Source organism: Ictidomys tridecemlineatus, chromosome 4 (assembly GCF_052094955.1).
Source record: "Ictidomys tridecemlineatus isolate mIctTri1 chromosome 4, mIctTri1.hap1, whole genome shotgun sequence".
NCBI classification, from domain to species: Eukaryota; Metazoa; Chordata; class Mammalia; order Rodentia; family Sciuridae; genus Ictidomys; species Ictidomys tridecemlineatus.
This window is the reverse complement of record NC_135480.1, coordinates 47,635,816-47,924,173: the sequence shown is the minus strand read 5'-3', so window position 1 is coordinate 47,924,173 and position 288,358 is coordinate 47,635,816. Positions and strand designations below refer to the sequence as shown.

The following is a 288,358-nucleotide window of genomic DNA, read 5'->3' as shown; positions in this document are numbered from 1 at the left end:
TCAGAAAGCTGAAGCAGGAGAATCACAGGTTCAAAGCCAGTCTCAGCAACTTAGCAAGGCTATAAGCATCCTAGTGAGACCTTGTCTCAAAAATAAAATAAAATAAAATAAAAATTTTAAAAAGGGCTGGGGATGTGGCTCAGTAGTTGAGCACTTTGGCTCAATCCCTGATACCAAATTAAAAACAGCAACGACAACTGTTTTTTTCTCAAATTTCTCCATCACCATGAGACAATAATATATATGGCATCCTTGCATACAACCCTTTGACCAGATTTCACAACTCAGCTCCTATATTAATAAGAAGATTTTATTTAATTTTAGTCATTCCAAATAAACTAGTAAGTTTCTGACAAAACACATACCAGTTTGGTCCTTTCTGTCCTCTGTCCCTCAACCCCTTGCTGAAACCTGGCTCAGTTTTTTCACCTAAAAAGGTAAAATGACCTTGTTTCTACAAAGTGTTTTTGCACTGGTACAGGGATACACAGAACTGTGGAGAGCTCCTCTCTGGCCCAATAAGGAGATAGAGATTGGCTGCCAGCCAGCTCAGCTGGCTTGCGAGCTGTTCAGCTTCCTTGTCCTTTCACTGACAGTTCCTTCCGAGCTGACCTTTAACTAATTGGCAGGGCTCATAAGCTGTGACTCTGCTTCTTCACTGCCCTTGCGCCTCTTCTTCCCCACAGTGTTGGTACCTCTTGGAACAGGGAAAAACCTGAGAAATAAGCACAAGGGGGAGAAAAGTGGGACTCTTGACTTTGGGTTCTCTTAGGATCTGCCTCCCATCTCCACTAATAAAAAGGATGGAATATTAATTTAAAAGGATGTCAACACATGGCTTGGAAAATTTGTGAGTAAATGGAGAAGTGAGCATGGTCTATGCATTAGAGTAGCTAGTTCATAAACTTCAGGAGACCATGCTATCTTTTCTGGAAATATCCCATGGTCTTTTAAAAACTCCATATTTAATGGAACTTTTGTAAACATATATTTTCCAAACATACATATTATCATCATCATTATTCTACTGTGTAGAAATAGATCCTAGGAAGAATTGCAGTGCAACAGACAATGATCAAATGGCTTATAAAACTTGATGCTAAATCTTCTAAAAATGCAAATTATTTATCTATTGATCATTTCATAAATTTTGAAAAAAGACCTAACCAATCTGTTTTTAAAAACTTCCATGACATTTTCTTTAAAAAAGAAAATAATGCAGAGTAACAATTTTAAAATTGAAGTACTTTTACAGTTGCAAAAATAAGGATTTGATTGTATTTTCCATATTTTTGTTCCCCTTTGATGACTTCAGTGATAATGACTCAGTTTCATGCTCAGCATCATTTCTGCTAGCTTTATACAAACGATCCTCTTCCTCATATGGGAGAATCTGTTATCCATTTATTTTACCTATTCTTATTTACCTTCTAAGATCTGGCATTAGGGTGTACCAACAAAATAAACTTTCCAGTTTGTTGCGAACGTGTTGAAGGCAAATGACTGCTTTTCAAGAGAAAATATTTCCTTTCCCTATTGTGTCACCTGTACCCCTGACACATTTCTCAAAGTTCTATTTGAGTCCTTCTGTGATCTCCAGACAATGGCTTCCATTGGGAGGGAAAAATAACTTACATGCAACTGGAGTCACAGACTTGAGGTGTTTTCTAAAGAGTCATGCTCTCCACTCACCATATCTGCCCAGTAAATGTCACCACAGGGCTAGAAGGGGCTTCCCAACTCAATCCCTTTTATTTTATAGGAGGAAGGTGAGTACAGAGAAATAATGGTGTAGTCCAATTTCTACAGCAAGAATTCTGAAGTTTTTCTCTGCTGTGGATTGTCTTGGTAGACTAGAGAAGCCTATGTATTCCCTCTCAGATAATGATTTTTAAGAGCATAAACTAAAGCACATGAAGATGGACCCCTTTCTAAAACCACATACAAAAATCAAATGCATCTTAGACCTAAGTGTAAGAGCTAAAACTATGCAATTCTTAAAACGAAGGAGTGAATCTTATGATTGTGGATTGGGCAATAGTTTCTTTTGCCTTATTAAAGATAGCTAAAAATTAATCCACTTGAAATATATACAATTCAGTTGTTCTTAGTAATATTTACAGAGTTCTGCAGTCAGCACCAGTATCTAATTTTAGAAACTGATATTTTTTAAAACAATAAGGATTTATTGGCTCATGTACGAGAAGGTCAAGCAATGACATCAAGATCTGGATTTCTCTCTATTTTGCATTTTGACTTCAAAAAATCTCCCAACTTTATAAAGATGAAATTATAGTATACAATTCACCTGTTTATTGTGCACTATTCAATAATTTTTAGTGTATTCACAGAATTGTACAGCCATCACCTAGGCAAAAATTTCTTAGATATGATATCAAAAGCCCAAGCAATAAAAGAAAAATAAATTGTACTACCTTAAAAACTTATGCTGCAAGTTAATAACATCAGGAAAGTGGAAAGGCAGTCCACAGAAAGAAAACATTTGCAAACATATACCTGATAACAAATTTGTTTTCAGAATATATGAAGAACTCTTACAGCTGAATAATAAGACAACACAATTAAAGAATGGGTGAAGGTGTGGATGGGTGGCATATGCTTGTAATCCCAAATACCCAAGAGGCTGAGGTTATAGAATTATAAGTTTCAGTCCAGCCTGGGCAATTTAACAAGACCCTGTCTAAAAAAATAAAAGGTCTACGGATGTAAATTGGTGGTAGAGCATCCGCCTACTGTGTACCAGTACTTGTGTTCAACCCTTATTATGAGAAAAAACAAAAACAAAGGATTTGAATAGCTATTTTCCCAAAGAAGACATAAATGACCAATAAGCACATGAAAAACACTAAAAACATCATTAGCCATTAGAGAAATGCAAACCAAAACCAATATGAGATACCACTTCATATTTACTAAGATGGCCGTGAAAAAAAAAAAAAAGAGAGAGAGAGAAAGGATGTTGAGAAATTGAAACTTTAAACATTGTTGGTGGTAATGTAAAATGGGGCAACCACTTTTGAAAGTCTGGCAGTTCCTCAAAGGCTTAAACAGAGTTACCATATGATCCTTCAATTCCACTGAGTATAAACCCAAGAGAGAGCATACATGCACACAAAAACTTGCATTCGAATGTTTGTGACAGCATTATAATAGCTAAAAAGTGGAAACAACCTAAATTTCCGTCAATATATACAAATAAAATATGGTATATCTTTATAAGAGAATATTACTGAAGTTCTAAAGGACTGGAGGGTGAAGGAAAAGAGAATGAGAAGTTTGGCTAATGGGATACAGATTTCTTTCTGTGGTGATAAAAATGTTCTAAACTTAGATTATAATGAAGGTTGTATAATTCTGAGGATATATTAAGGACTTGTACACTTAGGGTGAAATTCAAATTAATCATCTCAATAAATATGTTTTAAAAAAATACCTAAGTGGACTGGGGTTGTGGCTCAGTGGTATAGCACTCAGTATAGTATAGTACGTGTGACGCCCTGGGTCTGATACTCAGTATCACATAAAAATAAATAAAATAGAGGTATTATGTCCATCTACAGCTTAAAAAAAAAAAAAAAAAAAAACCTGATGGTGGCACACATCTGTAATCCCAGTGACTTGGGAAGGCTGAACCAGGAAGATTGCAAGTTTGAGACCAGTCTCAGCAGCTTAGTGAGGCCCTAAGCAATTTAGCAAGACCCTAAGACCCTTTCTCCAAATAAAAAGGGCTGGGGATATGGCTCAGTGGTTAATTGCCCCTGGATTCAATCCCTGGTACCAAAACAAACAAAAACTCCACACTAAGAATCCAAAGGAAAGAAATTCTATTAAATATATTCTAATTTCAGAATATTATGAAACAAATTTGTGGAAATTATGTTTCTCTATTAACATGTTAATTTTTTTAAAATATTAATTTTTAGTTGTAGTTGGACACCTTTATTTATTTTTAATGTGATGCTGAGGATCAAACCCAGGACCTCGCACATGCTAGATGAACGCTCAACCACTGAGCCACGACCCTGGCCCCACATTAAATTTTAAGTGCATATGTTAACTACCATAATTTTGACATAGTAATTAGAATAAATTATATTTTGAGATATCTGCAACAAATGTAGAGGCAATAAGAAAATGTTTGTGATTTCTGTTGGTAAAAGTCATAAGAACTGCTAATAACACTGTGGTTTCTTGTCCACATTAATAATTAGAGAACTATGTGTCAATCTAAGGCTACAGGTGAGAGGAGGGGAAAGATAGAGCAGAAGCTGGCAGAGATCCTGAATGAAATGCTGAGTTTCAATAAGATGTCAGTGAAAACAATTATGTGATTTTGTTTTTCTTCCAATTTCCATAACACCCTGAATTCTTTGACCCCTGGAGGATGCATGAATTCTAGGTTTAAAAAACCTCAGTAGAGAGTTCAGGCTTCTTGACTCTTAGACCAGTGCTTTTTCTGCCTAATTATATCTTTTCTCCCCTCTCTCTTTTAATAAAGAAGACTAGGTGGAAGGGAATGAATTTTTCTTAAACTGCTAGACTGAGCCAGGCATGGTGGTGCATGACTGTAATCCCAGCCACTTGGGAGACCAAGGCAGGAAGATCATTTGAGCCCAGGAATTCGAGGCCAGCCTGGGCAACATTGTGAGACCCCATATCAAAAACAAAACAAAACAAACAAAAACATTGCTAGAATGAGTCAATTCTAAAAAGAGAGGACAAGGGGAATTGTTTGGGTGGGAATTTCCAAAGAAAAGAGGATTTGTGACTAGGACTCTCCCTTTCTTCTTCCAGGTACCCTGTTTCCACCATAACATCCATACAGTCTGTTTATAGTTTAGAGGTGAAATGTCCTCCAAAAGCTCATGTTGAGACAATGCAATAAAGTTCAGAAATTAAATGATTGGGTTATAAAAAGTTTAACCTGATCAGTAAATGAATTCCCTGATAGAGATTAACCAGTGGTTACTGAAAGCAGAAAGGGTGTGGCTGGGAGAGTTGAGTCATTGAAGACGTGCTTTGGGAGTTTATATTTTGTCAAGTGGTGAGGAGAGTTCTCCCTCTCTCTCTGTGCTTCTTGGTGAAATGCCCTGAGCCAATTTCCTTCACCACACTCTTATGCCATGATACTCTGCCTCATCTTGGGACCTGAGGAATGAAGTCAGCCATCTGTGGACTGAGACCTCTGAAACTGAGTCCCAAAATAAACTTTTCCTCCTTAAAACTGTTCTTGCCAGGTCTTTTTGTTATAGCAATGAAAAAGCTGACTAAAACTCAGCCAATATACAGCATCACCACTACATGATGTGTTTTTCCTATCAGCAGAAGGCATTAATTTAGAGAAATAATTGTTGTTTGGAGCTTTAGGTGGATTTTGGAAGTTTCCTCAGATGGAATGTTTTCTACAATTTGCCTTTGAATGCTTGGCAAAGCAGAAAAGCTTCCAGCGGAGATTGAGTCAGTTGGAGAAGGAGTGAGGAAACCAAACTCAAATACTTATTTTGTATTATGTGGAAATTCAATTCCTTTGATTTAGAGAGAAGCTTATCAGAGCATGCCACACGATACAGTGATGTGCTGACGCATGCTTGTAGTGGCACACGAGTCAAATGTGGACATCTATTCCCAGATCAACATTCAGTAGCATCATATTGATAGATTAAAATTGGCCATGCTAAGAATAATTACAGCATGGGAAATGGCCAAAGCAATAAATTAGAACTTAATTTTCTTGAAGGACTGACTTTTGGTACTTTACTGAGTATATACATTAAATAGATACATCATATGAATAGACATGTAACAAAAACATGTAAAAATAGACATGTAACATAAATGAATTCACAGTATAAATAATAAATAAATTTTTAAAATTCTCTTAACATAAAACAAGTTTTAAAAACTAAGAACAAGAAATAGATTTTTTTGACTGCATAATTTCATTTTGACCTAATTTCTTTCACACCAAGTTTATACTGAACAAAAGATAAAATAAAAAATTACCCTTGAAGATACTTCTTATAAAATGGCAAACTAAAGTTAGTACAGAAAAAAAATGATACTATACTCTGAACACCTCATGGAAAGTCCCAGTGAGTCCTAAATCTGCTATGTTGCTAAAAGAAAAATACAGATTATAAAAACAAGCTTGAGGAGCGCTTGCTTAGCATGAGTAAGGCACTGAGTTCGATCTTTAGCACCACATATAAATAAATAACTAAAATAAAGGTATTGTGTCCATCTACAACTAAAAATATTTTTTTAAAAAGCTTGATATTTGCTATCTATCACTATTTGTTTTTTTTGTTCAGAATCATAATAGAGTCATTAGTGAAAAAGATTGCTTTTGATGAGATATGCCTATGGGCTGTTAGGAAAATTAGTATGAAACTTACTGCTTAGGATCTGCACAATTTTTTATGATTAACTTACTAAAATCTACCATGTATGTATTAATTTTCTTTGCTCAATATTTATTATTTTTCATTGGTAGTTGAAATGAGAACTGTAAGAATTTTGGTAAGTGGGTTGCAAGCCTTCCAAGACTCACTCTGGTCCCTTGGAGTGGGCCCCATTATCATTAATGATCTGATTTTGCTGTTTCCTATGATGTAAACTAGATCTAAAGAGACATTTTTGCTCCTTCATATTACATGGCAACAGTAAGCAGCTCTCCTTGTACCTTTTGGATCCTCCTGGCTAAATGAGGGTCACAGAGTGTGTTCAAGGCCAGAGTTCTGGCTGGGGCCATGAGAATATAAACAGATTCTGTCCTGATTCGCAGACTGCAAGAGGATAGAGTCAACAGGTAATATGTAGGCCTGGATCTTTTTTATTTTGGCAAATCAAAGCATGTTAACTCTTCTCAGCCTTGTCTTCTCCTAAGGCCTTATGTCCTGTATTTAACAAAATGTATCTTGGGTTAAATGGTCATTGGAACAGATTCTGAGCATAATCATTATTTGTAATCATGCTGAGATGCAGTGGAAACCGTATGACTGCCTTTTGGGGCTATGTCTACAACTCTATCTCAAAGGACAGAACTGAATAAAACTAGCTTATTATTATTTCAAGTTTACATAAATAAAAGGGTTATTATATATGAGTTAGAGGCAAGCAGCTCAAAGTAAATATATTTATGTATTTCATAAACATTCATGTTTTCATAGTTAATCAATCAAATGAAAATAAAATGGCACAACTTGATAGAAATATTATGGTGTTTTATCCTCAAACCAGTTGAAGTGAGCTTTAAAAAGTTCATTTTTTTTTCTTCTCAGAAAGGCAAGTATATGCTGATCTAAAATTAAGGGTAATTTTTTAAAAAAAAACTTTATTAATTCTAATTATTTGGTATATATGACAGCAGAATGCATTTTAATTCATTATACGCAATCACAGCACAACTTTTCATTTCTCTGGTTGTACATGATGTAGTGTTGCACCATATATGCAGACATACACGTACCTAGGGTAATGATGTCCATGTTATTCCACTATCTTTCCTGCCCTCGTGACCTCTTCCCACCACTCCCTCCCCTTTGCTGAATCACATTTCCTCCATTTTCCCCATGTCCCACCCCTCCATTATGGATCAGTATCCACTTATCAGAGAGAATGTTTTGTTTGGGGAAATTGGCTTACTTCACCTAGCATGATATTCTCAACTCCATCCATTTACCTGCAAATGCCATATTTTTATTCTTTTTTAATGCTGAGTAATTTACGTTATGTGTATATCTATTATCTATTGAAGGGCATCTAGGTTGGTTCCACAGTTTAGTTATTGTGAACTGTGCTGCTATAAACATCCATGTGGCTGCATTACTATAGTATGCTGATTTTAAGTCCTTTGGGTATAAACCAAGGAGTGGGATAGCTGGGTCAAATGGTGGTTTCATTCCAAGGAAAAGTTCATTTTCTTATATGCTTTCCTTGGAATCCTACAACTGTAATGGAATTACTTCAGAAGCCCTAACATGCTACAGAAATCTCATTTATCTTCATACATGAAACTATTACAAAATCACTCATCAGGTCAATAGGCTGGTGGTTTTTCTGGCTTCATTGGATATAATGAATTGATTAAGATTGGGATGATCTCATTAGTAAATTATAGGTCCCCTGATTATACCATTTTAGAAAATTAGAGAAGAAAAAAGAAATGATTAAAAAGAGATATAAAGCAAGCGAAAAGATACTTAGAGAATATAAGGTAACTAATAGTTTGAGGATGTGGGCTAAGTCTTAGTTTTATTCTTGCTGCCCAGAATGATAAAATTGTCATGCTTTTTATGGGAAGAGAAGCCTTATAATTTATTATTATTATTATTATTAACATTTTCTTATTCTTCTATAAACTAAAATATAGGATAATAATTCTCAGCATACACATAGCTATATAGGTAAGGGATTGCCACAGAGGTTGTATTTAGACATTTTGTAAATTTGGAATGTTTTATTAAAATATTTGTCATTACAAATAATTGACTTAACTTATACTAGGTTGTTGACAGATTTGCATAAAATAGTCCAAATAATTTTCAGTGATGCCACTCAACACTTAAGAATCTGACTTCAGTGACATTACTGTTGAATCATTTACATCTAGCATATTCCACTGCCATTATGCAGGCTATAATAAGCTAATTTTCAGTGATCACATGGTGTAGTTTTAAAAATATTTAATTATTTTAAAATTATTAAAGTTTTTTTTTGTTTTGATGCTTCTGGTATTTAGAAGCCCAGATTGAAGATCTTCTAATATAAGTTGTTTTGTATGAACCATTGTTGTAGTTTGTATATGAGATGCCCCCACCCAAACTCCTGTGTTAATATGGGAATATTGAGATGAAATTATTAGATTATCAGAGCTGTAACTTAATCAGTCCATCCTAGTCTGGATGGATTAAGTGGTAATTCTAATCAAATGGGTCATCGTTGGAGGAGGTAGGTCACTGGAAATGCAGTGTCCTTGGGGATTATATATCCCTCTGGCTACACCCCACCCCCCATACAGACTCTCTGCTTCCTTGTCACCAGGAGGAGTAACTTTTCTCCACCACACCCTTCTGCCATGATATTCTGCCTCACCTCAGGCCCAGAGTAATGAAGTTGGCTGACCTGGACTGAGACCTCTGAAACTGTAAGCTCCAAATAAACTTTAACTCTTCTCAATTGGTCTTGTCAGGTATTTAGTCATAGTGATCAAAGCTGACTAACACAATTATTATGTGGTAGATATATATGAAAGCTAACTTGAGAACAAAGATATTATAGGGATCTTTGAGACTTCATATTTAAAGTCCCCAGGAAACTGATGGAAACAGAGCTATACAAAAGCATCCTGAAGAGGTATGAGTTCTAGGCCAGCAGAACTGGTCTGTTATTTGATGGGAAGGATGTTCAGTTGTGGAAGCATAGAAAAGAAATAGTCTCTAGGACAAATGATGGTAATGTTCATCCAAGTGCCCTCAAGGGAGAGAGAGAGAGTACTAGCTAAATGCCCCTGAATATTGCAGCTTCACTGGCAAGGACATTCTCAAAGTGAAAGTGGATTCAAGGAATTTCGGCCAATGAATTTCCAGTGTTTCCAAGAATTCCACTGTGGGATTAATATATCAGGCTATGATAACTTGGCTCCTTTAAATGCTGAATTTTTCTTATACCCATAGTTCTGATTCTATGCTCACCAAGTAACATTCTACTTAGGATTTTGAATTTATATTTTAAAGAGGGAAGAAAGGACAAGCCATGTGGATGTAACATGTTGCTGCTACATCACTGCAAATTAATAAGGTGGCTTTTCTAATTTGATCTAATTTTAATTTTGTGCTCCCTATTTGTTTCTCTTCATATTTCCTAAGTTAGTGAGACTTTATAATTCCTTACCATGGGAATTTTGGTGTCCTTTCCCACATCTGGAAAGCTAAACTGATAAGATGATGCTGGATGTCCTGGATGAGCGGGAGAGAAAGGATCCTAGAAAAATTAAATGGCTTCTCTAGGCTCTTTTCTGAGATTGGAGAGGTGACATATCAGAGCATGGACATAGCGAGATCTCAGAGGGGAATCATTGCATGGAGTATCTAGGGAGCCTAGATCCTAGATCCTAGACCCCCAAGTCCCAAGCATCACAAGAGCCTCAGTCAACCATTCCTGGGAGTATTCTGGAATAGAATTACTTTGGGTATTCTGGGCCTTTTATTCTTCTAAACAAATTTTAGGACTTTTTTTTTCTGGTTCTGTGAAGAATGTCATTGGTATTTTGATGGGAATTGCATTGAATCTGTTTATTACTTTTGGTAGTATGACCATTTAAATAATAATAATTCTGCCTATCTATGAACATGGGAGGTCTTTCTGTCTTCTGAGGTCTGTTTCAATTTTTTTCTTCAGTGTACTATAGTTTTCATTGTAGACATCTTTCACCTCCTTGGTTAGATTTATTTCTAGGTATTTTGTTTTTTGAGGCTATTGTATCAAATTCAGGAAATTGATACTGATGTAAACTACAGACTTTACTTAGATAGCACCTTATTCATATTTTCAGTGCTGGGAATCAAACCCATGCCTGACATATTAAGCAAGTCCTATACCAGTGAGCTACATCCCAAGTCTCCAGATTTCATCATTTTTACATGCACTTATGTGTGTTTGTGTTTTTGTGTATATGTGAATGTAGTTCCATCACATGCATATATATATACATATATATCACATTTTATTTATCCATTCATCTGTTCAAGGGCATCTAGGTTGCTTTCATAGCTTGATTATTATGAATTGTGCTGCTGAAAACATTGATGTGGCTGCATCCATATAGCATGCTGATTTTAAATCTTTTGGATATATGCTGGGAAGTGGGATAGCTGGGTCATATGATGGTTTCATTCCTAGTTTTTTGAGTAATCTCCATACTGTTTTCCAGAGTGGTTGCACTAATTTGCAGTCCCACCTGCAGTGGTTGAGTGTTCCTTTTCTTCACATTTTTTTCCAACACTTATTTGTATTCTTGATAATTGCCATTCTGACTGGAGTGAGATGAAATTTCAATATGGTTTTTATTTGCATTTCTAACTGGGTCATAAGTGAAGTGTAGGTTTAGTTTTTTTTTAAAGTAATTGCCAAAATGTTATGCAGAGGGTTATATCATTTTATATTACCTTTAGCAATATATGAGAGAGTTAGTTTTCTCCACCAGCCATGATTTTAGCTATTCTAATAGGATGGTGTTATCTCATAGTGGTTTTAATTTGCATTTTCCTAATAGCTAATGATGTTGAACCTATTTGTTTCCTTATTTAATTCTCTTTGCAGAAGTGTTTCTTCATGTCCTTTGTTCATTTCCTAATTGGATCATTTGTTGTTGTTGTTGTTTTTCTGATGATTTGGATTGTTCTTTTACTGATTTTATTTAGTTCTTTATGGTTCTTTGTCAGACGTTTTGTTTACAAGATTTTCTGTGATGCTTTTTGATTTGCAGATACTGTCTCCCAGTCTATTTGTCTTTTAATCTTTTTAACAAGCAGAGCAAAAGTTTTTAAGCTCTAAAAAATCAAATTTATTGATTTTTCTCTCATGGGTCATCTTTGGGTGTCAACCTTAGAACTGTTCACCTATCCCTAGTTGCAAAAGATTTTCTCCTTTGTTTTCACCTAAAAGTTGTATAATTTGACATATTATATCTAAATCTATCATGCACTTTTTTTGTGGGAGGATGTGGGGATTGAACTCAGTGGCACTTTACCACTAAGCCACATCCCCAGCCATATTTTGTATTTCATTTAGAGACAGGGTCTCACTGAGTTGTTTTGTGCCTTGCTTTTGCTGAGGCTGGCTTTGAATTACAGTTCCTTCTGCCTCAGCCTCCCAAGCTGCTGGGATTACAGTCATGTGCCACCACATCCAGCTAAACTTATTATACACTTTGAGTTAATTTTTGTATAAAGTATAATGAAGTTTAGGTTGAAGATAATTTCTTTGCATATGGATGTTTCAGTGTTCTAGCACAATTACTTGAGAGACTGTTTTTCCCTCGTTGAATTGTTTTGCACCATTGTTGAAAATAATTGGCCATTCCTGTATAGATATATTTCTCTATTCAATTTCAGTGGTCTACTTGTCTATTCTTTCACTAATACCACAGGGTTTTCTTTATTGTAGTCTTAACTTAATAAGGTCCATTTAAAAAAATACAAGGATGAATAATATCTTTTATCTTTTTGTTTTGTTTTGTTTAAGACTGGATCTTGCCACGTTATTCTGGCTTGTCTTAAATTTCGGGGCTTGAATGATCTTCTTACCCCATCCTCCTCAATACTGAGAAAAATATGTGTGGGCCACCTCATGTGATTTGAATAATGGATCTCTTTCTTTTTTATTTTTAAGTGCTTATATGTACCAGATGTTATTCTATGTGCTTCACATATGTAAACTCATTTAATCTTCACAAACTCCTATAAAATAGTAAAGTTTAGGCCCATTTTATAGATGAGAAAACTGAGTATACAGTACAGAGTAACTTGCTTGAGAGAGACTTGGAACCCAGTCCAGCCACCTAACCACTATGCTTTATTGCCTCTTAAGTGAACAGATGTTGATCTCCTCATAGTCCTTTTCCTGGACTCTCTGTTGGCATTTTGCCATCTACCTACATTCAGAGACATGATTAAAAAAAATATAGATCCATGAAACTTATTGTTGCATGTTGCATGAAGATATGGTTCACTGTGTCACATGGTGTCTGTCCTCTTTGAGTGTACAGTTGGGAAATTATCTCTCATTTCAGTACCAGAAGTAGATATATATCTCCTGAGTAAATGGTTTGTTTTATCTCTTGGCCATTGTGAAACTGTAGAAATGATTATATTACCACTTTGTGCTGGTTGTTCAGAACCCTATTTTCAGCCTGTCTTTAGCAGTGATGTGCACTGGACCTAATATTACTTCTGACTTCATCTTATTATTTTCTACCCTCATTTTGTCTTCACCTTGTCTCCTTTCAACCAACTTTTTTTTTTTTGCTTTAGTCTTTAAAAATCAAACATACAGGTGCATAGTTAAAAAGTTGAATACTTTAAATAACAAAACAAAATGGCAATCCCTTTGCCCACCACTCCCCATCTCTGAGTTGTGCTCCACACAGCCAATTATTGTGAGATCTTTAGTTGTTTCTTCCAGTGTTTATATTTTTACTCCCTTCACTTTCCCGTATTTGATATTATTTCTTGATTTCTTAGTATGGAGGTTAAGATTTAGTTTTCTTATACCATCCTCTACAACACATGCCCTATATGTCTCCTTATCCTCCCATTATTTCACAATTTGGGTTAAATCTATTTTTCAGTGTTTACATTATTAAGTCTATGAAATTTCCATGCAGTAAGCACTAATTTCTCCTCAAGCCCTCTGACAGCATTATAAATCTCTCACTCTATCAGTTTTCTTTTCTCACAGACATCTCTCTTGGATGTCAGGGTGGTATCTTTCCCTTCTTGGCCAGCTCTGGTTTGGACTGTTTGCTTTCAAGGCTAGCTACCTGAGATTTCAACTGTCTGAGATTTCTCATCATTTGGGGAATTCTTTTTCCATCCCTCTTTATTGGATCTCCTGTGTTCCAAGATCTCATATTTTCCTCTTGGTTTATTCACTGGGTTTTGTGCAGCTCATCCTGAAATAGCTTCCTCAGAAAAAGTTCATGGAAAGTAAAATTTTTTAAGACTTAGTATGTCTGAAAATGTCTTTTATGTATATCACACATGTAAGTTGGAAATATTTTTTCTTTGAATTCTTTTAGCTTTTAGCTTTTCATGTTGTTTTTCAGTAGTTTGACATTAATACTTCCTATGAAACTTGAAGCATTTTTTCTTCTTCCTCTCTACAAAGTTTGGGGGATCTTTTTCTGAAATTTAATGAAGATGAACTTTATAATAGGATGTCTTTTTAAATCCATTGTGAAGACTGAATCTCAACATAATGGGCCCTTTCAAAATGAGAATGCATTTTCTTTAGTTTTGAGGAATTATCATGTATATTTTTATTTTGGTAATTCCTTCTCCATTTTCTCTGCTCACTTTTTCCAGACTCCTGATTCAGTTATTTGATCACTAAACCGATCTTCTATTTCTTATCTTTCCTTTTTCTTTTTCTAGACAATTATATTATTTTTGTCTTTAATTTTTTCTATTGAATGTTTTGTGATCATGTTTGTATTTTCTAAAAACTCTTTCTGGTTCTCTGAGTGTCCCTCTATTCCCAACTCTGTTTTTTTTTTTTTTCAAATGACATTCTGTTCTTGTTTAATGTATGCAGTATTTTCTCTAAGGATATTAATTATCACTTTTAACGTTTTCTTTTATTTCCTACATTGTCACCTCTCTTTGAATTCTTGCTTGTGTGTATTTCACACTAGAGACTTTTCACAAATGTTCATCTATTCATATATAAGAGTAAGAAACTTAAGTACTCACTGTGCATGGGCCGAGCATATTGGCTGTTAAGCTTCACAGCAGCAACACAGTCCTTTTATAGGGGGAGGAAGAACCTACAAATGTCTTTATTTGAAGATCTCTTTTCTTAGACTGATCAGTTTCCCCATCAGGAGAAATCTTTTTGCATAGGGCTTTATAAACGCAGCTGCCATCTTTCTGAAGACTGAAGCCTCATCAGGAGAAGGGTCTCAAGGGATGGGGAAGCTCATCCTCATTATTCAGTATGCAGACTTCTTACCCCTCTGTTTTTGGTTGTGCCTGATGTATCAAGCCCAGAATGTTTGATCCAGCCTCTTAAGAGAATAAACCTACATGATTCTTCCATAGTTATTTGGATAAGATGCATCAGAAATAAGATTTGACGGGCTGGGGATGTGGCTCAAGCCATAGCGTGCTCACCTGGCATGCGTGGGGCCCGGGTTCGCTCCTCAGCACCGCATACAAACAAAGATGTTGTGTCCACCGAAAACTAAAAAATAAATATTAATTAAAAAAAAGATTTGAGGATCTAACCACCATGATAAAGACTTTCAAACAATCTTCTTCTACCTGTACCATACATTCCCTCTTCATATGCACCTGGAGCTTCCATTCAGAGTTTTCCAGGGTTCTGAAGTGCTATTTATCCTCCTTTCTTTAGCTTTCTCTGATTTTCCAAGTATGAGTGAGCCTGAATCCTGATAGTTTTAGAGCCATAGTTTTAATATGTTTTGTTCCTTCCAAAATCATGTTGAATTTGATTGCCATTGAGGCAGTTAGGAGACAACACCCGGGATTAGATCATTAGAAGGGATTAATGACTTTCTCTTAAAAAATGCATTTGTTTTCAGAAGAGTATGTCATTATAAAGGAAGGCTGTTCCTTGTACTTTGTCTCTTTCATATGTGCTTGTTTTCCCTTTCACATTCTGCCATTATGATACCCTGGCTAGACACTGACCACTGTTAAGCCCTTGGATTTCCCAGCCTTCAGAACTATGAACCAAAACAACCTCTATTCTTTATAAATCACCCAGTCTCAGGTATTCTATTATACCAACAGGAAATGGACTGAGAGGAGGTACAAAATAGAAGTTTGAAGTTCAAGTTAGAGAAATGATGCCCATAGTCAGATACAAAAGATGAGCAAAACCAAGAAAATTTCTGCAAGTGAAGAAGTAATCATAATAAAACCCAAAATCTTTGGAGCAATACCATGATGGCTGTCAAGAACAAGAACCTTACAAAAGGTGTAAAAAGGCAGACAAGAAGAAAGTGTTTGACATGTTCTCTAAGAAAGATAGTTATGATATGAAAGCACTGGTTATGTTCAATACAAGAAATATTGGGAAAATACCAATCATGGAGATTTAAGGAACCTTGCATTTGATGGCCTCAAAGATCATGTGTGTGAAGAGAGCCTTGCTGATCTACAGAATGATGAAGTTGCATTTATAAACTTCAAATTAACTAATGAGGACAAAAACTGCCTGATTTCCATGGTATCAATCTTACCAACGATAAAATATGTTCCATGGTCAAAAAATGGCCCACCACCATTGAAACTTATGTCAATATCAAAGCTACTGATGGTTATTTGCTTCACTTGTTCTATGTTGGTTTTACTAAAGAATTCAGTAATCAGATTCAGCAGGCTTCTTACTCTCAGTACTAACAGGTCTATCAACTCCAGAAGAAGATGACAGAAATTATGACCTGGGAGGGGAAGGCAAATGACTTGTAAGAACAAGCTGATTCCAAACAGCATTGGGAAAGACTTAGAAAATTCTTGCCAATCTTTTTATCCTTTTTATGATGCCTTCATTAGAAAAGTAGAAACTGTTGGGAGTCTCCCTGAGAACTCCCTGGGCCTTTCAAACATGGCGGTGGGCAAATTGCCAGTGGGCGGCTAGAACTCCCTGGGCCTTTCAGATAAGGAGCCCCTAATGCAACATGGCGGCGGGCAGGTTGCCAGTGGGTGGATAACAAGTTGTTTTGAAAACCTTCTAATTGGTCCTCCTGTCTTCCGCTCTCATGGACAGTTCGTGCCCCCCATGAATCTTATGCAGGGCGGGTAGGGCGGATGTGCGTGCACTGTAAGGTGATGACCTGACCTTTACTATGATTGGCCCCGGGAGCTTCCTGGTTTAAGATAACTGACTCTCAGTTTCTATATAAACTAGCACCAGCTTGCAGTAAAGTGCTTCATCTTTGTCACTGCTATCTGTGTATGTGCATTTTAATCTCCGACGACGAGCCTTGGCCTTTCAGAAACCCTGAAGAACCCCAAGTTTGAAATGGGGGGAACTCATGGAGCTTCTTGGTGAAGGAGTAGTTCTAAAAAATCTTCTGGAGGTGAGTCAGGTGCTAGAGTTGAATGAGATGATGGATATAAATCACCACTCTAAGAATCTGTTTAAAATTTAGATTTTTTAATAGTCACCAAAAGTCCTACTTATGAAAAAAATTTAATACAAAAAAATCCCAATCTTTGTATGCCTTCCCTACACATTTCTCCATTTGCAAAACTCTACTTTGAGATAATGTGTTGAAGAAGAATAGTAGTTCCTACTGCTCACCCCAAGCCATGCCCTGAGGGAGAGGCAAGGCTATAAATGGTAGAACAAATTGCAAGATCAGAAACCTAGGGTCTGGGGAAAGGTTGAGAAATGTGTCCTGGCTTCAGGACCAAGGTCAACAACAACTGAAAATGGAGAAGATTCAACTTTATGTGGCTTTTTAATTTAAAAGTACATAGGAAGACCTAATGTCTTAAAGGAATGATTGGGAAGGGGCTGGGTTGTGGCTTCTAGCCTCACTGTCCAGTTGGCCTTAGAAGACTGGTTGATCGATAGAAATATACTGGTTAGGGACATTCCACTTTACTACACTAAATATAGTGGACCTTTACAAAAGTTGGAACCCTTCCTACACAAAGAGAATGTTGTTAATAAATTCTCCATCCAAGGGCATGAGCTCTGGGTTGTTGTTGCGGTGGGATGTGTCGCAAGACTCAGCCAGACTAGCAATCTGCTGCCAACACTGGCCTCTAGGGAAGTTTTGAGAGGGAATGGTTATGTCCCCAATATCCCATTTAATCATGTTAAATAAACATAGGTATGCTTCCTTCATGTAAAAGATGACTCAGATTTTATGAGCAAGAAATTTGTTGAAGAAAGGAAGGAAAGAAGAAACAAAAATAAAAAAGGAAGGAAAGAAGTTAGTTCCCATGGATAGCTTTGTCATTCAGAAATTTGAAAGTGTAATGAGTTTCAAATATAGGGCTTTGCTCTAAAAAGATGTTAATTCCAGTGGATAGAAGAAGTTGAAGATGTAATAGGGGTGGGAATAATTCTTATCGTGAGAGAATGGAACACAGGAAAGAAACAGAGAAAAGATGGTAACTGCTTGCCAGAGGAATTTAAGTTTCCTTCCTCCTGGCAACACTGGAGAGGTTCCCACAAATCTTTCTACATCTGCAACTTATTTGACTGTGGGTGGAGGTAGACAAGTGACAGCTAGTGGAACCAGTGGCTTTCTGGAAAGATGGGATGGAAAAGCTCAGGGCCTGACCCAACCAGGGAGCTGAAGGAAATGACCATTAGACAGAAACAGAATTGAAAGGCTTCTCGGCTGCTTCTGGCATTAAGCACATAACACGTAGTCCCAAGAAAGTAAGGTCTCCAAAAGGAGAGAAAACAGTATTAATGTTGTTGGTGGGGTTAATGAGCTTTCCAGAAATAAATCACCCAGGGATTCTTAATGGCACTATATAGTTATACACTTAATGCTTTGTGTAAGTGTTTGATAATATTTTCTATTAAATAAAAAACCCCAAAATGAATATAACTGTTGCATACTTAGTCCTCAAACATGTACTCTGAGGTGGATATGTGTATGTAGAGAATTTACTGGGAAGTGACCAGGGATTCAATACCAGAGGAGGAGTGAAGGAAGTAGGACTGGGTAGGAGTTGAACTGCAATGGAATCACAACAAAGGTCTCTCAGCCAATCCTACAGGGAACTATGAAGTTGTCTTTCTTTGGATCCAAGAAGATCAGGCCTTCAAAATTAGATGTAAACTTGTCATTAGGTATAAGCTGCTTGAAACCTTGGGTGAGGTGATTCTTTTCATCTGAGGACAATAGCAGGATAGAGACTCATCGTAGAGTCAAGCTGCCAATATTCCTAGCAGCCAAGGGAATGATTACTTCAATCCAAAAAGGGAATCTGAGTGTCATACCATACATTAGTTATAGCCCACTGTGCTGGATCTATTTACTTTGTATAATAAATTCTAGGAACAGCTTCTCTAATATCCTGGGGAAACTTACAAGAGGAATAAATGACAACTCAGGTTGCAACTGATACTCATTGTGTTTCTTTCACACATTTTAGATTCTTTCGCCCTCAGCCCTGCCCTCTAGGGCTTTTGGTTACCATATCCTCCTGAAGCTATAGCTGCTCTCCATTCAGCAAAAAGAACACAAGAGATGCATCAGTCAATTGTCAGGATCTCTAAACCCACAGAACCCAGTGTTGCAGGGACAAGAAGCACAAATACCACAAGTGGGTCATTGTGAGTTATGGTAAGCAGGGCTTGGGGCCACTCTTGATTTCTTCCTTTGGGTCTTAGAACTATGTGTTAGACCTATCGAGAACACAGGCCCATATAATAATTGTATATGCTGCATCCTGGAAGATATGACTTGTTATGATTTAGATGTGGGGTGTCCCCCAAAGGCTCATGTGTGAAAAAATGCAAAAATATTCAGAGATGAAATGATTAAATTATGAGAGCTTTAACCTAAATAATGGATTAATCCACTGATACAGATTAACTGAGGCTGGTAGGGTGTCACTAGAGGAGGTGGGTCACTAGGGGCGTGCCTTTGGGGTACATATTTTGTCTCTGGTGAGTGGAACTCTCGCTTTGCTTTCTGATTACCATGTTCTGAGCTATTTTCCTCTGCATGGCCTTCTTCCATGATGTTGTGCCTCACCTTAGGTCGAGAGCTGTGGAGTCAGCTGACTATGGACTGAAGCTCTGAAACCATGAACCAAAATCAACTTTTCCTCCTCTAAATTGTTCTTATCAGGTATTTTGGTCACAGCAATGCAAGAACTAAGTAAAACTTTACTCCATATCTTTATAGGATATCACCTACAAATGGCATGTAGGTTGTATCCTCAAAAGGCCATTTCATTGTTCTGTCAAGCTGATAGCTTCTGTCACTAGAAGTGGTATGGTATGAAATAGAAACAGTGGATTCCATTTTCATGTACCAATGTTGACCTATTCTTTTGTCATGTTGGTTCCTGAATCCAATAAAAATATGGTGCAGGATTCTGTGTTGGTGGATCAAATACTGTATGTGCTCAGACACCATGTTAGCTGAAACCTCAAGGGCAAAAAAGACTAACACATACCCAGAATATGTATTTATTCCAGTCAAAATGAATCACTACTCTTTTCAGTATAATCAACTTGCCATCAAGTGGCTGGTTTGGTCTCCTGGAAGAACTTGAAGAATGGTGCCTCAGTGAGGACTCAGTATTGGTCTATCTTGATGTCAGATTGGACAGAGGGAGGAATAAACAGCGATCCTATCACTACAGTGATGTGGTCACTTCCAGCGGAAAAAGCTCCTATAGGAGCTTTGTGTCTGGGATGACCCTTGAGGCAAGGGATTCTGGTCTTGTATCTTGTCTGCCATCATTGACTAGTCATTGGAAGTGGCTGTATCCAAGGAGAAAGTCATGACCTTTGGCAAGCTGCTTTCTTTAATGTAGGGTAATTCTTGGAAAGACAATCAGAAGAGAGCTGGTTGCCAGTTCTCCCAGCAGGTAGGTGAATGAGTGCCTTGATTCTGAAGGAGGACTCCAGGTAACATATCACTACAATAACTAAGTAAATGATAGGAATTTCTGTTTTCAATTTAGCAATTCCTAGGAGTTTTGGAATGGGTTCGGCTTGGAAGAGGATGGAGAATCCTAAGATATGCTACCTGCCAAATTTCATAGCTGATTATCTGGAAAAATTCATTGAAAACTGCATATAATATGTGTATTTAATCAGAGTTGAAAAAAACTCTAAACAGATCAAGGAAAAGTATGAAGAATGTTTTTATCATAAAATATCCACCATTCACAAGGTTCTGTTTGCTTCTTTTTAAATCTGTATTGTACAGACATTATGTTTACATAGTCCTAATCAAGAGGTGTTTTCATACTCTTTTAATTTCTGTTTTTACTTTTCATCTATACACACTCCATAGATTTGTTATTTTTATTTATTAGCAAGTAAATATCCTACCATATTAATATAACAATATTTTCAGAATTTCAATTCCCTTTTTTTAGGGCATTTGACTGACATCCAGTTTTTCACAAGAGTACATAGCACAACTATAAAAAATACATTAAAAAATTTTTTTTTCCTTCCCAAAGTGGCAATAACAGGTATTTTGCTTTTTTGAAAGGTTATCCTAACTTATAGTAGCGTGAGCAATGTTTAAGTGCCTGTTTACTTATGATTATGTTAACATCGAATTTTTCTCATTTTTACTTTTGATAGTAGAATGAATTGTTACCTCCTCATTTTTTTGAATTCAGTTTCCTTCAGTGAGGCTGACAATTTTTTCTTTTTTCTTTTTTTTAACTTTTTATATTTTTGTTACTTATGTCTTTTGATTATTTGTATTTCAGTAGGAGTACTGATCTTTCATATTTTTATCATTCCCTGATGTATTGTAGATTGTCAACTTTGTCAACTAATTATCAGTGGTTTCTGCCTTTATTTATAATTCTTTATTAAGTAGTTGGGTTTTTTTTGTTTGTTTGTTTTATAGCATATGTCACACTGATATTGCCATTAATGATTTTTAAAATGCTTTTACATCTTAAAATTACTATCTTATTTTTTGTTAGGAATAGATTATTGTGTTGTCTTCTGTATTTTATAATAAATATTAATTTTTTATCTTCAAATAAAAATAGGTTTTTGGCTTACTTATTTCTCTTGATTCCTTGTGATATATAGTAAACTGATCATATAGCTTCCCTTCTATTTCTATCTAAAGAAGTGGAATAATTCTGATTTTTAAAATGTATTATATATGATCATAGACATTTACATATGAGTATGGAAGCATAAAAAATATGGAAAGAAAATTTTAAGAGTGGTAGCTTGGATGGTTGGATTATGCTAACAACATTGGATTTTTCTCATTTTTACTTTTGAACTCATTTTTACAGTTGAACTTAATATTTTGCTTTTCATTTATCTGCATATCACAGTATATATTACATTACAATTCACACATATCATTTCATGGCTTAGAAAAGGAGAAACTTTAAATAAAATGGAGAAAATAAAGATATGAATTGTTAAATAAAAGACAATTAAAAAGGAGAAGGGAAAGGCTGGGAAATATATCACATTAGATTAGGGAAGCTCAGATGAATCGAGTTTTCTCCCAAGTCTTTTTATATGACTACATATGACATTGTCCAGACCTTTATGTAAACACATCTCTGCATAGTTAGTCTCTTCCATTTCTTCTCTCCCAGCCTGTCTCAGCCCTGTCCCTGGGATTTATTCCAACTGTCTCTCTCTCTCTCTCTCTCTCTCTCTCTCTCTCTCTCTCTCTCTCTTTTTGTGGTGGTAGTGCTGGGGATTGAATCCAGAGCTTCATACGCTAGACAGTGCTCTACCAACTGAGCTACATCCCCAACCTGCGTTTAGCTATTTTAAAAAATATTTTTAGTTGTAGATGGGCACAATACCTTTATTTTATTTATTTATTTTTATGTGGTACTGAGGATTGAACCCCGTGCCTCACATATGCAAGGCAAGAGTTCTACCACTGAGCTAGAACCCCAGCCCCTGCCTTTAGCTTTTGGCCCTTTTGGTTACCACAGTTACTATGGGTCAACAGTTTCTTTCTGGATTTCTGGTATCAGACTTTACTCTTTGTATGTTTGGGTAACTCTGCTCTAATCTCTCTGTGGTCCTCCTCAATTGTCAGCCCTAAAATAAGGTCAGTGTCGAGGCTGACAAAATATCAATCAGAGCCTAATGTGGAAAACAGAAACCATTGTAACAGGTTAAACAAAAGAGACTTAATTCAAGGAATTTGTTACACAACTATTGGAATGCTAGAAAAGCAAAAAGGGGAAACTAGGAAAACCAGAGATTTATATTTTAGAAGCAGTTACTACCTATAAGACTGGGAGAGCTGAAGTGAAGAGGTAATATGAACATCCTCCAAAGCTGCCTCTGCTGTAGAGGCTGAGACTGCAGGGAGGGATAGGAGGTGGGGTGAGATGTCACTCAGATATTTCTCAGACTTCAGAGGAGGCACTGAGAGGGTTTCTTCTGAAATGGAAAGAGTTGCTTTGGTTTGTAGTTTCAGAGTAGTGAAGTCTAGTTGTTATTAGTTTCTGTCCTTAGATGAGATGAGATATCCTTAAAATTATCTCTTGTACTTGAACTGCCTTGAAGGAAGTCTCTGTGTCTTGCAAAGCAAAAAACCTTCCAAAATACTCATTGTCCCTTAGTGTGTTTTAGCCTAGACTTCTTCCACACCATTTTTCTTTACCATGCTAATTGAGTACAGTTCCTTCAATTCCAATTGAATTGTCTTTTGATCACTGCTGCTTTATAATATAACATTATTTTTCAATCTATGAAAAAGTTCTGCAACACTATTACTTTTTCCCAGAACACCAACAAATATGCTTCTATTCATGTACATTTTATAATTATGTTGTCAAGTTTTATTTTATAAAACTCTTAATGCCCCATTAATTAGTGTCACATTAAATTATGAATTAATATGGAAAATGTCATCATGTGATTTGTTTAGTCTTTCTATTTATGAGAAGGGATAGCTATCCATAGGTTTTGGAGTTTTCTTAATACTTTTTATTAAGTTGATATTAAAGTTTTGTTTTATTTGGTACGGGATTGAATCCAGGTGCACACTACCACGAAGCTAGACTCTTTTTAAAAATTTCCTATTTTGAGACAGGGTTTCACTAAGTTGCCCAGGTTGGCCTCAAACTTGCCAGCCTTTAAGTGGCTGAATTACCAGGGTGTGCCACCATACCTCGCTGACATCAAAGTGTTTAGTGGGGATTTGGAGTCTCCATTATACATGAAATTGTTTTTTACATTTTCATTTCTGTCTATTGACTGTAACAACAATTTTAAAATTTGTTTCCTCCTGACCACTTGAGGAAATGAGGAATTGTCCAGTGTGAGAAGCGGTGCTTAGCAGAGATGGATTTTCACTGCATGTTTACTTTTACATGTTTGTGTCTCTTGTGGACAATGTTTGAGTAGTGCCTGGCCCTTGTGAGCCATGCAGGCAGTGTACCTTTACCATTTTCCTTCATGAATAAACCAAGTTAATTGACTTGTGCTGGAACTAAACCCATGTCCTTAAACCCTCTAAAGGCCCAGCCTGTAAAAACCTTTGCTTTCAACAGTTTTCATTTCAAACAATTAGAGCTGGGTTGCTTTGGGAGATATTGGTTTCTATGATATTAAAGACTAAAATGACTGACTATGTGAGGATTGGTTGTATTTTTAAACAATGGATTAGGTTTGTTGTAAATAATGTCTTAAAGTATGGTGTGCCTTTGAAATAACGTAACTAGTGTATGTTCACTGTAGAAAAATGAGAAGATGCAGATAAGTTTAAAAAAAAGAAAAGAAAAGGAACTCCCACTTAGGGAGGACCATGGCTAAGACTTTGTAGTCTTTTCTTGCAATGTTTTTCTTTCTGGAGTGTTCAAATAAATATGCATACTTAACTTATTTCCTAGTTGTTTGTAAGATGTACTTTTCTATATTTTAACATTTCTGAAATTGAAATACAATATTACAATCAATGATTCAATTTAACAAAGTTTTTTTCTTTTCCCTCAAATTAGGTATAAATAAATGTAGTCTGTGGCATTTTAAAATTGAGGGAGTTTTTTGGGTTTTGTGGGGTTTTTTTGAGGTATAGGGTTTGAAAGTAGGGCCTCATGCAGGGTTTGGTAAGCATTCCACTGCTGAGCCATGTCCTCAGCTCAAGAAAGAGATATTTAATTAAACTTTTTGTTTTCAGATGTAATTGTAAGATATGGTACAGAAAGAGCTCTTAGATCTTTTACCTAGTTCTCCCCCATGGTAACATCATGCAAAATTATAATACAGTGTCACAACTAGCATATTATAGTGACACAGAATATTTTCATCACTACAAGGATCCTCCATGTTGTCCTTTTATAACCATGTCTACCTTCCTCCCACTACTCCTCTCTGTTATTCCTGGTAGCCATCATTTTTTTTCTTCGTTTCTATAATTTTGTCATTTCAAGAAGATTTTGTAAACAGAATCATACAATATATAAATTTGGGGGTTTTTTACTCATTGTAATTCTTGGAAACTCATCCAGGTTTCACATATATTGATTGATAATGTGTTCTTTTTTATTGAATAATATTCCATGGTATGGATGTACCCAATTTGTTTAACTCTTCACTCATTGAGGTATATCTGGATTGTTTATGATTTGGGGTATTACAAATAAAGTTGGTATAAACATTCATGTAGATTTTTGTGTGAATATGACTTTTTTCCCCCTCTGGGATAAATATTTGGGGTGAAACTGCTGTTTTTTTATGATAGTTGCATGTTTAGTTTTTTTTTTAAGTATTTTATTAGTTGTTGATGGATCTTTGTTTATATGTGGTGCTGAGGATTGAACCTAGTGCCTCACTCATGCTAGGCAAGCGCTGTACCACTGAGCCACAATCCCAGCCCCACTTGTTTAGTTTTTAAAGAAAATGCCAAACTGATTTTCAGAGTGGCTATAATGTTTTACTTTCTACCAGCACTGTATGAGTGATCTTGGTTCTCTGCATCCTTACTCTTATGTTTTATTCCAGTCTTTCTGATAGGTAAGTAAATTTCCATAATAGTTATAATGTTATTCAAATGATTTATTTTGAGTGAACTGTGGTGGTTGTGGTAATTTTTTTTTTAAAGAGAGAGTGAGAGAGAGAGAGAGAGAGAGAGAGAGAGAATTTTTAATATTTCTTTTTTAGTTCTCAGCGGACACAACATCTTTGTTTGTATGTGGTGCTGAGGATCGAACCCGGGCCGCACGCATGCCAGACGAGCGCGCTACCGCCTGAGCCACATTCCCAGCCCTGGTTGTGGTAATTTTTCATGGGATTGTCCCATTTAAATTTTCAGAGTCATTCATATAGTTGTTAGTAGTATTCCTTTATTATTTTTTTCATGTCTGTAGACTCTGTAATGATATCATTCCTAATATTACTAATTTGTATCTTCTCTCTCTTTTTGTTATCAGTCTTGCTAGAATTTTATCAATTCTGTTGATCTTTTCAAAGACTCAACCCTTTGTTTCACGGATTTTCCCCTATTGTTCTGTTTTGTTCCATTGATATCTGGTTTCTTCTTTTTATTATTTCCTTCTATTTAACTTTATCTTTTTTATTTTCCAGTACTGGGGACCAAACTTAGAACCTTCTAGATTCTGAGACTTTTCCTGTTTTCTAACATATGCATTTAGTGTTATAAATTTCCCTCAAAGACATATTTTATATTGCATAGGGAAAGCCTTAGTGTACCTGCCATGTTTTTTGCTTTCTATGAAGGAATATAATTCATTTCAACAAATTGAACAATTCAACAAAACAGTGCCTGCCTTGGACCAGGCAGTGTTCTAAATCCTCAGAATATATAAAGGAACAAAATAGGCAAAGATCTCTGTTTTTGTGGAGCTTATAGTCTAGCCTGAATACCATGTTTATTACTCTAAGCTGTAAAATGAAATAAGTTGATTGGGCAGGCCTTTTGGAGAAAGCAAGATATGAATAAAGATCTAAAGGAGATACGAGTCAAACAAATCTAACACAAGTATATTTCAGACAGCTGAGGCAGCTAAAGGAAAACCCTTAAGGTAGGAATATTTGAGGAAGAACAAGATCAGTGAAGCTGGAGTGGAGTGAGCAAGGGGGAGAGTGGTAAAAATGAGGCCAGAGATAACAAGGGCTAGTAGTACATTGAAGTGAGTGAAATGAGTGAAATGGGAAACCATTGTCATATGTGAAACAAATGAATAACATGAAATGACTTAGATGATTCTTTTTTTCTATTTGTTTTTGAGAAAGGGTCTGTTACCAATCAGCTGAGAGTTCTGTTGCTCAATTTGGATTGAAATCATGAATAGGCAAAGTGCAGTTTCCTTAGTGTTAGCAGCTCTGATCTTTGAGAGCCAAAGGCTCTCAACTCTTAGTGTTAACAGCATTGATACCAGTGACTCTCAGCTCCTTGTATTTGCAGTTTCCTTGTTCTTTTTCCTTGCATTGGAAGCAATCAGCTACTGGGAGCTCTCTAAAGCTCTTGCAGAAGCCAGAGCTAGCAGCTTCCAGAAGCCCTCTGTTGCTCCCTGCCATTCTCTGGCTGTTAACTGTTCTTAGTGTTACCAGCCCTGGCTGCTGGCTTTTTTCAGTGCCAGCAGGCTCACTATTTCTAACTCTTAGTGTAACCTGCTCAGCCCTGCTCTTCTTGAGATAGAAATCATGAATTGGCAAAATAAAACTATCCTAAAGGGCTTTATTAGGTCTTGTGCTGCAGGGGAAGTAGTACACAGACAGTACCAATAAGGGTATGGGAATGGCTGCTTATATAGATAGAGTAGGTGGGCTTACACATGTGCAGAGTTCTGCCAGCCAACCACAGACTTTCTATTTAGTCATGGGCAGGGGAGAGGCTCTTTACAAACCACACTGGGGATAGATGAATCAGCAACAGAAGGGCAGAGTCACCCAGAGAGGCTGCAGAGTGGGACTCTGGGAGCGACCCGCAACTGATGTTTGCTGCAGCCAAAGCAAAAGTCTCTGAGTAGTCTAGTGGCTAGGAGCCATCTGATATAGTTGTGGCTGGCTATAAGGCATTTAGGAGCAGCCATGGCTGTCAAAGATAGATGAAAAATTAAAAAATACCTCTTGGGGTACTGATTGCTTTTTTTCTATCTTAGGTCTAGCTATGCTTCCCAGGCTGCTCTGAAACTCCTGGGATCACGTGATTCTTCTTGGTCTCCCTGATAGTTGCAACTACAGGCAAATACCACTGTTCTATGACTTAGTCTTTAAAAGATTGCTCTGACAATTGGTTCTAGAGTTTGGGTGTGTTTTATTCAACTTTTTTGCTGTGATTAAAAGACCTGACCAGAACAACTCTAGAGGAGGAAAAGTTCATTTGAGGGCTCACATTTTCAGAGGTCTCAATCAATAGATAGCTGGCTCCATTCTTTGGGGCTTGAGGTGAGGCAGAACATCATAGTGGAAGAGTATGGCGGAGGGAAGTATCTCACATTATGATCGGAAAGCAGAGAGACAGTGTCAACTTGCCAGATAAAAAATATACACCTGAAAGGTACACCCTCAATGACCCACTTCCTCCAGCCACACCCTACCCACCTACAGTCACCACTCAGTTAATCCCATCAGCGAATTAATCCATTGATTGGGTTAAGGTTCTTATAACCCAATCATTTCTCCTCTAAATCTTCTTGAATTGTCTTACACATGAGCTTTTGGGGGACACCTCATATCCAAACCATAACAGGGTAGAAGGAGATTACTTCTTATCAGGCTACCGAAGAAATGTGGGTGAAAAATAGTGCTTCTTGGAGAAGAGTGATAGCAGTAGTAACAGGGAGAAATGATTACATTCTAAATATATCTTGAAGGTAGCACTAACAGGATCTCTTCATGGATAAGACATGAAGTGTTAGAAGAGAGGAATCTGAATAACCAGTTTGATGTAAATCCTTTAACATAGGTGGCTATACTCAATATTATATTGCAGGCTCTAGCCCCCTAAATCAACCCACTGCTTGTTGAACAATGGCAGGCTCTTGCCTGGGGTCAACTGATCGATAAAATAGAAGTTAGCTTTGAGGGTGTTCTGGTATGAAAGTTTAACATAAAAATGTGTAGAGTAACTATGCCGGTAATATTTTTTTCTTTCAAGAATCAGAATTGGACAGACCAAAAGAAAAAGAAAAATCTTTAGTGAGAGTAGAAGCTGAAAGACATGGAGGGAAGGCAGTATTGAGACCTCATGAGTAAGCAGAAACCCTGAATAAACAGGAGCTCTGAGCAAACAAAAGTCACAAGGCAGCAAAAAGGTATACAGAGTAATGACAGATGGATAGAAAATAACCAAGACAGATCAAATTCTCACAAGGGAGAGTCAAGGGTCAGGCCTGGCTCGAAGGCCCACGCTAAAGCCACACTTACTACAAGTGTTAGACTGGTGCTAGACAGGCAAAAATGATAGGTGTCACCAGACATGTAGAGCCAGGCTTGAGTCTGCTATGAAACCACATAAGACCCAAAATTATGAGGGTGCAAGGAAGCCAGAAAAGGAGAAAAATGTAGCATACACTTAGAGAGAGGCACAGATGGTAGAGAATGCAGCCATGTGATCTTATCTGTTTTTAGTCCCATTCCAGAGAGGTCTGGCTATGCTGATCCCTACATTTTAGCATCTCAAGAGGTTGCTTCTTGTATCCATTCAAATCACCTCCTTTTCTATTTGAGTTAATCTGCATAGTTTTGGGTTCATGCTCTAAGGGTGTGAAGGTGATATTTTGGTTGGAAATTTCTTAGTATCTACTTATTTCCTAGGATGGACAATGGCATACAAGGTGTATAGGGTGAAAATGCAATTATTTTGGTGTAAAGAGTTAGCTGAAATCATGGGAATTGCTTCGCATACCTTTTCTCATTTAATCTCTAGTATGTGTGGGGTTCCCTTACTAAGGCTCACAAAGGCTTAGTACAGTCCATCCTTATTATTCATGGATTTTAAATTGCAAATCCGTCTCCTTGCTAAAATTTATTTGTGAAATCAAATTAATATTAGTGGCACTTTAGTGGTCCTTCACAAACATGTGTAGGACAGTACAATATAAGAGTTTTTCAATGTACACATTCTAAACTGAGGTTGAACAAGTCAATACCTGGTCTTCTTGTTTCAGCTCTTACACTGTAAATAAGTCTACTTAGTGCCATATTTTTCTTATTTCATTTCAGTTTTGTGCTTTTGTTGCTGATTTTGCTATTTAAAATGCCCCCTCCCCAATTGTAGTGCTGAAGTATTGTCTGGTATCCCTAAGTACCAGAAGGCTATGACATGCCTTCCAGAGAAAATACATGTTATATAAGCATCATTCAGGCCTAAGTGCTGTGTTGTCCATGAATTCAATGTTAAGGAATCAACAACATATATTAGATGAGATCAGGTACATTCAGGGTATATAGCCATACACTATACCGTATATTAAATAAGGTGTCCTTAAACAGAAATCCACATAAAATGAGCTTGTATATTGATTGATTGATGAAAACATTGTGACCAAAGGCTTCCAGGAACATAACTGTGTATTTCCCTTAGGAGTAATAGTCCATTAGCCAGTGCTGACTCAGAATTCACAAAGTCTTTGTAGAACATAACCTTTATGAAAAATGAGAATTGACTCTATCATGTCCGGGATCAGACAATCTGTCTACATTACTGATTCTGGTCAGCTTGTGCTCATTCCATCCCACTATGCTCCCTGCTTTTTTTTTTTTTTTTTTTTTACTATTTGGTTGTAGATGGACACAATAACTTTATTTTATTTATCTTTATGTGGCGCTGAGGATCAAACCCCATGCCTCGCACATGCTAGGCAAGCGTTCTACCACTGAGCCACAGCCACAGCCCCCACCATGCTACCTTTTATAAGAGAAAGAAGCACTCTTGGGCTCAGCTTGCAATAACTCTGCCTTCCTAAGAACTTGTTGCCTAGTTGAGAAATGAATGAATATGAAACAATTGTAAAAATTGCAAATTGTCTACTTTAGGTTTGGGATAATAATGGAAGGCACATTTCTTCTCACTTCTCCTAAATAGGTGCAGATATTTCCTGCTGATCCCAGATGGGGTTTCACAATTATCAACATAGCCACTCCCAGTGGATCAGAGTTGGCATCTAAGATGAAATCTTTATCTTCCTTGCATGATACCCTGTGTCCTTGTAAGATGAAGAATATACTTGGAGATCTGAGTTGTCAGGCTTAAGGAACTTTAAAGTTAAATCAAATTTATCAGTCTGTTTCTAAGCCTGGATCCTTGTGGTAGCTGAGAATGATTGACTGGTAGTATGGTAGTGATTGACCGCTTTGAAAGGGTTTTATATATATATTTTTTTTTAAAAAAAGATTATTTATTCATTATAGATATAGATAATATTGAGGTTCATTTTGACATAATTTTATAAGCCCAAAATGTAATTTGCTCCAATTCAATCCCCAGTGCTTCCATTTTCCCTTCCCTCCTTTCTCCCCCTATTCTCTCTGTTTTTATTCTATTGATCTTGTTTTTTTTTTTTTTGCAATTTATTGTTTTTATTTTTTTTTCTTTTTCTTTTCTTTTATTTTTTTTTGGATCTTTTTTTTTTATTGGTTGTTCACAACATTACAAAGCTCTTGACATATCATATTTCATACATTAGATTGAAGTGGGTTATGAACTCCCAATTTTACCCCAAATGCAGATTGCAGAATCACGTCGGTTATACATCCACATTTTTACATAATGCCCAATTAGTAATTGTTGTATTCTGCTACCTTTCCTATCCCCTACTATCCCCCCTCCCCTATAAATGGAGACTTTATGTAAAACTTAGTTCCTATAAGATTTACCATGATGGGAACACTTTTTTTTGTTATCCATGAATCACTGTGCCTAGCATACTGTCTGGCATAGAGTTGGTACTCAGTGATGTTTGTTGAATGAATGCTTCAGAACCTAGATTGACACCTGTCTTTCCCAGGGGGGCAGAACTCTGATGTGGTCTGATGACAGAATGGAGTCCTTAGAGGCTCAAAGTAGAGCCAGCACAGCTAGGGGCAGAGTTCTTCAGAGGAGGCAGGCAAGGGATTATAAATTAAACTGAACTGGACAAGCATTCTATTGACTCTTCAGCTTCTTCGTGTTATTTATTTATTTTTTTCATTCTCTCCCATGCCTTATCTGTGTACCTTTAGTCAAGATGGACTGGGGAATCTCAAGCAGGAATGGGGTTGAGGCACACAGGGAAGAGGAAGCATGAGGTACATTTTGTGAGCTGGGATTTAGCCTTGGCTCTGAAGCAAGGGACTGAGCTTCAGCTTCCAGACCTGCTGGGCACCATTGTTACCAGGGCTCTGGACTCTTAACCTCTATCTGCTTAGCCCAGTTCCTCTTTCTTCACCCTGTCTCCTTTCCCCCTTTTCTCTGTTAGTCATGGTAAATGGGTTTTGAAAGGAAATAGGGAAGATGGGATGGGAAGTTCAAACAGGAAGATATAGATTGACCAGAAGCCTAAGGAGGGAATGCCGCTCAGGGGACCAATATAGTAGGAAGTCAGGTTTGAAAGGATGCTGTTAGATTTCTGAACTGTGTTTGTTATTTTATTATTAGAGTTGTTTTTAGTCCAAATCTGTGTTCTTGTGTTAAAAGAACTTCTGGAAGCTGGAGCCTCCCCCTTCACTAGTTCTGGTGATAGTGCAATACTTGAAGCAGTGATGTGGGGTTGTGGTAAAATACATCAGGGCATGGGCTTTGGGATAAACTTGAGCTGGGTTACTACTTGATAGCTGTATTTTGGGGGAAGCTTCTTAATTGTTCTGGATTTTAGTTATTTTATTTACAAGATGTACTTTATAGGACTGTAACAGTTAAAAGAATTGAGGTCTGTAAAGTTTTTTTTTTAATGTGTGCTTATAAAACCCAAGTAGAATCTATAGTTAACATTAGTAATACATCTTGTGGTGTTTACTTGCCAGTGGGAAGGTCTTTCATTTTGTTTTAAACTCTGAGAAAGAAAGTAAAATAGACTGTTTTCTAGGAATTTGTGAGGAAGACAGGCACTCATCGGATGTGTGACTCTTACTTTCATTACCAGAAGCAATCCTGGTATTATAAGTTTTGGGAAGTCTCCAGGCTCCCCCCCAAAGGGACTAAGATGGGAGCTTTAAAAAAATTTTTTTTTGTAGTTATAAATGGACAGAATGTCTTTATTTTATTTATTTTTATGTGGTGCTAAGGATTGAACCCAGTGCCTCACACATGCTAGGCAGGCACTCTGCCACTGAGCTACAGCCCCAGCCCAGCTGGGAACTTTTGATACCATTAGTTTCCAAAAGCATATAGTAACTTACCAGGAAAAGCATGAAGAGCTTGTCTACTGCCCTCCCTGTGTAGGCTTAGAAGGTAAGGAGTGACCATCTCCAATTTAATCAAGAAATGAACCATATACTAGAGAGATGCTGTTAAGCAACTTCAAGCCTTGAGGCATTTAACTTCTTTGAACATAGTTTCTCAAAGCTGGACTCACAGACACACCCCACCTCTATGTACATACATTGTCCTGTGTAGTGACTCAGTGTTGTCTATCACCATTGCATTATTTTCTGTTGCTGCTATGAAAAAAGTTATCACAAACAAAGTTGGTGGCTTAAATGGTACAAATTTATTATCTTGGAGGCTGGGGCTGTAGCTCAGTGGTAGAGCTCCTGCCTTGCACATGTGAGACACTGGGTTCAATCCTCAGCACCACATAAAAATAAATAAATAAAGATATTATGTCCATCTACAACTAAAAAAATTTTTTTTAAAAATTTTATTATCTTACAGTTCTGTAGTCAGTCAGAAAACCAAAATGGTGGCACTAAACTAAAATCAAGTTATTGGCAGGGCTATTCTTTATAAGAAACTCTGGAGGGGATAGTTAGTGTCCTTGTCTTTTCTAGATACTAAAGTCTACCTAAATTTCTTGTCTTGGGGTTCCCTTCCATCTTCCAAGCCAGTAATGGTGGATTGAGTCCTCCCATGTCATAACTCCAACCTCTGCTTCTCTTATCACATTTTCTTCTGTTGTAGTTTAAAAACATGCCCAGCAAAATTCATGTTGAAATTTCACCTCCACTGTGGTGATATTAAAAGATAGGACCTTTGGAGAAGTGATTAAGTGCCTCATAAAAGGGATGGAAGGAACTAGCTTAGGTCTGTTTTGCCCTTCCACATTCTGCCATGTGAGGACAAAGTATTTGACTCCTCCAAAGAATGTAGCAACAAGGTGCCATCTTGGAAGCTGGGAATGGGACCCTCACCAGACACCCAACCTATTAGTGCCCAAATCTTTGACTTAACCTCCAGAACTATGAGAAATAAATTTCTGTTCCTTATAAATTACCTAGCCTCAGATATTTTGTTATAGCAGCATAATGGGCTAGAACATCTTCTGCTTCCCTTTTCCACATTTAAGAATCATTTTGATTATATTGAGTCTGTCCAAATAATCCAGGATATTATCCTTGTTTTAAGGTCAGCTAATTAGTAATTCCATTTGCCCACTCTTTTAGTTACATAATTCCCCTTGCCATGTAACATCACATACTCAGAGATTCTAAGGATTAGGACCTGTATGTTTTGGGGTTCCATTATTTTGCCTTTCACAACCATTGTCCATTACCCTCTGCTCTCTAATTCTAGAATTAAGACTGAAAGTAGTAAAATCTCTCAGATATCAGGTCTGAACCATTCTCTCTCTTTGTCCATGAATCCTGTGTCCATGAGCTGACCACTATTTGGTTTGACTGGCTCCCTTCCTGTCATTTGACTTTTACTTAATGACTCATAATGCATTATACTGGGCATGAGGGTACTTGAGCTGCTTTGCCCAAATGGTTAAGTAGGAGAATCTATTCTTTATTTCTTTAACCACATTTTTATGCTTTTTAATTGTTGATGGACCTTTATTTTATTTCTTTACTCATATACGGTGATGAGAATCAAATCCAGTGCCTCACACATGCTAGGCAAGTTCTCATACCACTAGGCCACAACTCCAGCCCAACACTTCTTTTTCTTCTTCTTTTTTTTTTTGTACCTAGGATTGAACCATGGGTTCTTTCTTTCTTTCTTTTTAAAATTTTTTTATTAGTTACACATGACAGTACAATGATCTTGACAATTCCTACATTTGAATCAAATGGGGTATAATTTCTCATTTTTCTGATTGTACAGGTTGCAGAATCACATTGGTCATACAGTCACCTATATACATACAGCAATGATAATGTCTATTCTAGTCTGCTGTCCTTTCTTTCCCCCTTCCCCTCCCTCCCCTCCCATCACATCTCTCTACCCAATCTAATGTGACACACTTCTTTTTTTTTTCTCCTCACAACATCATACATGTATTCTGTATAACGATAAGGGTCTCCTTCCATCTTCCGTGAAAATCCCCTTCTCCCTCCTTTTCCCTCCCACCTCTCTTCCCTATTTAGTGGTAATCTTCTCATGCTCTTCCTCCCTATCCCATTTTGAGTCACCCCCCTTATATCAGAGAAGACATTCGGCATTTGTTTTTTAGGGATTGGCTAACTTCACTCAGCATAATCTGCTCTAATGCCATCTATTTCCCTGCAAATGCCATGATCTTCTTGTTTTTTAGTGCTGAGTAATATTCCATTGTGTATAAATGCCACATTTTTTTTATCCATTCATCTATTGAGGGGCATCTAGGTTGGTTCCACAGTCTAGCTATTGTGAATTGTGCTGCTATAAAAATTGATGTGTCCAGCCCAACACTTCTAATCTTTATTGTGATGGATAGTTTGGTTTTTTTGTGTGTGTGTGACACTAGGGATCGAATCCACAGATTTGCACATGGTAGGCAAGTGCTGTACTGCTGAAATATATCCCCAGTCCCCAAGTTTTTAAAAATTTTCAAACATAAGGAGCCTGTTCATTTATACTGTATCATAACCCTCATAGATAATACTTTTATTAACTCAACTAATGCCTGTTTATACAAACTACAATAAGCATTAGCTGCGAATTCCTAAAATTACCCAGAAATTATGTGTATTTTTAGATACATGAGTAAAGGTACACAGTGGTCAGTATGGTGGGAAAAGATGTTAAACATCTGTTGAAAATGTATTAGATGTCATCTTACCTTAAGGGGAAGGAAAAGAGGTAACAGAGAACCTGCTCTGTACCAACAATTTTATATTCATAAACCCACTTGAATTTTCATGACAACATAGGAAAGCAGCTGTCATCAATTGAGGCCCAAGGGTCATATATCTGGTAAAAGGTAGAGCTCAACATTTGACATCAGGTCTATTTTATTCTAAAGCTTTTATCTTTCCTTTTCACTTGATCATCTCTCAAAGCAAGAGAATGGACCAGAATAGGGATATTCAAACTGAGACTAGTGGAGTGAGCCTTCAGGTTTCATGAAGATACCTTGAAGAACTCACATGATAGCAAAGGATTTTGACAAGAGGCAAGCTGAGTGGATCGGGCTTAGACTCTTCCCACCTTCAAGACCAGTTCTGCTGTTATCAGTTTTACATACTGGAATACAAATTAATGTTTCAATGGAAAAAAAAGTAAGGTAAGGTAAGATTGTGCTAAAACTATCCTTTTGAAGACCATTATACCAGAATGTGAATATCACAGCCCTTTAATTCTGGGCTGTCTGTCCTAGTTGTCCCCAGTTAATTATTCAGTTCTTCCAGTGTCTTGGTTATTCACTATATGTACATTAGGAGCAGTGGGATAAATAATGCCCCCTAGAATGAAAGAGATCATGTGCTGCATCTCAGATAGCGGGTGATGTAGAATTATTAAGACAGAGAAGAAACAAGATTCTCCAGGCACTTGTCCTTACTGCAGACAGAATGTGAGCAGAGGGGAAGTCAGAATAATGTAAGAGATGATGCTGATACAGCCCTTGGCAATGGAAGTTGTTACAGAAAAGGAAACCCTCATAATGCTGAATGGGGTGTAAGGAGGTGCATAGATCTTTTGAGAAACATTGCTTCCAGAGACAATATCTAATTAGGATATTTTCTGAGAGTCTGCTTTACTGTGTCAGTAACTAACTCACAGTGAGTCAATGTGATATCCTCAAAGCAAAGTCCCATTAAAGTATCACTTATTTAAATCTGTGAAGGAGATAAAACAACTTTGAAAAATTAAGTCAGTATCTCAAGAGGTATAATGTCTAGGTGAGTCACCATTTTAATAAAGACAAAGGATAAAATGAAAGTCACATCTAATCTTCATTTGAAGAACAACTTCTGCCTTAGCTTCCCAAGTAGCTGGGAAGACAGACATTTGCCTCCACGCCTGGCTGATAAGACCACTCTTATCCCTGCTTTCCTAAGTTACTCCTTAGTAATCCATAAAGGAAGAATATTAAAAAATAGCCAACATTTATTGATGGAGTGCTTTCATCTTTATAATAAGTAACTTTTGCAACAAAGTCTCAAATTGTCTCCCAAATCTACCTTACTCCTCTTCCATAGCAAAAGGATTCCTAAATTTCAGCTGTGCACAAATCTGCTTGGAATTTCCCATCCTTCCTTGCAGCTAAGTGTGACCACATGACTAAGTTCTTGACAATGAGATACAAGCAGAAGTGTTGCATGGAAGCTCCTGTTTTCCTCCAAAGCAGTTTTCCTCCAAAGATAGATGGTACATGCCCTTTGTCTCTTCTTTATCTCTTCCTCCATCCTACTTCCTGGAACACAGATGTGACGGCTGCCATCCTAGTCACCATCTTTGATCATGGGGGTAAGGGCCACAGCTGAGGAATGAAGAACAGAAATTGAGCCTGGACTCCTCAAGACTTGGTGGAGTAGCTCTGGGCTTTCTGCCTGAAGACTTCTAAAAGAAAAATAAATGATATTATTTAAGCTGTTTATATCATGTTTCTGTTTCTAATACTAATCCCAGCTGACACACCCTATACATTAGGTACTATAATATACCAGTTCGAATATGAGGAAATTATGACTTAGTCAAATGAAATTATTTGCCAATGTTGCACACCCAGTAGATGAAGGAGTCAGAATCAGAACCCTGATTTTGGCCAAAGCCCGTGGACTTTCCTACTTCTTGGTGCTTACTTCCAGATTATGAGAAGAGTACTTCTGTGGCTGGAAGAAGACTTTTATGAAGCTGAAAGTATATGGCCATGAGACTACAGTCTCTAAGCTGCCCTTCCATCATGTGTTTGAAAAATAAAAGTCATGTACCCTATAGTCCTAATGAGAGAGACTCAATTGCATATCAGCTTGAGCATTCTGGATTATCACTGCCACATCAAAGATCTGATTTACATGAAGATTCCTAGGCCTTCTAGGAGAAAAGATAAAAAGTGTATGAAGAACTAATGATTAGAAAAACCCTAGAGAGATAGATGGTGTCCTCCAACAGACATAGGATGAAATAGGCCTTCTTTATAGGGGGAGGGCAGAGATGTGGTGCCAGAAAGGGATCATGGTGGGCAGTAGAAGGACCTGTCACGGTGGGGCACAATCAGAACAGTGAGGGAGGCTGAGGTAGGTGGTGTCACAGAGTAAGTCCCAGCCTAGACCTTAGATGATTAAAGGAGCTTCATGGTCACCTGTGTAAGTCCTAACACACTTGTTTAGATGCCAGACTATCTAAGCTTTGTTGAAAAAGTTTTCACTCTTAACAGGGGCAATTCCCTTTCATTTGGGGGTTAGAAAGGGTGTGATTGAATAGAGCTAAAATTTGGTGTGATTGAATAGAGCTAAAATTGACATTTATGATCAAGGTTGAGGAATAAAGGAGTCAAATTGGCAGCACAAGAAGAAACAATGGGAAGGGAGAAAGCAGACTTCCTTCTTCATGACAACATCAAGAGGAGAATCTGTGGTGGATAAGGGCACATAGTTGGTTTATGGAAGACCTGATAGAGGCACATCCTGGGGCACATCTGATAACAATATGTTTCTTTGGAAATTTGAGGGAAAATTAAAAAGTAAATTTCATTAGTTCATACATGAAAGGGCAAATATTGTATGATTCCACTTACATGATATACCTACACTAGTTGAATTCGTAGGCAGAAAGAACAGTAGGGTCTGGGGAGAGGGAAAATAGGAGTTATTGTTTAATGTGTGCAGTTTCAATTTGGAAGGATGAAAAAGTTCTGGACATGGATGGTGATAATAGTTGTACAACAATGTGAATATACTTAGTGCAATTGAAAATATACACTTAAAAACAATTAAAAGTTGGGCATGATGGTGTATGCATGTAATCCCAGTGACTTGGGAAGCTGAGGCAGGAGTATTGCCAGCCTGGGCAACTTAGTGAGACCCTGTATCAAAATAAAAAAGAAAAAAGAAAGTATTGAAGATATAGCTCAGTGGTAGAGCATCCCTGGGTTCAATGCACAGTACTGCAAAATAAAAGTTAAAATAGTAAATTTTATGTTATGTATCTTCTAGTGCATATGCACATGCACACATGTGTTCTAATATGCAGGGTATACATTTTCCCCAAAATCTATACCTCCCCCTGAGGAATGGAGCCTCATATAACCCAGTACCACACTGAGAAGTTTGTACCTTTTGCTGGTTCCTGCCTTGACCCTGTCTTCTGCTCTGTTGCTGAACTTACCTGATCATTGGGTTTCATATTCATTTTTGAACATTCTTTGTTCCTTAGATTTAATGAAGATTTGGCATTTAAGGCTCAATTGCTGATATCCTAGGATCCATGTTCTGTATTTATCTCATCTACTCTGTGGAACTTGACACCCGTGTTCCCACAAACAATTCCCACCTCCTGATTCTCACTTTTACGTGTGTCCTTCCAGTGTGCAGTTAGAGGAAGGGCCAGACAGTTACCTAATAGCTGAAGCCCACATTAATATCTCACCTCTCTAATCCCCCAGACTCATGATTTGTCTCGGTATCTGATTCCATAATCTGGAATAACACATAGATTTCCCCAGATTTCTGGGAGTTTCTAGAAGTTTATGCTCTCTGACATTCTCTGTCTCTAGGCATCTGCTTTAAGTTGTGCTGGCTCTATATTGCTTTTTACAAGTTACTGCCCCATCAATAAAAAAATTTATAACAAACACTTGTAATTTGGTGGACTCAGGCAAGTTTGTGTGTGTATGTGTGTGTGTGTGTGTGTGTGTGTTTAGTGTTCAGCCCTTTACCATCTTAAAAATATAATTTTCCTCTTCCCTCCTTTTTCATTCCAAAGTACCCTCAACATTTAAAACTCTTTTCTCTTTTTATTTAGAGAGAATTTTCGCTTTTGGATTTAAACAGTTATTTATCACCTTATTAAGAACAGTGGTACTACCAAAATTCAAGGCAATACAGTTCTCTTTACTGTTATATTTTTTAAATTTAAAATTTTAAATTAATGTCTGTAAGACAGACATTCATATTTAACACAAACAGATAGCTTCTTTCTCCTCCTCAGATCCTGCAGCAGTTCCTAAAGCTGGCTGTGTTTCTATCTGGTGGTAATCCTGGACCAAATTACAGAGACACTAATAGTAGATGAGGGTGGAACCTAGGATCTTGCATCTTAACAAAATCTCCCAGTACTTATCAAGGAATACCGGTCATGCTGTCTTCATTTTTAAGGGCTCAATAGTCTCAGGATGCTACCATATAAGATAGTGCAGATAGAGAACATTTCCATCACTGCTGAAAGTCCTTAAAGAAGAGTCTGATCTGGACTATTTACTATACAAAGCATTTCTGTTCTGTTTAGCCAATGTAGCTTTACCTCATCTTTCCTCCACCTTCCAGACTCTTACCATGTCACCTGGACTCTCAGTGCTTAGCCAGAAAACTCCCCTATAGCCTCAGCATCTTCTTCGACATCTCCTTTTTCTTCTTGGCCTCAATTTATTTCCCCAGCTCAGGGCCAGGATGTGGTATTGGTGTTCTCTTTGCTTCTAGTAAGTGCTTCCACACTCTTGTGAGAGACTCTGTCACTTTAAGGCTCAGACCATTTGGCTATCCTCTTTTTCCCCTTCTTATTGCTTTACTACTCCTCATTCAGTGACGACTTTTCCACCTAACTCACAGTGTTCCCCTTTGCCTCACACCTCACTGTCATCTCAGATAATGTCAATGTCCAGCAAACAATTGACTCCTCAGTACCTTGACCTTTTCATCTTCAATAAAAACAAGAGTTAACATTCGTTACATGCCAGTCACTGTTCTAGGAAATCTGTATGTCATGTATTCATTCATTGGATTCCATGGCAGCCCTATACAACAGTCACTATTATTTTCATCTCCATTTTATAGATGAGGGAACAAGTAATCTTCTCATGGTTGTGCTACCATAAAATAGTAAAGGCAAGATCTAAATTCAGTTGTGCTAGTCCCAGACAGCACCTTCTTAAAAATACACATTTTCCTCTTCCAATAATGGATGGTCTTTCTTCTATTCCACCTGTTTCTTACTTCTACTGTCATACCACAAACCCTACTATCACCACTACCTATATGATTTCAAGTTACTATACTAATTCAGGCATCCCACCACCTCTGACCAATTTTTTTTTTTTTTTTCAGTACTAGGGATTGAACGCAGGACTTTACACAGTCTGGGTAAGTGCTCTACCCCTAAGTTACATCCCCAGCCATTTTATTTTTTATTATGAGACAAGGTCTCACTAAGTTACCCAGGCTGACCTTGAACTTGAGATCCACCTGCCTCAGCCTCCTGAGTATCTGTGTATTACAGGCATCTACCACAGTGCCCAGACTGACCAACTTCTTTTTCCTTCAGCAGGGCAATAAAAACAACAATAAAAATAATAGTCATAATAGCATATGCTTATATAATATAAATGCTTTTTAATGAATGTTATTTTATTCCTCACAATAATTCTATTGAGAAGGTGAGTAATATTAGTACTGTTTTACAGATGAGGAAATGAGGCCTAGTGAGGTTGATTGGCATGGTTCACATGGCTCATAAATGGTAAACCAGGATTTGAATCCAGACAGACTCCAGAGTCCACATTCTTATCTATTGTGTTAAGAATGGTGTGTCTGGTATGATGGGAAAAATTTTTATATCACCAAGGAATGTTTTTCAAAATACCCATGCTTACCCTCATGTTCTAAATGCTTGATTGAAAGCCTCTCAGATTATGTGGATATTTTCCTCATAGCAAGAACCATTTCATTTCAACAACACCCTAACTTGTATTCTGACTTAGTTTAATCTACTGCTGTCCTGCGACTCTTGGTTAGGACTGCTTCACACACACAGGAGAGGGCTGGGCTGAGAATGGAGGCATCACAAGGAGCACATTTGAATGAAAAAAAGCACCAATACCAATAGCTTGAAGGGGCCAATACACTCAAGGATGGAAAGATTTCCTCATACATAATACATGATATGTTATTAATTGTGTCCATTTGATTCAATCCAATGCCAGGAAGAAGACCTGTTGCTTAACTGGGGTTAGTGCAGAAAGGCAGTTTGCTTCTCCTTAATATGATGCCTTTTACCTCAAGAAGGAAAGTAGAATGAGAGGAGAACAGGGAAGGTGTTCTTGGCATAGGTCCAGGTCCAGGGGAAAGGCAGTCTGGCTAAAACTGTTCAGTTCCCTTAGCCAGGAAGCAGCAATCTACGTAAACAGGAAGTAGAAAAGGTTGGGGGAGAGGGCAGTGGTTAGTTGGTGAGAAACAGAAGCTGACACCAGATGGTGTTAGGTGGTTACATGCAAAAGAGATTCTGATGCAGGACTGGGGCTTTGCATGTTCATTACCCTCGCTCTTATAGGAGGACTTGCTTCACCAAGATGTCTGTGCAGTATGTTCAGTGGCTAAATCTCTGATCACCTGCCTTTTGCCAGCTGTCTGCTAAGTAGTTTTGTTTCATCTTATTTAGTTATCTCAATATTCTGTGAGGATGGGATTAGGTAGGGGAAAATAAAACTGGCTCAAAGGGATTAAGTTACTTTGCCCAAATTTATTTATTTCATACCACTATACAGCACTTTGAAAAACTGTCTCCTTTCTGAAAATAAAGTGTTAAGCATATTTATTAAATGATGATGGACTAGCTTTCTAAGGTTGCCAAAGCAAATTATAATAAACTGGTGGTTTAAAACAACAGAAGTCTGAAATCAAAGTGTCAGCAAGGCCACGCTTCTGAAGGCTCTAACAGAGAACACTTCCTTGTCTTGTTCAGTGTCAGGTAACTCCAGGCATTCTTTGGCTTATGGCTTTATAACTCCAGTCTTTGCCTCCATCTTCACATGGCTTTTCTTTCTACGCATGTGTTCTCTTCTCTCTCTTATAAGGATATTCATTGTTGAATTTAAGGCCCACCCAGATGATCTCATTTCAAGATCCTTAACTTAATTACAGCTGCAAAGACTTATTGTCCAAATAAGGTAACATTCACAGAGGCTGGATATTAGGATATGGACATATCATTTTTTAGAGCTAACATTCAACTAACTATAAGGTTATCATTATTAAAATATAAATACTGATTTTGTAATAGTTTTTTAAAAACCACAGAATTGAGAGGGATGTTATCTTGATTAGAGTTCTCATTTCCAGATCTCTATTCTTTAAAAGGAGAAACTTTTCCCAAATGCCATCCCATTTACTTCCCCTATTCATCCTTCTAAACCCTAAGCTTATCAGAATTCCGCTACAAGAGGGGAGTGTGACACAAAGACATGTCCTATTTTGAAAATGCGCTCCAAGTGAAAATGGTATATCCTTCCTATAATGCATACATCCACACATAATTGAGAATTGGTTGGTGGAAATGCTATAAACCAGGCTGATGGATAAAGTGGATGGTATTGTACATTTAGAAACGAGAGAGAGAGAGAGAGAGAGAGAGAGAGAGAGAGAGAGATATCTACCAGTAGTGATCAAGGTGGCTAAAAGTTGTATTGATCTGAAGAAAATCAAATCCAAGGAACAGATCTAGAAAGAAGGGTCTGATTACTATAAGAAAGTAACACTGTTGTTTGTGTGATCTGTCTGAAATACAAGTGTAATCACATCACTCTCTGCTTGAGATCTTTCAATGGTTCAATATGAATACTGGATAAATTTCAAATTCCTTACTATAGCAAACAAGAACTTTGCAAACTGGTTTCTACCTGCTCTTTTAGGTTCATCGCTTACCACTTTGTCTCAAAGACTGTTCCTGTCATATCAAAATGCTCACTATATCCCAAATAAGTCATGTCCTTTGTTGCTTTTCTAGCCTGATCATGTTGCCTCATAGGTTTGGAATGTTCTTCTCTCTTTGCCTCACAATTCTTATTGGCCTGTCAAGACTACTTTTCCTACTATCTCATCTGTGATCCTGTATTATATAAGCCTCTGTGCTCCCTTCATTGAACTTGCATCTCCCTCTACTATGATTCCAAATATCTCTGATCCAAATATCAAGGCTGTCTGCCTGTGGTCTATCTACCTATTCTCAATACTTTAAAAGCCTTTAGAAGAACAGAACTATGTCATACTCATTCCTGAATCTCTAGTGCCTTGTAGGTCTCAATAAATGTTTGCTGAAAAGTGAAAATATTGGACCCTCATTGTTTCAAGTCTGAAGTGCTCAGTTTGGTGAAAGTGGCATTCAGGGTTTTAATCTTTAAAAAAAAAAAACTGTCAGGATGGAGCCATAGGCAGAGAAGAACACAGAGGCAATCTTGGAAGTACAAAGGAGGCACAATAAGAAGAAATTACATGAAACTGAGAGGTTATATAATTTAGAGACATGATATGAGTGGTTTGAGACAGATTAGTAGCCTTCAATCCATTCTCTTACTTTCAGCACAAAAATTACTGAAGTAGAATCTTGTTGGGATTCCCCTTCAGTATTACATTAGAAAGCGGGGCAGTGATGACAGAGGAACTACAACTAGAAACTGTTGGCATTGATACCCAGGGGGTATATAGTTATGGGAAGAATTGAGGGTAAGAGGACAAAGGGAAGTACATGCAAGAGAGAAGAGGAATTAGATATCGATCCCTATGTATTGATAACATATATTGGTGAATAGTTTATTATATTCTTGGTACCTCTTGGCTGATTTCAAGGGAAATGGACCATTTTGCCCATCCCAAGCATTTGTTCTAAGGAAATCTGATCCATAGGCTGGTAATAGCTAGTGGGTCTTGGCATAAGAAATGTTTTTAGTCAGGTGTGATCGTGAATGCCTGTAATCCCAGCTACTTGGGAGGCTGAGGCAGGAGAGTTTCAAGTTTGAGGCCAATAGTGAGACTGCATCTCAAAAAAAGAGCTGTTTACAAAATGATGTTGTAGCCTCCAAATTAGTTGGCTCACACAGTACAGTATAACAGGAATACAAGGTCTAAAACAAGAGCACATCACATACCAATTGGACAAGTTTCTTAACTTTTATGTACCTTCAATTTCCTCTTTAGTAAAATGGGCATGATAATAGTAGTACATACTTCATAATTTTGTTTTTTAAGGTACAATGGAATCCAGATGCAGTGGCACATGTCTGTAATCCCAGATATTCAGGAGACTGAGACAGGAGAATCACAAGTTGTAGGCCAGCTTTGGCAATTTTTAGCAATACCCTCAAAATAATGAGGTGTGACAATGTAGTTCAGTGGTATAACACCTTTTGGTTCAATCCCCAGTATTCCCCCCACCCTGCCCCCCGAAAAAAAGATACAATGAGTTATTATGAGAAAAGTTCTTAATAAGAGATCAATAAAGGCTGGGGCTATAGCTCAGTGTTAGAGCACTTGCCAAGTAGACAAGAGGCCCAGGTTCAGGCCCCAGTAACAAAATAAATAAATATGAATAAATTTACAAAAATAAGCATCATCTATCATTATAACTACTAAGAGACAACTACACTTAAGTACTACTTTCTGCACTAAAGGAATAATAGTTATCTTTTTCTAGCATAACGGGACCTTTATTAGTCAAGACTCTCATTTGCCTGTGACAGAAACCTAACTCAAACTAGCTTGAGCAAAACAGAGGGCTTTATTGTTTATCTGAAAAGCTCAGGGTTATCTCTACAGGTTTCAGTACAGCTGGTTTCAGGGGTGCAAAGTGACATTATCAGGTCTTGGCTTCTTTTATCTTTCAACTCTTTCTTCTATGCTAATTTTATTCTCAGTCAGATTCCTCTCAAAGAAGCAAGATGGCTTGGTAGTGCCAGACTGGCATTTTCACAACATAGTTATCCTCTAAACCTGGTAGAAGATCCATCAAAACACTGCCCCTTCTTCTTATTAGCCCGGATTTGATCACATGCTTATTCCTGAACCAATTCCTGTCTCCTTGACTTGCTGGGCCTAGATCATATGCCTACCATTGAGTGATTAGTAGGACTTTTCCACAAAGAGAGAGAATAAGGCAATGGAGGCAGTTAGAGATAGAATCAGGTTGCATGAAACTTGAAACTATAAATTTAAGCCTCTCTTTAATAAAAATAACAAAAAAAAGTAAAAACAGGTGTAAATGTGAGTTTTATTAAGACTGAGAAAGTAAATCACTAAGTATTGGAATTTTGGAGTTTTCGGTTATTTTCTTCTAAGATCAATTTTGGCAGTTTACCAAAAATGCTATTTTATAATGCTTTTGATTATGATGTATCTGGCTTCCTCTCCACACCTAGGTGAGAAATTGAAAGTCTGGTGGTCCATTTTCAGAATATAGTATTCATCCTTAATTGTAGCCATTTTAATTATGGTCCTCCCCTTTGCTCGTCCCCTTTTTAAAATTAGCCAATCGTGTAGTTTGTAACCTCGAACTCCTCCAATCAGAGTGAGTGGGGGCGGTGCGTTAGGTTAGAGATATAAGCAGGTGGACTGCTCAACCAGGCCCACTTGATAGCCAGCCTCCACTGGCACCCATTTCTAGCAGAAGTAAAGTTTTGCCTTGCCTACCCTCTTTTGAACACGTTTGATTTTTTGCAACCCCTGTGTTTTTCTTGAGCACGCTATAATTCCCAGCATTTACAGGGACAAGTGAAGGGCTCTGAAGCATCAGCTTTCTCAGCTTCTTCCCTCCTCTGGACACAAGGCAAACAAAAACAGCAGATGGCCGTTTCTTAATAGCAGATTCCTTGTTTTAAAGAATGAAGATCTGGATATATATCCAAGTAACTCTGTTCAGGCCACCACATCTGGGGAACCTTGGGTCTTGGCAGTACAAGTGATCATCATTTTGTACTTTGTGGCACTGGCCAAACCCAGCTGGATTTTTGCTACACTGATTTTAACAGCTCTGCACTCACGTAATTCAGTGCTTTAAAAGGCCATGTTTTATTTGGCACTGTTGCTTTCAACAAACTTACAGGGACTGTTGGCCCCAGGAGCCAAAAGCTGAACCTGTCCTGCCACAGCTTTGGGTCATGTGCTATTTCCTCTTTCTTTTTCCCTTCTGCCTTTTCTTCCACCTTTTAATTATCTCCTTCCTCCTGTTTTCCTCCACCTTTTCTTCCTTCTTTTCTTCTTCCCTGATTGTTTTGACAGATCATTGAGTTCAGACAGTACATCACACATGAGGCCTAAATTATGAGCAAATTCCATTGACGTCAAGCCATTTGTACATCCAGTGAATTTGGCTCAATTTTTGGCATCTCTAAACTGTGTCCATTTGAGACACACAAGTGCCTTCAGGGCAACAGAGGCATTCCAGATGGCCGTGTTCAGAAAGACTCCCCGGCACACTGCTTCCCATCTGGGCCAGCACTCGGAATGCCATAGGCCACTGTCGGCACATCCCCACAGCTGATGTTGACTCTTGGAAGGAACGCAGCAAACATACTGTGACTTATCAGGGGAAACCTGCAGATGATTAACCCTGGGTCCATTATAGGTTGCATTTCCACCCAAGTGGACTCTAGGCAGGGGGTAAAAGCAGGGTAAGAGGGAGGGCAGACAGAGTGGAACACCAGGAGTTTGGCAGCAATTATAAACATTTTTCCCCAGCAAAGGAGACACAACAGAAGGAGGAAAAAAAAAATACTTAAAGATAGACAAATGTAGGTCCAGGGCCCTGCTATTTCACTTCCTCTGTGAATTGACAGATTATGGTAGATATCTGCCCAATTTTCTTTCCCATACTTCTGAAAATAGCAACCTCTTTCCTTTAGAGAACTTCTTTCCTAAGCAGTCTGGTCTCAGGGCTCTGTCTTTCTACCCCAGCCCCTTCTCTCTTCTACCCCTCAGAGATTGTACTCAGTGAGATCAATTTCACTGTCATAGCACCTGAATATAGTGAATAAAGCACGTGGTACATGCTAGCCCGTTACAGTCCTTCCTTGAAAGTTTTCAGATTTTCCATGTTGAATCAAAGCTTTATAAGAATGTTAATATACCTTACAACTGCAAAATAAAAGAGAAAGGAAAATAGCTGTTAAGCTAGCTGGGAGAAACAGAGACATCCAAAGTAAAAAAAAAAAAAGCCCTGCCTCTGCTTCTTTGAATCACTGCCACAACTATCTAGATTTATAGAGACAATGTGGGGTTATACATATGTGAATTCCTTCAAGGGTAAAAGAAGTTTTTGTTTTGTTTTTTAAAACCTTTATTTGTTGGGCTGGGGATGTGGCTCAGCGGTACCGCGCTCGCCTGGCATGCGTGAGGCCCGGGTTCGATCCTCAGCACCACATACAAAGATGTTGTGTCCACCGATAACTAAAAAATAAAATATTAAAATTAAATAAATAAATAAATAAAACCTTTATTTGCAAACTTTTCTAAAGTATTTCACATACTTCCGATATTTTACAAGTGGATGATACCATATTTAACCTCCTCTAGATGGCTCAGGGTCATCGAAATAAACAATTAATAGGCTATGTGATGAAGTGGTTTGAGGCTTCTTTTTCTTTTTTTAGAAGACTGTCCTAGCCTACACTTCCTAACTGCTGCCTGCCCGATCAAGTACCACTGGGCAATTTCCCAAAAAGAATGAGCTTGAGTGCCCTGGCCTCATTCATGGCCAAAACCTTGGTTTTCTTCCTGTCTTGTATCCCCCTTCCTGATGTGTTTGACATTCCTCTAGTCCCTGAACTTCTGTTTGCTTCCTACTTCTAGTCAGCAGTTTCCCTGTAGATCTCACCTGTGATACAGCTGCTCTGTGATTGACCTTTGGTCTTATTCCTCACATGCCATTTCTGCTTTTGCCCTTGGGCCCTGTTTTGCCTCCAGCTGGCAACTATACTCAGCCAGGCTGGGGTCCCCTGACAAGGGATCAGCTGCTAGTGTTTCTGTCTCCTTTCACATGGTTAAATGGACTGGGATCATTTATTGCAAGGACAGACAACCTTATTCACTAAAATAACCCCCAGAGAAAGATTTAAAATAGACGGGACTAGGGGAAGGATTATAGAAGACAGTAGTAGTTCTATTGCAGAAGACATACTATAATTAGGCAATATGGAAATCAGTTCTCTAGGGAGTGTCAATTATACTTTTATTAATTAATTGAACTACAAATGCATCTTAGAATCGTCAAATTTCAAATTGTCAAATTTCCAAGCCCCACAGCTAGACTCACAGCTGGCCCCTATCCTACTCAGGCCTTACTTCCTTACTTTCTCTTGCTTCCTCCCTGCTGACCCATGAATCCGTGACTCCTGAGGACATTTTCTTTCTGTTTCAACAAGGCCATCTCTTCATCTCCATAGAAATGGTGTAAAGATAGTAAAGCATGGAAATATCTCTATATACATGTTGAAAGTGGATCTTAAGGGGAGCTAGCATGCTGTAAGCAACATTCTGAATGAATGGATGCCCTTGTTTAAAACTATAGGAAACATTGCAAAGGACAAGTCATGCCAAATTAAAAGTTTAAATTAAGTGTAACTGTTTCAGCCCCATTTTAAGAACTTCAGAGAATCCTGATGTTATGGTTTAGATCTGGAATGTCCCCCAAAGACTCATGTGTTGAAGGGTTTGGTCCTCAATTCATCAGTGTACAGAGATGGGGTTGGGAGGGAGTGATTGGATCATGGTCTCAGACTTCATCAATGGCTTAATCCATTAGTGGATTAATCATTTGGTGATACTGTTGGGAGGTGGTTTAAACCATGATGGGTGGGGCCTAGTTTGAGGAAGTAGGTCCCTGGGAGAGTGTCCTGGAAAGGTATATCTTGTCCCAGCCCTTACCTTCCTCCCCCCACCCCCACCCTCTTTCTCTCTCTACTTTGGCTGCTGTGAAGTGAGCAGCTCTTCTCTGCCACATTCTCTCCACTATGATGCTCTCCTTCACTACTAGCTCACAGGTTGGAGCCAGCCAACCCTGAACTGAAACCTCTGAAACCATGAGCTAAAATAAATCTTTCCTTAAGTTGTTTTTCTCAGGTATTTGTCACAGTGATAAAAAGCTAACACACCTGACCAGTCAGTCCTGTGTTCTCACAGCCCACAGAGTAGCTGCTCCTTTTGTCTATGTGGAGCCCATCTACCCATCCCACAGAATGCACATAGAAACCTAGTGTGCAGAAATTTGCTCATTTTTTCCACCCCTCATGTCTACTCTATGCTGTTTTGCTCATTCTGGCTCTGTGCTCCCATGGTATTCTCTAATGCAGTGATTCTCAATTTATCCAGATAACTTTTAAAAAAATCTGATGTCCAGACACAAGCATAGTCAATTGAATCAGACTCTCTGGGGCTGGGAATAAGCATAGAATTTCCTCCTCCCAACATTTTATTAAGAACATTTTCAAACATATGAGATAGCTGAAAAAAATTAGAAGGTACCTTATAAACCCATTACCTAAATTCTACCATAGAATTTTATAATACATCTACCCATCTAGTAATGTTTTATTACCATCTATGATCTATCTATATTTATTAACAATCTTCTAATTATTCACTAATTCATCCTATTTTTTTGATACATTTAAAAGTAGATTTATTACTGAGGGTGAAGAGAAAGGGAATGAGGAGTTATTGTTCACTTTTTACAGAATTTCTGTTTGGGATGATGAAAAAGTTTTGGAAATACTAGTGATGGTTATACAACATTGTAAATGTAGTCAATGCCACTTAATAACTTATGGTTATAGTGATAAATTTTATCGTATATTTTTAATCTATAAAAAACTTTTCATTATTCTTTATACTGTATATATGAACTTCATATATTATATCTTATCTACTGAACAACAACAATTTTAAGAAAAATCAATAATATTCTTTGTCCACAGAAAAATTCTAGGCAGTTACTGTCAGGAACACCTATTCCCATCTCTTCCCTTTTCTTCACCTATAGAAGGTCTATCTTTGTGTAGGAATCAGTATATAACTTTCTACCTTCTGAAGAGTTTTGCTATTGCAGCCACCACAATTCTCTCCTTTTGAATTTACTTAATATCTCTGCCATTCATCCTAGTCCCAAATTAAATACTACTTTATTTCATAATTGCTTTCATTTCAGGAAGAGAAGTAGCATGCTGGCATGTCTCTGGGATGCATCCTCACCCCTTCCCTGCTCTCCTGTTATTGCCTTTCACAGGCTGTCTGGTTCTTTGGCCCTTGATGGATTAAAGCAATGAGAAGCATCTTAAGAGACTAGTAGCAGGGGAAGGGAGAAGCCAGTGTATTTCTTACTCTCTGTTTTCCTGCTTCCTGTGGAGTCTGGCAGTCATCCACTAGACAGCCCCTCCCTTCCTGATCCCAGTTCTACTTGGGCAGTTCCCCTGGTGGTTTTTACTCTCTCTCTGCCCAGCAGCCCAGGCTGTAAAACCCTCTTGTTTCAGTGTCACCCATGTAACAAGGGGAATGGCTTTCTGTTTTGCTGATCTGTGGATTGCTTTGCCATTCTCTATTTAACATCTTCACTCTTCCATTTATTTGTTAAAAAAGAAACCAAAAACCTTTCCCTTTCTTGATGGACTGCTTTTCCTTGCTAGGTCCCAATCAATACCATGTATAGTGGGAAAAACACAATCGTGGAAGCCGGAGGGACCTAAGTTTGAATCCTTTTTTTTAATTCTATGAACTTGGGCATGTTATTCTGTTTTATAAATAAGAAGGTACAGCACCTAGCTCACTGGCTGGCTGTGAATGTTAAATGGGATACTATATGAAAAGTGCCTGTGCCATAGTTAGGACTCAGTAAATTGAAGCCACTGTTGATTTATAAACTCCCTCACAAAATGACTACATTCTTCTTTTTGTGTCCCAGTGCACCACTTAGAAGTATTTAATAACATTTCTGTAGCTTTAATTTTATTTCTTCAGCAACTGCTATGTGCTAGTGATTGTTAAGGTACTACTTCTAGAAAGCATGATGAAAATGTAATCCTTGCTTTCAATATGCTTATAATATAATGGGCATGAGAGATGTGACAACTCAATCTGCAGAAAGACAGTCTAACAAACACTCTATCTGAGGCATAAATTACACTAATGAGCACATCCTGAAGGAATAAGTGACTCTGCTTAGGAATATCATGTACAACATTAGAGACACTCTACTGGCTTTGTGTGGACAGAACTTCCAACAAGAAAGGAAAGAGGAGAAGGAAAATTCGTACTGAAGGTGGTCTCAGTTAATGGTCTCAACTAAGTTCTAGAGCCATGATCACGTGTGTACATTTAGAGTACAATTTCAGCACCTATGTAGGAGACTTGGAAATCCTTGCTAGCTTCTGGGTGCAGACTTGATTCTCTAAGTGAAAAAAAATCAATAAAAATTTTTGAGAGGAGTGATTTGACAAATTAAAACTTAAAGAAGAGGGAGTCTGGAGATCCATTAGCAATTTCCTGTGACATAATTCACAACACTTGGGGATTGATTGACATAGAGGAGGAGCAAAATTGTCTCTAAAACAGCATTTCATAATCTGTTCAACAGAGTGGTGTCTCAAGAATATTAACAATAGCAGTTATAGCTAATTATTTTTCAGTATACTTAGAAACACACACACACACCCTCCTACTTCCTTACACTGGACTATAATTAAAAATAAGGCTCTACATGATTTGACCCAGATGCCTTCTTTCTTAGACCTCATCTCTACTCATTTGCTTGCTTGGTGTGCTTCTCCTCTATCAGCCACTTTCTCTTGATAGAATAGGCCAACCTTGGTTCTGATTCAGGACCTTTGCAGTTACTGCTCTTTCTGCCTGGAAGAATTTTACTCTAGGCCTTTGCTTATCCTTACATAATCTGGCACCTTGTTTGTTACCATCCTCCCTTTTACTTAATATCCTTTTGATAAGCCTCCTTGTTTTTCCTTAAATGCACCAAGCATGCTCTTGCCCCATGGCCTTTGTATCTGCTGCTTTTTTCTGCCTAGAACCCCTCCCCCTTTCTCCTCCTCCTCCTCCTCCTCCTCCTCCTCCTCTTCTTCTTCTTCTTCCTCTCTCTCTCTCTCTCTCTCTCTCTCTCTCTCTCTCTCTCTCTTCAGTCCTAGGAATTGAATCCAGGGGCCTCAGATATTCTAGACATGTGCTCTAACACTAGGCTACACCTCTACTTTCTTCTCCCAGATTTCTGCATGGCTTACTTCCTCACTTTTTTCAGATCTCTTTGTTTAGGTATCATTATTTTAGTGAAGGATCCCTGCAACTCTGCTTAAAATTTTCAAGTTAAAATTAAATAGTCTTTCTGTTTTAATTTTTTGTCACTGTGACTAAAAAATTCGATAAAGGCAATTTTCCGCGAAGGAAAAGTATACTTTGGCCCACAGTTTTAGAGGTTCAGTTCATAGCCAAATCCTTAGCTTTGGGCCTGAGGTGAGGCAGAACATCATGGTGGAACAGTGTGGCAGAGGAGAGCTACTCATTTTGACAGCCAGGAAGCAGAGAAAGAGAGTACTCCCCAGTCACCAGAGACAAGATATAAAACCCAAAGGCATGATGATCTCAGTGACCTATTTCCTCCAGCTATACTGTATTGGCCTACAGTTACAACCCAGTTAATCCATTCATGTGGATCAATCCATGAATTAGGTTACAGCTCTCATGATCTAATCATTTCACCTCTGAACTTTGTGTGTGTGTGGTGGGGGTGCTGGGGATCAAATGCAGAGACTTGCTAGGCAGGCACTCTAGTGCTATCTACCCCTGAGTCATATCCCCCAGTCTATTCAGCTCTGAACATTCTTTTTTTTTTTTTAAAGAGAGAGAGAGAGAGAATTTTAATATTTTATTTTTTAGTTATCGTCGGACACAGCATCTTTGTTTCTATGTGGTGCTGAGGATGGAATCCGGGCCGCACACATGCCAGGTGGGCGCGCTACCGCTTGAGCCACATCCCCAGCCCCTCTGAACATTCTTGCATTGTTTCACACATGAACTTCTGGGGAACACCAAACCATAATGCTTTCCCTGTTTTCTTCTCTTTTTCCCCATAGCATTGAACTACTTGGCATACTCTATATTTTCCATTTTATTTTTGTTTTCCCATATTGAAATGTGTGTTCCATTAGTACAGGTATTCTGGACTGATTTTATTTATTGTTCTTTTCCTAATACTTAAAACAGTCTCTGGTAAGTGCTTAATGAATGTTGAATAAATGTCTGAATGAAGAGAAAAGTGACCCCAGACTCCTCATATCTCAGGTATCAAAAAAAATGCCTTCTTCAGAAATGCCTTTCCTAACTGTCCCATCTGAAACAGCCATTCACACCCTCATTATGCTTTATCTCATCATTATGTTATATTTTTCTCGTAGTATGTATCATTGTCAGAAACTATCCTATTTACTTCCTTATCATCTGTCCCTTCCCTCTTCCATTAGAATGTAGGCTCCATGAGACCTGGCACCTTGACACATAGTGGGTATTCAATACATATGAATGTTCAAAGCACCATGCTGAAAGCTTCGCATGGATTATCTTACCCACTCCTCATAACAATCTCAATTATTAAGTAGCACCCTTAGGCTCCCTTTTTCTCAAGTGAGAAAACAAGAAGATTACTGAGCTTCTACAGCTGGAAAGAGAGAGACCAGATTTGAACACATGCAGTTTAATTCCAGAACTCATTTTGAGTTAGTTTATTTAACTGCAGAACTTCTCAGTCTTCTGAATCTACAATCTACAAGAGAATGAAAGAATGTGCAACATTGCCCAAACTTACTTAACTATAGGATCCTCTGTTTTTATGGCATGTTCTTAAAGTTTTATAGATATGCTTCAGGGAGTACTGCTATAAGGTAGAGCTTTATTTATAAGTTAAGAACATAACTGCATTGTAATTCCATGTGGTCTAACATGCCTAAGAGAAATGATGGGATGAAGGAATAGAGGTCTGCTTAATAGAAAAGCAAAGACAGCCCAGGATTACTGTCAAGAAAAAAAAAATACAGGAGAATTATCTATGTGTGGGAGCAGGTGGGGAAAGAGACAGACAGAAGTAGTCCTAGTAAGAAAGACGCAAAGATTATGTTTCTTTTAGCAAAATCTGTTACTGTTTAGTGTGTGGTCCTGAGCAAGGCAGCATAAAGTTAATTTTGGCTGTTAACACAGAGGAGCCCACAGATCCACAGTGTGTGAACAGACACTAGAATTGTTTGCTCAACATCCATTCTCTTTCTTCCTCTTTTGTACAGAACCTCATGTCTTTCTCCTTCCCTCAGATTCGTGCTTCCTCACACCAATCACTCCCTCACCAGTGAATGGTATAGAAATAAATAGGTCACCTTATGCAGTTCTGGTCAGTGGGACATAAAGGCGAGCCTTCCTGGGGACTTGTGGAAATGGTTTGTTTGTTCATGAAAAAAGATCCACAGAAAGAGACAATGTTGTGTCTGCATGTAGCGCCTGGAGAAGGGCAGAGCAGGAAAACTGAAAGGACCTAGATCCATGGTGACATTACTTAAACAACCCACACGCTCATCTGGACTTTATATGTGAGATAATAAGTTTCTTATTATTAAATCTTTTTTCTTAGGTTTTCTATTACTTGTGGCCAAAGCATCTAGAACCCCTTACATCCTTGTCTAGATTCCCACTCCTTGCCCCTCACCCCCAGTGCTAGGAATTGATTAAAGGAAAACTTTCCCCCTGAGCTATCCCAGCCCTTTTTATTTTTATTTGAGACAGGGTTTTGATAAGTGATCCAGTCTGGCCTCAACCTTTTTCTCCTGTCTTAGCCTCCTGGGTCACTGAGATTATAGGCATGCATCACTTTGCCCAGCTGCTTACATCCGCTCTATGTATTTGCACAGGTCAGAATGTGGGCATTTGAAAGAAGCTCTACAATGAGAAAGTCCAAATAAAGCTATACTCTTCTATGGTAGAGGTACTAATGAGCTTGAAAAATTGATGACACAGGAAAGGGGTTTGTTTTCAGTTTTATATTTCAATCATGCCTAGTCCAAGCCCTAGGTGCCCAAGCAAAGATAATTTAGTATTTCTTTAACCCAAATTCAGTAAAATATTTTTCCAATGTTATTAAATAGAAATGAGAATATATGATCATCTAGTTGAGATTGTAAACTCAATCAGTTTTTTTGTGTGTTTAAAATAAGAGATCTATTACATATGTTCTCTATAATATTTTAACTTATTTGGAATTGTTTTCCATAGTATAAAGTTGGATTCTAAGTTTCATTTATATTGGTTGAGTTAAAGATAACTTACATAGGTATAGTTATTATGGGTTCAAAAATGTGTAATTTCTTTTTCTTAATTCCTACCATTCCTTCCTACTCTTGTGTGGTTCTTATTCTCTCTTTAGTTTTCTTATGTGCTGATTTTCTAAAATAGATATCTTGGAAGGAATATTCAATGAATTAAATTTTAGACGAGGAAGTAAATTACTCATTTCTCCTGAATAACATCATATTATTCATTATTTGAATTCAGAATTTCAACTCTGACTCCCTATTTCAGGTGACTGTCGGTTGACTGTCTCAGAATTGAGTGTCTGGGTCTCTATTATGCTTGCAACTTGCATAAGGTTTTGCAACACAAATGAGTCAGTGCCAGTTTGAGGGTGCTGTCTAAATTTGTGGGAGTGGGACTTGTGTTGAAAATAGTCACAAGGGAAGTAGCTGTCAGGTCAGTGGTGTAATACTAGAGTAAAGTCCCCAAAATGCTACATCTGAAGATTTTAGGGATTCTTCTTGTTGCTGAACTGAGTCTTAACCTGCTAGTGCCCTGAATCATGGATGTCCCTGGGCATTGTGAAATTCTCACTTGAAATTTGCAAGGGCTTCTGTCCTTCCACTTCAAAACACAAATCTGGCTATATTCACTCTTGACTGGAAGCTCTAGATATGGCCTTGACTTGGTTGGATTAATCTCTTATGTTGTTGGTAACTCTTGGGGAATGAATAAAAGCTTCATAAAAATAGGACAAGGGTTCTCTTTGACCAAATAATCCTGTCTACATGCTCCCTTTGGTGAAAATCAGATTGCCATGGGCTTAAGAATCTGAATTCAACAGATATTTAAATGTCTCAAGGAACAAAAGTGAAGTCCCCTACCCCCAACCCTATGAACTTCCTCAGGTAACTTGTCTAAGGCCACACATCTAGTAAATTGAAGAGTGAAAATTATAATTCAAATTGTGTAAATCCCAACACCTGTGCATATCACCATTAAGCTAAGTGAGATTTCTATCAAAATTCATGCCAAGTAACTTCATGCATAGGAAAATTCTGTGAAAGCCTTACTCACAGAAAAAAAATAATGAAACTGGACGCCTGCCACCACCCTTTGCCATTTTCCCACTTTTTATTTCTACCCTAAATTGGTCCATATTCTTACTCTCAGCATGGAACACTCACTGGTTCCTCACTGTAGATGCACAGCTTCATGATTCATACCCAGCATAGCATATATAGGTAAGTGGGTCCTAGCTGAGACTCAATGGGACCACCTACTAGGTCACATCTGTTATTTAGATCCCTCTGATTAGAAGAAGAGGATCCAGCCAGATGAACTGCTAAACCCATGAACTGCTAAACTTAGAGAGGGGCTCGCAGTTACTGTGACAGATATGATTTCTCATAACTGGGTATCTGGGCCAAAACTGTGTGGAGAATGAAAAAGCTGACTATCGCTAAAATATTTGGAAGTAGCAGGTAAAGTTGTCCTAGTCATCACCACCTCTCTGGGACATTTATTTGAGAGAAAAGAGTGGACTTTGTTTTTTTTTTTTTTCCTTCCTTGATATGGATTTATTTGTCGGGCAGAGATCTTTGTGCCAGGCCTTCCTGTTGCCTTTAGACCTTCAAAGGTATGAAAGAATGATAGTTACAAAACCCTTTTTCTCTACACACACACACACACACGATCTTATAAATTAATGACCTACAAAAGGCATGGAATTTTAATGTTTTATTTGAAGAGAAAGAGAAGTTATGCTCATAATGTTGGAGTAACCATATTTGGACCACACTAAAAATGCTATTGGTGATGTGGTGGATGAGATAGTGATGAAGTGTAAATAAATTAACTTAGATGGGCACCATAAGAGACTATAGCTGTATTTCTAAAGTGCAGAGAAATAGAGGAAGACAGAACTCAGCTTACATCAAGTGATAGTTGCCTTTATAGTGAAAGCAGGCATAAAGATGTGTTTCTTGTGAAATAGGGGTGGTCAGCAGAACTGAGATAGTCTAGAACCACTTCAGATTTCACCCCAAAGTTCTGCTCAGCAAGGTGAAATGACCTCAACAGAGAAGTGGTTTTCCTGATTTCCACTGCTGTGGAGGAGATTTAAGTGACCAGCAGAAGGTAAATTCTTCACCCATAGCACAGGCAGTATCCATGAAGGCACTGTGAAAAGAATAGTCAGCTTTGAACCCATTTAGAAAGAGCTGGCTTTGAACATTTGCCACTGCTAAGTGTAACTATATCATACTGGTGTCAATCAGATAGGACATTTCCTTCCCCATCATATTACTCTTCCTGTTTTAACCCAGGAAGACCCAGGGGCAGCCTTAGGGTCAGTAAGGAAGAAAGTGTAGAAGCACCAGGGAGGGAAAAAATATACAGGTAACTAAACTGCCTCTCTAACTGCAAGCTCTTTGTCAAGGGGAGAAACTTGGTTTGTTACCATACCCTTTGAGTCCACTGACTCAGTGCCCAAGTGCCTCTCATAGTATTTTAAGTTGTATTTTCCTGTTATTTACTAAATATTCTGTGCATATATTAAACATTACACATATATATATGTATATATATACATATATATATATATATATATGAATTTCCCAAAGTAATATCTTCAAATTCTAGCTCTTAGTATAGTGGAAAGGACACTTAGTAATCAGAACAAATACATTTTATTTGTTGGAAAGGGTTTGTTGAGAATGACTTTTTCAGGCAGTTTTGTAGGGGATCAAATAGGAGGTTGCTGACTTTTTCAAGAGAAGGGTAACCATCAGTCTTTTTCTTCTGGGAAAGGAATCAAGCCACATATTGTAACCCCTTTCAATATAGCTAATGGAAGTGAAACTTCTCTTTGCATTTGAATTCCTGGACTATTTCTTGGACAGTTTTCCAATTCACAATTTTATGGGTCTTTTTTGTCTGTCACTACATTGCTGCATTTTGTAGAAATACTTTAAAAATTGTTGCTTGAATTTGCAATTAAACCATTGAGCAGCTTCTCTAAAAATAATTTAATTGAGGCTGAATATTTGTTGCTTTTAGTGTGTCTAGTAATTTCCATATTTGTTTTACTTGAATGATTACAAGTATTAGTATTCTACTTTTCTGTTTTCCACTCATTTTTATAAAATAATTTCAAATAAAATATTCAAATTACTGCATAAACTAGCAACATTTTACCGATAATCCTGTCAATGACTGCTGACACTATTACAGAAACTTTTTTCATTAACAAATATTTGAAAATCCCAATTTGGACATAGAAAAGGTGCTTTATGTGATATCAAAGGAGAGTTTCAAATGGCCATCAAAATATCAACTGCTAAGCTGCTAAAGGCTAAAACTGAGGATTTAACTTAGATGTATGGCAGCAATAGACTTACTAATATAGAACCCCAGTCTTACATCAGCTAGTGTTGAGCCTGTTGGTCTTCCCATGTAAGAGATTGCCTTTGGAAAATGTGTAGCATGATCACCTCTAATGCTCTGCTGAGAAAAGTCTCTAAGGTGCAGAAGCAGAGGATCATTTGAGAAGCTATTGCAATAATGTAGGAAAGAGATGACTGTGACTTGGATGAAGATAAGAGCCGTGGTGTGACGAGTGGTCAATTCTGTGATTAGTTTCATGTCAGTCACTCCCAGTCTTCTAGAGTCAAGAAATTGTGAGCTCAAAGTCAATCGGTAGAAATCACCCAACAAGAAGCTAATTTGGGGGCGGGTGGGGCTGGGGTTGTGGCTCAGTGGTAGAACGCTTGCCTCACACATGTGAGGTACTGGATTCAATCCTCAGCACAAATATATTGGACACAATATATTTTTTTACACATAATAAATAAATAAATATATTGTGTCCATCTACAACTAAAAAATATTTTAAAAAATGAAAGAAGCTAATCTCAGGTGGGTTTGTGGCTCAGTGGTAGAGCACTGGGTTCGATCCTCAGCACCACATAAAAATAAGTAAAGAAATAAAATAAAGAAAGAAGCTAATCTCTTACTTTCAATCTTGTAGGAAGTCAACTCTGCAGGCTATCTTCTTTCTTGGGGGAGTGGCACTTATGATATTTCTGATTTCTAAAAGTTTTCAAATCCACCAGGCATGGTGCACATACTTGTAATTCCAGTGGTCAGGAGACTGAGGCAGGAGGATTGCAAGTTCTAGGCCAGGATCAGGAACTTAATGAGATCCTGTCTCAAAAACAAAAACAAAAACAAAAATGACAACAAAAATAAACCTGAAAGTTTAAAATCTTCATATGATGGTAGTCCCAGCCAGTAGGTTTTACTTAAAGTACTTTCCCTTGTATCTAGCATACTCAAAATATCTTAATTTCCATTTTCATATTAAGTCCTACATTCCTGCAACAATGTGCTAAAGATAGTGGGGCTATCTCTAGTGAAATGGCCTCACTGATATTCTTAGGAACAATGCTTCAATCCTGTGGCACAGGGGCTGTTGGCTTTGCCTCTTGTTATGGACTAACACACCTACCTCCTGCAAGTGTAATTTAATTCAGCAAAAACCTGAATTAAGCCTGCTTTTGAAACCTGTGCTCCTATGGACCTTTGCCATGTACTACTCAAGACCTTATTCCTTGACACTTTGAATGTCACAAGCCTTAAATACTATTTTTGTGGTTACATCTTTTTTCTTCATCAAAGGACTTTGGCTCTAGTCTTATATTTCCCTCTTTTGTTTCACAAATACTTTTAGAGGCTCATCTGAATTTATTCAATCTATAATGTAGTTGGGTGCCTTTTTTATCCTGTTCATACGGTAAGGCTAGTAGTGTTTGCTGGATTTGAGCATCATCTTTGTTTTACTTTCTTATTCAGATGTTTTTCTTTTTCCTTTTTGTTTTCTGTCCCAGACATGCATTTTTCTTACATACTCCTCTTTTCTAGTCCAGACATATGAAATAGATGAAGGTTTTTTTGCTTTGCTTTATTTGCAGTATTGGGGATTGAACCCAGGGTCTCACACGTGCTAGGCCAAGTACTATATAACTGAGCTACGTCCAAGGTCCTCTTTTTTTTTTAATTGGTATATTATGATTATACACAATAGCAGGATACATTATGACATATCAGACATGCACATAATTTAATTAATTTCATTCTCTGTATCTCCCCCTTTCTGTCTTCTCCCTTCTATATTCATGAGGTCATTTTAAAAAATATTTCTCTCTCTAGTTTTCACATATGAAGAGAACATATGACACTGACCTTCTAAGTCTGGCTTATTTTGCTCAATATAATGCTTTCTAGTTCTATCCATTTGCTTGAAAATGATATAATTTCATTCTTCTTTATAGCTGAATAAATATTCATTATGGATATAGATACCAATTCATCAACAGATGACACCTAGGCTGGGTCCATAGCTTGGCTATTGTGAATTGTGCTACTGTAAACATGGGTATGCATCTATTGTATGACTACTTGAATTTTTTTGGGTCCCAAGACTTTTTTATTTTGTACTGGGGTCTTGCTAAGTTATCTAGTCTTGTCCCAAACTTGAAATCCTTCTCCCTTGGCTACTTGAGTAGCAGGGGTTAGAGGCATGTGCCACCATGTTTTACTGAAAGCAAAGAAATTCTCACTTTCACCTTTCTGAACTGCATAAAATAGTATCAGGAGATAGTCTTCTTGTAGATCAACATCTGATCCAAGTCTAGACTTGACTTGTTATTTTTTTTTTCCCAGCCTTGTAGGGCAGAGCCTTTACCACTCTGCTAATAGGCTGAGAGCAGAAACAGAAGACATGCTTTTTGTAAGCTGGTGTATCTAAAAAATAATGAAGAAGGGGTAAAGAACATCACTTATATTTGATCTTCATCATGTACCCTGTTCCTCCTCCCAAACTTATCAACGTCTCTTCTATTTTGGCAGGTATAGGTATAGTGGTAGATGCAATCCCATAGAAAGAAATATCAGGTGTGAAGAATAAATGTTTCCCCATAAAAATATGTAAAATATTTAGCACGGTGCCTAAAATGAAGTTAGTATTCAATAAATGTTGACTATTATGTAAGCAAAGGAACTGAGAAATTGAGATGAAAATTATTTTCAAGTTTGTTGTTTTCAAGCATAGCTCAAGTAGCAAAGTTTAAATGGTAGAGTTAGCAACCAAATACAGGCTACATTCATTAGGGATTTTTCCTCTGTTTTTTGAAGTCATCTCTATGCCTTCAATTGTCCTTTTAATGACAATATATTAATAAATCTACCTCAAATAAGCAGTCTCCAAAAAATGAACATTAGGTCAGGTATGAATTTTTCTTCTTAAGTCTCAGGACTATGGGATTGATTAATTCTAATTGTTGGTATGATACTCTTCTTCTCTCTGGTTCCTTCCTTTGTTCCTTTGTTCTTCTCCTTTTTCCTCTCTCCTTGCTTTCTCTCTTTCCCCCTCTTCTTTGCCAACTCCTTTCTAATGTTTCTAATGTATTCCCTCTTTTAGGGAGTCTTAAATATCAACACCCATTTTGAGTAAAATAGAATTTTGGGATTCCCCAGCCCTCATCCAGGCAATTGTCTTTGTTTTACTGAATTTGGAATTTGAATAAATACTGAAAGTGACAGACTTGCAACATCTGGAGGAAAAAACTGTCATTTCTTTTGGTTTCCCCAAGAATTCTAAGTACAACCCTAAAGCTCAAAGGAAGGGCGTGGTTTTGACTCAAACTTTGCCCTGTTAGCCAACCTCAGGGAGTCTGGGTTGAGTTAGAGGGAATGTAACAAAACCTGACAATAGACATGTCTGATGCGGTTTGAAGTTTCATTATGAAACTTCTGTGTAGTTCTGCTTTTCACCCAGTTGTGTCACAGGAAAACAACCAAAATATTCATTTCAGTTTTTGCTAACCATCTGTTTAGAATAACACCAGTATTACTATTTAATATTCTGTATTGTAACTAACAAATTTATCATAAGATGTTGAAATTGAATTATGTACTTATTCCTGTCAGTTTAAAATGATTTCCTTCAATTCCAAGTATGATTTTATATATGTATAAAATTATATATGCACATACTTACATATATACATATTTACAGTTGTCCCTTTATATGCATGGAGGATTGGTTCTAGGATCTTCCTTGGATACCAAATCTATAGATATTTAGGTGTCTTATATAAAATAAAATGGTGTTGTTTTTGCTTATAACCTATACACATCATCCCATATACTTTAGATCATCTCTTGTTATGTTTAATACAAGGTAAATGCTCTGTAAATAACTGTTATCCTGTATTATTTGGGTAGTAGTAACAAGAAAAAAAAAGTCTGTACATGTTCAGTACATATGCAATTTTTTTTCAACTATATTTTATCTGTTGTTGGTTGAATTCAGGAATGTAGAACCCACAGTTATGGAAGGCTTATTTGTACTATGTAAAACATCACATATCTATATAAAATATTTAATTAAAAAACAAAATTTTGGGGACTGGGGTTGTGGCTCGGTAGTAGAGCGCTTGCCTCACACATGTGAGACCCTGGGTTCCATCCTCAGCACCACATAAAAAATAAATAAGTGAAATAAAGGTATTGCGTCCAACTACAACTAAAAAATAAATATTAAAAAACCAAAATTTTGGGAGTTTTTATTATATTATATATTATATTCATTAAAGAAAAACTGGATAATACAAAAAATTAGAAGAAAAAATTCATTCTACTGGCAACTGATATTGTATTAGGTGCTTAGAGAAATACATAGATGACTAAGACATGGATTATACCCTGTAGGAGACAAATAAAACACTTTGTATTAAATAATCAACAAAAGTTTAAAATTTGTTAAACATTTTTCAGTCTCCTTGTATCTTCCTGTTACCTTTAACTCAGTCATCTAGAAGTAAGCTCTGTTCTCTCAGAGATCAAATACCTAATCATGACTGAACTTGAGATCTAGTCCTCTTTAGATTCCACACAGCTACTCTCCCTTCCTTGGAGAGGCAGAAGTTAGGAAGAAATCTTTCCACTTATTACATGGATTGAGAGGGCTGGGCAAATTAGTAATAATAGGTGCAGTGTTAATGTTGTACACTGAAGACAAAGAAACTACATCAATACGGAGGTGGGGAAAGATATTTTGAATAAAAATTTGAAAAGAGGATTATAACAAAAGTGTAGTCAATAATTTTATTTAGTTATTATATTGTGGTTCTGGTGATAGCACACAGAACCTCACACATTCTAGACAAGAACTATACCACTGAGTCACATCCTCAGCTCATAAAATTTTAGTAGGCATATTAAGTCACATAATGGTCATGTGATAAGTTAGGAGAAAAACGTCAGTTGTGCTTCATTATGTGCTATAAATGGCAGATTTCCATTTGTTTTAGATAATTAGAACCATATTTCTAAATTAAAAAATACTTGTGATGGGAACTACATAAAAGAAGTCAAGTTGTGAGACCCTATAACTATGGTGATTGAATCTAGCAAGGAGCTGGAAGAAAAGTATTTCAGTTCTTTTTCTGTAAAGTGGTTGGAGCAAATGGAAACAAAGAAGAAACTTGCTGTCATCTAAATAGATCTGGCTTTCTTTCACTGATGAAGCAGAACTAGACAGTTTCCAATTCTCTCTTGATTATGTTTCCTACATAACTGTTATGTATATATCAAGTTTACAACAAAATCAACATTGCTTTAACACAAATTTTGTTCTCATTTAATCATTTGCCTACCAATGCATCTATTCCTTCTGTAAATATTTATTATGTAACTTTGCTGATCAGAATATTAGCAAATGCCACAGTTGAAGAATAATTGCATGTCACTGGGATATGGGTTTATATAATAAAATGAAACTACTGTGGGAAACACTTGGATTTTATTTACAAAATGAATGAGTTAAAAATTTAAAGAGCAAACAGCCCTCAGAAATTTAAAGAGCAAAGTTTTAAAAACTGAGGAATGTTTGTTTTTTAAAGAACACTCCTAAACTACCATGCAATTCTGAGTTATAAGTTTCTTTTTCTAACAAAAAAATGAGAAACCCTTCCCATGGTAAGGAGCATCAGCAGTGGATTTGTTTCTCTCATTGTGGTTTATTTCATTATATGATGAATCACATTTTTTTCCCTTGTTAGTTAAGGAAGTTGAGAAAATTCTGGTGGATATGTTTTACATAGGCTACAAAAAATAAATTGTCCTCTAAACCATTTATCTGGCTCCTAAGTTTCTCTCCAGAGTCCTCATGAGAGTCCATTATCCATTGCTAATTAGACTTTCCTCAGTTAGTGTTCCAAAGTTTGTATGTATAAAGCTGAAATCAGGGTAGTCTCCCACAAAACTAGCCTTTTTGAACTCACTTTTCTGATTAATAGTATCACCATATACCTAGTGTCTCAAACTAGAAAAATTTGGATACTCATCTAAAGCCTGCTTTTTCTAGCACTCCTCGTGGTTCCATTAATTCTGTCTTCAAAACAGGTCTAGAGGGCTGGGGCTGGGGCTCGGCGGTAGCGCACTTGCCTGGCATGTGTGAGGCACTGGGTTCGATTCTCAGCACCACATATGAATAAGTGAAATAAAGGTCTATCAACAACTAAAAATATATTTTAAAAAAACAAGTCTAGAATCTTCTTTCCATAGTCACTGTTCCTGTTCTAGTGCCAATCACCTTCATCTTGCCTGGGTATTGCAAAGATCTCCAAAATGATGTTGGGCAACAGTGCTCTAGCCCAGCCAGTGTATTGCCATTGGAAGTATTTTTTATAACTTAATATAGCCATGTTATGATCTCTCTCTGAAAAATCTTTGAATGGATCCTCATTCATTACAGGACTGAATCTAATTACTTTAGCATGGCATTTAAGAGCCTTTATAATCTGGTCCTGACAATTCTTTTTAGGCTAATTTCTCCAAAAGTATCAAGTGCTTCTGCCAAATGAAATACTTTATAAATATGCCATGCATATTCTTTTTATGTTTGTAAGTTATTAAATATGCTGTCCCTTTGCCTGGAATATCATTATTCACTTCTCTACTTGATAAACCCTACTTACATTTCTGTGCCTAACTCAGATATTACCTCCTCTAAAAGGTCATTGAAATCCTCAGTAAGGACCAGTCTGTTCTGGGCTGCTGGCTTGCTTTGTGATCTCTCTACCATTTTTTACTTGCCCTATGTCCTCAAAGCCTGACCTTTTTGCACAACATTAATCAGGTTTTATTGCTTGGATTCCAGGGATTGGGAGGCTCTGGAAGAAGGTTGGAGGACAAAAGAGAGTGATACTATAGCAATATTTCCCTAGTTTGCTCTCTTCCAAGATTTGGTCTGGCAGGGATTGCATTAATCTTCTAAAACAGAGTTCCTGTCAGATAGCCTTTTTTTTTTATAGTTTTCTTTCTGAATTTTAGTAGTAACTCCTACTATTTGCCTTGTCAGGTCTATGGGTGGAAGCAGTTTCTCATTTTTTAAAAAATTAATTATTTTTGATTTATGTATGACAGCAGAATGCATTACAATTCTTATTACACATATAGAGCACGATTTTTCATATCTCTGGTTGTATACATAGTATATTCACACCAATTCGTGTCTTCATACCTGTACTTTGGATAATAATGATCATCACAATACACCATCATTAATAACCCAATCCCCCTCCCTTCCCCTCCAACCCCTCTGCCCTATCTAGAGTTCGTCTATTCTGCCCATGCTCCCCTCCCTATACCACTATGAATCAGCCTCCTTATATCAAAGAAAAAAATATGGAATGCTTCACAAATTTGCGTGTCATCCTTGTGTAGGGGCCATGCTAATCTTCTCTGTATCGTTCCAATTTTAGTACATGTGCTGCTGAAACGAGCACAGTTTCTTGTGTTGATGCTTCATTATCCCTTACTATACCTACACCTTTGTAAATAAATCTTTCATTAAATTCTAATCACTCCTTTGGAGTAATCCATCTGTTTCCTGTCTATACTCCTCTATTTCTGTGGTACCATGTAGATATCTCTTTAATTGTTCTTTACACATTGTATTCCAAATACTGTTGCTTACCTGAAGTCTGAACCCAGGATAAGAATCATTGTGACTAGGTAGAGAAAAGCCTTCCTTTCCAAGAAGGACTTTGCAAAACCCACGGCAGGACCCACAGTGACCAGAGCATGGCGGGACCCCTGGAATATGCAGGTAACCCAAAGGACCTGAAAATAATCTCTAAGAATCAAGTTAGAAGCTGTCTTCCAGTCTTTGGAGGTCATATGAGTCAAATTCATCCTGCTTGGGCCAAATACTTGGCCTGGCATTTGTCACCCACTGATAAAATCTTCCTAATTTTATTTAGTATGGAGCTAAGAACTATAGATGAAAATATTGTGTAAGATTTCTTAAACTTCCATAACTGTTGGAGGATTCCAATAAGTAGCACTTCTCCTTCCTACCCGAGGTTTTAACAAATTGAGAAATAAAAGATTTAAGTCAGACAAAGGCTAAAATAATAATAATAGTAATGATAGCTCAAACTTCTAAAGTACTTGAGGCACTGTTCTAAGGACCTCATATGTATTAATTCTTCACAATAACTCTATGTATGGATACTATTAGTTCTGTTTGTGCATGGAGAATTGAAGCACAGAGATATTAGGTAACTTGCCCAAAGTCACATAGCTATTGAGTGGCAAATTCAGTGTACAAAACAGTTTGGCTTCAAAGAAATCTACTTACCCAACCACTACACTTTACTGTCTCTTAAGACTTATGCATTTATTACAGATAAAACAAATGTTGGAGCATGTGGTTTGTATCTATGTACAAGAGGGATTCTTAAAAGTGAACCCCTAGTCACAGATAGTTCTGGACTTCTGTAGGGCTCTAGAAAACTTAGGGCATGTAAGAACAGAAGTTATCTTCTTTGTTGACAAGCTGGGTGTTTAGAGTGAGAGAAAGAGGAGGAAGGGGAGGAGGGAGGGATGGGAGGGGGAGAGGAGAAGAGGAGGAGGAGGGGGAGAAAGTGAAGGAGAAAAGAGAGGAGACAAGAGGAGTAAGAAAGAAAGGAGATGTGTGGGGTGGAGACAAGGGGCTTGTGTTGCATACCCACTTTCTTCATACTTGGATCATATTAATTCATCTCTCCTCTGGAATGGAAAGAGCTGAGGGGTGGAGGAAGTTTAGGAATACTGACTACAATAGTGGAATCCTCTCCACCTTCAAGGAAACATCAGGAATTAGGAAGAGGGATTTTCCCCCAGTGTAGCAGCTTGATATTTATTATATTTTTAGTTTCCAGTATCAATGTCATGTCATATTGTACTCTAATTATTTGCTTATCTGTTTCTACTTCCCCCTTCCTTCCTCAGGTTTGTGCTTCTTAATAGCAGAAATATTTTTTCTATTAGTTTCTGTCTACAATGACTGGTATATGGCAAGCACTCAATATTTTTTTTTGTTAAACAAAAGAATGAATAAATACATATTTCTCTAAAATTCTCAGGAAATACAGAAGAATTTAACATACAACTTAGTTATTAGCTCAGAAATAGATTGGTTACTTCAAAACTTCAGCTAGGTGTTTTGAATTCAGAAACCCAACTACTTGGTTAGAGTTCATCTTCAGACTCTTTATTGACTGGCATACATAAATACATATTTATGGGTTTAACAAGTAGGATGAATAAACAGAAAGATTTCTACTGTTGGTGCTGCGTGATTTATGGCTTTCCCGAAACTGGATTCAGAAAGGATATAAAGAACAATACAGCCTGGCAGTTTGGCATAGACCATGATTATACCTTGTCTGGCAGAAAAACGTACAGTGTAGAGAGAGGACATGGACTTTGATGTCAGCCTGGTTTTAGAAACCCACTTTGCAACTTATTAGCTGTGTAACTTTGGGCAGATTATGTTTGCAGCAAAGGAACTATGTTCTAGTTGTTTTTAGGCAATTCCCTTCTGTGAGGACATCCTCTGCTTTTCAGAAAGATCCTCATTTGACTGCTTTTATGGAACTACTCATGCTCTAGCCCATGGCCTCTTTTTCCATTTTTGAAATTTGCCTGCTTTATCTTTCAGACATCAGATTGTGCCGTCTGATAGCATGTGACTATCGAGAAATGTGATTATTCTTCTTCTTTAATTTGTCCTGTTTTTCTAGTTTGAGATTGTATCTCAATTAAGTATTTCCTTAGTTACTGATTGACTTAATGGAATCCAGCATCATTGACATAATTGGTGAACTTTGACTACTTCTAACATCTATTTGAACCATAGTAGCTTGTCAAATTGCCCTGATGTTTTTATTGCCTCTTCCAGAACCACTGAAGCTTACTACCAATGGTCACTTCAAAATGCATCAGTTATTTTAGTCTCTTGGTAGAGTTATCCAAATGTAACACACATTTCCTTGACCAATCAAGCCTGTATGTTTTATACCTGGTAACACTTATTTCTGGGAATGCTATGTGGAATCATCCAAATCAGAAGCATCGGAACAAATGGTCATTTATAAACCAGGACACAGAAATTAATATTTAAAAAGTCCTCAGTAAGGTTTAATTTTCCAAAACTAGACTTCCACTATATTAGTGGACAACTTCTTGTCAACTTGCTTCCATTTACTAATCCTTCCATGGTCTTCCTATTCCAATGAGTCAAGTTCATTCTTGTTTTCTACAGGCTGTTGATTCAGAAATTCAGAAACTATTCCCTGAAGGCTACTAAGTAATAAGCAATGGTGACATTTGTTCACATTTATGTAGGATTTCACAGTTTTTAAAATGTCTTTTAATCTATTCTCTCACTGGATTTGAGTTCTAGGCCAGATAATCTTACATGAGTACATCTTTAAACTTCTAGAATAATGATTCTCTGGTTTGTACTTTTGACATTCTGGTATGTTTCTGCCTCCAAGATTATTGCTCATTTATCAGTTCCTTCAACTGATATTTATTGACTCTTCCTGCATATTAAGCACTATGGTAGAAATTCTAGAAAACAAGATTAATATGGGCTGGGATTGTGGCTCAGTGGTAGAGCGCTCGCCTAGCATGGGCGGGACCCTGGTTCGATCCTCAGTACCACATAAAAATAAAGGCATTGTGTTGTGTCCACCTACACCTAAAGAAATAAATAAATATTTTAAAAAAGATTAATATGACATGGTCCTTGCATTTAAGTCAGTGAGGAAGATTTAAAATATTCCAGCAAAAGTATGGCATTAAAATACCGTAATATAGTTTTGTATAAGGAGCTAAAAGAATGTAGCAAGAGGAGAAGTTAATTCTGGCCTAAGCTTTATGGTGGCTCAGGCATCAAAGAAGAGGTAATTATAAAGAACAAAGACATCAATAAATACAACTCTGAAGCAAAATTAAATTAACTTATTCATTTAAATGTTTTTAAAATAACATATAATAGATTACTTTTTTCCTTTGGGCATGTAGGGATGATATAACAGGAGGGATAGTTGAGAAATCTAACAAAAAATAGGGTGTCACAACTTCAAAGATGTTGAAAATCATTATCTAGTACCCCAGAAACTTAAACACTGGCTTACTGAGACATTGTTATGTGTAAATTCTAGATAATGAATATTGGGATAAATTTGTTCCCAAAATCAGAACTAAAGTTTTTTTTGGTACTGGAGATTGAACCCAGGGGTGCTTAACCACTGAGCCACATCCCCAGACCCCTTTTTAATATTTTATTTAGAGACAGGGTTTCTCTGAGTTGCTTCATTAATCTGCTGAGGCTGGCTTTGAACTCACAAGCCTCCTGCCTCAGCCTCTCAAGTTGCTGGGATTATAGGCATATACCACCACACCCAGAAGAACTAAACATTTTTTTTTAATTTTATAACTTTTTATTTTATTTATTTATTTTTATGTGGTGCTGAGGATCGAACCCAGGGCCATGAATGTGTGAGGCGAGTGCTCTACTGCTGAGCCATAACCCCAGCCCTAGAACTAAACATTTTAACAGCTATCTTCCTTATCTTTATCTTAATGATCATAAGATGACTTTGTGGCATCAGAAGCTAGATAAACATTTCCCATTTCATAAACAGACACAAAATTTTATGCTTGAACAATATTGAACAAACACTTTGAATTATAATGTACCTAAAAGCAAAGACAATAGTGATTTTCTTCTATTTGGTTATAAACACACTTTATCTGTGTGTGCATGTGTGTATGTGTTAAAGGGTGTTTTTAGCCTTTTAATGTACTAAAAAGTTATTGAGTTCTTTTTAAAAATCAATGACAACAGTTAAAAAAAAAGAACAAACAGGATTTTTCTCCATAACTAATATTAACTTCATTTTTTTAGGGTCCCAAGCTTGAACACTTCTGTTTATTCATGAAACATATCCAGACTATTGGTTCATTTGGATTCACTTCCAACCTTCACAGTTCAGACTGTACAGCCAGTTTAACTCTTGGCCTCTCAGGTGACTTGACTTCTAAGGGTTATAGAAAAGGCCACAGCAGTGTTGGGATGTTGCGAAAGAAACCCATGCCCTGGCCCATAGCCCAGTAGACTACAGTCCTGTAGCAAAAGAGACTTTCCACTGCTTACACTTGGGAGTTATCCCTGGTTTCGCCTTTGTCTCAAACCATCTGGATGTCAAAAGTGCTAATAGGCAACTGACTCACTGGTAGAATAAATTCAGTCTGGTGACTATTCTGGAAGGCTCTATAATGAAAGAGATACCAGCAATAAAGCAACAGGGCAATTTCCTAAGTTTTGAGGTCATCTAAGCCTGTGAGATGGCACATTGATAACAGCAGGAGCATTGGAAACTCATTACAGTGGCTTGAATTTTTTGTCTTTATAGATGAAAGAAACCATGTTTATATCTTATCCAACAACCCCATATCTAGCTCTTTTAAAAGTAGCAAGTATGGATTCCTCCTTGGAATTGTTTCACAGCTCTCATTGTGACAATTGTTGGGAAAAATTTTATGTCACTTGGCTATTCCCCAAGAGTTATCAAGATCATTTAAAATTTGACCACTAAGCTAATGCCAGGAGATACCGGCTTCAAGTCTTGTTGAATCACAGTACCATACAAGAAAATGATATACCCTGGTAAAGATTTGTGATATATGTGTTCTATCATTATACCTTCATATTTTCCTTTAGCTGCTCTATACCAACCTATGTCAGAAATGAAAAACATGTATGTACTTTTCTAAAAAATTAATTTTTTTTAGTAGTTGATAGACCTTTATTTTATTTATCTACATGTGGTGCTGAGAATTAAACCCAGTGTCTCACTCATGCCAGTAAGTGCGCTACCGCTGAGCCCCAGCCCCATGTATGTACTTTTAATGTATTTATTTGTATAAAGAAACAGACGTTTAGGTCATGGAAAATACTTTTGTGAGATGGCTAGTGGGCATAGGTGCATTCATCTTATTTCAAGATCATGTTTTACATTATTACTAATAAAAAGCATGTGTCAAGAATTTCAACTTTGAGATTTTGTGAAATAATTTTAAAAATAATAGTCCTGGCAATGAATTAGTCCATGACAATGACCTCTTCCACCCCATTAGAGTAAAAATCTGTTTTTATAAGTAGTTGTGTCCTTCCAGCTTTTAAATCATTTTTCTTTTGAGTTTTCCTTGGAAATCTCACACCCTTAGGAAAAATATCCCAGGCACTTTCACTTTAAAGAACAATGCATTATAGGCTGGGGTTATAGCTCAGTAGAGGAGCACTTGCCTAGCAGGTATGAGGCAATGGATTTGATCCTTACCACCACATAAAAATAAATAAATAAAAGAAAGGTATTGTGTCCATCTACAACAAAAAATTATTTAAAAAATAGAACAACACACATCTCTCCTATTTTATTTAAACCTTTGGTCAGGGAGTTAGCCTAATGTCACATTTCTCTATCATATCTGATAGTTCTCTATGCCCTGACAGTAATGTATTAGCAAGCTTTGTGTCTCTGTGACTAATATACTTGACAAAATCAACTTAAAGGAGGAAAAATTTAGTTTATTTGGCTCATGGTTTCAGAGGTTCAGCAACTCAGTTGCTCTAGACTCAAGGTGAGGCAGAAAATTATGATGGAAGGGTGTGGCAGAGGAAGGTTGCTCAGTTCATGACAGACAGGAAGAGAGAGAGAGCTTGAGTGCAAGATGTCAGGGATAATATAATCCCCAAGAGCATGCCCCCAGTGTCCTACTTCCTCCAATTATACCGAAACTGCTATTGTTACCACCCACTAATCCATTCAGATTGTTAATTCTTCAAATAGATTAATCTATTGACTAGGTTACAGCTCTCATAACCTAATCATTTCATTTATAAACATTCGTGAATTGACTCACACATAAATTTTCAGGGAATACCTAATATCCAAGCCATAACATATTGCAACAGCACCCTTTCCCCAGCTTGATTCTGTGGTCTTATGGGGGTCTTTAATGGCCAATGGAACAAGAGGATAGCCTACAGTTGGTTTTTGGGTGAGTATCTTCTCTATGCGGGTAGAGGCTAAAAATGAACCATGGCTATATTATAACCACATTCATGGAAAACCTTGAGAGAAAGTAGAAAGGGAAAATCTTTTGAATGAGTAGAGCTGTGAACAATGCAACTAGTCATCAACTTTTTATGGAATGAGAAGTAGCTTAGTATATACAGACCTGGGAATGGCCAATGGCCTGTCTTCTCAGGGGCCTGGAATTAAAATAATTGAAAGATTAGAGATAAGAAATTTTGAGATAGGAACATCTAGATGAACACAAACAGTTTGGTGTTAATAGTATGGCCCAACAAAAAGCATCCACCATGAAAGAGGTAGTGAGTAAAGGATATAATAATTAGACCAGTTGACATAAGCTATTCTTTGCCATTGGCCATCCTGGAACTGTACTATGGCCACATGAATGAAGTGGTCAAGGTGGCAGAGGCAGGCTATGAGTAGGCCCAGTAGCGTGAAATCCAATCACCAAAGTTGAACTATTTTTTTAAATTAATTTTTAAATATATGACAGCAGAATGCATTACAATTTAAATTTAAACAATTCATATTACACATATAGAGCACAATTTTTCATATCTCTGGTTATATACAAAGTAATACATGTATAAACAATTTGTGTGTTTATACATGTACTTTGGATAATGATGTCCATCACATTCCAACATCATTTCTACCCCCATTCCTTCTCCCTTTCCCTCCTACCCCTCTGTCCTATCTTGAGTTCGTCTATTCGTCCTATGCTCCCGCTCCCTGCTCCCTACCACACTATGAATAAGCCTCCTTATATCAGAGAAAACATTTGGCATTTTTTGGGGGGGATTGGCTAACTTCACTTAGCATTATCTTTTCCAGCTCCATCCATTTACATGCAAATGCCATGATTTTATTTTCTTTTATTGCTGAGTAATATTCCATTGTGTATATATATATCACATTTTTTTAATCTGTTCATCTACTGAAGGGCATCTAGGTTGGTTCCACAGTTTAGCTATTGTGAATTATGCTGCTATAAACATTGACATGGTCGTATCCCTGTAGTATGCTGTTTTTAAGTCCTTTGGGTATAGACTGAGGAGAGGGATAGCTGGGTCAAATGGTGTTTCCATTCCCAGTTTTCCAAGGAATCTCCATACTGCTTTCCATATTGGCTGCACCAATTTGCAGACCCACCATCTGTGTATGAGTTTTTCCCCACATCCTCACCAACACTTACTGTTGTTTGTATTCATAATAGCTGCCATTCTGACTAGAGTGAGATGAAATCTTAGAGTAGTTTTGATTTGCATTTTTCTAATTGCTAGTAATGATGAACATTTTTTTTCATATATTTGTTGATTGATTGTATATCCTTTTCTGAGAAGTGTTTATTCTGGTCCTTGGCCCATTTATTGATTGGGTTATTTGTTTTTTGGGTGTTTAGCTTTTTGAGTTCTTCATATACCCTAGAGATTAGTGCTCTATCTGATGTGTGAAGGGTAAAACTTGCTCCCAAGATGTAGGCTCTCTGTTAACCCTACAGATTGTTTCTTTTGCTGAGAAGAAACTTTTTAGTTTGAATCCATCCCATTTATTGATTCTTGGTTTTAATTCTTATGCTATAGGAGTCTTATTAAGGAAGTTGGGGCCTAATCTCTCATGATGAAGATTAGGGCCTGCTTTTTCTTCTATTAGACACAGGATCTCTGGTTTAATTCCTAGGTTCTTGATCCACTTCGAGTTGAGTTTTGTGCATGGTGAGAGATAGGGATTTAATTTCATTTTGTTGCATATGGATTTCCAATTTTCCCAGCAGCATTTGTTAAGGAGGCTATCTTTTCTCCAATGTATGTTTTTCACACCTTTGTCTAAAATAAGATCATTGAAATTTTGTGGGTTAGTCTCTGTGTCCTTTATTCTGTACCATTGGTTTACCAGTCTGTTTTTGTGCCAATACCATGCTGTATTTGTTACTATTGCTCTGTAGTATAGTTTAAGGTCTGGTATAGTGATGCTACCTGCTTTAGTATTCCTTCTAAGGATTACTTTAGCTATTCTGAGTCTCTTATTTTTCCAGATGAATTTCATGATTGCTTTTTTTATTTCTTTGAGGAATGCCATTGGGATTTTGATCAAAATTGCATTAAATCTGTATAGTTCTTTTGGTAGTGTTGTATAGTGCTTTTTGGTCATTTTGATAATATTAATTCTGCCTATCCAAGAGCAAGGTAGATCTTTCCATCTTATAAGGTCTTCTTTGGTTTCTTTCTTTAGAGGTTCTGTAGTTTTCATTGTGTAGATCTTTCATCTCTTTCATTAAGTTGATTTCCAAGTTTTTTTTTTTTTGAGGCTATTGTTAATGGGGTAGTTTTCCTCATTTTCCTTTCTGAGGATTTGTCACTGATATACAGAATTGCCATTGATTTATGGGTGTTGATTTTATATCCTGAAACTCTGCTGAATTCATTTACTAGTTTTAGAAGTTTCTGGTGGAACTTTTAGGGTCTTCCAAGTATAGAACCATATCATCAACAAATAGTGCCAGGTTGAGTTCTTCTTTTCCTTTGTGTATCCCTTTAATTTCTTTTGTCTGTCTAATTGCTCTGGCCAATGTTTCAAGAACTATGTTAAATAGAAGTGGTGAAGGAGGGCATCCCTGTCTTGTTTCAATTTTTAGAGGGAATGCCTTCAATTTTTCCTCCATTTAGAATGATGTTGGCCTGGGGCTTAGCTTAGATAGCCTTTACAATGTTGAGATATGTTCCTGTTATTCCTAATTTTTCTAGTGTTTTGAACATGAAAGGGTGCTGTATTTTGTTAAATACTTTTTCTGCATCTATTGAGATGATCATGATTCTTATCTTTGAGTCTATTGATGTGATGAATTACATTTATTGATTTCTGCATGTTGAACCAAACTTGCATCCATGGGATGAATCCCACTTGATTGAGGTGCACTTTTTGTTATGTTTTTGTACTTGATTTGCTAGAATTTTATTGAGAATTTTTACATTTATGTTCATTAGAGATATTGGTCTGACGTTTTCTTTCTTTTATGTGTCTTTGTCTGGTTTTGGGATCAGGGTGATATTGGCCTCATGGAATGAGTTTGGAAGTGCTCCCTCTTTTTCTATTTCCTGAAATAAATTGAAGAGTATTGGTACCTGTACACATGGAAAAATGAGAATTCATACCCCATTTGATTCAAATATATTATATATCAAGATCATTGTATGGTCATGAGCAACAAGAAAGAAAGAAAGAAAGAAAGAAAGAGAGAAAGAAAGAGAGAAAGAAAGAAAGAGTCTTGTAGAACTCAGCTGTGTATCCATCAGAACCTGGGCTTTTCTTTGTTGGTAGGTTTCTGATGGTGTCTTCTATTTCATCACTTAATATTGGTCTGTTTAAATTGTTCATATCATTCTGATTCTTTGGACAAATCATATAACTTAAGAAATTTGTCGATGCCTTTGATATTTTCTATTTTATTGGAGTCCAAGTTTTCAAAATAATTTTTAATTATCTTCTGTATTTCTGTAGTGTCTGTTGTGATATTATCTCTTTCATCATTTATGTTTGTAATACCTTCTCTTCATTAGTGTAGCTAAGTGTCTGTTAATTTTATTTATTTTTTCAAAGAACCAACTTTTTGTTTTATCAATTTTTTGTTTCTTTTGTTTCAATTTCATTGATTTCAACTCTAACTTTAATTATTTTCTGCTTTCTACTGCTTTTGCTGTTGATTTGTTCTTCTTTTTCTAGGGCTTTGAGATGTAATGTAGACTCTCAGGCATATGTTCACATTTATTTGTTGACTTTTTCTTCTTTTAAGGAATGAACTCCATGCAATGAACTTTTCTCTTAGTACTGCCTTCACAGTGTCCCACAGGTTTCCATATGTTGTGTCTGTGTTCTCATTTACCTCTAAGAATTTTTAAATCTCCTCCTTGATGTCTTTTGCAACCCATTGTTTATTCAGTAGAATGTTATTTAGTCTCCAGGTATTGGAGTAACTTTTATTTTTTATTTTCTCTTTGATTTCTAATTTCACTCCATTATGATCTGATAAAATGTAGGGTAGTATTTCTACTTTTTTGTATTTGCTAAGAATTGTTTTGTGTCATATTATATGGTCTATTTTAGAGAAAGATCCATGTGATGCTGAGAAGAAAGTGTATTAGCTTGTTGAAGGATGAAATATTCTAAAGTTATTGATTGTATTATTGAGATCTACAGTTTCTTTGTTCAACTTTTGTTTGGAAGATCTATCCAGTGGTGAGAGAAGTGTGTTAAAGTCACCCAAGATTATTGTGTTGTGGTCAATTTGATTCTTGAACTTGAGAAAAATTTGTTTGATGAACATAGAAGCTCCATTGTTTGGGGCATATATATTTATAATTGTTATGGTTTGTTGGTGTATGGTTCCCTTGAAATGTCCTTTTGATTAAGGTAGCTTTAAGTCTACCTTATTTGATACGAGGATGGAGACCCCTGCTTGCTTCTGCAGTCCATGTGAATGGTATGATTTTCCCCAACCTTTCACCTTTAGTCTGTGTATGTCTTTTCCTATTAGATGAGTCTCCTGGAGGCAGCATATTGTTAGGTCTTTTTTTTTTTTAATTCAATGTGCTTGTGTATGTCTTTTGATTGGTGAATTTAGGCCATTAACATTCAGGGTTATTATTGAGACATGATTTGTATTCCCAGTCATATTTTTTTTTTGTGGTATTTAACTTGACTTGTTTTCTTTGGTTAGTTTTTCTCCCTTGGCTGATTTTCATTGTTGTTTTTTTGTTTCCTCTTCATGGAATATTTTGCCAAGGATGTTTTATAGTGCCGGTTTTCTAGCTGTAAATTCGTTTAACTTTTGTTTATCATGGAAGGTTTTTATTTCATCATGACATCTGAAGCTTAATTTTGCTGAATACAAGATTCTTGGTTGGCATCCATTTTCTTTCAGAGCTTGATATATGTTGTTTTGGGATCTTCTAGCTTTCAGGTTCTGTGTTGAAAAATCTGCCATTATCCTAATTGGTTGACCCCTATATGTAATCTGATTCCTTTCTCTTGTGGTGTTTAATATTCTTTTCTTATTCTGTATGTTGAGCATTTTCATTATAGTGTGCCTTGGTGTGGATCTGATGTAATTTTTTACATTTGGCTCCTGTAGCCTTCTTGAATTTGGTTTTCCAATTCATTCTTCATGTTTGGAAAATTTTCTGATATTATTTTATTGAGTAATTGTTCATTCCTTGGAACTCTATACCTTTCTATATCCCAATAACTCTTAAATTTGGTCTTTTTATGCTATTCCGTATTTCTTGAATTTTCTGCTCATGTTTTCTTACCATTTTCACTGTGTGGTCTACATTCTTTTCAAGATTATATATTTTGTCTTCATTGTCTGATGTCCTATCTTCCAAGTGGTCTACTCTATTGATGATGCTTTCAATTGAACTTTTAATTTGGTTTATTGTTTCTTTCATTTCAAGGATTTCTGTTTTTTTTAAACCTCTATCTTCCTACTGTAGTAATCTTTTGCTTCCTGTATTTGTTTATGTAGTTTTTTGTTGAAATGATCTTTTGCTGCCTGTATTTGCTCTCTTATTTCATCCTTTAATTCACAGAACTTTTTAATCATGTACATCCTGAACTTTTTCTCTGGAAATTCTCTTGCTGTGCTAGCCATGGATTCTAATAATGTGGTATCTTGATTTGTTTGGAGCACTTTCTTCCTTTGTCTTTTCATGTTGCTCATGTGTTGGACATATGCAACAAATCTGACTTAAAAAGGGTATGATTGCCAAAGGCTCAGTCTTCATTCATAGGAATGAAGATTTGGGTCACATTTTAAGGCTTGCCAAAGGCTAGCTGAAAGTTCAGGGGAATTAGAATGGATGATAGAGGTTGGAGAAGGTGAATATTAGTTACTGATCTGAAGTACAACTGCAGCATTTGGGTTTCTGGTTCATCTCACTAACCTCTTTATTCTGTTTCTTTCAGGAGGAAAGGCTCATAGAAAGATCTGTACCCTAAATCTGCATACTGCAGCATATCTTTCCAGAGCAAGGGATGGACTGTGGCAACCATGGAAACATGCTACTTAGATCTTCTGCTGAGGGAAGCAAAATTGACTGTTGGACCCTTACCTTTCTGGATCCATTTGTTTTTGTGATGAGTAACACTTCCCTTGGGCTTCTCTTACCCAGTGAAAGCAGGGGTACATTAGGCCTGTTACTGTTTGACAAGGGATTCTTTTACTAGATGAGTTAGGCCCAAGGACACCTGGTTGAAACTTCCTTAAAAGTATACTGTAGTTCCAGGCTCTTTCTACCTACTTCTCCTTCCTTCCCCCTGTTTCACTACTACTAGACTCGCACCAGAGTCTGAAATCTCTCCTTACTTTCTTTGGTTAATTTCCCTTTATCCTTCACAGACATTTCTCCCAATACATTTCTAGCATGTCTAATTCTGTCTCTACATCTGCTTCTCTAAGGATACAAACTCACACATGCCACTAAAGAAATGAGACTTTATCTAATAAGAAAGGATGTAAAGAAGACAGAGTTAGAATTTGCCTTCCTGTACTGGATCTGGAGAAATTTCTTACACATTTTTGACACTGTTTTTTTGTGAATATCAATTTAAATATTCCTAGTTAATTTTGCTAATCTAAAAAAAAGGAAGTACAAGCAAAAGGAAAGAAAATGAAAGTAAAGGAACTTAATTGCTTTTTTTTTCATTATGACTTCTTAAAATTAGAGCATTCTAATTATATATAGTTGTTGGGTTCATCTTGACAAAATCATGCGTGCATGGAATTTGATTTCTTTGGTTTTTTATTTGGGGGCGGGTTACTGGGAATTGAGTTCAGGGGCACTCAACCACAGAGAAACATACCCAGTCCTATTTTATATTTGATTTAGAGACAGGGTCTCACTGAGTTGCTTAGCACCATTGCTGAGGCTGGCTTTGAACTCACAATCCTCCTGCTTCAGCCTCCTGAGCTGCTGGAATTACAGATATGCACCACCATGTCTGGCTGGAATTTGATTTCAATCCTTGTTCCCCACCTTCTCACCTTCCCCTGTTCTCCTTCCTGTACTCTACTGATCTTCCTTTTCCTTGTTTATTTATTCATTTTTCACAGGATAGGATTTATTTAAGTGTGCTTAGAAACAGAACTCCCACAGTCTGAAAGGGGACCTAACAAAGTTTGCCCTTATTTACTTATCTTTAAATAAATAATTTCATTTTATTAAATAACTTGATAAAATTATCATAAATGATTTTAATTTTGATTATTCTTTTTAACATGTACATAAAGGTGAAGTTTCATAAATATGTTTTTGTATGGATTGTGACTTTGTTAAATTCATTTTTTCCATATTTCCTGCCTTTTTCCATCTCTCCTCTCTCTCTATCTCCTTCTATTCCTTTGATCTTTCCTATAACTTTATGATATCTAATCCTTTCCCATCTTCTTTCCCTTATTTTTCCACATATGAGAACCTTTGACTCTTGATTTTCTGAGTCTGGCATTTTTTACTTAGTACAGTGTTCTCCATTTCCATCCATTTTCCAGTAAATGCCATAATTTCATTCATTTTTATGGCTAAGTAGAACTCCATTGTATTTATATACATTTTCTTGATCCATTCATCTATTGATGGGCATTTGGGCTGATTCCATCATTTGGTTATTGTGAATTGAGCTACTATAAACATTGAAGTGATTATATTACACTGGTATGCTGATTTTAGTTCTTTTGTATACATACATCTTTTGGAATAACTAGATCATACCATTCCTAGTTTTTTGAGGAATTTACGTACTGTTTTCCAGAGCAGTTGCACTAATTTGCAGTCCTACCAACTGTGTGTGAGTGTCCCTTTTCCCCCACATCCTTGCCAGCATTTGTTATTATTTGTGTTCTTGATAATTGCCATTTTTACCAGAATGAGGGGAAATCTTAGTGTAGTTTTGATTTGCATTTCTCTGATTGTTATAGATACTGAAATTTTTCACATTTTTTTGGGGGGGTGTTTGTGTTTCTTTTTTTTAGAAATGTATGTTTTAGTTCTTTGCCCAGTAATTTATTAGATTGTTTTTGTTTTTTATTTTTTAAACTTGTTGATGGACCTTTACTTTATTTGTTAATTTATTTATATGCAGTGCTGAGAATCAAACCCAGTGCCTCACACATGCTAGGCAAGTGCTCTACCACTGAGCCACAACCCTAGCCCTGTGTTGCTTTTTTTGGTGTTAAGTTTTTTATATATTCTGGATATTAATCCCTTGTCAGAGGAGCACCTGGAAAAGATTTTCTCCCATTCTGTAGACTCTCCATCTGCTCTTAATTGTTTCCTTTGCTGTGCAGAAGATTTTTAATTTAATGGCATCCCACTTATTGATTCTTAGTTTTATTTCTTGAGTTTTAGGGTTCTTGTTGAGAAAGTTGGTGCCTCCACCTTTTCCCCTATTTTTACAGTGTTTATTACTTCTTAAGCAGTATTCCATTTAATAGTCTGGCATTGTACACATTTATGTCACTTGACATTTGATCAAAACTATTTCCATTATTAGAAAACCACTCAAAAGTTTGTGTCCTAAAGAACCAAAAGCATAATCTTAACATATATAAATGGGAGCATTTTGTTACTGCCTAGATTACTGAACATTAGGAATCTTGCACAGTATTCTCATCTCATGTTCGCTATTGACATTTGGGCATGTCTCTTGAGGGGTAAAACTATTTACTCCCTAGAGCTAAAGAAAAACATTTCCTCAGATGGTTCTTTTAACATATTTGAGTGCAGTTGTGTGCAGGAAAAATAAGCTTAAGTCCTGGGGTCAGAAGTCCTGAACTCAGTTCTAAACTTGTATTAAACAAGTTCTACTGATGATTGCCTTATTGAGTTTTGGTTACCTCATAGGCTGTTACAAAGTTCAAGTGCAGCAAAGCATGTGAAAGGCTTTGTAAATTACAAAATGCAATATAGATATGAACTTTTATGAATTAGGAATCTTCTTTGGGACAGCTCTTGATATATGACAGATGTATATGGTTTAGAGAGGCAGGGGGTTAATTTAATTTAGCTCATAGTGTTAGACTACTGGGATGCCATAACAAAATACCACAGAATCAGGTAGTGTAAACAACAGAAATTAATTTCAAGTATAGAGGCTGGAAGTCCAAGATCAGGGTGTCAGCAGACTTGGGTTCTCATGAGGCCTCTCTCCATGGTTTGAGGATGTCTGCCTTTTCACTGTATCCCCACCTGGCCTTTTCTCTGGGTGTGTACCCTGGTGTCTCTTCCACTTATAAGGATATCAGTCATAGTGGATTAGGGTCTTACACTTATTACCTCATTTAAACTTAATTACTTTTTACTTCTTTAAACACCCTATTTCTAAATATACCCACATTGGGGGTTGAGGCTTCAACATATGAATTTTGGAGGAACAAAATTTAGTTCATAACATCATTAAGTATGGCCCATTCCATTCAAGGTCCTATTCAAAACTATACTAGTCTGTTTTAGGATAATGGTTCCTAGACATCCTGCAATAGGGTTTCTTGAGATGCTTGGCAGATTCTGTAGTCCTATTTTTTTTTAATTTTTTTAAATTTACATTTTAGTTTTGTATGTGGAGCTGAGGATAGAACCCAGGCCGCACCCATGTCAGGGGAGCGTGCTACCTCGCTATTGCTTGAGCCACATCCCCAGCCCCTCTGTAGTCCTATTTTGGGATTATAGAATTTGAATCTCTGGGATTAGGGTTCAGTTCAGTGATCTATATTTTTATCATCTGGGTAAAATGTATCTGCATGATTATTATGTACCAAAGTTTAATAATTACTGATACAAACTGATTGTGGTAATGAATGCCTGTAATCCCAGTGACTCAAGAGGCTGAGACAGGAGGATTGCAAGTTTGAGGCCAACCTCAGCAACTTAGTGAGGCTCTGTCTCAAAAAATAAAAAGGATGGAGAAGTAGCTCAATGATAGAGTGCCCTTGTGTTCAATCCCCAATACTGGAAAAAAAAGTTACTGATAAAATAGAATGTTCATAGGAGTTTCTGGAGCCAAAGGGTCTATGTTCACATCCTGGATATACCAATTACTAGATGTGTAATCTTTGCCAAATTACTTACTCTCTCTGGGCTTCAATTTCTGCATATGTAAAATGAAGATTATTATGACCTGCATACTGTTGTGAGAATTAGAGGATTAGAGAACTCAAGTGCTATTGTTTCTTCATATTTAATTTTTATTATTCTTCATGTTCTGATGAAACAATGACTCCATGAATATGTTCTTCACTTTAAAGTATTTTTTCCTCCATTGCAATGCCATCTTCTTTATCTCTAAATATTACCGATTCTTTAGGATATATTTAAATCCTATCTACTTGTCATCCTTCCTAATCTCCATTGTAATCTGGCTATCTCTTAGGACATTCTATTTTGTAGTACAGTTATTTGTGTATGTCTTGTACCCACTGACCATTATAGTTGATCCTATCCCAACAAATATACATGCACACATACAAAATACAGCACAAAACACCAAAGTGCACAACACACATTCCTTGAGGGTGTCTAGGACAGGACTTATTAGTGAATATTTGCTGATTGGAATCAAAGGGGATCTGATTTTTCAAAGTGAAAATCCTTTTTGCAAAATTCAGGCTTTACATGCTTATGATACAAGAAGTAGATCATAATTCAGGAGCCAGTGGTGTCCAGGAAAGTTGGAAAACGAATTTTGAAGAATGTGAATGTATGCAAGAAGTGAAACTAACATTTTTCTCCATTCTTATGCCCTCATAAGCAGATAGAAGTGGAGCTTTTAGTCCTTATTGTGAATATTTCCCCGGAGAAACTTCCTGTAATATAGCTCTGGAAGAATAAAGAGCTTGAGAGCAAGACTGATGAAGGGATGAAGGAATTTTGATTGTTAGAGAAACTTGGAGCCCACAGTTTATTTTGAAACTATTTTTAGTAAAGATTTAGTCAGGTTCATTCCTATGAAAGTTTGGAAATGTCTGGTCTATTTTATAGCACAATAAAACCTCATGGTTTCCTGGTTGGCTGGTATTTGTTTAAAGAGAGTGGGTTGCAGGTCCAGACAACATTTGAGAGGTTATAATGAGGGGAAGTCTGATGTAAACCTTTTCACCTGTAAAAAGGAGGGTCACTAAGGAATAAAATCAGTCATACTCCTGAGGTTTACTGGTTAAAGAGTCATAGTTTTATTTGTTTAAAGTCTTGTGCATATTAGAGTGGATGTCAGCTCTCCCTTGAAACCTGATTACACATCCCCAAAATACAGTATTAAAACCTTGAATTAATATAAGGGTTCTTGTTATTTTTCACAGTTTGCACTTACATTTAATATAGCACCAAACTATGCTAGAGAGTTGTCACTGGGAACAGTCCAAGCATAATTCTAGTGAAGATTGATGTTAGGTTAAGAACTGAAGCACTGCAGTTAATCCTGGTTATTTAGCAGGAAAGGAACATAAACTCTTGGTTTTATCTGAATTATTTGACCAAACATTAAAAAATTCTCTAAATGTACAAGTCTATATTTTGCTTTTAATTAGTACATTTAGTTGGTTGTTTACTATTTTTAGAGCTGGTGAAAATATAGTGATTTTAAGCAAAGAATATTGGTCAAGACCATTTAAGTCATTTTATCATGAGTCTTTTAAAAAGTGGAGACGTCTCATTGATTTCAAAAGGGTACAAGGAAAAAAAAATCAGACTCACTACTCTTTCGAGCTGGATAATTTTCATTAAAAAAACCCAACAAATCCTTAGAGCTATGTTAGATGTTTCTATTTGTTTCTATAATATACAGACTCTGTAATCTCATTATCATATTCTGTATTCCTATGAGTTCACTATGAATACAGAGTAAATGCTAATTTATAAAACTTATTTATAAAAAAGTAGGAAAAATTGTATTCCAGTAAGGGCAATCTGTTGTTTTATTTTTTTTAATACAGGAGAAAAATGGATATGTGGATTTACTGTTCTACCAGTAGCTATTCAAATTATGTTTATTTTAAAGGCTAAAACTAGTAAAAATAATGATGACACTTAAAGGTACAGCTTTTTCCTGGCTTTCTAGAATTAAAATTTTTGTTAATGCTAACATAAGTATTAATTTATTCGTCCATTCACTGATTCACTGCTGTTTGGTTTCTTTACCTACTATGGCCACTGTTCATTATAAGGTCACCAATGGAGGCTGGGATTGTGGCTCAGTGGTACAGCGCTCACCTAGCAAGTGTGAGGCCCCGGGTTCAATCCTCAGCACCACATAAAAATAAATAAAATAAAGGTATTGTGTCCAACTATAACTAAAAAATATTAAGAAAAAAATAAGGTCACCAATGACTTTTTTTTTTTTTTTTTTTTTTGGTGCTGGGATTGAATCCAAGGGCACTTTACCACCAAGTTAGATCCCTAGCCCTTTTTTTAACTTTTAATTTTCAGACAGGGTCTCAGTAAGTTGCTTAGGGCCTTGCAAAATTGCTGAGGCTGTCCTCAAATTTGTGATCCTCTTGTTTCAGCCTCTGAGTCACTGGAATTATTGGTATGTGCTATGGTGCCCAGCTCTCTCCTCATCTTTTAGAGTATGGTGTTTTATGTTTTCTGTCCTCCTTTCTGAAACCTTCCATATTTTGATATTTTTGTCTTTATTTTATTTGTTTATTTTTTATTTGTTCTCTTTAGTTATACATGACAGTCGAATGTATTTTTGAGATATCATACATACATGGAGTATAAATTCCCATTCTTGTGGTTGTACATGATGTGGAGTTACAATGGTCATGTATTCATATATGAACATAGGAAAGTTATGTCCAATTCATTCTACTGTCTTTCCCATTCCCATCCTCCTCCCTCCCACTGTTCTCAATCTCGTGAAGCTTTACCACCCGCCATCCTGAGTCAGCATTCACATATCTGCCTTTGGCTTATTGGGACTGGCTTATTTCACTTAGCACAATAGTTTCCAATTCCATCTATGTACTGGCAAATGCTATATTTCATTCTTCTTTATGGCTGAGTAATATTCCATTGTGTATATGTACCATATTTTTTTCATTCATTCATCTATTGAAGGGCCTGTAGGTTGGTTCTATAGCTTAGCTATTGTGAATTGAGCTGCTATGAACATTGATGTGGCCGCATCACTATAGTATGCTGATTTTAAGTCCTTTGGGTATATGCCAAGGGGTGGGATAACTAGGTCAAATGGTGGTCTCATTTTGATTTGTGACACTACTCTTGCCTGACTTTCTTTCTAGCTTTGTTGCTTCCTTCACAGTCATCCCTTTGAGCAATTCTTTTGCTTTTTGTCCATTACATGTTGAATTTCTCAGAGTTAAAAAATTGATCCTCTTCGCTTCTCATGCTATATATACTCTCCTTGGGAATACTCATTTTTCTCTCAGGGTTCCACTTCTACCTATATATTATAGGCTTCCAATATATGTCTCTATCCCAGATTGAGTTTCACACTCATATATCCAATGGCAAGAAACATTTCCACTTGGATTCAACCTGTTCAAAATGAAAGTCTTAATCTTCACTCTCAACTACTCATCTGGTTCTCTCACCGCCCCCACCTCTGTGTGTGTGTTTGGGTGTGTATTACTAGGAATGAAGTCCAGGGCCTCATGAATGCTAAACAAATGCTCTACCACTGAGCTACATCTCTAGCCCTTTTTATTTTTATTTTGAGATAGCATCTTGCTAATTTGCCCAGCTAATCTTGAAATTGGGATCTTCCTGCCTCAGTCTCCTGAGGCATGCACTACTGTACATGGTTTCGTAGTACTTCATATCCTCATTAATGTTTTCAAGATATTCTTGTTGCCTAGGCTAGACCTGAGGATCTTTCTTTATGCCCTTATTTTCCCAATTTTAACTCTTTAGAATTGATCAGAAAGTTCTGTAGCTATCTATTAATTTAATCCCTCTTTTCCAAATCTACCATCGTCTTACAGAGATTTAGCTTGCATTTAGCCTATTCTAATGTTTTCTTAAATGATTTTCTTAGCTTGACCTCATATTCTTCCAAACTATTCTATGCAGTACCAGCTTTGATTTTTGAAATGCAGTTAAAATGGATCATTCATTTCCCTCACTTTTAAAAATCTTTATTATTATTATTATTATTATTATTATTATTATTATTATTATTATTTTGGTACCAGGAATTGAATTCAGGGGCACTCAACCACTGAGCCACATCCCCAGCCCTATTTTGAATTTTATTTAGAGACAGGGTCTCACTCAGTTGCTTAGTGCCTCACTAAGTTGCTGAGGCTGGCTTTGAACTCATAATCCTCCTGTCTCAGCCTCCGGAGACACTGGGATTATAGGCGTGCGCTACCACACCTAGCTTTATTTTATTTTATGTTTTTATTGAAAAAGAAAGTTCAGAGGCTGGAGCTGGGGCTCAGAGGTAGAGTTCTTGCCAAGCATATGCAAGGTGCTGGGTTTGATCCTCAGCACCACATAAAAATAAATAAATAAAGATATTGTGTCCACCTACAACTAAAAAAAAATAATTAAAAATGAATGAATGAATGAATGAATAAAGTATAGACCACTCAGAATAACCTAGAGGGCATCCCATGATTTGGCTTCCACATATTTATCCAACCTCATTTTTCTATGCCCATCCTCCCTCCACCTCAAAACACCAATCTGGTTACAGTTCCAGAAGTGTTCATGATGTTTCATGCTTTCTTGGCTTTGCATGTACTGCTGTCTAGATGCTTTACTTTCTTGTCCATCCAGAAAGTCCCTATTTATTTATCAATACCCAGGCTAACATCTCTTCCTCTATGAACTCCTCTTTGTCCTACCAACATACTTGGTAAGAACTGTGAGCATTTTTCATTGTGCTTCACTTGTTTTTATATTTTCTCTTCTACCAAATTGAGGACAACAACCATTATCTTATTCATACTTATAGCTTGAGTATCTAATTAGCACCTGATAATGAATGCACAAACTTTTGTAAATCACATTTTTGGAGGCACTGGGGATTGAACCCATGGGTGCTTTACCACTGAGCCATATCCTCAGTCCTTTAAAAAAAATTTTATTTAGAGATAGGGTCTTGCTAAGTTCCTTAGGGCTTCGCTAAGTTGCCATTACTATGTTTAATGCTATTATGGATAAAATTGGTTGCTAAGGTTTGATTTTTTTTCTTACTTTACTGCTTATAGGCTCTAAATCAACACTTTTTTTTCTGCAGAATGAGAGCTAAGATATGCAGGCCCATATGATATGATAATATGTAGTCATTCTTTAAAAAATTAATGTATTAAAAATTTCTTAATTTATAGTATTAAAACAGAGGCATTAGTATTCCTGTATTATTTGCTTTGTGATGAAAAAGAGCTACTGATGTGTATGTTTGATTGAGGTGTTAAGACAAAGATTTAGTGGAATGAAATAACATTGAAAGTAAGCCTTAGAGCTGGGCTGTAGCTCAGTGGCAGAGTGCTTACCTAGAATGTGTGAGGCACTGGGCTTAATCCTCAGCACCACATAAAAATAAACAAATAAAATAAAGGCATTCTGTCCAACTACAAAAAAAAATTAAAATAAAGAAAGCAAGCCTTAAGAAAGAGTTGAACAGATGGTAAAATCTGGAGATCTTTTTGGAAAACTCAGAATGAATAGAAACTTGGGCAGGTCTAAAAAGATGGAGGAGGGTAAAGAGGGAGTAGATATAAGAAAAATAAACTTATTTACATTTAGTGAGTATCTACTAATTGTTAGTTATAGTACATACGTCATTTACTTTATAACCCCAACAATGGGATGTTGTTATCCCCAATTTGTAGATAAAGTAGGCAACATGAGACATTAAGTAACCTTGAGGTCATGAAGCTACAATGGGGTCACTAGATCAGACTGATCCTGAAGTTTTTTTCCTTCACATCATGCGACTTTGCCTTTCCAATAAAAATTCCCGGAGCTGCTGTGCTGCTGTGTGCAGCTTAGTGACACACACAAAGACACATTATTTTCTCCTGTTTGTAATGAGCATATGTATTTGGTTCACATAGCAGTTGAGATGAATATGTTTTTATTTCCAATCTCATCCCACTTAAAAAACATTAATGAATAGCCTCCCATTAATTGATGATACTAGATAATGAATAGATGAATTCCCTTGAGTTTCCCTTTCAAAACATCATGAATACATTTTAAGTAAGTCTGGTGGAGAAAGAATATTTCTACGTTTTTCTTTGGTGTACCCTGCTGCTGGCTCCATTTGGAATCCAGAAATGACTGCTGTCTGGGGCAAAAGGCAGTTTGCTCTTGCTGCCTCCTGTAGATTGCTTGGCCTGGCAGTTTGTCACTCTCCTGGGCAAGTGTCCAGCTTGTGGTAGTGAGGTGGTTTTGTGGCAGAACTCCACAATTAACCACAAGTTCAGTGTCAACGGTAGGCTGCCACCATAGTGGCTGTGATCCTTCAGATCTGCTGGGATAGCCAGAGCTGAAGAAACTACTGCTTGTCTAAGGAGGGAACAGGAAAACTTGGAAAGAGTCTGCATTGCTGTTTATTGTTCAAGGTTCAAGTTTTAGGTTTAAGACAAAAAGTCTAGAAAATTTCAGATTAATAGTTAGGGATTTAAGATATTTACCAGTTGTTATATTTTAAAAGTATAACAGTGAGTTTGTGGCATAGACATAATCATTGCTCTGAAAACTAGAAATTGGAGAAGAAAAACTCTTAAAGTACTAGAAAATACTCTTTCAAGCAAAAGACATCCTGGTACCATCATTTGAATTAAAACAAAAAAATCAACCACACATCTCTAAAACAATTATTTTATGTTGGAGAATAAGTAAAACATAAACATGTATAATACTTTTTGTAAATCTATGAGAAAGTGTTAAGAAAAAAATATTTTTCAGCACATGGAAACTTTTTTCTTTTAAATCATATTTTAAAAGTTTTTTATTAAAATTCATTGATAAAGCAAAAAAGCAAGGGACATACAACTAAAAATCTGATTAAGATTTTTTTTGAGAAATATAACTACACTTGAAAAATTCTGAGCTGTAGGCTGAATACTGTGCTAGGCAAGGAGGGTGAACTAAGATTGAATAAAACAGAATTCTTTGGTTTGAAGACTATATTGCAGAGGTAGCCATGCAAATAAACAGACAAACTTTTTTATAACAAATAGCAAAAATAAGCTCCACTTCCTATTAAGGCCATATCATTTCTCTAGCCCTATCATACTTTTTTCCTTTTCCCACATACTAGAAGTTATCCAAATGTACCGGGGTTGCATTCTTCCATATTTGCCCTTGTGCCTTTGCCCAACTTATCTTTTTTTTTTCCACTGTATTTGGATAACTTCTATTCACCTCTCAATATTGAGCTCAAAATTCACTTTTTTTCAACTCCCTCAGAATTTTACTCCTTACTCACTCTTCGCTCCATGGTCTAGGGTAGGTGTCCCTCTTCTGAGGGAACACTAAACCCACTTACCTCTCTATCACAGCTCCTGTTACATGGGGAATTAGTATCTTTTTACTGTTCTACCTTCCCCTGCACTATGAAACCACACCTCCATCACTAAATGTCATCTAGCAGTGTCCAGAACCATGAGAGGCACTTAATAAATGTTGAATAAATGAATGCATTCATTAATGAAGAGACATTAAATTTGGAGGGGGTGGTACAAAGAGAAAGATGAAGTGAAAGAAGCAAGAGAATTAAATAAAAAGATGAAAAGGAAGAGTTGGGGGAGAGAGGAAGAAAGACCAGAATACAATCATCTGCACAGACAATGGAGACAGAAAGGAAGACAAGGGAAAGGACTGGAACAAATATGGAGAAGGAAAAATAATAGAACAAGATGAGACAAACATACAGTGGGGACATTATTCTTTTTTTTCTTCTTTAATAGTCCTTAAGCACCATTCTCAATGGTTTTTATTGTATATTATGTTGTGCTTTTTAATAGTCTATGTGCATATGCCCTATTTCCTAGATACAGCAATAACTGATAAATCTGTGAAGGAACTTTTAGTTTTTAACATTCTAAGAATCATCTAGCATAGTACTCTGCAAATAGGGAGAACTAAAAAAAAATACTTAAGATAAACTAAAAGAGTAATAGGGAGGCTCAGATTCTGAGATGGATATTAGTTGAAAGGAACATAGGTATTGTCAATATACTCGTGCAATAGAGTTGCTATTGCACATTGGAAAAAGAATGATTATTTCTACCCTGGAGAAAAGATAGTCTGTGTTATTTTCCACTCTTAAATTTGTGAATGTCAATTCTTTTAAAATTTTACTAGGTTTTCATGTAACTGAAGGAGTGACTCTAGTTTTAGAAATTTGGAATTTCAGTGATACTGGTTATTTATTGCCTATTTCTGAAAGTTTCTTCGATATTTAAAATTTGTCAGATCACTTTGTATTTTTATCTCTTAGAAATTAGGATTGTTTTATCACTTAATTCTGGAAAGTTGCATTTAAAAAGTGTTCCCAGTTCTTCTAGGCATTTTCCTAAATCCAATTGAAGTCCAATTGGTCTGTATTTTGAGCTTAGGGTTGGTTCCAAAGATGGGGTCAATTCAGAATAGAAGGTGCCAGAGATCTATTGAGTAAAACTCAGGCTCTGGGACTGGACACCTATACCAAAACAAGACCAGTTTCCTTTTATTTGTATAACATTTCTTTTGAAAAATGTTTAAAACCATACTTGAAAGGTGACAGGATAAAACAGAATGATAACAAAAGGCTATTAAAGGCCTGGTAACTATTATTTTTCTCTTTCCAACTGCTCTTAGCAAATCTTTAGAGGTTGTTCCACAACTCATCCTGAGAGTCAGATCCTGAGGAGTTGCCTGATTATGAGACTTTTTTCTGACAAGCAGTAATGACCTAAATCCTATACTTCATTTAACTCCCTGTCCTACTTCTTCAACTTATATTCCATCATAATAAGGTGCAGCTACCAAGATCCATTTAAAAATGGGGAGTATTGCACTAGAAATGGATTTTCTTTACATTTGAATTTTGGTTAGGAAATAATCCTGTCTTAAAACAAAGGTTGAAGGCCCAAGGCATGAGTGTGGGAGTTACACTTACTAGAAGATAGGGCAGGAGGGGAAGAGGGGCTGAGACCTAATGTAAGACCCAGTTGTTTCTTTGAGAATTAAGGTTCCAGGAGAGGACAGGGAATTACAGGGATGCAGGGCAATTTCCATGCAGCAATGGTTAGCCACAGAGGTCCCAGGTGGAGTAGGCTCCAACAGTTGGGTCAAGCCTAGTAATGGTATGTCTCAACTGGTACTTGAGTAGAAACCAGGTGGCACCTAGAATTTCTGTCAATGTTAATGGAGACCTTAAGCTTTAAACTGGGGATTAAAGGCAGTATTAGGGCTTGAAACTGTTGAATAAATGAATGTATTCATTAATGAAGAAAAATTAAATATTGTTGGAGGGAGTGGTACAAAGAGAACAGATGAAATAAAAGAAGCAAGGGAATTAAATATAAAGATCTAGGTGGGGTTCTTCCATATGTAATCCGGGCATTGGTGTCTTATTGGTATGGGTATAGGAGAATAGCAAAAACAACAAAATTATCACCCTACAAGCTGAGTCACATGAGGGAACTCTGGGTCTATGGATACCATTATTAGAAAAAAGGAATACACAGGGGGTTGCATTGCCCCAGAATAATTTGGAAAATGGGTGGTGATCACTAGGATTCCATGTCACGGATCATCAAGTTGGAAGAATGACAATATCCACTAGAAAGGAGAGAGGTCATGGATCAAGATGTGAGTGAAAATAAAGTCAGGTAAAATGAGGCTGGGGTATACAGTGTCAAGAAAAGCCAAAGGTATGTGATACGAGACCTTTCATCACAATGGATAATGGTCATAAGTTCTTGAACCTAAAGACAAGAGCTAAGTAAATCTATTGGTTGTGTAAGTTTGGCAGAAGAATAATTAAATAAGGTGACCTCTAAGAAATGCAGCCTAGTAATAATCTTTGACAAAGACTGTAAACAGAGAAGGGAGTTGCTATAAACATAGCTAGCTCATTCTTTTTGTGAATATTTTTAGTTAAGTAAACTTCTGATGGTCTTTGGTCATGTTCTTACATTTTATTTTAGAATTCTCTCAGGTGCTGGGTTGGTGTTCAGAGGAATGCACTCCAACCAGGGGTTATTGAGAGTTGGGCTTTTAGTTCTACAAACATCTTGATGACAGCTGAAAGAAGGCTAATGAATTGAGAACTAAAACAATTTTATGAAGATGGCTTTGAGTTCTATTTTCTAGAAAACAATCTTTTGGTATAAACCCCTTTATTTTTACTCTTCAACACTGAGAGTTCAATTTAATGGGGTAGTACAAATTATTCAAAGGTTGCTCTTACAGTCTAAAAGGTGAATCTTTAGGATGTCTGCATGTATTTTGGGTACAGGTATTATAGTCTTTATAAGTCATCTTAATTAAATTGTTTCATTTCACAGCTGAGAATTATGAGGCATATAAAAGTTACCCAACTTGCTTACTACCAGGGCATGAATAGCTGGGCTGGAACTAAAATTCAAGAAACTGGATTTCTAGTCCATTACTGTTTCCATTACCATGCCTATCCTATCCTGGATGACAACCTCAGATTTTAAAAAGAAAACACAAATTTTTAATCTGAATTTGTTCTAATTTTCTAATCAATTACTTCCTAAGAGAATCTACAAAAGGCATTTCAGTAATGTTGGTGATAGTTTTGCCATGCTCTTTCTTACATCCTACAAAAAGTGTAGGAACCCTACTTTAAACTTCAATATGATGATAAGTTCTATGCATAAGATTAAAAAATGTTAATTGCTGAGTTTTATTGAAATGAACTTTTTTTCCATTTGTATGTCTGGTGGAAAAAAGATCTGATGAATTTTTATCTTCTAGGGCAAGTTTTTGGATAATCAATTAGAAAACTCCAGTAAATATTGTTTTTTTTCTTTATTCAACAGAACAGGAAAAGGAATTCTGGTCCTTTTTTATCTTGGTCAAACTCTTGCGCTAATTCTTGTCATTTCTGTTGTGTATGTGAACTATGACCATATACGAAAATGCTCTGCTTTAGGTCATGGCTGTGGGCAGAGATTAATTGGTGAAAAATAGGCCTGTTTGTGGGCTTTACCACACAGTAAGGTTTCTCATCTCCCTGGAAAAATGTGGAATTAGCTCTTTGAGAAATGCAGGCCATGAGGTCGAAGGGAATTTCGGTGGAGTTCTCTAAGGCAGTTATGATTGGTTAGATTCCAGAGCAATCCTTCTGGTACAGGAAAGTTCTTTTCTTTCCTCTTTCAAGTCCATGTTTCCTAATGGACTAGTTTCACCAGTGCTTCACAGCATCTTATTTGGTTTCTTTCAAGGCCAACCTATCCAAACTGGGGGGTGGTCTGGAAGAGGATACAAGGACTTCACACCCATGTCCCTTCTCTAGAACATGCTGTTACAGTGAGAACGCAGGAAGAACATTTGAGACAGCACATCTATACTGCACTGGAGGGAGGCAGGAGATGGGAAGCAGTGTGTGTGTGGCAATGGTGCAAAGTGGAACAGTTAGTTCCTCTCCTAACTGAAGCAGGGTTCTTCATCAAGGCCCATATGGATACTCCCAGAGGGCACATCACAGGCACTGCCTGGCCCAAGAATCCACGTTGCTGTTGGGGCCAGACCTAGTGATTAGGGTTTTTCATCTGGTCTTGTGGTGGCTGGCCCTCAACGGGTCCTAGCTCTGCCCACCCTGACCCGGGCTGAGGGTAGAGGCGCCAGCCCCGCCCCTCTCACTCTTAGCTCCGTATCCTTCTCCTTGGGGACCACAAACACTTTTTTCTCTCAAGACCTGTCAGAGGTAGTGACTTACTCCCAAAGAGAGCCTGCGCGCCTGGAGTCCCAGGATGGCGGCCTTGCCTCTTCCATCCACGGACAACCTCGTCCGCCTCTACCAGTCGGGGTCAGTCTTAGGACCCCTGCAGCCGCACTCGGCCCGGGCGACGCTCTGCCAGCTGGGTACCCGGCTCGCGTCCCCATCTGGCGGTCGCGGCGCCCGCGGTGGCGGGATAGGGCGCGGGCGCGCGCGGGCGGCGGGCGGGGCGCGCTCCCGGCAGGGACAGCCGCGGGGGAGGAGCGCCAGCCCGCCGCTCGCGCGCCCAACGGACCAGGCTGGGGCCGTGAGGTAACTGTTGCAGCCAGCGGGAGCTGGGAGGCGACACCGAGTCTCCAGTCCGGAGAGGTGCCCGAGGGAAAAGGAGGAGGCGGCCGCAGCGGTCCCGGAGAGAAGCTCCTGCCGCGCCTCTGCTCAGCCAGCATGTCGTGGACTCCGCCGCTCCAGAGCCCGCGCGGCGGGGACCCCGGGTGGCGACGGCGGGCGCAGCCCTGACGCGTCTCGATCCGGTGGTCGCCCCGAACGCGGGGGACCGGGGTCCTGGAGCGCGAGCGGCCGCTGCGGTCCCAGCGGGGTGCGCTGAGCCCTGCGGCTCCCTGCGGTCCCGGCCATGAGGAGGGACGAGCGAGACGCCAAAGCCATGAGGTACCCGCAGTCGCCGGACGGGGCCGGCTCGCCCCTCGAGAGTCTGAGGAACGGCTACGTGAAGAGCTGCGTGAGCCCGCTGCGGCAGGACCCTCCGCGCGGCTTCTTCTTTCACCTCTGCCGCTTCTGCAACGTGGAGCCACCGCCGGCCTACCCCCCGCAGCGGCGGCGCGGCTCCCCCTTCTCCCCGGCGCGCCTCTCGCTGGGCGCCCTGGCCGCCTTTGTCTTTGCCCTGCTGCTCGGCGCGGGGCCCTGGAGCTGGGCTGCCGGGGCCGCCCGGCTGCGGACGCTGCTGAGCGTGTGCTCGCACAGCCTCAGCCCTCTCTTCAGCATCGCCTGTGCCTTCTTCTTCCTCACCTGCTTCCTGACGCGGACCCAGCGGGGGCCCGGCCCCGGCCGGAGCGGCGGCTCCTGGTGGCTGCTGGCGCTGCCCGCCTGCTGCTACCTGGGGGACTTCTTGGTGTGGCAGTGGTGGTCTTGGTCTGGGGGGGACGCGGCCGCGGCCGCGCACACGCCCCCGGCGGCGGCGGGCAGGTTGTTGTTGGTGCTGAGCTTCGTGGGGCTGCTGACGCTCGCGCACCCGGTGCGACTCGGGCACAGCATCCTGGTACTGCTCGTCGCCAGCTTGGTCTGGTGGGTCTCCTTCGCCAGCCTCGGGGCGCTGCCCACTGCCCTCAGGCCGCTGCTCTCCTGCCTGGTCGGGGCCGTCGGATGCCTGCTGGCCCTGGGCTTGGATCACTTCTTTTACCTCAGGGAAGCCGCGCCTCACCCCCGGGTGCCCAGCACCCTGGAAGAAAAAGTGCCTGTGATCAGACCCCGGAGGAGGTCCAGTTGCGCGTCGCTAGGAGAAACGGCCTCCGGTCACTATGGCAGTGGCAAAATGTTCAGGAGACCTTCGTTGCCTTGTATTTCGAGAGAGCAGGTAGGTGAACAGAAAGCCGGGCTCAGTGCCCGTGGGCTGGCTGCTGCACGGCGCGCCGACCTGGGGGGGGGAAACAAAGGCGAGGGGATCGTGGTTTGTTCTGGAAAGGTTTCTTCAAATACAGAAAACTTTTTAGAAACACAAAGCAAGTACGTTTTCTCTTGCAGTAGGAATGGGACAGCTGTTCTTATTGCAGTTGTTGAAGACTTTGTGCAGTAAGGCGGATTATGTGTGGTTTGATAGGTTCACTACTGCACTTTGGGCATACTTTGATGTCGGTCTCTTTGGTGCCATTTATCTGTTGCTGTTAACAATGATGATAATCGGCGCGAAAACAACATTCTACCTTTAAATGAGACAACCTATCTGGATTTATTTATTTATTTATTTTTTAAATATTTATTTTATTTCTTAGTTTTAGGTGGACACAATGTCTTTATTTTACATTTATGTGGTGCTGAGGATTGAACCCAGTGCCTCATGCATGCTAGGCAAGCACTCTACCACTGCGCCACAACCCCAGCCCCTATCTGATTTTTAAATGGGATTTTGTTATTATTGATAATAACGAGAGGAGTCATAGATCTTGTAATTAAAAGAACAGAAATGAGCTTTGGAACTGAGACTTAATTAGATGAAAAAGAGGAATGTGGGCAAATGCAAAGTTATACAGACTAACTCATGGTAATGTGTATTTGTTGCATAATTAGGGGAATGTTTTAACAATTTAACCTTTAAACCTGGTAATGTCTGGAAAGATGCCAGCACATTTCCATTTTTTTTTTCTTGTAGGCTTTCATAGTTTTGATTTTTAAAAGAATCAAAATCATCAGGGACTGAGCATATCTTTATATAGCATTGAGATCTCTATTTGGTGTACATAACCAGAAAACTTAGTGTAATAACTGTTCACTGAGCATTTACTAAGTCAAAGTGCCTTACATATGTTGTCTCAAAGCCTCTCAAGGACTCTGTTTGGTAGGTGACATTAACCTCAGTTTAGAGATGAGCCAATTGAGGTTTATTGAGGTGACCCAACTTCACAAGTGTAGAAAGCGTTGGTGTTAGGATTTGATTAGATTTTTTTAGTGCTGTGTTCTGTGCAACTTAACTGGTAAGTGCAGAGGTTTTAAGTAGGAGTATATATCATTAGTTTTCAGACTTAATTGATTAGTGATATCTTTAACCTAGCATATTGGAAACAAAATTTTCTTGTCCTTACTAAGTCTGAGATACTTTGTTTCTTTTCTTTTCTGTCATGTGTACTCTTCAAGATAATCTACAAGATAACCATGTTGATTTTATGACATGTTAAACACTGACCTGTGGTGTTCCAATGAGACAACACTTTGCTTTTTTGATATGGCTTTAGAAGCCACTGTTATGCTCTGTAATTTTTGGTTAAATGCTTGAAAATAATGTTACACGTTTTGTTTTCTATGTTTACTCCCAATGATAATAGACATTGCTTAGAAAATGTGTATCACGAGAAAAGTTGTTTTAAGAGGATTCATTGTACAGCAAAGTAGTATCCATTATTTTCATAGACTGGAATGACTTTTGACTTTTGATTACAAGGGAATTTCTTTTAGCACAGTTTCATAACATTTGTAGACAATTTTGCTGAACTTAACAACATTATAGTTTAATATATTTTCATTGCAGCTTGATGGGTATAGTCAACTTCTAATCCTCTTAATCCAGTGGGGTGCTCTTTCCCTCATAGCAACTTTTATCAGCCTTTGACTAGGTGTACTGCTGTGCTGGGTAGTTTCATTTTTTTAATTTGTATTAGAGGAAAATACAATTTGTGCTTCTAAAAAGGGCATATTTTCTTGGTGCACAAAATCCTTATTAACTGAGTAGAAAAATTTGGGGAGTCTTAAAATATTTGTTAATAGTTCAGGGGTTTGTACGTGGTTGCTTAATGTTTAGTGTCAGAAATTGATACTATATGGGTGTTTCTAGAAAAGAATATTATTAACCTAGTAGAGATTGTAATAACAAGAATTTTTATTTATGCTGTTCTTGAAGTTTAATAGGATTTGTGTGTGTGTGTGTGTGCTTCACATATATATTAAAGAATTTAAGAGGAAACCAGTACTTTTATGGAAGTAAAAGATCAAGAGATTTTGTAATTTTCAATATGTTGTATATGACAATTATAAAAATACTTTGTTGTTTCAGAGGTGAAGAAAGAAGAAAAGTATTTGAGTGGAAACTGACATAGGGGAAAATGTTCTGGACTCTTAGGCAGAGGATTGAGGGCATGTTTAGGACCCTTAGGTAGAGGATTGAGCAAAGTCTTGACTCGCCTGTTTAACCTTTAAATTTCAGTAAATCTTTCTGAGTTTCAGGGATCCTGTAAAGCCAGGGGAATACCAGTAGATGAATTTTATAATACTTTCTTAGTCTAAAATTATTTGTGTTCAGTTAGTAAATACTTCTGGTAAAGATTAAATAAGAGTATAAAGGACCACAAATTAGTAATTTTTGAAGTTTTATTTTTCATGTTGAATATTGATATTGCTAACCTATATTTTTTAAGCCTGATGCTTGGAAAAAATAAATATTGTGTGTTTTTTGGAAAGAGAGAGCTTTAAAAAATGCATATGTGTATTCATTTTTTGATAACAAAATCATCATACTTTCATTTCCTTAAGAATTTAAATGTTTTTATTAACATCTTAAAAACCACTGAAAAATGCATATTAATATAAATGTTTTTAATTGGGTAAGAATGGATTTAAAGTATTTTTTAATTTTGGGGATGTTAAGTACTGTGTTGAAAAATAATGGCACATATTTGTAAAACATTTGACTTAATGCGTAATAGTTGGTTTAAATATTATACACGTCACTTTTTAACTTAAGTTTTTTTTCAAAGTATTTAGAGATTTAAAATTTAAATCTAAGTACTGCTGACTGTGTTCTGCTTTGATGGGTTAATAGAAAGAAGCACTGAGTTTGTAATCTGTCTGCTAGGAGTCAACTGAAACTTAAGAAGTTGTTGTTAAAAAATCAGTTGTCTAATGAAAGCTTTGAGCAGAACTAACAAATACATTTTCATTGTATATTCTACAATGTAGTTTTCAGCTTTTCAACAAGACCATTTTGTGTGGTTAGGTAAATATGGGGTTTTGAAAGGCAAGTTGGTATGTGAGATACTTTTCTATACCTAAAATGGCAAGTGCTTTTTAAATGGTTTGGTAAATATTTTAAAATTCTGTGGTCTTAATGCCCATAAATACTATTTAAAGTGTTAATTTTATTTGAAAAAAGTGTACATATGTAGTGTGAAGACTTAAAATTAGAGGGATTTTAAAGTGTCCATGATTATTTAACCCTTCTAAGGAATTTGCAGTTCCCCACTGTGAATTAATTAATTTCTCCCTCCCTCCCTCCATCCCTCCCTCCCTTCCTTCCTTCCTTCCTTCCTTCTTTCCTTCCTTCCTGCATTGGGAATTGAACCTAGGGCCTCAAACATGCAAAGCAAGCTATGTAACACTTAGCTATATTTTCAGCCCTTTTTGAATATTATTTTGAGGCAGGGTCTGGCTAAATTGCCCAGACTGACTTTACATTTGTCATCCTCTTTCCTCTGCTTCCCGAGTAGTTGGGATTACAGGTGTGTGCCATCATGTTTGGCTCTCACTTTGAATTTTTAAAATAATATTGTAGTATTTTTGAAATGATTTTATGGCTTCAATGATGAGTGTTTCATTCTAATTTATGTTAATATTTTGTAGATAAATAAAATATGCTGTTTACATAATAATTTTATACCCTATTTTGTCATTATGTATTCTGCCATCAGTTATCAAAAACACAAATTTGATTAAATCACTTGCCCCATTTTAAGAATGCTTCATGGCTTTTCATTGTTCAGGAGATAAAGTTCATGCCCTTGACCATTGCTTGCTAAGGCCTTCATAACCTGATTTTAGCCTTTTTGGTTTTGTGTATTATAAAGCATTTTAGAACTTGTAAATTGTCCTGACGCTTTCTTCTATTCTTGGTTCTTTTTCTTTTGGTTTTACCATTCCAACAAGTTGAAATCTCTAAGGCACAAATAAGATTCAGATATCTTTAGATAGTTAACTGACACTGAAATTAATATGAAATTGGACACAAAAACTTCATTATAGCAAAATTGGCTACATTTGAGAATAAAAGTTGACAGATTATGAGAAGCAATGTTGATGTGTGATAGAATATTTTAATTATATTAGATGAGATAGTAACATTTCTGTAATTTATGTTTTCATACACTGAGTGAACGGCAGCCATAAGTAAAACTGGAAAGGTTTCATGGACTTGTTTTCATGGTCCTCAGGCACTGTCTTCCACAGTGGCAGGTTCTTATTCTCTTTTCACTTCCCATTTTAATTACCAGGTCAGCCTATTTTTCTAACACCCTCTCCTTCCTTTTCATACCCCATCCAAAGCAGGAAGAATCTATACTGGCTGAAAAGCTTATTTTATTGTAAATGTTTGTATAGAAGATATTGGGGGATTTACAGTTTAATTGAAATCTACTTATTACATAAAAACGAAAGGAATTGAACTCTAGAGAATAAAAATTTTGGCTAAGGTTTATGCTGTGAAATATTGTGAAAACAAGTCCTAGAACCTAGATCTTGTCTTCCAGTCTACCTATATTTTCCATAAAGAGCATTTGTACATGCAGTCATAATTTTCAAGGTTGTACTTAATTTCTCAAGGTGTGTCCAATTGTGTAATAAAAGGCAATATCCTTGATTAAAGGAGTGGGAGAAGTAAAGGGAGAGAGCAGGGAAAGTGTTTGGAGGGACTTGAAATCACATAATTCATAATAATGACCTTGAAGATAGATGGGTTCTTTTGGGTGACTTTTTAGGATTGTAGCTAGTCTCAAACTCAAGTGGTATCAGGGACTAGTCGTATAACACACACACACACACACACACACACACACACACACATATTTTTTTTAAAGGAAGAAAGGGAGAGTTAAAAAAAGAATAGAAGTGAATTAACTGTTATCTGCTTTGTGTAAAGACATTGTTCTGTTTAAACAAAAGAATCTGAACAACTGTGTTAGCCAAACAAAATTTTAGGAGATTTGGGTTCTGTCTGTAGGTAGTTCCTGATAATTCGTAACATTGAGTTGGTGTTCATCTTGTTAATTACAAGTGGATCCCTGCTTATTTAGATGGTCATTAGAAGCCTGTTCTTGGAACTTGGGACAGAGGAATGTATCTCTGAGTGTGTTTTATTTTTTATTTTTTTTATGACCTAGAACTTTCTCTCCAGCATTGAGGTTTCTTATCTTTAAAGATTTTTCTCCTTCATCAGTTACAGTATTTTTTTTTTTTTTTGGCTACTGCTTCCTCCTTTACATACAACTTGCATTTAGCAGATTTTCAATTTATTTGTTACAATTTAAATTTTTAATGAGAAATATCATGTGTAAAAGACTGTACACACATATTTTTATATGGTTTAAGAAAAAATAAAGTAAAATATGAAAATAAAATAACACACTACTAGTTTGCCTCCCACTCTATCTACCTCTCTTTAATCCTTTTCTTCCTAGAGATTGCTTTCTCCTGAGGTAGGGGGTTCCCCCTGCACCCTCTGCCATTTATTCCCTTGCTTATTTTTATATTATTATAGCCCTTCATGACTGTTGCTAATAATGTTTTTATTGTGTCTGTTTGAGTTTTATGTAAATAGAATCCTACTGTATGCATTCTTCTGTAACTTTTTTCTTGACAGTTTTGAAATTCATCCAAGTTGATGTGGATAGTTGTGGTTCATTTATTCAACGCTTTACAGTACTTCATTATGGATCCATTTCACTGTTTATGGACCTTTAGGTGTTTTTCAGTTGATTGGTATTATATATCAAGCTACTATGAAAATTCTTGTAAATGTCTCCTGATGTATATGGGTGTGTAGAAGTAGAATTGTTGATTGTAAAGTGTGCTCATATTAAACTCTTACTGTATATGCAGACAGAATAATGGTACCCCAAAGATGTTCATGTTCTAATTCCTTCAGTATTTGAATATGTTACTTCACATATTAAAAGGGGCTTTGCAGATGGGATTTAAGGATTTTAAGATGGTGAGATCATCCAGGATTATCTGAGTGAGCTCAGGGTAATCACAAACATCCTTTAAAAGTGGAAAAGAGAGGCAGAAGAGGTCACTGACGTTGATGGGATAATGGAAGCAGGTTTGGAGCAATGCAATGTGAGGAGGAGTCACTTAGCCTGTCTTTGTTAGCTTTGATATTGTAAGGTGACCATAAGCCATAAATAATGTATGTATGCATGTATATATTAAATTGTGGTAAAATGTATATAAAATTTACTATCAACCATTTTTAGGTGTATAGTTCGGTGATAATAAGTACATTTGCATTGGTATACAATCATCACCACCATCCATTTCCAGAACTTTTTTCATCTTCCCAGACTGAAACTTTATACCCACTAAAGGTTAACTCTCCATTTCTTCCTTATCCCTGCTCTAGCAACCACCATTTTACTCTATGAATTTCACTGGTCTAGGAACTTCATATAAATGAAATAAAACAATATTTGTCTTTTAGTGACTAGCTTATTTCACTTAGCATAATGTTTTTGAGGCTTTTGTATGTTGTAGCATGTCTCAAAATTTCCTTCATACTGTTGAAAATATTCTATTGTAAGTATATACTATATTTTCTTTATTAATCAGTTTGTTCATGTATACTTGGATTGCTTCCACTTTTTGGATGTTGTGAAAAGTATGCTGTTATAAACATGAGTGTTTGAGTTCTTGTCTTCAGTTCTTTAGGGTATATATCCAGAAATGGAATTATTGAAAAAATTATGGTAGTTCTATTTTGAATATTTTGAGGAAACACCATACTCTTTCCTATAAATGGCTGCTTTATTTTATAACCTCACCAGCAGTGTACAAAACTTCCATTTTCTACGTCAACGTTTGCTATTATTTATTTTTTTTTGTAGCCATCTACTGAGTGTGAAATGATATCTCAGTGTGGTTTTAATTTGCATTTCCATAAGGATTAGTGATATTGAATACCTTTTCTTATGTTTAGCCATTTGCATGTCTTTGGAGAAAGTCTACTCAAGTCCTTTTGCCCATTTTTAAATTGAGTTTGTTTTCTTCACTGTTGATTTGTAGGTGTTCCTTATTATGGATATAAACTCCTTATTAGATATGATTTGTAAATGTTTGTTCTATTACATGGCTGTCCTTCACTCTATTGATAGTGTTTTTTGATATGCAAAAGGTTTTAATTTTGATGAAGTTTATCTGTTTTTTCTTTGTTGGTTATGTTTTTGGTGTCAGAGAAATCATTGCCAAATTCAGTGTTATGAAATTTTCTCCTTATGTTCTAAGAGTTTCATAAATGTTTGAGCTCCTGTATTTAGGACTTTGGTCCATTTTGAGTTGATTTTTGTATATGGTATAAGGAAATGGTCCAATTGATTTATTTACTTGTGTATATCCAGCTTTCCTAAAACCATTTGTTGGCTTCTCTATTGGAAATAAATTAATCACATTATGCGAGAGTTTATTTTCTGGGCTCTCTGTTTTATTCCATTGATCTTTTCTTATTTTTTGATGGTACTGGGGATTGAACCTAAGACCTTGCACATAATAGGCAAGGGCTCCACCACTGCTTTACATCCTCGGCTCTTCCTTGGTCTTTATGTCTGTTTTTATGTCAATATTGGACTGTTTTGATTATTGTAATTTTATAGTAAGTTTTGTAACCAGAAAATAGAATATCTCACACTTTGTTCTTTTTCAAAATTGCTTTGGCTCTTTAGGGGGTCTTTTGAGATTCCACATGAATTTTAGATTGGAGTGTTCTGTTTCTGAAGAAAAAGTCATTGGAGTTCATTTTTAGTATTATTGTAGTAAAAAGCACATAACTATTTATTGTCTCAACCATATTTATTTATTTATTTACCACATTGTGTTTATTTGTCTTTAGATACTGATTAAAGCTTCTATGAAGTCATCACCCTTAACAAGATACTTAAAAACAGTTCATCCAGAATACCAAGTGAACCTTTGCAATTGGTAAAAGCATATTAAAAGTTACTTGCCAGTACAGTCATGCTGTCCTCCTCCCCATACCTTGTTTAAAGATCCCTGTGTTTTAGGAGGTAGCTGCTATGTTGGCCACTCAACTATCACATTGAAATAAGCTAAACTAAAAAACATACCTTTAAATCACAGTCACACAATTTTAGAAATTATAACAAGGTTACTTGTTCTAACAATTCGTAAAACAGTTAGTTTAAAAATATGGTTTATTCCATCCTTATATTTAAAAAAAAGTCTTTTTTTTCTTTTTAGATATACATGATAGTAGAGTGTATTTTGACATAGTATACATACATGGAGTATAACTTATTCTAATTAGGATCCCATTCTTGTGGTTGTACATGATGTGGAGTTTCACTGGTCATGCATTCATACATGAACATAGGAAAGTTATGTCTGATTCATTCTACTGTCTTGCTTATTCCCATCCCCACTTCTTTTCCTTCTTTCCCCTTTGTCTAACCCAATGAACTCTGTTCTTCCCTCCCTCACTCTTATTATATGGTCTTAATGTTTTAAAATGTAAAGTTCAATAGTGTAAGAATATTCACATTGTTGTGAAGTAGAACTCTAGAATTTTTAATCTTGTGTAACTAAAACCATATCTAGTAAACAGCTTCTTTCTTCCCCCTCCCTATAGCTTTAGTAAACACCATTCTACTTCTGTTTCTATGAATTTGACTACTTAAAGTAGTCATGTAAGTGGAATTATACATAGTCATCATTGAATTTTGATAGGGATTACATCCAGTTCATAGATTGTCATCTTAATAATGGTAAGTCTTCACAATGATGAACATGGAATGTCTTACTATTTGTTTTTGTCTTCATTTCTTCCAGCAACATTTTGTAATTTCAGTATACAAATCTTTTAGGTTAAATTTGCTCCTAAGTATTTTATCCTTTTTGGCGCTATCGTAAATGGAACTTAATTTCCTTTTTGGATTGTTTATTGTTATCGTATAAAACCTAACTAATTTATAGGTGTTGATTTTGTACTCTGAAACATTACCAAATTTGTTTAGTCTAGTAGTTTTTTGTGTGAAAATCTTTGGGGTGTTCAACTTGTGATCCAAACTAATGCTGCATATGTAGACTAAGAAACATCAGGTGAAATTCTTTCTCCAGAAAGAGGGCAAACTAAAACTATTTCAGACTAGCAAAAATTGAGAGTTTTTATCACCAAAAGTAAATACTTAGGCAGAAGGAAGAACTGGGATCAAGAAGGGAGGCCAATGATAAATATATAGGTAAAACAAGCAAACATTGATGTTCTAAAACATTAGCAATGCCCAATTTGCAAGGGGATACAGGCTAGAATTAAAACGCCAGAACACAGTAATTTCACTAGATGGAAAAATTAGAATAGTATGCTTAAAAGATATTGTTCAAGAGGAGGGTGAAGAGTCTGACTTTAGATCTTGTTATATATTTCGATAGCTAGTGCAACTGCTGAAAGGATAGATATTGAGTGGAAGAAAGGAATGAGAGATAAAAGAGGAACAAACAATATAACAGGGAAAAGGGAGTGGTGGTAGAGAAAATGACAAGGAAGACAAATATAGAATACATATAAAAAGATGATGGAAACAAATACAAATACTGTATATCACTAATCATAATAAACATTGAGGGCAAGTTGGAGTTAAAAATAAGAGAGGTTATCTACTTGGCTTAAAGTATTTGTCCATGTACTCTTTACAAGCATAAGGATATATAAAAATAGCAAATTAAAGATTGGAAAAAGGATACAAAACACATTCTTTAAGAAAATTGTATAAAATATTAACACCAAACTAGGAGAACCTTTTATTAGAGAAAAAGTGTATCATTATATAATTATAAAAGATTTATCTCACCAAGAAGACAAAATTCTAAGTTTGTAAGTATTTAATGACATATACATCTGTGTTGATACACATGCATGCATGCACACACAAATAATCAGCTGTTTCCAAATTCACCTACAATTGAAAGTGTTCCTTTTGGGTACTATTTACATCTGTAGTTCATTCTCAACATATAATATACAGTAGTTCCCTCTCGTCTGTAGTTTTGCTTTCCACAGTATCGGTTACCCATGGTCAACTGTGTTCCAGAAATATTAAATGGCAAATATTGAATAAACAGTTCATAGGCTTTAAATTGCACAACGATCTGCCTAATGTTATGAAATCTTTTTTAAAATATTTTTTTCTTAGTCGCAGTTGGACACAATACCTTCATTTTATTTGTTTTTTTTTTTTTAAAGAGAGGGTGAGAGAAGGGGGGGGAGAGAGAGAGAGAGAGAGAGAGAGAGAGAGAGAGAGAGAGAATTTTTTTTTTAAAGAGAGAGAGAGAGAGGAGAGAGAATTTTTAATATTAATTTTTTAGTTCTCGGCGGACACAACATCTTTGTAGTTGGTATGTGGTGCTGAGGATCGAACCCGGGCCGCACGCATGCCAGGCGAGCGCGCTACCGCTTGAGCCACATCCCCAGCCCATTTTATTTGTTTTTATACAGTGCTGAGGATCAAACCCATGTGCCTTGCATGTGCTATGCAAGTGCTCTACTGATAAGCCACAACCCTAGTCCTGAAATCTTGTAATATTCATTCTATTCAAGATGTGAGTCATGCCTCTATATACACTACCCTCCTGTTAGTCACTTGGTACATGTCTTGACTATGAGATTGACTGATGTGGTATCCCAAGGGGTACTTGTAGTCAAGTAACTTTTATATAGTATCCTAATGCTGCATTATAGTAATTGTGTTTTCCAGTTCATTTCATCTCATCATGTAGCCTTTGTACCACAAGATAGGAGAATATAGTATATTAAGGTATTTTGGAAGAGAGAGACTTTATTCACATAACTTTTATTAAAGTAAAATTATTCTGTTTTTAATTATTATTGAGAAGTCTCTTATTGTGCTTAATTTACAAATTAAATTTTGTCATAGATATGAATAGGAAAAAAACAGTATAAGTAGGATAGGGTACAATATATAGTACTTGCCACAGTTTCAGGTAGACACTGGAGTCTTGGAATATTTCCCCTGAGAACAGGAGTAACTACTATGTTATACTTTATTTATTTATTTATTTATTTATTTATTTTTATTTTTTTATCTGTATTTTTTAATCCATGTTTTTATTGGTTGTTCACAACATTACAAAGCTCTTGACATATCATATTTCATACATTAGATTGTAGTGGGTTATGAACTCCCAATTTTACCCCAAATGCAGATTGCAGAATCACGTGGGTTACACATCCACAATTTTACATAATGCCCTATTAGTAATTGTTGTATTCTGCTACCTTTCCTATCCCCTACTATCCCCCCTATACTTGATTTATATTGTCTTAATTACTTCCACAATTAATGAGTCCCTGTTTTGAGCATTGCAGTGTTCTAGGTCCTGTGGGGAAAATAAAAAGATGAATAGGACAGTTTTGTCTTTAGGGAGTTTATATCTAGTTGAAAAAGATATGTAAACTAGCTCACTACAAGACAAAATTGCATTCTTGCTGTATTTCCACTCTGAGTACTTTATAGCAGAATGCAAAAGACCATTATTTTTTAATCGGAATGTATTAGAAGTCCTCTTCTAAAAGTAAAGGAAGCATTCGAAGGATACATGTATAACTTAAGTAGAAACAGCCATTTGGACTGATAAACCATCTGTAGGTTAAAAAAAAAGTTAATGACACTGTCATGGAAATCAGAATGGAGAGCTGCGAGTGTAGAATCGATGTAGAAATGTTTCTAGAAAAGAAACTGGAAGGTTGTTTGAAAGTAATGTGTGGAAGATCTTGTATGCCATCTGAAAATTTTGGATTTATTTTATATTTAATGGAAAATGTTAGATATGATTTTCCAGAGAATAGAGACATTTTCCTTATTTTAGGGAAATTTGTAACAATATGAAGAGTTGATGAGAGAATCAAATGACTGGGGGCAGAGAGGTTATTATAATCATTCATGTGAGAGACCCAGAACAGTCACTCTAGTGTCTAGAAAGAGGTCTGAAGATGTTTCAGGTCTAGGTAGGTGTCTGAAAGATTAGTGGTGCCATTAGCTAATGTAAGGATCATGGTAAAAGGAGGTGGTTTAGGAGAAATGACAAAGACCTTGGTTTTATTGATTAAGCATGTTCTCACATATTTTTGCTTAGTATCTCTAAGTGGGATATATATTCCTTAGGTGTAAGGATCAAACACTATTTTTCATTTCTCATATAAATTTAGGAGTTCACCATGGATATCTATTATTATTTTTATTGTACTATTTCTTAATGTTTCCATTTTAAACTTGAGTGCAGCAAAGAACTTTGGTGGAGATGATTCCCAATTTCTTTCTCTTTTTGTATTTTCAGTAGCAATAATCAGTGTTTCACAATGATGAAACCAGATTGCTAATGTTTAAATGGCATTTCTGTCACTTATAGAATATTGGGAAAGTTGTTAAACTTCTCTGTACTTGTTTCCCTGTGTTAAGATTGGGGATGACATCTCATGTTAGTAGATGGATGTGATAATGACATGTCACTGTGAAGGTAAAACAAATTAATAATTTAAGTTCTTGGAATAGTGTCTGGCACATGACAAGCTCTCAACTAGTTAGTTGTTGTTGCTTTTATTAATAGTTGAAATTTTCATCTTCAAATTACTCAGCAACTTAAGCAAAATTACTCTAAAATCAATGGTAATGTTTATTGAAATGTATATCTTTTGGACAATCCCTTTTTATTATCCTGATACTTCTCTTGGAAAGTATTAAATAAAAAGACAAATTCCTTCCATAAGGGATTATATGAGGGAAATTCTTGTAGCAGTTATATTTAGGATAAAATAGAAAAAATACAAGAGATCATTTCAGAAGGGATTAAAATTTTTGAAGTTTCATAGTTAAATGTTAAGAACTTTGACTGGGTACAATGGTGCATGCTGTAATCCCAGTGACTTGGGAGGCTGAAGCAGGAGGATTGCAAGTTCAAAGTTAGCCTCAGCAATTTAGCAAGGCTCTAAACAACTTAGTGAGACCATGTCTCAAAATAAAAAATAAAAAGGGTTGAGGACATCACTCAGTGGTTAAGTACCCCTGGGTTCAATTCCTGGTACAAAAAAAAAAAAATTAAGAAAAGAGTTTGTCAACTACTATAATCATAATTTGCTGCCCCATTAGTTGTTTTGTTCCAATTTTTCACTTTGGAGTTGGATGTGTATTTAAAGAAATGTAAAAATAAATATGAATGTGATTTTTTACTATTACATGTGGAAGTATTTCTTTGGGAGAAAGCATTTACATACTCAGTAGTACCCAGAATATTTATCATTATGTAAGTCTTTTTTTGGTCTTTTTTGTTGTTGTTGTAAAAATAAGCACATATAGAAGCAGCTGTACTTATAGATAAGTACCTGTAATGTTTCCTTCTCAGTTCACTGTTAAGCATGTTTATGATAGCTCTGCAGCTTCACCCCAGGAATGGTAAGAGGGAGGAGACAATAGATAAAGAAACAGAGGAAGAGAAATAGTATGCAAAAAGTGGCTCATCTAGACCTCTTCTCATTCCAGTCAATATTAGTCACCTTACTTTAGTACTTCTTCAATTTAATGCTTTGTTCCACTTTTTCAGATAAAGTGCCTGAAGAGCTTCTACCACTTAATGAGAATGGTTTAAAACAGACCATGTGAATACAAATGAAATTTTACAAATAAATGGGGAAGTAGTCTTCTGTTAGGGCAAAATACATACACACTAGAAAACAGCAATATTTATCATTTTGTAAGTTAGTTGTTTGTTTTTATTGCAAAAATAAGCTTAGCACTGTGGTGCTTGCATGTAGTCCCAGTTACTTGGGAGGCTGAGGCAGGAGGATCACTTGGGCTCAGGAGTTTAAGGTCAGTTAGCCTGGGTAATATACTGAGACTCCCAACTTAAAAAAAACAAAAAATGGCATGGTAAAAAGAAAAACACCAAGGAAATATGAGGCTGTGAAGAATCATATAAGTATACTATCCTACGACCATACTACCTTCAGGAGTTTAATATAAGATACAAGTAAAGATTTTATTTTAGAGAAAAGGACAATAAATAATATTGTGCTTGAGGTGTTTCAATAAATAATACCCATATTTTCTGCGTAGATTCTGGACAAACAGAAAAAACGACTGATGAGAGATTAGAATATTCCCATTTATTCCCGGTAAAGCTGACATTGGAGGACATGGCATATATATATATATATATATATATATATATAGTTTTGTTTTCTAATACTGAACCCTGGAGTTAAATAGACAAACCTGATCACTGGCAGCAGTGTCCTCCCTATTTGCTGAAAGAGCCTATCCATGGAGGAGCTAGCCAGTAGGCTTCTAAGAGTAAAAGCAAGGGGTAGAGTTATGCTTCTGTAATTCTTTAGTCCAAATTTACCAACTAGGCAAATCACTATTTTCCTTCTATGAGAAAAATAGGCCAGAAGAGAGGCCAGAAGTATTTATGGGAAATTCTTTGTCATAGAAACCATAGAGTTGAGGGAAAGACATTGCCTCTCATTATGAAAATAGAAAAAAAAAGTAACATACTTTTTACACAAGTATTTTGCTTGTTTTATGTTCTCTTTTTTCAAGTATAGCTTTTACTTAGTTACATGGAGTATACATATATAATTTAAAAATTAAGCCTAGATCCATCCTTCCTTCTTTCCTTCCTCCTTTTTTTCCCCTTCTTGACAAAATTGAGTCTCTTCCTCCTGTGTGCATTTATTGATGCCTTTAATGCTGTGTTGTATTTGTACTTATAGTGTCTTTCTTAACTCTATATTTTATGTTCTTTAAATGCAGGAGTGGTATCTCATTTACTTTTGTATCTCTGGGGCTTGTCATATACCAAATAAATAGTGTATTGAATTGTATTATTGCATTAATTATCATTCTCTTAATCACTTTACATGGCATTTTTTTCCTAGATGCTACATGATGGTCATAATTCTGTCATTTTTGTACATACCTATGTAATTCCTCAATGACTTGAGGAAGAGGATGCCTAAGGAATAATTTCTCAAAATCACAAAACCAGCAATAGTCTTCTTTAGCAGAGAAGCTTCCTTTAGATATATACCCAACTTTATAGGTGAAGCTTGGAAGAATGTTGAAAGTTGAGAGCGGAGAGACTAATGCAAGAGTCACCCCTTTAAAAAAAGTGGAAGGAGTATAAAATGAGAATTTAAGGTGAAATCATAGTGATGCAGCAGCAGTATTAACAATTTTGACGTTACTTTATCAGATATGGCTTACGAAAAAATGCTTAAGAATTGGTTAAAAACTCCTAGGTGTTTGAATGTTTCTCAGTTAACAAGTGTTGACAGGGCATTTTCAGTGCTTTGTACTTTTTATTTCTAGGGAAGAATTTTCATTCTTAATATAAATTTACTAATGTTTATAGTTCAAGGAGAAAGATAATATAGTAAATTATCAGTCATAATTAGCAAATTCTAGAAAAGTGATTATTTTAAACAAATACATTCTTGTCAAGTTTCTGACAGAAACAATTTTTATCATTTTAAATAGATTTTTTGCTGTGCCTATTTTTTCAAATTTACCCCATTTCTGCTTAATGAGCAGATCATGATGAAAATAATTTATTTCCTTGATAAATAAGTGTTGTTGTTTTCAGCAGTGTTACTTTGTCCATGATACAAGTGGCTTTAAAAATCTCTTTTCCATATACTGAATGATGTCTCTTAATTTTTTTAAAATATATTTTTTAGTTGTTGATGGACCTTTTTTTAAATTTATTTATTTACATGCGTTGCTGAGAATCCAACCCAGTGCCTCACACATACTAGGCAAGCACTCTACCTCTGAGCCACAACCCCAGCCTTGTATTTTTAATTTTTACCTGCTCATTATGTACAAACTGTCTGTAGCCAGCTGGATAACAGGCATTCTAACTTCTCAGTACATTCAAGCTCTTTGCTGTTAGCTGTCATTTCTTACTATTATCAATCTTTAACCCTTTCTCAATTTGTTACTGATTGTCAGTGGTAATTCAGAAAGTTAGTTAACGAAGCTAATTAGAATTGGCTGTAAAAATAAGAGTGAAAAGTTCTGAGAGTCTTTCTCATGGATATAGTATAAAGACTTTGTAACATCTATTTTGACTGCACAGATACTGTTTTTGCTTTTTTTGCTTGTTTTGGTATAGAAACCCTGGATAAATGAGGTAATTGATAATATTGTGTCAACCCAAGCAGTTAAAATAGATTTTTTTCTTTTCTTTCTTAGTAAAGTATACCACATATACTGCAAAGTGAACAAATCATTCAATTAAACTTTACGTATATATATACCTATGTAATTACTACTCAAATAAAAACATAGAACCCTCATTGATTCCCTCATGTTCTCTCTCTCATCAGTTTTGCCTATTCTGAAACTTCATGGTTCTTGTGTTACAAAGTATTATTATTAATTTTAAAAATTTTTTCTTTCCCATTTATTCTTGCAGCATTCATTTAATGCCTAATATGAGTAAGAAACTAATAATTTGGAGATTAAAAGATGAATAAAATATACCTTGCCATCAAGAAACTTGCGTTCTAGTATAAGGAAAAAAAGTGCCTTATAGGAGATATAAACAAAATACAGAGAAGTCAGCTTCATTGATGTGACCAAAATGTGTGACATAAACAACTTAAAGGAGGAAAGATTTATTTTGCCTTATGGTTTCAGTCTATGCTTTGGCCCTGAGGTGAGGGAGAACATCATGACAGAAGGGTGTATGGATACATCTCAGCCCATGGCAACTAGAAAGGAGTTGGTGGGTGAGGTGCTGGAGGTACATGTGCCCTTGGACATGCCTCCAGTGACCTACTTCCTCCAACCAGGCCCCACCTGCCTATAGTTTCTACCACTTCCAAATAGTCCAGTCAGCTATCAGTGGATTAATCCACTGATGAGGTTAGAGCCCTCATGTTCAATAACATCCTAAAAGCCCCACCTCTGGACATTGTGATATTGAGGACTAAGCGCTCAATATATTAGACTTGGGGAATAGTCTAAATCCAAACCATAACAGTTAGTGAGGGCCCTGGCAGAAAATAGATGGCACACTCAAATGGAAAGTGTTGATTTAAGTATGAAGCGTTAAGGGAAACTAACATAGTATGATAAAGTATTTGTTGAGCGACAATGGGTAGCCATTACTGCCTTTAGATATACAAGCACAGAATGGGGAGTTGTTACCAGAGAGCAAATGTATGAAGGTCCATTTCACAGAAACTGTGGCCTCTAGTAGAAGAACACTTCCAAACAGAGGTGATTTTACATGAGAGCTGAGGGAGTAAATTCCCCAGGCAACCTCACTCCTAGTCTTTCATTTTCATGTCACTGTCTTGCATTGGCTGAACCCATCCAGAAGACAGAGGCCAAGGAGGAGCTGTTGATATGAGCAAAACCTCTTGGTGTGCAGAACAACTGAGAACAGTGGAGAATGGATCTTGAGGAGCAAATGAAATAAAGGTAGTACAATTGGCTGGGCTTTTTTTTTTTTTTGGTACTGGGGATTGAACCCTCAGGTGTTTAACCACTGAGCCACATCCTCAGCCCCTTTTTAATATTTTATTTTGAGACAGGGTCTTGCTGAGTTGCTTAGGGCCTCACTAAGTTGCTAAGATTGGCTTTGAACTCATGATCCTACTGCGTCAGCCTTCAGAACCCCTGGGATTGCAGGTGTGTGCCACTGCACTTGGCTACAATTGGCTTTTTAAGGATATAAAAGATACCAGTTTGCTCTGTAGCAATGAAGGAGGAACCTTTTAGAAAGAAAAGTTGAGGAGTATGTTAGCACTTGATAAATTCCCATTAAGTGATTTCATGGAAGTTACTTTTATCTGAACTCAGGGCTTTCTATAGCTATTATAAATGGCACAGGTCAATTATACAACTACAGTAAAACAACTATATTTGAGATTGAATTAAAAAATACTTCATACTTTATATAGAGAATAGATATACACAGTTGATATATAGTTAAGGGAAATCTACTAAGAAGGAAAAGACCTACAGTATTTTGTTAGAGGCAAAACACAAATCAGAAAGACTTAGGAAAAGAAAACCATGAATTAGTTTTAACACTCTGTTCGGATAAAGGCTAAACCAGAATAACAAGATATACACATACAGTGGCTAAAATACAATTGATACGAAGGGGAAAGTAAAGACTGAATTAACTTTATACTTAAGTTACGCAATACTTTAACATCTGTTTAACTTAAAAATAAGCCAGTTTTATTTGTTCAAGTTTAAGAAATAATTTTTAAAATAAAAATACCCCAAATGCAAGCTTATTTGTTTAGTTTTGTTGGTTCTTTTTGGTAACATGATGATTTTATTATTTTTGACCAAAATATCTTCTAAATATCCTTATTTTACAAATAGATATGAGAATAAATACATCAAATACTTTGAACAAAATTAAGATAGTACTCATTTAATGTGCTTCTTACTAAAATACAATGTGAATAACATATATAAATATTGAAAAATGTTTGTATGGTTGAAAGCTGGTGGTAATGTAAAACAGCAATGCTAGATGCTAGGAAAACAATGGAGCTGTGCTCATTTAGTATCAAGTATTTAACTTCTGAAGATTTTTTCTGGAAATTTGGTTGGTTTTGCTGCCACCAAAGTGTATTTCAAGCCCATTAGATGTATAATACCTGGGTTGCTCCAAAACCAGAAGTTTCAGGGGGAACTATGTAACTTAATTATAACTTGAGATATGATGAGTTTAAGGAGCACAAAAAAATAGGAGTTGCTACTGTTTCTGTTTAATTTGTCTGATAAGCAAATTTTTATTTTTTGCTTCTGCTCTCACAAATCAGATGGATGACATACAGTTCAGTTTATTAGTATCAAGTTGCTTAGCATACAATTTTAAGATTATAATTCTAAAGTGAAGTGGATGTAATTAGAACTAATATTAGGAGTTTTTGAAGATCACTACTTAATTTCTTATTCATAATACAAAATATGTACTTTTTAGTTAATTATATTTTAATATACATGCATTCGATTAAAAAAAGATCTGAATAGCTGAATACAGAGGTATACACCTGTAATCCCAGAGACTTGGGAAGGTGAGGAAGAAGGATTTCAAGTTTTACTTGAGCCTCAGCAATTTAGCAAGACCTTGTCTCAAAATAAATTAAAAAAAAAAAAAAAAGGAGTGGGGATGTAGATCAATGGTAGAGTACCCTGGGTTCATCCACAGTATTGCTAGGGATGAGGTGAGAGGTAGGATCTGCACTTAGAATTTAATTTTTCTGCTAGTGACTTGGAAATATATAGTTTCATTTCATTTTGTTGGAATTCTATTGTGATGTTTTTAGTAAAAAAATTTTCACTTTTATTTATCTTTTTACTATAGGGGAAACATGAGTGTATTTAAGAAATTCGAGATTTGAGTTTGCAGTATTTTTCAAAAATCAAGAAGTTCATCAATCTTTCAACCATGGAATCTTCAGAATAATATCAAAGATTTGCATGTTTTCAAGCATAGAGAAAAATGGACACTTGAATCTTAGCAACTGAAAGCAAATAGATATACATCAGTATTTGTGTATAAGTGCTGACACTTATGTCAGCAGTTTGTCCTGTTTGCCTGGGAACTCATATTTAGTAGTGTGTTTGCAATGAGATCTTTCAGTGGAGCAGGGCTACATACTGAATATGTACTTTGTATTGTCTGAGTACATTTTGTATACAAACCTTAGCATATTTATTGCTACTTGTGATTGACATTTACTCTTATTTATCATATTTGTGTTTTTTTTCAAAAATTTTTTCTTTGTTAACTAGCAGTAGGCTGTTAACTTTGTGTTTCTAATTATGATGGTTTTGTGTAGGGCACTGAGTGTGATTCCATATGAATTATTAAATTATATCTGTGTGGCTGATGAGCCATATGATTTGTTTTGAAAAGGAAAGTTCAAGCTTTTGGAGGTGGAGTAATATGGACTTGTCTTGATTGAGTCCTATAATTTCATTGTGCCTTAATTTCCTTAACAATTATTATAAAATTTATTTAAAAGTTTAAAATATATCATTGAGCCTTAAAATTTATTTAAAAGTTTAAAATATATCATTGAGCCTTAAAATGAAGTTCAAAGTGTTCTAAGTATTATAGAATTTTAATTTCTTTTTGTATTTTTTAATCCAAGTGGGAAAAGCCAGTAGGCATATAAAAATGGCAGGTTTGGAGCTTGGAATGAGGCCAGAGATATACTTTAGAAGTTATTCAGCATGTTTTATCCAAGGCCTACTGTGTACATCTGAGGATTCAGGGTCTAGAATTCATGTAGACTGCAAGACTGGCAACTACTTTGCCTGTGGAATTGATAATCCAGTTACTAGATTCTATCGGGAAGATTATTTGCTTAGAAGATAATAGCTGAAGTTTGGGAATGGATGAGATTTTGTAAAAAGAAGTGAATATAAGATAAAATAATTAAGGACAGGGTGACTTAGGGAAATACCTATATAGTGTGTGTTTTTAGGAGAAAGGTAAAGAATATAGGAAGTACCTGTATTTTGTGATTGGTATGACAGAGAGGATTTAGTGAAGACAAGAGTGGCAGGATGTGGGAGATTTACCATGAAGGGAATTAAATTGAAGCTTCAAAGATCTGTATTTGAAAAACTTCCTTCCAAGAAGGTGTTCACTTGGCCATGTGTTTCTGTGAGATTTCCAAAAGGAAGGTTTTAAGATTGTTAACTTGTTTCCATTCTTGATTTACCTTCATGTCATGTGGCATTGGAGTGGGTATAGCCAAGTATGTGATCCAGCTAAGGGGAAGTTGAATTGGGGTTTATTTTTATTTGTGTGTTTCAGTTTTTCATTGTTGTGATTAAAATACTCAACAAGAACAACTTAGGAGGAAAAGTTCATTTGGGGCTCATGGTTTCAGAGGTTCAGTCCGTGGTTGGCTGACTCCATTGTTCTGGGCCCAAGGTGAGGCACAACATCATGGTGGAAGAGTAGTACTCTTGTGCTCATGGTGGCCAGGAAATAGAGGGAGAGAGAAGGGGCTGCAGGGAAGATGAATCCATCCAGGGCACACCTCTTGTAACCATGCCTCACCTTCCTCACCTTCCTTAGTTAGTCCATTCAAACTAGGATAGACTCCTTGGGTTACAGTTCTCACATTCTTATTATTTCACCTCTGAATCTAATGGCATTAACACAGGAGCTTTTGGGGACACCTCATATCCAAACCATAACAGGTGGCATATGTTTATGCAATTCATGTTACTTCAAAGTACACATGCTTCTTGACTTATATCAAGTTATGTCTTTATAGTTAATCTATGTCTTTATAGAAAACCGTCCATATTCTTGCCATATGAAGACATGAAGGTATGCAATAAAAATATAGAAAAACTATTCTAGAAGTGTGTCAGAGAGTTTGTTGATAAAATTGTTATTTTGTGGTAAACTGAAAATATTCTAAGTTGAATATGCATTTAACATACTTAACCTACCAAATATGGCTTAGCTTAGCCTGCTTTAAACATGTTTAGAACCCTTACATTAGCCTATAGTTGAGCAAAATGATAACATAAAGCCTGTTTTATAATGAGGAATTCAGAATCTCACATAATTTATTAAATATTGCACTGAATGTGAAAAATAGAATGGCTATATTGGTATAGGATACACAGATGGACATTTTGTGGACATGATAAAATGCAAAACACAAAATACAATATCCAAAAGATGCTGGTAACACAGTACACTATAGAGAACTGGTTGTTTATTCTTGTGTTCCTGTGGTGATTGGATGATATGGCTTGCTGCTGCAACTGCTGCATGAGTTGTGAGATTGTATCTTATTATATTTAACAACCTCAGGAAAAGATAAAAATTCAGGATTGAAAGGTTTCTACTGAATGTGTTTATCACTTTTGCATCATCCTAAAGTTGAAAAATTGTAAGTCAAACCATTGTAAATCAGGGAATATCTCTCTGTACAGTTAAAATTTTGTTAGCTGGTCTTTATATGAGTGACAACTGGCAATACTCTTGTTACTCCTGTAGTGACTCACATAGTGAGTTATGATGGCACAATGATGCAAGGCCAGAGATCTTAAGGTGTACTTATGGCCCAACATTGCCTGGCATTTGAAGAATGTGGGAGGGTAAGGGAAGCAAAATTGAAATATACAGAGCCAGAAGCTAGTCTGGGAAAACTTCTTCCAAATCTGGTATCTTACAAATGAAATAAACAATATAAGTTTCCCTGAATTTGACAATAATACTAAAGCTTTACATGAAATTACCAGTAAGTTTATGAACCTAATATACCCACATATTATACTTTACTCTTTTGAAAAATTTTCATCTATGTCTTTATAGAAAATCTTTCATATTCTTGTCTATGAAGACATGAAGGTATGCAATAAAAATATAGAAAAACTATTCTGGAAGTGTGTCAGAGAGTTTGTTAATAAAATTGTTATTTTTTGATGCTGTGACTTTTTACCCTAATTCTAGATATTTACCTTTGCACCTACTTTTGCATTTGTAATTTTGCATTATTTTTATTTCTCTTAAAGAGGGCTACTAAATTGTATAAAATTCAAGCCCAACAAACCCTGAGAAGCATAGAATCATGGAAATTAAGAAGAGGCAGTTTACAGATAAAGGATATGTTCTGTTCTAAATGATGCATTGACTAAGAAGGGCAGTTGGATTTGGTGAGTAGGGATTATTGATGACTTTTAGTAATGAATATGAATTGAAGAGAGAGAAGTGGAGATTTTGAATTTAAAAGGAAAGTAGCTGTGGAGTCCAAGAGCAGTAGTTTTGGGGGAATGCAAGTCTGGTGAAAATTTCTTTGGGTGTGTTTACTTCAAAGATAGGCAAACAAATGTGTTTAAGAAAGGAAAAAGATACAAATATTATAGAAGAAAAAAATAAAGATAATAGCTAGGGAGGTTAAAGCAGAGCAGAGCTAGTAGATAAAGCAGGGGGATAAAGGAAATGAGATCCAGGCATAAGGGGGAAAAAGACATGAGTGCACTGAACAGTGGAATTCAGTGAAATTAATTTAGTCATCACCGTATTAGCACTATACTAACACTAAGTGCAGTAACTGGTTTTTATAATGCTGACTCCAACGTATTTTATGCTGACCATAACATTTTTTATGTCCTAATATAATACAATTTAAAAATATTTACATTTGAATGGTTGGTTAAAACAAAGTGTTTTATCATGACATAAATGGAAGATAATTATCTGCATTAGTTTAATATCTTAAAAAGTCAGGCATCCAAGTTTTTTGTAGACTATATGAAGTGATTTCCCCAAATAAGTTTAAAGACTACACACACACACACACACACACACACGCACACACACACTCACACACACACATACACATACATATTTGTAGATGGACACAATACCTTTATTTTTGTTTATTTTTATGTGTTGCTGAGGATATAACCCAGTGCCTCACATGTGCAAGGCAGGCGCTCTACCGCTGAGCCCTAGCCCTAGCTCTCTTCAGGTCTTTTGATGGTAAGGTTATAAAACTGATTTCTATAAAATAATGTGGAATAAGGTTATCTTCTCTTATTTCTATAGATTGATATGAAAAAGGACATATACAGAATTATCAGATAGGACAGTAAGATAATTATTATTACTTTTCCCATTTTGCTCATCAGAATTTTTGAATGTTTGTTATATGCTAGGCAGAAAGGGTGTATAAAGAATTATCAGGAAGGATAATAGGGTGATTATTATTACTTTTTCCATTCCACTCATGAATATTTGTTGAATGTTTGTTATATTCTAGGCATGGATCTAGGTGCTGGACCACATTCTTTATTGTGTATTCCTCTAAATTCCAGACTGATTTTTTTTTTTAGTTTAGAGAATAATTTTTTAAAAAATTAAAATTAAGGCTTGTAAAGTTATAGCAAAGTACATTAAATATACTGCTCCAGCCAGATCCAAATATACATTTTCAGCACAGCAGAATAAATCTTTGTTTCTTTTTTGAGTCATTACTGCCCCTATAGGTAAACATCATTCTGACTTCTATTTATGTTTTATTTTGCCTGATTTTAAATTTCATATAAATTGAATTACATGGTATATTATCTTTCATATCAGCTTTCATTTGCTGAATATATGTCTGCAAAATTCATGTACATTGTAATATGAATCACCAATTTGTTCTTTATTAATTCTGTGTGGTATTCTATGGTATACATGTAGCATATATTTATTAATTCTCCGGTTTATGGACATATGGGTTATTTCAATTTTGGGGGTCAATTATGAATAAAATTGTAGTGAATATTCTTATGTATCTCTTGGTAAGCATGTATTTTAATTTTTGTTGACCCCAGGAGTGGATTTACTGAGTTCATAGGATAGGTATATGATTAACCCCAGTTAAGCAATTTTCCAAAGTTGTACCAGTTTATTTACTCAGTGGAAATAAGGAGAGTTCTAGTTGTTCCACATTCTCACTGATACTTTGTGACACAATGAATGAAGTGGTTAGCTTTTCTGGGAGGTTTATTGTTTTGCCTCCAATTTGTTTCAATTTGCATTTCTTTGATGCTAATAATTTGTGGTTACTTTTGTGTATGTCACCTGGCCATTTGGATATTTAAATTTGCCTATTTAAAAAGTTGAATTGCTTATCTTTATTATTGATTTGCAGTACTCTTCATATGCTTTATGTATTCTAGATATACAGTCTTTGTTGGATTGTGAAATTTTCTTGTAGAAATTTGTTAATAAAGGACATTTCTCGTCTTAAAAAAAATCTTTGCTAGATAATGTATCTGTGTCTATGTATCTATATCTATGATTGTGGAATATCTTTTCCTGGTCTGTGGATTATCTTTTTTGTTTGTTTGTGGTCCTGGGGATTGAACCCAGTGGCTGGCATAAGCTAGACAAGCACTCTGCTACTGACTTAAATTCCCAACAATGTGTCCCAACACACTGGGGGGTCTTGCTAAGTTGCTTATGGCCTCAAACTTGAAATCCTCTTGCCTTAGTCTCCCTGAATAGTCTTTTACTCTTAATTTTAATTTTTTGGAAAAAAAGTTTTGAATCTTAATGAAGCACAACTTAGAATAGGGCTATAATTAGTAGTTTAGTGCTTTTTGAATATTAATTAAAAAAATCTTTGCCTACATGAAGTTTATTTAGGCAGTTTCTCAAATTTTCTTTTAGAAGTTTTATAATTTTACCTTTCACTTTGGGATATGTGATTTATCTTGAATTAATTTTTGTACATGCTATAAACTGGGCCCAGGATTCATAGTTTTTTCATATGGTTTCCAATGTTCTAGGGTGGTTAATTGGAAGACCATCTTTTACCCTCAGATTTGCATTGGTGCCTTTTTCATAACCAAGGGAGTAGGTATGTGTGGATCTATTTTTGGACTGTTTCATTTCTCTATTTGTTCAAATCTTTACTGTAAGGTCTTCAACTTTGTGTTCTTAAACGTTAATTTTTCTATAAATTTTAGGATCAGCTTTTCAATTTCCACAGAAAAACCTTAATGGGATTTTAAAATTTGGTTTTCTTGGTATTTATAGATTAATTTGCAAGAACTGACATCATTGCAATCTTGAGTCTTTCAAACCATGAACATGGTATATTTTCCAGTTGTTTATATCTCCAAAATCTTTTTTTTTTTTTTCCTCATGTGTCACATCCTAGGTTTAATCCCCAGCACCAAGACCAAATAAACAAAACCAAAAACATGAGTTTTGAGGGCTGGGGTTGTAGCTCAGTGGTAGAGCATTTGCCTAGAATGTGTGAGGCACTGGGTTCGATTCTCATCACTACATATAAATAAATTAATAAATTAAAGGTTCATAAACATCTAAAAAATTTTTTTAAAAAACATGAATTTTGAGTTTTCAAGGTAGAAATCTGGCCTATCGTATTTAAGGCATATTCATTGGCAATTTATTTTCTTATGTTACTCTATAATAAGTGGTATCATAAATTTTATTTTGAATATATTAGTATTTAGAAATATAATAGATAAGTCTTAAGCTTGTACCAAAATAATCTTACTAAATTAACTTATTCATTGATTTAGTTATTGGTAACTTCCTTTGCATTTTCTATGTAGTATAATTGTGTAATGTTTGAGTAAAAATTATTTTGTTTCTAATTATCCCATAATTTTATGCCTATTTTTCTAACTAGAACTCCCAATATAATGTTGAACAGATATGATGACAATGAACAATCTACATTTCTTCTTAACCTTAGGGGAAAATGTTCAGTATTTTACCGTTTAGATTGATGTTAGCTGTGGGTGGTTTGTGTATGTTTGTGTATTATCATTGTTGTTGGTAATTTTATAGTATTGAATATTGGATATTGGATTTGAGGTGTCCCATGAAGTGGGTGCTAATGCCTATAATCCCAGTAGTTTGGGAGGCTGAGGCAGGATGATCACGAGTTCAAAGTCAGCCTCAGCAAATGTGAGGCGCTAAGCAACTCAGTGAGACCCTGTCTCTAAATAAAATACAAAATAGGGCTGGGGATGTGTATCAGTGGTTAAGTGCCCCTGAGTTCAATCCCTGCCCCGCCCCCCCTTGCAAAAAAAAAGCACCATTATAATGCAGGGGATAAAATGATTAGAATATGAGAACCATAACCTAATCAATGCATTAATCCATTTGATGGATTAATAATGTGGATTACTGAATTATAACTGTAGACAGATGGGAGGTGGCTGGAAGAACTGGGTCACTGGAGTGTGCTTTGGGATTGTGTATTTTGTTTCGGGCTGCTTTCTCTCTGTTTTCTAGCTGCCACGAACTGAGCAGTTTTCCTCTGCTAGGCCTTTCTGCCATGATATTCTGCCTCAACTCAGGCCCAGAGCAATGGAGCCAGCCAGCCATGGGCTGAGACCTCTGAAACAGTGAATCCAAAATATCCTTTTTCTCCTCTAAGTTGTTCTTGTGAGTAATTGGTCATAGTGGCAGAAAACTGGCTAACACAGTAAGAGACAACTTTTATCAGGTTAACGTAAGGTTTTCCCTTCTGTTCCTAGTGTGTTGAGAGTTTTTTTCTTTTAAATGATGAATGAATGTTAAATTTTATCAAATGCTTTCTCTGAATCTATTGAGATGATCCTGGGATTTCTCTGTTTTGTTAATGTGATTTTTTAGTTTGTTTTATTTTTAATTGCTGAATTAACATTGTAAATTTTGGAATAAACCCTAGTGGATTATGTATACATTTTTTATATATTGCTGGATTTTCCTTGCTAAATTATTATTTTTATTTTTTTTTAATTGTCATCTGTTCATGAGAGATGTAGGTCTATAAATTAAATTTATTTTCTTGTTATGTCTGTGTCTGGTGTTTGTGATTGGGTTGGCCTTATTCAATGATTTGAAAAGTGTTTCCTATTTCACTGTTTACTGAAAAAATTGTGTAAGGTTCATTTCTGCTACTTGTAATTTGTATGGTATCTCTTTTCTTCTTCTTTTTTTATTTTTTACAGTTTATGAAGTAGTTATCAAAAAATAGGGTATGGTCTTTTTTTTTTTTTTTTTACAGTTAAGGAAACTAAAGCTTCAAGAAACTAAGCACCATTAGATAGCTGGGGATTAGATCTGAATAAAATACCAGTGCTGTCTTACTTCAGAGCCCATGTTGCACAGTGCATATGGAAGAAAATGACTGACTAGGTGGTCATATTGAGAGGAGCTTAAGAAATACTAGACATTGTTCTTTTGAAAATTTAGTTTCTGCCAGTCTAAGAAACATTTGCTTTTAATGAATACTTTTTAGCTGTTTGTGGCTTAAAGTAGCAAAGCTTTATAGTTCTGTTGGGTCTGTCAACTGAAAAGTCTGTCTCTTCCCAAACTGAACAAATCAGTTTTATTTTTCTGTGGGAACAAATGGTTACTTGGAATTTACCTGGATTCCTCTTTTTCCACATAAGTTTGACAAAAGTTCTTTGGCTTTGTAGAAGTTATGTCCACCCTCCTCTCTCTCCAGCGTGATAGCTTAATCGGTTCATCTTATACTGACAGGCCCAAGGATAAAGGAAAAAACTTCATACAGCATGCATACATGTATTTATAAAGTGATTTTAAAGACTTATATAGTACCTTATTTTTCTCCTTATTTTTTCAGTCATTCTCATCAGAGAACCTTTCTTAGAAAAAAGTTTAATTTTTATTTCATGTAGAAATATCTTTTCCTTTTAACTGATACACAGTACTTGAAAAGCTGTTTCTTACTGATTATTAAAGAATTCATATTTTCAAATAGTTCTTTACTAATGACTTTTTTTTCTATAGCTATTAAGTATTTTTTTTTTCTTGAGAACTTGGGTTAGAAATATTTGGCTTCATTATGAACTTCCAGCAAATTTTAATGTTGTTCAGTCACTAAAAGTTACATTGTACCAATGGTATTATTTTATTTGCTTCATATGAAAACCTCAATAAGTTTGTCTCATTTCCAGTTAACTTAATTAGAAATTCTGGCTGTCTTTGAAACATCTTCTCCTTTTTTAAGGTTAGAAGTATTATTTAGTGAAGCCTACAAAAGAATAATGTTATAGAAGGTAGTGCTTTTTAGCTGGAAAAAAAAAATTCTGTGTTAAAAATCTCAGGATTTGAGAGCTAGGAACCTTATAGATTATTTAACCTTTGTAGTACTTGCAACATTGCTATCTAAGTAGGATTACTTTATTTATAAAAGTAGTATTTCATGCTTTAAAAATCCTTATTAATTATTAATCTCAACAGCGAAAAAGATGCAAGTTTTGTTTAAAGGAATAGGTATTATTTTTAGCCATGGAGTTAAAAATTGGAGTTAAAAGTGTTGGCTTACTGGTCTTTTTTCTTCTCCTTGGTTCTGCTCGTAATAGAAGATCTTTATTCTCTTGCTGTCTTATAGGTTTAATTGGTTAACATGTAGACTCTTAATATTTTGTAAGGTTCATTTGTATGAGAATTAAGAATTTCATTTTGGTTTTTATAAAATGCTGTACGTGAACAGATTTGTAGTAAATTATTTCTGAGGAATAATAGAAGTTTAATTTTTGGAGGTTCAGTTTATGATGTTTGAAACACTTCCTCAAAGTTGTTTTAAAATTCTAAGAAATAAAAAATTAATTTCATTATGATAATGCTGTAAAACAGAAAAAAATAAAGTATCAACATAAGCTGTCAACCATAAATATTGAGAAAGGAATATCTGAATGTTTGTTACTTAGAAATTGAATTATTTGATTAAGAATAAAATCATAGTTTCATACTTTAAAAACTAGCATAGAAAAGGCTTGCCAGTTTCCCCCATTTTTAGGGCATTATTTCTTAAAACATTTTGATTAAAAAAATGATTACTAAAATTCCAAAGGAAGTTTTTCCTCCAAATGAGGTTTTCCATTTTCCACTTGGTGTTCTCATTTCTAACATTTAGACAGTAAGTGTGGGAAGTTGTTGCTGGCAGAATCTTGTAAGTTTATTCTCTTACTGTAGGTGTCTGGATGTTGTTGCTTTCCTATTCTGTATTTTACCATGGTTTAGTTACTTTATGGGAACCTGATAGTGAAAGGGCAAAAGGTCAGCTGGAGGATAAATGAGATGAAACTGAAACTAAAAGTTGGTCAATATATACTAGTCATTTATCTGTTATTGTCTGTTATTCAAGGTAGAATTTAAATTTGTACTGACTTCCTTTGAAATTTTAGTAATAATTTTTTTAATAAAAATTGTTGTAAGAAATAACTTTTTTGTTTGTTTTTTAGAATCCCTGCTTGATTTTTTTTTTTTTTGTCATTTAGTTAACAGATCTGAGTACTGGTTATTATGTGCATAACATTTCTGCGCCTCACTCAGTTTATTGATTGTGCTTAAGTGATAATACAATTAATGGTGATAATAAATATTGTAATGCTAATTTTGAAAAATGTAGAACTTAATATTTCTCACATGGAACTTAAACTTCCCCATAATTTTTATCTTTTTTTATTTTAATGGCAAAATAAATGAGGTTATTCATATTGCTCCCTATATTGGCATGAATGAGTAGGTTTAACTGTTTTTCCTTTACACATGTTCTTAAGTTTTATTGAGATGGCTAAAATGAGGAGATATTATCTGTATAGTGATTATCTTTGAATTTTAATTACGTACACCTTCTCTTTGTAACTGATAATCAAAAATAGTTTCAAAAGCTTGAAAAATTTTGAAGACATTTCAGCTTAATTTTTAGAATTTAAAAATTGCTTTCAGAGCAATACATGCACATAGATAAAAATCAAATAGTATGAAAACACTTAACATGAAAAATAGCAGTCACCTTTCTAATTCTTCTCCACTCTCCAGTCCTGCTTGCCAAAGGCAGTCATTCCTGATTCTTGTTCCTACTTCTTACATATTTAAATATGGTATCATATCTTATCATATTTGAAATAATATGGCTCTTCTACCAGTTTCTTGGTTTAAGCAATTTTCTTAATGATAGTTGAAGATAAAACTCTCTTACCCTTCTCCACTCTTCTATTCTCTTACTATGATTATATAATGATTTTAAAATACATTTTTGGGTATTTATATTCTTTAATTATGGAAATACTATTTACTTGTGAGATAAATAGTTTTTTTCTTTTTTTTTTAATAGGATCTGGTGTTACTATTAAAGTTGAAAGCCATTTGGATTTCTCTTTAAAAGCTCTTTAAAGATTTCCTTGACGTTCACAAATTTTTTGATGCTGTGCCTTGATAATGTAATGATTTTCCATCTTTGTGCTGGTGTATGAGAGGTATTTTATTTTAAATAAAATTTTATTTAATACCTACTAAATAAATTTTCCTTTAATTTTGGGAAAATTTTCTGTCTTTTTGGTAGTTGCCTTCCTTTCCTTTTTAAAAAAATTATTTCTAGACTTTCTCTTAGTTGGATATTGTATTTACTAGATCAATTGCATAATTTTCAAATCTTTTTTCCTCTTGTATAGTCTGTCTCTTAGGCTTTTGGTCTTAGTTTTCTAGTTGCCCTTTTTTTTCTTATCTTTCTACTGAAATATATATATATATATAATATATATATTATATATATATATATATTATATATATATATATATATATTACCCTAGTTTTAATTTCTCAGATGACTTTCTTGTTCTTTTTCCATTTCTTTGTTGTTTGTTTTTGAGGTACTGGGGCTGGAACCCAGGGCCTCATTCATGTTTGGCAAATGCTCTACCACTGAACTACATTCCTAGCCTTGTTCTCATTTTAATATTGTTTTTATTTCATGTATGACATACATTCTTATCTTTATAATATTATTAATACTAATTTATTGAAATTTTCTTCTGTTTCATCCTTTTGGTACAGTTCAGTTCCTGATTTCTTTTTGGTCATTTTTGTCTTTTCCTTTCTACTGAAAAATTTTATCAGATAATTTGAGACTTATTTTTCCTAAAAGTAGACTCTAGCCTATCTTTGGTTTATTTGGCAGGTGAATGTAGGAATCATAATGATTTTAATAGGAATAATAGGGAAGTGAATGGAATAAAGGAAAGCCAATAGGGAGTGTATTGATTGAGTGGGTTATTGATTTTGGCAGTGGGGCTTAGTACTGCTTGGAGATCCTCATAGATACTGTATAGAGCTATACTGTTCACTGTTAATCACTAACTCTATGTAATTATTTAAATTAAAATTAATACAATAAAATAAATTTAGAAATTCAGTTTCCAGTTATAGCTATAGCCACATATTCAGTACTCCATAGCCATATGTGTCTGGTTGCTACTAGATTAGAACAGTGAAGATATAAAACATTTCCATCTTGATTTAGAACATATTTCAGAATTATCCCATTGACAAGGAAAACTGGGCTACTTATCTACCAATGTCTGTCCTTAATTGGTTAAGGGCTGCTTCTGAAGTTAACTCTTTTGACACTTTTGGCCTGCCCTACAGGGGCTGTCATTCTACTACTTTACTCATTTTCTACTTGCTACCTGGCAACATCAAATGCTGAGGTTCTCTAGCTCATTTATTCTAGAGACCAAAATTCTGGTCTTCTGTTAGTCTGAGGAAAGTAGTCACTTATGAGTATGGTGGAAGAAGATAGTCTTTTATAGGTATAAATATGTGGATTTTCAACCACACTCCAAGGTTTTAAGGGGAGACCTTATACCAAACTCCCTTGCATCTAGTACTATCAAATTTTAAGTCTTTGGAGGGTCTGGGGAGTACATTGACTTTTTATTCTTATTTCCTGTCACAGGCATTTTGTTTTCAGTTTTCTTTTTTTTGCAAATTACTACCCCTCATAGTTTAAGAAGAGTTATGATATATAGAGTTCACATATATGAAAAAGCATAAAAAAAAGGGGCTGGGGCTGTGGTTCAGCAGTAACACAATTGCCTGGCTTGTGTATAGAGCTATACTGTTCAAAAGGGGCTGGGGCTGTGGTTCAGCGGTAACACAATTGCCTGGCTTGTGTATAGAGCTATACTGTTCACTGTTAATCACTAACTCTATACTGGGTTTGATTCTTAGCACCATGTATAAATAAATAAAGGTCTATCAACAACTAAAAATTTTTTTAAAAAGCATAAAAAACATACTGCAGATTATGTAGGCTCTGATGTCTTTTAAAAAATATCAAGAATTTTTTTATTTGATGAAATTTTAATAGCCTTGCCACTAGTCCTTGATATCAAGGCTATATTGTCTTTCTTCTTCCGTTTCACTGTATTTGGTTTACTAAAATTATTGAGAACTTTATGTCCATTTGAGTATGATTTTGGCCAGTGCTTATATCTTATTTGTAACATCCATCCTCATTTTGTTTTGAAGTCAAGGTAATTGTATGCTAATGAAAAAAGTATTATCTCCTTTTATGATGTCTAGAATATCTTGTAGAAAATTGGGGTTAGTTGTTTAAATGCCTGATGGAACTACTCAGTTCAGTTTTTTTGTGTATCACATTACTTTCAGATTTGATGTTTCTTCCTAAAATACATTTCAAGATAGTCTCCTTTCATTTAGGATCTGCTAGTGGCAAGTTCTTTTTCTGTGCCTGAAAGTTTATTTAACTCTTACTCTTGAATGATAGATAGTTTAGCTGGGTATAGAATTCTAGAGTGACAGTATTTTTTTTTGTTGTTGTTGTTGTTCTGGAGTTTTTCTTCCTCAAACATACTTTGAAATTTTTTCAAATTTCTTATTCTTTTTAAGTTGGCATAATGACCCAGTAGCTTGTCATTTAGACTGAGTCTTATTTAAATATTAGATCATAGATTTAAGTTAAACCAATTTTATGATGGGTATCCCAGTTTCCTATTAGGTACCAGCAATATTTATGGCAAAAGTAACATTTAGTTTCAGATTTCTTTTAATGGCTATGATTATTTTTGAAGGTTAAACCAGCATTTCCGAATCATGGCTAATAATAAAAGCCTATTGATTTTATTGGGTTGATATTTCAAACCTGTCTTGAGTTGTCTTTTTATGTGCCTGGATAATTCTAATGTTTAGCCAGAGATTAAGAAACTTAGTTACAAATTGATCTGTAGATTCAGTGAAATCCTAATACAAGTGCCAGCAGGCTTTTTCTTCTTTCCCCTCCTCTCCTCTCAAGAAAATGACCTAATTTTAAAGGTGAACTGAGGATGTAGCTCAGTGGTAGAGAGCTTGCCTAGTATGTATGAAGCCCTGGTTCAGTCCCTAGTACTGGGGTGAGGGTGGGGGGAGGAAATCATGTCCCTTGAGACATGATAGTTATATAATTTAGGGGAAAGGCAAATAATCAAAATAATTAAAAAGTACCTCATTGGGCTTTTCAAGATGACTGAAAAACAGTGTGTGGTATTTAGTGTTAGGATAGTCATTATGGATTGGTAGAGTAGACAGTGTCTTGTAATAGACTCACACATTTCTGGTGGTTGAGTTTTAGCAAAGGTGCCAACAGGAAATTCAAAGCAGAAAGTTTTTCCAACAAATGTACTGAAAACAACTGAATAATCTATATGAAAAAAAATAACACTGACTCTTACCTTATATTGTACACAAAAATTGAACTTGAAGTGGGCTATAAACTTAAATTTAAAACTAAAAACACTATATAAAACATCTGGAGGAAAACAGAACACAAAAAACAAACCAAAGAAGAAAAAAGTTAACTGGATTTTATCAAAATTAAAATTTTTGTTTTTCTTTGAAATTTATCAGTAAAAAAATTAAAAGCTAATCCCCAACATAAGAAAAAATTAACATACATATATCCAAAAAAGTTATATATCTAGCCTATGTAAGAGACTATTACAACTCAATAAAAAGAAAACAAATGACCAATTAAAAATAGGCTGAAGATTTGAACACTGTTGATAAGAATGCAAAATGTTACATTTTCTTAGAAAATAGTTTGGCAATTTAGCCTATGATGCTGGGATCCTCACCTAAATATTTTACCCAAGAGAAATTAAAACACATGTCCACACAAAAATTTGTTCATGCAAGTTTATAGCAGTTGTATTCAAAATAGCCCTAAACTGGGAACCACCCAGATGTTGAATGCAAGGTGAATGAATATATAAGCAAATTGTGTATATCCTTAAAAGTAAAAGGAATTGAACTGTGAGTACCAACAACATGGTTGAATTTTAAAACATTTACAAAAACATTATACTAAATGAAAGAAACCACATATAATAAACTACACACTGTATAATTTCACTTATATAAGATTATAGAAAATGAAGACTATACTATGATTGTCTGTGGTTAGTAGTAGTTAGAAATAACTGCAGAGGAACAGAAAGGAAACTTTACTGGTGATGAAAATATTTTCATTTTTAATTTGTAGTGATGTTTACATAGTTGTATAACATTTGTCCATAATTGTCCAATCCTTTTAAACGGATGTACGTTTTTATATTAATGACTTTGATTTTAAGAATCCAAACAAATGGGTTGGACACACTCATGTTTTTGTCTAACTGGTATATAATTTGTGTCCTTTCTATAAGCTTGAACTTTTTACTATAATATTATGGCTATATACTGACAGTTTAATTTGTATTATAATAAAACTTTGTTCCAGAATCAATTTTACATTTCAAGAAAGATTGCAACTGTTCTTTTTAACTTTGTATATGTGTGTAGTCTTTACCATAGGACCCTTCACCCAATAAACCCTCAATCCAACAAATCGGGAATTGTAGCTTTATACACATATTTCATATTAAAGCATGCAAAGACAATTTTAGGAATGGAATTGTATCCTTTATATTTTGTTTTGTGGCTTCAAATTCACTTAGTGGGTAAATTCCAGTGCTTATGCTTGAATGTAGGCATTTACTATGTATTAAGGTCTGTAAACAAGTCTGGATGGCACCTGGCATATTGCCAGGGGGAGTGGTTTGTGAGGTGGCACCAGCCAGCCATTAAGTGTGGAAATTCCTTATTGGTTGACTACTGTATCTAGTTTATGTTAATTAAGATAAGCTGTGTGGAATGTATAAATACCGCTCCTGTCCTACAATAAACGGCTCCTACTCCTGCTGTATCAATCTACACAAGTTGCTTGTTACCCCCCCGTTATTTCTGCTGCAGCCGGACTGCGTACTGCGGCAACTATGGAGAAAGTATTCTCACATATATGTATGTGTATATATGCATATATTTAGATATCTTCTTACCTCATTTTTGAACAGAATATTTTAACCTTTAACTGAACATCAGTATAGCATGAATGTTAAGTGTATGTTACAGTTACTTTCTATGGTGTATTACTGAGAATGTCTTTCATAACATATAGAAAAAGGATGAAAAAACTGTATATAATTGAAAAATATGTTGATAATAGATATCTCATATCTTTCATGTGCACCTGTTAAAACCAAAAAAGCTGTTTTGTTTATGTTGAATTAACTGGTGAACAAAATAGGATGCAATGACTATGTTGTTAGGTTGTTGGAGTGAGTGTAAACAGATAAGAACGTGCTGAATGAGACATTGTGAGACTTTGGCTGTTGTTCTGGAAACAATTTCCATCATATTTGTTAGCAATAAACATCCAAGCAACAATCTTCTTTCCTTCTTCCCTCCCTTTCCTTGCTAGTTTAATTTGCATACTGATTTAGGCTCAAAATTGTGTAAATATAAAATAATTTAATTGAAATAGAAGGAAAATTTTAAACTATTGTTTTATTTAGAGTATGTTACACAGTACCTGAAACTAAAAGTCTAGTTAAATGGATTTTTCCTTTAAAGTGTTAATATTTTTTTAAAAATAATCTGTAATCCAAGAAGATAGAATGAAATTGAGATTTCAGTTTACAGTTTGTTGAGGAACCTTGCATTAATTTTTAATCTCTCCATTCTTCAGTTTTTCAATTTGTAAAGTGGTGATAATAATAGTTACAGTTCCTATTGCTGTTGTAAAGATTAAATGCACTGATGTACTTAAAGTGCTGACACATAGTAACTACTCAGTGTTTGTCTTTCATCATCATGATCAAATCTAAAGTGAAATTTCTTTCACTTTACATATAACATATAAATGTTGTTCATTAAATGGCAACATATAAATGAACAAGCTGATTCCAGATGATAAGTGCCGATAAGAAAAAAACAACGTGGAATAGTGTGTGCCTAGAAAGAAAATTTTAGATTGTGTGGTTTTGAATCTCTTTATAAGAATGACATTTGAGCAGAGAGTTGAGGAGTTAGTTTAATGAACATCTGGGAATGGATTTTCAGTTAGCTTGAACAGGGGTGCAGATTTGAGGAACTTGGCCTATTTGAATACTTAAAATGATGAGTGTTGGTAAAGTGTGGTGATTGGGTAAAAGAGTAATAAAGGCAGAAAGATAGATACAGACCTATCTTTTACATACAATTGTGGGAATTTTATTTTTTTTAACAAAGTAATTTTTTTGTTTCATTATTATTATTATTGTTTGTATTTTTGTGGCACTAGGTACTGAACTTTGGGCTTCACACATACTAGGCAAGCATTTTACCACTGAGCTTCATCCCCAGCCACTTGGGAATTTTGGGGCGGGGACTAAGGATGGTACCAGGGATTGAACTCAAGGGCACTTGACCACTGATCCACATCCCTAGGCATACTTTGTATTTTATTTAAAGACAGGGTCTCACTGAGCTGCTCTGCACCTCACCATTGCTGAGGCTGGCTTTGAATTCGAAATCCTCCTGCCTCAGCCTCCCAAACTGTTGGGATTACAGGCATGCACCACTGTGCCCAGTGTTCAATATAATTTTATTTTAAAAATTTGCAAAGCTGAAGGAGGGATCTGATCTTTTGTTAGAAGAAAGCCTTTTTCACAGTATGTATTTAGCCATTTTTGCTTTGTATTGAATAGTAACAGAAAAGGAAGTTTCTGTTCAAGATCCTTACTCCAACACACTGAGTCAGGTGCTTGACATCATGAAGCAATATAATACATTCTGTGGTCTTGAGCCCCACAGCAAATGTCTTACTCACAGGTAACACAGTTCTCCTCTAGGCACATTCCTCTTACACAGGGTCCTGAGAATCCTTAATTTTTTAAATTAGGAAAATGTGAAAGGATTCTTTAACCCATTACCTGCAACAAACCCAATATCTGTTAATGCTTGGCAATTTCAAGTATAGCATATCTGAAATTTGTAAGATGCTCTATGTTTAATGGAACAACTCAAATGTTAAAAAATAGGTCAAGCAACATGCTTTAATATTTTAAAATGTTATTTAATGAAATTTATCGAAACAAGATATGCAACATGTTCTTGTACTTTGTATTTTAAACTCTACTGAGGATTGCTACTTAATGGTCAAAAAAATGGAAAAAGAGAAGAAATTAGACTATTGGTATATAACAATGCCTGCAAGGAATGTCAAGTTTTAATTTTTGTTAACTGAAATTATCTTAAACAAAGAGGGAGAGAGTCTACAGACTGACACCCATAATATTTTAAATGATGAAGTAGATTTTTTTCCCTATGCTGTCAAGTGAAGATAAAAAATCCATACTTTCAAATATTCTTTTAAAAAAAAGTTCAAGTTATAGTCACTTTCACAAAAAAGACATTTATAAATTATGAGGTGGAAAGGTCATACTCAGACAAGTTCTGTACTTGAGGTGGTTCTTGGAGATTCGAGAATCAGTCTTGGATCAATCAACTTTTTCTAAAAAACAGTGATCCTCCTCTCCTGTGTCATAGTGTACTCAGCTATCTTTATTCCATTTTCGTTGTGATAAACCAAATCAAATTTCATAGGCAGATAAAGATGAAAGAATTTTTATATCTACTTGACAGGTCTCTTTTTTCTTTTCTTGTAGTTAAGAGACATTGGGAGAGTAATCAGATGTTAATTCCAAAAGCTTAAATGCAATCTTCTCTCCAACTTGAGGGACAACTGCTAATAATGGTAATACACTATATTCCCTTGGGAATTATTTTTAACTGATTCTATGAAGCTCAATGCTACAATTATAGAGAAATATGGAATATATGTAATTGATAGTAGTAGTAGTATGTCTTGTAGGAAACAAACAGAATTCTCAAAAAAGTTTCTATTAGGATTAGAAAGTATAATAAAAATCATTTGTAGTCTCTAGGGATATATCAGGACTGGGTGGGTACTCACTACTTTTTAGTGAAACATCAACTTGTAAAAATGTTTTGAAAGCAATGGAGGATGTAACATGTACATACTTTCCTTTCCCTCTTATTAATTATTCAGATTTTTTTCTTTGATATTTTGCTAGGATGTGGGGTAAATTAAAAAAAAAATATATATATATATAGTACTTGAGATAAGGAAGGGAAAAAAATTTAGAGTTAATATTCCTCTCCTATTTCTTGATCAAAATATAAATAATATTTGCATATAATATAGTAACACAAGGGGAAGAACTAGAAGGAGCTTATTTGGCTAAGATTACTTATAAGCTAGATCAGAAAAATATGCCTATTGAAAACTAACCCTTGGAAGATAAAACTATGTTATTTTATTTGGTTTTCCTCTTTTCAGGTCTTATTTTAAATATTTCTACATGTAGCTTTTGCATATGGGGACTTCTCAGATTCATCTCAAATATGACCTGTTTTGTACACTTGCTGAAATAATGGATTAGGCATATGAGGATTTATTTGAAATATTTCTTTGGGAGAGAATTTATTTTAAGGGAAGAATGAGTTAAATATAATGAACTTGGTTCACTTCTAGCCTTAGTTGAAAGAAGAGAGTGAAGCAATCTGGAGTATACCACAGTTTCTATTTCTTAGATTTATTTTAATTCTAGCCCCCAATTGGACCTTTAACTCAATAATGTAAAGAGCATTGAACATAGTGTTAAAGATCTGTTTCACAAACACATTACCATAAAAGTAACCCTGGTTTGGATCTCTTCCTATTCTTTTTCATTCTGCAAGAATCAGTACATAGCTTTAGTATTCTTAAGACGGGATAACCGAGAATTGCTGTGTCCAATGGAACTTACTTATGTTGGAAGAGTTCACTGGTGAAATAATTAAGGTAAGAATGAGGTGTATAGTTCTGATAAGGCTTTAGTAACTGATTTAAGTACTTTTGTGAGTTTAAATTTTTTCTTTATGAATTTTAGATTTTTAAATTCTTATTTTGAATATATTTATATTATTCATATAGCCAGTTTTTTATCCTAAAGTTATTCATGATGTCTGTGTGTTATTTTTGATGATTATGAGATCTATAGTATCTCCTTTTTTTCTTTTAATCTTTATATATTTTTTAAGACAGTGACTACTTTATTCAAAACCCACCACATAGATGGACACCTTGGATCTATAACAATCTATTTGTATTTTAAAGTATACGTCAGTAATTGTATATGAGACTGTACACTGCTGCATATAGTATAATATGCTGTTTAACCATATACAATTAACTGATTAGACTACAACTTCAGTGTTTAAAAAAGCACCACCTTTTTGACATTTTGATTTCAGTATTCTCTTTCTTCACCCTCTCTTCAAGAGAAGGCACACTTATGTCTTCATAATCTTTCTCAATGGTAGTCATGTGTTCCTGCCTTCCTTCCTCACCTTACCCCACATACTGGTGAATAAAGGAATGCTTGGCATTAATAAGGTAAAACTTGTGGTTCAAGTAAGTCCAGGCCTTAGCAATGGCTGTGGTGTTGCTCAGAATGCACACAGCTTGCTCTGCCTCAGCCAGGTCTCTACCATTTACTACAGTTGGAGGTTGATCGTTAATTCCAACCTTATCATTAGTGGGGCACCAGTCCACAAACTACATGTTATTTTGGTCTTGTTGATGGCAATGGCAGCATTTACATCTTTGAGAGCAACATTGCCATGGTACTATAGGCAGCAACTATGTATTTACCATGGTAAGAGTCACATTTCACCATTTTGTTGACTGTCTCCAAGCAAGCATTAGTTCAGGAAGTTGTTTGTGGTAGAAACAGAGATCAGAGTGGAATATGTGGCCAGAGGGAAGTGAATGCAGGATTAGGACATAGGTTGATCTAGAATTGTCAGGTCACCCTTTAGGGGTCTATGAAATCTGAGGGAATTAGTGACAGAAGACACAATCTGACCTGTCACCCTTTCAAGTTAGTGTAGTTCTGGCACTCAGCATCAAAGTTTTTATAATGAATGTCATAGATGACCTATTATCTACTGAGAGTACAAAAACTGTATTCCACAAGTTTTAATATGTTGTGTCTTTGTTGTTATTGTCACTCAGATCAACATATTTAATTTTGATTCCTTCTTTTGCTTTATGGGTTATTTAGAAGTTTCTTTTTTTCTTCTTTTTTTTTTTTTTGTGGTGCTGGGATTGAACCCAGGGCCACATGCATGCTAGGCAAATATTCTACCACTCTACCACTGAATCACCCCCCCGCCCCTGGGCTCTCTGGAGGGATTTTAAATTCTCTTTCCACTATTTATTTATAGGTGAATTGACATATTCTCTGAAGTCAGAGAACATACTCTTGAGTAATTTGAAGTTTCTTAGGGCTTTATTTATGACCCAACATACACAATTTAGGTGTATGTTCCATGTGCATTGGAAAAATGTTTGAATTCTGTCATTATTGAGCATACTGTTCTATGTGTCAGGTTAAGTTTGTTGATTGTCCTGTTCAGATTTTTTTGTCTGCTTGTACTGTTAGCTGTTGGGTAAGGTATATTGAAGACTTCCACTATGACTTTAAATTTGTTTCTCCTTTTTGTTTTGCCAATGTTGTGTTTTGAAACATATGTTGTTGAATTATATCTTCCTATAGATAGGCACTTTGTCCTAGGAAAAAATTGCTCCAGATCTTGAGTTTATCTCTATGTAGTTCTTCCCTTCTTGGAATTTTGTCCTCAATTATCTTTACCCCTCTGACTTCTTTAAAAATATGATTTCTTTTTAAAAAATTTTTTTTTAGTTGTAGTTGGACACAATATATTTATCTTTATGTGGTGCTGAGGATCCAACCCAGTGCCTCACACGTGTGAGGTGGGCACTATACCACTGAGCAACAGCCCCAGCCCAAATATGATTTTTTTTCTAATTATAATCAGCAGGAACATTGTTCTGCTGTGAATTACTACAACATATCCAGAAGTGGAACTTTCTCCCTTTTAGTGGTAAAATGCTTAGCTGCATTTACCATAATATTTCAACAGAAATGATTGAAGTTTTTGGAGAAATGATGTTTGGAAATATGTGTTTTATGATTTATTATTTTATTTAAATAATTCCTTAAATATGAAATCTAAAATTAATACTTTAAACATTTTAACTTTAAAATGATTTATGGACTTTTTTTTCTTTACTAACTCACTATAAAATAATATTTAAAAATGCCTTAATGTAAATTCACAGTTTTGACATGCTTTCTATTTCCTTTAAAACTACCTTCTTTTTTTACTCCATTTAAAAAAGAAAATTCCTAACTTTCTATTGTATTTCAATCTATTTCTGGTTGATTTATTAAAAATAACTTTCATGATGATTTTCTTGAGTACTTTGGCCAGGTTCTATGTTAATTGCTCTACATACATTATCCTGAATGCTTCTCATGTTAATACCCAGTACTTCAGGTACTAGAGCCAGGTAGGGTGGGAGCAGGGGACTTAGAGGGTTGGGAGTGTCTTAAGGAGCTGGTCCTCTCAAATTTCTTTAAAACATATAGCTAGTACCAGTAAAAACAAAATTTTCACATGTTTATGGTATATGTTCTGATCTCCTTGGCGCTCTTCTGCTTGAATGCAGACTGTCCGCCTTGGAATTTTGGCTTCATTTTTTAGCTGGTGAAATTGGGCACATCGCTTACACCTTTGTTTCTTTACCTGTAATTTGGAGATAAAAATAATACTCACTTTATGAGGTGGTTATGAGAATTATGTAAATTAAAACATTTAAAGCCCTTAGGGCAGTGTTTGATAGCTGGGGAGTGCTCAGTGAATATTTCTTCTTGTATTCAAATTTTAAATGTTTCACATCTTCACAATTTTAAATTTTATGCTTTCTTCAAAAATTATTACTTCTCTAGCCTTATGTTATAACTATCTGTTTTGATTAGACGTTTGGATTATTTTGGAACCGTGCTACTTTACATAGATTTAGTAACATTCAGAGTATTACCATACAACTTATAAAACTTCTGCTTTAAATGATTTTCTTGAATCCAGAAATTCCCTGAAAGAGCTTAATATTTATAAATGGGAATATTCAGTATGCCAGTAAAAGGTTATTAAATGTAAACAATAATTTTGATGCTTTTTAATCTGGGTGATGGTGGAAATAGTAAATCTCAAAGTGACAAGTGATTACTAAAAATTGTCATAAAGAATTAAAGTTCCATTTTGGGATGGAAGAACATCTTTTTCAATTTTTTTTATTTGCTACATTTGAACTGAGGGGGAAAATTATTCTAGTTTTTTTTTTTGTCAGAGTATATCCATAAAAATAGTTAAATAGATACTGCATGTGTTGGGTGTATACATGTGGGATATTCTTAATGCATTTGAACTTAAAAATTAAAGCAAGTTAAGGCTGGGGTTGTGGCTCAGTGGTAGAGTGATTGCCTAGAAAGTGTGAGGCACTGGGTTCTGTTCTCAACACTGCATATAAATAAAACAATACAAAAAGGTCTATCAATAACTAATATGTGTGTGTGTGTGTGTGTGTGTGTGTGTGTGTGTGTGTGTGTGTGATTATATATGACTATAACCTGATATATTTTTATATGTGTGTGTGTGTGTATATATATATATATATGTCTAATCTTTAAAAAGTATAGCTTGTATTTTAATATTCACATATATACCAAAATATAAGTGGATAGTATTTTTGTGATGTAGGTATTTATTAAGTGGTGATTTTGAATTTTTGTCTTTATCTTTTTTTTAATATTTTTTTTCTCTTTTTTATTGTTGGTCGTTCAAAACATTACATAGTTCTTAATATATCATATTTCACAGTCTGATTCAAGTGGGTTATGAACTCCCAATTATACCCCGTATACAGATTGCTGTATCACATCAGTTACCCTTCCATTGATTTACATATTGCCATTCTAGTGTCTGATGTATTCTGTTTGTCCTATTCTCTACTATCCCCCCTCCCCTCCCCTCCCATCCCCTCCCCTTTTCTCTCTCTACCCCCTCTACTGTAAATCATTTCTTCCACTTGTATTATCTTGTCTTACCCCTCCTTTCCTCTTATATGTAATTTTGTATAACCCTGAGATCACCTTCCATTTCCATGCAATTTCCCTTCTCACTCCCTTTCCCTCCCACCTCTCATCCCTGTTTAATGTTAATCTTCTTCTGAAGCTCTTCATCCCTACCCTGTCCTTGGTTACTCCCCTTATATCAAAGGAGTCATTTGGCATTTGTTCTTTAGGGATTGGCTAGCTTCACTTAGAATAATCTGCTCTAATGCCATCCATTTCCCTCCAAATTCTATGATTCTGCCATTTTTTAATGCAGAGTAATACTCCATTGTGTATAAATGCCACATTTTTTTTTATCCATTCATCTATTGAAGGGCATCTAAGTTGGTTCCACAATCTTGCTATGGTGAATTGTGCTGCTATGAATATCGATGTAGCAGTGTCCCTGTAGCATGCTCTTATTAGGTCTTTAGGGACTAGACCGAGAAGGGGAATAGCTGGGTCAAATGGTGGTTCCATTCCCAGCTTTCCAAGAAATCTCCATACTGCTTTCCAAATTGGCTGCACCAATTTGCAGTCCCACCAACAATGAACAAGTGTATCCTTTTCCCCGCATCCTCGCCAGCACTTGTTGTTGTTGGACTTCATGATGGCTGCCAATCTTACTGGAGTGAGATGGTATCTTAGGGTGGTTTTGATTTGCATTTCTCTGACTGCTAGCGATGATGAGCATCTTTTCGTGTACTTATTGATTGATTGTATGTCCTCCTCTGAGAAGTGTCTGTTCAGGTCCTTGGCCCATTTATTGATTGGGTTATTTGTTATCTTATTGTCTAATTTTTTGAGTTCTTTGTATACTCTGGATATTAGGGCTCTATCTGAAGTGTGTGGAGTAAAGATTTGTTCCCAGGATGTAGGCTCCCTGTTTATCTCTCTTATTGTTTCTTTTGCTGAGAAAAAACTTTTTAGTTTGAGGAAGTCCCATTTGTTGATTCTAGTTGTTAACTCTTACGCTATGGGTGTCCTATTAAGGAATTTGGAGCCCGACCCCACAGTATGTAGATCACAGCCAACTTTTTCTTCTATCAGACGCCGTGTCTCTGATTTAATATCAAGCTCCTTGATCCATTTTGAGTTAACTTTTGTGCATGGCGAGAGAAAGGGATTCAGATTCATTTTGATGCAAATGGATTTCCAATTTTCCCAGCACCTTTTGTTGAAGATGCTATCCTTCCTCCATTGCATGCTTTTAGCCCCTTTATCAAATATAAGATAGTTGTAGTTTTGTGGATTGGTTACTGTGTCCTCTGTTCTGTACCATTGGTCCACCCGCCTGTTTTGGTACCAGTACCATGCTGTTTTTGTTACTATTGCTCTGTAGTATAGTTTGAAGTCTGGTATCGCTATACCGCCTGATTCACACTTCCTGCTTAGCATTGTTTTTGCTATTCTGGATCTTTTATTATTCCATATGAATTTCATGATTGTTTTATCTATTTCTACAAGAAATGCTGTTGGGATTTTGATTGGCATTGCATTGAACTTATAGAGAACTTTTGGTAATATCACCATTTTGATGATGTTAGTTCTGCCTATCCATGAACAGGGTATATTTTTCCATCTTCTAAGGTCTTCTTCTATATCTCTCTTTAGGGTTCTGTAGTTTTCATTGTATAAGTCTTTCACCTCTTTTGTTACGTTGATTCCCAAGTATTGTATTTTTGGGGGGGTTATTGTGAATGGAGTAGTTGTCCTCATTTCCGTTTCATAGGATTTGTTGCTGATATACAGGAATGCATTTGATTTATGCGTGTTGATCTTATATCCTGCCACTTTGCTGAATTCATTTATTAGCTCTAATAGTTTCTTTGTAGACCCTTTTGGGGTCATGTCGCCCGCAAATAGTTATAATTTAAGTTCTTCTTTTCCTATTTTTATGCCTTTAATTTCTTTCATCTGTCTAATTGCTCTGGCCAGTGTTTCGAGGACTATGTTGAACAGAAGTGTCTTGTACCAGATCTTAGAGGGAATGCCTTCAATTTTTCTCCATTCAGAATGATGCTGGCCTGTGGCTTATCATAGATTGCTTTTACAGTGTTGGTATGATCCTGTTATCCCTAGTTTTTCTGGAGTTTTAAACATAAAGGGATGCTGTACTTTGTCAAATGCTTTTTCTGCATCTATCGAGATGATCATATGGTTCTTATTTTTAAGTCTATTGATGTGGTGAATAACATTTATTGATTTCCGTATATTGAACCAGCCTTGCATCCCAGGGATGAATCCTACATGATCATGGTGTATAATTTTTTTGATGTTTTTGAATCTGATTCGCCAGAATTTTATTGAGGATTTTTGCGTCTAGGTTCATTAGAGATATTGGTCTGTAGTTTTCTTCTTTGAAGTGTCTTTGTCTGGTTTAGGCATCAGGGTGATTTTGGCCTCGTAGAATGTATTTGGAGGTTCTCCCTCTTTTTCTATTTCCTGAAATAGCTTGAAAAGTATTGGTGTTAGTTCCTCTTTAAAGGTTTTGTAAAACTCTGCTATATACCCATCCCGTCCTGGGCTTTTCTTAGTTGGTAGTCTTTTGATGGTTTCTTCTATTTCCTCTATTGTTATTGGTCTGTTTAGATTGTCTATATCCTCCTGACTCAATCTGGGCAGATCATAAGACTTAAGAAATTTATCTGTGCCTACACTATCTTCTATTTTGTTGGAGTATAAGGATTCAAAATAATTTCTGATTATCTTCTGTGTCTGTTGTGATATTGCCTTTTTCATCCCGTATGCTAGTAATTTGGGTTCTCTCTCTTCTTCTCTTCGTTAGCATGGCTAAGGATCTGTCGATTTTATTTATTTTTTCAAAGAACCAACTTTTAGTTTTGTCTATTTTTTCAATTGTTTCTTTTGTTTCGATTTCATTAATTTCAGCTCTGATTTTAATTATTTTTTGCCTTCTACTCCTTTTGCTGTTGTTTTGCTCTTGTTTTTCTAGGATTTTGAGATGAAGTATGAGATCATTTATTTGTTGGTTTTTTCTTTTTTTAAGGAATGAACTCCAAGCAATAAATTTTCCTCTTAGAACTGCTTTCAATGTGTCCCATAGATTCCGATATGTTGTGTCTGTGTTTTCGTTTAACTCTAAGAAGTTTTTAATTTCCTCCTTAATGTCTTCTAAAACCCATTGATCATTCAGTAGCCTATTGTTCATTCTCCAAGTGATGCCTGATTTTTCCTTCCTTTTTTTATCATTGATTTTCAGTTTCATTCCATTATGATCAGACAAGATGCATGGTATTATCTCTACTCCTTTATATTGTCTAAGAGTTGCCCTGTGACATAATATATGATCTATTTTTGAGAAGGATCCATGTGCTGCTGAGAAAAAGGTGTAACTACTTAATGTTGGATGGCATATTCTATATATGTCAATTAAGTCTAGGTTGTTGATTGTGTTGTTGAGTTCTATAGTTTCCTTGTTTAACTTTTGTTTGGAAGATCTGTCCAGTGGTGAGAGAGGTGTGTTGAAGTCTCCCATGATTATTGTATGGTGGTCTATTAGACTCTTGAACTTGAGAAGCGTTTGCTTGATGAACATAGCTGCACCATTATTTGGGGCATATATATTTATGATTGTTATGTCTTGTTGGTGTATGGTTCCCTTGAGCAGTATGTAGTGTCCCTCTTTATCCCTTTTGATTAACTTTGGCTTGAAATCTATTTTATTAGATATGAGTATGGACACTCCTGCTTGTTGGACATCTTCATTATAATGTGTCTAGGTGTGGATCTCTTATGATTTTGCACATTCGGCATCCTGTAGGCTTCTAGGATTTGGGATTCTGTCTCATTCTTAAAGTCTGGGAACTTTTCTCGTATTATTTCACTGAAAAGATTGTTTATTTTTTTGGTTTGGAGCTCTGTGCCTTCCTGTATCCCAATGACTCTTAAGTTTGGTCTTTTAATATTATCCCATAATTCCTGGATGTTCTGCTCATGGTTTCTTAGCAGACTTGCTGAGCTGTCTATGTTCTTTTCAAGTTGAAATACTTTGTCTTCATTGTCTGATGTTCTATCTTCTAAGTGATCTACTCTGCTGGTAGTATTCTCAATTGAGTTTTTAAGTTGGTTTATTGCTTCCTGCATTTCTAGGATTTCTATTTGTTTGTTTTTTATTACCTCTATCTCCCTGTGAAATTGATCTTTTACTTCCTGGATTTGTTTATGTAGTTCCTTGTCAATGTGATCTTTCATTGTCTGATTTTGCTGTCTCATGTCTTCCTTGAGACTCCAGATCATCTGAAGCATGTATATCCTGAACTCTTTATCTGACATTCCATCTGTTGCAGCTATTACCTCTTCTAAAGTTGAGTTGACCTGCATTGCTTGTGGTCCTTTCTTTCCTTGTCTTTTCATACTGCTCGCGTTTCTTTCTGCTTGGTGAAACTGTTGTGTTTTTGAAATTTACCCCCTATTTATTTATATTGCTCTTGTATAGTTGGGAAGTCTCCCTTGCAGGGCGGGTAGTGGCTGTGCTCCTCCTCTAATTAGGGTGGTCTGTCTACCATGCTGGTCTGTCGCAGGTCTGCCCCCTCTGCGGGCGCGGCTGGCGGCTCTGCTCTGCCCCCACTCCAATTGTGGTGACGTAACTACCACGCCCTGGGGTCATTGGTCCTGATCCGGATGTAGGTGGCGGCTCTGCTCTGTCCCCACTCCAATTGGTGTGACGTGTCTACCACGCTGGCAGGCCTCTAGGTCGGTGGGTCGTAGTTCTGCACCGCCCCCACTCCCAATGGGGGTACCTGACTCCCTCTCCAACGGGTCGCTGAGCCCCCTCCAGACCCGGGCGGCGGCCCTGCTCCACCCCCACTCCAACCAGTGTGACGTGACTGCCTCGGTGCTACGTGTCCACCACGCTGGCAGGCTACCGGGCCTGTCTTGCCAGTGGGTCGCAGGTCTGCCTACCCTGCAGGCTCAGACGGTAGCTCTGCACAGTCCCTACTCCAAATGAAGTTACTTGGCTACTGCGCCGTGGGGTCGCTGGTCCTATTTAGGCGTGGGCGGCTACTCTCTTTTGCCCCAGCTGCAGTTGTAGTTGGGGTGTTGTGATACCACACTGGCGGGTCACTTGGCCTGCTCTTGGCGCAGGCAGCAGCTCCACTCTGCCCCCCCCCCCCCCGGCCCCCACAGCACCCACCAGGATCCGGACCGAGAAGCAGTCACCTCCAGTTCCCCAGCCCTGGGCCAAAGCAGCTTTGGGAGCCAGAACCCGGCCTCTCCGATCCCAACGCACTCTCTGATCCCAACACACTCTCCGCTAGGAGCTGGCTCCAAGGAGTGACCCCCTCGGGTTCCCCAGCCCCAGGCCAAAACTGTTCTGGGAGTCAGAACCCAGTCGCCCCAAGCTCAGCGCACACTCCACTTGGAGCTGGCCTCCATAGGCAGTCTCTGCAGGTTCCCCAGCCCTGGGCCAAGTTAGCCCCGGCAACCAGAATCTGACTGCTCAGAGCGCAGTGCACGCCTTGCCAGGAACGAGCCCCCAGGAGTATTCTCCACAGGTTCTCCAGTCTCGAGCCTGAGCAATTTGTCTGCAAGACGCAGGCAAATACCAGCTTGAAATCACCTGTTCCATAGCTGAGTGAGCTGAGATCAGTAGAAAACAGGGATGATTACATCATCTCTCCAAGATGGCGGCTGCTGACCTCCTCCGTGGTCCGACCGGTGTCGGGAACCGAACTGGACCGCTTCTCTCCTCTGTCTCAAAGCCGGAAGTCAGCATTAAGTGTGGCCATTGTACCACTGGAGGGAGACCCCTGAATCCGTATCGCTGCACCCCCGCTCCGGCACCTCGCCACTTTCTAGCGCGCGTCGCAGACTCCAGCCACGGGGCGATCGCCGATCAGGCTATGCGACCCTCCGTGCGGAGAAATTGAGCTCCCGCAGCTGAACCTTGCGCGATAGAAATCTGTCCACTAGATTCTGGAGCACCTCAATTTCACTGGAAATTCCCAACAAGATAGCCTTCAGCCGTTTCACCTCGTCTTTCTCTTGCTCAGTGACGTGGCGCACTGGGGTGATGCACTCCCTTCGCCGCCATCTTCGGAACTCTTAATATTTTTTTTTAGAGAGAGAGAGAGAGAGAGAGAGAGAGAGAGAGAGAGAGAGAGAGTTTTTAATATTTATTTATTTATTTTAGTTCTCGGCGGACACAACATCTTTGTTTGTATGTGGTGCTGAGGATCGAACCCGGGCCACATGCATGCCAGGCGAGCGTGCTATCACTTGAGCCACATCCCCAGCCCTTGTCTTTATCTTTTAAATTTTTCTACAATGAATATGTTATGTCTAAGTAAAAAATTTAAAAATTCATAAGAGCAGTAACTGAGGTTAGTTCTTGTGGCATTTATCAAAGTGTCAAACCAGAATATGATTTGTTGTATAATTAATATACATGAGCTTTGTAATGTTTTGAACAACCAATAAAAAAAATAAATTAATATTTCTGTGCATATATATGTATGTATATATAGAAATCACTGGAGATATTTATGTATATTAATAATTTTTAGTTTAGTTTTTATGAATACTATTGCAAGATATGAAATATACTATATTTATATAAAATATGTGAACCATGTAGTTTACTAGTAATTTTCTGTTTTGGATTAACAAACCTTTTTTTTTTGTGGAATTGCATTAATCTTTTAGTGACTGAAATATTGACTTCTTCCTTCATTTATTTAATAATTTACTTGAATATTGTGAATTTTGTAAAAAGATAGATTGATCTATGTTGTACATCCTGAGTTTAACTTCTGTCATGTTGGTAGATGATTTTACTCTTTTCATGTTGGGGCTGGAGGCTACAAGTATCTTTGCTCTAAACAATGAAAATTTAGTACCACCGATAATTAACAGAAAGATGTGATATTTGGAAAACTATCTAGTGCTCGCTCTCTCCCTCTCTCTCTCTTTCTCTCTCTCTACATACACACACACACACACACACACACACACACATATATAGCACAAAAATAAATAGTTTGATAAGTAGATAAATTCTACTAAACAGTGTGTTTTTATTATGATAAAAGTGCTAGTTATTTTCATCATAGATATAATTATATATCTTTTGTCTTGTATATAGCAACTGCCAATTTCTCTTTAAAGATGAGAAAAATAATTTTTTTGCTATTTCTAGAACATGATAATTCTTTTTATTTTTCTTTCAGTTGTGACAGCTAATTCACCTCTGACATTTAAAAGATTGTCACAGGGCTAGAGTTGTATGTAGCTCAGTGGTAGAGCACACCTAGCTTGTTTGAGGTACTGGGTTTGATTCTCAGCACTGCATATGAATGAATGAATGAATGAATGAATGAATGAATGAATGAATAAAATAGAGGTCTATCAACAACTAAAAATAAACATAAAAGATTATCAAAAAATTTTAAGAATGATAAGGTTCCCGATTCCTTTAGTCTTATTCCCCCCAAATAAACTTTATTAGCAGTTTCTTATGTTTCCTTCCAGCAATTTTCTGTGTCTATGGAAGCATATGTAAAGGTGTATTTGTGTTTATAAGTTTACATATTTAATGTATCCTTTTTTGTTTTACATATTAGGTTTTACAATACATTGATACCATATTTTATAACAATGCATAATATATGTTAGTTGTAGATACAGTTATACATCTTTTATAAATCTGTCTTGCTCCATGGTAGCTCATTGTTTGAATAAAACATTATTTATTCACCTGGCTTTTAATGATAAAGATTGAGGTTGTTTAGAATTTCCTTGAAATTGTTAACTTACATCTGATGTTATTCTTGTAACATAAGTAAATGTCTTTAAGAGTTTAAAAGCACTGGAAAAATTATCTTTGAAAATAGCAGCAGCAATTTATATGTGCTACAACTGTTTTAGAACACTTTCTCCTTCATATCTTGGCTAATGCATAAAAATAAATATTTATGGTAAGTAGATAAATTATACTAAACAGTGTGTTTTTATTATGATAAAAGTGCTAGTTGTTTTCAACATTGTCTTTTAGGATTTTGTGACATCATTTAAACATGCCAGAAATTTTATTTTACATTTTATCCCAAAGATGGTAGTGCAGTCTTTAGCATGGTGGTTAAAAATTAAGCTCATCCAGGACATGTAGGAAGCTAAAGTGATTAACATAAATAATATTTATTTTAATATATAATTGTGTGCGAACTAAAGTTCATATATTTCACATAAAAATATATTATTAGAATTCTCATTATATATATTGTTTCTAAACCATGGTTAATATAAATTTAAAATAAATAATTAAAATGTCTTGAAATTTTGCAGTCATTTTCAGGCAAGAATCATAAATTGATGCTAAATCTATGGGGAATTTTTAATGAGGAAAACAATATTTGCATGATTTGAAGTATTTCCTTGTACATTGTTTATTAGTTGCAAGGCAAAAATAATAATTATACAGAGGGGGAAAAGAGAAAACAATGTAATCAGGTAATCAGAATTGATAACAGTAACAGTCGTGCAGACATTGTCTGTCTATAGATGTGATACTCTGAGGATTATTAGTATTTCATCCAGAAATGAGTAACCTGAATCTACTTATGAAAAGTATCAGGAAAACCCCATATAAGGAACATACTATATTAAAAATAAGGGACTATGTTATTACTGTTGTTGTTATTGTGATTTTGATGGTGCTGGAGATTGAACCCAGGTTTTTGTGCATTCTAAGCACCCCAACCCCACCCTTTCTACCACTGAGCTACATCAGTAGCCTCAGGGAACGTATCTTAATTGTATTTTATTTAACTAACATTATATTTATGAATAGTATTCGGATTCATTTTGACAAAATAATGCATTTAAGGAATTTTATCAATCCCCATTCACCCTTGCTTTTCCCTTTTCTCCTCTTCCCCCTGTTTTCTCTCCTTCCCTCTATTGATCTTTCTTTCACTCCTTTATTTATTTTTGATTGGTATTTTGTACATATCTATGTATATGTGGAATTCTTTTTTGGTACATTTATATATGTATGTAACATTGTTTATTTTTTATTCCCTATTTCTACCCCTTTCCCTTCTTTCCTTCCTCCCTCTTATTCTCTTTTACTCTATTGATCCATCTATGTCTTTATGATATCCAATCTCCTTCCTTGGTACCTTCTTTCTCTTATTTACTATAGCTTTCACATATGAGAGAAAATATTTGACCCTTGATTTTCTGAGTCCAGCTTATTTCACTTTGCATGATTTTCTCCATTTCCATTGATTTACTATCAGATTATTTCATTATTCTCTATGGCTTAGTAGAAAGAACTCCATTGTGTGTATATACCACATTTTCTTGAGCCACTCATCTTTGATGAGCATTAGGGTTGATTACATAACTTGGCTGTTGTGAATTGTACTGCTATAAATATTGAAATGACTATATCACGGTAGTATGCTGATTTTAGTTCTTTTGGATAAATTCTGAAGAGTGGGATAGCTCTCATGGTGGTTCCATTCCTAGTTGTTTTTTTTTTCCCCCTGAGGAATCTCCACACTGCTTTTCATAGTGGTTGCATTAATTTGTAGTTCTACCAGCAATGTATGAGTATAACTTTCCCCTCACATCCTCTCCAGCATTTTGTGGTCTTGATAATTGCCATTCTGACTGGGGTGAGATAAAATCTTAGTTTAGTTTTGATTTGCATTTCCCTGATCGCTAGAGACACTTTTTCATATATTTGTTGGCCATTTGTATTTCTTCTTTTGAGAAGTTTCTATTTAGTTCTTTGGCCCACTTATTAATTGGGTTATTTGGTTGTTTTTTTTTTTGACATTAAGTTTTTTGAGTTCTTTACATCTTCTAGATATTAATTCACTGTCAGAGGAGTGATTGGTAAAGATTTTTTTCCCATTCTGTAGTCCCTCTCTTCACTGTCTTATTTCCTTTTATATGCAGAGCCTTTTTAGTTTGCTGGCAACCTATTTATTGATTCTTGGTTTTCTTTTTTGGGGGGTGGGGTTACTGGGGATTGAACTCAGGGGCACTTGACCATTGAGCCACATCCCCAGCCCTATTTTTTGTATTTTATTTAGAGACGATCTCATTGAGTTGCTTAGTGCCTCTCTTTTGCTGATGCTGGCTTTGAATTTGGAATCTTCCTGCCTCAGCTTCCTGAACTGCTAGGATTACAGGCATGTGCCACTGTGCCCCGCTTTTGTTTTAATTCTTGAGCTTAGGGGTCTTGTTGAGGAAGTCACTACCTACCTGTATTATGGAATGTTGATCCTATGTTTTCTTCTAACAATTGCATGTTTTCTAGTCTGATTCCTAAATCTTTGATGTATTTTGATTTGACTTTGTGCAGGGTGAAAAGGATTAAATTTTATTCTTCTACCTGTGGCTATCCAGTTTTCCTAGCACCATTTGTTAAAAAGGTCTTCTTTCCAACATACTTTTTGATCACCTTAATCAAGAAGAATCAGAGCTGGGTGAGATGGCGCATGCCTCTAATCCTAGTGACTTCAGAGGCTGAAGCAAGAGGATCTCTAGTTCAAACCCATCTTCAGCAACTTAGTGAGGCCCTAAGCAACTCAGTGAGATACTGTCTCTAATAAAATATAAAAAAGAACTGGGGATGTGGCTTGGTGGTTAACTGCCCCTGGGTTCAATTCCTGGTACAAAAAAAAAAAAAAATAGAGGAAGAATCAGATGACTGTAAATATTTGGGTTTGTCTTAGTGCCTTCAGTTTTATTCCATTGGTCTTCATATCTGTTTTGATGCCAATTAGCATGCTGATTTTGCTACTATAGCTCTGTAGTATAATTTGAAATTGGGTATTGTGATGCCTCCTGCATTGCTTTTCTTGCTCAGAATTGGTTATTTAAGAGAACTAGAATATTCCTGTTTTTCCTAATGAATTTAAGGACTGATTTTCCTAATTTGGTAAAGAATTTCATTGGTATTTTGATGGTGATTGCATTAAGTATATATATTGCTTTTTGGTAGTATGGCCATTGTGACAATATTAATTGTGCCTATCTAAGAACATGGGGGGTCTTTCCATCTTCTGAGGTCTTTTCAAGTTTTTTTTTTTTTTTTTAGTGTTATTTAGTTTTCATGTAGAGGTCTTTCACCTCATTCCTTAGATTGATTCCCAATTATTATTATTATTTTTTAGGCTATTTTGAATGGGATGGTTTTCCTAATTTCTCTTCCAGCTGATTTATCATTGATGTATACAGCCTATTCTGTTTCTATGGAGAATTCTAATAGTGAGTGACTGGGGAAGGCATCATGGAGAAGGTGGAATTTAAACAGTCTAAACTATTATGTAAGCAGGTTTCCAGTAGGTAAAGATGACAAAGAAAAGCAAGATAAGTAGAGAAAATAGTATATGTGAGGGAAGCATTCTTAAACACTACAATTCAGCTAGAGTTCAGGATGTTTCCACTGCAGTATTGCTTTTTAGGAGAGTCATGGGAGAATGCCAGTTTTACCACAGTCTGACTGGGGCTGGATGGTGGTAGTGGTTGTAGAGATGATGGTGTGTATTTGACTTTTTTTTAAGTACTGTAGGCCTACTTTCTTAGCAACTTAGTTGATATAACAAGTGGTTGTTTTTCACTACTTTACTATACTACAGTCCAGGAAAATAGGGGCTAAATTCATAAAGACTGTGTGAAGTATATGTGTGTGTGTCGGAGGGGTGTTGCTTTTTTGTATCGGTTCTGGTAAGTTGCAAAATGAAAATGACTTTCTTCCCTTGGCTGTATTTTAAGTTGGTATTTTCTATTATAAATCTAAGTAGAAAATAGCAAAGGTTTATATCTTTGAAATTCATATTACCCTCAGATTTAATTGTAGATTTGGCCATCAATTTCCTGTGCTGTTTGGTGGTCAAACATAGTGCCAACATATTAGAATGGCTCAGAGCAGTACTGTGTATATATTTAGTTGTAGTTGGACACAACACCTTTATTTTACTTATTTATTTTTATGTGGTGCTGAGGATTGAACTCCTTATTGTTTAGTAGAGATTTCTGTCCTATTCATTATGATAGCCACTAAGGATAGGTTGTGACTGAGTCTTGATATAAAGCCAGGGTGGCTGAGAAATGGAATTTTAAGTTTTATTTATTTTTTAATTAGTTTTAATCAGTTATACATGACAATAAAATGATCTTGACATACCATACATTTGAATCAAAGGAGTATAATTTCTCATTTTTCTGAGTGTACAGGTTGCAGAATCACATTGGTCATACAGTCACGTATGTACATACAGCAATAATAGTGTCTATTTTATTCTGCTGTCCTTCCTATACCCCCCTTCTCCTCCCCTTCCCTCCCCTCCCATCACTTCTCTCTACCCAATCTAATGTGACACACTTCTTCTTTTTTTTTTTCACATCGTCATACATGTAGTCTGTATAACAATGAGGGTACCCTTAAATTGTTACATGTGACTAGAACTACTACACGTGACCAGCATGATTCTAGAGCTAAAGCAGTTTTGGCTTCTTTTAGCTCTATGGCATTGAGAAGTACTGAACAAACAATATTTCCTCTCATATTTGGTAAACATATATTTAAAACAGAATGTTAAATTTATTTAAGTATGGTTATTTAGCAAATGAATTTGGCTATTTTCATTTCTCTTAACAAAATTAGATATTGATTTATTGATTGGTTGTTTATCCTCTATTTGCAAATTAAGGTCATAAGTAATGTTTGGAAATTATATGTTAGTAATAGTGTTATTAAAACAACGATTAAAGAAAAAGAACTATGTAATACATGAAGTGATATAGGGACAAGAAGAGGAGATAAATCTAGGGAAGTCTAGGTGAAGATTAGTTTTGCAAAAACATCTATCTATACTGTCAGATCGAGTTAAAAAAAAGAAATCCAATTTAAATAACTTTGAATAATACAAAGACACATGCCATTTGGTCAAGAGAGAAGCTTTTCCCAAGATTAAACACCAGAAGAAATTTATTGCATTTTGTAAGGGATATTAAATAGCATAATGGATGCTCTTTTATGGCAATTTTACAAATGATGAAGTCATTTTAAAAATATGTTTACAACAAATCTTGATAATTTGTGAAGAACTAAAGCCTGTCAGTACCCATTGAGTGAGCTTATAAGCAGATCTTTCTTTCTTTGGAGTTCAATCTCGATATGACTAACCCTGGCTGATAGTTTGGTTCCAACTTCATGTAAGAACTTGAGCCAGAGGCACTTAACTAAGTCACTTTATCTCAGTAACTATGGGATGAAATTTTTTTGTTGTTGTTGTTTTAAAGAGGCCTAGTTTTGGGGTAGTTTTTTTTATTATACGAAAGAGAATTTTATTTATGGAAATTATGGTTATAGCTTTATACAGGTGAAACTAAACCTAATTAGGAAAAGGGATGAAAATAACCAACTTAAATGGCATCTGGCCATTTGAATTAATAGAAAATAGCTGATAACAATAGCTAATTTATATTGAACTTTTTTTTTTGTTTAAGAAAATATGCTAAGTATACTGTTGGCATTTTATAATTTAGTTCTCACAAAATCCTTTGGGGTACTTTAGGAAACTGACATAACCATAGGCAGATGCTGTCAAATCTCTGACTCTAATTTAGCTGTTTGCCATATGCTGCCAGATAACTGTCAATTATATTATAGATGGGGTAACTGAAATATACACAGGAAAAATGACTTCTTTAAGGTCAATGTTCTAAATACCCTTTTCATGTCGAAGAAAATTAATACCAATTTTATATTATCTAATATTCATCTATATACATTTTCCCAAATGTTCCCAAAATATCTATTCTAACTTTCATTTTTGCCAAACCAGGCAAGGCTTATTAATACATGTGGTTAAACATGTGTTTATGTCTCTCCTTTCTTTTAATGTTTTAGAATATTTTTTTAGTTGTAGATGGACACAATACCTTTATTTTATTTATTTATTTTTATCTGCTGCTGAGGATCGTACCCAGTGCCTCACACATGCTAGGCATGTGCTTTACTAGTGAGCTACAATCTCAGCCCTCTGCTATCTTTTAAAATCTAAAACAGCATCCTTCCTACCTTCTTTTTTTTTTCCCCCAGTGAAGTAACTTTTTGAAGAATTTGGGCCAGATGTCTTGGTAGATATGCCTCTATTCTCATAATTATATACTTTATTTAGTCTTTTGGTATAATTAATTCAGGATATGTTGTTTTAATTATTTTTAAATATTGTAAAGAAGTTTAAATGTTTTTACTTTTATTAGTAGAAATGTATTAATGTTTGGTGTTATTTAGCTATAATTTATAGTAATAAGACTATAATTTAGTTATAGAAAAAAAACATTTTTGTTGCTAGACAGAAGAAATAAAGCTAAGTGAAATTTTAAAACTTTAGTCATTTATTCTATAAATATTAATCAAGCAACCTCAGTGTTCTGTGTCCAGACTTAGCTGCTGGGATAGCTGGGTAAATAAAACAATTTTCTGTCATCATGAAACAGATATGCTATTAGAGTGGAATTAATATGAAAATAGTATCAGCTGTTGATAAATGAATACTATAGAGAAAAATTAAGTAAGACAAGTTAAAAGGGAGAGGAGAGTTTGCAGAGTCATTGAGGAGGACATAACTAGAAAGGTGACATCTGAGCAAAAAAAGACTTACAGTTGATATGGGAGGGGGACATGCAGATATCTTGGAGAACATTGTAGCCAAAGGGAAGAGCAGAAGCACAGGCCCTAAGATTAGAGTCTATCTGATAAGTTCAGGTTGATTCAGAGGGAACTGTATAGAGAAGACCACGGAAGGAGATGGAAGAGTAAAAGGAAATGAGATAAAAATAATGAAAATACTGGGCTGGGATTCTACCTCAGTGGCAGAGCACTTGCCTAGCATGTTTGAGGCACTGGGTTTGATCCTTAGCACCACATAAAAATAAAATAAAGATATTGTGTTCACATATAACTAAAAAATAAATATTTAAAAAAAGTAAAAAAGGCTGGGTGTAGCTTAGTGATAGAGTGCCTCTGGGTTTAATCTTTAGATACCGCCCCCAACATTCCACACAAAATAAAACAGATCTAGAATGCTAGTCTGATATAAACATTTGTATTTATTAAATATGTATTGCTAAATCTGAATACATTTAATAAAATATATTTTATAATATATATTTAAGATATATGTGATATGTATTTTGTCAAATATATATTATGCTTATATCAGGCTAGCATTCTAGATCTGTTTAGTTTTGCCTAGAATAAAGCACTGACCTTTTGATTGATGATTCCTGTTTTGTGCATTGATTCAAATAAACCTAATGAAATTACTATCTTAATTCACAGTTGTAAGACTACTTATGTTACTAAATTAAAAAAAATACGTATTATAAATTTCTTTTGGCATGGTGATATACTTATTTTTGACCAGTAGTTTTCATATTACTTTGAAGTATGAAGATATTTTCATTCAGATTCCCCTTTAGGATGGTTGAACATTTGGCCTTTGGTTCTTTGCAATTGGCTTACTTCACTTTGCATGATATTTTCCAGCTTTGTCCATTTACTGGCAAATGCCATAATTTCCTTCTTCTTTAAGGCTGAGTAATATTCCATCCTGTATATATACCACATTTTCTTTGTCTGTTTGTCTGTTGAAGGGCACCTAGATTGGTTCCATAGCTTAGGTATGGTTAGTTGAACTGCTATAAATATTGATGTGGCTGTGTCACTATAGTATGCCAATTTTAAGTCCTTTGGGTATAAACTGAGTAGTGGGATTGCTGGGTCAAATGGTAGTTCCATTCCAAGTTTTCTGAGGAATCACGATACAAAAGGGAGTGGAGGGGATAAGTGGGTAGGAAAGTCCATAGAATGAATCGGACATTATTACCCTATGTGCACATATGATTACATGATCGGGGTATTTCTATACAGTATACAACCAGAAGAATGAGAAGGTATACTCAATTTATGTATGATGTGTAAAATGCATTCTATTGTCAGTATAACTAATTAGAACAACAACTAACAAGATAATGGAACATCTTAATTTTCATTCATTAGGTTATAAGTTTAACTAATAATACTAATCAACAAGGAGTAACAACAGGAATTTATGGGATTCTATAGAATTTCAGGTTGAAAAACTAGAAGTGTTGAAAAACTAGAAGTGTTTTATCTTGCTTGTAAATAGGTATTCTCAGCTCTTCAGATTTCTAAAAGAGGAGATAGCAGGCTCCAGCTGTGTGCTTTTAAATTTCTGGCCTGGGTCTATCTCCTGTCTTTTCTTGTACATTCCCCATTCTACTCCCAATCTTCTTATTTAGTTCTTTGAGTTCATCAAAGTTGGAAATGAAGTGGTATTTCTGACATATTATGAGGTATGAGTTCTGTAATCTTTGTGAATTCTCAAACTCACAAATGCAGGTGTAAACTTTTTGTTAAAATGTGACTTTTAATTGCATTTTCTTCAAGATAGAGTATAGGAGTCAGTAGTAGGTGAACTTAGTGTATTGTCCTTCTGTAGCATTTGTTGCTGTTTTTCCTCTTTATGATAACTCTGATGAAGTGATACAAGTTTTTGCATAGGATCATTTTCAGGGAAACGAGTCTGAAAAGGAAGCAATGTGTAGTGATAAAATTGGGCCGGGGGGGGGGTGATGAAAAATAGTAGTTAAGAACAATGTAGCTTTTAGCCAGAAAGTACAAGTTTAAGAGATGTTAAAGGGTGAGATGTCTCGGGGTGTGGTGGTGAAAGCCTGTAATTACAGTGACTTAGTAGGCTGAGGCAGGAAGATCTGAAGTTTGAGGCCAGCCTTGGCAACTTAGTGAGACCCTATCTCAGAATAAAAAAATTAAAAAGGGGCTGGGAATGTAGCTGAATGGTAAAGTTCCCTTCAGTCAAACCTCATCTATAGAAAAACAAAAGAATGGGATGTCAGTTTTAGGGATTTTGAATTTAGTCATGAATATAGCCATGTTACTATTCCCTTATTGTAACTTTTCATTCCCCCCTTTATTTTTGGATAATTTAATCCTATCTACCTTTACCCTTCTGGTTCCCTCAGAAATAACCTCTTCCTCTTTGAATTTACATAATAATTGAAGATTTAACTTTTTTTCTTGTTTGTTGTACACTTTCATTTTGTTAAAGGAGATCCACAAGGAACCCTTGAAGAAAGAATATGTGCAAAATATGCTTTCTGAGTTTTCTTGAACCAGAACATGACTTTTTCATCCCCAAATTTGCCTTTCTAGTCCAGGTATAGTTTCTAAACTGTTTAAATCATTTTCTTTCAGAAATGTGAAGGCTCTATTGTCCTTTCTTATCCAGTATTGTCTAGACTCAAATTGCATTCTTATTCTTGGTAGTGACATGTTTTCTCTACCAAATTAGAGTGGATAGTCAACAATATAATTTCCTTCTCTGTATATAGGAAGGTTTATTAATGGGGATTGGTTCCTTTAATATTTGATGCTCTTTTAAATCCTTTATCATTGAATAGTGGTTAAGAGCACAGATTCTTGGGCCAAACAGCCTAGGTTTGAACCCAAACTTCATCATTTACTTGTTGTATGACCTTGACTTTGGACAAATTATTTAATCATTATGAACCTCAGCTTCTTCAACCTTAAAATTGGGATGGTGGTAGTAATAGAACCTACCACATGAGTTTGCTAAAATAAGTTAATGTTTATATATAGAATTGTATTTTGGGGACTCAACATGGCGGCGGGCGGGGAGGCAGTGCTTTCAGTACCTCCTCAACCACGTGGACAGAGAGACGCGTTAGAACGTTCAGATTCTACCTGCGGAGAAACTCCCAGCAAAATTCCACTGAAGTGAGACCTGCTGGGGAATTTGGGATTATTGGAGGTGACAATTTGCCCCAGACGGGTGAATCTCAGCCATGCGGCGCAGAGGTCTGGGCCGCTGCCGCTGCCTGGTGACCAGCAGAGTAGGAGGCGATTCAGCACTGTGCAGTGGAGAGACCCAATGAAGAGGTTGCTAACCAAGCCTTCATGAAAAAGCGAACCAGAACTGAATTTGAGACTGGGACAGACTAGAGACAGGCCAGACCCACTACTCCCATCAGACACTCTGGCAAGGAGTCTGGGGCCCGCCATAGCAGAGAGCTAATGTCACCAGGGTTCGGTGGATGGGATTCCTTCCCAGTGGAATCTGCTTTAGCTGCTGTGTGACTTCCACCCTCACCAGATACATACAGCTGCGAAACCTCAAAAATCTCGCCCCAGAGCTCCGTGGGTGAGACTGTAGGGGCCGAGGGAAGCAGAGGGGACTCCTGACCCCGAAATCCCTGTATCTCCAGCAGCGTGGGAGTGACTGTAGGTGCCGAGGGAAGCAGAGGGGACTCCTGATCCCCAACTCCCCCTACCACCAGTGGCGACACCCAAGGCCTTAGCCACCAGTTCCCAGGGGCGTGGCCACCAAAGGGGTCCGGACAAATTAAACTGTCAGTTCCCAGATCACCGCTCCACAACTCTGGGGTCTGGATGAATGACAGAAAGAGTGCTCAGCTGTTTGGGAAATAGGGCATGCAGTGGGGCTGCAAGTGTAACCAGACCCTTGGAGATCGCCTCCGGTGAGCGGGGTCTGGCTGGCTGGCAGGAGGAAGTGCGGGAGGGACTGGAGAAGAGAAACATCTCTGGACTAACAGGATTAGAGAGATGACCAGTAGGGTAAGAGGAGTCTCCTTACAGGGATTGCTGCCGGCACATAGAGGGCAGAAACTCAGCTCAGAGGGCACATCTCTGCCTACTGGAAGAGAAGAAAATAGAACTCTAAGACTTCATTTATCTATCTCTCTTTTTTTCCTTTCTTTCTTTTCCCTTTTCAATTTTTATTGTTTTTTCCATTCTCCTCTCTTCTACCTATCTTTCTCTCCCTCTTTCTCTTTAAGGACTCCTTCCTTCCCTTTCCCCCTAACTTTCATCCCAAGCATTACAACTTTAATTACATGTAATTTTCTAAATGCAAATAGGTGATTGTTTTAAGGTTGTCTATAGGGCTCCTAAATACCTAGCTATTACCAAATACCCTGATCCATTCGCATGTTAATATCCCCCTTGAGTAGAGCAATCTTCCAAAGTAGCCAAGACATACTAACCTTCATACCATCATAGCACCAACCTAAAGTACTAAGACCAAACAACAGAATGCCTACAGAATCCATAAGCCTTTTATGAATCGAATGAATCAGCTTTAAATTATAATAAAGCCCAACATCTCTAGGCATAGTCTCCCACCACAAAGAGAGACCACAGAGATATACAAAACCAAAACAAATTTATAGGACAAAACAGAAACACAGCAGTTAAACAGAGTTGGAAAGTAATGTGAACACCATGAACAAAACAAGGGAAGAAAGGATTACAAACAATGCAAGACAACTTAAATTTACAGGAGAACCTAGAGGCATCAGAAAAATGGACAGAGAAAGAACTCAAGGCATACCTGACTCAGATGGAATGGAATTTTAAAGAAGTCATTAGATAGCAAGTCCAAACAATGAAAGAGTACTTTGAAAATGAATTGCATAAGCAGATTCAAGAAGCAAAAAATGAACTCTACCAGGAGATATTTTTTTAAAAAATCAAATAGTAATCCTAGAAATGCAGGAAACCATATACCAAATCAAAAACTCAAGTGAGAATATTACAAATAGACTAGATCAAATAGAAGTCAGAACATCAGATAATGAAGACAATGTTTATCAACTTGAAAAGTATATAGTCAATGCAGAAAGGCTGGTAAGAAACCACGAGCAAAACATCCAAGAGATATGGGATGTCATAAAAAAACCATTGGGATAGAAGAAGGTACAGAGGTCCAAACCAAAGCAATGAACAATCTGTTGAATGAAATAATATTAGAAAACTTTCCAGGTATGAAAGATGGAATGGATTGCCAAATCCTGGAAGCCTACAGGACCCCAAACATACAAAACCGTAATAGACCAACTCCAAGACACATTATTATGAAGATATCCAACATATAGAACAGGGAGAGTATATTGAAAGCTACAAGAGAAAGGAGGCCGATTACATTCAGGGGTAAACCAATTAGGTTAATGGCTGATTTTTCATCACAGATGTTGAAAGCAAGAAGATCCTGGAACAACATATTTCAAATGCTGAGAAATAATGGATTCCAATGAAGAATACTGTATCCAGCAAAATTAAGCTTCAGGTTTGACAATGAAATTAAAATATTTCACGATAAACAAAGTTAAAAGAATTTGCAGCCGGAAAACCAGCACTGCAAATGATTTTGAGCAAAACACTACAAGAAGAGGAAATGAAAAACAGCACCCAAAACTAACAGTTGGAAGTAACTCAGCAAAGGGGGGAAAAATAACTAAAGAGGAAAAACAAGCCAAATTAAAATTAAAAAATAAATAAACATGACTGGAAGTACAAACCATATATCAATACTAACCCTAAATATTAATGGCTTAAACTCACCAATCAAGAGACATAAGGTAGTAACTTGGATTAAAAAGACACATCCAACAATATGCTGCCTTCAGGAGACTCATATGATAGGAAAAGACACACACAGGCTGAAGGTGAAAGTTTGGAAAAAATCATACCACTCACATGGCCCTCGGAAGCAAGCAGGAGTGGCCATACTCATATAGAATATAATCAACTTCAAACCTAAGTTAATCAAATGGGATAAAGAAGGACTCTATATACTGTTAAAAGGAACCATTCACCAACAAGACATAACAATTATCAATATGTATGTACCAAATAATGGTGCTGCAATGTTCATAAAACAAATTCTCCTCAAGTTCAAGAATTAAATAGACCACAACACAGTAATTATGGGTGACTTCAACACACCGCTCTCACCATTGGACAGATCCTCCAGACAAAAGATGAATAAAGAAACTATAGAACTCAATAACACAATCAATAACCTAGACTTAACTGACATATATAGAATATATCAACCATCATCAAGTGGGTATACGTTCTTCTCAGCAGCACATGGATCCTACTCAAAGATCGACCACATATTATGCCATAGGGCAACCCTTAGTAAATATAAAGGTGTGGAGATAATACCATGAATCTTATCTGATCATAATTGAATGAAACTGGAAATCAATGATAAAAGAAGGAAGGAAAAATCTTGCATAACCTGGAAAATGAACAATATGTTACTGAATGATCAATGGGTTACAGAAAACTTAAAGGAGGAAATCAAAAAATTCTTAGAGATAAATGAAAATACAGACACAATATATCGGAATCTATGGGACACAAGCAGTTTTAAGAGGGAAATTCATTGCCTGGAGTTCATTCCTCAAAAAAAAAAAAAAAAAAAGAAAAAAGAAAAAACCAACAGATAAATGAGCTTTTCATCTTAAAACCATAGAAAAGGAAGAGCAAAACAACAGCAAATGTAGCAGAAGGCAAGAAATAATTAAAATCAGAGTGAAAATCAATGAAACTGAAACAAAAAAAAACATTGAAAAAATTGACAAAACTAAAAGTTGGTTCTTCGAAAAAATAAATAAGATCGACAGACTCTTAGGCATGCTAACCAAGAGAAGAAGAGAGAGAAATCAAATTACTAACATGGGATGAAAAAGGCAATATCACTACAGAAATACAGAAGATAATTAGAAATTATTTTGAAACCCTATATTCCAATAAAATAGAATATAGTGAAGATATTGATAAATTTCTTAAGTCATATGATTTGCCCAGATTGAGTAGGAGGATACACACAATTTAAACAGACCAATAACAAAGGAGGAAATAGAAGAAGCCATCAAAAGACTACCAACCAAGAAAAGCCCTGGACCTGATGGGTATACAGCGCGTTTTACAAAACCTTTAAAGAAGAATTAATACCAATACTTTTCAAGTTATTTCATGAAATAGAAAAAGAAGGAGCTCTTCCAAATTCATTCTATGAGGCCAACATCACCCTGATCCTGAAACCAAAGACACTTCAAATAAAGAAAACTACAGACCAGTATCTCTAATGAATGCAAAAATCCTCAATAAAATTCTGACAAATCGAATACAAAAGCATATCAAAAAAATTGTGCACCATGATCAAGTAGGATTCGTCCCTGGGATGCAAGGCTGGTTCAATATACAGAAATCAATAAATGTTGTTCATCACATCAATAGACTTAAAGATAAGAACCACATGATCATCTCGATAGACGCAGAAAAAGCATTCGACAAAGTATAGCATCCCTTTATGTTCAAAAGACTAGAAAAACTAGGAATAACAGGAACTTACCTCAACATTGTAAAAGCTATGTATCCTAAGCCTCAGGCTAGCATCATCCTAAATGGAGAAAAACTGAAAGCATTCCCTCTAAAATCTGGAACAAGACAGGGAAGCCCTCTCTCACCACTTCTATTCAAATTAGTTCTCGTATTACTGGCCAGAGCAATTAGACAGACAAAAAAATTAAAGGCATAAAAATAGTAAAAGAAGAACTTAAATTATAACTATTTGTGGGCGACATGATTCTATACGTAGCAGACCCAAAAGGGTCTACAAAGAAACTACTAGAGCTAATAAATGAATTCAGCAAAGTGGCAGGATATAAAATCAACACGCATAAATCAAAGGCATTCCTGTATATCAGCGACAAATCTTCTGAAATGGAAATGAGGACAACCACCCCACTTTCACGATTTCCTCAAAAAATAAAATAAAATACTTGGGAGTCAACCTAACAAAAGAGGTGAAAGATTTATACAATGAAAACTACAGAACCCTTAAAAGAGAAGTAGAAGAAGATCTTAGAAGATGGAAAAATATACCCTGTTCATGGATTGGCAGAACTAACATCATCAAAATGGAGATATTACCAAAAGTTTTCTATAGGTTTAATGCAATGCCAATCAAAATCCCAACGGCATTTCTTGTAGAAATAGATAAAGCAATCATGAAATTCATACGGAAAAATTAAAGATCCAGAATAGCAAAAGCAGTTGTAAGCAGGAAGTGTGAATCAGGCGGTATAGTGATACCAGATTTCAAACTATACTACAGAGCAATAGTAACAAAAACAGCATGGTACTGGTACCAAAACAGGCGGGTGGACCAATGGTACAGAATAGAGGACACAGAGACCAATCCACAAAATTACAACTATCTTATATTTGATAAAGGGGCTAAAAGCATGCAATGGAGGAAGGATAGCATCTTCTACAAATGGTGCTGGGAAAACTGGAAATCCATATGCAACAAAATGAAACTGAATCCCTTTCTCTCGCCATGCACAAAAGTTAACTCAAAATGGATCAAGGAGCTAGATATCAAATCAGAGACTCTGCATCTGATAGAAGAAAAAGTTGGCTCTGATCTACATATTTTGGGGTTGGGCTCCAAATTCCTTAATAGGACACCCATAGCACAAGAGTTAATAACAAGAATCAACAAATGGGACTTACTTAAACTAAAAAGGTTTTTCTCAGCAAGAGAAACAATAATAGAGGTAAATAGGGAGCCTACATCCTGGGAACAAATTTTTACTCCTCACACTTCAGATAGAGCCCTAATATCCAGAGTATACAAAGAACTCAAAAAATTAAACAATAAGATAACAAATAACTCAATCAACGAATGGGCCAAGGACCTGAACAGACACTTCTCAGTGGTGGATATACAATCAATCAACAAGTACATGGAAAAATGTCACCATCTCTAGCAGTCAGAGAAATGCAAATCACTACCACCCTAAGATAGCGTCTCACTCCAGTAAGATTGGCAGCCATTATGAAGTCAAACAACAACAAGTGCTGGCGAGGATGTGGGGAAAAGGGTACACTTGTACATTGCTGGTGGGACTGCAAATTGGTGCGGCCAATTTGGAAAGCAATATGGAGATTCCTTGGAAAGCTGGGAATGGAACCACCATTTGACCCAGCTATTCCCCTTCTTGGACTATTCCCTAAACACCTTAAAAGAGTGTACTATAGGCATACTGCTACATTGATGTTTATAGCAGCACAATTCACAATAGCTAGACTGTGGAACCAACCTAGCTTCAATAGATGAATGGATAAAATAAAATGTGGCATTTATACACAATGGAGTACTACTCAACACTAAAAAATGACAAAATCATGGCATTTGCAGGGAAATGGATGGCACTAGAGCAGATTATGCTAAGTGAAGTAGCCAATCCCTAGAAAACAAATGCCAAATGTCATCTTTGATATAAGGAGAGTAACTAAGAACAGAGCAGGGAGGAAGAGCAGGAAGAAAAGATTAACATTAAACAGAGACATGAGGTGGGAGGGAAAGGGAGAGAGAGGTGAAATTGCATGGAAATGGAAGGAGACCCTCATTGTTATACAAAATTACACATAAGAGAAGGTGAAGGGAAAGGGGGAAAAAAAGGGGGGAGAAATGAAGTACAGTAGATGGGGTAGAGGGAGAAGATGGGAGGGGAGGGGAGGGGAGGTGGGGTAGTAGAGGATAGGAAAGATAGCAGAATACAACAGACACTAGTATATAAAAACGTGGATGTGTAATCAATGTGATTCTGCAATCTGTATATGGGGGAAAATGAGAGCTCATAACCCACTTGAATCAAATGTATGAAATATGATATATCAAGAGCTATGTAATATTTTGAACAACCAATAAAAAAAGAATTGTATGACACCAGGTACATATGACAGGATTAGCAAGTTATAACTGTGGGCCATATCCAACATGCGACCTATTTTTTTACTTGCCTGTCTAAGAATTGTTTTTACATTATAAAAGGATTGTTTAAGACAAACAAACAAGCAAACAATAAAAAATATGCATGACATAAAGCCTAAAACAATACAGTCTTGCCCTTTAGAGAAAAAGTTTGCTGATCACATAGTGTTAAATGTGTTTGTTTAAAAAAAGAAAGTTATGATGTTATTCCAGAAGAATAAGAAAGATAGGAAGAAACTACCTATAAGTAAGATCAGAAAATATTTTGCTTCCTCCACCATATTTTATCTCAATAATTTTGATTAATCTTTTAGATTTTTGTAATTGTGATTTAATGACATACCTGTTATAGTAAACACCATTTTTATAAAGGAGCATATTTTAAATATTGTAGAATTATGTTTAGATCATTCATCTTTAAAGATTTTTTTTTGTTTTTTTATCTTCACATGAGGGCCTGCATAAGTTGACCAAGTTATCCAATTCTCTTTATTCTGTGTCTCTTTCCATGCATTATAATTAAAGTTAAACTCATGGCAGTCATGAAAAGAAAAATTTAAGATATAATTAGGATGAACTATACATAGAAAGAACTATAAAATACATTTGGTTTTAAGTACACTAGCTGAATATGACAGTGCCCCAGAGTGTAACTGGGGGGATGGGGTCTGTGGAATGAGCTGGGGTATTATAAACTAAGAGGAAATAATAATAAGATCTAAAAAAGAAACATAGAAAGGAAGGAAAAATAGGAGTAAGAAAACAGTTTGCTAGTGTAGTGCATCACCAAGAAAATGACTTTTGGGCCAGGCACAGTGGCTGACACCTGTAATCCCAGAAATGTGGCAGCTGAGGTAGGAGGATTGCAAATTCAAAGCCAGCCTTAGCAACTAAGTGAGGCTCTGTTTTGAGACAGACCCTGTCTGAAAACAAACAAATAAACAAAACAGGCTGGGATGTGGCTCATTGGTTATGCACTCTGGATTTAATCCATGGTAAAAAACCAAACCAAACCATACTAAAGGTTTTCAGGCTGTTTGGGCATAAAAAATTGTAAGATTTTGGAAACCAAGTCAAGTTTTGCCCTAGCCTCTCTCTGTGAAAAACAAGGTGACAAATATGCCTCAAATCTTGTTTTCTGCAATATGATGTTCATGTTTGAAATATGCTATTGTGGAATTAAAGTTCATTTCTGATGTAATGTATCTGACCTTCCTTAGTTTGTGGCAGTTCTATTTTCTCAAAACACATGTTTGTCATTACTGTCTTTTACAAAGTATGTAGACATTTATCTGGGTGAGGAAACTAATAACAACTAAATGAATCTGTTATTGCCTAGGATAAAAAATATTGACCTTTGTAACTGTATCCTGGGCTATCCTTTCTTTTTTCTTAATCATATATTTTTAAAAAATTTTTAATTGATTTTTTAAAAATAAATGACAGTAGAATATATTACAATTCATATTACACACATAGAGCACAATTTTTCATATCTCTGTATATAAAATATGTTGAGACCAATTTGTGTCTTCATACATGTACTTTGGATGATGATGTCCATCACATTTCACCATCCTTGCTAACCCTCTCTCCTCTTCCTTCCCTTTCCACCTCTCTGCACTATCTAGAGTTTGTCTATTCCTCCCATGCTCCTCAACCCTACGCCACTATGAATCAATCTCCTTATATCAGAGAAAACATTCAGCCTTTGTTTTGGGGGGATTGGCTAACTTCGCTTAGCATTATCTTCTCCAACTCCATCCATTTACATGCAAATGCCATGTTTTATTCTGTTTTCTTGCTGAGTAATATTTCTTTTGTATATATGCCACATTTTTTTTTTTTTATCCATTCATCTACTGACGGGCATCTAGGTTGGTTTCACAGTTTAGCTATTGTGAATTGCTGCTGTAAACATAGATGTGGCTGTGTCCCTATAGTAGGCTATTTTTAAGTCCTTTGGGTTTAGAAAGAGGAGAGGGATAGCTGGGTCAAATGGTAATTTTATTCCCAGTTTTCCAAGGAATCTCCACACTGCTTTCCATATTGGCTGCACCAATTTGCAGTTCCACCAGCAATGTATGAGTGTACCTTTTTCCCCACATCCTTGTCAACACTTATTGTTGTTTGTCTTCATAATAGCTATCATTGTGACTGGAGTGAGATGAAATGCTGCAGGCTGGACGGCGGGGCCCGCGTGAGCCTTGGCTCCGCTTCTGCCCGCTGCTGTTTTCACCTGCTGCCTTCCTGCTGGGCGCTTTCGCGGGTCGCTGTCAGTGCACGCCGGCTTGCGATGCTGCAATCCGGCTGAGCACAAAAACACAAGCCAGATGGAACTGAAACAAAGTTTTATTTTGTGAGAGGCCGTGTGCGTCCCCCTAACAAGCCGGTCCACACACCCACACACGTGTGTCCCTACCGGACCCGGGGCGCTCCACTTCCCCCGGAACACCCTCCTACCATCCTTCCCCAACCAATGGGAACTCTCCAGGAGTCTTGTAACTTGAGTCCCCAAATGGGCCTAAATGAACAGTAGGAGCCCAATTTCCATATGAATGTAATACTTTGCAGTGGCTCCTAGCATCTGCCCCCTTCTGTTTAATTAAGCAATGGCAATGTGGCTAGGGACCGTGCCTGGTAGGTTGTCCAATTTAACATGTGGTTCTTACCCGTCATGGGAGAACTGACTTTTACACGTCAGTTTCCTGTCTTAGGTTGAATCCACTGTAATCAGATCAACCCGTCACTGACTACCGGTCTAGCATAGCCATGCTTGTGGATAGGCCTAAGCACCAGTGGGGGGGTGAGGTTCTTGCCTCACCTCTGTTGGCCCCCAAATTTAACCTTGGTGCCAGTGGGGGGGTGAGGTTCTTGCCTCACCTCTGTTGGCCCCCAAGTTTTAGACCATCACTAGTAGAAGGGAGGAAGATACAGAAATGCCACGACACCAAGCCAATTGACGGCTCCTTAGGAAGAACAGTAACACTGGTGACACAGCAGCTAAGATATTTCAGCACTACCATAATTCACTGTATCAACAAATAGAGCACAATGCATACAGGTGATACATAGTCCAGGCAAGTTGTGTAAGCAGTTCAAAGTGGAGGAGTCTATCAATATGTCCATTTTCTCCCAAAGTAAATTAAGTCCTTGATTGAGGATACTTATTGAGTTATATTGATTGATGTATCAGTTTATATAGTTTACTGTGATAGCTATCATAGAAGTTGTAGTTTGGTTTTATCTTAGTCTTCGCCGGCATTGGGATGGAGATGGGAATTCTGGCCATGGTGCTAAAGAGACATTATCTTGAACAGAATTGTTAAATATAATGAAAAGGAAAGGTGAAAGTAAACAAACAGATCTGTTAACCACCTTTAAAAGCAAAATTTATAACAGCTGTTTACCTAATTTAAATTAAACCATATAAGTCACGTGATTTTTTTTTTTTTTTTTTTTTTTTTTTTTGGATCCATTTATATCTATTTATACATGAGCGCTCCTTATAAATGAAATATGGACATACACACATACAGACATACAACACAAAACAGTGCATACATAACATAGAACATATAAGACAATAGTAAATAAAGGCCTTGTAGCTATACCTAGGTGAAATCTCCATTGCAATGTTTAAAAACTTTACAGTTAAAAAAAAAATAAAACACAGTCAAAAAATAAAACTGATCAGAAAAACATTAACCTAGGTTTGTATGAGCTCAAAAAGAAAGAGAAAATAAATAAATAAATAAAATAGAACCTTATGATGTGGGAAAAATGTAATAATAAAATAGATATTGAAAAAGGCACCGTGGTAAATCACTGTTGTAGATGTAAGAATAGCCAAGCTGGAGCTCTGGATATCAGCTGTTATGGATTTGAGTCAAATCATCTTCTTTTTCTGTAGAAATTGTTTTAGTTAATCTCTCTGGAATCCAAATTGGTTGCTGTTCCTCCTGTGGAAAAACACAGACGGAGCCCCGACTCCAGACTATTACTGGGTCCGGACCTTTCCATTGTCCTGTTAGAATATCTTTCCAAAGTACCTTAGGCTTATGTACATTTTTCGGATACATATGTCTTTCCGCAGCACTAAGTCCTGATGAATCCAAATTTAGAAAGTTTAGAGTAAAAAGGGTTATTTTAAGTTTATCTTTGGGGGATATATACCCTTTTCCAATTCCTTCCTTTTGTTTTAATAAGTACATTTTAATAGTTTGATGAGCTCTTTCAACTATGCCTTGACCCTGTGGATTGTATGGGATTCCTGTTATATGAGTAATGCCAAATGATGAGCAAAATTGTTTAAAAGAGTTAGACGTATAACCAGGAGCGTTATCAGTTTTTAACTGTTTAGGAACACCCACAGTGGCAAAATTTTGTAAGCAATGAGCTATAACATCTTTAGTTTTTTCTCCGGCATGAAGGGAGCCCATTAAAAATCCAGAAGAAGTATCAACTGTAACATGTAAATATTTTAATTTTCCAAATTCTGGCAAGTGTGTAACGTCCATCTGCCAAATATGGTTAGGTATCAGTCCTCTAGGATTGACTCCAAGATTAACTTGTGGTAAAAATGTCACACAATTTTGACATTGTTTTATTATATGTCTGGCTTGTTCCTTAGTTATTTTAAAACGTTTTTGTAAGGTATTAGCATTGACATGGAACCTTTTATGAAAATTTATAGCTTCTTCTATTGTGGAGAAAATATGTATGTCATGTGTAGATTTATCTGCTAGTTCATTACCCAAACTAAGGGCTCCAGGCAACCCTGTATGTGCCCTGATATGTCCAATAAAGAATGGATCTTTTCTGTCCCAGATTAGAGTTTGTATAGCAGAAAACAAAGAGAAAACAGTAGAGGAAGGAGAAATCCTACCAGCATCTTCAAGGGATGCTATAGCATTAACTACATACTGGCTATCAGAGAATAAATTAAATACAGAATCTTTGAACATCATAAAAGCTTGTAATACTGCATTGAGCTCTACCTTTTGAGCTGATTGTTTGGGTACTAAAAATGTAAAAGTTTGATCAGGGGTAACTACCGCTGCTGTACCATTGTTTGACCCATCAGTGAATATATTTGGAGCATTCATGATAGGGTTTTTTTTTGTCATTTTAGGAAAAACTACAGGATGCTTAGACCAAAAGGACAACAAGGGATTAGATGGCAAGTGATTATCAAATGAGACACTAGATTTACACATGATTATTGCCCAAGTATTTAACTCATTAGCTAACTCATCAATTTGATCCATAGTATATGGAGTAATAATTTTATTGGGAGAAATCCCAAACACTCCCTTCGCTGCTTTTATCCCTTTGAGTATTAATTGTCCTACAGCCTCAGGATATCTAGTAAGAATAGTATTAGGGGAATACGATAAATGTATCCACAATAATGGACCTTCTTGCCAAAATACTCCTGTAGGAATATTTTTTGTTGGTAGTACAATAAATAATAAAGGCAAACTTATATCAATTCTATCCAAATGCATATTTTCCATATATGTTTCAATGATTTTTAATGCCTTTCTTGCTTCAGGCGTTAACATGCGGGGTGAATTTGGATCTGATGGACCTTTTAGGATATCAAATAAGGGTCCTAATTCTCCTGTTGGTATGCCTAGGTAAGGCCTTATCCAGTTTATGTCTCCCAATAATTTTTGAAAGTCATTAAGTGATTTGAGTTGATCTACTCGTATTTGAATTTTTGGTGGACGGACCATGGTTGAGGATAATAAAACTCCTAAATAATTAATTGGAAAATTTAATTGTACTTTATCTATTGCTATGTCTAGATTATAATTTTTTAGTAAGTTTGTAAGTGTGGCATAACATTCTAGCAATGTGTTCTTATCTTTATGTGCTAATAACACATCATCCATATAGTGAAATATTTGTAGTTCAGGATTTTGATTTCTAAGTGGCTGGATTGCTTTATTAACATAAATTTGACACATAGTCGGGCTGTTCGCCATCCCCTGGGGTAAAACTTTCCACTCATATCTCTGATCAGGACCTTCATGATTTAGTGCAGGGATAGTAAATGCAAAATGTGGACTATCCTCGGGATGAATTGGAATTGAAAAGAAACAATCCTTAATATCTATAGTTAACACATGCCAGGTTTTTGGTAAAGCAGACAATTGGGGAATCCCTGATTGAGCAGGTCCCATAATAACCATCTCATTATTAATGGCTCTTAAATCTTGTAATAATCTCCATTTACCAGATTTCTTTTTAATGACAAAAATGGGAGTATTATGGGGAGATACGGAAGGTTGTAAATGTCCTTCCGCTAATTGTTGTTTGACCAGATCGTGGGCTACTTGTATCTTTTCTTTAGTCAGGGGCCACTGAGGAACCCACACTGGTCTTTCTGATTTCCATGTAATTTTGATTGTCTCAGTGGCCCTTTTTGAAAACCCAATCCATGTTTATTTATTTCTTGATCTATTTGAATTGGTGCTATCATATCTTGATCTTGTTTCCTTAATCCTTTTTCTTTTCTAAAGCCTTGTTTAGCCCTACTAGTGGGCGCGTTAGAATTGACGTTATTTGTTAATGTCAATCCTAATTGATCTAGGACATCCCGTCCCCATAAATTTATGGGAAGATGGTCCAATACATAAGGCTGTATAGTTCCTTCACATCCTTCAGGATCCCTCCAATCTAATACCATAGCACTTCTATGGGGGTTAGTTGCCACTCCTAGGCCTCGAAGCGTTTGAGTGGCTTGTTGCAATGGCCAGTGCTTTGGCCATTCCTGACGAGATATGATGCTGAGGTCAGCACCTGTGTCCAGCAGCCCATTAAAATCATGTCCTTGAATATTTAATTTTAGCATTGGGCGAGAATCTAAATTTAAAGAAAGCATAGCCCAATCTACACCTGTGGAGCCTAATCCCTTGGAACCTCTTTCTACATTACAACTGGAAAATTCATCATGTAGGCTGGGTATTATTAATAACTGTGCTATTCTATCTCCTGATGAAATTACGGATATACCTCTTGGAGAACTGGCTATAATTTTTATTTCACCCTCATAATCGGGATCAATTACCCCAGGACTTATCATAAGTCCTTTTAGTGTAGAAGAACTGCGTCCTAATAATAAGCCTACTGTTCCTTGGGGAAGAGGTCCTTTTATTCCTGTGGGAATGATTTGAACTCCCATCTCTGGAGTTAATACTGCTCTGGCAGAGGCACAGATGTCCAACCCTGCGCTCCCTCTAGTTTGTCTGATGAGGGATCTGATGGATAGTGCGTCCTGGGCACTACCTTGATGGTGCTGCTGGGTTCCTCCATTGCCCCGTATATTTGTGGCTTTGGGCCCCGGGGCATTGGGCCCTCCAATTCGTTTTTTGACAACGGGGCCTGATACCTTTCTCCACGATATTGTGGGTAGACACTTGGTCTTTGTCCATTTTTTGATAACGGAATACCCTCTATGGTGGTTTGAGAACGGCATTCATTAGCCCAATGTCTCCCTCTATGGCATCGTGGGCAAATACCCGGGATTCTACTCCTTTGATACCTAGCTTTGTTAAACCCTCCTCCTATGGGGCAATTTCTTTTAAAATGTCCTTTCTGATTGCAATTATAGCATGTTTTTGGTTTGGTATCTAAAGCCTGTTTTACTTCAGCTGCCATGACTTGTCCTTGTTCATCAATGTCGCTACATAATTTAATATATGTGTTTAAATCTCCATGTTTCCACGGTCTAATGACCTCTTTGCAGCAACGATTTGCTTGGTCATAAGCCAGTTGTTTTATAAATGGCATTGCCTGTTCTGTATTTTCAAATGTCTTAGAGGCTGTTTCAATAAGTCTAGCTACAAAGTCAGCGTAGGGCTCATTAACTCCTTGTGTTATCTTAGATAGTTGACCTTGTAAATCCCCTTGTCCCTTCAAAGTTTTCCATGCCTTAATTGCATTCATAGTGATCTGAGCGTATACGCCAGGATCATATCTAATCTGTTGCCTCTGACCCTCATAAGGTCCTTTCCCCAATAGCATTTGAGAATCTCTTTCAGGATAACCTGCTGCTGCATTTCGCCTAGCTGTCTCCCTGCAAAATTCCTCATTGGCAATTTTCCATAATAAATATTGTCCTCCATTTAGCACAGAGTGACACACGCTAGCCCAATCTTCTGGTGTTAAGTCCCAGCTGGTAATAGATTCGACCATTCTGACAGTAAAGGGAGCGGCAGGTCCGTAGGTTTGTACAGCTTCCTTTAATTGCTTTACTATTTTGAAATCTAAGGCACGGTAAACTCGTTCCCTTTCTTCTCCCCGCTCAACTACAGGGCATGCTAACTTTTGGGGTCCTGCCTCAGGATTCTGTTCATCACCTATGGAAACTGAGGGCTGCTCAGCTACAGGTGAAGCTGTTGGTTGAATTACGCCCTCTGGTGATGGAACGGAGTTAGTACTAGCCTCCCTATCTGAGGGTCGTTTTTTCCCTAAGCTTGCCTTCTTCAATTTTTCTTCTGTCTGACTAGCTTGAGGGACCTTTTGTTTTGCTTGACCTAATAAGTTTTCTGCCATAGCCTGGACCTCTAACAATTTACTTAACAGTCTTTCGGTTTGTTTTTTACTAGATTCTAATCTACTATAAAGGTAACGTAACCCAATAAGGTAGGATAGAAGAAAGCCAAAACAGAATGAAACAGAAACGGAGAGGAGAAAAATGATTATATCAATTTTTTCTTTCTCAGGGCCGAATAACTTAAAACCTTGAGCCAACCATTTTTCCCAATTCGCCTGAAAAAATTGTAAGGCTAGAGAGCCTGAAATAAAAGCAGAATAAATCAAAACAAAAATACCCATTCTGTCGCCTTTCCTTAGGGGCGAGCGATATCACTCACCTATAAATTTTGGGCGTTCCCCGTACAAGGGCCACCAAAATGCTGCAGGCTGGACGGCGGGGCCCGCGTGAGCCTTGGCTCCGCTTCTGCCCGCTGCTGTTTTCACCTGCTGCCTTCCTGCTGGGCGCTTTTGCGGGTCGCTGTCAGTGCACGCCGGCTTGCGATGCTGCAATCCGGCTGAGCACAAAAACACAAGCCAGATGGAACTGAAACAAAGTTTTATTTTGTGAGAGGCCGTGTGCGTCCCCCTAACAAGCCGGTCCACACACCCACACACGTGTGTCCCTACCGGACCCGGGGCGCTCCACTTCCCCCGGAACACCCTCCTACCATCCTTCCCCAACCAATGGGAACTCTCCAGGAGTCTTGTAACTTGAGTCCCCAAATGGGCCTAAATGAACAGTAGGAGCCCAATTTCCATATGAATGTAATACTTTGCAGTGGCTCCTAGCAATGAAACCCTAGAGTAGTTTTGATTTGCATTTCTCTAATTGCTAGAGATCATGAATTTTTTTTATATATTTGTTGATTGATTATATATCCTCTTCTGAGAAGTGTATGTTCAGGTCCTTATTAGGCTATTTGTTGTTTTGGTGCTTAGCTTTTTGAGTACTTTGTATACCCTAAAGATTAGTGCTCTATCTGATGTATGAGGGGTAAAAATTTGCTCCCAAGATGTAGGCTCTCTGTTCACCTCACAAATTGTTTCTTTTGCTGAGAAGAAACTTTTTAGTTTGAATCCATCTCATTTATTGATTCTTGATTTTAATTCTTGCACTATAGGAGTCTTATTAAGGAAGTTGGGGCCTAATCTGACATGATGAAGGTTAGGATCTACTTTTTCTTCTGTTAGACACAAGGTCTCTGGTTCAATTCCTAGGTCCTTGATCCACTTTGAGTTGAGTTTTGTGAATGGTGAGAGATAAGGGTTTAATTTCATTTTGTTGCATATGGATTTCCAGTTTTCCCAGCAGCATTTGTTAAAGAGGCTATCTTTTTTCTGATGTATGTTTTTGGCACCTTTGTCTAGTATAAGACCATTGTAATTTTGTGGGTTATTCTCTGTGTCCTCTATTCTGTACCATTGGTTTACCAGTCTGTTTTGGTGCCAATACCATGCTGTTTTTGTTACTATTGCTCTGTAGTATAGTTTCAGGTCTGGTATAGTGATGCCACCTGCTTCACTCTTCCTGCTAAGCCTTAATCATACTTTTAATTGGAAAATTTTAATGGAGAATACATACAATAATTTTATTATTATAAAATCCTGATTATTGTCACTAAAATTAGTTTTGTCTATGTATAAATAAATTAGATGTTGGTACTTGTACTTCAGGCAATTGGAATGAACGTTAAACTTAGTAGGTATTTCTAGTGTTTCTTGCTGAAGATTTATATTCTTTAATTAAAGTATAGGTTTCCTTTCACTGGATTTTATGGGCTGGAGGTAGAGCACTTTTCTAGCTTGTGCAAGACCCTGAATTTGATCCCCAACACTACAAAACAAAACATCAACAAGAACAACAAGAACAACAACAACAACAACAAAGGGTTGGGGATGTGGCTCAGTGGTTAAGTGCCCCTGGGTTCAATTTCTACTACCAAAAACAAACAAACAAGAAACCCCCAAAGAACTCCCTTGATTAGATTTTAAAACTCATTACTACCTCCACCTAACTTTGTAAAATTATAAACTCTTAAATTTTACTAGTAGTGAATGGCTTTTAATCTGAAAATTATTTCATTTTCTAGCACATAGTTCATAAGTAATAGTTTCTGAATTCTCAAAAACAGAATAATTAAGCATTGCAAATTTGTTTTAACAGTTCTGTTAAAAATTTTTAGGAAGTATATTTCATTCACACCTTAGTTTACCCACAATGTACTCTATAGTATTTTTCTTAGTAATGAAGGCCTTTGATTATTAAACCTTCACTATAACAAATAATGAATACGTATTCCTAGTGTTTCCCATCAGGAAACACTAAGAATACTGAATCTAACAGAATATTTTAAAAATTATATTGTTATAATCTATACAAACATTTTCTTAGCATAGTATTCTCATTTAGCTTAGCATCTTTCTCAAAATGAGGAGGATAATGGGTACAGATGTTATGCTACTTGCTTAAAGTCCTATAGTAAATAAATAGCAAGGCCTGGTCTTTGGACTCAAATAAAGTGACTTTGTCCATTATACTATAGTTTTTGTGAGTAAAGAAAGCATAAGTTGGCAGTTCAGCTTCTTCTAATCCTAGAAATATTTCTAAACTGGATCATTCTGAGTAAATTTCTGGTATCAATTTACTTTCCAATTGTCTTATTCTCATCAAAGTAGAATAAAGAAAACACATTCATAGAAATCAGTTAGATCTAGAAATGAATGTTAGCTTTTTTTTTTAAGAGAGAGAGAGAGAGAGAGAGGAGAGAGAGAGAGAGAACTTTTTAATATTTATTTTTTAGTTCTCGGCGGACACAACATCTTTGTTGGTATGTAGTGCTGAGGATCGAACCCGGGCCGCACACACGCCAGGCGAGCGCACTACCGCTTGAGCCATATCCCCAGCCCCTGAATGTTAGCTTTTTATTGAAGCATATTCCATACCTGGCTATTGCTCAGGATCAAATGAGTAAAAAATGCTATTTCCTTTTACTCACCCAAATAGATTCTAACTTAATAGGCTTAGTGTGGAGCCTAGCATTTGTACTTTAAAAATGTTTCTTAAATGTTCCTCTTGAAGTTTGGGAACCATTCCTTTGTTTTGTAGACAAGAAAATTAAAAGCCAGAAAGGTAAAGATAGTGGTAAAATATGGAATTGAAGGTTATCTCTTGAATTTTAGCTCAGTGCTTTTTCCCTTATTACTTATGGATAACTTTCTAAGGAGACATTAACAGTTATTCTGTTACAATACTGAAGAAAAGATAATAATGACAATCATAATTTTTGTCAATTTTTTTCTATTATGAAAATCATTATCTTGTATTTCAGTGGTAATTAGACTCCTTTTCAGTATTAAGCCACTTTTCTACCTCACTTATGTTAAAATGTTGTTTGGCATTAATTTGTGTTAGATTATTTGGCACCCTTCTCAAAACTGAGACCAACACTTGAAAAATACTTATTTGGAAGATAATCTGTAAATTGAATGAACCATGTGACACTGCAGAGGGATAAATTAAATAATTAACAGGCATATAGTAAACTTACTAGTAGTTGGGCAGTTAGCAATCTGCTAATTAAGAAGACTCTATTAAAGGGTAATAATTAGTATTAATTTGTTGATAAGAACCAAATAATTATGCCTGGCCAGAAAGAATGAAATAAGATAGAAGGAAACTAATAATTAATATAGCTGCTGTTATGATCAATGCTGTATGCTAAGCACCATGTTAAACGCTGTAAAGACTTTATTTAACTTCTTTATGATAAATGTGTACACACACACACACACACACACACACACACACACACACACACTTTTTGGTGGTATTGAACCCAGGGTTATTCTACTACTGAACCTCATCCTCAATCTTTTTACTTTCTGAGACTAAATCTTACAAAATTGCCCAGGCTGGCCTTGACAGAAAGATCAGTCTCAGCTTCCTGAGTAGCTGGGATTACATAGAAATGTGCCACAATTCCCAGCTTAATTCCATAATGCTAATTCTATGAGATAACTGTCTTGTGGGCAATTCTTCTCTCCCACAAGGTGCAATACACAGAGGAAGTATGCTAGATCTTGTTGATAAAAAGCATATGCTACTATTATGTTCAAATTTGGATTAGTAAACAAAATCAGAATTTTTAAATAACTTGCCCCTCCTTTTTTGCTAAAGAAAAAGCACTTATAAATATGTGCTAAATGAGAATAGAAAACATGCTTTAGAAGACAGTGATAGGCATTGAAACCCATACGTCTGTAATTTGACCTGAAGGAAGATGAAAATTTCCTAGGTCCAATAATAATAGAAAATAATAATAGAGAAGTCCAGGAGCCTCTGCTAGGCAAATGGAGAATAATGTTATGCAGAGGTGGAAATAAAACACTTTGGACCTTGGGGTTATTTGATAAATTCCTGTTCTTCATGTTGTTGGGGCAAAGCAGGACAATGACAAAAGAGGAATAGATTGAATAAATTGTATTATAGGAGTTCTACAGATTCACTTTACCTTTGTATGATTAGTTGTTGCAGCCTCATTTTTTTGAAGAGATTTTTCTTTCTCTACCTAATGATCTTGGTACCCTGCTGTAATCAATTAGCAATAGATATATGGGTTTATTTCTTAATACTCTGCTTTATTCCATTGATCTGTATGTCTGCTCTTATGTAAGTTCAGTTACACAGTGTTGTGATTACTTTAGCTTTGGGATACATTTGAAATCAAAAAGTGTTAGTCTTCTAATCTTGCTTCCCTCCCCTTGCTTTTTTTTTTTCCTTCCTGTTTTGGTTTTTCCAGGTCCTTTACAATTCCATTTAAATTATAGGACTAGTCTTCCCATTTCTAAGGCATAAAAAAGTCATTGGGATTTTGATAGGAGTCATATTGAATTTGCATATCACATTGGGTGCTATTGCAATCTTAACAACATTGTTTTTTAGTCCATGAATGTTTCTTCTTCTCTTTCTCAGAGCAGTCGTTTATAATATAAAAGTCTTGTACATCCTTACTGAAATTTAGTCCCAGACATTGTTTTCCTTAGTGGTTACCTTGGAGGTTATACAATTAACGTCGTATAACAAGTTTGAATTAATACAACATATTTTAAATAGTATACAAAAATTCTGCTTTTTTATAAGTCTGTTTCCCCACCCCACATTGTTGTTATTACAAATTCATATACTGTGTTCACAGGTCATCTGTTCATTTTCCTCCCCCCCCCTCACTTTTCTATTTCTTAAACTGGATCATCTTAGTAGGTACATCTTCAAGTTCTGTAATTAATCCATATACATGCTTTGTTCTGCTTGATCCCTCCAGTGAATTTTTTGTTTTAGTTATTATACTTTTCAGTTCTAGAATTTGTTTGGATCTTTTATAATTTCTGTCTCTTTATTTCCATTCTTTTGGTGATACATTATTTTCCTGATTTCCTTTGATTTTGATGCATGGTTTTATTTAACTCTTTGGGCCTATTTCAGGCAGGCAGTTAATTTAAAGGTTTTTGCTTTGAATTTCTCATGGATATTTTCTTTTTTCTTTCTATTTTTTGTGAATAAGACATATTTTTTCTTTGTCTCATAATTGTTTTTGATAAAACTGGACATTTTTAACATTATAATGTGGCCACCCCCAGATAAGATTCTTTGCCTTCTCTGGAGTTGTTTCTTATTGTAGGTTTTTGTTGTTTGCTTGTTTAGTGACCTTTCTAAATTAGTTTTGTAAAGTATGTATTATTTGTTTTGTGTGGTCACTGAAGTCTGTGTTCTGCTAAATTAGTGGTCATCTAGTGTTTTTTAAAAATATTCTTTAGATGTTGATGGACCTTTTTTTTTTTTCATTTATTTATATGCAGTGCCGAGAATCCAACCCAAAGTATCACACATGCTAGGCAGGTGCTCTACCATTGAGCCACAACCCCAGCCCCTAGTGTTTTGACAGTTTCTTTAACACCTGAAAATGAAAGGGGTGGGGGAAATTTCTCTTGTTTTCTGGCCATGAGGTGAGTGTTTTTGTTCTGTCAGCTGTTCCTGTCATGATATGCCACTTCAGGCCCAAAGTAACAGGGCCAAATTGATCATGGACTGAATCTTCTAAAACTCTGAGCCAAATAATCTTTTTTTTTCCTTTATAAGGTGATTATCTCAGGTATTTCTTATAGTGGAGGAAAGTATACTAACATAGTGTTTGTGTGTTGTAAAAAGAAGAACAACTTGTTTCCTGGAATTAAACTCTAGGAGAAAATTATTATAAGAACTTTTGCTTTAGAGACATTAAATAATTTTAAAGATGATTTTAACAGTGTTTTTTTTTGTTGTTGTTGTTTTAGGAAACATTTTTTTAATATTGACAATGAATTAAAGTCAAGGGTCATAGTTTAGCTCAGTCACATATCATAATTGTATTCCAAGTGTTTATATTTCTCATTAATTTATAAGTCCCATGAAATACGAATGTTGTGACTCTACTTTGTATACAACCAGAGACATGGAAAATTGTGCTTTATATGTGTACTATGAATTGAAATGTATTGTGCTGTCATGTATAACAAATTACAATAAATAAATAAATTTAAAATTTAAAAAAGGCATATGATGCCAAAACATGTGTGAGACTAGAAAGAATGTGAGGATCCATTCAGTGATACTATTTGGATCTTACTTGAAGTTGCAAAGATTTAACTGTGTAGAAATTCATTTTCTTATCTATGGATTGAGTTACTCTCCTTTGTTATAGAGTGATTGATAATGATAATATTATAAAGCCCATTAATTTACCACTCTTTACTAGATTTATAAAATATAATACAAATGTCATAAGCTTCAATATGGTGAAAAATAATGTAACTTACAATAATGAGTGCTATTAGAAAGGGTTAGTGTTTTAAATGTTTGACAGTTGTCTCAAGAAAAAGACTTGTGGAATTAAGTTATGATATATAAAGGACAATTAGAAGATCTTAAATGGGATCTGTTAGTTGTGGTTGACTATGGTAGATGGACAGAGGGAAAAGTGTAGTTTTCATTTTGAGCCTTTATGTGCTATATACATTTTTTAAAAAAAATATTGTATGCATAATTTTTATAAAACAACTAAAATTGAGTGGTGGTAATGTATGCATATATGTATGTTAGGGGTCAGGGAATGAGAGAGAATGACTTTAAAATATAAATCACTTAAAAATCTTGTTTTTACCTTTCATATTTTGAATAAAGTTATTTTCAAAAATACTGTTTTATAAACACATGGAAAGCATTTAAGTAGTAGGTTTTTCATAAATATCTTTCATAGAAGTATAGAAAAATTTTAGAATTTGAAAATCTTTTTGAAGAAATAGTCATTTTATGGTCACTACATATAGAATGAAAATAAATTTAAAAGTATAATTTTATTTTCAGTGTTTAATTTTTCATTTTAATAATTTTACCATATAGCACATTTTCTTTAGTATTATTAAATTGTGGATGAATATTATGAGCAAGTTATAGAGCTTAAGTTCTTTAATATAACATCATCCTATAATATTAGTGAGAATAGACCATACAATTTAAAATTAAGTTTTAAATATTGAGGATCACTTTAGAATATATTATTGTAATTCTTTGTTGGAGACTTGACCTCAAAATTGGTTGCATAATAGGTAGCTGTTTTGTAGCTTATTAATTGTTCTCCTAGATATGTAACTGTTTGTGTTTCAGATTGGCCTTAGTCCCAGTTTATCATTGGCAGCTGTTTTGATTTGAGGCAGGTGGCCTGAAGAGGCAGCATCCATAATTTAAGACACTTATACTTTTTCTGTGTATTTTAAAGTCTTTCTCAGGAGCCTGAAGACTTTTCAGTGCAGAGATATTTTCAAAGTCGTAATATTCACATAATCAAAAAATATTTACCTGGATTTTTGTATAGAGTATTTTTTTTCTTTTTTGTGAAATAAATGACTACTAATTTATTTTAAAATAGAAATAAACTAAAAATGATCTTAATTCTATTTTTGTATTAAGCGTCTTTTAAAACTTATTGAAATTCTGATCTAAGTAGAAAAATAGAAGAATGGTCATTTATATTTATAATTTAATCACTTCAAAATGGGAAAAATTATTTCCAATGGAATCCTCACCATCTAACTTTAATATTAAAGTTTTTTTCTTAAATCATTATGATTTTTCAGTCTCCAGGACAGCTACATTTATTAACTACATTAAAGTTAAGATAAAGGGGAAGTAGTTTTTCTCTTCATTGTTTGAAATGTCCATAGTGAAATGATAGTACTCAAGAAAAGAAAACTCACTTCATCTTAAATGAGTTACCTATGGCCTTAGGGAGTTTTTATTTCTACCTAAGTTAGTCCATATGTAAGTAAATAGGAAGTAATGAAATATTTAGGTTGAAATGGAAGTGAAAGATCACCTAATCTTAGAGTAGTTTTGATCTGCATTTCTCTAATTGCTAGAGATGATAGACATTTTTTTCATATATTTGTTGATTGATTGTATATCCTCTTCTAAGAAGTGTCTCTTCAGGTCCTTGGCCCATTTGTTGTTTGGGTTATTTGTTTTTTTGGTGTTTAGCTTTTTGAGTTCTTTATATACCCTAGAGATTAGTGCTTTATCTGATGTATGAGGGGTAAAAATTTGCTGCCAAGATGTAGGCTCTCTATTCACCTCACAGATTGTTTCTTTTGATGAGAAGAAACTTTTTAGTTTGATTCCATCTCATTTAATGATGGAATTGATTCTTGGTTTTAATTCTTGCACTATAGGAGTCTTATTAAGGAAGTTGGGGCCTAATCCGACATGATGAAGATTAGGGCTTACTTTTTCTTCTATTAGATGCAGGGTCTCTGGTTTAATTCCTAGGTCATCCTTGAATCACTTTGAGTTGAGTTTTGTGCATGGTGAGAGATAGGGGTTTAATTTTATTTTTTACATATTGATTTCCAGTTTTCAGAATGGCAGCTATTATGAATACAAATGACAATAAGTGTTCCTGAGGATGTGGGGAAAAAGGTACACTCATACACTGCTGGTGGGACTGCAAATTAGTGCAGCCAATATGGAAAACAGTATGGAGATTCCTTGGAAAACTGGGAATGGAACTACCATTTGATCCAGCTATCCCTCTCCTCTTTCTATACCCAGAGGACTTAAAAATGGCATACTATAGGGACACAGCCACATCAATGTTTATAGCAGCACAATTCACAATAGCTAAACTGTGAAACCAACCTAGATGCCCTTCATTAGATGAATGGATAAAAAAAAATGTGGTATATATATACACACTGGAATACTCAGCAAGAAAAGAGGATAAAATCATGGCATTTTCAGGTAAATGGATGGTGCTGGAGAAGATAATGCTAAGTTGAAGTTAGCCAATCCCCAAAAAACAAATGCTGAATGTTTTCACTGATATAGGAGGCTTATTCTTAGTGGGGTAGTGAGCGGGAGCATGGGAGGAATAAATAAACTCTAGATAGTACTGAGGGGTGGGAGGGGAGAGCAGGTATGGGGTTAGAAATGATGGTACAATGTAATGGTTATCATTATCCAAAGTACATGTATGAAGATATGAATTGGTGTGAACATATTTTATATACAACTAGAGATATGAAAAATTGTGCTCTATGTGTGTAATAAGAATTGTAATGCATTCTGCTGTCATATATTTTTTTTCAAAAAAAGATCATCTAATCTGGCCTTTAGTGCTTGTATTTCTTAAACATGTTTACTAAATAGTAGGCTTCTGCAGTTACTAATCAATTTATGAATAACTCAATACTATTGAAGATAATGCATCCCATCTTTGGACTGTGTCGATAGTCAAAAGCGATTGTTACATGGAACCAAAGTCTGCCTCTTGTTCTTGTTTTTGTTTTCAACCCATTGATCCTATATTCCTTTGTGCTATAGAGAATAGCCTAGACATGGCAATCATAAAATACTTGAAGATAGTTTTATGACTCTTCCATTTCCTTGTCTTTTCAAAATTTCCCTAATTCAAGTATTTTCTATTCTTTAAGCTACTCTTGATATGTCATAAAGGGTTTCTCTGTCATTCATATTGTGTTACAGATGGTTTCTACCAGGAATATAATTCAGGAAATTCATGGATTTGGATATAGTATTAAAATTCTCCTGAGAAATAAAACTGATATACACACACATATACACTTGTTTATATATATATATATATATATATATATATATATATATATATATATGTATATATATATGTATTTATGGAAATTGCAAAATGTGAAGTTCTGCATTCAGAAGCTGGAGAGCAAATGTGGGGGATGGGGGAGAAGAAACTGGAGAACCAAGAAAGACAATGGTGTTAGTTCCAGTCTGAAAGATGGACAGCTCCACACTCAAGAAGAGATGATATTTTAGTTCTAGTAAAAAGGCTGGAAGACAGACATTCTGTCTCAAACTGTCAGGAGAGTTCCTCTTAGCCTTTTTGTTGTATTTAGGTCTTTAAATGGTTGAACAAGGTATCAATTTACCACTGAGTCATATCTTCAGACCAAGGAAAGATAGCTATACTCAGTCTGTTGATTCAAATGTTAATCTCATCTGGAATTACTCTCATTAACACAGAATAATGTTTGCTAAATGTCTGGTCACCCTATAGTTGCAATCAAGTTGACATCTAAAATTAACCATAACAGATACATTTAAAATTTTTATTTTTCAAGTATAACCAACTTGGATGTGATTTCGCAATTTAACAATTATGATTGTAGACAACAAACTACTGTAGCACAATCTGTGACTTTATGTCATTAGAATTCATAGATAATTTTATACCTAGTATTATTGTTGCAGATATTTTCAAATATTAACACTCATTTACTAATGTGACTATTACATGCAGATTTCTAGTTATAAGAGCATATATTTTAGCTGGGCGTGGCATGCCTGTAATCTCAGGTACTTGAGAAGCTGAGGCAAGAGAATTGCACGTTTGAGGATTGCCTTGGCAACAAGTTAGATTCTGTCACAAAATAAAGACTAAAAAGGGGTTAGGATGTAACTCAGTGGTAGAGTGTTCCTAAGTTAAATTCCCACTTAATGGAAAAACAAATAAACAAAAACATATATTAATGAATCATGTTTATTTTAGTAAATATAGATAAGCAAAATAGAAGTTTTATTGATTAATTTGTTTCCTGTTTTCTTAGACATTTTATGTTTTTAGTAATATTATTATGAAAAGATTCCACAGAATACCAGACTCCAGAAGGGGTCCATTGTTCAAGAAATAGTTTTATATTTTTTCTTTCTTTCTTTTGGTACTGGGGATTGAACATATGGACTCTTAACCACTGAGCCACATCTCCAGCCATTTTTATTTTTTATTTTGAGACAGGGTCTCACTAAGTGGTGTAGGGCCTTATAAATTGCTGAGACTGGCTTCGAATTTGTAATCCTTTGGCCTTAGCATCCCTCATACTGGATTTGCAGCCGTACACCACTGTATCTGGTTTAAGAAATAGTTTTAAAAACCTTTGTTTATACTTTTTCTAAGTGTAGTTTTAGAAATGAACACATTTTATGAATGTGGCCTACTAACACTAAGTTAGGGTAGGTTATCATCTATTTCCCTGCTATAACATAACCCGAAATCTCATTCACTTTTTTTGGCAGCTAAATCATACTGTTGGAATTAGTTTATCTTTTTATGTTTGTTTGTTTGGGATGGGGAAATTTACCACTGAGTCATATCTCTAGCCCTTTTTATCTCTTTATTTTGGACAGGGTCTCATTGAGTTGCTTAGGACCTCACTAAATTGCTGAGGCTGGCCTTGAACTTGTGATCTTCCTGCCTGAGTCTCCCAAGCTGCTAGTATTATAGGCATGTGCTACCCCACCTGCTTTAGTTTGATTCTAGCTTGTATTGATCTTTTTTAGTTTCTGAACCACAGTGTATTAATGTATTCTCTGTTCTGTGCTCCTGTAATCTACAAATGTAATAAGCATGCACTCTGTATTACAGATTGCCAAACTGGCTGCTCATCAGAGTCATCTGAAGAGCTTTAAAAAGTTGATTCTTTAGTTCACCCTCACATTTAATCAGAAATTTTTTGCGTGGTAATTATGCAGTCTGCTGGGCACTGGTCTGTGGATTCATATTTTATATCATTTATATTTATGTCATATGTCATTTATAATATTTTTCCTTAATTAGAATTCTATGACATTGCATTCACTATGTCTCTCCAAGTTACCCTGCAAATGCACCCTTTAGTTTTAATTGCTAGTTGATTTATATTATTAAATTTATCCTTCTGCACTTTGAATGTTTGTGAAATTAAGCCTTCATGTCTCTGATCTTCCATCTAATAGTAAGTCTTAACAAAAATTATTGCTTTTCTAGTAAGCTTCTATTAATCACTACTTCTTCAGCTAATTTCTCATAAAGCATTTTTAAAATTTTGTTTGTGAGCAATTAATATCAATTCTACTATTTTTGTTTGGTTTCCCTCAATATCACGTTTGAGTCAGGGGACAAGGTGTAGGTAATTTATTTGGGAAGGAGTCTTATAAAAGAAAATGGGGACTAATAAGAGGGTAGGAAGAAAAAGCTAATATAACAATATATTGTTGTAGTGGTTATTCTGGCAGCAGAGAGTAGATGCTGGGCTGTCCTGAAAAGTGTTCAGAATGACTCCTACAATTTTTATATAGATTTATATATAGAATTTCTATATAGAATATAGATAAATAAAAAATTTATCTATTAGCTCTTGTCCTTCACTGGTTGATGGTTGCCCAACCCAAGTATGGGAAGTTAGTTTGCTGTTTCTAGGCTGTGCTTGCTAACAGGCCAGGTACTGCCATTGAAAGCTCTGGGACAAAAAGGGGACAGATGGGCAGATGAATTTGGAAAGGCCATCTGTTAATGAAGCTAGTTTTTCCAGGAGGGTCTGCTGTAGTTCTGACTAAAATTGGGCACAGGGATATAACATGAAGTACCAGTAGCAAACTGCTTACTCATACACTACCTTTTCTTTCTGTTTTAATAATCCAATTATGTTTGTTTTTAGGAATCTTTGAAGATTACCAGTAACCTCAGATGCTATTTCTGTTAGTATCCTGGACTTGGACTTTCCTTTCTTGGGCTTTCATTCCAGTACTACTATGTTCATACCTTTTGAGACTCTTGACAGATAAAACTGGGACAATCTGGAGTTAAAACTGTTTTTATTTTTCTTTAATACTGCCTTCTGAGATAAGGCCTATTTTCCCCTTATTAGTTTAATCTAGAAAAAGTAACTCCTATCTCTTGTACTTTTTCAAGTGTGTAAAATTTTTAGGTTTGGCCTGTTGTGTCATCTGGTCAAATTGTTTTTCCTAGCTGTATTAAAGTTCTACCCTCTCTTGAGCTCTATGCTTTGGAGTCACCGCTGTCTCTTCTATGAAAACTGTGAAAATTGTTTTAAGTTTAAGAAGACATATTGACCATTTCCAGACTTTTTATTTATGGCCATCACAAACTCTGAGCTGACATGGTCACTATTTGCTTTTTCTCTTTAAATCTGGTTAACACTGTGCCCTTCATTACTTAGTACTATCTTTGTACCAAAGGCTTCTGTCACTTTTACCCTCTTTCCCAGTTCTTTCTTTCGTTCTTTCTTTGACCTTACTCCTCTTTCCCACTTCTTCTAAACATGAAACTTTTCACATATTTTCATTCAAGTATGGTATATTGATTTTCACTTTCTCGACTATCTTTTGCTCTCATTTATCCCATTGATTTTGGGCTTTTATTTAGTGCCCATAGCTAATGTTGCAAAGTACTTAGTGCTCAGGTATTGTGGAATGATAGGGGTCAGAAGCAGTAGTGTAATTGTATTTTATTAGAAACTCAGGATCCCTATTTATCCCTTATCCATCAACCATTAGATCACAGGAAAGATTAACTTATTGTTGACATAAGTGAAAAGTAATTTTGTTCTTTGGCTGGAGAGAGAGAGAGAGAAAAGTTTCAACTCAGGTGACATTAGAATTAAGCATATATCCATATACTTTCCTTCAGTATGAATTTTTAAATTATTTTATCATGATTTAAATGAAATTAAAAAGAAAGGAAGGAGAAAGGAAAGGATTGAGAATAGCACAGAGGAAAATATTTAAGGAAAAGAGAAGGTTAGGGAAAATCAGGATGACATTGTAGAACCATATTTATTGTGAGAAAGTAAATTTTTCATTGCTAAAGATAAACTGAAGTAAAGGAGTAGTAGAGAGCCAGCCTGTGTAATAGCTCTAATCACTATTTTTGTGGGGACCAAAGAGATTATATATGATTTTAAGCAAGCCATTGTGAATGATGTGTGTGTTTGTGTGTGTGTGTTTGTGTGCATGTGTGTGCGAGTGTTTTCCTGATAAAGGAGATCTCATATGATAATTTTTAGTTAGTGCTTGTGTATGTGAAGATAGTGTCTGTACATGATTAGCGTGTATTACCATTAGATGTGAATGGTTGCCAAGATCAGCATAACCATGAAACTTGCTTTCTTGGAAAAAAGCTAGATGATAACTTGTTGTTCACTTACCTTTCTATTACACACGTGGAATGAAATATGTGCTCGTAGACTTTCTCAGCAGTGTATAGCTTTAGTTAAAAGTCAAATAGTGAAATCAATGCCAAGCTGGCCCAATCTCTCAATATTCAATATTTTGTACTAGGATATTTGGGGAAGATTTTTCCAAAGTCCACAAAAATTTCATGTTTAGAAGAGGGGAATGTTTCTGTAAACATTTCAGCAGGTCATAGTTTTCTTAGGCTCACTTGACAGCTGAGTTTCATTTTCTCATTTTTCAATTCGGTGTATATCTATTTCAGTGCTGTCCATGAACTCTGTACTTTTTATCAGTTACTGAAGATAAATTTTATTAGATACTGAAGATAAACTTTGTCATCAAAGTGTCTTGTAAAAGAGATAGGAATGTAAATTAATACTTGAATTTTAATGTCAAATTAAAACTGAATGCCCTAAATGATCAATATATCTTTTTATGAAATCCAGCCTGTAACAATATTTTATGTTAGATAAATCTTGGGTTCATAAATTGAATCATTGGGTATATGAAATTGACAATATTATTCTCAGATTCCAATTCTGATTTTCTTAGTCTGAAAATTATGATTAGCTAAGGAAGAATCCAGTGACTTTGATTTCCTTAGTTTAATGTTAAATTAAGCATCCATTAGCCTGTCTTTAGAATTTTCTACCAGAGTTGTTTTTTTTTTTTAATGCCTCTGTGTTTAAATGATAAAAGGAATGTAACTTAATTAAAAAGAGAATAAAACACTTATTTCCCAGGTGAACACAGCCACCATTTTGATTTAAAAATTTGGGATGGGGGGCATAACTAAGACCTAAGTTTATAAATATGAAATAGTTTATAAAATTACTGTAGGGCTGGAGATAGAGCTCAGGGGTAGAGTGTGTGCATGGCTTGTTGAAGATCCTGGATTCAATCCCATATATCCCCCAAAAAATTACCTTAAGAAGTCCTTATATTTATTATTGTTTTTTTTCTGTAGGAATATAATTAGTAGTATTTTTTCAATTTAATCAAGTATTCAAATATTTTAATCAGTAGAATATAAGTACAGCCTTCAAATTATTTCTTTTCTGGGAAAACTCAAGTGGACACTGGAGATTTTTTAAAGTCCATTTGATGTTAGATGATTGAATGGTGTTTTGCTTTGGAAGTTGAAAAACAAAACTTGTTATAAAAATAGTTTATCCCACACTAACAAAATCTTATTGGCTTATGTATTTTTATTTTTGAACAAGATAGAGTGAATGTGGAAACTTGTGTTTTAGGAACTTTCTGTCCTGTTTAGATTATGTTAAATAACACAACATTGAAAAAAAAAACAACTTTGAAACAACTAAGACAACGTAATGTGGGTAAGAGATGGGGCTTGGCCCATTAGGTATCCGAAAATTTCAAAAAGTATTTCATGGCATAAAGGATAGTTCACTTTTCATGAATCACTTGTTCTTTGCAGTGTTGTGGATATGTATGGAAATTAAATCTTATTTTTCTTGGTAATTTGATCACTTAACTTTATTTCTTTACTAACCAATTTCTTTACACTTCATTTTTAATTTTCCCTTTTCTTTAACTCTGTAACACTTAAATCAAGAGAACTCGTGGTTTTTAAAATATTTTTCTTTAGTTGTAGATGGACATAATGACTCTATTTTGTTTATTTTCATGTAGTATTGAGTATCGAACCCAGTGCCTCACATGTGCTAGGCGAATGCTCTACCACTGAGCCACAACCCCCACGCAAGAAAACTCATTATTAACATCAAGAATACTAAAAAATTAGACTAATATTTCTTGAGTTCAATCTCTATAATAATATGTAAGCCCTTTGTGTGTAGAATCTCATTTGATATCTCAGTAACTTGAGAGTAGGTATTATTATTACTGTTTTATAGCTGAGCTTACTTAAAAGTTTTTAATAAATCCTTTGGAAAAATGAACAGTACTTTGGAAAGTAAGTAACCATATACCATTTTATCTATTTTTTGCACCTGGACTTTTGTATATGACATTTAAATTTGCTGTTTCTGGATCTCTTCTTCCTTTATTCATTATTTTTATGAATGTTAGCATTATTATTATTATTATTTTCTGTACTGGGAATTGAACCCAGGGACACATTACCACTGAGCTACATCCCTAGCCCTTTATATAATATTTTATTTATTTGTTTGTTTTTGAGACAGGGTCTCATGAGGTTGCAGAGGCTGACCTGAAACTTGTAGTCCTCATGCCTCACTCTCCCGAGTCATTGGGATTATAGGTGGCAGCATTGTCTTTTGTGTTTACACAGACATGAATTTTTTAGGCTTCTTTAACTGTGCACCATCCCCCTCATGTCCTTCCTAAATCAGGAAGTCATACAGTCTTGTGACTGTGTGAAAGACAATTTGTATATTTTTTCTTCCATTATCTATATTATTTTTTGAGTTTAGGACTAAGAATGAAATTTTTCTGAGGTGAGAACTATCTTTAACCATTAATACTAACCTGAATGACTTTGGGAATAAACTTTTGCTGCAGACTTAATGATGTTTTTTTAACAAATTCAAACTAAAATTATAAGAAATATTAGAGCTTAAGTGCTAAAACAGAGCTTAAATAATAAAAGTCATTTAGATGACACAAATATTTGAATCATAAATATCAAGCTGCTATGTATCAAAAGTTATAACAAGAAATAAGAACACCATTCACATACAGATTTGCAGCAGATGTATTTCCTAGATCAAATTATAGTTCTGGTAGTGACTTTTTAGAACTTTATGCAAGGATTTTTCATATTTCAAAATTCATATAACTGTGCAGTTGAGGAACTTCCATGTAACCTTCATTGCAAATGATTATCTATAATGTAATGATGTGCTGAAAGAAAAATATCAAGAGAAGGATATAATGGAGTTCTATGATACCTTTCAAGTGATGAATATGCTTCAGTAAGATAATGTACTCTCCAACAGTTATCAGAATTTGGGAGAACCTATAAAAAGACATTTTCAAAGATGAAATATATAAGAACTTATTACAGAGAAACATTAACAGATGAGTATCGATTTTTTTTTTATGATGGGAAACACCAATGTTGTGCTACAATTAAAATGAGATACACAACTCTGAGAGGAATCCCATTCTTCTGAGTTTCAAAATAATAGTCATTATTAATATGTTTTCAATTTTGTCAATAAAATCTTTGTAGAGATATGTATGTTTGTTGCCATATAAATACCTTCATAACCTTGTTTTTGCTTCTTGACCTGTAAAACCTAGGGTATTTACTATTCGGCCCTTTCTGTAAAAAAATTTGCTATCCTGAGCTAACAAATAAGTATTCCTTTACTTTTTTTTTTTTGACAATGAATTTTTTCTTCTGTATTTCTCCAATCAAAAGTACACGTCTATTTAGAAAGTAAATATTACTGAATATTTCATTATACAAAAGAATCTGGCAAAAGTAAAAATCAGTTCAAATTATAAATTCTTTAGGTTATTTATAGCAAGATTTCCAGGGTAAAGACTAATCATCACATAAAGATCAAATTAATATCAATATATTAGAAGCCCATGGTACCAATATCAGTGTCATATGTTGGAAAAGATAATTTTATGATAAAGCATGCTTAATTAAGTCCACTGACTTTCAGTAGTGATATAGACAGAATTCCAAATCACCCTTGAGGTTTTTTTCATGGTGGAAGCCCAGCAGCCAGTTCCCAGCTAAATATGGCAGCCTTTACCTCTACCTGCTGGTCTCCAGAGACAAAAACTTAAAAGGAAAAGGGAAAGGAGAGTGGATCATCTGAGGGTTTCAGTAAGTAGCTTTCTGCTCGGTAGAAAGGAGATATTTAGTATACACTCAGCCAGTGTTTCCTTTACTTTTAAGTGAGCCCATGTTTATCAAACATAAAGAAATAAATCTCCTTTGGTAGGGTTTCAACTATTGAGTGAAAAAAAATAGTTCTACATCATTCCTAGAACAGATTCTCTTTATTTGTTTGTTTGTTTATTTATTTATTTATTTTTAATTTTTTTTTTTCTGGTGCTGAGATTCAACCCAGAGGCACTTAATCACTGAGCTACATCCCCAGCCCTTTCAAAAAATATTTTATTTAGAGACAAAGAGGCCTCATGGAATTACTTAGAGCCTTGCTAAATTGCTGAGGCTGGCTTTGAACTTGTGATCCTCTTCCCTCAGCCTCCCCAGTTGCTGGGATTACATGTCTGCCACTGCTCCCAGCTTTAGAATAGATTTTAGATCACCATTTATTCCAACCAAGACCAAGTTTTTTATTTTACAATTAAGAATCCAAGATTTACATGCATGTAATTATATGCATCAATAAGAAAAATAAAATCCAAGATTTAATGAAAGTTTGTCATTAGAACTGAAAATAGAACCAAGATTGTGGGATTTTTTTTTTTTTTTGTCTAGTGTCCTTTCTAGTACACTTTATTTATATGCAAATGTTTATGTTTGGTGCTAATGTTGTAGGACCTTCTGCAAAACTGAGGCTGCATGGAGGGCCCCCCTTCAAACTCTGATTTTTGCAATAAGGTAAGAAAGATATGTTGCTCAGAGAAATAGGCACAAGTTTATTAGAAGGGGTATGAAAGGAGAAAAGGGATACTCTCAAGGAAAAGTGGGTCCTCTGAGAGAGGAAAGGGATAGAGTGCCTCTTCTACCTTCCAGTTTTATTGGGCGTCCCAGAGAAGTTTCCAGAAAGTCCTGCCCAGGTCTACTTCTTGATTTTTAACTGACATCAGACTTTGAAGTTCTTATTTCATGACAAGTATAGGTAAATTTTGCCCATGCTGACTGGTTCTAATTTGAAATTGTTCTTACATCTCTCTTCCCTAACACTAAGAATGATTAAAAAAAAAAAAAGAAATATGAGAAATTGTCTATATCATCAAGGGAAATTATATGCTAACCAGGAAATGTATCAGCGTCCCATCAAGAAACAGCGGACTCAAATAGAGTAATTTAATTAAGAACTATTATAAAAGTGTGAAGAGAGTTTAAGGAAATAGCTGTTATTATCACCAGAGGTCTGAAGAGACAATTGGAAGAAGATGCAAATAGGTTTTAGTGGAGGAATACACTGCTGTCAACCTGCACTAGAAAGAAGGTGCTGATAATACCACCCATCAATAACTTGACCTCATTCTCTTCCTGCACTATCATCTCCTACTTGTGCCTTGCATTGTGCTGACCCCACCAAAAAAAGATGGCAGATAACTTTTTGACAAGTCCAAAATGGGTAGCATCCTATTGAAAATTGCTGTTTGGAAAATGGCTCTGTAGGGGCAAATGGAGAATATGCAGCACGTAGAGCAAATTTATTTATATCATAATCACACATGGTAACATTCTAAGAGTAATCTGGAAACATATTTTAGATAATAGCATATCAACATATAAAATATTTTATGAGCATCTTATAGTGTTTTACATTTTATAAAGTATATTCTTATTTTTAAAAAATATTTTAGTTCTGCATGGACACAATATTCTTATTTATTCATTTTTATGTGGTGCTGAGTATCAAATCCAGTGCCTCACATGTGGGACAGTCTGACACTGACCTACAACCCCAATCCAAGTATATTTTTATTTTATCTGCATATTGAATTTCAGAAGCGGCATTTTTTCTGCATTGACATCTGAAACAGAAGTAGTTTAGTTCTCAATATTTGAAGCTGGCAATGTACTTCTATGCATAAAGTTGTTCTCCTCTCTTACAGAAGCAGATATTGTTTTAAGTTGTTAAAAACCTAGCTTCTGGGCTGGGAATGTAGCTTACAAGTAAAGTGCTTACCTAGCATATGTGAAGCCCTGGGTTTGATCCCCAGCACTGGAAACAACAAGAGCACTCAGCTTCAGGAGAAGGCCAAGTGCTAGAAGTTAAGAAAGCAAATAATGCATGGCGATGATTTTTCATATGAAAATTCATTACTTTAATAGTTTTATAAAGTAGTCTTTCTATAGGACTAAAGATACTTATATAGTAGAGATTCTCAGCATAAAAATGTGAATATTCCAATATATCATCATTAAAATTACATAATTTTTAGTCAGTGAGACCATACCTTGACTCCTGGCTGTGGACTTTACTTGCTATGTAAACCTGGGCAAGTTACTTAGACTTTCAGCTGTAGTTCACTATAAAAATGAGGATAACTACAAGATTATTTCAAGCCTTAAGTGAGATAGTGGTGTATAGTAAGCTCTCAAAAAATATTAGCTGTTATTTGCGTCATTAGACTTCATAACCAAATTTTCAAATTTATTAATTGGGACAAGTGGTATGCATGGTTTAATTCATTCTGCAAAGATATATTAAGCGGCTATTTTGTGCTAGGTAATCACTCTGCTAGATGCTGGGATCATAGTAAAAATAAATCAAACCTTGCCTTCCTTAAGTTACATAATTTGTGTCTAGTTTGTATTAATAATTGATGAATTAGTAAATAGTGCTTATACTGACTGACACACAGGTTGCCAACCTAATGATTTGTTTAGTTGTCTTCAGTGACTTATTAGTATAACAAAAAGACCAAGATGGTTTAATTTTTAATTGTTTTGTGATTAAGATATTAGTACAGTTTACTACTGTAGACTTTAAACTCAACAAAACACTAAATTGATTTTCATTTACCTCCTAATAAATGAGAAGCCATAATTTAGAAAAAGGACCATTAAGTTAAAAATAGAAGTATTTTTAAAAAATCTACTAGTTCATTGGTCATTTACAGACATTAACATAACTATCTGGTTTTCTTTTTTTATATTATTTGGATCTAGAAATGGTAATTTCTATGTTGAGTAGCACAACCAGAAAATTCAGTCTTTTGGAAAATAAGTTATTCTACCCAGGACAATAGTAGTTGCTCTCATTTCAGATGGGCTCTCTAGAAATTACTGGAAGCTTGATTTTGATTTGTTAGTTTCTTTAGTTGATCCATGTCACATTATAATAATAGTCAATTCAGTGTTAAGTCTCAGATTTTTGCTATTTGATGCTCTTTTATACATAGAAAATTAGTGTTTAGTGGTCCCCTACTTTGTACATTTTTCTTTAAATGTGTTGAATTTATATGTTTATTGAAAAAAATCACTTTGCTTATGTAGAGTGCAAAACTTTCAGTATATTTATTTAATAAGTTTAGGGTACCTGATGATCTCTGGGGAATATGAAATTAAAAATAGCAAACAGATTCCCAGTTTTCATTTTTAAATCAGGTTGCTATGTGGCTAGGCTCTTTGTTTGCTTAATTTTAAGCTCAGTTACCATAACAAAAGTTATTTACTCAGCTAATGTCAAATAGATACTGCTGGTAACTTGAATAATTTCTGTCTTACCAAGAAAAATCCCAAGTAGCAAATTGTTAATTTTCATTTTATTTTTATTTTTTATTTTTTTAAAGAGAGAGAGAGAGAGAGAGAGAGAATTTTTAATATTTATTTTTTAGTTCTCGGTGGACTCAACATCTTTGTTTGTATGTGGTGCTGAGGATCGAACCCGGGCCGCACACACGCCAGGTGAGCGTGCTACCGCTTGAGCCACATCCCCAACCCTGTGTTAATTTTCATTTTAAATGGAAAATTAGTTTGTTAGTATATATTGATTTTGAAGTTTCTTTCATGGTCAGTGGCTATCTTGATGCTTTAATGTTAATTTTCTTAAATCCCTCTATTGCTTATATTTAATATAAATAAAGGCAGGTAAGGGCCTAATAAATGTGTCTGTTAAATATTTAAAATTCTATGTACAAAAAGGTAGATTAATTTCAATTAAATATTAAGAAAATATTTATAAATATACCTTTACTATTTTCCTATATAGTCATTTCTGTGAAAAATGCCTTTTATTGCTTTAGAAATGAAGCCATTTGGAAAAATCAGTGAGGTTTTTTTTTTATGGCTCTTAATCTTTACCATATTTGCAATGTGATTATTCAAGTTGAATAAGCTAATTTCTGATTGTTTCTTACTAAACTGGTGCTTCCAAAAAGTTTTATTGTTTAAGGAATGCCTCTGTTGTGGCTTTCTATTTCTTCTATTTTAAGAGGTCAAACGTACTAACTGAAGTTAAGCAGTAGGTAGTAGTTAAGGAATATAAGTGAATCAGAAAAGTGTCAGTAGGATATAAAAAGTGGTAAGTAGCATCAATATTCCTAGTAGTTCAATTCACAATAGCTATGAAACCAACCTAGGTGCCCTTCAATAGATGAATGGATAAAGAAAATATGGTACATATATACAATAGAATATTACTCAGCTGTAAAGAAGAATGAAATTATTTGCCACCAATCGGTGGAACTGGAGGTTTTTGTGTTAAGTCAATCCAAAAAAACCCAAAGGCTGAATATTCTCTCTGATATGTGGATGCTGACTCAGAATGGGGTGGGGAAGGTGGATGTTCCTCAGATTTAGGGGAGATGGAGAATGAAGGAAGGGCATGGGGACGTGAATGGGAAAGACAGTAGAATGAATTGAACATAACTTTCCTATGTTCATATATGAATACATGACCACTGTAAACTCCACATCATGTATGACCACAATAATGGGAAGTTATACTTCATGAATGTATAATATGTCAAAATACATTCTACCGTTTGTACAACTAAAAAGAACAAATTAAAAAAAAAAGTGGTGAGTAGATTTTTTGCTAGATTTTCCTTCTCCCACCATTGGAGGATAGTTTGGGGGATAATCAGAGATGACTTTGGTTATAAAGTAGAAATGGTATAATTAGAAGTTTTTATTTTCTATGCAGGAGGCAGGAGGCTTATCTCAAAACCAAATAGTTTTACTTGAATGTCTGCCTACATATAGACTTTCAGTTGAATGAGGTTAGTCATGGAGGTGAGAAAGACAAGAAAAAAACCCACTTAATTACTGTGATCTTAATTTTATTTGTAAAATGAGAAGAAAATAGATTTTTATTGTGTACAATGAATAGAACTACAAGAGAGAAATTAGAGACTAATTTAAGAGACGTATTGTAAAATGTGGTTGTTTAAATGATAAAATGTGAAAAAATGGTGATAGAAAATCAGAAATATGTAAATCAACTTAGATTGAAATGGAGGAGAGACGGGGGAATTTAAAGAATGAGTCATTTTTTCATTTAATAAGTCAATCCAACTAAGTTTCATTATAATCTGGATGAAAATAAAATCAATACTAATACTGGTCTCACAGGATGGATGATGAAGGTTGAATGTAATCATATGCGTAGAGCTCTTAACAAAGTGCCCAGCTTAGAAAATCTGTGAATTCTGTTCTCTTTTGTTGCCAGTGGTTTCCCAACTTCAGGGTACCTTTCTCTGAGCAAAGTCTTCGTTTAATTGTAGTGAGACATAAATTTGAGGACATGAAAAGGTAGACTGATTAGTAGGTACACATGCCATTTATTCTTTTTCAAATATATGCCCCTACCAGTATTTAGATATTGTCTACAACATTTTCTACCCCTTGTCAAAAAAAATGAGAAACTTCAGTAGCAGTTTTGGTCCTGGCCCCATAACTAGCATTGATAGTTAAAATGATCCAGTATGAGGTCCAGTGGGAGGATTGTAGAAAGTTATCAGCCTTGGATTGAACCCTTATAGAAAATTTCTCAGCTTTTCCCACAGACGTCTAGCCCTCTTAAGCACTGCTCTTTGGGTAGAGATTACAGATTAAAGATGAAATATCTCTTTCCATGGTCAGATAGCACTGGAACTCTTAGTTGTGTTATTTGGGAAGTCAAAGTCATTGTTTTTCTAAACACATTAGAGAGGCATAGATATCAAGAGAGGAGCAGATTTCCAAAAGAAAGGGACTTTCAGGAGAGAATATGTGCAGTTGTTGTTATTTTTTATTTTTCTTAATAAACATATATAACTATTTTACCAGTAAGTCTGGTATCTTTGGTTGGCTCATCATTCCTTTTTTTTTTTTCTTTTTCTTTTCTTTTGGTACTGGGGATTGAACTCATGGGTACTGAAGCACAGAGCCACACCCCAACCCTACTTTGTATTTTATTTGAGACAGGGTCTCATGGAGTTGCTTAGCATCTCCTTGTTGCTGAGGCTGGCATTGAATTTGTGATTCCCCCCCCCCCCCCTCCACACACACACCATCGCACCTGGCTGGCTCAGCTTTTTTTTTTTTTTTTTTTTTTTTTGTAGTTGTTGATGTACAGCATGGCTTTATTTTCTTTGTTTATTTTTTTTATGTGGTGCTAAGGATCAAACCCAGTGTCTTACACATGCTAGGCAAGTGCTCTGCCACTGAGCTACAGCCCCAGCCCCGGCTCATCATTCTTAATCTTAAGGATATTATACAGGAAATCAGAAAAGAAATTTTGTTGTATTTTTCTCTGTTAAGCAGCAGGTATCCCTCTCTGGGACCAGAGAGTTTACTTGATTGTCTGTGCTATTTGTGGATCTGTTAGTTGTGCAAACTGTAGAGAACTGAGTGGAAAAAAGCAATGTGGCCTCCCCTGTTTGGTTTATAACTGGATAGGAGGGACTGTTGTATACTGTTACACATCAGACTGCCTGAGTTATTGTATGTGATATTTCTAGTTATTGTATGTGGTATTGTATGGGGGTATTTCTAGAACTTGTTATAAAACCACCAGTCTAGGCTTATCTCAGATCTTCCCTAAAGGACCTTGGCTTGTGATCTCCTTTTAAGGTCTTCTTTTTCAGACCTAAAGCCTAGTTTATAGCATATTCCTGTTTTTGAAGTGAGGACCATTCCCCCACTCCTTTAAATCTTTTTTTTTTTTCTTTAATAAACCATGCTTGGAATTCTAGAGTTTTTTTTTTTTTTATTTCTCATATAATCTTAAATTGTTCAGATGTTCTGGTAAAGTCTTTTAAATACTAACTGCTCTTAACCTAATCTCATACTTACTGAAATTTTTATTGTAACTTAAAATGAAAACATTTATTCAAGGTAGGAGTTATGTTTTTGAGGTAAGAATGGGGTGCCATTAATTGAGATGGGGTACAGCCATGGATAGAACATGTTTAAGAGGAGTATCAGTTGAGTTTAGAACATGTTAAGTTTGAGATGTCTGTTAGTCCATTGGAGTTGTTGAGCAGACAATTGGATAGATGATTCTTTAGCCCAGAGGAGAGGATAAATAAATTTATCATTAGTTAAATGATAATTTAATAAGTTTATCATTAATTTACTGAAGTTATTTATTTAGCCTGGCAAGAAAGAAAAGACAAAAGGCCTAAAGTTAGAGCTCTGGGACCCAACAATGTTGGGTTGTTTCAGTCAGGTTTTCCACTGCTGTGACTAGAGGACCTGACCAGCACAATTACAGAGGAGGAAGAGGCTCATGGTTTCTGAGGTCTTGGTCCACAGAAGACCCGCTCCATTCCTCAGGGCTGAAGGTGAGGCTGAACAGCGTGGCCAAAGAGGGTGGTGGAGGGAAGCAGCACACATCATGGGGACCTGGGGGCAGAGAGAGAGTCTCCATTTGCAAGATACAAATATATACCCCGAAGCCATGCCCCAATTTCCTCCTCCTTTAGCCACACCTTACCTGTTCAGTTACCTTTTAGTTAAACCCTTTCAGTGGATTAAATTGCTGATTGGGTTAGGACTCTTACTACCCAGTCATTTCTCCTCTGAACCTTCTTTCATTGTCTCACATGTGAGCTTTTGGGGGACATCTCATATCCAAACCATAACAGATGTCAAAATGCTAAGCAAGGGTTGGGGTTGTGGCTCAGTGGTAGAGTGCTTGCCTAGCACACATGAGGCCCTGGGTTTGATCCTCAGCACCACATAAAAATGAAATAAAGATATTATGTTCACTTACAACTAATAATATATATATATATATATATATATATATATATATATATATATAAAGCAAGACCAGAGAGGAAACTGAAGTAAGTTAGAAATCTGAGAGTGGGATATTCTGGAAGCCAAGTGAGAAAAGTGATTTCAACGGGGAAGAGTGTTCAATTGGGCCAAATGATGTTAGATCAAAAATAGGAATAATGAGAATTGACTGTTGGCTTAATTAAAGACCTTAATGAGCAAATTTGGTGATAAAAGGGCCAAAAGTCTGATAAGAACTTGAGAATGAAAGAAGAGGAATTGGAAACAACCAATATATACAACTCTTCTGAGGAATTTTGTTGTAAGGGGTTAGAGAAATGGAATAGTGGTCTGTGGAAGCACAATCATGACAAGGTATATGTGTCTGAGGTGTGAGAAAGTTGCAGCATTTTTATCATTGGATTGGGATCACATAATAGAGTGAAACAAATTGAAATTAAGGACAACTTCCTGAGAACTGTTTTTCTGCATCCTGTGTTTCCTCATACTGAAAGTAAAGACTGAAGGGTTGTCCTGCCTCCTCCAACCCCCCAGGGAGGGAAAACAAAAACAAAAAACTGAGAATAGGAACTGTTCCCTGCCCTAGCCTGTGTAGCACAGATTAACTAAATCTGCATCTTTAGATTTCCTGCCTGTTGTCCCACTTGGATGCCTCTTCTCTTTTAAATGCTTTCCTACAAAAGCTTTCCTTGCCCCAGACCCTCAGAAGATGGACATTTGAAAATAAAAGTTTCTTCTATCTTCCTTCAAGCTAACTTTAAATAAAATCTATTTTCCTTCCAATTAGACTCCAGATATTTGTAGAGTACAATGAATGGTGGAGCCTAGTGTTTTGTCCTTGTGCAGTAGTTCCACCTTGTAGCAGAGAATCTCTGGTGATATATAACTAGTAGAGTCAAATCTGCATCTATGGAAAGAATGGTTGTAGAGTAGACCTCACACAGTTCATCTGCAGTAACAGAATGAAATGCAGGGTATATCTATACAGGTAATAGAGAATAATTTGATGATCTCATAAGTAAAAAGAAGGTCTAGGTAGAAACTTTTCATTTGTGAAAAGAAAAGTCTCATATAGACAGTATAAATCACTACCTTCTATCATAGTTAAAGGTAATGAAATTGGAGGGAGATTAACCACTGTTCAGATTCTAGCTCTGCCATTTGTTAGTTGACATGTGGAAGAATTTTGTTAACAAATCTCTGTATTACTTAGGGGCTCTGTAAGATGTAGAATTTACTCAGTGATGGTTCAAAAAAGAACATTTTAATGAAGAGTCTCCTTTGTTGGAGTCAAGAGAATAGGCAAGAGGTTAGATCACTATGGAAAACTGTTAACCTCACCTGAGACTGAAGGAACAAGGGTAGAAATTATGTTTTGCTGAAGTTCGAAAACGGATCACCTGGTAAGAGCTGTAGTCTTGAGGGCAGTAGACAGTTGTTGCTAGACAGTGGTACTGCGGAGAATTGGAGTAGCCTTGCTTTCTGTCTCCTCCAAACTCCAGTTTCCAGCTCTTGGCTCAGATTGGCCAAACTTAAGAAAAAACAAGTTGCAGGGTTACTCAGATGATGCAGAATACATAGGGTTAAACTTCCCCAGGGTCCAGAGAAGAGCAAAAACTGGATCTGGGAGTCAAGTGTAAAGTAATTAGTATAATCACTAGGCCTCAACTTCTTCATATATAGAGGGGCTAATTGCAAAATTGCTGTGATTTCACATATGCTGTCAAGCACCCTGTCACACTGCTAACATATGGTACTGTTTAATAAATGATAAGTATACATCATGTAATTTATGGTTAATAATCGTTAAAACTTTAGAAGTAAGCAGATGAGAATTTAAATTCTCTGCCTCTTACTAGTCATGTAACTTTCAATAGTTTGTTGTATAATCTGTAGAGAAATAAGGTTGAGAATTACAGAAATACAGAGAATTCCAGTGAAGATTAAAGGAGACAGTATATGTTAAGTAGGCACACAGAATGCAGTGTAAGTCATCATGAACATCATCATATTACTTGATTAGTAAGAATAGTAAAGAGATTAGTTTCCAAGAAATTACTAGTTCTGCTCTCATTTTTTCTAAATGGGGTTCTTCCTTGGTCTCATTGGGATCAAGGTTACTATCTTTGCATTTCAGTCTAAACTAACTATAATTAATTTAACTTTTTGACTATCCTTTTATGTTTTTGCTTTCTGTTCAATAAACACAGAGAATTAAATGTTTGTCTTCATTGGTCCTAAATTGGCTTAGAAATGGAAAAAGTTGTAAGTGCTGAAATTCAGTTTTATTAGCATAGGTTTGTACATAAAGCTCAAGTAAAATGTCATTAAAAAATAGGAGAGTACAGGATGTTATAAAAGATAATTCAGAGTTTTACTATCAAAAGTATTCTCTTAAATTGCACATAAATTTAACAGTTCTGTAAGTTTGATTTGAGGACACATATATGTTTTTCTTTTTGGCTACATGGGGAACAATGAACTAAAACCTCATTGACGTAATTGAACCTGATAACATCTCCTGGTTGTACTGCTGATGATTCACTGTGGTTTTGGTGGTTTTGTAGAGCTCCATAAAGCATGTTAGACTTACAAACATATTCAAACAGAAACTTTTATCAGGATTCAGCGTTTTAACCACAAAGAGAAGTTCAATTTAAATAAATGCACAGTCTTGGGTTGAACTTTATCAAATCAAGTAACATTTTTTAAAAACAGTATATACCTTGTATGTTACTTAGAAAAAATAGTACTTTTCTTAAAATTAGTTTTAAATATCTAACCACAGTGTGTGAAAAGATACAATAATCTCTAATAGTGTACTATATTTGAGTTTAAAAGGAAACAAATAATACTGAAAGCTCCTAAGAAGAGCAGGTTAAGATTTTATACTTTCATTAAATGATGTCTTATAATACAGAATGTACTGTACCACTTGGCTATCTGCAGTCCACATTTATGCTGTTTCTTTTTTCTTTTTTTAATATTTATTTAGTTGTCAGTGGACTTTGTTTATTTACATGCAGTACTGAGAATTGAACCCAGTGCCTTACTCATGCTAGGCATGCACTGTACTACTACGCCACAATCCCAGCCCTTATGCTGTTTCTTCAACATCTTCAACATTGAAACATAGTCTAGCACATGTGTTTTAACATGTCTCTTTTCTGTGAATAAAAACAACGTGTAGATTTGTAGTTAGTGTAGCACTCTCAGTGTTTTGAAAAGTTCTTCCTTGTGGTACAGATAACTCATTTCATTCATAGAACTGATTCCAACAGACATTTCCCAGTCTATACTATAGTTTACAAAGAAGTCATTAAATAGGAAAAAGTTGCTGGGTGCTGTGGCACATATTTATAATCCCTGTGATTTAGGAGATTAAGACAGGAGGATTACATATTCAAGGCCAGCATGGGCAACCTAGACCCTTTCTCAAAATAAAAAGAGCTGGGGGAGCTGGGGTTGTGGTTCAGTGGTAGAACACTCACCTAGTATGTGTGAGGCACTGGGTTCAATTCTCACCATATGTAAATAAATGAATAAAATAAGGCCCATCAAAGTCTAAAAAAATATTTGAAAAGGGGGGAGGGGCTGGGGATATCGCTCCATGATAGAGCACCTCTGGATTCAATACCAGTACCTCTACCACTACGAAAAGGAAAAGTCACCTTTTATAATATGGTTCTTTCAGTGATAAGCACAAAAGCTGCCTCCTATCTTTTCTTATGTGTATTGCATAAATACCTAGATGATTTAGACTTTGCACATGAGTGTATTTATCTTGAAGTAAAGTAAAATATCTGCTGTGTACAAATGTAACAGCAGTTACTCTTTTACATTGTATAAGGTCTTTTCCATTCTGTGATGTCTCAAAGTGTCAAATGGTAAATACATTTGGAAATTTTTTGATCTGTTCTCTTTCAACATAATGTTTATCATTTGTGTGACTAGTTTTATTACACAGTAATATTTTATCTTATATGCTTTTGCTATGAGGAGCACAGAATTTGGTGCCTTGATTGTTAGTCTCTTCTCTTTTAGGAACAAAAATCTTCACTAAGAAAATATTATTTTTTTTTTCTAGAAAATTCTTTGGGTTTACCAAAGAGGTTTTTGTGTTTCCTGTCATTATTTGATAAAGTTTCAAAATAGACAATGTGCAGATGAATATAAAGAGATTGGATAACCATCTTTTAAAAATCCAGCTTTTAGATAATTGTATCCTAATAACACTTTTGTTTTCATGTGCTTGTGAATATTATCACACATAGAGATGAATGTTCTTTTTATAGTAGAGTCCTGTTCTTGAATTATACTTAACATTTATTCTGATATATATCACTGTATTTATCAACACCTTAGGCTTCAGAAAATTACTTTTAAGTTCTTTCATATTTGGGTGGATATAATATAATATAGTTAAAATGCATATTTAACAGATATTAATAATATTCAGACATGGTACTTTAACTAAGATGACTTTTAAAGAATAAACAGATTTTTGGGTACCTGCCTGGCTGATAAGAATATAGTGGTTATGAAGATGATAATATTGAGATTTCTGTGGGAATCAGAATTAATCTTAATTTCACAGTTATTTGAGGAAAATCTGTTGATTCAAAGATTGTAATTTGATACAAAGTGGATAATATTCTTTTTTTAAAGTATATTTTTTAGTTATAGGTGGACACAATATATTTTATTTTTATGTGGTGCTGAGGATCGAACCCAGGGCCTTACGTGTGCTAGGCGAGTGCCACAATCCCAGCCCGAAAGTGGCTAATATTCTTATTACTGTTTCCTAGTTTAAAATCTTCCTAATATTATAAATGTGTATATGTATTTTTATATGCTTTATATGTATATATTTTACATTTTTGTGTATATATTACATATATACATTTTATTTATACATATAGTCATAAATATGTATTATAAATATATTGTATATAATTAACAATATATAATTATATATACATACTATATATATAAAATAATATGTATTCTAATATTACAGAGGCATTTAGCAATATCTCCAAAATCTTGAAAATCTTGAAGATTTTGCTACTTTGGATATCTCTCCCTCTGTCCAGTGTCATTAGTTCTCTTTACAGGCCTATTAAGTACAAACATGCTCTGGAACCTGCCGTGTCCAATTAAAAAACCATGTCATATACTAGCAGGTATAATTTGACTTCCTCCTTTCCTGTTTGGATGGACTTTACTTTTTTCTCTTGCCTATTGCTCTTGCTAAGGTGTCCAGTATTGTGTTGAATCAAGCGGTGAAAGTAGGCATCCTTGACTTGCTCCTGATCGTAAAGGAAACACTTTAAGCTTTTCCTCATTCAATATGGTGTTGATCATGGGTTTGGCATACATAGCCTTCATTGTGTTGAGGTATGTTCCTTCTATACCTAATTTTGAGTACTTTTATCATGAAGGAATATTGAATTTTATTGAATGCTTTTCTGCATCTATTGAAGTGATCATATGGGTTTTGTTCTTTATTATGTTGATGTGAAGTATTACATTTTGTCATTAGTTCTTCTTTTAAAGAAGAACTTTTAAAAAATTTTGAAAAGTGTAAATTTGCCACTGCCAGTGGTGAAGCCATCTAATACTAGGCTTTTCTTTGTTGGGAAATTTTTCTTATTGACCAAATTTCAGATTTTTTTGGTCTGCTTAGGTTTTCTGTGTCCTCATGGTTCAATTTTGGTAGGTTTTTGGTGTATAATTGATCATAATAGTCTCTAATAGATAGTCCTATTGGATCCCTAATAGTCCCATAATAGATCCCCTTTGTATTTCTTTAGTATCGGTTGTAATACCACCTTTTTCATCTCTGATTTTATTTGTTTGGGTTCTCGTTTTTTTCTTGGTTAGTCTAGCTTAAAGTTCATTGATGTTGATTTCTTTTTAAAAAAACCAATACTTTATTTCATTGGTTTTTTTTTTAAGTCCCTATTCATATTTTATTTTTTGGTAGTAAAGATTGTGAATCCAATGGCATTTTACCACTATACTACATCCCTAACTCTGTATTACTATTATTTATTTATTATTATTTTGAGACTTAGGGCCTCACTAGATTTCTGAGGCTGGCTTTGAACTTAAAATCTTCCTGTCTTGGCCTCCTGAGTCACTGGGATTATAGGTATGTGCCATTGTGCCTATCTATACTCATTTATTTCTTCTATTGTCTCTGTAATTTCTTTCCTTCTGCTTAATATTGGGTTTAATTTGTTCTTGACTTTCTACTTCCTTAAGTTACACCATTAGGTTGTTCATTTGAACTCTTTCTTTTTTTTATTTAGGTAATTATTGATATACACTTTGATTTTAGTCATACTTTTCTATATTATGTAGGTTTTGAAGTTCCAAACCCATTTTCATTTGTTTCAAGAAAATTTAAAATTTCCTTTTCAATTTCTTCATTGACTCCTTGGGCATTCAAGATTGCCTTATTCGATTTCTATGTATTTGTACAATTTGTAAAGTTCTTGTTGATTTCTAGTTTTATTTCATTCTTATCAGAAAAGATATGGGATATGATTTCAGGTTTTTCAAATTTGTTGTAAAAAAAACCTATATATTAGGCAACAGGTTTTGTGGCCTAACATATAGTCTACCTTGGAGAACATCCCATTGACTGATGAAAAGAATATGTATTCCACAGCTGTTAGGTAAAAATGTTCTGTAAATGGCTGTTAGGTCTATTTGGTGTACAGTATAGTTCAGTTTTCATGCTTCTTTGTTGATTTTTTTGTATGGATGATCTGTCCATTGATGAAAGTGGGGAGTTGAGATATCCCCTATTATTATTATTACTGTTATTATTATTATTATATTAAAGACTATCTCTCCCTTTAGATCTAAGAATGTTTCCTTTATATAATCGGTGCTCTGGCTTTATATAATTGGGTGCATATATATTTATAATTATTATTTCCTCTGGTTAAGTTGATTCCCTTTCTGACCTTCTTTGTCGTTTTTACAGTATATTTTAGCATACACACACACATGCACACACACGTGTCATCTTCACTTTTCTTTGGTTTCTGCTTTTGTTAAATATTATTTTCATTCTTTGACTTCCATTCTTTGTGCTTATGAACTGAAATTCTTTTAGGCAACATATACATGAGTCTTTTTTTTCTATCAATTTAGTCTTTTTTTCTATCAATTCAATCTAAATACTTAATTGGGAGATTTAATTAATTTACATTCAAGATTATTATTGATAAATAAAGATATATGCCTGTCATTGTTATTTTCTCATTGTTTTGCATTTCCTTCCTTTCTTCCTTATTTCTTTCTCTCTTACTCATCTTTGTGAATTTAGTATTCTGTATTGTTAATGTTTGATTCTGTTATTTTTCTTTTTTTTCCCCTGCATCTTCTCTACTATGGAATTTTATACTTTGGCATATTTTTATGATGGTAGTTATCATTTCTTACCCCTACTATAGGGCTTCCTTAGTATTTTTGTAAAGTCAGTCTGGTGATAATAAATTTCCTCAATTTTTTTCTTAGATTTGATTTCTTTTTAATTTCTGAAGGATAAATTTTCTGGATATAACATTATTGATTGATAATTCTTTGCTTCCAGGACATTGCGTATATTACCCTAATCTCTCCTTGGTTCGTAAGGTTTCTAGAGAGAAGTCTGCTATTGGTTTAGTAGGAATTCCCTTATATGTCATTTGACACTTCTCTCCTTCTGTTTTTAGACTTTTAACAGTTTGACTTTAATATGCCTCACAGAGGGGCTTTTCTGGCCAAATCTATTTGAGGTCCTTTGAACTTTCTAGACCTAGATGTTCATATCTTTCTGAAGATTTGTATGTTTTCAGCTATTATTTTATTGAATGGGATTTCTGTGCCTTTTCCCCCTCTTTTCTCCTTCAGGTATATCAATATCAATAATGTATATCAATAATGAATGGTAACATTTGTTTGATTCGTGGTGTCCCCTAAGTCTTGTGGCTTTCTTTCAATAATGTCTGTGGCATTATTGGGTCTTCTATGGATCTTCTGCTTACTTTATTCTGTGTGAAATCTCTCTTGATTCAGGGTTGGTCTTGACTGGAAATATGGAATAGTAGATGATGTGTGCTTTGTTACCATCTTTATAAGAACACCTTGAGTCTCCTTTCTGTGCAGAATTCTGCCACATCCCAACATTTTGTCTCAAACACTTCAGTAGATTGGAGTTGTTGTCTTTTGCACATTTTGGTCTTTTTATTGTGTAGGATATCTTGCTGGGCACCTCTAGTCAGCCATTATGCTGGCATATGATCTAAGTTTTTACTCTTAATTTCTATATTTATGATTTTGTGGGCCATAATGCTGCTATAAGAATATACCTAACTGGAATTCCTGGGCCATTTATTTTCTTTCTTTTTTTTTTCCAGAAATTTTCATTTTCTCAAAATCATTTTGATATTCTAGTTCAAATTACTTAGAAGGAGGTTTGTTTGCCAGCTCTTTGTGGTTTTCACTGTGTCTGTTTTTAATTCTTGCTATGAAGGAAATTTTAGCCTAATCCTACTGATTTTGGGTGACATAATTTTGATCCTGTAGAAAGTGACTGCAAATAAGAGTGAGCTGCTGCTTAAGAGCTGATTTAAAACCAACCTAACAAATATAAATGGGAGAAAACCATAGTCGGAGAAAGGACTAGAAGGAGTGAATTTATTAAGAGATATATTATACAACAAGTCTACATTTTCTACAGAAAATAGTAGAGAGATCTAAAACGAGTAAATAGAGGGACTGAAATGGAACAAGATTAAATTCCATTCATGTTTGATTACATCAAAATGAACCCAGCTATTATGTATAACTATAATGGACTAATAAAACCATAAAAAAAGAGTAAGTGGAGAGAAAAAAGCATTGGAAATTGTGAAATTTTGTAGACCTCTAAGATTACAGTTGAAATAGAGTATACATTACTTCTCATGTTAGCAGCTCCTTTTGTGTAGGCAGCCTTGAAATGCTTTGGGGAATGCTTTTAGAATGTAAGCTAAAATGGGATTGCTCTTTTAATTTATCAGCAGATTCCTTTATATCAGTGTTTTTCAACCTCTTTTCTTTGTAATTCCCATGCCTCAACCAGGAGCTCTTTGAACATCTTTTCCCTGATGACCCATCCCTCTCCATTAAATTTTAATAAATAATAATAATAATAATGATAAATAATAAATTTTGATTTATTTCTTCATGTGCAATGTATCTGTTTATGTATTGTGGCCTTTGGAGGGCTAAACATTATTTTAATTGTCAAAATTCACCTGTTTGGAGTGGTGGCACACCCATTGAGGAATGTATAAATACAAATATGTCTCTTGTTAGTAGAGTGCAAATATTTTAAAAGCAATGTTTATTTAGTCATGGATCAAGGAAGTGGAGAGATAAGAAGACAACTCAGTATTACAGTATCTTATTAGAGATATGCTTGAATTAGCAAAAAATAAATTTAATGTTTAGATTACTGAATCTGTTTGATGATATCCTTGTGGAAGAAATACAGAAATAGATTTAGAATACAAATTGCTGACTTGATGCCAATCTCATAGGTAATTTTTAGTGACATATCATAAAACTCAGAGTTCACTCCTGTCTATTTTAGACTATTATTAGTGAACTTGAGAAAACTCAGATTTACAAATGTTTTGATGATCGGAGGAAGATGAATAAGCTTTTGTAGACTTCCTCAATCTCCAAATAAATTTTGACATGCTAAAGTATAGACAGAAGTAAAATATTCCAGTTGAGTCTAAAGAGCCAGTTGTAGACAAATAGCATGGAGAAATGGGTAATAGCATATCAAGTACAAAAGAATCTTAGGGATTGTAAGTTATTTATTAACCTTAGTGTATTTTTAGGAAGCTATGAACATCTTAAGCTTCCCTAAAGAGTTTGTCTAGAATCTGGATTGTATGCTGGTCAAGTCACAACACGAAATAATTATATAAGGACCATATTTATGGTCATATAAAATAAATTTAATGAGTAAATTTAGTAAGTCTGCTAAATATATAACATTTTGTAGCTACAGTGTAACTATTTTGTGGATAGTGGTTCATGAATTTAGTAAGTGGATGTAGAATATCTTGATTTTCTTTGGAAAGAAATGGATTTCTCTTTATTGAAAAGAAAATGATTACTCTTCTTCATGGTGTGGACTAGGAGATGGTGATAATGATTGACAATTTTTTGAATAATTTTGAGTATACTAGCTAAAATAAGAGTTAGCATATTATAGCCCACTGACAAAATTCTGCCAGCAGCCTGTTTTTACATGATCCTGGAGCTAAGAATTAAAAAAAAAAAAAAAAAAAAAAACTTATAAAGTATAAAAGAAACACAAAAACAAAGAAAATGCCATAGACACCTTATATGGCTTGCAAAGTCTGAAATATTTTTATGTTTCTTTTAGGTTTTTCAAATCCTGATAAAATATTGGACCAATGGTAGAATAGGTAACACTTAAAGACTTTTTCCAACCAAAAGATTTAAAAGCAAGGACAAGAAACAAATATTTCAATGTATAGAAATAATGATTATATTATAAATTAAATAGTCTGATATTCGAGTAAGGTCCAAAACTAGAAAATACCAAGTAAAATGAATTAAGCAAAAGGTTGAGACTTATTTATTAACTCAATAAACCTCAAAGAAATTTAGGATTAATAGTAGGTGGCAATTGTAACCTACTAAATTAAAGTCTCCTTGAGTGTAGTAACAACTATATTTGAAAGGGAATCAGCCAGAAAGCCTCTTACAAAGAAAGGAAGGATAAAACTAGTCTGGGGCTAAGAAATTACCATTGATAGCCTAAAAAGGAGACAAACCGGCAAGCAGCCATTACTTATCTGCATATTAGAATGGGTGTGTATTATTTTTATAAATTCATTCTTTTGTACTTAATCTAACCCCAAATACAACAAGATTTTTAAAGTGCTTTTCACAAAAATGCCTTGTTTGTAAAGAAATAGCTCCACCCGTTGACACTGGTTTTAAGATGATGGATGATAAGACTTTGCAGAGGGTGGGGAAGGGAAGAAAAGTTTGATGATATTCAATTTTTCTTTTGTATTTAGTGATTGGATGTAATATTGGATTTATATTTTACTTTAAAGTTATTTTAATTTTAAGTTGTTTGAGATAGCTATAATTAAGGAGACTAAAATTTGTCTTTACACATATTTGTTCATTTATTTCTGGTTGGTAACCAAATGAAATTTTTTTTTTCCAGATGATTCTTTGGGATTGGGACTTGAAGCAGTGGTATAAGCCTCATTACCAGGTAAATATGAGTGATCCACTAATAACTTCTATCTGTAATGAAACTTTTGACTTTTAAAATGAAGTTACATTCACGAGATTTCTGTGCCATAAAATTTTCTTTAACTGAAGTAAACTGGCAAAAGCCTTCACTGAGGTGAATTAAAAGACAAAAACAACAACCTAACACAGGAAAAACACAAGAAAAAAGGAAACACGAAATCAAACTTACATAAATATTTTTTAAAATGTTGCTAATATAATCTGGACTCAGAATAATTTAATATTTCCAAATTCAGGATGAGATTATTTTTCTTTTCTGATGTGGTGTTCTGATCTAAAGAACATAAGCAGAGTTAAGGTCATATATGAGATGAAGCAAAAGAAATCGCAGAATATCTTATTAGGAAAGTAAAAACACCTTTCATATTTTGGTAAACATTTTATTGAATTATACATACAGAAAAGTGTACAGCTCTGTGAATGTCCACAAGCTGTACATCCCATCTAAATAGTACCTATTTGAAGAAATGGAGAATTATGGTATCCCAAAACCCTCACTTATGCCCCACTGTCATAACCTACGTCACTAAAGAGAACCTATCCTTACTTCTAGTAATTAATTGTGTTACAAATCTTAATGTACATTAAGGTTAACTATTTGACCATTTAAGTAATATACATCCATGGCAGAAAAAATGAAAAATAGAAGTATAAGTAAAAAAGAAATCATCAAGCAATGACTGTTATAACTGCTAATGTTCAATGTGCATTTTATAGATCTTTTCCCATTACTAATGTGTGTGTAATCTATTCTATAAAAATTGTATTATCATGTTCAAAATGCTGTTTTGAAACCTTATGTTTTTTCATAGTAATGGATTAACTAATAAATATTTAATCATCTGTGTTACAGAAATGTTACCTATTTATTTATTTCACTAGTTGTTTCAAAACCAATTTTTGAAAAATGAATATTCATTTGAATAGCTGGGTTTTACTCTTTAAACAGTTAATGTAACAGCTACAATAGCCCCTACAAATAAGATATCCTCTGGCCTTCATATAAAATCATATAACCTTTGCAGTCAGATGCAATCAAGGAGAAGCCACACCTCCTAAGAAGGGGATAGTTCTTTGACCTATTATAGGGTGGCTTTACCAACAGATATTCAAAAAGATACTCAATTTCTCATTAGAATAATATCTAAATAACTGATAAAATCTAAAGAATAATAAATGGTATAGCCAAGATAATAGACTTTTAGTCAGACAGATTGGTATATATCAAGCCTCTCTGCCCTTTTTATCTCTTTTTCCTCTTTCCCTTTCAAATGGACAGTTTTTAAAAATTGAAATGTAATATTCATCTATGAAAATGCACACCTCAAATGTACAACTTGATGAATTTTCTCAAAATGAATATACATATGACCATCATTCAGATTAAGAATTCAGTACCTCAAAAGCCCCCTTATACTTTTATTCTCGTTAGTTTCCCCCAAGCATTATAGCAATCCTGATTTCTGCCTTTACAGCTTAGTCTTTCCTGTCTTTGAATTTTATGTAAATGGAAGTGGTTGCATGTATTCTTTCTTTCTTTATTTTTTTGGTACTGGGGATTGAACACAGGGGCACTCAACCACTGAACCACATCCCCAGCCCTATTTTGTATTTTATTTAGAGACAAGGTCTCACTGAGTTGCTTAGCACTTCGTCATTGCTGAGGCTGACTTTGAACTCGATATCTTCCTGCCTCAGCATCCCAAGCCTCTGGTTACATGTATTTGTTCTACTTCTTTCTTTTCAGAAAAAAAAATCTGTGAGATTAATTAATGTTATTACATGAAGAAGCAATTTATTCATATATATTCTATATAGCATGTCATTGAATGAATATATTACAATTATTTATTTGTTGTGTAGGTAGGCAGACATTTGTTTTATTTTCAGATTTTTCTCTTGTAAGTAATGATTCTGAGATACTCTCAATACTCTTTTGGTTGGCTATCTATTTTGGAGTTGATTGCTAGCTCAAGACTTTTGTCCAGTTTTCTTTTACTTTATTCTAGACGGAGTGTATATGTGTATATATATATACATGTACATACATACATATATATACATATCTATGTAATCTGTGTTGACTAAAGATTTCTTCAGGTCTGTGGCTTTTTATGGTATCTTTTGATAAAGATATTCCATCTTTTAATAGAGAGCTAATTTGTTAGGCATTTCCTTTTTGGTTCGTGATTCTTACGTTGTTCCTTCTCCCCCTCCTCCTCTTTCACCTCCTCTCTCCCTGCTTCTTTCCTTTCCCTACCTTCCTTCTTTCTCCCTTCTTGTTTTGTAAGAGCTGGAATCTCAAAGTTGCCTGGGCTGGCCTCTAATGCCTAGACTCAAGTGCTTCCTCCTTGCTCAGCTTTCAAGTAGTTTGGGACTATAAGTTCACTTCACTGTTCCTTGCTTGTTCCATGTTCTATTTAAGAGCTCTGCTCCCAAGGTCATGAAGTTTTTCTTCTGTGTTACCTTCTAGAAATTTTCTTGTTTTACTTTTTATTTTTAGATCTGTAATGCAGTTGGAATTAATTTTTCAGTTAAGTTTGTTGGTATTTTTATAGTGTGATAGGTAGCTTATGATAGTCGTCCCCCCCGCCCCCCATCCATGGTTATCCAGTTGATTCAGTTCTGATTTTTTACTTTCAAAATAGAGATCTTTTGAGAAATTCTACTGGGTTTGGTTTCTCCATCTCTTAGCCCCTCTGCTTATAACTTTGCAAATTCCCTCAGGGGAAAAGCAGTTAGGAAGTTAAGCTTACTTCTTTTTTTTCATTAGTCTGGATCTTGCTTAGCCTTTCAGGTTGTCCCTGCCTTGATCCTGTGAACTCCAAATTTGTTTTCCTAGCCCCTTGAGACTACTGAGCGCTCTATTCTGGTTCCTAGCTCCTTGACTGCTTTGCTTCTCAGCCTGTCTGCCCTGTGCCAATTCCTTGAGGGAAAAAGTAGTACAGAATGTTGGGTTCACTTTTTAAAAAATTTTTTTGAAAATTATTTATTTGTATGTGGTACTCAGGATTGAACCCAGTGCCTCACACATGCCAGGTGAGTGCTCTGCCACTGAGTCACGACCCTAGCCCAGGGTTCACTTTTATCTTAGCTCTGGTTCTAGACTTTTTTAAACCCTGATGCTTGATTGTGCTATGTTACCTTGAAATGTTTGCTATTAGTATTTTATTTCAGCTTTCTAGTCGAAATTTTTTTTTTCTACAAAGGATGAGAGAGCAGGTATTTTAACATTAAGGCAAGGCATGGCCACTGCCACTACTGAAACTGTTCATCTTCCTTTTCCCCTCTTTTGTTCCTTTCTGCTCCTCCTCTTTGCTCCTTCTTTAATAACCATTTAAAATGTAAAAACTATGCTTAGCTTTCTGTCCAAAATCAAGATTTTGTCAAATATAAGTCAATGAGAAATAAGAATTTAAGTTCAACTTTTAAAATTATATTAAATAATTCAAATATTTAATTTGATATAAGTCTGTTATGTGCATTTCTCTTTTCACCTACAATAAAAGCAAAAGTCTTTGTCACAGACTTAAAAGAACTCACACAAAATGTCCCTTTCTTTATTTCTTTTTGCCCCTTCCACTGATCTTCTATTACTTTTTCCTTCATTTACTCTGTTGCAGCTGTACTGGCCTTTGTGTTGTTTCTCAACAAAGCCAGGCAGGATTCTGCTTCTGGATCTTCACACTTGCTAGCCTGTCTCTGTACAATGCTTGTTTCATATCTCATCAGGTCTTGACATAAATTCAAAGTGAGACATTCCCTGACTACACTCTCTAAAATTGCATTGCTTTTCCATTACTTCCTTTTTCCTGCATTTTTCTTTTTAGCCTGCTCAAAACCTGTATGACCCTTCATTACTTAGCTTGGAGTCTAGTGGTCTCAAAAATTTGTGCCTTTGTACGCTTATTTTTTTATTGTTCTTTTATGTAGCCTGTTCTTCAGCAATTTCATGTTGCCTGTACATCCCTATATTACCACTTTTGTACCTTTATTTATGTGCCTTTCCTTCTTATGTAATGAGCTTACCTGATACATTTTTCTTCAGTTTTACTGTAAAAACTTACTTTCCCCTAATATTTATAAACAAAATCCTACCACAGTTTTAGGGCTCAGCTGAAAGACTACCCCTTCCATAAAATTTCTCATAATCATTCAGCTTAAACTTTTCTCTTATGAACTTTCACACCATTTTTTGGAAATTTTATCTTATGTTTACCATAATGTTAATAGTAATAATACTATTTATTGTTACACTTCAAATATATTAGTAAATGCCAATGTGCTTGACATGTATTATCATATTTAATTCTCACATCAGCCCTTAAGAGTAAATGCTTTTACCTCCATAGTGCATTGAAGAAACTAAATAATGTTCAGATGTTAAATAATTTTTTCAAGGTCACACAGTGTTAAAGTCTAGATTTCAAACTCTGGAAGCTTTGCAATAAAGCTGTTCCTATGCTAAATGGCTTCTTAAGTGAATAAGGCAAATGAAAGAAATGATTTATATGTTCAAAATAAATTTTGGTAAAAATGAAAGAAAATTGTTTATAAATTAATGAAATGTATAAATTATAAACAAAGTAAATATAGATTTAGTTCTATACTAATTATAAAGTAAATCAGTAGTAATGCATTCCATTAAAATGAGGTAAGCTCATGAAAAATGAAAAATTAAAACTTATAGTATCTACGGTATTGTAGCATATATCAAAAAATTTAAATTAGAATCATACCACTTATTATATACCATTTATGTCATTCAGATGAATAAAAGTATATATTTAATAGGATTAGATTACTTATGCATTATGAAATAGACATTGATTTAGAGTAGAGTTAGTTTTCTTAAATGTTAAGTTTTTTTGTGTAAAAAATACATAATTTTACTCTTTTCTTTTCTAGAATTCTGGAGGTGGAAATGGAGTTGATCTTTCAGTGCTAAATGAGGCTCGAAATATGGTGTCAGATCTTCTGAGTGACCCAAGCCTTTCTCCACAAGTCATTTCTTCCCTACGAAGTATCAGTAGCTTGATGGGTGCATTTTCTGGGTCTTGTAGGCCAAAGATTAATCCTCTCACACCATTTCCTGGATTTTACCCCTGCTCTGAAATAGAGGATCCAACTGAGAAAGGAGATCGAAAACTTCACAAGGTTAAAATACAATTTTAATCCTATTGATAACATTGAATGATATTTTCAGATTAAAATTTCTTCTTTTTTGGGAGGGGAGGGGGATTGAACTCAGGGGACCTCAACCACTGAGCCATATCCTTAGCCTTATTTTGTGTTTTATTTAGAGACAGGGTCTCACTGAGGTGCTTAGTGCCTCTCTATTGCTGAGAGTAGCTTTGAACTCCTAATTCTCCTGTCTCATCCTCCCAACCCACTGGGATTATAGGTGCATGCCATTGCACCTGGCTAAAACTGCTTCTTTTAAAGTTATATTATATACAATTTCCTTTTGAAGGATCAACCTTTTTTACCTTTTATTGACCTGCTTTGGACTTTATATGAAGTTTTATAAACTCAAATAATTCTAGATGAATATTTAGGTTTTTTTTTAATAATATTGGTATAATTAGGAGTTAGAGCTTGTATGTATATTATTATTGCTATTGTTGTTAAGAAGTATGAACAATAAATACATTTATTTCTGGGCTTGTATAACAAACTCATATTAATCTGTTGTACTCTTTAGAATCCAGAAATTGTTCTTTTGAACCCCAAACCATAAATGATCATTCCAATATTCATTTTATGAATTACACAGTGTTACTTAAAAATAATTTTCATGAACGCTCTTTCTCCCTCACCCATTTAACCCACTGGAGATTGCTATAAACCAAGAGGTACTGATTTTTCCATTATTAGATACGGAATTAATTTCTGTTTATCAGTACTACAAAATAGGATTTCCTTTAGGAAATAATATTACTATTCTAAATAGGTATATGTTATGCTTTTTCAGAGTGCTTTTATTTGTTTTATTTGATTATTATTAGGATCTTTACCATTATCTAAAACCATAAAATTAGAAACATTTAGGGATTATCTTAGTTCAGCTAATTTACCCTATAAGTAAGAAAACTTAGAGAGGATAAAATTAAAATTAGTTAATTTGTCAATTCTAGTAGTGAAATAGAACTTAAAAAAGGTAAACACAGTTTTTGGAGCTATTTTGATCGGATAATTTCACTTTGTCCAGATCTTAGCTTTAGAGTTTAGAAATGCTGAAAAGTTTAGTGAGCAGAATTAGAGAGAAAGGATTTGAAAATTATTGATTACTCTCTGGATCATGAGTAGTTATGTGATTCTTTTATTTACTTACTTATTTATTTATTTAGGTACCCGAGATTGAATCCAGGAGCTGTCAACCACTGTGCCACATTCCCAGCCCTTTTTTTTTTAATATTTATTTTTTAGTTGTACACAGTACCTTTATTTTGTTTATTTATTGTTATGTGGTGCTGAGATTCAAACACAGGGCCTTGCACGTGCTAGGCAAGTACTCTAATGCTGAGCCACAACCCAATCCCAACAGCCCTTCTTAAAATTTTTTATTTTGAGACAGGGTCTCGATAAGTTGCTTAGGGCTAAGTTGTTTAGGGCCTCACAAAGTTACTGAGACTGGCTTTGAACTTGCGATCCTCTTTCCTCAGCCTCTGAAGCTGCTAGGATTGCAGGTATGCACCACAGTTCCCAGCTGATTCTTTTATTTCTAAAGTTCATATAGTTGTGCCTGCAGAACTCTCTTTTTTTTTTTTAATTTATTTTATTTTTTTTATTGATTGTTCAAAACATTACAGAGCTCATGATAAATCATCTTTCATACATTTGACTCAATTGGGTTTTGAACTCCCATTTCTACCCCAAATACAGATTGCAGAATCACATCTGTTACATACTCACATCTGCAGAACTCTCTTAACAGTGGAACTTAATTATGTAACTTTAATTATTTATTTAGCATTCTACCTCATAAGAAAAAGTTTAATCACAACATTTAAAAGGGATAAAGTCAATCAATAAAATAATTCATTAATGTATTCTTGAGTTAATCTTTACATTATGTATTGCTTGTTCTTTACATTTTCTATTGAAATTTATTGCTCCTGATAGTACTTTTAAAAAACAATTTTTTTAAAACTTTAAAAATCATAAGGCTGAGGTTTGTGACTCAGTGGTAGAGTGTCTGCCTAGAATGTGTGAGGCATGGGGTTTGATTCTCAGCACCACTAAATAAATAAGTAAATAAATAAATAGATAAATAAAGGGGTAGTGTCCATCTACAACTAAGAAATAAATAAATAGAGGCTGTGAGCATTTAAAGTAAAAAAATATCATAGCAAACTAATAAGAAATTTTTTTAAAAAATCATAGCAGTATTATGTTTGTTACTATGTTTTCTATGTAGATAAGTTTATTGGTTTACTGGAAACATTTTAAACGTAATAATTAAACAGGGTATAAATGCCCTTTGTACTGAAAATCTAAAAGTTTTGGGCTTTAGGACTGGACATCTCTGATTCTAAACTTCTCTGAAGTTGATTTTTCAGGTCAATCTTCCATATCCACTTTTAAATTTCCAAATTTCCAATTTCCATTTTTTTTCTTTAAACTAAGAGTGAAATGTGCAAATGGAAAAAAAAATCTAGTTTAAATTGCAAAGAGTTCAGGAATTGTTTTTTTGTTTTTTGTTTTTTTAGTGGGAGGAAGAAAAATAGACCAACAGTGTAGAATGTGAAATTTGGATAGATTTTCAGAACGAAATTTTTACTTTCTCCTATACATGTTAAAAATATACTTTTGTGTTGATATTTTTACGTACCATCATTTTTTCCACACGCAGCATGTAAAAGCATGACAAGTTTAACAATTATTAAATTATTTAACAGGGTCTAAGTAGTAGGAATAGCTTACCAACTCCACAGCTGAGAAGGAGCTCAGGAACTTCAGGATTGCTACCTATTGAGCAGTCTTCAAGGTGGGAACGCAGTAATGGCAAAAGACCTCACCAAGAATTTGGCATTTCAAGGTAAAATCCTCAGAATCTTTTAAAGAAATTTAAAGCATCTACTTTGTTTTTGAAAATAAAGTTTGAAATATTTTTAAAAGCAGAAAGGAATGGTTAAAGCATTTTAGGTATAGGATTACATAGGCTACAATCATAGGTTTAGTCAAGAAACCGATTCTTACAAAGAAGCTGACAAGCCCTCTCTCAAAACATAGATAGGTCAGATACAAAGCATGCTGGAGCCTTAAGAATGTGGGTCAGTGATTTATTTTAGGAAAACTAGGGTCAATTTAGGACAGGGTACTAGGACAGCTTTTAAATGGGTTAAGATGACCATTAGAGGGGCAGACAGCAATCTAGTATATAGTATGCAAAGTTAGACCAACAGAGGTATTGGTTTGTGAAAGGATGATCATGTTCCCCAGGCTCATCACAGTTGCTAGGTTAATATAGCAAGACTCTTTGAACCCTGTTTCTATTGGTGGCTGTGAGTACTAATATGTTCTGTAGTGTGTTGAGAATTTACTTGTGATAAAACAGCGCTAATCCTATAAAGTAAAGGTTTCAGTGACTACAACTAAATGAGGCTGGAAAAATTGCAGGAATTAAAATCTTTTGAATGTAAATATCATTTACTTTCATAACAAAGAATTCAATATTTTTCTGAAAGCCAGGAAAGGTATTGATCTCTTGCATGGACTAAAACTTCTCTTTAGTCAGTTAACTATGCTAATAAAATTGAAATTTCTATAAATGCAGTGTTACACCACTCTGTTACTTTGGGTCATGTGTTGTACTTTAGTTTGAGCTGTATAGTTTCACATTTGAAACAGTAGATGGCAGGATTGGAACATAACAATTTTTTCTGTTAAAATTTATTTAAGATTTATATGTGAAATATAATTAGATAATTATAATTTTCCAGATACTTCAGTGGTTATTAATTTGAATCTTTTACAAAACATTCAAATAGGTGAACTTAGTTTTTATAAAAGAAAAATCAAGCAAAATTATGTGTAAAATAGGAATGGTTTGAAATATGAAGAATATAGTGTAGGAAAATGAGCATTGATATAGATTTTTGCATAGAGCCTAAACATGACAGTCTTTTTATTTTTTAAATAGAAGTAGGGCAATGAAGGAGTGAACTGAAAATATAACAGATTTCTTTTTTTAAGCCATAGGAAGCAATATCTTGAGAATATTTTGGGGATTAAAAAGGGAAGTGGAGGGGCTCTAGCTGTAGCTCAGTGGTAGAGCGCCTGCCTGCCTTGCCTGTGTGAGGCACTGGGTTCAATCCTCAGCACAACATAAAAATAAATAAATAAAGATATTATGTCCATCTACAACTAAAAAAAATATTTTTAAAAAAAGTTTATTTAACTACATTGAGGTAAGAACATTTTTATCCTGCTGCCTGAGATGATCAGTACTAAAACAACAACAAACATGGTCCAGAGAAAACTAATCTTTAACCCTGAAAAGTGTTCATATAAGGTAAATGTAGGTAGATTCTATATATTCACTTAACTGTCATTAAAACAAAATTATATGCCTCATGAAATATTTAAAAATGTGAAGAATAAAGTGATAAAGACCTCACTGGACAAGGCTTATATACATCTACTTTAAAGAAAAATTAGAGCTTCTTGGTAATAAATTTTGAAGTGTACTTTGACCACGGGAATATATGAAGCATTGTCCTTTGTTTAAAAACACCATTTGAAAATTAAGTTGAGTCAGGTGTGGTGGCGTATACCTATAATCCTAGCAATTTGGGAGGCTGAGGCAGGAGGACTGATGCCGCAGTCTGGCTGAGCACAAAATAACCAAGCCGCCACGAGGCACTGTAGGTTCAAACAGGAACTCCTTTATTGCCCAAACTCCACCAGCACCCCATGCGCACTTTCGGGGAACTCTTTCACCCTCCACCGGGCTCTGCCCAAACTCAACGGGAACCCCACAAGAACTCCAGGGGAACACCAAAGTATCAGGTGCTGCCTGTTCCCGGAGCCGCCCTATTCCCCCCACCTCCATCCGCCCTATTGTCGGACAGCAGGGTCTATATACAACTCAATACACTGCCTGTTTCATTCCAGCATCATCCAGTACAGCAATTATATACAGCTTAACTTAATTATCACCATCTTAATGGCTCACTGGCGTCACCTCTCAACTATTACTTCTGGCAAAATGCCAGGGGCCATTCCGACTCTCAACAGACTGAAAGTTCAAAGGTAACTTCAGCAACTTAGTGAGGTTGTAAGAAATTTAACAAGACCCCTCCTCAAAATAAAATAATTAAAAAGGGCTTGAGATGTGGCTTCAGTGGTTGAGTGCTCCTGGGTTCAGTCCTCGGTACAAAAAAAATTAAAATTAAGCTGAAGTATATGTCACGAAAATATACTTTATTTTGAAGTAAATAAAATATTTGGGTAAAGAGTGATACCTTAGTGGTTTAAAGAACGGCATAGAATTTAATTTTGCTCTACCTCATGCTTTGCTTGGGAAAAAAAAAAAAAAAAGAGAAGTACTATAACCCAGGGAGCTGTGCATAGCTTTGATAAAAAGAATCTGAGGGAGATAACTAGAGAAAGAAGGATCATTCCATTTAATCAATCACTCTATTAAATTAAACTAATAGAGTTTATTATTGGTCATCTCTTAGTGGACTTGTGATTTTACTATTTAAGGAGTCCATTCATTTATAACACTAAACTATTTTTCTAACATCATCTTTCTCAATTTTACTTGAAACCCTAGTTAAGCTTTTAACTATTTGATGTTCTCTTTGTCTATTTCTGTGCCCCTTTTTAATATAAAAGGAATTTAACTGAAATAGCACTTCTTACCCTTATTTCTGTACATCTTTAATTGGGCTAAGGTATTACCACTTAGGAGTAACACTTTGAAGACTGGAACTGTTGTTCAGTATTGGAGCATTCAGTATTAGTGCACAAGGCCCAGGGTTCATCCTCAGCACTGCAAAAACAAATGCAGACAAGTCACTCTGACATTTTCTTCTCTTGTTCTTCAAGGAAAAGTAATCTGTTTCACCGCTGGTTTTCTATAGCACTTTCTTTGCCTATTTAATGGCACTTTTCACTTTTTACTTTTGTTAACAAGTACTACTCCTATGAGGCCTGTTCAATCACTGTGAAGACTTTGGGATTGCATTAACATGGATCTTTGAAGATAAATTGTTGCTTTAACAAATATCCTGAGGGGTTTAGCATCCCATATTGGATTATGATGCTTAATCCTGTGAAGAAAAGAGTCTGTTCACTTCACATATGAGAGCAGAAAATATTTTTTCTGTATTAACCTTAGAGTAGGATCAAAAGAAACTATGGTTCATTTATCCCACACAGATCTGTGGAACGCAGATATAGCTCAACTCACAAATTGGTAAGCAAGTGAATATATAAGCAGCAAAATTATGAATATGGGAAAGTCACAGAACACTTGATCTTGAGTAAATAGAATGAGGAACTGCAGGAAAGGTGGAAAGAGTTGGGGAGAAGCTTATTGAGAACTTAACCTACACTAAAAAATGTTGAATAAAACCAGAGAGAGAATCTAGATTTGTTCTTGCCCTTCTGGCAGAATGCTTAAATCAAGAATCAATCAGTAGAAGAAAATAAGCTAGTGAATATCTAAAGATGTGTTTTATATGTGCATGGCATTGTGCCACAAACTTCCATATATATTATTACTTTGTTTATTTTGCAAATTGTTATAATAAACTTCATTTTATTTATCATACTATTATACTGTGATTATTATTTTTCATAACTCTCCTAAAACCTATGGTAAATATTTCAGTTAAAGGGAATTACTGAGATAAAGATAGTCATTATCTGTGAGAAAGGGGAATAGAAAATGATGAAAAGTTATATTTTAGACATTGATTCTCAGTGAAGTCCTTGAACCATCAATACAAACATTATCTGAGAACTTGTTAGAAAAGGAAATTCTTTAGCCCTATCCCAGACCTACTGAATCAGAAATCCTGGAGATGGGACCAGTGATCTGGGTTTTAAGAAGTTCTCCAGGCGATAATGATAATCTATGAGGCCAGGGATCATCAGACTCTATTTTCCAGACCTATTCTGATCCCTAACCAATTTTTTTTTTTAAAGAGAGAGAGAGAGAGAGAGAGAGAGAATTTTAATATTTATTTTTTGTTTTTGGCGGACATAACATCTTTGTTTGTATGTGGTGGTGAATATCGAACCCGGGCCACATGCATGCCAGGCGAGCGCGCTACTGCTTGAGCCACAACCCCAGCCCCCCTAACCTATTTTTGTAAAGAAAATTTTATGAAACACAGCCATACCAATTCATTTATTATTGTTTGTGGATGCTTTTGTGCTACCATGGCAGAGTTGAGTACAGAATTTATAGCCTCCAGTCAACAATTTATTATCTTGTCCTTTAACAGAAAAAAATATACTAACTATTGCTTTGGATCTTAGGTACTAGATACAGGACTAGGATCCAAAAGTATAAGCAGATATTTGTTAACTGAATTAGAGACCACCGAGAAAAGAAAAAGAAAATAATTTAATTATTTTACACTTCTTAATCTGTTATCTTTCCTTTTTAGTCATGGATGCTATCTAAATGGGCCTTTTAGTTCGAATCTACTGACAATCCCAAAACAAAGGTCATCTTCTATATCACTGACTCACCATGTGGGTTTGAAAAGAGCTGGTAAGAAATTATTCTTTTAAAACTTTTAAATTTTTTTTTTTTTTTAAAGGTAGGGTTTTACTATGTGGCATAGGCTGGCCTTGGACTCCTATGTCCCAGAGATCCTCCTGTCTCAGCCTTCCATGTAGTTGGAACTACAGGTGTATGTGATGAATCTGGCTTAGAAATCAGTCTTTATAATTAAATATGGGAGTTCTCAAAATATATGGTAGTATAAATTTTTTTCACTCCATATTATGTCTAATCTTGAATACTATTTTATGTAAATTAACACAAGTAAGCAATTTGGGTGGCTAGTAGTTGACCAATTGCTGACTCATTCAATAAGCACATTTTGAACATCTACAATGAACCAGGCACTGAAAGGCACTAGGAAATCAAAGATAAAATACAGAACTATTTTATCAACCTAAGTAATCTCAGCATTTCCAGAGGCTGTGACAGGAGGATTGTGTTTAAAGTCAACTTAATGAGGGCCTAAGGAACTTAGTGAGACCCTATCTCTAAATAAAATATTAAAAAGTGCTGGGGTTGTAGCTCAGTGGTTAAGAGCTCCTGTTACAAAAAAAATACACACATATATACATATCTATATAAATACACATGTGTGTGTGTATATATATGTATGTGTGTGTGTGTGTGTATATATATATATTATATAATATAATCTCCACACTGAAGCACAGACAGGAAAAAAATACATAAATGACAAAACCAAGTGTGAGAGACATATGGGACATAGTCAGAAGTCTCATATATCTTGAATGAAGTTGCAGAAGAAAAGAAGAGAGACCTTTAGCTTAGAATAATTTTCTAAAACTAATTAACCAACAGATTCATAAAGCTCAGTGAACCGAAGAAGGCTCAATACTGAGAAAATTATAGCTAGGTTTATCAATCAAATTCCTGAATTATAGATATAAAAAGAAAAATTTTTAAAACATACTTGGGAAAGGTTATTTTTTAAGAAACAATATGCAAAGCTAACAATGACCTTTTCAATAGCAATAATGGAAGTCAGACACAAAGAATGACACATTTAAAATGTTGGAGGAATAAAAATTGCCAACCAGATTATTAATCTAATGAAATATCTTGGAAAAAATGAAATAAAAATTTGTTAACTGTACTCAGAACATACACACACAAAATGATTAACTTGATTAGCTATGTGTGATGATGGATATATTAGTTAATTTGATTGTGATAACCATTTCACCATGTGTAACATATAATTCTCATATAATATAATCCTTAACAAAATTTGGATTGGCTTCTTTATAAAAACTGAAAATCTGATGCTAAAATTCAAATGGAAATGCAAGGTTCCCAAAATATCCAAAAGAGTTTTTTAATAAAAATGAAAAAAAAATTACAGGACTCATACTTCCAAATTTTAAAACTTACTACAAAGATGCAATAATCAAGAGAATATGATGCTGGTACAAGTACATTCAATTTAGTGGATCCTATTGGGGGAAACTAAAACTACAAAACTCATAGAATAAAACAGGAGAAAATATCTGTGACTTGGATTTTGAATAAAGTGGTTTTTTTTTTTTTTGTAATGACATCAAAAGCACACTCTGAGTGAAAATATTGCTAAATTGGAGTCATCAAAATTAAAAACATAAAAATTGTAAAAGGAGCACTTTTTTGTGTGGTGCTGGGGATAAAAGGAGCATTTTTTTTAATCTGGTAAATATTATCTACCAGAATTGTATTGCAAACTTAATACTTAAAGATGAAACACTTTCCTTCTGACTTTGGAAACAAAGTTACCCAATATCAATACTTGTATCCAACATTATCCTAGAGTTTCTAGACAATGAATTAAAATAAGACAAAGATATAAAAAACAATAAATATTGGGAGGGAAGATGTGAATCCTTTTCTTTATTTTCAGGTGATTTTTTTTTTTGTGTGTGTGTGTGTAGAAAATCTAGACAAATCTAAAAAAAAGTAACATAAGTAATAAGTTTTTCAGAGTTGTTGGACATAGAAAAAATGTTGCATTCTCTACTATGAGAAAATAAAATTTTAAAACATCATTTACCACTACATCAAAAGTCATCAATTACCTAGTGACAAATCTAATAAAAAATGTGCAGTACTGTTGTAATTAATGACTTTAGAGTAAGGCAAAATTTCCTTAGCCAGACTCAAAAAATACTCACCATATAGGATTATATGGATAAATTTGAGTATAAAAATGAATAAACATTCATATAAAAAGAACTGAAAAAACTTTCATAACATCTGAGAAAGGACTGGAATTAAGCTATGTAAGTAAGTCAGTAATGGGATTTTTTAGTGCTGCATATCAGATTACCAAAAATGTAGCAGTTTTGTACATTAGGAGTCCTTATGCAGCGAGTTGAGTTCTCACACAGTTGAGTTAAGCGCTCTCTCCATAATATGTTGTAAGGCTATATTCAATGTGTGGACCCAGTCCAGTTGATCTCAGCTGGAATGAATCAACTTCCAGGCTCACTTAGATAGTGGTTATAATTCATTTCCTTTGGTTATGGGTTCTCAACAGGTTTGCCTCTTGATTGCTATTTGCTGGAGGCTATCTTGAGCTCCTAGAGTCTGCCCACAGTTCCTTATCACAGGGTCACTGTGGCTCCTTCATGGAGCCAGCAAGAGTGTCAAGCAAGCAAGATGAGTCACTTTAGAGTCTGATCTCTAAATTGAGTCTGCTAGCAAGATGAGTCCATAACCTACCATAATCATGACAGTGATATCCCATCATCCTTCAGTTTACACAGAGGAAGTCATAGGTCTTTCCTGTACTCGAAATCAGGGGCAAGAATCAATAGGTCTACCTTAGAGTCTGTCAAAACAACCCATTAGAAAAATGAGCAGAAGAATTGAACAAGCACTTCAGAAAAGAAATGTACAATGATTAGTATACCTGAAAAGTGCTTCACCTTATTAGTGATAAGAAAATTAAAAAGTGATAGCACAGTCCCCTTCTACTTACCATCAGATTAGCAAAGGATAAAGATATATACATGTGTGTATATAATATCTATATAGATGACAATATAGATATATATGGAGAGAGATAAACAAAGAGTGAATATTTATTTTAAAGATTGGCCCTCAATTTTTGAAGGCTGGTAATTCTGGAATTCTCAGGACAGACTAGAAGACTGGAAATTTTAACAGGTGCTAATGTTGTACTCTTGTTAGAGTGTCAGGAGGCAAAATTCTTCCTCTTTGGGAGATCTTAGGCCTTCATCCAGTTGGATGAGGCCTACTCACATTATGGAAGTTAATCTGCTTTTCTGGAGTCTACTGATTTAAATGTTAATCACATTGAAAAAATATCTTCAAAGCAACATATAAAGTAGTGTTTATTCAAATAACCAGGCACTATAACCTGGCCAAGTTCATTCATCACACACATCTGTGAAATGTTTACCTGTATGTCAAAAAATACTGTAGATTGTTATTTGCTTTCTTCTCTGAATCACACATTATTTGGATCTTTATTTTCAACTGAAGTTTTAAATCTGCCTATCTCTATTCCAGGTACATTACCTTAGTTCAAGTCCCTTTCCTGTGGAAAAGTCCATAGGAATAAACACATACTATTTTCTCCCTTTATTTTGGCATTTAGCACTTATTTATATTCTATTCTCTACTATGTAGGTTCATTGAGTTGCAGGGTTGATTTCATTTTTTTTCTATTGAGAAACCCAGCACATTTTAATCATATGTTAGGCTCTCAAATATTTGTCCTATTTTTATTTTTGATGCTAGGAATTGAACCCAGGTGTTATTTCCCTGTGAGTTACATCCCTAGACCTTTTTTTTATCTTTGGTTTTGAGAAAGAGTCTCTCTAAATCGCTGAGGCTGGCCTCGAATTTGCAATCATATTGCCTCAGCCTCCCAAGTTGTTGGGATTACAGGCATGTGCCACCACATCTGGACAATATTTGTTGAATGAGTGAATGACTTGCAAATATTTGTATAATTTAAAGGGATCTGCCTGGGGGGTTGCAGAATTTTTTTTATTTTTAAATTTTAAAATTATATTGTATTACTATATAATTTTATTATATCCTTAGTTTGTGTAAATGCTAAGAACCTTAGTTGTTGAATTAAATTGGATATTATTGAATTGAAAAATAGCATTAAAATTTAGTAGAGAGTCTTTTTTCATATGGAGAATCAACCTGATATCTTTTATAAATTATGAAAGATAAAAGACCATTATGAATTAGGAAAATTTGTGCCACATGATATTTGTTTTAGTTATGCTCGCAATATTTAGCTACTGTGTACTATTCTCCCAGAGACTGTTTACTCAATAGTCACTAATAATGACTAATATGGCAACTATTGCTTAAATTTGTAGAATGTCTTTGAGCCCCACATAGAAATTTATTTTACCATTAAACTGCAAATGCTTTCCTTTTTTTAAAAAGGGAAAATGTCTTCATAAAAACACAAATATGTACAGTGAATCCATATACATATATTTATGCTCATCTATCTCCTCTCTTTTAATTTTTTCAGGTGCTTTACCCAGCTTGAATTCTCCTAGCCATGGACAGATGTCTGCTGGTTGTGTAACTAATCGATCACCCATAGAATTTCCTGATACTGCTGATTTTCTTACTAAACCAAATGTTATTTTACATAGATCTCTGGGCAATGTACCCAATGTACCAGATTTTTATCAGCATCTTCGAAATTCTGATAGCAATCTGTGTAACAAGTAAGTTTCCTAATTGTTTATTATTTCTGTTCCAAAATGTAAGTTATTTTAGTAAAGTATTATTAGTTTTTTAAAATTCTGTATCTTAACTATGTATTGGTTAAGACCATGTCCTATATTTATCTGGTAGTTTTTATTCTAAATGACCTTTTTTTCTCACTCAGTGCTGTTATAAATTTTCTAATTAAATGATGTAAATTATGATATTCAACCCATCATATCATATTAGTAAATAGAAAATTTTTCTCATATATGCTACTTTGGTACTTGTTCATGATATCCAATTCATATGGTGTTAACTCTTATTTCTACTTTGATAAGAATATAGGTTTACCTCTGATTCCAATGTTGACTTTCCAAAATGTTATTTCCTTCAAGAGCACACAGATGTATTTCTAGGTTAAAATCTTTTAAGTTAATATAGAGAGAAGAATATGAGAATATATTGCAGTTGAGATCTTGGTTAAAAATTAAGCAGGTTTTCTAATTACACTTACGTAAAAAAACCTTTCCACCTTATTTATCATGTATATATTTATCTATTTTATTCTATAAGCTGTGGACATCAAATACTAAAATATGTTTCAACATGTGAATCGGATGGTACAGACAGCCACAGTGGAAAATCAGGTGAGATTACATAAGTAATACATATTTGAATTTAAGAGAAATTTCTTACAATATTTTTTCAAATGGATGACTGAATGAGTTTAACTTCTACTTATCAACCTTTAAGGTTATTTTGTTGTTGCTGTTCAGTATTAGCAATTAAACCTAGAGCCTCACACATGCTACTACTAAGTTATATCCCAAGCCCCTATTTTATTCATCTGTAAAATGAAGATTATATTGTTTTTTGCCTATTTCCCAGAAGAGTTATTAAGACAAATTATAAATAATTGATGTGAGAGTGTTACTGGGTGCCATCAGTACCACCTGAAGGAAGAGTTAGCTGTAACATTCAGTGCTCCAGATATGTATGGAATCAAATTAGTAGGAAAATAAGTTTTTATTCAAAGGCATCTTTGACAGAAGATAGAATAAATTTACAGTTTCAAAAATTCCATCTTCAAAATCTCTGAAGGTAAGCTAAGTTTATAGAAGAGAAGAGGTAGAAGACAATAAGCAGATTTAGTTAGCTTGTGTCCCACAAGTCTGTGGAAGGGGCAGTCTCCACTTTTAGCTTCCATGGCACCTGTCAGGGTGAGGGTTACAAAATGTTTTTTTTTTTTTATTTTTACATTTTAAATATTGTTAAAATAAAACAGTCCTTCACAATTCTTCTAACTCAACTCCTGCCCCCCACCCCCAAAATACAAAACATAAAGCAAAAACAGAAGGGAATACTTCTCAATTCATTCCGAGACTGGTATTACCCTCACACCACAATCAAAGTCAAAAATAGAAAACTACAGATCAATGTCTCTTATGTACATAGACAAAAAAAATCTTTTTTTTCCCCTTTGAAATAAGAGAAAATTAACTTTATATATTCAGTTTGATCAAACTGGGGAGAAGCAGATAGATTGCCTTACTTTCCAATCCCATAGAAGCAGTTACAATTTATAGAAAAAAAAGCCAGGTAATATATATATATGTAGATTTAGCTGGCCTGAAGAGGGGGCAAAGTGGGACAAAAGGTAGGAAATATATATATGCAGATTTAGTTAGCATGTGCTAGACACAACAGGGCAGGGGGCAATCTTTATTCTTAGGAGTCTTCCAGGTGAGAGTGAGCAGCCCCTTAGGCTTTACTTTCAGGAAGTTATTCGCCATTTTAGAGAAGCCCTAACTGAAATTTTAAATGTCACCAGTTTAGTTTATCTCCTCAGTCCTGAGTAAATTGGGGTTCCATGTCATCTGGCTAGCCATCCATTGCTGGATTGAAAGATACAAAAATTCTTAACAAAATACTAGCAAATTGAATTCAGCCATACAAAAGGTCACATTATGACCAATGCTATCCCAGTAATGTAAGGATGGCTGCACATTTAGAAATCAATCATTATAATACACCACAGTAATCGCATAAATGGAAAAACCTGTAGGAATAATCTCAACAGGCATAGAAAAAACATTAAACAAAATCCAATACTTTTTTTTGAAATAAAACAAACTGTTAATAGCTAGAAAGTTCCTAATCCTGATGAAGGGTATATTCACAACTAACATTATCTTTAATGGACTATAATTTTCCCTCTAAGATTAATAACAAGATGAGGATTTTTAGTCTCAGCACTTCTATTCAACATTGTAGTTATGGTTGAGCCAAGAAAATGAGTAAGAAAAACAAAGCCATCCAGAATTTAAAAGAAGAAAATAAAAGTATCCCTATTCACAGATTATATGGTCCTTTGTGTAGAAAATTACACTACAAGCTACTAGAACCTATAAACAAGTTGAACAAAGTTACAAGACATGATTGATATACAAACATCAATTATATTGGGCTGGGGTTGTGGCTTAGTGGTAGAGTGCTCACCTCGCACGTTTGAGACCCTGGGTTCGATCCTTAGCCCCACATAAAAATAAATAAATGAAATAAAAGTATTGTGTCCAACTATAACTAAAAAATAAAATGAATCAATTGTATTACCATAATCTAGAAATAAATCATTATGAATTGAAACTAAGAAAACATTTTCATTCATAATAGTATAAAAAAGAATAAAGCAGAATAAATTTAACAGAAATATTTATACACTGAAAATTATACCACTGCTAAGAAAAATTAAAAACTATCTAGAAAAGTTGAAAGCTATTTTATAGTATTGGACTGAAAGAATAAATATTATTAACACGACAGCATAACAGTTCTCCTAAATAGATCAGTAGTTGAGTGCAGTTTTTATCAAATTTCACCTGAAAGCAAATGAAAGAGAATACAAAAAGAAAAAGAAAGGGAGACAGACCTCAATGGATTAGTTATGCGTTATTAAGCAGCTGAGGGGCACAATTTCAAGAGGGAAAATGGCAACAGGCTACAACAGGGTCTGAGTTTTTTATAGGGGTTAACAGGGGCCAAGTTGGTCATTTACTTTTGGCAAGCTTATTTTTCGGTGGGCAGGAGTATTTTGGCAGAGAAGGGAGATTATTATGACAGGTCAGATTCCTGAGCTCCCTTTTTCACTGAGGGTTTTATAGTTCTCCATTTCTTTCACTAGCAGGGTTTTTTTTTGGCGGGGGCACAGAAATTGAAAAGTTGGTGTAAACATTTATATAGAAATACAAATGACCTCAGTATCAGTAGTTAATTCCGAAGTTCTACAATAGTCAGAACAAATTTGAAAAAAAAAAAAAAAAAAACAAAGTTGGAGGACTTATACTATTTGATTTGAAAACTTATTGTAAAGCCACTAATTAAGACAATTGTTTTAGGGGGTCAGTGGTGGAGTGCTTACCTGGCACATGTGAGGCACTGGGTTTATTCCTCAGCAGCACATAAAATAAATTTTTAAAAAAAGGTTTTGATTAACATTTGTAAATGTACATATCCATGGGGTTCACTATTATATTTCAAAACATGCTTGTAGCATTAAAAAAAAAAAAGGTATTGTGTCCATCTACAACTAAAAACATTTTTTTAAAAAGGCAGTATTGGCAGAAGGATGAGCCTATAGTTTAGTGGAATAGAATGTCCAAAAGAAAAGTCTTGCATCTATGGTGAATTGGTTTTTGACAAAGAACCCCAAGATTCAAAATGGAATTCAAAAGGGAAAAAAATAAATGATAAGTGTTTTCAACAAATGGTGCCAGGACAGTGGGATATCCATTTGCCAAAAAACAAACAAACAAACATGGACCCTTATCTCACTGCATGCACAAAACGTAAATCAAAATAAATCATAGACTTAAGCATAAGTATTAAAACCACATAACTTCTAATCACAGTAGCCATGAGGTTTGTTGAGATTCCAGGGGTTTGGTAAATAAATATTCTCTCTTGATAGGAGAGTGATAAGAATGCATTTTAGAAAAGTATATAGAATAAGAAAAATGATATGGATCTTTGGAAAATAAATTCCTATATTTATCTCAGTATTTTTACTAGAATTTGTGAGGTATGGTTGTTAGGAGTTATGATATTAAAAATAACATGTAATATACCTTAAATGCTAACAATTTTTACATGAATTGCTATTTTAGAATATCATAGTTACTGCCTTAACTTACCAAGAATACTTGAATATAATAGTCCCCCATCTATACCTGACATGTAAGATCATACTGAATTCTAAATGCACCCCTCCCAATACATGCATTCCTATGATAAGCTTTAACTTATAAATTAGGCAGAGTAAGGGATTAAAAATAATTAATGAAAAATAAAACAATTATTACAATTTACTGTAATTAAATTGGCAGCATCACCACTCTTCTGCTTTGGGATTTTTAAGTAAAATAGGAGTTACATGAACATAAGTACTATAATGTCATTAGGATCAATCTGATAACTGAGATGAATACTAAGTGACAAACAGGCAAGTAGCATGTATACATTGCACAAAGTAATGATTCATGTGTTGGGCATGATGGTGCCAAATATCATCACTTTTCAGATGGGAATACAATTTTAAATTATTTATTATAGAATTTTTCATTTAATATTTTTGGACCACAGATGATAATAACTGATAATTGAAACTGTAGATAAGGGAGGTGTTTTAGTTGGTTTTTTTTTTTTTTTTTTTTTTTTTGGTTGCTGACAAAAAGAATTTTAGAGGAGGAAAAATTTATTTGGTGCTCATGGGTTCAAAGATCTCATTCCATAGACTATTGCTCTGGGCCTAAGGTAAGGCAACATTATGGTGAAAGAGTGTGGTGGAAGAAAGCAGCTCGTGAAATGGCCACAGGAAGCAGAAAGAGACTCCACTCACCAGGGACAAAATACAAACCCAAAGGCATGCCCCCAGTGACCTACCTTCCTCCATTATACCCTACCTGTCTATAGTTACCACTCAGTTTATCCCTCTCAGTGTATTTACTGTACTGATTGGGTTAAGTTTCTCATAACTCAATCATTTTTCCTCTAAACTTTCTTGCACTATCTCACACATGGGATTTTGGGGGACACCTCACATTTAAACCATAAGAGGGGGACTACTGTATTCTAGAATTCATTACTTAAAAGATTTTGAGAGAAAGGGTAGGTACTGGGGAATAAAATTGGCCAATTTATGTCATGTGTATATATGAATATGTAACAATGAATCCCACTAATGTGTATAATTCTAAAGTACCAATAAATTTTTTTTAAATAAATGTTTTTCACTTGGAAAAAATCATATTTTCCAAACAATAACACTTTCTGGTCATCAGTTACTGATTTTATATATATATTTAGTAAGTTAGGTTCAGATTTGATTAACATTTATTGATCACCTTTTATGTGAGACATCTAATAAAATAGGCGTTATTACATTATACAGAGAAAAACATTATTAAGCACAAAAATCAGTATTGGAGCCTAGTTCTTCTGAAATTCAACTTCAATGAATGCTCTTGTGAACTTTTTTTGACTTAAAAGAATAAAGACAAATAAAAATCTTAAACCCTACATATTGAAAAATACACAAATTATGAGTTTATAGCTTGATGAATTTTTTTATATACTCTGCAATTAGTACTCTGATCAAGAAACTAAATATTACCATTGCCTTAAAATTCTCTTTATGCCTCCTTCCAGCCATGTCTCCTAAGGTAATGATTTTCCTGACTTTTGATATTCACATATGTCAGTTTTAATGTGTTTTTGAACTCTTCATAAAAATAATCACAAAATATATACCTATTTCCTGTTTTCCTTCACTGAACCTTTTATTTTTAAAAACCAACAAAATTGATAGAGTTGTAGTTCATTCTTATGTTGTAGTGTTCAAATTGTATGAATATTCCACAATTTATTTAAATATTGGTGGCTTTGGGGAAAGTTTCCTGTTTAGGGTATTATAAATAGAATGAATGGGATCATATTTTAACATGTGAATGAATATCATTGTGGCTTCCCTTTACCATATGACTTAGAAGAAGAATGTTATTAATTACATAGGCAAAGGAATAACTCATAATTCATGATATTGTAGTTATGAACTTTAGAGTTTTTATATCTAGAACTCAGAGATGTTGAGAATGGTTTTCATGAAACTGGTAAAAAAAAAAGTTCCTATAGAGACTGTTTCTCACTTTTATAAAGAATATCTACCTTTCTCTGCCTAAGGTGTATCCAATGTTACCAATCATTTTGGGGTTCATTGCTCAGTTTTAAACTCATGAAAAGGCAAAGTACAGCTCTTTTTAATGTTACCAGTTCACTATGGTGTTACATACTCCCAGCTCTTAGTGTTAGAATTGAAGAGGCAAGCGATAATATCTCAGTGAGGCTTTATTGGGGCTCAAGCACAAGGGGACAGTACATGAGTTAGAGTGCTTGCTGAGGACACTAGGAGCAAAACTTTAATATAGACAAAAAAGGCAGTCTCATGCGGGTGTCTAGTCAGCTGTTGCACATGATCTCAGCAGTTTTGCACATGTCTGGTCAGATCTTTGCTCTTGGCATCAGGGTTTGCACTTTATACTGTGATCTGCATGTGTAGGTTGGGTTCCTCTGGGCTTGGTTCACAAAATGATAGAGGTGCTCACTATACTGCCAACCTAGGAAGATCAAATATTGATCAAGTTCAACCCCAATGGCACAGGTTGGTGTTGCAGGTCAGTTAGTACCTCCCTAACCTGGTCATTAGTAGAAATACTTTGGAAGCCTCCAGCAAGACAACTTTAATAATGTGATTAAATAATTTAGACTAACTTACATTATAGTTTACTTTATTTGAATGCTTTTAACCAATAACTGTTTCTCTTATAAAGCTATACATTTAGGGAAATTTTTTCTTTTTTTTTTTTTTTTGGTACCAGAGATTGAACCCAGGGGTGCTTAAACACCAAGCAACATCCCCAGCCCTTTTCTATATTTTATTAGAGACAGGGCCTAATAAGGCCTTACTAAGGCTTAAGGCCTCACTAAGTTGCTAAGGTGGGTTTGAACTCATGATCCTCCTGCCTCAGTCTCCCAAGTTGCTGGGATTATAGGCGTGCACCACCATACCCAGCTAGGGAAAATTTTATTTCTATTTATTACTCTATGTTTTTTTTTTTTTTGAAAGGCGAAGAAGATATCATTTTCTCAAAAGAAACATTCAGCCTTATGGAAATTCAACAAGAAGAGGAATCAGAGAAGAGAGATTGCAGAAAATCATTTTTGGAAGGTGATAACCTCCAAACAGAAGAGGCACAGCAACCAAATGTAAAAGATAAACTTTCAATATGATTGTGTTAAGGTGAAATATAATAGTAGTTAGTACTGGCTTCATTATTTTTACCAAGAACAAAATTTTTAATGTAATAGTGTTTTAAAATTTCTTACTGAGAAGTAACTATAACTGAAATAATGTTTGGATTATAAATAACACTTAGTTCTAAACCATCATGGAGCAGCAAACTGCGTTTATATTTAAATGAACATATTTTACTTAGTTTTAATGTAGATACATTATTTTTATTCTGATATTTCTTCATTGTATATTTTAGAGTACACAATATGTGCATAGTCATTAAAAATGATGAAAATAAAATATTTTATAACAATGTAATTTTTTTGTTCATAAAGTTCAAAATTTAAGTTTTAATAAAATAATCCCACTCATTTATTTGGGAAACTTATTCTAGTAATAAATGCCAGTACAATGAGATGAGTTTTTTTGTTCTCCTTTGATATTTGCAACTTCTAAAATGAAAATAATGAACTTTATATTTGTTTAGTGATTCAGAAGTATGACATTTTTATTTATAAATGTAATGTATAAATTAATCAGTCTTCTGATGTCCAAAGACATGTTTATGGTTGCATTCCATAAGAACATAAAATTTCAGATAAAAATAAATTTGAGATAACCATTATAACAGATATTACTGTTTTTATATATTCAGTTATAGGTGTTCTTATTAAATGTGGATTTAGCAATATTTATAAGAGGTAAAGTTTTTATTGATTTTTTACCCATATATGCACAGATCAAAGAGGAAACATCACTGGACCTGATTTTAGTAGAAGACTACGATTCATTAATAGAAAAGATGAGCAACTGGAATTTTCAAATTTTTGAGCTTGTGGAAAAGATGGGGGAGAAATCAGGAAGAATTCTCAGTCAGGTTTGTTTTTCAAATCTCAACATTTTTAGTTTTTTCTCAAATGTTTATAAAAGAAAAGTCTAAATAATCATAGTATTGGTTTAGGTACTAGTTCAACAGTGACTTTGTTCATTAAATTATTTTTTCACAAAACCCAAATATATATTTTATAGTTATATGTTATATATATTATATATTCCATCTACATATACATGAATAATAGCTTATTTTACTACATTGATGAGATTTAATTTTGGCTGAAGAAGTAATAAAGATTTACTTTTTCTTGACTCTTGAGGTTGAAAAGAACATGAAAAATGACAATGTAGTTCTAACTAATGAACATAAGCTTCATTTTTTTTTTTTTTGACCTGCCTTCCCTGTATTTTACCCAAGGCCAGATGTTTCATTTGTTTCATTTCATGTTAGAACCTTGGAAAAATACTTGCATTTTATTACCCAGACTCAAGTTTCTACCTGATGGGTTCACATGACAGCATCAGATTTACCTTCCCACAGTATAATTCTTATGAATTTCTTTAATATCTTTCTTATGAAATACAAAAACATGAGGACAAAGTATGTTGAGGACATGTAAATTCATTACACTGAATTCTTTAGGGACAAAAATGCAATTAATATGAATTTTTTTTATTTTTTTCTTAACTTGGGACTAGCAAGAATTCACAATGTTTTTCATTAAATTAGGAACATAAAGAGCAAAGAGAAGAATGAAAAAATTTTAAAATTGGGTTATGCTATGTACATGTCACAGTCTGGCTTGACACAAAATCACGAGCCACTCACAGCCTTGTAGATTCAAACAGCAATTCTTTATTCCCGAACTCTCACCGGCACTCTGCATGCACGTTCTGGGGAAAATACACCCTCCACCGGGCTCTGCATACCATAATCCCTCTGAATCCCAAGGAGAACTCAAGGGGAACTCAAGGAGCGGGTGCCTGAGGCAGCAGGATACGCCCTATTCCCAGCAGGATCCACCTTAAACCTGGATCCACCCTAAACTCAGATCCGCCCTAATCCCTGAGCAAGGTCACCTTTCATGCAATGTCACTGCAAATGACCTGGGTCCAAGGCAAGCCCATTTCCACAATGGAGAGTCCTCCCTCTAAGCAACATTGGGTAGGCTGACAAGGAAATTACCATGCATCATTCCTACTTGGCTATGGCTCTCAGCATGTATAGTAAACTTTTCTTTGGTTTTCATGAGCTGTAGGGTGATGTCTTCCTTTCTTATTTTTTTTGGAAGTTTTTAATAAATTAAAGACAGTCACATTATTTATTTTCCTAAATGCAAATTACAAAAACATATTGATCTACAAATAGAAATTCTGGTATTTAAAGTGAACTTTATTTTAATTGACATTTAGGTTATGTATTCCTTATTTCAAGACACTGGCTTATTGGAAATATTTAAAATTCCTACTCAACAATTCATGAACTATTTTCGTGCATTAGAAAATGGCTATCGAGACATTCCTTGTAAGTATTTTCATGTAAGTTTAAATAATACTGTTTTGAAACTTTGTTATCTTTATATTCAGATGAACCTGTAAATATATTTTTGGAAAAATTTTAAATGGAGATTTAAAAAGAAAATCTGATCCTACCTAGATTTAACTGACAACTATTAAGATTTTGGTATAGGAGCTGGGGTTATGGCTCAGTTGTAGAGCGTTCGCCTCACACGTGCAATGCCCTGGGTTCAATCGTCAGCGCCACATAAAAATAAATAATTAAATAAATAAAGTAAAAAAAATAATTGGTATATATTTTCTAAGTTATTTTATTATATAAATTTAGTTTTTATAAAATGAATCATAATATTGATGTCTATTTAAAATTGGCTTTTCACTTGTGATATGTGTCTTTCTGTGTTGATAATTATTTGTATGAGTACCTTATTTTTTAAAATGTTTGTTAATATTAAGAATTTTAGAAAATTCCTTCATTTTACAGTGTTCAGAGTTTATCCATAGAATTTATATTTTCAACTGTGTTTTGATCTATGGAATATTTTTTAATTTTTATTTGATTTTTATGTTTAAATACAATTTGAATTTCATATTAAGAAAAGGTGTGTTGAAACATTTTACAGTTTCTCTCCATAAGGATTCATTAATTAGGAAATTAGTTATCTACAGAGTGAATTTTTATTAAATTTTCATAACTCAGTGATATTTAATAATTTAAGGTGGATTATATATACTATATATAGTATGCATTAAAATTAAAGTCAAAGTTTACAATAAATATTGGAATGCTCAAAGGTACTTAAGGAAAGCTGAATGGGAAGAAGGACATGGTAAAAAGTCTTCACTCTCAGCTCTGATTAGGATACACTGATTGAGAAAACTCTCTCAACCTAATTTTTCTAAACCTCAGTTTACAAATTTATAATTGGAATAATAGCAGTGCCTACCCCATAGAGAGTGATAAAATAAAATAAGCAACAAAAAGGACATAGTAGAATTCAAGGCACATTGGAAATGTCATTAAAAAATGGTAATTATATTATTAATAATAAGGCTCCTAGGGAATTAATACTATGTCCTGCCTATAGCCTGGACACTTACTATTCTATCATCTGCTAATTTTATATTGTAGATATTCATAAAATATTCATTGGATATCTGCTGTGACTATGGAATCATTAGATTCATGTAGATTATCTTATTTAATCTTTATTGGGAATGTTGTATCACAAATGAGAAGTAAAAAGTCAGAAGGATCTTAAAACTAGAGAGAGGAGCTGGATTTCAGTTCTAAAGTCCATCTGAATTCTAAACCCTATGCCCTATGTAACATTTCCTTTTCACATAGAGGAGTTGAGGAGTTTTATTATTATATGGTAGGTGTCAGACAGTGTTCTGGATGCTTTCCCATGCCATTCATCATTTTATCATTATAACAAACCTGAGAAAGAGGTAATTCCTACTTTTTTTTTTAAGAGCGTAAGTATCCAGAATTTGTAACTGTTCTGTGTACAGAAATCATTTTGAATATTGTGTCTCCATGATGTTGAAGCAACATGGTACTTTTAAAAGCCACACGACAGAAACTTTAAGAAAATTTTCTAGTATCTTTCAGTTATTGTTTACCCTGCCTTTCCTTTGATCCCTTTACTATGTTTTCATAGTATATGTGAAATTTTTAAAAAGGGAACTTTTTAAGACATCAAAATAACTTTAAAAATAGATAAAATACAATTATGGGAAATTATAAGAATGTAAATGACTATAAAATTCTAATCCTTTTAAGTGACTTATGAGGCCTAACAGAATGATCATTTTTATAAAATATTTTTGTGGCTTTAGATCACAATCGTATACATGCCACGGATGTCCTACATGCAGTTTGGTATCTGACAACTCGGCCAATTCCTGGCTTACAGCAGATCCACAATGATCATGAAACAAGAAATGAAAAAGGTACTTTCTCCTGCAACTCTTTTTTAAAAATTATTTAATTAGTAATAATAAATCAAATTCTCTCAATTCATAACCTCTGGTCTTTTAAATTTTTCATTAAGTAACCTTTGGTACATGTGAAAGATTGTGTGACTTCTGGTGTATAATACTTAAACCTGCTACTCATCTGCAAAGCCTGATAAAGTTTCATTACTTCCTGATATAACATTTTACTCTTTGTTCCATCCTATTGCTTTTCCCATTCAACTAGCAAGTATCTTGAATATTAGAGTAATTATTCCTTTGTTTTTATTTTTCAATTCCTGGTTTTGTTTTTGTTTCAGATATATGTGTATGCTTACAATATATAATATTACTGAATCAAAAGGAATATGTTTGAATCTCATGTAAACACTTAAGTGCTGAATTTAAAAACTGTTGTAAACATTCAGATTTGCTTCTAAAAAGTGAATGCTATTCTTCATCATAAATATAATTATTTAAATAAATAATATGTAACCTCATGATTCTCTTATTTTGGCTTGCTAATGGCAAAATTATTATTATTAGGACAGAATTATTATGTATTATTAGGACTGAATTTGTTCAGATGACAATATTTGAGAAATAATACCACAATACTAATGGTATAATGTCATAAACTCAAGTCATTAAATTTAGGTAGTTGAGTCTAATGGATTTCTTTCATGTCACTGGTTCATTTTATATATATATATATATAAATATATATATTTGTGTTCATGAACCATGTTCTTCAATTTTCTTCCAATCTCCTTTTAGTTCTGTGAGCATCCTTAAGACTGTTTTAAAGACTTTATCTTTTTTTTTTAAGAGAGAGAGAGAGAGAGAGAGAATTTTTAATATTTATTTTTTAGTTTTCTGCGGACACAACATCTTTGCTTGTATATGGTGCTGAGGATCGAACTCAGGCTGCATGCATACCAGGCGAGCGCGCTACCGCTTGAGCCACATCCCCAGCCCTCACTGGTTCATTTTTGTCTGCCATCTGTAATCTCTTTGATGCCCTTCATTCCTCCTATCAATCCTGTGTTTCCATTGGAGATCATTTTTTTTAACTTTTTAGTTTGTTGATGCACTAATTTCATTATAGAAGAATATTTTCATATTTCAACATGTTTAGGTTGTCATTCCATCATCTTTTGATTTTAGTAGTTTCTGTTAATAATTATTTATTAATAATTATTAATAATAATTAATAATAGCCTTAATTCTTACTGAGAAATGTAATATGTAAATGTAGCATGTTCATTTTCTCTTAGCTATTGAATTTTAGCATTTTTACTATGGTATACATAGGTGATTTTCTTTGTATTAATCATGATTGGGGTTCAGTGAACTTTAGAATATGTTGATTGATTTTTTTTTGATCGATTTCTATCAAAACTTCAAAATTTTTCCAATCACTGCCTATTGCCTAATTACAAATCTACTTACACATTATTTTTATTTTTTTCATTTTTAAATTTTAATTTGTTATATACAACAGCAGAATGCATTACAATTCATATTACACATATAGAGCAAATATTTCGTATATCTGGTTGTATACAAAGTAGTCACACCATTTGTGTCTTCATACATGTACTTAGGGTAATGATGTCCATCTCATTCCACCATTTTTCCTACCCCCATGTCACCTCCTTCTCCTTCCTCTCCTTTTCCCCTTTGCCCAATCTAATGTTCATCTAATCCTCCCATGCCTACCCCGACCCCACTCATCCTTAAATCAGAGAATCAGCATCCTTAAATCAGAGAAAACATTCAGGATTTGTTTTTTGGGGATTGGCTGACTACATTTAGCATTATATTCTCCAACTCCATTCATTTACCTGCAAATGCCATGATTTTATTCTCTTTTAGTGCTGAATAATATTCCGGTGTGTGTGTGTGTGTGTGTGTGTGTGTGTGTGTGTGTGTGTGTGTGTATAATAATCTCCATTCATCTACTGAAGGGCATCTAGGTTGGTTCCACAGTTTAGCTATTGTGCTACTATAAACATTGATGTGACTCTGTCCCTGTAGTATGCTGTTTTTAAGTCTTTTGGGTGTAGACCAAGAAGAGGGATAGCTGGGTCAAATGATGGTTCCACTCCCAGTTTTTCAAGAAATCTCCATGCTGCTTTCCATATTGGCCGCACCAATTTGCAGTCCCACCAGCAATGTATGAGTGTGCTTTTTCCCCTACATCCTTGCCAACACTTATTGTTGTCTGTATTCTTAATAGCTGCTATTCGGACTGCAGTGAGATGAAATCTTAGTTTTGATTTGCATTTCTCTGATTGCTACAGATGTTGAACATTTTTTCATATATTTGTTGATTAACTGTATATCTTCTTCTGAGAACTGTTCAGTTCCTTGGTCCATTTATTGACTGGGTAATTTGTTTGTTTTTGTTGTTGTTGCTGATTTTTAGTTCTTTATATATCCTAGAGATTATTGCTCTGACATGTGTGTGGTAAAAATTTGTTCCCAAAATGTAGGCTCTCTATTCACCTCACTGATTGTTTCTTTTGCTGAGAATAAGCTTTTTAGTTAGAATCCATTCCATTTATTGATTCTTTATTAATTTTTTACTATATAGGAGTCTTATTAAGGAAGTTGGGGCTTAATCTGACATAATGGAGATTTGGGCCTACTTTTTCTTCTAATAGACACAGTGTCTCTGGTTTAATTCCTAGGTTCTTGATCCACTTTGAGTTTTGTACACAGTGAGAGATAGGGGTTTAATTTCATTTTGTTGCATTTAGATTTCCAGTTTCCCCAGCACCATTTGTTGAAGAAGCTATCTTTTCTCCAATATACATTTTGACACCTTTGTCTAGTATAAGATAACTGTAATTATGTGGGTTAGACTTTGAGTCCTCTATTTTGTACCATTGCTCTACAAGGTCTATTTTGGTGCCAATACCATGCTGTTTTTGTAGTATAGTTTAAGGTCTGGTATAGTGATGCACTTGTTTCACTCTGCCTGCTAAAGATTGCTTTAACTATTCTGGGTCTCTTATTTTTCCAGATGAATTTCATGACTGCTTTTTCTATTTCTATAAGGAATGTCATTTTCCTCATTTCCCTTTCAGAGGATTTGTCACTGATATACAGAAATGCCTTTGATTTTACTTTGCTGAATTCATTTACTAGTTCTAGATGTTTTCTGGTGGAGCTTTTTGGGTCTTCTAGGAATAGAATCCTATCATCAGCAAATAGTGCCAATTTGAGTTCTTCTTTTCCTATCTGTATCCCTTTCATTTCTTTCATCTGTCTAATTGCTCTGGCCAGTGTTTCAAGAACTTTGTTAAATAGAAGTGGTGAAGAAGGGCATCCCTGTCTTGTTCTAGTTTTTAGAGGGTTTTAGTTTTTAGAGGGAGTGCTTTCAATTTTCCTCCATTTAGAATGATGTTGGCCAGGGGCTTGGCATCGATAGCTTTTACGATATTGAGATATGTTCCTGTTATTCCTAATTTTTCTAGTGTTTTGAATATGAAGGGGGGCTGTATTTTGTCGATTGCTTTTTCTACATCTATTGAGATGATCATATGGTTCTTATCTTTAAGTCTATTGATGTGATGAATTACATTTATTGATTTCCATATGTTGAACCAGCCTTGCATCCCTGAGATAAACCCCACTTCATAGTGGTGTACTATCATTTTGATATATTTTTGTTTTCAATTTGCCAGAATTTTATTGAGAAATTTTGCTTCTATGTTTGATAGATTATTGGCCTGAAGTTTTCTTTCTTTGTGTTGAACCAATTTTGCATCCCTGGGATGAATCCCACTTGATTGTGGTGCACTATCTTTTTGATATGTTTTTGTAATTAGATTTGCCAGAATTTTATTGAGAATTTTCACATCTATATTCATTAGAGATGTTGGTCTAAATTTTTCTCTTTTGATGTGTCTTTGTCTGGTTTTGGAATCAGGGTGATATTGACATCATAGAACGAGTTTGGAAAGGATTCCTCTTTTTCTATTTCCTGAAATAAATTGAAGAGTATTGGTATTAGTTGTTCTTTAAAGGTCTTGTAGAACTCAGCTGTGTATTCATCTGGTCCTGGGCTTTTCTTGGTTGGTAAGCTTCTGATGGCATCTTCTATTTATCACTTGAAATTGATCTGTTTAAATTGTGTATACCATCCTGATTCAACTTGGGCTAATCATATGACTCTAGAATTTTGTCAGTGTCTTCAATATTTTCTATTTTACTGGAGTACTAGTTTTAAGAATAATTTCTGATTATCTTCTGTATTTCTGTATTGTTTGTTGTGATATTTCCTTTTTCATCATCATGTATATTAGTGATTTGAGTTTTCTCTCTCCTTCTCTTTGTTAGCATGGCTAAAGGTCTGTCAATTTTATTTATTTTTTCAAAGAACCAATTTTTGCTCTGTCAATTTTTTCAATTGTTTCTTTTGTTTCAATTTCATTGATTTCAGCTCTGATTTTAATTATTTCCTGTCTTCTCCTGCTTTAGGTGTTGTTTTGTTCTTCTTTTTCTAGGGCTCTGAGATGTAATGTTTAAGTCATTTATTTGTTGACTTTTTTTCCTTTTAAGGAATGAACTCCATGTAATGAACTTTCCTCTTAGTACTGCCTCCATAGTGTCCCAGAGATTTTGATACGTTGTCTCTGTGTTCTCATTTACCTCTAAGAATTTTTTAATCTCCTCCTTGATGTCTTGCAACCCATTGTTCATTTAGTAGCATATTATTTAGTCTCCATGTGTTGGATTAGCTTTTATTTTTTATATTATCATTGATTTCTAATTTCATTCCATTATGATCTGATAAAATGCAGGGTAGTATCTCCACCTTTTTATATTTGCTAAGAGTTGCTTTGTGGCATAATATATAGTCTATTTTAGAGAAGGATCCATGTGCCGCTGAAAAGAAAGTGTATTCGCTTGTTGAAGAATGGAATATTCTATATATGTCGGTTAAGTCTAAATTATTGATTGTGTTATTGAGTTCTATATTATTTTGTTCACTTTTTGTTTGGAAGGTTTATCCAGTGGTGAAAGAGGTGTATTTTAGTCACCCAGAATAATTGTGTTGTGGTTTATTTGTCTCTTGAACTTGAGAAGAATTTGTTTGATGAATGTAGATGCTCCATTGTTTGGGGCATATAAATTTATTATTGTTAAGTCTTGTTGGTGTATGGTTCCCTTTAGCAGTATGAAATATCTGTCTTTATCCCTTTTGATTAACTTTAGTTTAAAGTCTACTTTATTTGATATGAGGATGGAAAACCCTGCTTGCTTCCACAGTCCATGTGAGTAGTATGATTTTTCCCAACCTTTCACCTTCAGTCTGTGGATTTCTTCTTATGAGATGAGTCTCTTGGAGGCAGCATATTGTTGAGTCTTTTTTTTTTTTTTTTAAATCCAATCTGCCACTCTATATCTTTTGATTGGGGAGTTTAGGCCATTAACATTCAGGGTTATTATTGAGACATGATTTGTATTCCCAGTCATTTTTGTTTATTTTCAGTATTTTACTTGACTTGGTTTCTCCTTTGATTAGTTTTTCCTTTAGGGTAATGCCTCCCTTTGCTGATTTTCATTGTTGTTTTCAATTCCTCTTCATGGAACAGTTTCCTGAGGATGTTCTGTAATGCAGGCTTTCTAGTTGTAAATTTTTTCAACTTTTGTTTATTATGGAAGATTTTTATTTCATCATCAAATCTAAAGCTTAATTTTGCTGGGTATAAGATTCTTGGTTGGCATCCATTTTCTTTCAGAGCTTGGTATATGTTGTTCCAGAATCTTGGTTTGAGGGTCTGGGTTGAAAAATCTGCTGAGATATGAATTGGTTTCTCCCTATATATGATCTGACTCCTCTCTCTTGCAGCATTTAAGATTCTATCCTTATTCTGTATGCTAGGCATTTTCATTATAATGTGCCTTGGTGTAGATCTGTTTTAATTTTGTACATTTGGTGTCCTGTAAGCCTCTTGTATTTGATTTTCCTATTTATTCTTCATGTTTAGGAAATTTTCTGACATTATCTTATTGAAGAGATTATGCATTTCTCTGTTTTGAAACTCAGTGTCTTCCTCTATCCCAATAACTCTTAGATTTAGTCTTTTGATACTATCTCATAATTCTTGGATGTTTTGCTCATGGTTCCTTACCATCTTCACTGTGTGTTCAACTTTATTTTCCAGATTGTATACTTTGTCTTCATTATCTGTCTTTCTATCTTCCAAGTGATCTAGTCTGTTATTGATGCTTTCTATTGAGTTTTTAATTTGATTTATTGTTTCCTTCATTTCAAGGATTTCTGATTTTTTTTTCAGAATCCCTCTTTCTTGAAGTAATCTTTTGCTACCTGTGTTTGCTCCTTTATCTCTTTGTGATCAATGGATTTCTTTATTTGTTCCCTTATCTGTTTATTGGTGTCATCAATGGTTACCTGTATTTGCTCTCTTATCACTTTGTTGGAGTGATCAGTTTTTGCCTGTATTTGCTCATTTAGGCCATTCTTTAATTCACAGATCATTTTAATTATGAACTTTGTGAACTAGTTCTCTGACATTTCATCACCTTCACCATCCATGGGTTCTGTTATTGTAGTATCCTGGTTTGTTTGGGGCACTTTTCTTTCATGTTTTTTCATGTTGTCTATATGATTACCTTACTTGCAATGTGGATCTGAGGTATTACAGTTTCTACCCTATAATCTCATAATATCTGTGCAGATTAACTGTATCTCACCTTGGTGTTGGGCTTCCAGACCCTGCCAGTGTCCTACAATGGATACTACTACAATTATAGGTGGTGGCACCAATAGTAGGAGGTAACTCGAGATAGCAGTGGAGGTGCCCAAAGATGGATGCAATGTCTTTCAGAGATGGGGCTGAAAGGTTGGGCCTTACATTGGCTTTGGGATGCCTGCTCCAAAATGAAGCTGCTTCTAAGCCCTGTCTGTTGTCCTAGGGTAGAGGCTACTGCATGGGAAAAGCTATATGGATGGCTGTAGTGTCTCAAGATGGAAATGGGTTAGACCTGGGCTCCCAGGTGGTGGTGGTGCAGATTGAACCCAAGTTTACCCTGGGCCCTGGCTCCTGTGCAGGTCAGCAAGGTGGCTCTAGTCCTGGCCTGAGCTCTGGTGGGCCTCTGCAAGTGGGCAGAGATGGTCCTGAGCAGAGATGGTCTTCGGCCGAGCCTGAGCTCCCACGGGTATGTGCTGGTTACGGGATAGACTTGGGCCTGCCCTGGACTAAACTCCCACGCAGGTCAGCAAGGTGGGTCTGGGCCAAGCCTCACTGCCAGTGGGCAGAGGTGATCCTGGGCTGAGCCTGAGCTCCAGTAGGTGTCTGCCAGTGATGGGATCTACTTCCACATTTGTTACATGACACCTCACTTTTAGTTACCAAAATCTTTATTAGTTTTCTGTTGCTGCTATGTCAAGTTAGCACACATTTAGTAACTTAAAACACCATAGATTTCTTATCTTATAGTTCTAGATAAGTCTGAAATTGTCCTGATTGAGCTAAAATCCAGGTTTTCTAGGGGAAGATCCATTTCCTTGATTTCTCCAGTTTTGGTGCGCCACATGCATTCCTTGCCTTGTGGCTCTTTCTTCCTAGGATAGCTGCATAACATCTTCAAATTTCTCTCTTGCTTGACCTTTTGAACCTTATAAGGAACTATCAAGAAGTGAACCAGCTGCAACCCTGGTTTTCTATTCAAAGCATACTTTCCTGACACTGAATCTCCTAATTTTAATATCTTGCAATTTGGACAGGCTGGTTTCCCTTTGCTTAGGAGTTCTACCTCAATCTTTCTCTTTCCTCTCACATTTTGCTATAAATAGTAAAGTAACCAGGCCAAGCCCTCAATATTTTGTCTAGAACTTTCCTCAGCAAAATGGCTAAGTTTATCACTTGCAAGTTTTTGTTCATATAACTATGACACATAAATCAGTTAAACTTTCTGCAGCTATACATACATAACAAGGATTCTTTTTCCTCTAGTTTCCAGTAGCATGTTTCCTTTTGAGAATCACTAGCACTGTCCCCTAATGGCCCTATTTCTTTTCTTTTAAACAATTCTTAAAGTGCTAGGGATCACATCTAGGGCCTTGTGTTCAATAAGGAAGCCCTCTACCAGGCTGAACTACATCCTCAAGCTGAATGGCCATATTTCTGATAGTAGTATGCTAGATGGTTGAGGTATTCTCTAAATCTGAAAACATGCTATACATGTTTTATGTCCCATGCTCCTCACTTCCTTCTGAGTTCTTGCTAGTAGTGGTATGAATTCTCATGCACAGGGCTATAGAGCCAAACATCTGTTGAAGACAAGGCTTTCGTGACCAAATAGCTATTGTGTTGGAAAATTATGGTGGAAACAAAGATTATGGGATGTGCTGGCTTTTTCTGATGTCTTTGAAGAATTCATAGAAAAGAAATGATAAATTTAAGGCTTTCATGAAAGGTTAGAATACCAAATAGCTTCTCTGCCTAGCGCAAAAGAATACTTTATTTTTTATAGTAGTAGAATCATAACTTCTGAAAACAAAAAACTTAATTTCTGTTTTTTAAAATTTTTGTTTGGTTGAAGATGGACACAATACCTTTATTTTATTTATTCATTTTTATGTGGTGCTGAGGATTGAACCCAGTGCCTCACATGTACTAGGCAAGTGTTCTACCACTGAGTCACAACCCCAACCCCAAAACTTAATTTCTGATCTTGAAGTTGCCTGAAATATAATGCAAATTGAGTTTATGGTCTCACTGGGCCTCTTTGCATGGAATTAGATTATTGATTAGGAAAGACAGAACTCTGGGATTTGAAATAGAATTATTTAGATAGATTTTAAGAAATCTGATTTGCCTCAAAACCCCAAATCCTGCTAGTCCTTCCTGCTGCTCTTTCTGTTGATTGCCTGAGGATCCTTGTTGTGACTTCACCTAAGATTTTTCACTCATAGGGAAATGCTAATTCATCTCTAAATCCAAACCTTACTGCCTTTCAGTTCTTTTAGACATACAATTAAACCCAAATTCTGGAATATCTTAGAAGATTAAGTACCAAGTCTTAACGCTAGAGTAACTTACTATTTTATATTGGCAGAAACCTGAGGAATATTTGTGGGTGAATTTAAGGATGTTAGAGCAGGGAAAAAGGAAGGTAATGGTGGATCTTGTTGAAATTTTTTTGGTGGGTATTTATTTTTTTGTGAGTATATTTATGAGAAATTCTGATTCTGTATATTAGCTTGAGCAACTAGCAGTGACCCTACAAGTTTGTGTAATTAGTTGTCTTAAATATGGGTATCAAGGAATTTGAGTTGTTAGAACTTCCTAGTGGACTATAGAGAAAGGAATGCAGAGAATGTGATAAGGTATTGAAATGGGTTGATCATATTCAGCCTTGGTACATCCCTAACTGTGTACATCTGAAGTAACCCCATTTATTAAGATATTGAGAAATACATTATAACACTCCTCAGGAGGAAAATGCCATGTGATCCACCAGTCAGGGTTAAGGGCTTATGGAATTTAGGTAATAAAAGGACTTTTGACCTGGGTACATCTAACAGTGGTAGTTCCATGAACCACACCCATTTTCTGAAAGTATATTTTAAATAAACATATCCAGCAACTGGTAGAATCCCTTTTCTGATTCCTTGATCTTTAGAGATAAGGCAATCATTGTAGAAAGGGTCAAATGAAATCTCCTGGAACTGTCTAATTCTAGCAAAACAGTGAACCAGCAATAAAATATTCCTCAGTGAATTCTGGAAATTAATGCCACTATCAAATAATACATGCAGGAATGGCTATTTCCATTACATTGCTTTTCAGCTTGGTTATATGGATTTTATGCAAGAAAAATAGATTCTGAAAAGTGATGATACATTGTTCTAAGCTTAATCAGGTCGTGAGTCCATTTGCCAGAACTGTTCCAGATGTGATTTCTATTTTTTAGTAAATCAACCTAACTTGTGATATGGCACAAAGCTATTGTTCTGGAGAATATTTTTCTTTCTCCACACCTTTTAACAAAATGCACAAGAAAACATTTGCTTGAGGCAGGTTTTATAGTATACTTTCATTATGTTAGTTCTGGACTATGTCAAATTTTTCATGCTCTATTCTATCTAGTCTTGTATGGTATGTTATCAAGGTGATTCACTACATTAATGAGATAATGATGAGTAACTCTGTTGAACAAGAAGTAATGAATATTCTAAATGCCTTTATAATAAGAGCATCAAAGGATGATAGATGAGAGTGCACAAAAACTCAGATATCTTTCTTGGTGAAGTTTACTAGGGGTCCAGTGATTTAAATTATGTTGAGATATCTCCTGCAAAATGAGTAAGAATTTAAAATATATTTTAAATCCCCTACCTAGACGGCCCTGAATACTAATATCTTAATGCTATTGCTCCAATCCATTAATTATAAGGCTATGGATTTTATGTGCTATCCAGAGTATGAGAAGAATATGAAGCAGTTTCAAGTAATTGTACAAATTTCTCTTGTCATTTTTTCCTTATGATTTTCAACAGATCCAGTATTGTTCAAATTGCCTTTTGCAGATAGGCATTCTCTGTGGAGCCTCTGGGAGACCATTATAAGAGAATCAGTGTAAATTCATAGGTTTTGAGACAAAGCCAGATCATCTTCCTTAGAAATTATTCTCTTATCTGTAAAAGTTGCTAGATAATTATTATACTGTGGTAGATTTTGAATACTTGGCCATCGATACTAGATTACCAGAGGGCCACCCATAACTGGTGCCCTATGACCCTCTAATATATGAAGTTGGCATGTGAAGTAGCTCTTAGTCATGAAAGAGGAGTGTTATATACAACATTGAGCTGCTCCCAAAATCACAGAGCACGAACTCAAACTCCCATAAATACCTGTTCCTAATACATTGACATTCCTTCCTTAATCCATAATTATGGCTTCATGGGGATTTCTCTATGGCCAGTTGACTGAAGAAAGTCCAAAAGACCTGGTTTACATATGGTTCTTCCCTTTATATCTCTAAGTGCATAGCTATTGCTATAGCTTCTGAAACTGCATAGTTATAGCTTTATGGGCTTACCCACAAATTGTTACCAGTGAGCAGAACATCAAGCAGAGAATCTTCTTGTTCGCTTAGCCTGGAAATGAAAACGGTCATATGAAAGGGTCTATGCTGATTCATGGCCAGTGAGCTTCCTTGAGTGTTAAGGGACTTGAAAATATTAGGAAATTGGTAATGGGAACTCCTAACAAGAGGTTTGTGTCTAGACCTTTTAGACTAGTTGCTGCCCCCAACCGGCATTGGCAGCTGAACTAAGATCATTAGTGTGAATTTTCAGGGACACAAAATAAAACAAAGACACGGTTTAACTTTACACAAGCTTCAGGTTCTACCCATAAAATGGCAGAAGAGGCAGGGAATAGATGAGTGTAACTCAACCCTAGGGGCACACCTACAAAGAAGACCTCCTTGCTATCCGAGTGGGTCTCTGACCAGGCCACAAGAAATGCAGTGGTTGATCAGAGCCTGAGGCATCAGGACTGGAAGGTGTGGTCATTCAGTGTGGCTCCCCACAAGCAGGTACAGAATTGTGGATATCTCTTTTTTCTTTTTCTTTTAAATATTTTTTAGTTATAGTTGAACACAGTTTATTTTGTTCATTATTATGTGGTACTGAGAATTGAACCCCGTGCCTCACATGTATGAGGCAAGTGCTCTACCATTGAACTACAACTCCAGCCCCTGGTGAATATTTTTTTCCCATTTGGTGATAAATTTTATGTTTCAACTTGCTGGGCAGTGGTGCCTAGCAGTCTGGTCAAACATTAATACAGATATAATATGGATATTTGCTTGAGGGTATTTTTTGGATGAGATTAACTTTTAAGTTGGCAGACTTTGAGATAAAGCAGATAATGTGGGTGGTCCTCAATCCAGTCAGTTAGTTAAAGGTGTTAATAGAACATAGACTGACCTCCCCTGAGCAAAAAGCCATTCTGCATGAAGATAGACGTCAGACTTGAACAACAAAACCAGCTCTTCCTTAGGTTTTCACCCTGCCAGCTTACCCTGCAGATTTTGGACTTGCCAGTCACCTTAGTTGTCTCAACCAGTTCCTTAAGATCAATCTCTAAATGCGCACATGCGCATGCACCCAAACACACACACACACACACACACACACACACACACACACACACACACACCCTGTTGGTTCTGTTTCTCTGGAGAAAGGTGATAATTACCAAAGGCCACTCATTGTAGAGGAATCTCTCAATAATCAGATGGACAGAATGATGTCTTCTTTTCGTAAGTATCAATCTCTTTCACCATCATTCCAGTTCTTATTCAATGGCCTTATGAACACAATACCAATTTATGCCCACAGAACTTATTGATTTTTTCATGAATCTTATTACTCCACAGCTGGACTAAGAGAAAGATGGAATGGCATTAGAGACTCAGATGGAGCATCTGTTAGATGCAAACATTTTGTGGAGCTAGCATGCTATCCAATAGAGTAGTTTGTTCTCTGAGCCAGCAACCAATATATACCCAGAGTGTACAAAACTGAACCAAGGAATGGAAATAGAGAGAGACTTCTCTGTTTCCTCAAATAATTCACTTATATAATTTTTGCTTGCAAAAAATTGGCATAGAAAACTTAGTTCTTAATGGAGAAATGCTTCCAACAAGCGACCCAGAAAACAGGGTTACTCTGAGTGGAAAATTAAATAGACATCTGACCAATTTGTGTTCTTCATGCCTTTGAATCAATAGACAAAGAAGAGAATTGTGCATGAGCTCTCGTGATCCTGTGTTACCCTGATTAATAAAGAAGAAAAAGGGTTCCTACTATACATGGAAAATTATGTATCAGGAACCCACATGATTCTCTGATCTTGATGCTCCAGTAGAAAAGATAATAGAAAACTATAGTAATATAGTATTATAAAGATCAATCATAGTGCAGACCACCAATCAGACAATCCTGATCAACATAGATGCTGGATGAGGACAAAGGGAATATGAAATGGATAGTGAAATTAGAATTATAGCTATATGACCAGTCTCAGAGACGTAGTCTATAATTGCTATGTGTATTTTCTGTTGCTTTTATATATTATTTCATATACTAAGCACTATTTTATACCCATTTCTATTAGGCTTCTTTCCACTTTGGGGCTGTTATGAGTAATAGTGTCATGAAAATTCATGTATGAGTTTTTTTTACATTTATACTTTTTTTAAAAAATACCTTTATTTAATTTATTTATTTTTATGTGGTGCTGAAGATTGACCCCAGTGCCTCTCACATGCTAGGCAAGCACTCCACCACTGAGCCACAACTTCAGTCTATGTATGAGTTTTTGTATGGACATATTTTTATTTCTCTTGTGCATATACCTCATTGTGGAATTGCTGGGTCATAAGGTTTAACAGTGTTTATGGTTAACATTTTGAGGAGCTCCCAAACTTGTTCAAAGTGACTGAACTTTTTGTTTCCACCAGCAATGTATGAAGGTTCAAATTTCTTCACATCCTTGTCATTTCTTGTTATTAACTACCTTTTTGATATGACTATCCTGGTGAATGTATTTGTTTTTCCTTAATATCTGAACTTCAGAAGTGTCAGTGGTGATATTCTCTTTTATCTCTTAGTTTTACTAATTTATATCACATTTCTTTCTTTTGGTTAGTTTGGCCATTTATTAATCTTTTTTATCTTTTCAAAGAACCATTTCTTTGTCTCATTGACCTCTACATTTTTATTCTGTTTCATTAATTGTGGCTCTTAATTATTTCTTTCCTTTTACTGATTTTTGAATTGGTTTGTTCTTTATTTTCTGTGACCTTCACATGCATCAATTAGGTTGATTAGTTGGGCTCTTTCTGTTTTGTTTTGTCTTAGTGTAGGTACTCTTGGCTATAAACATTCCTCTAAGAACTGTCTTCATACTGTCCCAGAGATTCTGGTATTTTTTTTTTCTATTCTCGTTTGACTGTAGGAATTATTTAGTGTCTTGACTTAGTTTGTTTATGTTTCATTTATTATTCAAAAGTGTGTTTTTCAGGCTGAGGTCATGGCTCGAGTGGTAGAGCGCTTGCCTCACACAAGTGAGGCACTGGGTTTGACCCTCAGAAGCACATAAAAATAAATAAATAAAGGTATTGTGTCCATCTACAACTAAAAATATTTTTTAAAGTGTGTTTTTCAATCTCCAGGTGTTTATGTAATTCCCTGTTTTTTTCTTGCTGTTGATTTCTAATTTCATTTCATTATGATCTGATAAGATACAAGGGATCACATCAATTTTTTTGTATTTGCTAAGAATTACTTTGTGCCCTAACATGTGGTCTGTTTTAGAACAGGTTCTATGAGCAATTGAAAAGGAGAATTCAGTTGTTGCTGGATGAAATATTCTATAGATGTCTTTTAGATCCATTTGATTTACAATATTTTTTAGGTTTGAAGAATCTTCAATGATTTTATATCTGGAAGATTATCTATTGGTAAAAGATGTGTTGAAATCATCCACTAATTATTGTATTGGTATCTGAATCTTTATGTTGAGTAGTGATGTTTTATGTATTAGATGAATGGAGGTTTGGGGCATAAATATTTACTATTGTTATATCTTTTTATTGGATTGTTCCAAGTATGAATTTTCTTTTGTTTCTTGTGATTAATTTTGGCTTAAAGTCTGATTTGGTGGCTATGATAGTAGCTACTCCTGCTTGCTTTTGGTTTTCATTTGCATGGAATGTTTTTTTCCGTCCTTTCACTTTCAATCTGTAGCTATATTTGCATGTAAGGTGAATCTCTTGCAAACAATATATAGTTGGATCTTACTTTTAATTCATTCTGCCAGTTTGTGTCTTTTAATTGAAGAGTTGAGAGCGTTAACATTCAGTGTTATTATAGAGATGTTTATTATTTTCTACCATTTTAATTTATTTCTAATGTTTTCAAAGATTTTTTAAAAGATGGACACAATATCTTTATTTATTGTATTTATTTTTATGTGATGTTGAGGATCAAACCCAGTGTCTCACATGTGCAAGGCAAGCACTCTACTGCTGAGCTGTAACCCCAGCTCCTAATTTATTTCTAATGTTTAATTTTGTGCTAATTCTTAATTGCCTAACTACTCTTCTGATGAGATTCATCCATTTGAGAACTTGGTGATTTGTTTTTAATTTATTTTGTGTGTAGTATTTCTTAAGTATTTTCTGCAGTGCTAGCTTTTAAGTTATGAGTTCTGTGTTTATATTTATCTTCGAAGATTTTTACTTCTTATTCAATTCTGAAGGATAGCTGCAAATATTATCTTTCAGGCTCCTGGCTTTTAGAGTTTCTGCTGAGAAATCAGAAATAATTCTCATTGGCTCTCTTCTAAATGTGAACTTACATTTTTATTTTAAGGCTTTTAAAATTCTATCCTTGTTCTGTTTGTTAGACATTTCAATTACAGTGTGTATGCAAAGGTCCTTTTTCATTCGGTGTCTTTGAAGCTCTGAATGCTTTCTGTATCTGAAATCCATCTTATTCCCAAGGTTTGGAAATTTTTCTGAAATTGTGTCACTGACATGGTTATTCATGCCCTTAGCTTGTATCTCAGATCCTTTTCTACTTCAGGGATTCTTACATTTGGTCTTTTAATGTTATCTCAGATTTCATGCATATTCTCACTATGGTTCCCTAATTTTATTTTCTTCAGTTTTGTTTTCAAGTTCATATTCCTTATCAATGCCTAAAATTCTATCTTCTATTCTATTGGTAAGACATTTGACTGAAGTTTTGGTTTTTTTATACCTTTATTTTATTTATTTATTTTTATGTGGTGCTAATGATCGAACCCAGTGCCTCACACATGCTTGGCAAGCACATTACCACTGAGCTACAACCCCAGCTCTTGACTGAAGTTTTTATCTGATTCACTGAGTCTTTCATTTCCAGGATTTCTATTTGTTTCTTAAAGATACTAGAATAATTCTATTAAAATGCTCTTTCCCTTCCTGTATTTTTTGTTTTAGTTAATTCCATAGATCTCTTAGTTCATTTTAATCATTTTAATCATTTATTTCAGTCATTTTAATCATCAGCTTTTTGTATACTTTGTGATTTCAATATCTGTGGATTTAGTAATTGTGTGCTTATAGATTTTTGGAATCATCTTGTTGGCTTGTTCCCTCAGGTTATCCAAAGTACTGTTTTTGCACATCTGTTATGATAGATTCCTGGGCTTCTGCTATGTGTGGGTACTTTAGTGAGTAGTTATCTCTTAATAATAATCCCTGGACTGTGAATATGTCTTAGATTCACCCCATCTGATTGGTGTAATCACAGTCTTAATTTCAATAATCAGCACCTCTTTTTAAAGGAGAGAGTAACCACCAGTAACTGTGGTAATTTAAGAATAAGTCGTATATTTTCATATGCTATAGAAGTTATTATTACTAATCTCTACAATTTTATTCACCAAAAAGGAATGTAGTTGAGAATTGATTTAAAACAGTCTGAGAAGATTGTTAATGATATTTTACCAAATTGCACTGGAAAATGGATAAAAAAAATTGGAAAAAAAAAATACACAAAGAGGAAAAAAGGGAAGGAAGGGAGAAGAGACAGAAGTTAAAATGAAATAAATGTAAGTCATGAAGGAGAGGGAAAGGGAATGGAGATGGAAGAAAAAGAAGTATTGAGATGGGATCTAATTAATTGATGAATTATGTAACCTTATATATAATTTTGACAAAACACAGTATGTGGGGAGACACTAGTATTTGGTTATTAAGCAATTGATACTATATCTGTCCTATATAAATTTGCTATGCTTTCTTTCCTCCTTGCTGAAGCTTTTGAAATAGAAGACTTTCTTTCTGATTTTATTTTTAGAATCTCCTAAGAGGAAGCTTGTGTGATGCAGATATCCTGGAGTTTGTTTGTTTTCAGCTCTGACCCAAACTGGTTGAACTTGTTATGGGAGTCTCTATGCTGATTTCCATCCCTCTGCTTGCCTGACACACTCTATTGTACCTCTTTCTAAGAGCCTCAGTCCCTGTCCTCTGGGGAAGTGTATGGGATGTTTCAGCCAATTCCCCAGCACTATCTGGGCTTGGAGGAGATGATGCAGGGGTCACTGCTTCCCAACAGATACTGATCAGTCCCTCTTCACCCCTGTGTTAGCCATGCTCCTTATTTCAGAGTTCACATTGCCAGTTTCAAATAAACATGTCCTTCACTTTTCCTCTGCAGGATGAAAAAAAGCTGGCTGGTGCCATAGTTGTCCTGTTTCCCACAGTCTGAGTTGCAGTTTCTTCTATATTCAAACTGACTCAGGGCACTCACCAACTCAGTGAATAGTAGAGCCCAAGTGGCTGAATGGCTTTGGATATTCAAAAAACAATTATACCAAGAACCAGTCAAAAAAGAAAAATTAAGGGGAGAAAAATAGAGTGAGATATGAAAAATGAAGGCCAACTGCAGGAATTTCTGAGTTCCTACAAAGGAAGTCCTAACAAAGACTCTTTTTTAAGTTCTCATGGCTTATCCTCTTTTATTGTCTCTATTGGAGCATGTCAGGGCTTTCTCCCATGCAAGTACAGATTTCTATTTATGAACTTATTTTCTGCTCCTATTGTGACTTCACTGGACAGCAGCATCTGGTTTTGTAAACTTGGTGGAAGAAATTATGTCTTCTCATTGGAGGGAAGCTTCTCCCCTCCCTCTGAATCACTGTTTGCTGGATGCTACCTCCATCTGTTGCTTTTATTAATTCTATTCTAAAAACTGTTATTTTTGGTTTTCAGGTTGTTGCTACCTTTCTGTGTTGCCTGCTAGCATTTTTTCAGTTTTCCTACCTCAGTTTGCCTTTGTAGAACTGCTTTTTGGATTCACTCTCAGGGAACTGCTAAGACATTGTATGTTTCTCTGATTTGCCACCTTCCCGGTCTCAAGGACTTTCTCTTTAAAATCATATTTCAATATATGAATGTTTTGGAAATTTGCTCAGCAGCAGCCTAACTTGGAATATTTGAAATTGATCCAGTGAATATTTTCAACTTTTAACTGCTGCTCCCGAGGCCACGATAGTCTAGAGTATCTTTTTCCATCTTTTCACTTTGATTCAATGTGTGTCCATAAAGGTGAAATTCATCTCTTTAGGCAGTATATACTTAGGTCTTGTTTTCTTTTATTTCTTTGAACTTATTCAGCTACTCTATTTTGATTAGAGAATTTAAGTAATTTTCACTCAAGGTCATTACTGGTAGGTAGAGACTTACTACTTTAACTGTTTTATTGTTTGTTTTCTAGTTGTTTTGTATGTTTGTTTCTTCATTTTTCTCTTTCCTTTCTGTGTGATATGCTTTGATTTCTTCCTCCCTTTTCTTCCTTCCTTTCTCTCTCCCCCCACCCCTTTCTGTTATTTTTTACTTGGTGGTCACCATGAGGCTTACATTTTAGTTATAACAGATCAGTCTGAGTTGCTGACAGCTTAACTTCAATCACATACAATACCTACACACTTTTATTCCATCCTGCTGATTTCTCTCCTCTTCGTTTTCTTGATATGTGTTTAAAGCCAAGATGTTTTAATTTTGATAAGTTTATCTATTTTTTCTTTTCTTGTTCATGCTTTTGTGTCATAATCTTTGAGTCAGGAATATGAAGATTTCCTCTTTTTCTTTGAAGAGTTTTACAAATGTTACTTTTACATTTGCTTTGAGTATAGGTGAGCCAGACGTGCACTATACTTCTCCCTTAAGGATGCAGATAATTTCTGAAGCTCTAATTTAGCTAGGTGACTGCCTTTCTTTTCTACTTGTTTTTCTTTTTTCCTTTTTTAAAAAAATATAATCAGCAGGAAAAAGAAATCATTGGGAATAATATTCAATTAAAAACAGTAAATGGCATAAAAACAGATACATAGTTAGTGGTACAGAATAGGAGACACAAACAAACCCATAAACCTAAGTCAACTTGTCCTTGACAAAGTTGCCAAAAATATATACTGGAGAAAAAACATCCATTTTAATAAAAGGTGTTAGAAAAACTGGTTATTCATATGTAGAAGAATGAGACTGAATACTTATCTCAAAAATCAACTTAAAATGAATCAAAGACATAGGAAAATCTGAGGTTTAAAAATTTTTAGCTCGATTAAGAGAGCATCAGGTTTTCATGAGAGTTCTATTCTGGCCTGTAACTGTACACAACTTCAGGGTTATACTTAACACTGTTCCTCCAGCATATACTTTGGAAACAGTATATCAAGTGCCATTGTCCAGCTGGGCGAAATAACTGGGAGATGACAAGCAACTTGAAGGTTGAAGCGGGAACTACTTTATTGCGAGTGAACTCAGCGGGAACTGAGCAGGAACTCAAAGTAGCGGATACCCTAGGTAGCAGGCACCTCCTCTCTGCCGGACCCGCAGAGGTACATATACCCAACTAATTACACACAGCTTAACTTAATTAACATAAACTAGATACAGCAGTCAGTCATTAAGGAATCCTTATCATCTTAATGGTTCACTGGCGTTGGCTCAGAAACCACTCCTCCTAGCGTACTGCCAGGCACCATCTTAACTTGGTTGTGGCCCTCATCAATCAAGTCCATGGGGTCTGTTTTAAGTCAACAAGCAAGTAATTCTACTACCTATTGGAAATCCACTCCTTGGTATAATTGTGAAGTAGTTATGTGCTAATGCTGGTTTATTTTACTACTTATTGTTCCTCAGGTTCTGATGATAGAATAAATTCTGGGCGAATGGCTTATATTTCTTCAAAGAGCTGCTCTATTCCTGATGAGAGTTACGGCTGCCTGTCTTCAAACATTCCTGCACTGGAATTGATGGCTTTGTATGTGGCAGCTGCCATGCACGACTATGATCACCCAGGAAGGACAAATGCATTTCTAGTGGCTACGAATGCACCTCAGGTAAGATATACTTTTTCACAAATTTTAAAGACCAGTTCTGCAGTTTTACACCTATGCTACATATCCCTTTATAAACCATTCTTCATTTGAGCCATATGGCCACTCCATCTGATTCTAAGATCCTACCTTAATTCTTAATTAATTCTATAAAAATACAGGACCTAGATATGATATATGCTAGGGAGTTAGGAAAAAATGACCTTCTTCAAGGAGAAAAATGCAAATAGTTTATGAAATAATAACTGCTTATTTTGTGAAATTCTGGAGACCTTGCTGAATATATTTTTGCCTTTGATCCAATTGAAAAAATTCTGAGTAGATCTGAGATTTTCATTTCTTCTGGCTAGATCCATCATGTGACTAGAAGCTCTAATGATTGAGGGTGTTTCGAACCATATGCCTAAAAAGAGTAGGTACTCAGTGATTGCTGAATTCATACTAATTCTTCACTTTACCCGTGTTTAAACCTTAGTTTTGAAGCTTTCATCATCTAAAGCCATTTTCTGTGTTCCTTTTTTCTGCTTCTTCCTCTTTCTTTATTTGAACTTTTTAAAAGATAGGAGATAGATTCTCTTGAATCTTCACTATAGTGATGGGTGATGTAGGGGAAGTATATTTATCTGTGAGTGGTTGTAATGGTATGTGTGTAAGTAGATGAGCTTTTCTTTCTTTAATAAGACTTTATCAATAGCTCATGATTTGCACAGATAACTTTCTGATAAATTTAATTTAGTTACTAATATTTGCCCACTTTATTTATTTATTTATTTATTTATTTATTTTTATACCAGGGTTTGAACCCAGAGATACTTGACCACTGAACCACAACCCCACCCCTTTTAAAAAATATTTTATTAAGGGCTGGGGTTGTGACTCAGTGGTGGAGTGCTCGCTTAGTCTGGGTGGGACACTGGGTTTGATCCTCAGCACCACATACAAATAAATAAATATATATAAAGGCATTGTGTCCACCCACAACTAAAAAAAAATATTTTAAAAAATTGTTTTATGTAGAGACAGTGTTTCTGAGGTGCCTAGGGCCTTGCTTAGTTGCTGAGACTGGCTTTGAAACTTGAGATCCTCTTGCCTCAGCCTCCTGAGCCACTTGTATTACAGGCATGTGCCACTGCACCCAGATTCTACTTTCCAATTATTGTTTTGGGAGAAACTACACTCAAAGGAACACATTTCTCCATTTATAGTACCATTCTGTAAGATTCAGATGCCCATTCTCTCCAACTTAACATATAATAATCTTTGAAAAATTCTGGTCATTTGGAAAAAGTACTGGATTTGGCATAAAGAATTCTGTGTCTGATTTCTGGTTGCTTTTAAATATTTGACCTAAGATAAGAGTTTATTCCTCAGAACCTAAAAATACATACCTGATGTGACTCAGAGTAAAAAGATGAAAGTGTATTAGTCAAATTTCTATTACTGTGACAAAAATCTTGAAACAATCAACTTACAAAGAGGAGAGGTTTAATTTGGTTCACAGCTTCAGAGGTTTAAGTTCATGATCAGTTGGGCCCCATTAGTTTTGGGCCTGTGGAGTTGTAGCACATCATGGCAGGAGGGAGTAGTGAAGCAAAGATGCTCATGTCATGGCAACTCAGAGATGAGAGAGAAGGAGACTGGCATTCCACAGTTCCATTTGAGACTGTGTGTCCAATGATCTAAAACTCCCACTAGGCTCACCCTCTTAGAGGTCAAACAAATAACTTCCAATAGTGCCAAGTTAAGGACCAAGGCATGGGACTTGGGGGATATTCCAGATTCAAACTGTAGCAGAAAGTTTTATAGTTCAGATGGCTTGAGAACTTCCTGAATCAGATATCATATGAATAGAAATTACTTACTGTTCTAGTCCACATCTGCTTTTACTCCTTCTTTCATTTGCTTTGAGTATAGGTGAGCCAGACGTGCACTATACTTCTCCCTTAAGGATGCAGATAATTTACTGAAGCTCTAATTTAGCTAGGTGACTGTCTTTCTTTTCTACTTGTTTTTCTTTTTTCCTTTTTTAAAAATTTGTTCTTTTTAGGTACACCTGATAGTAGAATGTATTTTGATAAATTATACATACATAGCATATAACTTATTCTAATTAGGATCCTGTTCTTGTGATTGTACATGATATGGAGTTACCCTGGTCGTGTATTCAAATACAAGGCTAGAAAAGTTATGGTCAATTAATTCTACCATCCTTTCTCTTCCACTCCCCACTTCTTTCCTCCTTTTAAGAGTTCTCAATAAGTAATAGTTAATGACTTCATTATGTTTTACCTATAATATTTTTCCTAAATTTAAGCTTGATCTGTTACTCTGTGTGCTACCTTGAAGTGTTCTTCCTAAAGTAGAAATGACTTTGGCTTCCTTATTTTTCTCCATGATTCTTAATTGCCTCTATTCAGCTACAAACTGGTGAATTTATTGAGGTCCATTGAGGAACTCATTCCATTCTTTTCCTTTATGTGCCTCCCTTGGCCTTTCCTCAGTCTATTATCATTTTCACTATGTCTTTGATGTTTCCACCAAAGCAGTTATATCTAGATTCTAATATCAATCTTGGTTTTTGTTCTCATTTTTATATTTACTTGGGAATTTCAAGGGTAATTGAAATGGTAAAGGAATTCTGACCTTGTGCATTTCTTTTACCAAACCAGCTGGCTGAGAGTTTTATTAAGCCAGGTAGCTTTACAGGGCATTCACTGTACATTGTGTTTTATTCGGCTAAGAGTTTGATTATGTCAGCTTTTTATCACTGTGACAAAATACTTGAGAAAAACAATTTAAAGAAAGAAAGATTTATTGTGGCTCATGGTTTCAGAGGTTTCAGTCCACAGTAGACCCGCTCCATTCCTGAGTCTGTGGTAAGGCAAAGCACTGTGTAGAATATGTAGTAGGCTGTTAACCTTATGGTGGCCAGAAAGGAGAGAGAGAGAGAGAGAGAGAGAGAGAGAGAAAGGAGCTAGGATCAAGATATGGGCCCCAAAGGACCCATATAGTCCTCCAAGGATCCACTTCCTTTAACAAGGACCCACTTCCTAGAGTTGCTGTCACCTCACAATTTTCCCTTCATCTATGAATCCATCAACGGGCTAATACATTGATGAAGTCAGCCCTTATGATCTATCACTTCCCAAAGTCCCACCTCTGAACACTGCTGCATTGGGGACCAAGCCTTTAACACATGAGCCTTTGGGGGATTCCAGATCCAAGCTATAACATTTAGTCTTCCTGACTAGACAAAGCTATTCTGACAGTTTATCAGTGTTTATTAGATTTAATCATGAACTAGTCAAATTAGTATTAAAAATAAATCATCCCCTTAGAGAATCTTTGAAACTTAGTCTTTCTCTTTGGGATTTATGAAGCTACATTAAAATTAGTATGAAAATATGGCTGGGGTTGTGGTTCAGCGGTAGAGCCCTTGCCTAGTATGTGCAAGACACTGGGTTCGATCCTTAGCACCACATTTAAATAAATACATAAATAAATAAAATAAAGGTATTGTGTCCAACTAAAATATATATATATATATATATATATATATATATATATATAATGATGAGTCTGAAAGTAAAGTAGCTGGGCATTTTGGCATGAGCCTTTAATCCCAGCTATTCTTCAGGTGAGGGAGCTCAGGCACCAGGATGTTCATGAGTTCAAGGCCAGTCTGGACAACATAATGAGACCTCATCTCAAAAAAAAAAATAGATTAATATGGGGCCTATTACAAATTTTAAATCTTACCATTGTAAAAGAAATATCAGGCTAGGATATGGGCTGGGGGATATCCTAGGGCTAGGGATATGGACTAAAGCTAGAACACTTTGCCTTACATGCATAGGGCCCCAGGTTCAATCCCAGTACTGCAAACAAAACAAAACAACACAACAACAAAATCATACAATATCATGTATCTGTGCTTAAATCTAGGTTTTAGCTAACTTCCATAAATAAAAACTATCAAATTAAATTCTTAGAATATACACCTGACATTACATTCACTCATTTTTTTTTTTTTTTGGCTTTCTTTCTCATTGTATAGTAAGCTCCATGAAAACAGAGACAGGTTTTTATTTTCATCCCTGGCCTTAAGCATGACTTCATATGGAAATTCTTTTAATAATCACAATGCTTATTTAATAATTTTTTAAAACTGCCTAATTTTTAGAGGTAGAAGAGGTTTTAGCAATTTTGAATCTGTTTTCCAAAGACCTAGACTACTTGAAGAGGCAATTTAGGGTTATCCCCTGGAGTGAGATGGAAAAAAGTGAGTAGTTCCACACTGTTTGAACCACAGGATTTGTGCTTTTACCTGTTGCATACTTATGTCTTACTTCGAAGCACTGTGTCAGGATGGGAGTATGGGCTATGTGTTGTCCTTAGATATGAAGGTCTCTTACTTTGGAAAGTACCTATTTTTCAGTTACCACCACCATTGACTTCATGCTAGCTAAAGAAAAGAAATGTGTCTCTAAACCTGCTCTTGATCCCTAGTGACTTTATTATCAGAAGCTTTATCTGAGAAGGTTTACTGATTGAAGTAGACCTCAAAATATTACCTTTCCGTATTTGAGGTGGCAGCATGGCATGTGCAAAGAAGATGAAATTTGGAGACAACCCTTTCACTTACTATGTGTGATGGAAGTAAAGGTGTGCTTTAACCTCTCTGTGTGTCAGTCTAGAAAGTTATGAAATTATTACAACCTGTATCACAGATGTTAAGATACCTGGTAAAAAGCCCACTACGAAGTATATACTCATCGTATTCTTTCAACTTGCTCCTAACTCTGAATTATTAAAGATTCATATCTTTGGAATGCCTTATTTTTCTTTATTCCTTTTTAGGCAGTTTTGTACAATGACAGATCTGTTTTGGAAAATCATCATGCTGCATCAGCTTGGAATCTATATCTTTCTCGCCCAGAATACAACTTCCTTCTTAATCTTGATCATGTGGAATTCAAGCGCTTTCGTTTTCTAGTCATTGAAGCAATCCTTGCTACAGATCTTAAAAAGCATTTTGATTTCCTTGCTGAATTCAATGCCAAGGTTTGTTATACAAATTAATACTTGATTTCAAAAATGAAATCATTGTCTTCAGTGTTACTGATAAATGACGTTTTTTAATGTTTTTAGAATTAATACTACTCATGCAGTAACAATAAAAAATTGGTATAAAAGAATACATATGCCAGGCACAGTTGCTCACACCTATAATCCCAGTGGCTCAGGAGGCTGAGGCAGGAGGATTGCAGGTTCAAAGCCAGCCTCGGCAACATAATAAGGACCCAAGCAATTTAGGAAGACCCTGTCTCAAAATAAAAAATAAGAAATGGGCTGGGATGTGGCTCAGTGGTTAAGTGCTCCTGGTTCAAACAAATAAAGCATTTTATTGTTATGATAACATCTTAAAATACTGTTCTTTGCTGTATTTTCTTTTTGACATATTCTTGCATATAGTGACAAACCAGTTATGTAAAAAGATTTTATGGGCCAGAAACACTATATGAAATCAAACATTTGTTTCTTAAAAGCCAGTTATGCCATCTTGCCACACCAGTTGCACCTTCTTTGTATTAGTAATTCTTTAACTAGCTGACATGAGGGAAGAAAAGTTAATACCCTCTTCAACTTGAGAATAATTAATTCACTCATTCAACAACTATTTACTGGAATTGTCCACTATGTACAATCACTATGCTAGGGAAAAATGAGGAAAGAACAGGTCAGAGTCCCTTGCCTCAAAGAACTCACATTCACTAGTATGATGGTGGTACTGATAGGAACATGTTCTATCCCTTAGGAATTTGGGGTGAAGAAAAGTTGAGAACCACTGCTTTAGATTCTTGAGAGGATACCCCCTGTTTGGCTGGCAGGAAGCTGATATTTCCTTGATGATTTTTGTGTTCTAAAGGAAACTATACTGTTAGGGTAGAGAAACTATTAACAAAGGAGTACTAGATTTAACTCCCCCAGGAAGCAGACACCTATATATGTTGACATCATAATATTTATAAATTACTTATTAAATTGTTGAGAAATCAGGTACATTAAAATTATTTCATATTTGTATAGCTCTATTCACTTTTATTTTATTTAATAAAATACTTTTTAAATGTTTGAGTCACCTTGTACAAATGGAAGATTATCTAATCAATACTTCTGAATCTGTGTTCCTTAGCACTTCTTTCATTCTGTTTTTTTTTTTTCCCCTTAACACTTCTATCTAGAGGGGCTCTAGAGTTCTTGCCCAGTTTCAATAAAAAGAGCTTTCAAGTATTTCCTATGCTGGTGTTCCACTTAAAATTTCCTTTGATTAACGGGTTTGGTGCTAAAAACTACCATAACACTAAAATAAAGTTCAAGAGCCATGATCTAGCCCATTGTCTTCATTTTTTATAAAAGGACGTTTGAGTTCTTGAAAGAATTACTAGATTTGCCTAATATTGATAATTCCATTTATTTAAATAATGTTAATGAATGAGGCATTTTTCATTTATTAATCCTCATGACAAAATGTTAGATTGGTAATACTTTCTTATTTTGTAAATGAAAGAATCAAATAGGTTAAGTAATTTTTCCAGCTCACACACTGAATTAAGTAAATGGCTCTGAGTGATATAGGGATTAGCTTCTAACACTTGTGTTCTTTTAACTATATCACTTCACCTTTCAGAACTACAGCCAACTTCTTAACTCCTTAACTATGCTTTTTTGAGGTAGAAATACTTACAATTCTGATAGTGGTATATATGTGTGTGTGTGTGTGTGTGTGTGTGTGTGTGTGTGAGAACATACATATATAACACATGCATATATACAAATAAATTATTATTCTCTGTGATAATCACAAACATTGAAATCCATGGTTGGTTGTTTATAGGAAGGTATGCTTCCACTGAAATAAACTCTTCAATGGGTAATTTAACCCATTGAAGTCCATTTTGTGGTATGTGCTGATTTAAAAAGGCATTTAAGAAAAAGAAATTTCTTCCTATCATTTGGACAAGAAACAGTTTTAAGGTAATTGATGAAAACAAACAAACAAACAAAAAACCCAACAACTATTATTAGAAAACTTCAGAACCTAAAATAATTCTGTTTTTTCCAAAATAGGCCAATGATGTAAACAGCAATGGTATAGAATGGAGTAGTGAAAATGATCGTCTCTTGGTCTGCCAGGTGTGCATTAAACTTGCAGATATAAATGGCCCAGCAAAAGTTCGGGACTTGCATTTGAAATGGACAGAGGGCATTGTCAATGAATTTTATGAGCAGGTAAGTTGAAATATGAGATTGGTGGGAAGAAAGTACTTTTGGGGATTTAGATAGCTACACTAAGGTGTTTGAAATCTGAATTGCTTTGACTGAAAAGGGCTAGAAAGTGTTTTCTCTCTGGTTCTTAGTATTTTCTCAGCTCCGCTTGTCTATGCTTCTAAAATTAAAAGCAATGACAGGCTTATTGCCTATCTGAAATGAGTTGAACATATTCTTTAATCTATAGGGAAAGAGACTAATTCTAAGATCCCTTTCAACCTTGAGAATCTATAACCTAGAACAACTGATTTCTAAAAGAAGTGGCTTTTGGGTGATTCCAGGATTTGCTCAGACTATATTTAAAGAATATCAACAATATTTCAATTGTACTATTGAAATACAAACTACTGTCCCATAGAAACATCAACTGGGCAGAAATTCTAGCAGAGAACAAAAAATTAGAGGGCTAGCAACACCTGTAGAGTAGATACTTTGTAGTTTTCAAGGATTCAAAGATATAAATATGCTCTTTCCTTTTTTTCATTGATTTTTAAATCTTGGCTTTAAAATAATCCTACCAATTTGCAGAATCTGTCCCATTTTTGTCATATCTTGAGGCTCCACATAATGTAGAAGTAAATTGATTTTCCCATAAGCTTCACATTTCATTATCTCCAAAATATCAAATACAACTTATGAAATGGATTCCTTGGGAATCCATGTTGGCCATAATAATCAGGAAAGATCAAAATGTCTACTGAGTGAGACCTTCTTTGTGTCAGGGCTTTCTTACTATAAGCAGAAAACAGGAATAACAAAGTTGACTCTGTTTCACAATGTGCGCTTATCTGGCATACCTGGTTACCCCCAGATTGTATGGTAAAAGTCTTTTAGCCACCTTTTCAAGTTATAAATACCATTCTATGTGATCACATAAATATATAAGTATTCCAATATTATAATATTTTGCTATTCTGATGTATTTAAATCATATATAATTTTGGGCAATGATTATCTTTGTAAGATTATAGCATATAGTTTGCATATTCCTGTACTCATTTTCAGTGATAACTGAAGCTTACCTCAGAGTTCTCCAGTAGATTTTGCATTCACAAAAGAGGAATTTTATGCTAAGGAAAAATCCATTTTTCATTAGCTGCATAAGTTGGTAATAAAATGTAGTGATATATTATCAGTTTTAGAAAACCCACTATTTCAGTGAAATAACATTAGAAATGTTCAATTACAAACAACTTTAAATTATTTTTAGAGAATATAGAGTTAATACTTATTAAACAAACTTAGAAGTCATGCCTTAGGTTGAACCCTAGCTTTTCCTTCTCATTGACAATGTGACCTTGGGTAAGTTACTTAACTTCTCTATGCTTCAGTATTCTTGTTGATAAAATATGCATGATGATATACCTAACTCATAAAGATTGCTGTGAGGATTAAATAAATTTTATACATGTAAAAGTCTTGGAATAGTTCCTGACACAAAATGCTCAGTAATGTTGGCTATAAATCCAGATCTAGTGCTAAACATATTACCTCAAACAGTTTCACTCCATCTTCATAGATTTTAGTCATGATAAAGAAGAAAAATGTCATCTGATACTATACTATGTATGAAAGTCCTAGTTATCTCTTATTAGAACTATTAAATTTCCTTCTTGTTTTGGCTATACTGTTGAACTTCTTTCATGTAGATACATAATTATAATTTCCCCAATGCTTTTTTTCTATTTATTATCTTAATTATACAGTCTTTATACCCTTAAAGCTATTTAAGTGGCGTGGGCTTAGAAAAGCCAGACTCCTGGGGTATACCTATGAAATTGAAGACTCCTGTGGATTAAACCCAGCTGGGTTTTTAAAAAATATTTTTTAGTTGTAGATGGACATAATACCTTTATTTTATTTATGTGGTGCTGAGGATTGAACTAGTGCCTCACATATTCGAGACAAGCACTCCACCTCTGAGCTAATAACAACAGCCCTTTTGTTGTTTTTTTTTGTTTGTTTTGCAATGCTGAGGATTGAATCCAGGAGCTTTACATTACTAGGCAAGCATTCTACCACTATGTCCAAACTGTTTTTTGAAAAATATTAATAGTTTTATTTCTTTTAGAAGACTTTTAACCATGGGATAGTTAATCACTGGGCCAGTTCTGGTCATTTCCTTGGGTTGTGTGGGCTCATCACAGATAAAACTGCTTGCCTGCAGAATTTATGCATTGTGAAGGATGATTAATTTCCAACCAATTTAGATAGTAAAACTAAAACATTAATAGTACCATTTGGGGAATGTTTCACTTTGAATAATATTGCCTTTCATCATCATAGTAACCCTATAAGGTAGATTATTATTCAAAATTTTTACATGATGATACTGGCATAAGCATGCCAATACCACATGTGGTTAAGTTGCAAAAGTGAATTTGAAAGAACATCCATCTGATCTCAAATTGTGCTCTGTAGAACCCTAGAAGCTACAATGGAAGGGAATCAGACAATTGGAACTATACACCCAAAGTCTTACCTCAACTGTAGTAACTGCTTTTGTGTGTCTTATAAAATGCATCGACTATGTCTTCCTCTTTTAAGGAGAAAGAGAATCTATATATGACATTATAGAATTTTGCAGGTTGTTAGTAAAATTATGATATTTATTTTAAAAGCTATATATTTTATGAACTTAATATCATCTATAATGATTGATATAGATAGATATGAGATTAAAAATTTGCTTAGAATTTCTCAAATTGTTGTTATAGTTAAAATGATAGAATAATTAAGTCCATAAATATTTCTTTGTAAAAGTTATTTTGATGTACACTATATTTTAAAAATGTAAAGATAATTTACAAGCAAAGCTCAGTGTTTGCTCTTTCAACAAAAACGTATTTTTCGGGCTGGAGCTGTGGCTGGGCTGGGTCTGTGGCTCAGCGGTAGGTAGCACACTTGCCTGGCATGTGTGAGGCATTGGGTTCAATTTTCAGCACCACATATAAATAAAATAAAAAGTCTATCAACAACAGAAAAAAATTTAAAACAACAAAAATGTATTTTTTCTTTTTAAAATGCTCAGGGAGATGAAGAAGCAAATCTTGGTCTACCCATCAGTCCCTTCATGGATCGTTCTTCTCCTCAACTAGCAAAACTCCAAGAATCTTTTATCACTCATATAGTGGGTCCCCTGTGTAACTCCTATGATGCTGCTGGTTTGCTGCCGGGTCAGTGGATAGAAACAGAAGAGGAAGATGATACTGAAAGTGGTGATGATGAAGATGGTGAAGAATTAGATATGGATGATGAAGAAATGGAGGACAATCTAAATCCTAGTAAGAATTCAGAAAATCTATAATTTATTTAATGTTATTAACTACAAATGTCCATTTAATTTGAACTTCTATCTTTGTTTCTTAGATGCAGATTCAGCAGTCATGTCTTGTGTAACTACAATCTTACTGTTTAGATTCAATAGTCATGTTTTGAGTGACTGCTCTGTGCTGGGTACTGTGTTAATACTGTTACACAATGAGAATTCTTATTTAATAAATAGCATCTCGGGAGATGTCCTCTGGCCAGTGCTCTTCAGCACACTTCACCTATTCATCCATGATAAGGCTGTCACCACATCTGAACATTTGAGATAGGAGGATCCTAGCTGCTAGTCCTCCTTCATCTCACCCCTCCTCAGACAACCTGCTCCCAACACCACTAGGCAGTTGAGAATTACAACTTCTAGCAGCTTGCTAATGACATTCACATAGGCTTGGGAAATAGATCTAAACAGTGGGGAGGAAAGGAAAACATACATTTCTTGGCTCTAAAGGCAGAATCAAGTTTTGTGGCATTAAAATAGAGTTATTAGACTATAATAATATATTTTTCTATATAAGACAATGAGCATAAATAGAAAATTTTAAAAGCATATCCATTTGTCACCTTCATAATTGTGAATGAAATCAATTGTTTGCTCCTTTGTTTTAGATAAGTTAAATTGTACCTAGCTACATATTTTTTCCCAAACATGATATAAATCAGAACATATAAGTTAACTATAAAGAACCTATCCCTTATCCCCTTCACATACTTATGCCTCCTATTTAGGATTAAGTAGCAGCAAAGAGTACTCTTATGCCTCTACTATCTTGAGTGTCACTTTGGGAAGGTTGACTAGCTTCTAAAAATGATTAATATTCACCAGAATTTTGGCAATTATGTTAAATTCAATACATAAAAATCCCTTAAGAGACTGGTTTTTAACTTTGGGTTGCTGTGGTTTTCATTTGAAATCAAGACTATACTTACCTTCCCCTATCCAGTTTTGGCTATTCTTCATGTTTTCTTTTTATTCATAATACTTAATACCATCTAATGTATTCTTTATCTTACTATTCACTATTATAACCTCAGTGCTTATATAAATACTTACAGAATGGTTGGCATGAAGACATTTGTGGAATGAATGAATGAGTCAATCAATCATAATCGCTATAATCAGAAGATGTTTGTTTTAAATTTCACAGAACCACAAAGAAGGAAAAGCAGAAGGCGAATATTTTGTCAGCTGATGCACCACCTCACTGAAAACCACAAGATATGGAAGGAAATCATAGAGGAAGAAGAAAAATGTAAAGCTGAGGGAAATAAACTGCAGGTAGAAAAAACTTCATTATCTCAAGCAGATGAGATTCAGGTCATTGAAGAAGCAGATGAAGAAGAAGAACGACAGTTCGAATAAAAGAAGTCATACAGAAGAAACCTGGAGGGCAGTGCCCAGGGTCAGATATCATTATCTAATGTTCACTGTGCTGACTTTCAACTGACCAATCCCACATGGACAGGCCTTAATACTGTGAGAGGATCCTTGCTGTGCTGTCAATTTCCTACTCCTAAGCACTTTCATCACATGTACTAGAAAATTATTCTTAGAGCTAGGTTTCAGTTGACCCATGTTGAAAAGCCCTTGTTCAAAGCCTTCACTGATGTTTAAATATTCTGTGAAAATGATGCTTTGCTGGGCAGTGAGCTTTTATTTTTCATGGAGGAGACATCTGTAATGAAAAACTCAAGTGACTTACTTCAATTTTCAAAGTGTCCAGAACATTCTGCTTCTGTGAAAACAGAATTCATGTTGATTTCCAAATGCGTCTTTTATATCTTTGAACATTTTGAAAAATCTATGTCTATCTAAAAAGAATCCATGTGGCCTTTCTGAGGAATTTCTGCTAAATGCCATACACTGTTCAGTGCTGTTCTACCAACTAGGGTTGTCTATGAAGGACTGAGTGACCTTTGTTATATTTAACAAAATCCAGGTGCATCTATTTCTGATGCTTTTTACTATTGTGTATTATCTACTATGTGTGTTTTATTTCTGCTCAAAGTATTCAGGTTTGCCATGGACATCAGAAGTATAAATTCTAGTCTTACTGACTTTATGTTCCGTGGTTGAATTTTAAAGCTGTTTAACAATGAAGGAATTTTATTCTTTAGTCAAAACTGTTCTTGTTTTTACTCTTGCTCAGGATTAGTATTTTTAAACATTTAGTTAATATAAACAGCATAAATTTATTAGAAGAAAAGAGTTGTCCTAATATTGATGTGAACCTTTTGTGATATTAGCATCATTTTCTCTGTTCTTAGATGAATTTGAGACTAATTAAAGCCAAGGAAAAGGATATATCTGTCTTTTGCCTTAATGTAAAATCAAATGAAATTAATTCTATCAAAGATAAAGAACAAAAGAAATATGGTGAGTCCTAAAGGATACATATGTTGAATAAATAATTGTAATATGTAGTTATCTTTACATCCACATCTTAGGCATCATGTGTTTAATTCCTGAAAAACTGCATTCATTTTTCTGTTAATTTCTTTCTGCCTCAAGACCACTTGACAGGAATGATCTGTCACTACTCAAAAATTCTAAAGTTCAACTGAAAGACTGACTTCTGAGATAAAGCAAATGATGGAAATATTTAATTTTTATATAAAAATGAAATATTTTAGTAAATACTTTCATACCAAAGCATATAACTAAGTTACCACATTAAGATGATTGTAAAGAAAATGGATCATATTTACAATATTTACGAACTTGTTAGGTTGGGGATATGAACCTAATTGTAAAAAATATTTTAAGTTATAAAGTGCAGTCAAAATGATATCAAGATGGTAAACTAATATTTTTCATTATTCTTCAAGACCATTTCATATTTTGGAGCCATGAAACATTGTAGACAAACTATTAATTTCCAAGTTAATTCCTACAATGTCAGTAGTTTCTTACCTACCTAGAAATGTGTGGGTTGTCAGAAAGATACCAACTAAAGATCTATTGAAGAGTTGGGATTTTTTATCTTATACAGTATCATAATATTTAATGAATCACTAAGTTTTATTTATTAAATATATTGCGTGCTAAGTTCCTTTCTGCCACTTTTGCAACCATTACCACACCATCTGTAAACTGGTCCCACCATATATTACTAATAAAATTTTAACTGATAATTGTTGAATTTATACTCATAATATGTGCATGTGTATGAATACACACATATATATTCTGTGCTTATATATCTCTAGAATACATTTTGTATCCTACATAAATGTATTTCTGCTATTTATTTCTTTCCTGCAGAATAGAATATATACATATATGTGTATAAGATCATACATGTGCATGCATGTATAAAGAGACAAAATCAAATTTCTATGCTATCATGTTAGAGAAATTTTGTATTAGCATTGTTTATATTTTATTTTCTTGAAAGAAGTGTGCTTTTATTCTATTAACAATATTACTACTGTGAATTCATCTGAAAATAATCCTTAAGTTATTTAATCCTTCCTGAATTATCTATGTCAAAATAACTAGACCAAAGAAAGTGAAAAAAGTATCCCCGATAAAATTTTAAAATTCATTACCATAAGAAGTGAATATGAGAATATATTAAATATCCATAGCACTGTTACAGGTACTCTTACTTGAGAAATTGCTATAAGCCATATTGCAGGTTTTCTTTATGTGTGTGCTGGGGATGGAACCCACATGCTAAGCAAGCACTCTACCACTCACTGAGCTATTATCCAGCTCATATTATGGGTCTTATTTGGTTGCTACTGAATCAGAGTAAGTTTTTATTATAATAATTTTTGTAGCTAATTTGTTGTTGTAAATCACTGGTACTAGAAATATTTAGTAATATATATGTGTGCTCATTGACACTTCGCTCCATAAAATCTACTTTTAAAAATTATTTCAGTATTTGAAATCTGTTTTCTGCTATTCTCACCACTTTGCTTTTTTTTTTTTTTTAAATAAGAAACCTGGAGATTCTGCTGTTGCTTACATAATTATAAATTCCCTTACCCTCAAGATTTCATCACCTCATAAAGACAAACTTTATAAAAAAGATAAGTAGAGCCAACTATAGTTCCTTCATTAATGTGAGCAGTTCTACGGAGTGTGTGGGATAGCAGTAGCAGGAAGAACAATGATGAAAACTTTTCAAAGGAAGACTTTCAAGCTAAGAGCTGAAGCGTTAACAGCTTGATATTTTAGATATTTTATTTTATTTTTTGTAAATGATATACCTCTTGCTCGCAACCTGGGTGGGTGGCAACCCAGGTAGGCGGTGGGAATAGGGTTCCCTTCAGTGGGATGGACTGGCCAAGAAATACAAGCTAAGAAAAACAGAATGATGGAAAAAAAAAAAAAAAACCACAGGACACAGACAGTAGTTGCAGAAGTGGGGGCAGGATGGGCAAGCCAATCAGATTGAGCTTCTATACTATGGCAAAATGGAGCCCAAGCCTGCTTTATTTATATTGGGAAACATCAAAGGCTTTCCATAGAATGTTCTTCACCAAAATAAGTTAAAGGTGTGCTGTTCAGTTCCTAACAGATTACACCCATCCCTGGAGCTACTATAAAGTATTTTCCTAGTAGAGTGGAGATAAAGGTCATGTGCATTGGGCAATCTATTGCTTTGGGAGAGCCACGGATAGTTTGAGATGCCAAACCTAAATCTCCCTGGCTACCATACTGAGAGAAGATCCTCATGTAATTCACAGATGGCTTCCCACAATAGCAGTGTCATTTGTATTTATATGTTATTTCAGTTGCTATAATATATTTTGAAAATTTGGAGGGGAAAAATGCCAAAAATATTCTTCGTGTGGTAGAATCACATATTGATTTGGGATAATATACTATTAAAGCCAAAATTAAATTTTTGGTATTTCCCCCCACCAAATTCAGCTTATTTGAGTCACAATGCTTATTAATTATATTTCAGGTAAATTCATAAAGGGTTTCAGAATTACAAAATTTAGGAGAATGAAATTTATACAGAAAATTATCATAAAACTAAGGGTTTAAAATCAGTAATTAAATGGGTTTTTTCCCATTTATTCTTTGAAAAAACTAAACTGTAGACATCTCAATAATTATCACTCCTAATCTTAAAAGTTCAACTTCTTACTGGAAAGTCTGATGATAGAATGTCTGATGAATCTCAAATTTGAGCATTTATTATTTTTTAATTCTCATAAGAAAATTCTTCAAAATTCAAAAACAAAAATGTGTAATATTGGAAAATAAGTTTTCCTTCTGTGCAGACGTTAAACCATTTCTCCTCCCTAAGTGAAATACTGATTTAGTTTCTTGATTATTCTTTTAGAAATATTTTATATATTTATGAGCATATATGTTCCTTTACTGTACATGTTAATGGAAGTATACATTAATATTTTCTCTTTAGTATTTATTATTTCAAAAAGTGTTTTGAAGAGAGAAAAGAAAAATCTGAAATATCTTTCATGGCAACTGACACTAAGTTTCTTTCTTAAACTTTAACCAAACCAAACCCCCGCAAAAAGTTAGCTTGAATATAATTGTATGTAGTAAGCGAAAAACATGATATATAGAGGCCAGGAAAAGAAAAACCATCTCGACAATGGAGAAGCCAAAAAAGATTTAGGGTGGTTAGAACATGGAGTGTAAGAAAATTTGAGTGGTTAGTGGAAAGGGATAGTGGTTAATGAAGGCCTTTGTGAAGCATGACATGCCATTTAAACTTAATTATTAAGGAAATGAGAAACAAAGAGTTTTAATCTGGAAGAGTGACATGATTACATATGTATTTTATGAGGATCATTCAAATAGCATCTAATTTTGAATTGTTAACTAAAAATTATGGGAGGCCATTGTTTTGGGCTGAGCTCCTGCTCTAGGCCTCATCAGATCAGACCAAGTCAAAATGGAGTCATTCATGCTAAAAGCCACATTATCAGGAATATTAACTGCTGCCTAAAGGATGGAATAATATGAAGTCTCAAAAAGTTTCTATTTATTTTAGCAACAAGGATGTCACTTATTAGTTGCAAGAAGAGTTCAGTCAAGTAATGAGACAAAAGCCACATTACTTTAGGTTAAAAAGTCAGAAACTCAAATTAGGCTGTTAGTACTAAGAAAGATGAAATAATGTACTTACCACGACAGAACTGGTTTCATTGTTGAACGTAAGAGAAATCTCCAAGGGTTTTGTGGTTTGGTTTTGTTTCATTTTAGAATAGCAACCAGAGCAGGAGTGTTAAACTATGCCAGCTAATTTCAATGCCTAAACTGATGTTTGAATTTAAAACTTGGTCTTATAACAGGGCAAAAGAGTAGAATCTGAAAATTCTTAATTAAAATAAGGAAGTTGAGGCGACCAGAATAACCACAATAGTATGTATTTCTTGAAAACTCATAAGTGTTATACTGCTGTTGGTGGTCCACTAACTATACTTCACTAGCAAGATTCTAAAGCATATACCTCATGAAGAAGAAAAATGCTCCCAGAGGGAAGATAATGAGATGAAAAAAGGTTAAGTAAATTTAGTAAACAAGTAGCTAAATTTAAATAACCATCTCTATGAACTAAAATCAATTATTATTAATTGTGAGACTTTTAAAAAAGACAACACAAAAATCCTATTAAGAGAGGTAAATGAATAAAGTATATGTTAGGAAAAAAAGATTAAGATAAAACTTTAGACTTTGTTAAACAATGTCACTAAAATTTCAAGGGGAGATATTAAATGTATAAAAATATAGTTTCTAAACCAGTAGAGGAAAAGAGAGAACAATATGTTAATAAAGATGCAATAAATGAAAAAAGAATCATAGAATAATAGGAGAAATAGAATAAAATTTTAAAAAGGTAGGAATACATTTTAAAACATCTGCACTCACAATAAATGTAGAGACTGCACTTGCCAATCAAAAAAAAAATTTCATCAGCAATTTTTAAATAGACATTTTTGCATAGTACTTACAATGTATTAGGCATTGTTCTTAATGATTTATGATTTGTATATATAATATTTCATCATTGGTATTGGTAGATAATTCCATATCTACCAATCCTATAAGGTAGATATGGCATTATTATTTCTTTTTTGCAAAGGAGGAAAATGAAGAACAGAAACTTGCCTATGGAAACATAGCTAGTAATTGTGTCAAATAGGAGAAGCTAAAACTCACACTGGGTAGTCGGCCTTGAGTCAGTGCTTTTTACTGCTATGCCACTCTGCTTCATAAACATATTTCACAGTATGCTATTGACAGTAGACATATTTAAAATATGAAAATAATAAGAATTTGAAGGAAAACCACGTGGAAAAAAGATACAAAGCAAGCTCCTAAAGAATAAACTTAAGTAAAACAGATAAGTTTAAGATGAAAAGTATTATATAAGGGATGGAGATTCACTACATGATGTTAAAGATTTTATATTAAAGGAACATAAAATGATAAGCATATCTAACAAAATAGCTTAAAAGATTCACAAATCAAGAGTTTATGGAACTTTAGTGAGATAAATTGGCAAATCCATATGGAGTGGGAAGTTTAACACATAAATGTAATAGGCCCCAAATTAATAAAAATATAAATAAGCAGCACAGTTAGTTCTAACATAGAACTTAAAATGTGACAACAATAAAATGTTTTTTTCTAAATATCCAAACTTTTTAAAGTCATCTATAAAGCAAATCTCAATAAATCTCAAAGAATATCATATAAAACATGTTCTTTGACAACAGGCAATTAGAAATAAATAATAATTTTGAAACTGTATATGCTTTATAGATTGAAGAAACTGCTCTTAAATAAGGATAAAAAAAGAAATAATGATAATTTAAACATAAGAAATGAATGATAATTAAAATGCCTGTACTAACCTTCAAAAATTTATGAGATACAATGACTATGGTATGGCGCTTGAAACTTATGGCACTAAATATTTATATTAGAAGAAAAGCTAATAATTTAGCTAAGTGTCCAGCTTAAGAAGTTAGAGAGAAGTTAGAACAAAATTCATATAAAGAATACAAACTAAAATAAAGAATTACTAAGATCAGTTAATGGAACAGAAAACAAAGGTATAGTGAAGAGGTTTAACCACCAAAGCCAAATCAGACAAAACTGGTACAATTGTTTAAGAGGGAAAAGCTCAAATATTGATGTTAAGAATGAAAAAGACATAAATTAGGAAAAGAATATTTTGAACTGTTTTATGTCAATAAATTTGAAAACAGACAAAAGGAAAAACTCCTTGTAAAAATAAAAAAGAAATATTATGATGAAAACAATATTTTAAAGTTTTTTTCAAAATGAAATCAGGAGGGCTCTTCTGACCAGCAGAATACTGCGGGACGTCAAGGCCAGCGGCCAGATCCACCCACTCCAATTTACACAGGTCCCAGATCCAGGATGCAGCAGCATCCAGTGAGGGACACCAGCAGGGTCTGGAAGCCTAACATCAAGGTGAGGTACGGACAATCTGCATGGGTGCTACAAGAATTTATGGAACAAACTGTAATATCTCAGAGCCACACTGCAAGAAAGGAAGACACATAGACACCATGAAAAAAGAAGAGAGGAAAGTGCCTCCAAACAAACCAGGACATTATAATAACAGAACCCATGGACAGCAAAGTTAATGAAATGTCAGAGAAGGAGTTCAGAATGGTCATAATTAAAATGATGTGTGAATTAAAGAATGACCTAAATGAGGAAATACAAGCAAAAATTGATCATTCCAACAATAAGAGAGCATATACAGTTAGTAAAAGATTACATCAAGAGAGAGAGACTCTGAAAAAAAAAACAGTCAGAAATCCTTAAAATGAAGGATACAATAAATCAAATAAAAAACTCAATAGAAAGCATAACCAACAGACTAGAACACTTGGAAGAAAGAATATCAGATAATGAAGACAAAGTATACAATCTGGAAAATAAAGTTGATCATACAGTGAAGAAAGTTAGAAACCATGAAAAGAACATCCAATCTAAGAGTTATTGAGATAAAGGAAGGCACAAGTTTCAAACCAAAGGAATGCACAATCTCTTCAATGAGATAATATCAGAAAATTTCCCAAGCATGAAGAACAAATTGGAAAACCAAATATAAGAGGCTTACAGGACACCAAATGTACAAAATTAAAACAGATCTACACCAAGGCACATTATAATGAAAATGCCTAGCATACGCAATAAGTATAGAATCTTAAATACCACAAGAGAGAGGAATCAGGTCACATACAGGGGGAGACCAATTCCTATCTCAGCAGATTTTTCAATCCAGACCATCAAAGCCAGGAGATCACAGAACAACATATACCAAGCTCTGAAAGAAAATGGATGCCAACCAAGAATCTTATATCCAGCAAAACTAAGTTTTATATTTGATGATGAAATAAAAACCTTCCATGATAAGCAAACATTAAAAGAATTTACAACTAGAAAGCCTGCACTACAGAACATTCTCAGCAAAATATTCCAAGAAGAGGAAATGAAAAACAATGATGAAAATCAGCAGAGGGAGGGATTACACTAAAGGAAAATCTAATCAGAGGAGAAACCAAGTCATGTTAAATACCAAAAATAAACAAAAATGGCTGGGAATACAAAACATGTCTCAATAATAATCCTGAATGTTAATGGGCTAAACTCACCAGTCAAAAGACATAGATAAGCAGATTGGATAAAAAAAAAAAAAGACTCAACAATATGCTGCCTAAAGAGACTCATTTCATAGAAAAAGACATTCACAGACTGAAGGTGAAGGGTTGGGAAAAATCATACCACTCACGTGGTCTGCGGAAGTAAGCAGGGTTTCCATCCTCACATCAAATAAAATAGACTTCAAACTAAAATCAATCAAAAAGAATAAAGAAGGACACTACATACTGCTCAAGGGAACCATGCACCAACAAGACTTGACAATTATAAATATATATGCCCTAAACAACAGAGCAGCTATGTTCATCAAACAAACTCTTCTCAAGTTCAAGAGTCAGATAGACCACAACACAATAATTTTAGGTGACTTTTTAATACACCTTTCATTACTAGATCTTCCAAACAAAAGTTGAACAAAGAAACTATAGAACTCAATAATACAATCAATTACTTAGACTTAATTGACATATATAGAATATTCCAACTTTCAATGAGAGAATATACTTTTTTCTCAGCAGCACATGGATCCTTCTCTAAAATAGACCATATACTATGCCACAAAGTAACTCTTAGGAAATATAAAAAAGTATATTTCCTAAGAAATATAGAAAACCCTGCATTCTATCAGATCATAATGGAATAACGTTAGAAATCAAGGATAAAATAAGAAATAAAATCCACTCCAACTAAATAATATGCTACTGAATGAACAATGGGTTACAGAAGATATCAAGGATGAGATTAAAAAGTTTTTAGAGGTGAATGAGAACACAGATACAACATATCAAAATCTCTGGGACACTATCAAAGCACTTCTAAGAAGAAAGTTCATTGCATGGAGCTCATTCCTTAATAGAAGAAAAAGTCAATAAATAAATGACAGCACTATATCTCAAAGACCTAGAAAAAGAAGAACAAATTAACACCAAAGGCAGGAGAAGACAAGAAATAATTAAAATCAGAGCTGAAGTCAATGAAATTGAAACAAAAGAAACAATTGAAAAAATAAATAAAATTGACAGACCATTAGCCATGCTAACAAAAAGAAGGAGAGAGAAAACTCAAATCACTAACATACATGATGAAAAAGGAAATATCACAACAGACGCTACAGAGATACAGAAGATAATTAGAAATTATTTTGAAAACCTGTACTCCAATAAAATAGAAAATATCAAAAGCATCGTGAAATTTCTACAGTCATAATAATTTGTCCAAATTGAATCAGGGTGATAAACACAATTTCAAGTGACAAGATAGCAGATGCAATCAAAAGTCTACCAACCAAGAAAAGCCCAGGACCGGATAGATACACAGCCGAGTTCTATAAGACTTTTAAAGAAGAACTAATACCAATACTCTCCAATTTATTTCAGGAAATAGAAAAAGAGGCAGCACCTCCAAACTCGTTCTATGAGGCCAATATCACTCTAATTCCAAAACCAGGCAAAGACACATCAAAGAAAGAAAACTTCAGACCAATATCTCTAATGAACATAGATGCAAAATTTCTCAATAAAATTCTGGCAAATCAAATACAAAAACATAACAAAAAGATCATGCACCATGATCAAGTGGGATTCATCCCAGGGATGCAAGATTGGTTCAACATACAGAAATCAATAAATGTAATTCATCACATCAATAGACTTAAAGATAAGAATCATATGATCATCTCAATAGATACAGAAAAAGCATTTGACAAAATACAGTGTCCTTTATGTTCAAAACACTAGAAAAACTAAGGATAACAGGAACATATTTCAATATCGTAAAAGCTATCTATGCTAAGCACCAGGCCAACATCATTCTAAATGGAGAAAAATTGAAGGCACTCCCTCTAAAAACTAGAACAAGACAGGGATGTCCTGTTTCACCACTTCTATTTAACATAGTTCTTGAAACACTGGCCAGAGCAATTAAACAGATGAAAGAAATTAAAAGGATACACAAAGGAAAAGAAGAACTCAACCTCACACTATTTGTTGATGATATAGTTCTATACTTGGAAGACCCTAAAAGTTCCATCAGAAAACTACTAGAACTAGTAAATGAATTCAGCAAAGTAGCAGGATATAAAATCAACACCCATAAATCAAAGGCATTTCTGAGTATCAGTGACAAATCCTCAGAAAGGGAAACAAGGAAAACTACTCCATTCTCAATAGGCTCAAAAAAATAAAATACTTGGGAATCAATGAAAGAGGTGAAAGATCTATATAATGAAAATTACTGAACCCTAAAGAAAGAAATCAAAGATCCTAGAAGATGGAAAGATCTACCTTGCTCTTGGATAGGCAGAATTAATATTATCAAAATGACCATACTTCCAAAAGCTCTATACAGATTTAATGCAATTTCGAACAAAATTCCGATGACATTTTTCATAGAAATAGAAAAAGCAATCATGAAATTCATCTGGAAAAATAAGAGACCCAGAATAGCTAAAGCAATCCTTAGCAGGAAGAATGAGGCAGGTGGCATTACTATACCAGACCTGAAGCTATACTGCAGAGCAATAGTAACAAAAACAGCATGGTACTGGCACCAAAACAGACTGATAGACCAATGGTACAGAATAGAGGACACAGAGACTAACCCACAAAACTACAATTATCTTATATTAGACAAAGGTGCCAAGAACATGTATTGGAGGAAAGATAGCCTCTTCAACAAATGGTGCTGGAAATCCATATGCAACAAAATGAGATTAAATCCTTATCTCTCACCATGAACAAATTTCAACTCAAAATGGATTTAGGAATACAACCAGAGACCCTGTGTCTAATAGAAGAAAAAGTAAGCTCTAATCTCCGTCATGTGAGATTAGGCCCCAACTTTCTTTTTTTCTCTCTCTCTTTTTTTGCAGAAATCCAACATTTTAATGATTGTTTAAAAAAAACCTTCAATGAAGTAGGAATAGGAAAACATTTCCTCAGACTGATAAAGAGCATATATATAAAAAAAAACCCACAGTTATCATGATATTTAGTAATGGAACACTAATGTTTTTACCCAAAGATCAGGAATAAAACATGTTATTGCTGTTATTCTACATAACATTGTACAAGATGTAGCAAGAGCAATTAGGCAAGAAAAAGAAATAAAAGGCATACAAACTAAAAATAAAGAAGTAAAACTATTTGCATTTGCACATGGCATATTGAAAATCTCAAAGAATCCATGTATATCAAAAACCTATCATAGTTAATTAGCAAAGTTAGGTTGACTAAGTCAGTTGTACTTCTATGTACTAGCAATTAACAATCTGAACCAATTTTCTTAATAAGCCTCCTGTGGTGCAAGAATTAAAATCAATAATCAGTAAACGGGATGGACTCGAACTAAAAAGTTTCTTCTGAGCAAAAGAAACAATCTGTGAGGTGAATAGAGTGCCTACATCTTAGGAGCAAATCTTTGTCCCTCACACATCAGATAGAGCACTAATCTCTAGGGTATATAAAGAACTCAAAAATCTTAACACCAAAAAAACCCAAATAACCCAATCAATAAATGGGCCAAGGACCTGAAGAGACACTTCTCAGAAGATGATGTACAATCAATCATAAATACATGAAAAAAAATGTTCATCGTCACTAGCAATTAGAGAAATGCAAATCAAAACCACTTTAAGATTTCATCTCATTCCAGTCAAAATGGCAGCTATTATGCATACAATCATTAGTGTTGGCAAGGATGTGGGGAAAAAGGTACACTCATACACTGCTGGTGGGACTGCAAATTGGTACAGCCAATATGGAAAGCAGTATGGAGATTTCTTGGAAAATTGGGAATGGAACTACCATTTGACCCAGCTATCCCTCTCCTGGGTCTATACCCAAAGGTATAAAAACAGCATACTACAGGGACACAGACACATCAATGTTTATAGCAGCACAATTCACAATAGCTAAACTGTGGAACCAACCTAGATGCCCTTCAATAGATGAATGGATAAAAAAAAATGTGGCATATATACACACAATGGAATATTACTCAGCAATAAGAGAATAAAATCATGGCATTTGTAGGTAAATGGATGGAGTTAGAGAAGATAATGCTAAGTGAAGTTAGCCAATCCCAAAAGTCCAAATGCCAAATGTTTTCTTTGATATAAGAAGGCTTATTCATAGTGGGATAGGGAGTGGGAGCATGGGAGGAATAGAGGAACTCTAGATAGGGCACAGGGGTGGGAGGGAAAGGAGGGTGCATAGGGCTATTAATGATGGTGGAATGTGTTGATCATTATAATCCAAAGTACAGGTATGAAGACACGAATTGGTATGAATATATAATGTATACAACCAGAGATATGAAAAATGGTGCTCTATATGTGTAATAAGAATTGCAATGCATTCTGCTGCCATTTATAAGTTAAAAATATAATAATCCTAAGGCAGGTCCTTATATTGTCACCATTATGTAGATTTGAAAAAAAAATGGGATCAGGAGGCCATTAGGAAGCAAGACTTAGGCACAACTCCATCTACTGACTACAAATGTGAACTTTGATTAGCATCTGACCACAGGCATCTGGAATAATTAACATTATGCCCAGAGACTCAAGATGCATATTCAAGAGGTTTCAGTCTCTGTTTTAGGACATTTTTACTAAATACATGTATTGTTTTCTTTATATATTGGTCACATGCAGTATCTGTTCTCAAGTACATTAAGTTTCCCAACAAGACAATTTTTTATTGCCTTCTAACAAATCAACATTCTTTGCTCAATATAATCTCCCACCTCCTCTCTCTTTGAATCATTGATTCAGAGATACCTGAACCTATACCTCCCAAAGTACAATTAAGACCCCAAATAAAGTTCTTTTACTTCTGCAATTTCTGAGTTTGGACTGATCAACATTCTGGAGATATAAAATTTACCAAAATTCTCCCCAATGAGTTAGAAATCCCAAATAAACACATAACAAGTAAAGAAATCCCATCAGTAGTTGATATCTATTGCCCTCCCTAACACACACACACCAGGTAAAATGATTTTATGGGCAAATTCTACACTTCAGGAACTAAGTATTCTAATTTAAAACAATATTCCAGATTATTTATAAAGGAAAAAACACTAAATAATCTCTTCTATAAGCTACCATTACTTTGATATCAAACCTAAGAGCATAGGAAGGGAAATTATAAACCAATCTTACTCATGAACTCAGATGAAGAATTTGTAAATAATATATTTGCAAACTGGATTTGTTCCAGGAACACAAAGGTGGATTGCCATTAGAATGAACTGATGTGATTATCATATTAACCAATTAGAGGAGAAAAGGATGACTATCTAAATAGTTGCAATTACTTAACAAAAGTCATCCTTTCATAATTTAAGAAAGAATAAAGAGAACATTCTGCCTTTGGTTTTTTGGGATTGGCTTACTTCGCTTAGCATGATATTCTCAACTCCATCCATTTACCTGCAAATGCTATAATTTTATTCTTTTTTATTGCTGAGTAATATTCCATTGTGTATCTATATCACACTTTCTTCATCCATTCACCTATTTAAGGGCATCTAGGTTGGTTGTACAGTTTAGCTATTTCAAACTGAGCTGCTCTAAACATTGGTGTGGCTTCATTACCATAGCATGGTGACTTTAAGTCCTTTGGGTATCGACCAAGGAGTGGGATAGCTGGGTCAAATGGTGGTTCCATTCCAAGTTTTCTAAGGAATCTCCATACTGCTTTCCATATTGGCTGTCCCAATTTGCAGTCCCATCAGCAATGTACGAGTATGCCTTTTCCCTCACATCCTCACCAACATTTATTGTTGTCTATATTCTTGATAGCTGCCATTCTGACTGGCCTGAGATGAAATCTTAGAGTAGTTTTGATTTGCATTTCTCTAATTACTAGAGAGGTTGAGAATTTTCCAATGTATATCTAATTCTGAGAAGTTTCTGTTCAGCTCCTTAGCCCATTTATTGATTGGGTTGTTTGTTTTTGGTGTTAAGTATTGAGTTAACAGAGAGGAGGGAGGCATGGGAAAGATGGAGTAACTTTGGGCAAAGGGGAGGAGGGGAGGTAAGGTGCATGGGGGCAGAAAAGATGGTGGAATGAGATGGACATCATTACTCTAGGGACATGTATGACTGCACATATGGTGTGATACTACATTGACAACCTTAGAAATGTAAAGTTGGGGGCTGGGGATGTGGCTCAGCGGTAGCGCGCTCACCTGGCAAGCATGCGGCCTGGGTTCGATCCTCAGCACCACATACAAACAAAGATATTGTGTCCGCTGATAACTAAAAAATAAAATATTAAAATTCTCTCTCTCTCTCTCTCTCTTTAAAAAAAAAGAAATGTAAAGTTGGCTGCAATTGTGTATAATTAATCAAAATGCATTCTGCTGTCATATATACCTAATTAAAATAAATAAATTTTAAAAATTAAAAAAATAACACGTTCAATAAAAATATCCCCAAAGGGGGAAAAAAGAAAGAGAATAAGAAAATGAAAGAAGGAATAAAATAAAGAAGGAGGAAGGAAAAAAGACAAACATGGAATAGAAGGGAACTTAAATTTGGGGGTAGGGATGAACAAAACAAACTACATCAAATGTATCACAAAATAATGAAATATTAGAATCATTCCTTAAAGAGGAATATTTGCTATCATCAATTTTCATCAGCACTGTCCTGGAGATTTTTAAGTAGAGGAGTAGTAAAAAGAGCCCAAACAACTGGAAAGGAAATAATACTGTCATTTGTAGATGATATGATTGTCTAATAAGAAAATTCTAGTGAACTCCAAGGAAAATTACTAAAAATTTTAGAATTATTAGGAAGTTTAGCACTATTGTCATATATTCTCAGTATCAAAATTTCAACTGTTATTTTTATGAAACAGCATCAAATTCAGCTATTAGCAATGTTAGTTTGGAAATGGTCTCTCAAGTTCAGGGTCCCAGAACTCACTTTATCTTGAAGAGATTCATACATAGTCCAAATTCCCTGTAGGGGGTTCTTTACTCTTTTAAGGAAAGCTTAAGAGGATTAATTTATCAGAAAAACAGTGAATTAATTTAATTTAAAAACACAATTAATTTAATCAGAAA

General features: G+C 35.1%; 1 protein-coding gene, 1 long non-coding RNA gene, 1 other non-coding gene and 1 pseudogene across 4 annotated transcripts in view; 3 read left to right on the top strand and 1 right to left on the bottom strand.

The window, feature by feature from the left end:
• Nucleotides 1-81,188, top strand: part of LOC144377087 (uncharacterized) — a 92,394-nt gene extending 11,206 nt beyond the window's left edge. The window contains exons 2-3 of the long non-coding RNA XR_013437743.1: nt 25,597-25,710; nt 79,449-81,188. This is a non-coding gene — a long non-coding RNA (uncharacterized LOC144377087). The remainder of the gene's footprint in view (nt 1-25,596; nt 25,711-79,448) is intronic.
• On the top strand, nt 15,708-16,911 carry LOC101972100 (small ribosomal subunit protein eS1-like; annotated as a pseudogene).
• On the bottom strand, nt 66,730-66,836 carry LOC144377484 (U6 spliceosomal RNA). Its single transcript, XR_013438484.1, has one exon. It is a non-coding gene; the product is annotated as a U6 spliceosomal RNA (small nuclear RNA).
• Nucleotides 81,189-95,675: 14,487 nt separating the features above from the next.
• Pde3b (phosphodiesterase 3B) lies at nt 95,676-275,525 on the top strand. Of its 2 annotated transcripts, XM_005326856.4 has the most exons (16): nt 95,677-96,993; nt 211,831-211,881; nt 216,831-217,079; nt 219,824-219,963; nt 224,552-224,658; nt 229,190-229,391; nt 229,948-230,021; nt 236,552-236,691; nt 237,459-237,596; nt 238,967-239,078; nt 240,914-241,027; nt 260,786-260,985; nt 265,843-266,046; nt 268,114-268,275; nt 271,346-271,598; nt 272,790-275,525. In XM_005326856.4, exons 1-16 carry the CDS (start codon nt 96,037-96,039, stop codon nt 273,002-273,004), a joined length of 3,318 nt encoding a protein of 1,105 aa, XP_005326913.2. In that variant the 5' UTR covers nt 95,677-96,036; the 3' UTR covers nt 273,005-275,525. The 2 variants fall into 2 exon arrangements, with proteins under 2 accessions (XP_077902562.1, XP_005326913.2); XM_078046436.1 differs by lacking the exon at nt 265,843-266,046 and having other exon boundaries at nt 95,676-96,993.
• Nucleotides 275,526-288,358: the final 12,833 nt, after the last annotated feature.

Excerpts from the sequence above, each read along its gene's own strand:
- Pde3b (XM_005326856.4), top strand. The coding sequence starts at position 96,037 with ATGAGGAGGGACGAGCGAGACGCCAAAGCCATGAGGTACCCGCAGTCG. Across the intron at positions 237,597-238,966 it reads CAGGAAGAATTCTCAGTCAG|GTTATGTATTCCTTATTTCA; the intron begins GTTTGTTTTTCA and ends ATTGACATTTAG. Across the intron at positions 271,599-272,789 it reads GGAGGACAATCTAAATCCTA|AACCACAAAGAAGGAAAAGC; the intron begins GTAAGAATTCAG and ends TAAATTTCACAG.